The sequence below is a fragment of the Urocitellus parryii genome, chromosome 3 (assembly GCF_045843805.1).
Source record: "Urocitellus parryii isolate mUroPar1 chromosome 3, mUroPar1.hap1, whole genome shotgun sequence".
Taxonomy (NCBI): Eukaryota; Metazoa; Chordata; class Mammalia; order Rodentia; family Sciuridae; genus Urocitellus; species Urocitellus parryii.
This window is the reverse complement of record NC_135533.1, coordinates 197,708,876-197,966,243: the sequence shown is the minus strand read 5'-3', so window position 1 is coordinate 197,966,243 and position 257,368 is coordinate 197,708,876. Positions and strand designations below refer to the sequence as shown.

At 42.9% G+C, this 257,368-nt stretch overlaps 1 protein-coding gene across 4 annotated transcripts; it reads right to left on the bottom strand.

The window, feature by feature from the left end:
• Positions 1-46,989: 46,989 nt before the first annotated feature.
• LOC144253679 (trafficking kinesin-binding protein 1) lies at positions 46,990-162,859 on the bottom strand. 4 transcript variants are annotated; one of them, XM_077796280.1, is made up of 17 exons: positions 162,589-162,859; positions 130,117-130,311; positions 91,219-91,295; positions 85,234-85,350; positions 82,344-82,444; positions 81,378-81,486; positions 79,337-79,415; positions 78,253-78,383; positions 76,706-76,780; positions 75,872-76,009; positions 71,499-71,575; positions 69,703-69,939; positions 68,401-68,717; positions 61,675-61,893; positions 52,649-52,751; positions 51,773-51,865; positions 49,689-49,776 (listed from the first exon to the last, which is right to left on the bottom strand). In XM_077796280.1, exons 3-16 carry the CDS (start codon positions 91,267-91,269, stop codon positions 51,793-51,795), a joined length of 1,827 nt encoding a protein of 608 aa, XP_077652406.1. In that variant the 5' UTR covers positions 91,270-91,295; positions 130,117-130,311; positions 162,589-162,859; the 3' UTR covers positions 49,689-49,776; positions 51,773-51,792. The 4 variants fall into 4 exon arrangements, with proteins under 4 accessions (XP_077652403.1, XP_077652404.1, XP_077652405.1 ...); XM_077796277.1 differs by lacking the exon at positions 51,773-51,865 and having other exon boundaries at positions 46,990-49,776; positions 61,549-61,893; XM_077796278.1 differs by lacking the exon at positions 51,773-51,865 and having other exon boundaries at positions 46,990-49,776.
• Positions 162,860-257,368: the final 94,509 nt, after the last annotated feature.

Genomic DNA, 257,368 nt, shown 5'->3' with positions numbered 1-257,368 from the left:
TGACTGCCTCTACTCTAGAGTTTATATGCATCATCATAGCAATGTGCTAGGGTCTTTGTTTCTAAACAGGCCTCAGGGCCATGGTTTATCATCACGGTTTCCTTCCTTCACTGTATATGCGTCCCTGGAAAGCCCATCTAATAGGCCTGGCCACATATGGTTTGGATCTTGCTAAAATGAAAATTTTCATTACTCTCACAAAGAATTCCAACCAATGGAGGACAAAGTTGAACTAGGTGCTGGAGGAATGTCATCACAATTATCAACCAGTAGGAAGGCTGTCTCTTTTTCAACAGAGGGAATATGGGGAATTGCTTAAGAAGGGGATGGAAGATTGAAAAAGCAAAAGGGAACATTGGGAAAACATAGTGCTGATAACCACAGGAATCAGAGCCCCCACTTCTGTAAGACTTGGGGAGCAAAGGAAACAGGTTAGAATAAAATAAACTGAGAAGGCCATAGCAGGGGGTCCTGAGCAGGGGAACCCAGAGCTCTGAGGGGAGGGTGCGTCTCCACTTCCCTCCCTGAGCAGGAGGAAGGAGTGTTGTGCTGAGGCAGGTCTAGGATGAGGGAGAGCGATGTTGATGTCAGGGTGGAGAAGTGCTGCAGAGGGAGACAGCTCACAGGCAGGAAGAAACAGGTCTCCTGCTTCTCCTTCTGCCCTCAGGGGTCTCCCTATCTGCAGCACCTGACACAGAAGCCTCAGCAGGGTATATAATGGTGAAATCAGAGCTAAGAATCAGTACTTAATCATTAGATTTTCCCCTGATTTTTTTTTGTCTAAACAATGCCACATATTTCCTTTGCTCCCCCAGTCCTACAGAATTGAGGGCTCTGATTCCCGTGGTTATCAGTACTATTGCTTTATCAATTTTCCCTTTTGCTTTTTCAATCTTCCATCCCCTACTTAAACAATTCCACAGTTAACACTACAATGCAACCACAGATTCTAGTTCATCAAGTCAGGGTCAAGAAGGACAAGATGTGGCCTGGACATCTCCTATAGATCCTGGACTTCTGTTTGAAGAAAACCATGCATTTATGTTTCTTTGCATGAGGGGTGGCTGTATCATCAAGGGAAATGTTCACTGATGATGTTTGTTTTGAGGTTAAGTAAGAGAAGAAGGGCCCATCCCAAGGCATCAACTTCTCCCTACTGCTCTGTGCCATGAGGGGGATTTTTCTAGAAACAAAAATAACAAATTATGTTTCAGAGCTTCATCACTTAACCAGAAATTCATAAATTTAATAAAAGGTGCTTTATACCATAGAAGTCCCCACACCAGCACTACCTGAAGAATGGTCTGAGGGCTCATGTCAGTCTGCAAACTGTCCACAATGAGATAAGAATGGAAATTGAGAGTAAATGGTCAGATGCATTTTGGACAATTAACATTGTCATGAAGTCCAAGCACATGACCAAGCATGTGGGTCCGCTCCAGTGTCATGGAACACTTGGGTTGAGTTGCAGGTGGCATGAGCCACTAACTAATGATCACATTACAACAAGTGATGCTTTAAGGTTTGTTTGGCAATCTTTAGCCAAAAATGCCTAAAAATCTGAGCAACTGTAAGTGTATATTTATTTTTCTAATTTGTTTCTTTTACCATGAAGTTAATTCTTATCAAGCCTTTCAAAATTTAACGCTTAACATTATTATCTAACTTGGAGGCATAAAAATTTGCATTGTGTAGCCTCAAGCCTGAATTATAGACTGGAAAAGAAACCTCACTGGAAATTTTTTGTCAAGAAATTAGATATATCAGCTTCAATCTGGAGTGTTAGTAAAAGAGAGCTGAGAAGCTTATACATTATCCCTTGTAAATGGGACAGTTATCAACCTGAGCTAGCTGAAAAAAAATTAAAAGAATCTTACTCATTTATTATATTATAAACCTTAATACTGATAAAACAGTATTCATTCAAATGCGGGTCTCAGTGTTTCGTACAGAAAATCACCACTTACCTATCTTTTTACTATTTGGTTAGTTATAGCTGCCGAACTATGAAAGTTGAATTTAACAACGAGTCTCCATGCTAAATGCCCTAGGCACATTTTCAATGAATAATGGGTACTGTCTTCATAATGCTTTTAGTTTTCCCTATGTTTGTTCCTATATTTTAAAATGCAATTTAATGTCTGTTGAATCCAATAAAATTTGATATTATATTTTAGTTTCCTTTGCTTTGCATTTTATTTTTTCTCATAATTTGGTGTTATGGTATTTTATAAAAATATTGACTCATGATGAATTGATAAAAATGCAAAATATGACCAACCAGTTATCACTGAGAGTTGAGAAGTACCACTCCATGTGTCTGTAAAGCCCCAGAGGCTTGGCTGGCTGTTGTCATCTGGCTGAGCCTTCCCTCTTCATCCCTGGGACAATTATGGTGGGTGTGGATTCCATCCTTGAGAGCACAGCCACTGACAGAGACCAGGGGCTAGACCACAGCTGATGGGCTGAGGGGCCTACTTACCTGGTTCCTGAGCCCTGCAACTTTACCTGCTTTGGCTGGTTCCAGTTTCTGCAGAACACCAGAACAGCTGAGAATAGAGTACAGTTGCTTTTTCTGGTTCCTGAGGGTGGCAGGAGACACCACTGTTGGGGGTCAGGCACCCAGGAGAGGCAGGGGTTGGATATGGCTACAGCTATTCAAGGCCTTAGTGTCACAGGTAACAGAGGCACCGAGGAGGACTGTGGGCTTATATATTTTGGGATGTGGAAGAACAACACATCTCTTTTCTGTTCTTTCTCTTCTAAAAAGAGGTCCCTAAACCTTTGGCTGGAGTTCAGAAATCTCCTCTTCCAATGGCTTCCCTGGAAACTCATGGAAACCTTGATGGATTCTGCCTTGCCTTTCATGTCTCAGTTTCCTCTCTTGCTTCCTTTTCCTGGATTTGTCTCATTTGCTATGCGTTGCTGAGCTGCTGGTCCCCAAGTTGCTGATCTAAGCTACAGGTCCAGATTTCCCTCACTGGTTTAAGTACTTCGGGGCTTCAGAGCAAGATGAGCCTAGCATGGTGTATGCTAGATACTATTCAACAAACATTTTAGTCCTGGATTTAATCACTGTGCTGGGCTTTATGGGGCTTGGAAAATACAGGCTAAATGTTAAGGCGAGGGCTGGGGCTGTAGTTCCGTGGTCGAGTGCCTGCCTAGCATGCATGAGGCACTGGGTTCAATCCTCAGCATCACATAAAAATAAATAAAATAAAGGCATTCTATCCATCTACAACTACAAAAAAATTTAAATGTTAAGGAGGAAAAGGGTCATAATGCCTGTAACTTATTTGCAAATGTTTGGGGGTGGGGTGTAAAAGGAAGATGCATTAATTAGGTGGGCTAATTTCAAAAGGTGGGAAATACCCTAATAACACAGAGCATTTTGTAAACTATTTTTTAAGATGCTTTCCTTTGATCCTGGGTATGGCAGGAGGGTGTGCAAGTGGTTTCCTCTCAATCTGTGATGTTTCTTCTCTTCCATCCACACCCGTGGATAAGTGGTCTTCTTGGCCAGACAATGCCTCCCTGCACTTCACCTGGAGGACATCAACCAGGCCTCCCAACTTCCTGCCCCCAAAGCAGAGGGACTCATTCAAATGTGCCCATGACCAGTTCAACTGCCCACGGACAGGGAGGCCCTCTCTGGATCCCCAGAGGAGCATGGAACTGAGATATGACTGAGTGGGAAGAGTGGGAAGAACCCTGAATCGGGTGGGAAGACCTGCAACCTAGGGAGTCCTTGCTGGTCTGGCATTGCCCACCTACCCCCAGGCAACTGCAGCCTGGAGAACCCACTGACGCTCTAGAAAGGATCCGGAATGTGAGGGGCCGAGTCTCCTCCATTGGCATTTCCTCCCACCGTGCACCCATGACAAACTGTTTCCTGGCAGGTGGTGGTGTAGAGGGGTTGGGAGGTTCAGCTCCTGCCCTGGATCTCTTCTTCTTAGGAAAGCAAACCCCACATACCTGATCTTGTGCTTCCATCATTAGAGCCAATTCCTTCAAGTTTTCTGCTGTCTGCAAGTGCCCTCTACTGGCTACAGGAAATATATTCTCCCATGATTTTAAAATTACACCCCTCCCCCCCACACACACACACCACCTCAATTCAATCCCTAATATGAGCCTTGCAATCAGTTCAGATAATTCAGACAGACTTTTCCTCTCCACCAACTTTTCCCCGGGTGGTATCATATCTGGGTGGAGGCACTTGCTAGAGCTGTGGGGGAGGCTGTGTTATTTCCTTTGTACTGTTTGCAAGGCCCCCTGGGACATACCTGCCTGCCTACCTGCTCCTAGGCAATGTATCGAAGTGACTCCCACAGGGATCTGGGGCCAGGTACTTTGAGATCTTCTGGTACTTCCCTGCTGAGGCCCACCTGCTGCCATTTCTAACTTTCTCATTGCCCAATGTGGTTGCTGCCCCGTGATGGGTGAGAGTCACCCATGCAGGAAGGGTTCTAGAACATCCTCACTTTCCCAGGCTCCCTGCAAAACTAGCTCATCTGTCCTTGGATCCTCAGACTCATCCGGGGCTTCTCCTATTACCTTGGACTCAGCTCATGGACAGGGATAGGTGAAGGGCTCTTACATCTGATGTAAGTGGAATCCTTCTCCAAACTCCTCCTTCCCTTGTCTACTTGAAGAACATTTATCCAGTTCTTATCCTAGGTGATTGGCAAGTGGGATTAGCAGGGTCAAATAAGCAAAGAAAAGAACTGGCTCAGCAAGTTTCCCTTCCAGATTGTTTGGTCTTACTCCAAACATACACTTGGGTTTTTCTTTCATCATAACCAGAAACCAAGAATTTGACATCTTTATTTTTGGGTCCTGGCAACAGTCTCTTTGACAATTCCCCCCTGGAGCCACAGCGTCCCCTGATTGAACTCTCTGGGCAGGGGGGTTGCTTGGGACCCACACAAAGAAATTCAGCAGAGAACAGGAAAGAAACAGAACCACCTCAGACATCCTCCTGCCACACCCACACGACAGAAGAATGCACTTTGTAGACTGTGAAACCTCTATTAGGGTACTTCCAACTTTTTAAGATTAACATTTATTTTTTTTTCATCTTCTTTTTGAAAAACTTTTTTTTTTTTTTTTGCTTTTTTCCAAAAACACTTGAAAGTGACTTGTGGACATGAAGTGCCTTTATCTTAATTCATTAGCACACATCTCCTAGGAAACAGGCCAGGCTCTCATATATCCACAGTATAAATTATTGAAATTTCATATTGATGTAATATTTTAAAATATATGCTCTATATTCAAATTTCTCTGACTGTCCCAACATTATCTTTTAAAACATCTTTTCCAGCTCAGTATCCAATTCAGATCTGAGTTGTGTTAGTTGTCTCTTTATCCTCCTTTAATCCAGAACGTTTCGACCTTTCTTTCACATCATTGCCGTTTTCAAAAACACAATATTGTATCACCTTCATGATTCAGGTTTTGCATTTGTGGCAGGAAGAGCACAGAAATAATGTGTGTGCCTTCCAATGTGTCACACATTAGGAGACACTAGTATCACTTTGTCCCATTTTGGGGTAATGAACCTAAGATTCCTATGACAACTTACAGGAAGTAATGAGATTTGAAATTGACCAACTTTCAAAAAATCTCCAAAACTGCAAAAAAGAAAATGAAACTCTGAAATCTGATCTCAATGTAAGTGACAAAGGTATTGGTAATGGGTGAGTGTGACCCAGGACTGTGGCTGTTCTGTTGTGTGAAAGGCAAGGACAGTCCTTGACTCCCTCCCGCTCTTTCCCTAGACCAGCCTCAGTGCCTGCCACGTGGAAGGTATGCCACGTATTTGTTGGCTACACATTGCTTATAGCAGTGTCTTCAAATCTAATGTTAAGTTTGTCTTTTAGAACTTGATGGAGCTTTTTGAGGCAGAAAAAGAACGCAACAACAAATTATCATTACAGTTTGAAGAGGATAAAGAAAACAGTTCTAAGTGAGTGCTGTCACTATCACATTCTTTGTCTTGTTTGTTTTTGTTTTCTTGCTAATACCCTGCAAAGAGTTATTTTCAGCAATGTGGCTCAATGGTAGAGCACTTGCATAGCCCGTGTGAGGCCCTGAGTTCCATGGCCAGTACCACAAAAAAAGAAAAAGACAAAAAGCTTTTTCTTTTAAAGTTTGCCGAAATGAATATCAGATGCTTTTGTTAATTGGCTATATAAAGAAACTTAGCAATAACTATCTATGGTGCTTTTAAATAAATTGAGACAGGTAGTAATCAGAACTCAGAGTCTTTTGTAAGTCACAGTATATATAACTTCTAGCTGTTCCATTTGTTATTGGAAGGTGGGGGCTGATTTTTATTTCTGTTTCTACTGTTCTTTTTCTAGGTGTTCTTTTTTCTTTCTGGTCCCTTACCAGGAATGCTGTTGTCTGTCTTCTCTCTCCCTCTCCCTCTCCCTCTCCCTCTCCAAGTTCTTTTCCTTGATAGCCTTTAGTCAGTCTCTTGGGCTTAGCCAGTAGTCTCATGATCACTTTAAGGAAGAGTTGTTTCTTCAATCAGTACTTATAGAGTTCTTATTATGATATAGAATCTCCATGCTTTGGTATACAGTGGTAAATGTAGAGCTTATATCTAGATAGGAGATAGGCTGTTAACATATTCTCACTCATGCAAACATTTAGTGATATTCATTAAGCCAGGCCCTATTCTGGTAAATGCCACAATGTGTAGAGTAAAACAGTGAAACAAAACATCCCTGTCCTACTGAACTTTAACATAGAAGAGACAAGTAATTAACAAATATGCATGTTATGTTGAGGAGTTCAAAACACTCTGAAGAAAATAGTCATGAAACAAAATTGGACTCTTGTTAACTAGCCATTGAAATGGTTCAACTTTCTGACTTCTACTGGAATATACTGACAAAGCCAAGGTGTGTTTAATAAACTTCAATTGTATTGCATTTAATCTCTTCCAAACTAACAGACTCAGTTCCTGTTTACATTGAATGGAATGGGTTAAAATGTAATTCTTCTCTTCCAGAGAAATCTTAAAAGTTCTTGAGGCTGTACGTCAGGAGAAACAGAAGGAGATGGCCAAGTGTGAAGAGCAGGTAAATTTCCTGTTATTCTGACTCTAGAATTTGAAGTTTGAACCTGATGTGTAAACAAGTTTATTATAAAAACTATTTCAGCTTTAAGTGTTGGAAATCAGTTAATTTTTTTAGCTCTTACTTTTCTAACTCCTAAATGGCTGTCATCATAGGTCATTATTTGTCCTCCTGGTGGAGAACACACAGTATCATTGCCTTTCAACACAGTTGATCATTTTGAAGTATTACTCTTATTTATAAATTCTGTAGTTGAAAAGCAGGTATCAGCTTGCTTGGTGAGTATTTTAATGTATTTTAATGTATGTGTGGTCATGATCTAATTCTTTTTTTAAGTATTTGTTTTTCTCTGTAGATGGCAAAAGTACAGAAATTAGAAGAGAGTTTGCTTGTTACTGAAAAAGTGATCGATTCTCTGGAAAAGTCTAGAGAGTCTGACAAGGTAGGTGGAGTTTATAAATGCTGACTTGACATTCCACCTTCAGGGAAGGTGGAAGCTTCCATTTCCATGTTCGTATTTGCACACTGCAGTGCAAATACATCTCTGCTTTGGTTGACAAGGGTGCTTACAGAATGTTTCTTCCAATTAAGTTAATTATCAAGTAATTTTAAGAGGAAACTGTTCTGTTGCTTTGAATTGAGAGTGTGTTTGTAAAACACATTCTGCCCTTTTAAATAGGATGCTGATATAATTGTGCCCCTTTCTCATTAATTGTAAGTTCCATGATACAAATTCTCAAATCCCTTTGTGCTGACTTTATCTGGAATAATAAAAATAATATGTTTCTCCAAGTATAAAAATCAGGTATAAATTGAATATAGTAATATACCCCTGAAATTCCAGCTGCTTGGGAAGTTGAGGCAATAGGATCCTGAGCTTGAGGCTAGCCTAGGCAACAAAGAAAAGATCCCCATCTCAAAAACAAAAACACAGGCCTTAATAACATAGACCTAGAAAAATCCTTATTTCTCTCTTACTCATTTATAAAACTGAAACAATTAATTAAAGTAGAATAAAGCCAGTAAATATAAATTGATATTAATAATGGAATGTGATATGATATTTTGCTAAAATAAAATTGACTTCTTATGTTGCCATTAGGAACGATAAATGGTTTATCACTTTAAAATGATGTCCTTAACATCAATGGGTATGAAGATACTGTTTCTATCCTCATCAGGAAGTTGTAGCTGAACTCATGAACCAGATCCAGGAACTAAGAACATCAATCTGTGAGAAAACAGAACTATAGACACCCTGAAACAAGAACTGAAGGACATAAACGTAAGTTCAGTCACCAAAAAAGATAGTAAATTTGTGCATGAGACACACTTCATAGACTCCTCAAAGGGTTAACAAACATTGAAGATTCTGGGATCAAGTAAATTTGGAAATACAAATTGAAGTTCAGTGAATTACTGTGTTTGTTTGCTTGCAAAGCCTTTATTGTGCAGCATGCATATCTTTGGGAGGCAGCACAATCGGTAGCATTTCCCACACTTCACTGTCCTGGAACAATGTTCTCCGTGCACCACTTGGGAATTGCTGATACAAACCAGATAAGAACAAACGGGGTGTTATCTGCGACAGTGAAAGCTAAGAGGTGGTGCTCCTTAGTTGCTTTGAGGAAAAAATAACACATTTTAATGAAGTTCAGAGACATTAATCATGGAGAAAATTGGTTTGTTTCCCCAGTATTAGACTTAAAGTAACTACTTCTTTCTTCATGTATCTAAATTGAATGATGATGCTTCCTCCTCAGCTTGGGTCAAGGTGAAGGTTTTGTCCCCCTTTGGGTTCCAGGAGGAGCTTGCCACACTCCATGTGTTTTTCCAAAGGCAGTCTCCTGATGAAGATGACAAAACCAGATGTGTTTTCACTGGTCTATGGGACTTTCCTACTTCTCTTTGCCACGTGCATCAATTCTTCCATTCCCTTACTAAGTATTATTGAACTAACTTGTTAATCTGGTCATCACCACACAGCTCTTAAATTATTTTAATCTACAAATAAACAGCTAATAAAGCAGACAGATTTTGTATCATGATTTTCTTTTCTGCAGTGCAAATACAACTCTGCTTTGGTTGACAAAGAAGAGAGCAAAGCATTGATCAAGAGACAGGAAGTGGATATTCAGGATCTGAAAGAAACCCTTAGGCTGAGAATACTCTCTGAGGACATTGAGGTACATGTTAACACAGCACTTTATTTGTCGTCTTACTTGTCGATATGTATATTTTTGCATGGAGGTTTTTTAATTAAAAAAAAAGGTTTTTTTAATGATTAAATCAGAGCCACTTTTCTCATGGGAGGTTGGACGATTCAGAGATAACACTAAAATTGTTGTTTTGGGTGGTTGATCTGTTTTCATTCATTTGTGATGATACCCTGGTAAGTTCCTAAACTGGTTTCCTCATGTAAGAAATGCAGAGTGGAATCGGCATTTACTTGGACGCAGTGGGAGAAGTGGGAGCAAAGGAAAGACTGGCTAACAGTTTGATTTCAGGGTGGCCTCTTACATTTTAGCTAAAGTAGGTTTTAGTTTTGTTGTTGTTCTTTTTAAAAATTAAGTGGTACTAGCCAGGCATGGTGGCTTACACCTGTAATCCTAGTGATTCAATAGGCTGAGGCAGAAATATTATGAGTTTAAAGCCAGACTCAGCAATTTAGCAAGACCCTGTCTCAGAATTTAAAAATAAACAAACAAATAAATAAATAGGACTGAGAATGAAGCTCAGTGGTAAAGCACCCACCCAGTGTTACCAGTTTCTTATGTATTCTTCCAGAAATATTTTAGATTAATCCTAAATGCTTTCACATAGATGGTAATCTGCCATGTATAGTGTTCTTCATGTGCTTTAGAAATAAGGTTTTCTCATATGGCGATGGGGTAGGGGGCATGGAGGAATGAAGGAACTTTAGATAGAGCAAAGGGGAGGGAGGGGAAAAGGGGGGTAGGAATGATGGTGGAATGAGTTAGACATCATTACCCTAAGTACACGTATGAAGACAGGAATGGTGTGAAAATACTTTGTGTGTACAATCAGTGACTTGAAAAATTGTGCTCTATATGTGTAATATGAAATGAATTGCACTCTGCCATCGTGTATAACAAATTAGAATAAATAAATATTTTAATTTAAAAAAAATGAAACTCTTTGGGGAAAAAAAGAAATAAGGTTTTCTTGGGAAAATGTGCTAACCGATGAAATAACTTCAACAAATACTTATTGGATCTACGTATTGTACAACCTATGTCTGGTCTGGCATTTGGGAATGGAAGAATGATTAAAACATTGTTACATAGGCATTGTAGCTTAAGTGTATTACTATGTAACAAATTACTTGAAGCACAGAAAAGGGAGGGAGGGAAGTAATTCTGCCTGGGGAAACTCCAAAGAGCTTTCCAAAAGAGATAATATTTGTACAAGACTTTGCCCAGGCTGTCCTTGAACTTGGCAGTCCTGCCTCAGCCTCCTGAGTTACTAGGATTACAAACATGCTCCACTGTGCCTGGCTAAGTATTTGTAAAAATAGCTTTACTTTACATCAGCAATTCACAAAAACATAGTATATCAAAGTCTTAGGGAGAAGGTTTAGCAAGTATCAAGGACAAAACTTTCTAAGACTTGGATAAACCTGTAGGAGACTTGCAGAGGAAGGTACATTATTGCTTTATAAAAACAGAAATTTATGTATTCTAGTTCAAATCTGAATTTTTAAAAATTTGACAAGAGGATTTGAAAATTCCTTTAAATAAATACACAGAATTTCTCAACAAAATGTAGAAAAATAATAACGCAGAGAGATTTGTGAACTAGACATAATAATGTCTCAGTGTTGGACTGATGTCAGATCTTTGCAACAATTTGGAACATGCACAGAGAGACCACCATGAAGGGGAAGGAATTTAGTGTAGTGGTAAAAGGGATATTTCACAACAATGAAGAGAACATGGGTTGTCAATAAATATTAGGAAAAGACCCACTTGAAAAGATAAGGTTAGATTCTTACCAATGCAAGTTCTTAGATTAAACAAATGGTATTACAAAAGTGTTAGAAAACACAAGGACATGATGAATCCTGAAGATTGTTTTTAAAAGTGGCCCTTTGAAAAAAATCTTGGTACTATGGTTAGAAACCAAAAAAAAGGAATATTATATAAGTTAAAGACAAAAATAAGACTGAAGGATAGATTGGGGGAAGCTACAACTGATGACATCAGGTCATCAGCTGAATACATACATAAGTGAGCTCTTACAAGTCACAAGAAGGGACAGAACATCCCTGGTTGGAGGGAAGTGGATGCAAAAAGGTACATGGGCATCCCCCACAAAGAGGAATATAGTGGCACACAAACCTCTTTGGATCGAAGAAGTGCAAATTAAAATATGTTGTAAAGGGCTGGGGATGTGGCTCAAGTGGTAGCGCGCTCGCCTGGCATGCGTGCGGCCTGGGTTCGATCCTCAGCACCACATACCAACAAAGATGTTGTGTCCGCCAACTAAAAATAAATAAATAAATATTTAAAAAAAATTGTAAAGTGTAGGCCTCAAGGAAGATGTGCAGAAGGGGATGATTTCGTAGACATTTGGAGGTATTGAGGTCCAGCCTTTAGAGAGATAATCTGGTAATATGTATCTTAAGTTTTTTGTGTATACTTTGAGTTTGTACTTCTAGAAAATTACCCTAAAGAAATAAATCTAGATATGAGAAAAAAGTATATTTAATACTGAAAAATTTAAGTCAACCAAAATATTCAGTGATGGGTTAAACTGTGATGTATCTGTATGAAAAGGAGCCCACCCAAAGAAAATTATACAAGAAAAGAGTGAGTAGATGGAAAAATGTTTGTAATATATCAAGGTTTTTTGTTTTTACTTATTTATTTTTTTGTTAAAAAGCAGATGAATACATACATGCATAGATTTGGAAAGGAAGTATAAGCAGATTCTTCACAGTTTGATAGTGATTACATGCACTGCATACATAGGAATTATGTGTGCAACCTATAGGACTTCTAATTCTCTCTTACTTTCCGTCACCTTACACTCTGAAATTGATGACCTGTGAAATGGTGCACTGCCCAGCCCTTACCCAACTGACTTAGTGGTAGGGTATTGTGATAGCTATTTACCTGTTAGTATATAAAAGTCTAGAATCAATTAGTGAGACATCAGGTAAGCTCTATACCTCAAGTCCTCCCCAGGGAAGAGATCAGCTTTAAGATTCTAAGGGTTGGGGGGGGGAGTACAGTTCAACCCCCACTGAGATATTGCTATGCATTTACTGTGTAATACTTTTCTGTATAGGCCTGTTCACCTGAATATCAATTGATTGGTTTATCTTGGAATGGATTAGCACTAGCACATAAGCAAAAAAAGACTTTTTTTTACATTAAAAAAAATCAACCTTTAAAAAATTAGTAGTGACTTGTGAACCTTTATTGGAATATCAAAATTAAGTTCTTTTCTTTATGGGGATTTTGTCCCCTAACAGAGGGATATGCTCTGTGAAGATCTGGCTCATGCCACTGAGCAGCTGAACATGCTCACAGAGGCTTCGAAAAAACACTCAGAGCTGCTGCAGTCAGCCCAGGAAGAACTGACCAAGAAGGACGCCCTGATCCAGGAACTTCGGCACGAGGTAAGCTGCAGAGTGGTGTCACTCAAGATGGTGTCAGGCAGAATCCACAGTGGAGGTTGTCAGGACATTCCTGCCTTGGCTGGTTTCTCTGCACACAGAAGGTGAAGACTGAGGAGAGTGTAGGTGATCTGGCATTTGCACTGTGGATTGTGGATTTGGGTTTGCTCACTTGAATTGACACTTGGGTGGCCAGATCCTTCCCTGCTCTGGGTCCTTGGCACATGGCCACAACTTCTAACCACTGTGATTAAGGGCACAGCTGACCATCATTGTCTGGCCACTATTGTTGTTTTACATTTTGTATTTTTCTAAAATGAACCTTTTATTATAAAATTTAGAAAGTAAAAACCAGGGCGAATTATGGGAGCAAAGGAGATTATTGGGTTTACTGTATTTATGTGGGTTTGTCTTTGCATCGTCTATTCTGTACCATTGGTCTACAAGTCTATTTTGGTGCCAATACCTGCCATTTTTGTTATTATAGCTCTGTAGTCTAGTTTAAGGTCTGGTATAGTGATGCCACCTCCTTCACTCTCTAAGAAACATTTTTATTATTATATTTTATTTCCATAGTATTATGGATTGAACACAAGGATACTCTTATTTTATTTTTTGAGACTCATTAAGTTGCCCAGGCTGACTCAAACTTGCCCCCTGCCTGAGCTTCCCTAATTGGTGGGATTATAGGCATGCATGTCTTTTTTTTTTTTTTTTTAATTGGGGTTGAACCTAGGGGCACTTTACCACAGAGTTACATCGCCAATCCTTTTCATATTTTATCTTGAGACAAGGTCTCACTCAGTTGATCCCCCTACCTCAGCCTCCTGAGTCACTGAGATTATAGGCATGCCATCACACCCAGCAAGAAATGTCTTTTTTAAATTGATAGATATAATATATATTTATGTGGTACAATGTGATCTTATACAAACACACATTATGGGATGATTTAGTCAAATTAATTGCCTTTTTTTATTATATTCATATTACATTGCAGTAGATCTCAAAAACTTATTTTTCCTGTACACCTGAAACTTTGTACCCCTTAACCAACATGACCAATTCAACTTCCTCTGCTCCCAGCCTCTGGTAACCACTATTCTCTACTTCTATGAGTTTGGCTTTTTTAGATTCCACACTTAGGTGAGATCATGTGGGTTTGGCTTTCTGCCTCTGGCTTATTTCAGTTAGCACAGCACCTTCCAGTTTTATCCATGCTATTATTGCAGAGGACTGAATCTGCTTCTTTTTAAGGCTGAACAGCATTTGGTCATTACACCACATTTTCTTACCCACTCATCTGTTGGTGGACATTTAGATCTACTCCATAACTTGACTATTGTGAATAAGGCTGCAGTGAACATGGGAGAGCAAAGTTCTCTTCGGCATATTGTTTCTGTTCCTTTGGTTACATACTCAGAAGTGAGATTGCCGGCCAGGTGGTAGTTCTAGTTTAAGTTTTTCAGGGGAAACCTCTATACCATTTTCGTGTGTGTGTGTGTGTGTGTGTGTGTGTGTGTGTGTGAAGCCATTCTAATAGGTATGGGGTGATAACCTCATTGTGATTTTTATTTGTATCTCCCTGATGATTGGTGATGCGGAAGCTTGTCTTTTGTAATTAGACCCTGTGTTTCATATCATTTTCTAACTTGTAACCTTTCTTCTGTTCAATTTTCCCAGCTAATCCAAAAGAAAGAGGAAGTAGAACAGAAGAAGAATGAATATAACTTCAAAATGAGGCAACTAGAACACGTAATGGATTTTGCTGCCGAGTATCCCCAGGTACTTCCCAAGAAAAGCATGCATTGCAGGAGGACTGAATAGTTTGTTTTGTGAATGATAAAAATGTAGAAATTACCAGAACCATAGCTTGGTCTTTTTTTTTTTTAATCTTAGGTATACATAACAGTAGAATGTATTTTGACATATTATACATACATGGTATATAGCTTATTCTAGTGAGGATCTCATTCTTTTGGTTGAACGTGATGTGAAGTTTCACTGGTCATGTATAGTCATATGTGAACATAGGAAAGTTATTTCTGATTCATTCTACTCTTTCCTTTTCCCACCACCTTCCTTTTCTTCATTCCCATCGTTTAATCCAATGAACTTCTATTCTTCCTGCCTCCGCTTGTTGTATGTTGGCTTATTTCATTTAGCATGATAGTCTCCAGTTCCAACTATTTACTGGCAAATGCCATAATTTCATTCTTCTTTATGGCTGAGTAATATTCCATTGTTTATAATAGAGCACATTTTCTTTATTCATTCATCTGTTGAAGGACATGTAGGTTGTTTCCATAGCCTAGCTATTGTAAATTGAGCTTGTTATAACCATTGATGTGGCTAATTCACAGGAGTATGCTGACTTTGTGTCCTTTAGGTTTGTGCCAAGGAATGGGGTTAGCTTTGTCTTTTCACTAATGCCCTCTGTCTGCTTTCTCCTTGATAAAAGTACCAGTCTTTGGTGTTTTACTTGGACATGAATTTGAATAATAAGTTAAACCAACTTATGTCTCAGCATGCACTGTGTGCTAGCTTCTTGGCATATACATTTAAATGCATATTCTGTGTATTAGCTATATAGATTTATGAAATCTGTATAGCATCACTTAATCGGGTATTTGGATGAGATGTGATTTTATTTTAGAGTCCTAAAACACCACCACCTCATTTTCAAACACATTTGGCAAAACTCCTGGAAACACAAGAACAAGAGATAGAAGATGGAAGAGCCTCTAAGACATCTTTGCAACATCTTGTAACAAAGCTGAATGAAGACAGAGAAGTCAAAAATGCTGAAATCCTCAGAATGAAGGTACCTGGGTCCTTTTCCCCCTCTAGTAAATTTAATTTTTAAAAATAAGCAGGATTCTGGGCTGGGGATGTGGCTCAAGCGGTAGCGCGCTCGCCTGGCATGGGTGTGGCCCAGGTTCGATCCTCAGCACCACATACCAACAAAGATGTTGTGTCCGCTGAGAACTAAAAAAAAAAAAAAAATATTAAAAAATTCTCTCTCTCCTCTCTCACTCTCTCTTTAAAAAAAAAAAAAAAGCAGGATTCTCAAGGCTGCTAAGGATAGATATTCAAAAGGCACAGAACTGAAGGTGAACAGAGAAAAGTCTTCCTCCTACCTCTGGTTCCTAGCTACCTAGTTTGCGTCCCAGGGCAGCCGGTTTCTTTTTTCTTATTTGTTAGAGCTTTTCAGTGTGTGCACTTGGTTTAAGTCCGTAAGCATCCTTTTCCTGCCCTATGTGGCCTTTACACAGTTGTATCATATCATACAATTTGTACCAACTACACTGTCTCAGGTGACAGCCTGTATCCTTAAACTTCACCTCATAGTGCTATGCAACTTTGAGGTCTTTGCCATCTTATAAGCATGTTATCTCAGTGTCGTTTTAATTTTTCTTACTTAAAGTAGCATCAACATCTTTTGTTTTTCTTTCATGGTGAACTATATCCTTCACCATTTTTCTGTTATTGGACTTTTTCTTATTGATTTGTGGGCATTCCTTATATATGAAGGAGATTTATTTCCGTCTGTGATAAATTTAAACTAATTTCTTCTGTGCATGGCAGGGCATTTCTATGATTTGGGGTGGAGGCATGTGAAGAGTACATAGATAAATGTGAAGGAGGGATGTGGATGCCCACAGAAATTAGCATTTAGCCTGTTCATTGCTCTGCAGTGAGAGTTTGTTTAGGAACTCAATTAGGTCATGTTAACCAAGTGACATAATGTAAGTAAAGATAGTATCACTCTTGGATTTTGTTTGTCAAGGAGAGAGGATCATTCCTTCCCTTTGAAATCAGGGAACTTCATGCTATCTCAGGAATGGGGCTGTTACCCAGGTTGTCATGATCTTGAAACGTAGAAGAAATTGGGTCAGGTTAGTAGAATTAAATTTAAAAGAATATTCCTTGCAGACAAGTGTTTATTCTTCTGGATGGTTACATTCGTGATTTTTAAGTTAGGATCTGATTAAGTATTTTGAGGGATCAACTATGGCATCAAAGTAGAGACTTTTGTCATTTTTTTCTCCTAAAGGAATTATGAAAATTCCACCCACATAAACAAATGACTTATGTGATATTGATAAGAAACTGTTCAAAGTACCATGGATATGGTCGTGAATCCTAGTTCTAGGCCTCTGAGAACTTGTCACAATCTCTGTTTTATTCAGCAAAACCCCTTGCCCTATTCTGTACAGAGGAGGAGCTTAAAAGAGGAATGCCCGCTGCAGTCATGGATTGGGGTGCAAAATAATATTGTCGTGTGTTTTCTGAAGAGCATGATTTTGGTATGTTCTTAGGAGCAGTTGTCTGCAATGGAAAACCTGCGCCTGGAATCCCAGCAGTTAAGAGAGAAAAACTGGCTCCTACAAAGTCAGCTGGATGACATTAAAAGGCAGAAGGACAACAGGTGAGAAGAAGCCACCAGAACTCTGTGGGCCAGACCTTGGCCTGCCTGGGAGTGGTTGGGTGAGTGAGATTGGGTTGGTTTCATGGTGTATGTGATGTTCCAATAGCCCAGGAAGTGCTCCCTTAGCTGATCTGAAGCAGGTCTGGAGAGGGTGTTGGTTTTTCCAGAGTGGGAAGATAAGGCATTTGTGGTCTCAGCTACTCTGTTACCCTGTGCACTGTAAAGCTACCAGAATGAATGTATAATGTGTGAAATATTTTAATCAAATTACTTCTACTTAAAAAAGATTTTTTTTTAAATAGTAAATTCAACAAGACAAAGTTCAAGAAGGCTACTGAAAAAGGGGAGGATTCCTGCCATCAGAATTCATGGTCCAGGAACACTCCTGGGCTGGGCCAGAACATCCTCAGCCTTATACACAGAGAGTCCCCCACCATGACCATCTCTGTGTGTGTGATTTGGCCTCAGCTTAGCGCAGTTGTTTATTTGCATTTGTGCATTTATACATACCATAGTGCCATCGGCAGCCACATCCAGACCTATGTCCTGTCTCTAACATTTAAAAGCCTTGTGATTTTGAACACATTTTTTAACCTCTTAGTGCCTTAGTCTCCTTAACATTAAAGTGAGGAAAGTTCTATCTTCTTCCCAAGATGTTTTAAAGATTAAAAAGAACATGTACACACACGATTGGGAATGTGGTTGAGTGTCAGAGCACTCGCCAACATGCCTGAGCTCTGGATTCCATCTCGAGCCCCAGAACAACATAAACTTATGTAAAGTACCAGTTACATGCTTGATTAGCAGTGTCACTCGGTAAAAGGTACTTAATAAGTACCCAATGTAGGATTATGACCCAACCTATTGTTAATTTTCTTCATGAAGGACTAAAGACGAGAGGGGCTATAAAATTATGTGGGACGTTGAAATGAACCAGAGTTGGGGGGGCGGTCTCTGGGACAGAGGACCTTACTGAATTCAGCTTCCCAGAAATATCTATCCGATAGGTGCTATTGCCAGGAAGTCTTTGACAGCTCCCCAGCAACCCATCTGAGACAAGAGATTTGAGGGTGGTGATGGAACTGTACTAACAATCTTTTTTTAAATAGTTATTTCCCAGTTTTAATAAGTATCAGAGTCAGATTTTGTAAGGCAGGATTTAAGGCAGAAGTCAACATTTTTGATAAGCAATTTCCTCTCCTTCTAGGTAATTGATGAACACGGTCCACAGTCTGCTCACCTAAGTTCCCAAAGGCTCCACCCCCACATCCATTCCTTTTTCAAGAGTAGGTAGAAACATGGAAATAGAACATGCCCAGACTCATTTGTGGTTAAATAAATGATTTAAATGCTTTATTTCATAGTCTCATGTCCTTTGTAGAAGGAGCCACACCAAACCTTCTTTGAAAACTCAGGAAAAGGGGTGATCTACAGTCCAGGGGCCAAGTCTAGCCCACAGCCTGTTTTACAAATAGTTTTATTGAGACATAGTCACCTTTCACTTAAATATTGTTATGGCTGCTTTCTTGCCGCGGTAGACAGATGCGTAGCTGTGACAGAGATGATATGGCCACCAAAGCCTAAAATACTTACTATCTAGTTCCTGACAGGAAAAATCTACCTTTGCCAGGCACAGTGGTATACACCTACAATCCTGGCAACTCAAAGGCCGAGGCAGGAGGATGGCAAGTTCACAGCAGCCTAGGCAACTCAGTGAGACCCTGTCTCAAAATAAAAAATAAAAAGGGCTGAGGATGTAGCTCAGTGGTAGCGCACCCCTGGGCTCACTCCCCAGTACTGCCAAAAAAAAAAAGAAAAGGAGAAGTTTGCCTATCCCTGGATTAGCACACAGGAAGCATCTCCCCCCCCCATGATGTCGAGTTCTTCCTCATTGGAGTCTCATTGCCATTTTTGTCTAGGCTGCCAGATCCGTTAAGGGAAAGAGACCTTACTGTAGCTTCTGTTTTCCTTCAAGAAATGGTCTTGTACTCACCCGACAGAGAGAGATTCCTAGAGAAGCTCACGGCATTCAGGCAGGTTTTCTAAGGGGGAGGTCTTGCTGTCCATGGGTCTGTCCTCGGAACTCACCTCACAGAGGGGGCTGTGCCCCCAGAGTGTCGTCGTCCGTTTGTATTTAGGGAGCGTTCCTTTCTCATGAAGAGATTTCTGTGTGGTTCCTCGGGAATCCAAAGGGGAAGTCGGGCTCCAAGGGGCCAAGCCACCCAGAGGCCCCCTGAGAAACACTCCCCACTCCAAAAGGCCCCCTCCCACCTGATCATGCTCATCCAAGGCCACGCCCCATTTGATCTTCAGGTATTACCCCTCTGCATTAGTCCTACTTTCACTTTCAACCAGGTCTTAATTGGATTCCCCAGCTCTGCTTGTCATGGTTTTGTACTGGGAGGAATGAGTCCTGAGTTCTGGGGAGCAGCCTTACTTCATCCCATGTGTTGGTCACATATATCAACTGTACTAACTTGACCCAGTCACCAAATAATTAGCTTTTCTTGACATAACTTTCGTTGCTACATATAATGAATTTGAAACTGATACTTGGATCTCCTTGACAATCTTTCTCTGTTCACTCTTCTAACCTATGCAGTGACCAGAGTCATCCCAACGATCAACAGCTGAAGGGTGAAGAAGAAGAAATTTTCAAAGAAAGACTTGCTAAAGTACGATTGACGTGACACAATAGTGTCTTTTTCTATGAGAAAGTTTTCATATTTACATGTTTTTGAAACTATTTTGCTACTGAGATTCCTGTCTTTCCTGCATATCCTTTGTTGAGCATAATATTTACCGTCAGCATTTAGACATTGCTGAGAGAAGTACCGGGGGTTTGTCTTTGTGCCTGGTGGGAAGTCGCCTGGTTGGCGTGCCCAGTACAGTTCTTCACTTAGCAGCCTTAGAAGGCACAGTGCATGAAGCCTTGTGAATATGAACCGCATGATGTATGTGTGACTGGGATTGTGGGAGAGGACATTAGTTTGATTTTATTAGCATGAGGGATGGATTGCTTTCTTTTTCAGTCTTTTCTTTTTAATGTTTTAACATCTTTAAATTTGATGTCATAAAGGACCTTAAGCCATCTTTTTTTTTCCTTTTTTTTTTAATCTTATTATAGAGTAAAATAGTTGAAGAAATGATGAAAATGAAGGCAGAGTAAGTAAACTATTTTGTAGTTCAAATGCTTGATTGTCTTTTCTTTATTCTCCTCTAAGGGAATTTTAAGAAATAAGTCCATGGAAAAGCCTAACTTCCCTTGAGGAATGCATTTTTCTCCTCATGGGCATAAGAACAGTATAACTGGCCAGGATTCCCTTTTTACATCTCTTCTGGTTTCCTCTGATTTAAAACCTTGAGAGGGCCCCTGATACCCACAGGTCATATTTTTTTTGAAGCCATGATTTTAATTTATTCATATAGTTTTCCCATTAATTTATATATCCTTATAAATTGCCTCATTCTTTGATGAACAAGGTACAGTGTATTTTCTATCAAGTTCAAACTAAGTAACCAATAAAATGATAAAATAACATTCAAAAGATGGAGTAATTACCAAACATTTCTACTTGTTATACATCTTAAGAGAATTTTGAGCTACCATATACCCTCTTACATATTTTTTTAAAATATTTTATTTTTTAGTTTTCGGCGACACAACATCTTTGTTGGTATGTGGTGCTGAGGATCGAACCTGGGCCGCACGCATGCCAGGCGAGCGCGCTACCGCTGAGCCACATCCCCAGCCCCCCTCTTACATATTTTTAATTTGGCCTTTTATCTAAAACTTTTCATTATAAATTTAAATTATTGCAAAGGATGAATAGTCTGGCTTGTTGAACATGATAACATTTGCAATTAAAACTCTTGAAATTCTTTTAAAGGTTTCCAACCAATTTGCTACTTTCTATCCATTTAAAAATACAAGAAGGACTGGGCATGGTGGCACACATATAGTCCTAGCAACTTGGGAGGCCAAGACAGGAAGATCTCAACTTTGAGGCCAGCTTGGGCATTTTAGCAAGATTCTCTCTCAAAATAAAATAAAAAATGAAAAAGGGCTGGGGATGTAACTCAGTGGTAGAGCACCATTGAGTCCAATCCCCAGTACCACAAAAAGGGAAAGGGGGAAAAAAAAGAAAAAAGCAAGATGATGAGGGCTGCAGTAGAGTGCTTGCCTAGCATGAATGAGGCCCTAGGTTTGATTCCTCAGCACTGAAAAAAAATGCATGAGCAAGCCAAGCATGAGGGTGCATGCCTGTAATACCAGGAACTTGGGAGGCTGAGGGGTGAGGATCCCAAGTTCGAGGCCAACCTCATCAATTTAGTGAGGCTCTAATCGACTTGGCAAGACCCTGCCTCAAAATGTGAGGGATGTGGGCTGGGGATGTGGCTCAAGCTGTAGCGCGCTCGGGTGGCATGCATGCGGCCCGGGTTCAATCCTCAGCACCACATACCAACAAAGATGTTGTGTCTGCCAAAAACTAAAAAATAAATATTTAAAAAATTCTCTCTCTCTCTCTCTCTCTCTCTCTCTCTCTCTCAAAAAAAAATGTGGGAGATGTGGCTCAGTGATTAAGCAACCCTGGGTTTAAAAAAAAAAAGAAAACATGAGCAAATTTCTGAGTCTAAAATTATACATTATTCCCTTTTCCTTTGGAATTGAGTTTCCATTCTGTACTCTGCAGAATTTTTTCCCAATAAATTATATTTTGGGGGGAATATTTTATTGATTAACTCATCATTCTACTTAGCAATGAAAATATGTACACAAGCTAAGAGTAACCCTTTTTATTTTTATTTTTATTTTTTAGAAAGAGAGAGAGAATTTTTAATATTTATTTTTTAGTTTTCGGCGGACACAACATCTTTCTTTGTATGTGGTGCTGAGGATCGAACCCGGGCTGCATGCATGCCAGGCGAGCGCGCTACCGCTTGAGCCACATCCCCAGCCCAAGAGTAACCCTTTTGAGGGTTTTTGTTGTGCTAGGAATCAAACCCCACAGCCTTGTGCAAGCTGGAGGCATTGTTTGTGCTGGGCTGCTAGCATGCACTGAGCCATGTTCCCAGCCTCCAAAATGTATGTTAAATCATATGGTTTTAAGTGTACAAGTGTTGTATTTTTTCCTAGGTTGTTTTTTTGTTTGTTTGTTTGTTTTGTTTTGTAGGTGGACAGCATACCTTTATTTATTTGTTTGTTTGTTTGTTTCTATGTGGTGCTGATGAAACCCAGTGCCTCACACAGGCTAGGCAAGTACTCTGCCATTGAGCTACATAGAGCCCCAGCCCCTGGGTTCTTATTTGAACTGTCCTAAATTTATTGGAAAATTTTTTAAATTCCAGTACTGGGGATTGAACACACCCAGGGACTTGCACATGCTAAATAAGTGCTCTATCAATATCTCTAGAGCCCACCCCCAACGCCCCCACCACCACCTTTTATTTTTTCCAGACAGAGTCTAAGTTGCCCAGGCTGGCCTCAAAGTTGTGATCCTTTTGCCTCTCAGCCTCTTGAGTAGCTGGAATTCCAGGCATGCACCACCATATCCTGGCTATACTTAATAAGATTTTAGTGGAAATGCATCTTTTAATGCATTTTATTCTAATGCTTTGTCTTCAAATGACTCGCTGTTCTGTTACACTTGATTCTAAAATGAGACAGGAATTCATTATCATTTCTGTTCATGTTTTTATAGATATAAATGTTGAGAAATCTTTTTCATACATTTACATACTAGCAAATAGCAGTGGAAGGAGTTAAGAGTACTGTCATCCAATTATTTGAACTCTTTCCAAGTTAATATGCCAAAACTTACATGGTGGGCTAGGAATCTAGCTAAGAGGCAGAGCACTTGCCTAGCATGTGTGCAGCCTTGGGTCCTATCCTCAGCACTGCCCCCCACCCCCACCCCAAATCATGGTGCTCTCTCATCAGAAATACTGTTTTAATGATCTTTGTTTGATCAGGTGGTCAAAGACCACCCAATCTGTGAAAGATTCATTACTTAATCATTGAGTCATTTGCTTCATAGGCTCAAAAGTGTATACATGTGCTATGAGTAGTTCAGAGACTGTCTTCCAATCAGTTAGTGGTACAACTAAGCCAGGAACCCCAGATCTTTTACAGAAACTTTTCACTGAGCCACATCCCCAGCCCTATTTTGTATTTTATTTAGAGACAGGGTCTCACTGAGTTGCTTAGCACCTCACCGATGCTGAGGCTGGCTTTGAACTCTCGGACTTCTTATCTCAGTTTCCCTAACCACTGGGATTATCAGTGTGCGCCACTGTGCCGGCTTATTACAAGATCTTTGAGAATCCAGACATATGGTTTGTAGAATCAGAGCCATTTTAGAAATAATATTCATTTGAGACCTTTTTAAAAAAGAATAAAAGCTATCTATCTTGGCATATAACTCTCAGTCTAGTAACCAGGAGTCCTTGAAACAAGTAGGAGCACCCACATCACTGGGCATGGGAATGGGACCCGGCAAGTGGTAGACATTGTCTTATCAGGTTAAACCCACAGAAAACTGGCCTTTGTAGTATAGTAAATTCCGCATACTGCATAATTTCAGTAATCAAGACTAAAAAACTAAAAGAAGCTCCTCTGCTCTGCGGCACTGGCTGTCTGCTTAGAGCAGGCCAGGAAAGCACTAGCCCAGAGCCACACCCCCGCCTGGCTTTCCTCTTGTGCTGACTGGAGGGGTCTGAATATCAGTGATGCGTCCAAATGTTAGTTTGGGGCTTAGAGGGGAAATATCTAATTTGAGTGCTGTTTTTCAGATACATTCTTTTGGCATACCATGAAATATTTATTCTTACAGTCTAGAAGAAGTCCAGGGTGCTCTTCACATCAGGGAGATGGAGTGTCTCCAGATGATGGAGGAAATTGTTCGAACCCGAGCATTAGAGTCGAAAGCCTTCCAGGAAAAGGAACGCCTGAGGTCAAAACTGGAAGAGATGTATGAAGAGAGTGAGAGGAGGTCCCAGGTGTGTTAGCGTGGGGACTTCTCACGGTTCTTAGGACACTTAAATAAATACAACTAATCCACACAAGCTCGGTTCTGTCCTTGCTTCCACGCTTCTCTCATGTACACAGAGGTGTGTGTGGCCACAGAAGCTGGGGATCTAGACTCTTGCTTCCTGTGTTCTTGGAGGGCAAGAAGTAATGTAATTTTGAAAGTTCTGCTTCTCATTTACCCCCTTGGGGTGATTTTCCTGCAGGAGATGACGATGCTAAGGAAGCAGGTGGAATTTCTCACTGAGGAGAATGGGAAGCTGGTGGGCCACCAAAACCTACATCAGAAGATTCAATACGTAGTGCGACTGAAGAAGGAAAATGTCAGGCTTCTCGAGGTACACTCTGAAAAGCATTCTGAATAAATTCACTCTGAGTTCAAAGTAATTCTCTTGGTAAAATTAATTAAAGTTTAATGACTGCGTCAATTAACAGCTTCAGAGAACTTCCTAAATTCAAAATAATTCTGTTCATTACTAATCTGACATAATTGAATCAGTTAAAATTCTCATAAATGCCAGTTTTTGTTTGTTGAGTAGTTTACAAATCAAGCATTCTAATCTTAATTTGAAATATAAACGTGATAAATGGTAAGAATAACTCCTCCTGTACTCCAGAAAGAATTAGGGCTTTAATTTTTTTTCTTTTAATTCTTTTTTTTCTTTTTTTTAAATTACTTATAGGAGTCAGAAAAGTTGCGTGCTGAAAATATATTTTTAAAGGAAAAGAAAAAGAGTGAATCCTAAGGATCCTGGTCAACTACTAAGGCATCGTCTTGTTTGGAGATTTTTATTTTTTATTTTTCTCAAAAGTAAGACATAGTCTTGTCTACTTAGCAGAGCTGAATTTGAGAATCTTAATTATGACATGTGTATAGGGGGGCAGAAAATGACCCTTGAATTTTCTAATGAACATACTGTATACAGGTACACCTGTGACAGTATGCAGCATACTATTAAGGGGCTACGTCTCCATTTTCAGACTTGAAATTGGTTGTAAATACTGGAAAAACCCTTTTGTCTTTAAAATAAGAACCTGTAGCTAAGTTTGCAGTAGATGTTAGATCATTTTCTTCTCAGGTAATCTCCTTTGATTCTTGTGGCAGCTCTAACAATATATGGTGGTTCAATAACTTTCAGTGAATTTAATGGTTGGTTTTGTAGTGAACTTGTTAATATAGTTGTTTTTTTTGTTTGTTTTCTTTATTCTCATGAGCATTTTCTATGATTGTAAATATTGAACATTTTTCAAATAAAGTCTTTAAAAAACAATGAAGTGACTTAGATTGTTCATTCCCTGGTTACTCAGCATATACTTAGTGGAACTCCTACTGGATGCCAGGCTCTGCTCATCAGTGAACAAAGCAAATACAAACTCCTGCCGTCAAGGAGCTTCTGTGTATTGGAACTTAATTCTTTTTTTATTGAGAAGAATACTCCATTATATGAATATGTCACATTATATATATCTCTTCATCAGGTGATGGACATTTGAATTGTTTCCAACTTGGAAATAATGTCACTGTAAACATACATATGTCAATCTTGGTGTGGACATAGGATTCATAACTAGGAATGGAATTGCTAGGTCATCTGTGAAGCAAGTGTCTAGCTTTCTAGACATTGCTTACCTTTTCCAAATCTACCATTTGGCTGTGCCATTTTACAGTCCCAGAGCCATCTGAACCTCTTTCTCCACATCTCATTATTGTCAGGTTTTCTTACTACAGCTATCCTCGTAGGTCTGTACTGGTATATCACTTGTATTTCCCTGGTGACTAAGGCTTTTCAACATTTTTTCATATTAGGAAATACTACTACTGAGCAATACAAGGGACAAACTGATCCCTCACAACACATGCTAAATAAAAGATACCAGACCCAAAGGACTACATGTATATCACATGCTTTCGTTTATTCTACCACGCGGCCTGCGCAGTGGTTTCATTAATGAGGTTCTAGGCATAAAGTTAGTTAGACGAGATCGAAATAAAAACACAAGACTCAATTACCTTAATTCTATTGCTAGGTCCGAGACGGCTCCCCTCTCTGGTTCGCTCCTCTAGCCGCCCAGCAGGGCAGCAAGGGTTACTCAGGGCTAGCAGGAGAGAGAGAGAGCACGCCGGGGACTAGCCTTTTATTAGGGAACAAGAGATTCAGGGGAGAATTCCATCCAATGAAGGTTGAGGGGGGGCTGCACTCCAAGGTCAGGGTCAGTGATTGGGTCCCCGGGGTCAGTGGTCAGGCACACCCCCACACGGATGGGCTCTCTCATCAGGAAAGGGCCGGGAAAAACTTCGACTTTTGCCAAAGTGCCTCAGACCCTTAACGGGAGGCACCCGATCACGTGTGAGAATGGCTCCCCACATATCGCCCCTTTTTTGTCTTAACAATGAGGCGGCGGTTCATTCTCTGGAGTTCCTGGATTCTTGATTGGAAGACTCGCCATCCTATAGTTACAATACAAAAGAGAATTAACAGCAAAGAGAATAATCCAATAATGTACCAAGCGGAGTGTTTAAGAATATTTCCAGGGTTGAATCCATTTAACTCCTTTAATATTTGGTTAGCCAAGGAAGAAGGATCTGAAAAATCAGCTCTATTATTTTGAATGTCTTGGATATGGTGATGAAGTTCCAAAATATCCAAGCTATTATTACTATTTTGCCAAATACCTAATAAATGGTTTTTAACCTTCTCCCAATCCCAGAGAGAAGCATTGTACTTGGCAGCTGTAACACATACATACTTATAATTAGCATGGCATTTAAGCCTTTCCTTAAATTTTAAGGCTGAAAGTTCATTACCTATGTCTATAACAGTCGCCTCTAAGGCGTTTAATTTAGTCAATCCTTTCATCAATATTTACTTGATTACGCAGAGCCTTGGAAGTATTTTGAGCTAAATTATTAAGAAATTTTGCATGCTGAATATTTTGAGACAACGTTAGAGACGCAGAGACAGTTGAGGCAATAAATGAGACCAGTGCTAAGACACCAACAATTATGACTCCAATAGCACGTTTAGGTCTTGTTAGCTGAGCATGAATTTGCTGCAAGACTTGTAAACCAGCATCAGCATACCATGGCTCTGAAATATTAGCAGGTAATAAAACAAAAGAGGGCTGATGAAGTATCAGCACTCCTTTTCCTCCATTATACTTAGTAATACAATTGGTTAGGTTGCATTTATTACATGTAATAACATATCTGTCACCCATCCATTTAACTTTTACATTTCCAATAATTAAAACATAAGGAGATTGGACACAAGCTCTTAAGCCATAGCAAGATCCCTCTTTACAGTTCTTGCCGACAAATTTTGGTAAAGGCTTATCTGTAAAATGTAAATACTCTGAGGCAGCAATTAAACGCCAAATATCTTTTTGAATACCTCCTTCACTATAAGTCAAAATATTACTGACAAATCCTGCAGGTGTCATAGCAGAATTTCTTCGTAATTGTCTCTTATCAATCTTTGGAGACCAGTCTAAAATATACCCACTATCTTTAGACACCTTATGTTGTACAGGAAAGGCATTTACACAATCCATCCATTTAGGAAAGGTGCTGATCTCAATTATAGAACTATTTGGACAGTGGGATATCTGTGGGGGTTTTACAGAAATGACTGGCTTGTTATGGGAAAGTCCCATCTTAATTACTGATCTAGTATTAGGTTTTAAGTCCCCATAAATAGAATTATTTGTCAGTCTAGGTTTACCAATCGCTGTCTTTTCTTCAAATGATACTTTCAGACAGCCAGCATGTTTATCATGTGACCAACACAAAGGTAATTGGGCACTGTAGCCAGAATAATTAATTCTAGTCACATGATTGGGAGTAATATGAGTATCTGTAAATCCTCCCATCATGAATGAGTCATTAGTAAATACTGGAATAGATTCTCCAGTCCACACAGCTGGGTGTACCAGGGGTGGATCTGGGAAATATGTCCAATAAGTGTCTACTTGATTCCCTTTTACCTGACAGCCCAGTAGGGCAATTACTGTCGCTACCATCAAGACTGGGGTCCTGTTCTTTCCTAGGCGTCGAAGTATTCGGGAAGCCTGGGTTGTTAGCTTCTTCACGTCTTTCCACGAAATCAGCTTTTTGGTTGGTTCAATCTGGTCTTTCTTCATCTTTTCCTGAAATCTCCTCCTTCTGGGTAGTGGCTCCTCTGGGTCGATCCTCAGTCGCTTGAATCTGGGTTCTATCTCCTCCATGTCTGATAAAACGTTCAGGCACCCAAATAGGACGGAAAGCACCTTCTGGGAAGATACAAGCATGACCTCGGCCCCATGCTATTAACGGGCCTGGACCCTTCCACTGACCAGTCTGTAAGTCTTTCCACAGAACTCTGCCTAAAGGGCCTGTTACCGAAGGAGACATTTGTCTCTCAGCAGCAGTGTGACCTTCTGCGTCACAGTTTAAAAAATTTAAAACAAACAAGGCATGATTAAGGCTATTTTGGGGAGTGACAATCCTATTCCCCCCTTTTAATTTTTGTAATTGAAGCTTAATAGATAAATGAGCTCGTTCCACAATGGCAAGCAGCCTCACAGCCACTGGGAGCTCCAGGCAAATGGGAGGGAGAGGGGGAAAAAAAAACATTTAAAATAGCCTTTATGAATCTTTGTTCCTCAAGCAATAAATGAAATGGTTCAGGAACTCAGATAACCGAGAAATTGCTGCAAGCCAAACAAAAATGGACGAAGCTATGAAGAGAAGGCAACCGAACAATCACGATTCTCTTGCTGCAATAAGGTCTAGAAACAGAAGCAACAGAAGGCCTGGAAAAGCCATCCCAAATATCAGGGATGATGGGTTATTCAGGAAGGAGAGGGGGAAAAAGCAGTCAACAGGTAGAATTAAGACAAAACAGTTGAAAGAGAGAGAACATTAAAAAAAAAAAATCAAATAAGGCAAGGCTGAATTTAACATTAGAAATATACCCCCATCAAAACACATGGCCAGAAGATCAAATGAAAAGGTCACAAATGCACACTTTCTCCTCCACCCCATTAAGTATTAGATCTTTGATCACAACAGGTAGGGTAAGAAGGATGTTTTAGAGATACAGTTGCATCAACAGAAGCAAAACCCATCTTAAACAAATGGGTTTTGGGGATAAGAAAAGGCTGCTAAAAATTCAGAAGTCACCACTCCCCAGAGCAATGGATAGCTTTAGAAGACCAAGGAAGATCAACGAGGGTCAAAAGTGCCAAAGCGGGAGATTCGGCCCCTCCAAAATACCACTGGGATGCCTGGATGTGGGAGCTCTCCCGTGTCACCATGGATGGCCTGGCCGCTGCTGCACCTCCCTTCCTTGGGATGACACAACACAGAGACAGTGAGCCACCTGGGGATGGGCTTGCCAGAGCTCCTCGTGCTTGCCACAGAGAAGCAAAGGGATGCTTGCGACAGCCCTGGGTGCAGGAAGAGAGGAGATTCCCAAACCAAGAGACACGTAAAACCTTCTTCTTGGCAGGCAGCAGGGGCTCAGGGTGAGGGTTCACTCCGGAAGTCACCAAGACTATTTCACACACCAAAGCCCCTGCCCCTCTAAACAAGTTCTTTTCAGAGAATGGTAATGTGGGTTCATCTCATGCTGCTCACTTTGGGGACACGAAGGACAGCACTTCTTAGAATTAATGCTTTCTCTACTTAAATTCTTCCTCTCTCTCAACCTGACAAGAAGGTTCCTGGGTGCTACAGTGGATGGGGGAGGTATTACACTTGATCTCAGTCAAAAGGCTGAGATGCGATTAATGTGCAGGGATTAAAATGTATTAATTTACATTTACCAATAAAGAGCCCCAGACTTTTCTTATATTCAGTTGCTATTCCTCTCCCTGAATTCTGATGCTGATATAGAATTTGGTAAGTTTTAAACTCAGTTAATCCTCGATTATTCAAACTCTTCTACGCTGGCAAACTGTAGGTAGTTAGCTTGCAGGTTTTTTCTTCTGAAAACACATCACACATAAGCACACGTCTTTGGCGAGCAGCAGGTTCACACACTGAGGGCTTCCTACTGCTGAAAGTCACCCTTCTCTCCTGTTCTCTGATGCAACCCTGGTGCGTTTTCTGCCTGGAGTGGTCCACTTGGTAAGTGGTGCTGACTGCCCACGCTCCAAGATGCCTGGTCTTGACTGGAGAACTGAGTAACTGGGATTCTTTGGCTGCCACCAGTGGTAGTAACACAGCAGTAGAGTTGCCGTATAAATCTGGATGGCTGCTGCCTTGGGGAGCAATCAGGCCTCCTGAAGACTCAGGCTAGAAAGCCCACTGCCTCTCTACAGCCCAAAACAGAGGAGAGGAACACACACAAGGCTGGGGATGCTCTGGTGGGCCCAGAATCTCCACAACGGCTGAAGGACGACTCCATCTGCTTGCCCACAAAACACATTGACTCATACATTTTAATCAGTCCCAGTGGCGCTCCCCTCCCATCCTCTGGGAAGGGCAAATTTGAAACGTGCTAGGTTCAACAAAAGTTTTTTGCTCTCTAAAAGCCATCACAGAATCTAGTCCTTCAAAGAGCCCTGCATGAGACACAGAGCTATGGAAGAGAGCAACATTCACTGAGTGTGTCTCTGGGGAGATGCAGCACACACCCAGCTGCTTCAAGAGAGGTCTTTGAGATGGAGAAATACTGGCCATGCCATGCACCCAAACCATTTTTTTAAAGGCACATAAATAATTTCTAAAAATACCTGTGGTGCAAATTTCTTTTCAAATGCATCTCACAATCTTGGAAACAGGGACCCTGTCTTTGTGGTGCACGGAGGCCTTCTATTTTCTCTTCCCCACTCTTCATGGAAAGGACCAACTTGTGTGAAATGAAGGAAATGATCTTGAGCTTTTTTTCCTTTTCTTAACCTGACCATGTAGTGTTGAAGCTGCTGTCAGGACTTGGGTCTTTGTAATTTCTATAAATTCATAACCAACATACGCATACACTCCTCCCTGCACCGGTTATTCCAGTAGCTGCCACATTAAGGGTGGCACCCAGGGGCCAGGCTTTTCTATCCAAGCAAAAACAAAGCTACTGTCAGTAAAAGCCACTGTCAACCCAATTTAAAGGTACGGCTTGAACTAAGCCCTAAGAATATCAGGACATCTTTTTAAAATGCTTGGCTTGTAAGGACTTTGAATTTTGCTTAAGGGGAAGAGGAGGGGAGAAGAAGGATATCTCCCTGCCTGTCAGCTACATGAGAAATAGCTCCCTTTCCATTAACCTCTCCCCCCACAAAAAAAGGCAAAGCAATGCCTTAGAATTTCTGCCTAAAAGACTAAAATACCAGGGCATAGAAAAATGCTTTAAACATTTTCCTGTCACTTCATTATATAACTCTGCCTATGAATTTTTCTGGGGGAAAAACAGTTCCATGATGAATTCACACACAAAAAGCTCCATAAACTCTCATGTGCCCAACAATCCATCATTAATACCAATATGGTAAGAGCGATCAATGTGGTTTCAACTGCATTTCCCTTGGAGTGGGGGATATTATGAAGAGTAGGTTCAGATAAAGTGGCTCATCACTTTAAAAAAAAATAAGATAAAAAGTGACTTTAAACTAAAAAGTACTATACAAGTATATAATGACACTTTTTAAGCCCTTGCATTCCAGGCCTCATATGGGCCAGGTAACTCTTCTCTGCTTCTCAAACATTTCTTGGACACAGCTCTGATCTGGTCCTATAACTCAGAGGAAACTCCAGGGCCCCTGCTGGTCAGGCACATGGAGATTTTAAACCTCATCAGCATAGAATCTTTTTCCAGTTTCTGTACAACTTATTCTTGGTTCCTGCAAAATTAAAAGTCTAGTCATCCTACTACACCAAGCTATCTACTGTCTTTCATCTAAAAAGTATGTGATTTAAGAGGTGAACAATTTCACAGCACTGTGCAGAGGGCCCGAAAATCTCTCAAGTGCCCCTGGGGTATCATCTAGAGAAGAGATTTTTTTAGAATGCTGTTAAAAGGGCAAGTACAAAAATCTCCATGGATCCTTTGGATGTCAACAAGCTGACCTGCATGCCCTCTGTCTTTTTGTCCTTCTCTCTGTGGCTGACACCCAAAGCAGGGGAGCTTGCCTGGCTGAGCTGTCTGGAGACCTTTCCTGCTAGCGTCTTCAAAGCCAATCCAAGAGGGCACTCCTCCCTCGCACTGAACCCTGACAGGCGAGTGCTTCCACAAAGGCCCCTCCATGTAAGAAGAGTCAAGAGCTGATGCCCACCAGTCAGCACCCATGTGGGAGCCTCTAGACTCTGGAGGGACCTCCTGTGGTTCTCCCAGGTAAGGACACCATAAAGAAACTGCTTTCAGCAAGTGCGCTGTGTTCTGGAAGTTCTAAGCAGGGCTGGCTCTATGCTGTTGGTTTTCGATTCTCATTCTTCATTATTCGACTTCCAGGCTGCAGTTGGCTTTCTCCGCTCTGACTTCACATACATGCTGATGCAAGAGCACAGGGGCTTCCTCCTCAGGTCCTGATGTGGGCGGGTGTGGGCAGACTGCAGTAGAGCCAGGCTGGATCAAAAAGCGCTTCCTCCCACTAGACACTGGGAAGGAACTTCCTTACACCAAAGACATCTGAAGGCCTGTCAACCAGTGTACCAGCCTTTTCTGTCTGGTTCTGCTGGGTCCCTGGGCCACCTTTCCTTCACGAGCTTCTCTGGACCCACTTCTGTGGACATGAGTGAGACTGAAAGCAAGACAGGACACAAGCTGATGAAGGTGTACTGCAACTGGCCCCTGCCCTGTGATAGAGCTATAGGAACACTTGGCTGCCAGAACTTTCTGTCTGGCTCCTTTCCACCAGGACCTATTCCGTTCCCTTTCCCCACACTCTGTAACTGCTCCTGAATGGAATTTGGACCTATGCATAAAACTAAGATGTGAGGAAAGCTGATTCTTGGCTCTCACCTCTGGTGGCCAGGTGTTGGAGACTTAGGGAAATGTTCAAGGCCTGTTTTGACCAAGTGTGACCGCCTTCCAATACCAACTTCAGGATCTCAGCCCCAGTTATGACATATCTCTACTGCAGGGTCACTCACTACCAGATCAGATGCCCCAGTCTGCATGATTCGTTTCCCCATGTAAAATGGGCTTCATGTGTGTAAATGCTGAATAGACTGACCTGCAACATCTTCTGTGGGCATAGCTTTAACCTCACACTTTCTTCACCTTTAAGGATCAAGGCATCCAAGATAATTCACCTGAATGGTTAATCCGGCCAGCCAACTACTGACTTAACTGTGTGAACTTAACTCTGAATCGTCTGCCACATAGAGGCTCTTCCCTACACGTAAAAATCTAAAATACAGAACACTGTCAGGACAAGATATGGACTGTTTCTAATCAAGTGCATTTCCTATGTGAATCAGAACAAAAAACACGTCACTGAAATAAAGTAAAACTATAATCTAAATATTGTTTAAACAATCCATTTTAATCATCTAAATTATTTACAATACAATAACATGGATCCTTTTAAAGACATTGGATTTTAAAAAATCACCAAGTGATGCTTCAAATAATACATTAAAATATATTAATAGAATTTTTTCAGTGCTCAAAACTCCCCCCACCCCTGACATGGGACAGCAGGCTGTAGACAAAAGTGCCTAAAATACAAGTCTTCCCAGTTTGCCCATCACACCAGTTGTTAAGAAAAAAGGTTAATCAACTTGTTTTCAAAATTTCTCCCTATGAAATCTTCCTGGACAGAATGGCGAATCCCAGGACTGTGGCTAAGTGTGGATGATGGACCAAAGCAGAGACCAGACCAGATGGATACAAATCCCCAAACAGAGGATGCCCCAAGTCTTCCCACCGAGGCTCATCTGTCTGCCTATGACTCACTGGTTGTATACAGAGAGCCACCTGGAGCCTCGAAGATGATTTATGTACAGAGTAAAATGCTTTCCACATTCCAAACATCAAAATGGTTCTGTCATTACCAACAGAGAAAAAAAGAGCCAAGTCATTGTATATCCTTCCCCCTCTGATGAGCTTTTAGAGATGGGTCTTATCAGGAAAACAAGCTCCAAAGAACTCTAGGTCATTCAAACAATGAGACCATCCCTAAATTACTTTCAGCAACCCAGATAATTCCTTTTTGAATTCACATATCTTGAGCCTGACCCTTCTACAGTTCCAACTGTAACTGTGCATGCCTCACCTCAAGTAACGTTGCTGGGGTGGATTTGCTGCAGGTTTCAGTAAGGAGGGCCTAGGAAGAACGGTCACTGCCTATGGTGACTTTTTAGTCCTCATGACTAGTTTCCTGGCTCCTTTCCACCAGGAGCTGCTTCCTTCCTTTTTACGTAAGCCAGTGCTTATGGTTGGGACTTTAGTCCCATCACCAGTTCCCTCTCTCCCTGGGTCCTCCAAGAGAAGTTGTTTGTCAACATGATAGCTTCTGTTCAACTTCTCAAAGATGCACCCAGTGGTGGTCCTTGAACTTCCTGGATTCACCTTCTACCTGTAAAGCTGTGGGGAGGGCACTGTCTACCCTTTCAGCACAAGTCACTCAGACACTGTTCTTCAAGGACACCTGCCTGCCAGATGGCCACTATGACAGGGGTAGGATGGCTAACACAGCCAGTTGCCATTTGTTGACTGTGTAGATACTACATAGATAAGCATCTTCATTTTTGCACAAACTTAATCCGGTAACTTAATTGCTTAAATAAAATCAAACCATAAATAAATCTAAATGCTAAACAATTGTCAACTTTACCTATGACTCCTTGGAAGTTAACAAACGAAAAAGAAAAGTCAGGCCAAATCAAGTCTCTTGACCACAGCTGTCAGAAATTAGCCAGGGGATGGGAGACACCACCAAGAACCTTGGCTCCTTCCTGCCTTGTGTTTTTGTGGGGAGTGTTGGAGTCTCTGCAGATGAACATTGTGAATCACAAAGATGAATGTCCTTCCTTCAAAGGTGGTGACTCAGAAATGTTACAAGGATGACAGCACTGGGTCAATTCATCTTTTTCAGGGTCTGTCCCCTTATCACACAGAGCTTTGCAGCATGTGGATCTGGGAGATCCAGGAAGAGTAAAGGGTAACTATCTGGGGCATAGGGTGACCACAGACCCTTGCTCCCAGGGCCCTGAGTAGAAAGCTTCCCATTCTAGGGGCAACTGAGGTGGGTGATTCTACAAACTCAGGCTCACCTTCAGAGACTGGGGTAGGGGAGTGGGGAGGCAAGATCAGCTCAATGTCTTTTCTAGATTCATCTAGAGTCTTCTGGAAGAATTTAATGACATTCTGTTAGGGTTTATTTGGTTAATCACTTTGAAAAATTCCAATTTGAACATGTGTAAGCTAGAAAGAAAGTGACATATATGCCTTCATTGAAGTAATTAAAGTCAAACGGCTGGTCTATCAAGTGTTGTCAGGAATCCTGAAAGTTTTCTGGGCTTCTCTCTCTCTCAGTGCAACCCACAGGTAACAGATTCTGTCATTTGCTTTCAGAATGACCCAGAAGTCACAATTCCCCTAGCACTGCCCAGGTCATAAACTCAAATGGGGAGTTAAGAAAACCTCCATGAAGAAGGTGACACCAGAGGTCAGGTGCTGGATAGACAGCTCATTATAGAGTCACACTGGTACAGAAGGCCGAGCTGGCTGAATTAAGGTGAAAGTACAGAGTGTCCAGAAGGGTTTCTCCTATTCTTTGCTGGACACCAGGCAAAGGAGGCACCTGGCTGTGGTCCCCTGACAAGTGTCCAACAGACAGTCTGTAATTACTTGGATTTGATCTTGAGCAGAGAGGAAAGCTCCCAGAGAACTTGTTCTAGAATGTTCTTCAGGTTTCCTAGGAGATGGGGGCACAACACAAACAGCATATCCACACACAAAGAAAGAAGCCAGGAGGAGGCATCTCCTGCTCCACCTCAGTCCCTCGGCACCTCCTAGAGCTGAGATGTTGTCAAAGCCCTGTCTTCTGACTAAATAAGTCTCCAGCAGAATCCAGGCTGGGCCACACTTATAAAAGAAGGACAGAAAGCTCCTGTATCTCTCTCTGAGAGGTTTCTCTCTACTTTAGGGAAGAAGGACTTCAACTAACAAGTGATGAGCTAGTAAGATGGGTTTCCAGTGAACACCAGAAGCTGCAGTTTACAGAACCAAATGGTTATTCTCTTCCTGACTGGAAAACAAGTGTGGAGTTGGAGCTTGAATAAGACAAACTTTGGCCTCAATTGGAACCTCTGCAGTATACATTTTTTTTTTCACCCATTCACTCAAATACTATTTTCTGAGATGATTGTGGTCCAGGCACTGTGCTGCGCACCAGAGATGCTGAAATGAGAGCTGAAAGGGACTGACATCAGGCTTCCTCATTCTAGTGGGAAGTGATAAATCAAGTCAAAGAGCAAAGATTTGGAATCATTTGCACTTGGACACCTAGTGACATTTCAAAGTCAACTGTGCATACTTCAACTCATGGATTTCTCCTGAAACTTTATCCACCTAATACCTTCCCCAACTCAACTGATGGCAACTCCATCCTTCCAGCTGTTTAGGTCAAAAGCCCTGGGACGATCTTTGACACCTCTCAACTTCCATCTAATCCTCAGCAAACCTCTTTGTCAGATTGGCTTCAAAATGCATTTAGAATTTGCCCTCTCTTCACCTCTTTCTCCACCATCACCTGGAACAGAGCCACCAACTATCCGTCTCCTGGATGATTGTGCTAGCCCCGCAATTGATATGACTGTCTCTACTCTAGAGTTTATATGCATCATCATAGCAATGTGCTAGGATCTTTGTTTCTAAACAGGCCTCAGAGCCATGGTTTATCATCACGGTTTCCTTCCTTCACTGCATTTGCGACCCTGGAAAGCCCATCTAATAGGCCTGGCCACATATGGTTTGGATCTTGCAAAAATGAAAATTTTCATTACTCTCACAAACAATTCCGACCAATGGAGGACAATGCTGAACTAGGTGCTGGAGGAATGAGTCACAATTATCAACCAGTAGGAAGGACTGGCATTTTTTTTTTCAACAGAGAGAATATGGGGAATTGCTTAAGAAGGGGATGGAAGATTGAAAAAGCAAAACGGAACGTTGGGAAAACATAGTGCTGATAACCACAGGAATCAGAGCCCCCACTTCTGTAAGACTTGGGGAGCAAAGGAAACAGGTTAGAATAAAATAAACTGAGAAGGCCATAGGAGGGGGTCCTGAGCAGGGGAACCCAGAGCTCTGAGGGGAGGGTGCGTCTCCACTTCCCTCCCTGAGCAGGAGGAAAGAGTGTTGTGCTGAGGCAGGTCTAGGATGAGGGAGAGCGATGTTGATGCCAGGGTGGAGAAGTGCTGCTGAGGGAGACAGCTCACAGGCAGGAAGAAACAGGTCTCCTGCTTCTCCTTCTGCCCTCAGGGGTCTCCCTATCTGCAGCACCTGACACAGAAGCCTCAGGAGGGTATATAATGGTGAATTCAGAGCTAAGAGACAGTAACTTAATCATTAGATTGATTTTTTTTTGTCTAAACAATGCCACATATTTCCTTTGCTCCCCCAGTCCTACAGAAGTGAGGGCTCTGATTCCCGTCATTGCTTCATCAATTTTCCCGTTTGCTTTTTCAATCTTCCATCCCCTACTTAAACAATTCCACAGTAAACACTACAATACACCCACAGGTTCCAGTTCATCAAGTCAGGGTCAAGAAGGACAAGATGTGGCCTGGACATCTCCTATAGATCCTGCACTTCTGTTTCAAGAAAACCATGCATTTATGTTTCTTTGCATGAGGGGTGGCTGTATCATCAAGCGGAAATGTTCACTGATGATGTTTGTTTTGAGGTTAAGTAAGAGAAGAAGGGCCCATCCCAAGGCATCAACTTCTCCCCACTGCTCTGTGCCATGAGGGGGATTTTTCTAGAAGCAAAAAATAACAAATTATGTTTAAAATCTTCATCACTTAACCAGAAATTCATTATATTTAACAAAAAGGTGCTTTATACCATGGAAGTCCCCACACCAGCACTACCTGAAGAATGGTCTGAGGGCTCCCGTCAGTCTTCAAACTGTCCACAATGAGATAAGAATGGAAATTGAGAGTAAATGTTTAGATGCATTTTGGACAATTAACATTGTCATGAAGTCCAAGCACATGACCAAGCATGTGGGTCCCCTCCAGTGTCATGGAACACTTGGGTTGAGTTGCAGGTGGCATGAGCCACTAACTAATGACCACATTACAACAAGTGATGCTTTAAGGTTTGTTTGGCAATCTTTAGTTAAGGAAACCTCCATGAAGAAGGTGACACCAGAGGTCAGGTGCTGGATAGGCAGCTCATTATAGAGTCACACTGGTGCAAAAGGCTGAGCTGGCTGAATTTAGGTGAAAGTACAGAGTGTCCATAAGTGCTCCTCCTATTCTGTGCTGGACACCAGGCAAAGGAGGCACCTGGCTGTGGTCCCCTGACAAGTGTCCAACAGACAGTCTGTAATAACTTGGATTTGAACTTGAGCAGAGAGGGAAGCTCCCAGAGAACTTGTTCTAGAATGTTCTTCAGGTTTCCTAGGAGATGGGGGCACAACACAAACAGCACATCCACACACAAAGAAAGAAGCGAGGAAGGGTCATCTCCTGCTCCACCTCAGTCCCTCGGCCCCTCCTAGAGCTGAGATGTTGTCAAAGCCCTGTCTTCTGACTGAATAAGTCTCCAGCAGAATCCAGGCTGGGCCACACTTATAAAAGAAGGACAGAAAGCTCCTGTATCTCTCTCTGAGAGGCTTCTCTCTACTTTGGGGAAGAAGGACTTCAACTAACAAGTGATGAGCTAGTAAGATGAGTTTCCAGTGAACACCAGAAGCTGCAGTTTACAGAACCAAATGGTTATTCTCTTCCTGACTGGAAAACAAGTGTGGAGTTGGAGCTTGAATAAGACACACTTTGGCCTCAATTGGAACCTCTGTAGTATACAATTTTTTTTTTCATCCATTCACTCAAATGCTATTTTCTGGGATGATTGTGGTCCAGACACTGTGCTGCGCACCAGAGATGCTGAAATGAGAGCTGAAAGGGACTGATATCAGGCTTCCTCATTTTAGGGGGAAGTGATAAATCAAGTCAAAGAGCAAAGATTTGGAATCATTTGCACTTGGACACCTAGTGACATTTCAAAGTCAACTGTGCATATACTTCAACTCATGGATTTCTCCTGAAACTTTATCCACCTAATACCTTCCCCATCTCAACTGATGGCAACTCCATCCTTCCAGCTCCTTAGGTCAAAAGCCCTGGGACGATCTTTGACTCCTCTCACATTCCATCTAATCCTCAGCAAACCTCTTTGTCTGATTGGCTTCAAAATGCATTTAGAATTAACCCTCTCTTCACCTTTTTCTCCACCACCACCTGGAACAGAGCCACCAACTATCCGTCTCCTGGATGATTGTGCTAGCCCCGCAATTGATATGACTGCTTCTACTCTAGAGTTTATATGCATCATCATAGCAATGTGCTAGGGTCTTTGTTTCTAAACAGGCCTCAGGGCCATGGTTTATCATCACGGTTTCCTTCCTTCACTGCATTTGCGACCCTGGAAAGCCCATCTAATAGGCCTGGCCACATATGGTTTGGATCTTGCAAAAATGAAAATTTTCATTACTCTCACAAACAATTCCGACCAATGGAGGACAAAGTTGAACTAGGTGCTGGAGGAATGTCATCACAATTATCAACCAGTAGGAAGGACTGTCTCTTTTTCAACAGAGGGAATATGGGGAATTGCTTAAGAAGGAGATGGAAGATTGAAAAAGCAAAAGGGAACATTGGGAAAACATAGTGCTGATAACCACAGGAATCAGAGCCCCTACTTCTGTAAGACTTGGGGAGCAAAGGAAACAGGTTAGAATAAAATAAACTGAGAAGGCCGGAGGAGGGGGTCCTGAGCAGGGGAACCCAGAGCTCTGAGGGGAGGGTGCGTCTCCACTTCCCTCCCTGAGCAGGAGGAAGGAGTGTTGTGCTGAGGCAGGTCTAGGATGAGGGAGAGCAATGCTGTTGCCAGGGTGGAGAAGCACTGCTGAGGGAGACAGCTCACAGGCAGGAAGAAACAGGTCTCCTGCTTCTCCTCCTGCCCTCATGGTTCTCCCTATCTGCAGCACCTGACACAGAAGCCTCAGCAGGGTATATAATGGTGAATTCAGAGCTAAGAGACAGTAACTTAATCATTAGATTGACTTTTTTTGTCTAAACAATGCCACATATTTCCTTTGCTCCCCCAGTCCTACAGAATTGAGGGCTCTGATTCCCGTGGTTATCAGTACTATTGCTTTATCAATTTTCCCTTTTGCTTTTTCAATCTTCCATCCCCTACTTAAACAATTCCACAGTTAACACTACAATGCAACCACAGGTTCTAGTTCATCAAGTCAGGGTCAAGAAGGACAATATATGGTCTGGATATCTCCTATAGATCCTACACTTCTGTTTGAAGAATACCATGCATTTATGTTTCTTTGCATAAGGGGTGGCTGTATCATCAAGGGAAATGTTCACTGATGATGTTTGTTTTGAGGTTAAGTAAGAGAAGAAGGGCCCATCCCAAAGCATCAACTTCTCCCCACTGATCTGTGCCATGAGGGGGATTTTTCTAGAAGCAAAAATAACAAATTATTTTAAAAGCTTCAACACTTAACCAGAAATTCATTAAATTTAACAAAAAGGTGCTTTATACCATAGAAGTCCCCACACCAGCACTACATGAAGAATGGTCTGAGGGCTCATGTCAGTCTGCAAACTGTCCACAATGAGATAAGAAGGGAAATTGAGAGTAAATGGTTAGATGCATTTTGGACAACTAACATTGTCGTGAAGTCCAAGCACATGACCAAGCATGTGGGTCCACTCAAGTGTCATGGAACACTTGGGTTGAGTTGCAGGTGGTAAGAACCACTAACTAATGATCACATTACAACAAGTGATGCTTTAAGGTTTGTTTGGCAATCTTTAGCCAAAAATGCCTAAAAATCTGAGCAACTGTAAGTGTATATTTATTTTTCTAATTTGTTTCTTTTACCATGAAGTTAATTCTTATCAAGCCTTTCAAAATTTAAAGGTTAACATTATTATCTAACTTGGAGGCATAAAAATTTGCATTGTGTAGCCTTCAGCCTGAATTATAGACTGGAAAAGAAACCTCACTGGAAATTTTTTGTCAAGAAATTAGATATATCAGCTTCAATCTGGAGTGTTAGTAAAAGAGAGCTGAGAAGCTTATACATTATCCCTTGTAAATGGGACAGTTATCAACCTGAGCTAGCTGAAAAAAAATTAAAAGAATCTTACTCATTTATTATATTATAAACCTTAATACTGATAAAACAGTATTCATTCAAAAGCGGGTCTCAGTGTTTAGTACAGAAAATCACCACTTACCTATCTTTTTACTATTTGGTTAGTTATAGCTGCCGAACTATGAAAGTTGAATTTAACAACGAGTCTCCATACTAAATGCCCTAGGCACATTTTCAATGAATAATGGGTACTGTCTTCATAATGCTTTTAGTTTTCCCTATGTTTGTTCCTATATTTTAAAATGCAATTTAATGTCTGTTGAATCCAATAAAATTTGATATTATATTTTAGTTTCCTTTGCTTTGCATTTTATTTTTTCTCATAATTTGGTGTTATGGTATTTTATAAAAATATTGACTCATGATGAATTGATAAAAATGCAAAATATGACCAACCAGTTATCACTGAGAGTTGAGAAGTACCACTCTATGTGTCTGTAAAGCCCCAGAGGCTTGGCTGGCTGTTGTCATCTAGCTGAGCCTTCCCTATTCATCCCTGGGACAATTATGGTGTGTGGGGATTCCATCCTTGAGAGCACAGCCACTGACAGAGACCAGGGGCTAGACCACAGCTGATGGGCTGAGGGGCCTACTTACCTGGTTCCTGAGCCCTGCAACTTTACCTGCTTTGGCTGGTCGGTTCCAGTTTCTGCAGAACACCAGAACAGCTGAGAATAGAGTACAGTTGCTTTTTCTGGGGCCTGAGGGTGGCAGGAGACACCACTGTTGGGGTCAGGCACCCAGAAGAGGCAGGGGTTGGATATGGCTACAGCTATTCAAGGCCTTAGTGTCACAGGTAATAGAGGAACCAAGGAGGACTGTGGGCTTATATATTTTGGGATGTGGAAGAACAACACATCTCTTTTCTGTTCTTTCTCTTCTAAGAAGAGGTCCCTAAACCTTTGGCTGTAGTTCAGAAATATCCTCTTCCAATGGCTTCCCTGGAAACTCATGGAAACCTTGATGGATTCTGCCTTGCCTTTCATGTTCCAGGTTCCTCTCTTGCTTCCTTTTCCTGGATTTGTCTCATCTGCTATGCGTTGCTGAGCTACTGGTCCCCAAGTTGCTGATCTAAGCTACAGGTCCAGATTTCCCTCACTGGTTTAAGTTCTTCGGGGCTTCAGAGCAAGATTAGCCTAGCATGGTGTCTGCTAGATACTATTCAACAAACATTTTAGTCCTGGATTTAATCACTGTGCTGGGCTTTATGGGGCTTGGAAAATACAGGCTAAATGTTAAGGCGAGGGCTGGGGCTGTAGCTCCGTGGTCGAGTGCCTGCCTAGCATGCATGAGGCACTGGGTTCCATCCTCAACATCACATAAAAATAAATAAAATAAAGGCATTCTATCCATCTACAACTACAAAAAAATTTAAATGTTAAGGAGGAAAAGGGTCATAATGCCTATAACTTATTTGCAAATGTTTGGGATGGGGGTGTAAAAGGAAGATGCATTAATTAGGTGGGCTAATTTCAAAAGGTGGGAAATACCCTAATAACACAGAGCATTTTGTAAACTATTTTTTAAGATGCTTTCCTTTGATCCTGGGTATGGCAGGAGGGTGTGCAAGTGGTTTCCTCTCAATCTGTGATGTTTCTTCTCTTCCATCCACACCCATGGGTAAGTGGTCTTCTTGGCCAGACATGCCACCCTGCACTTCACCTGGAGGACATCAACCAGGCCTCCCAACTTCCTGCCCCCAAAGCAGAGGGACTCATTCAAATGTCCCCATGACCAGTTCAACTGCCCATGCACAGGGAGGCCCTCTCTGGATCCCCAGAGGAGCATGGAACTGAGATATGACTGAGTGGGAAGAGTGGGAAGAACCCTGAATCGGGTGGGAAGACCTGCAACCTAGGGAGTCCTTGCTGGTCTGGCATTGCCCACCTACCCCCAGGCAACTGCAGCCTCGAGAACCCACTGATGCTCTAGAAAGGATTCGGAATGTGAGGGGCCCAGTCTCCTCCATTGGCATTTCCTCCCACCGTGCACCCATGACAAACTGTTTCCTGGCAGGTGGTGGTGTAGAGGGGTTGGAGGTTCAGCTCCTGCCCTGGATCTCTTCTTCTTAGGAAAGCAAACCCCACATACCCGATCTTGTGCTTTGATCATTAGAGTCAATTCCTTCAAGTTTTCTGCTGTCTCCAAGTGCCCTCTACTGGCTACAGGAAATATATTCTCCCATGATTTTAAAATTACACCCCTCCCCCGCCCCCCACAAACACCACCTCAATTCAATCCCTAATATGAGCCCTGCAATCAGTTCAGATAATTCAGACAGACTTTTCCTCTCCACCAACTTTTCCCCGGGTGGTATCATATCTGGGTGGAGGCACTTGCTAGAGCTGTGGGGGAGGCTGTGTTATTTCCTTTGTACTGTTTGCAAGGCCCCCTGGGACATACCTGCCTGCCTACCTGCTCCTAGGCAATGTATCGAAGTGACTCCCACAGGGATCTGGGGCCAGGTACTTTGAGATTTCCTGGTACTTCCCTGCTGAGGCCCACCTGCTGCCATTTCTAACTTTCTCATTGCCCAATGTGGTTGCTGCCCCGTGATGGGTGAGAGTCACCCATGCAGGAAGGGTTCTAGAACATCCTCACTTTCCCAGGCTCCCTGCAAAACTAGCTCATCTGTCCTTGGATCCTCAGACTCATCCGGGGCTTCTCCTATTACCTTGGACTCAGCTCATGGACAGGGATAGGTGAAGGGCTCTTACATCTGATGTAAGTGGAATCCTTCTCCAAACTCCTCCTTCCCTTGTCTACTTGAAGAACATTTATCCAGTTCTTGTCCTAGGTGATTGGCAAGTGGGATAAGCAGGGTCAAATAAGCAAAGAAAAGAACTGGCTCAGCAAGTTTCCCTTCCAGATTGTTTGGTCTTACTCCAAACATACACTTGGGTTTTTCTTTCATCATAACCAGAAACCAAGAATTTGACATCTTTATTTTTGGGTCCTAGCAACAGTCTCTTTGACAATTCCCCCCTGGAGCCACAGCGTCCCCTGATTGAACTCTCTGGGCAGGGGGGTTGCTTGGGACCCACACAAAGAAATTCAGCAGAGAACAGGAAAGAAACAGAACCACCTCAGACATCCTCCTGCCACACCCACACGACAGAAGAATGCACTTTGTAGACTGTGAAACCTCAATTAGGGTGCTTCCAACTTTTTAAGATTAACATTTATTTTTTTGCATCTTCTTTTTGAAAAACTTTTTTTTTTTTTTTTTGCTTTTTTCCAAATAAGCTTGAAAGTGACTTGTGGACATGACGTGCCTTTATCTTAATTCATTAGCACACATCTCCTAGGAAACAGGCCAGGCTCTCATATATCCACAGTATAAATTATTGAAATTTCATATTGATGTAATATTTTAAAATATATGCTCTATATTCAAATTTCTCGGACTGTCCCAACATTATCTTTTTAAAGCATCTTTTCCAGCTCAGTATCCAATTCGGATCTGAGTTGTGTTAGTTGTCTCTTTATCCTCCTTTAATCCAGAACGTTTCCACCTTTCTTTCAGGTCATTGCCATTTTCAAAAACACAATATTGTATCACTTTCATGATTCAGGTTTTGCATTTGTGGCAGGAACAGCACAGAAATAATGTGTGTGCCTTCTAATATGTCACACATCAGGGGACACTAGTATCACTTTGTCCCATTTTGGGGTAATGAACCTTACACTTCATGATGAACTTAAAGTGGGGTGTCACAATTCTCTCCACTGCAAAGATGCTAGCCCCGGCCTTTTGTAAATTAACATTCTGTAGGAAGATATGACTCTCCTGCTCCCTAACAAATTCTCACCCAATGGTTTTAGTATCCATTCCTGTCTGAATTAGGTATGAGAATTATAGCTGCATATGGTAGCTCTTTCTAAATTCTCACTTGGCAAAGTGGGAAGACCCAACACCAGGTCATCAGGCCCCAAAGCCTTGCCTGCCCCTGCTGAGCACATAAACCACCCATTCTTTCTCTACCCTTCAGGCAAGTTAGAATGAAGTTGTCTGGCCTTCTCAAGGAGAGCCTGGGCAGGGAACCAGCCCTCCTGCACAGAACTCCTACCCTACACAGCAGTTCTGACTTCAGTGTGCCCTAGAATCACCTGGAGGGCTTTTAAAACAGCTCCCTGTTCCCTCCCCTGGGGATTCTGGGACGCCCTCCAAAAATTTTACTGGTTTGACACAAAGGCTTAGTTCTCTTTCACATGACAGGTCTAACACAGGTTCAAGGGGAATACTCGTTTACGTACTTGGAGATGCTGGATGATGGAGACTCCACCATTCCAGTGTATGGCTTTGAGCTTTAACCCACAGGAAGAGAGGAGCATGCAGAACCATGCCTGGGATTCCTGCTGCTCACAGCCCACTGATCGGCTCAATGGCAGTGGCTGGGAGATATGGTGATCAGATGGACTCTTTGGTGAGTATCATGGTTTCTTTGACCCCACAGCATTCCATTATCCTACCAGCAAATGACCACATGGGCCTTCTTTCTGTGATCCTCACTTTTCTATTCATGGGTCTTTGCACCAGCTCCTCTCTCTGCCCAAACACACCCAGGCCAGATCTCACATGGCTGATGCAATGCCCCTCCCTGGAGAGGCTTTCCCTGACTGCCCAGTCAGAAGCAGCTGCCCCTCCCTCACACCCCTCTGCTGTAATTCTCTGCATAGCCCTTCTAATTCTGTCAGGTGTTGTCCTTCTCCATTTGGTAGATTGCATACTCCATGACTGCAGGACTCCTCTTGTTCATCACTGTCCCTCTAGTACCTAAAACATCTGGTACATGGTAAATGCTCAAAAAATACTTTCTCAACTGATGAACCCCAAGGTGGATTACTATCCCCATTTCACAGATTCAAAAGGGAGGGCCCAAAGAGGACAAGTGGTTTGCCTGAGGTCGCACCAATACCAAATGGTGGTACCTGGTTTTAATCTATGTGCCACGTCCCACTAGTGATGGCAGGGTTTCACAGCCTTCACCTACCAAGGTGGCAGAATAAGTTGCATCCGATCCTTTCCTTCTTCTCTCAACTGCCCCTCGGGTGGGCCTCCACTGTTCTTGGTTCTTAAGTCTCTTAACACAACTCCCCAGAAAGCAGTTGGTAATGTTTGTCTGGGAACTGGTTTCACAGACGTGCTCACATCTGTGGGAAATCACATAGATGCAAGCTTTTTCCACTCCAGTGCTGTGATAGCCAAAGATTAGAACTGACTCCATGACCATCTGTACTGCACAGAGGAACAGGGTGTAGCCCTGAGAAGGGAATCAGAGTTTGGGAAAGTGTCTCACCATAAGATATGGTCTCCTGTAGGAAGAAAGGGAGGCGATCGCAGCACGGGCGGTGTATGCCTTTCATTTACTTTCCCCAAAAGAGATGAACACCCTCAAGTCTGAGAAACCCATCTCCTGGATGATGAGAAGACACTAGTCAGGAAACTAGGGTGGTTTCCATCATTTGAATTTATTTTATTGATACTCGTTAGCGAATAAAATTTTATTGATTTTTTTTGATGCATTACAACTCACTTTTTGGTAGTGGTTGCATGATGTTGATCATTTAATTTATTTACTATACTAAATACTGCAACCTCTGAATTGCCCATTTTTACACTGGTGTTCCTGATGGGTGGGTCCTCTCTGAATACATAAAGTGGTCCGATCAGTCCATGGTTTTTCATATTCCTTTGTTATTCAACCTACTGCTTTAAAATACATTCAAATAAAAAGGTGTAAGCTACTTGCAGAGAGTACGGACACACTAGGGGGAGGGGAAATTGAGAACATAACCAGCGCTCTCACAGTCAGAGGACAAATGGTTTTGAAATCATGGGACCGAAGCTTGCTCTTCAGGGACTTCCTCAAAGAATCCTTGGTGGACGTGAGGTTAAACTCACTCAACTGAAGCTCACATCTTTAGCTGGGAGGGAGGGCACAGAATGACAATTTCATGTATAGAGGATATTATCCTTCCACAAATATCCGGGTGGTCATGGAACACCTTGGTGGGCAGTGTTCCCAGATTAGAATAAATAAGTTATCTGCTTGGACTGCAATGCCACAAACACACAGACTGGAGCTGAAAGGGTATTTGCTTAAAATACGGCACACACGGGTAATAAATAAAAGTTCACAACTTAATCGGCTACAGCAACAAGACCAGGCTCTCTCGTGGGCTTGTGGTTCTTTTCATAAGCACCTCTAATCTCTCCCTCAGCACAAAAGGAGGCACAAGGAGACTAAGGGCTTTGGGGGGAAGAAACTATCTCACTGTGACCATCCTGTTTTGAAACAAGAGGGCAAATGTGTGGGCACTGAATGGCGACCCGATGAGTAAGAGTGGGTTGCCCATTTCAGAGCAAGAGCTTGAGCCAGCAGAAGGCCGATGCCCGATTCCTGCCCTGACCAGGTGGGTACGGTTTAGCTGGGTTTCTTCTCCTTTCCCTTTACGGTTGGCAAATTTCTTGAAGAAGTCTTTTTCCTATCCCCTTTCCTCAGTCCTGCTGTTAGAGTTGTCTTGGGTCTGGCCTTCAATTAACCTGCTTGTGACACTGGGTCCCAGGAATAAGCTGCTCTCTCATTAGCAACTCAGTGTGTTTGAAATTTGCATTTTGGTGTCATGGAACCAAACAGACAACAGACACTGCCGGTACCATGGCTTCCCTGCGTGTATGTATAAAAAAAATGGAAAAAATAAAACAAAATGTCACACAGAACACAGAGGGACTGCTGAACAAAGCGGTGGGAGTGTGAATACATTCTCTTCTGGGTCAGCCATGGGGCCTGACAGCTAATTACAAAACACAGGATGACTTCAAGTCGTAGGCATGAAAAGAAAAGATCTCACCTAGAAAAGGGAAACAACTGTCCACTGAGGCAGAGTAGTGACGGTCTTGAAGAAGCTGGGCCACCCGAAAAGAAAGAAAAGCTCTCGATTGTGAAAAGCTACACCAGGTGTGTGTGGCCAGGATGGAGGCCCCTTAGGCTCTTAGGGTGGGTGAGGCATCCAAGGACACCCCGGGGCGCCAGATGCAGTATGACCTGGGCCGCTTGACAGCCCTGGGGTGCGGTGGGGAGCTGTCAGACGCGGGATTCACTGGTTCCTATCCATGGGATAAGAACACACTTGGGAGTTTCAGTGCTTCTCAAAAGGAAAGAAGAAAGGACACCACCATTCCCAGACTCCACAGGTGAAGTCCTCACCAGAGGACAGCCCGGGGGCACTTCCTGTGGGACTGGAAGAAAGGGCGGGGCAGACACAAGGTCTCCAAGTCCTATGTACACACTTGACAAAGTTCCACTCTTCCCCCTTAGGCACAAGGTTGATTTGTCTAGCTCAGGAGGTGGACAGGGACGGGAAGAGGGGGAGAGTGCGCTGCAGGGGGAAGGGGAGGCAGGGAACAGGGTGGAGAATGCCCATCTCCTCCGGGGCACAGGCCCCCCAACCTCACCGCAAGCTAGTTTGTTTGGGGAGCTTAGCACCCATCAAGATGCCCGAGGTGAGAGTCACAGGGGCTTTCATGTGCATGCTGGATCCCACCATGGTGGGGAAGCTGCGATTCCGTCGGATGCCACTGCTGAGCTGCAGTCCACCGATGGCACTGGTGACGGTGGGACATCCGAGAGGCAGGCCCTCGGGTACCAGGCCTCCAGGAACAAGGGCTTGTGCTGGCCCTGGGGGCCCACAGAGGAGAGGTCCCTGATCTTCAGTCAAGGTGGGGACATGGGCTCGCCCTGAGTTCACCACTTTGGCCACCCCAAACCTCCTGACTTTGTCCACGAGGTTGAGGTTGGAGACGGACACGTCCGTCTGGCTCTCGCTGCTCCTGACGTTCTTCTTCTCTCTCACCTCCCTCAGGATGGAGCTGGCTGGCTTGGAAGCCAGGAAGTTGTCGTAGGGAGGGCTCGTGCACTTGAACTCAAAGGAAGGCGGGGAGGACGTGGGCGTCTGCATAGGCGAGTTCGGAGGGGTAGAGGGGATCACGGCCATCTTGGGAGTGTAGGAGTGCAGGAGGGAGCCCCGGGCGGCCCTGTCCCAGCTCTGTGGGTCATACACAGCCGCAGAAATGCCCCGCTCCTTGAGCAGCCACACCAGCCCCAGGGATGTGCTCATGGTGGTCGTGGACTCCCGGATGTTAGTGAAGGACTCGGCCAGGCTCAGTCTCCGCGGAGTGCACGGCGTGGCCACTGGTGTGGACTTCAAGTGGCTAGTGCTGCCACAAGCTGGAGTCGGGGCCGAGTTAAGGCTGAAAGGAAAAGATGACAGGTTACCCATCAGAAATGCCCGTGAGCACCAGGGGAAGGGTCAGTGGTCATTCCATAGGGTTGGACCTGGGACATAATAGGAGGACTCCGTGCAATGGGAGCCCCAGACACCTCTGTCCACATCTGTTTCTTCCCCTCACCCATGGAGGCTTGGCAATCCCTCAAGTAGGGCCCTGCTGTGAGTGGATGGAAGATGCATGTGATTCTCTTTGCTCTCCTCTGCTGGATGGTATAACTGTTCCCTTTGCAGACCAAGAAACAGCTCCCTCCAAGTTTAGGTGGCTTCTTAGTCACACCTGGGTATTAAGTGGATAACCCAGATTTAAAGTCTGAGTGACCCCAATGCTCTCAGATGGGGAAAGAAGTTCATTGGCAAAGAGGCCTTCCTCCCCCACCAAATCCACTCAAGTTCCAGTGTTCCCTCCTAATCCCTACTTCTCCCTCAGGCAAGACACTAACGAGAAATATGGGATACAATGGCTTATTTTAGAAATGGCAAAAATGGCCCCAGGCGTGGGCCAAGGCCAGGTGGCGAGCACCTCAGCCTCCTGACCACTAGGACAGAGCTCCCTCCTCTGCACCTTCTTGCCCCTCACCACCTTCACATGCTGTCCAAACCCATTTTGATGAGCGGAGTTATGGGGTCAGTGGAAGGAAGCCATGCCCTGTATTATGGGACCTTCATTTACAGAGTTTCCCAGCTTCAGGCTCCTGAGTGACTAAAGGAAAGCTGAAAGATCCTTCCTTCACTCAGTGTCATGCTGAAGACTCCTAGGGGCCCAGCAGACAAAGAAGTCTACAGGAGGGGAAGCAGGGGGAAAGGCTTCTGGGTCTGCTTATGAAAACAAGGAAGACTGATTTTTAACAGCTGCTCCAGGGATGGGGCGGGGGGGGGGGGCAAATAGGCACTAGCCCTGCCCTGCTTCTGAATGAGCAGCCAAGGGCAAAGGAGTACCTCCTTCCAAAGGTCTCCTGTGACCTGCCCTCCGATTTGGCAGGGGCAGGTCAGGTGAGTGTCCCCAGCCTGGCCAGAGGAGGCCCAAATACCATGGGCAGAGCACCAACCACATAAAGGGAAGGTAGGGGACCCCTTCTGGAGCAGGTCCCTGGAGTGACCAAAGGGGCCCTTCCTGGGAAACAGTTCAACCGGAAATACAGGCTGGAAACACCCTGTGGCTCCACACTCAGGTGACCTCCCCACTGGCCAATCAGCAAGGGCAGTGACCACAGACCAGGGCCATCTCCCACAAGCTAAGGTGGGAGTAACAGGGCGATCAGGAGTACTCTGAGAAATGTGAGGTTAGAAACCACAGCATATTCCTGTGGTTGAAAATGTGGATTTTGTAAAGGCACAGGGAGAATTTTACTAATGTTGATGTATCCTTAAGACAGGGTAAAAAAAAAAAAAAAAATTCTAGACATAAAACCTTGTGTGACCATCCTGAGGGAAATTTAATTGTGTTTCTGGCTACCTTTCTTTCCAACTCTGGTAAGAAAGCCCTTCCATACTCCTGACTTCCTATGGTTTTCCTGGTCTGGGACACAGCTGGGTGGTCTTCCAGATGAAGATCCACTTGGGTGCAGTCTGCATTGTGAGGCTGTAGTTAGAAAGGGCATCTAGTTGCCCTGCACCAGCCTTCATTGGGGAGCTGAGTTCTGTGGCTTTTTCCAAACAGAGAGCCACAGGATGGGAAAACCAGGTTCTTCTGGGCCAGAGGGGAGATGGAGAAGACAGAACTAAAATTTAGAGATCCACAGGATGATGAGACCTTCGGGTTAGGCCTGTATTAGCGCTGGCACTCGACTTGCTGGGGCAGTTTAGAGGGTTAGGGGTGTGGACGGTCAAGGCTCTGTTAGCCAGGCACAACCACAGAGACACATCCAAGCCTCAGTCCCCGGGTTAGTGGCGGCCACGCGTGCACACACAGCTCTTTCCATGTGACCTGCCAGGGCAGGCACTACTGGCCGTGTGCTCACCCCCTGCCTCGCCCGTGGGCTCAGACTCTCTGCCCTACATCTCCTCTCAGCTCAGCGGGACACAGGGCTGCTTCGTGGTCCTCCTCACATGACCTGCGGAGAATTATTCATAGTTGAAGGTGCTCCTGGGGATGGCTGCTCCCTCTAAGCTGGCCCTTCTCACCTCCCTCCCTTTTAGCCTTACCTTCCATAAACCTCAGAATCTTGCTTGACTGCACCACAGAGGGAACGGCTGAGGGGGGCATTCTGTTATGTTGGGGAGACCACTTTCCCTTTCACTGGAAGGTGTGGAGGGAAGTTGTGCAGCTGATCAAGCCAAACAGACCAACCCACGACATACAAGGCCTCTTTCCAGATGCTGCACTAGAAGGAATTGACCATGCTGGGCTCTGGCTTGGTCTTGGAGTTTTATCATTTGTGTCATTATAGTCTGGCTGTGGTGCATGGTTCCTGGGGCCTGTGCCAGAGGTACAAGGGCTTCCACAGAGCTCCGTAACTCCACCATGAAAGAACGCCATGCTCTACTGGCAAGCTCTGGGGCAAACATCCAGCAGATTTGGCTGCAGGTCTGTTGGATTTCAATTGTTCGCCTGTTAGGGAAGGGCCTGAGAGTATTTCCAGGGCCAAGAAAAGGGCAATGAAAGGTGGGTTGAGGTTTCTGCATGTGCGCTGCATCTGAATCAACAGGAGCTTCAACTCAAAAGCAAAGATCTGACTCAGCACAGGTGACTATAAATGCTCCTAAAATGCTCAAGCTGGCTAGAGTTGGCTTTTGAATGAGCACCTTGACCTCACTTTGCTCCATAGGAAGCCTTGCAGGAAAGGGAGTGTCTGGGTTCACCCCACCTCTGCCCACCAGGGGCCAGGGACCCTTACCTTGGTGTGACCCGAGTGAGCTCGTCTGAAGGATGCAGGATGCGACAGGTGGTGAAGGTGAAGGTGGAGTTGGTCTGTGACATGCACTTCCCAGGGTGGTGCGCTAAATCGGGGAACAAAACATATTCCTTGCATCCAAATATACCACGGTAAAAACAAAACTCCAGCACAGCCCTGAGCAGATGCAAGAAGTGATGAGCTACCTTGTTAACTGGATCTGGGTGAGGAAGGTGGTCCCTCAAAAAACGACCACATTTTTGAGCACTGGTCTGCAGAACATCGGATCCCAGCTTCCGGCCCAATCCAGACAGGGTTCCTCATCATATTCCTGGGCCAGTAGTGGATCCAGTTCCAGGGGGAGGTGCTAATGGGTCTTGGGGGTAAATTTGGTTTTCCTGCACAGAGGTCAGGATCTGCTTTCTTCTTTTGTTGCTTTACATGGGCAAACAGGTGCCAAAACTCGGCCCAGGGGAGGGGATGGAGCGGGCGGGGAGAGGCACTTGGCACCTGGCAGTTAGGCAAGGCTTGTGCTGCTCCCTTTTCTGCTCACACAAAAAGGGGCACGGGAAGCTGGCTCCACTACTGTCCACCTGTGATTGACATGGTGGGAGGTGGCCATCTCAGCAGCCTCAACAGCAACCTGGCAAGAGTTCCAGAGTTCAGGGCCCCCTGGGGTGCCCCAGCTCCAGGACAGTGTCTGACACACAGTGGTGCAAGTGGCATCACTGCTCCCTCCTTGACACCTCCCCCTGGCTCCTTTCTTGCCAATTCTAGGATGTCTGATTTCAAGTGAAGTCGAGAGAGCAACAAGGGATCCTCAATTTATTTCCTTTTAATGTTCTAATAGGTGGTTGTTGAGGCGGCTGAAGATTGTGGTCTGGAGCAAAGTAAAATCACAGGTATTAAGACCATGCATCAGAAAGCTGGTGAAGGAACAAGTATTCATGAGACATCATGATTGTAGAGGTCAGCCTCATTCATAACTCAAGCATTAGGGGAAAAAAAGAAAAAAAGGAAAAAAAAGAGGCTGCACCAAAAAGCATGCACAATGATGTCCTGGGATGATCCCCCGACCCTCCCCACCCACCTGTGCCCCTGCAGCAGCTCAGCCCCCCAGAGACCTCCTGGGAGAAAACGGATTAGGATCTCAGAGGCCATGAGGAGTCAAAGGCCAGGAAGATTCCAAAGGCTGTGAACTAGAAACTTCTAGCTCCTTATGGGACGTTTTCTCTCGGGTTTGACAAAAAAAAAGAAAAGAAAAAGGCAAACAAAACATAACTGATGGGTGCCCCAAACCCTACAGATCCACACACAGCTGACTGTGTCATAAAAGAAAACCAGGAACCAGATGAAACAAACAACAAATGATAACCAAAAAAACAAAAAAAAATGGGAGGCACATACATTGAAGGAAGTGAGGACAAAGCCAAAGCACAAAAATGGTGAGCGGGGCCAGAGGAGCAAGGCAAGACTGCGATGCCCCAACTGTGGTCTGGTGGGGCTCTGTGTGTCAAAGGAGGCTCCCATGGCCCCTGGTGCGGCAAGCAGCCTCACAGCCACTGGGAGCTCCGGGCAAATGGGAGGGAGAGGGGGAAAAAAAACCATTTAAAATAGGCTTTATGAATCTTTGTTCCTCAAGCAATAAATGAAATGGTTCAGGAACTCAGATAACCGAGAAATTGCTGCAAGCCAAACAAAAATGGATGAAGCTATGAAGAGAAGGCAACCGAACAATCACGATTCTCTTGCTGCAATAAGGTCTAGAAACAGAAGCAACAGAAGGCCTGGAAAAGCCATCCCAAATATCAGGGATGATGGGTTATTCAGGAAGGAGAGGGGGGAAAAGCAGTCAACAGGTAGAATTAAGACAAAACAGTTGAAAGAGAGAGAACATTAAAAAAAAAAAATCAAATAAGGCAAGGCTGAATTTAACATTAGAAATATACCCCCATCAAAACACATGGCCAGAAGATCAAATGAAAAGGTCACAAATGCACACTTTCTCCTCCACCCCATTAAGTATTAGATCTTTGATCACAACAGGTAGGGTAAGAAGGATGTTTTAGAGATACAGTTGCATCAACAGAAGCAAAACCCATCTTAAACAAATGGGTTTTGGGGATAAGAAAAGGCTGCTAAAAATTCAGAAGTCACCACTCCCCAGAGCAATGGATAGCTTTAGAAGACCAAGGAAGATCAACGAGGGTCAAAAGTGCCAAAGCGGGAGATTCGGCCCCTCCAAAATACCACTGGGATGCCTGGATGCGGGAGCTCTCACGTGTCACCATGGATGGCCTGGCCGCTGCTGCACCTCCCTTCCTTGGGATGACACAACACAGACAGTGAGTCACCTGGGGATGGGCTTGCCAGAGCTCCTCGTGCTTGCCACAGAGAAGCAAAGGGATGCTTGCGACAGCCCTGGGTGCAGGAAGAGAGGAGATTCCCAAACTTGGCAGGCAGCAGGGGCTCAGGGTGAGGGTTCACTCCGGAAGTCACCAAGACTATTTCACACACCAAAGCCCCTGCCCCTCTAAACAAGTTCTTTTCAGAGAATGGTAATGTGGGTTCATCTCATGCTGCTCACTTTGGGGACACGAAGGACAGGACTTCTTAGAATTCATGCTTTCTCTACTTAAATTCTTCCTCTCTCTCAACCTGACAAGCAGGTTTCTGGGTGCTACAGTGGATGGGGGAGGTATTACACTTGATCTCAGTCAAAAGGCTGAGAAGCGATTAATGTGCAGGGATTAAAATGTATTAATTTACATTTACCAATAAAGAGCCCTAGACTTTTCTTATATTCAATTGCTATTCCTCTCCCTGAATTCTGATGCTGATATAGAATTTGGTAAGTTTTAAACTCAGTTAATCCTCGATTATTCAAACTCTTCTATGCTGGCAAACTGTAGGTAGTTAGCTTGTAGGTTTTTTCTTCTGAAAACACATCACACATAAGCACATGTCTTTGGCGAGCAGCAGGTTCACACACTGAGGGCTTCCTACGGCTGAAAGTCACCCTTCTCTCCTGTTCTCTGATGCAACCCTGGTGCGTTTTCTGCCTGGAGTGGTCCACTTGGTAAGTGGTGCTGACTGCCCACGCTCCATGATGCCTGGTCTTGACTGGAGAACTGAGTAACTGGGATTCTTTGGCTGCCACCAGTGGTAGTAACACAGCAGTGGAGTTGCCATATAAATCTGGATGGCTGCTGCCTTGTGGAGCAATCAGGCCTCCTGAAGACTCAGGCTAGAAAGCCCACTGCCTCTCTACAGCCCAAAACAGAGGAGAGGAACACACACAAGGCTGGGGATGCTCTGGTGGGCCCAGAATCTCCACAACGGCTGAAGGACGACTCCATCTGCTTGCCCACAAAACACATTGACTCACACATTTTAATCAGTCCCAGTGGCGCTCCCCTCCCATCCTCTGGGAAGGGCAAATTTGAAACATGCTAGGTTCAACAAAAGTTTTTTGCTCTCTAAAAGCCATCACAGAATCTAGTCCTTCAAAGAGCCCCGCATGAGACACAGAGCTATGGAAGAGAGCAACATTCACTGAGTGTGTCTCTAGGGAGATGCAGCACACACCCAGCTGCTTCAAGAGAGGTCTTTGAGATGGAGAAATACTGGCCATGCCATGCACCCAATCCATTTTTTTTAAAGGCACATAAATAATTTCTAAAAATACCTGTGGTGCAAATTTCTTTTCAAATGCATCTCAAAATCTTGGAAACAGGGACCCTGTCTTTGATGTGCACGGAGGCCTTCTATTTTTTCTTCCCCACTCTTCATGGAAAGGACCGACTTGTGTGAAATGAAGGAAATGATCTTGAGCTTTTTTTCCTTTTCTTAACCTGACCATGTAGTGTTGAAGCTGCTGTCAGGACTTGGGTCTTTTTAATTTCTATAAATTCATAACCAACATACGCATACACTCCTCCCTGCACCGGTTATTCCAGTAGCTGCCACATTAAGGGTGGCACCCAGGGGCCAGGCTTTTCTATCCAAGCAAAAACAAAGCTACTGTCAGTAAAAGCCACTGTCCACCCAACTTAAAGGCACGGCTTGAACTAAGCCTTAAGAATATCAGTACATCTTTTTAAAATGCTTGGCTGGTAATGACTTTGAATTTTGCTAAAGGTGAAGAGGAGGGGAGAAGAAGGATATCTCCCTGCCTGAAAGCTACATGAGAAATAGCTCCCTTTCCATTAACATCTCCCCCCACCACAAAAAAGGCAAAGGAATGGCTTAGAATTTCTGCCTATAAGACTAAAATACCAGGGCATAGAAAAATGCTTTAAACATTTTGCTGTCACTTCATTATATAATTGAATTTATATAATGAATTTTTCTGGGGGAAAAAAAGTTCCATGATGAATTCATACACAAAAAGCTCCATAAACTCTCATGTGCCCAACAATCCATCATTAATACCAATATGGTAAGAGCGAACAATGTGGTTTCAACTGCATTTCCCTTGGAGTGGGGGATATTATGAAGAGTAGGTTCAGATAGAGTGGCTCATCACTTTAAAAAAAAATAAGATAAAAAGTGACTTTAAACTAAAAAGTACTATACAAGTATATAATGACACTTTTTAAGCCCTTGCATTCCAGGCCTCACATGGGCCAGGTAACTCTTCTCTGCTTCTCAAACATTTCTTGCACACAGCCCTGATCTGGTCCTGTAACTCTGAGGAAACTCCAGGGCCCCTGCTGGTCAGGCACATGGAGATTTTGAACCTCATCAGCATAGAATCTTTTTCCAGTTTCTGTACAACTTATTCTTGGTTCCTGTAGTAGTCATCCTACTACACCAAGCTATCTACTGTCTTTCATCTAAAAAGTATGTGATTTAAGAGGTGAACAATTTCACAGCACTGTGCAGAGGGCCCGAAAATCTCTCAAGTGCCCCTGGGGTATCATCTAGAGAAGAGATTTTTTTAGAATGCTGTTAAAAGGGCAAGTACAAAAATCTCCATGGATCCTTTGGATGTCAACAAGCTGACCTGCATGCCCTCTGTCTTTCTGTCCTTCTCTCTGTGGCTGACACCCAAAGCAGGGGAGCTTGCCTGGCTGAGCTGTCTGGAGACCTTTCCTGCTAGCGTCTTCAAAGCCAATCCAAGAGGGCACTCCTCCCTCGCACTGAACCCTGACAGGCGAGTGCTTCCACAAAGGCCCCTCCATGTAAGAGGAGTCAGGAGCTGATGCCCACCAGTCAGCACCCATGTGGGAGCCTCTAGACTCTGGAGGGACCTCCTGTGGTTCTCCCAGGTAAGGACACCATAAAGAAACTGCTTTCAGCAAGTGCGCTGTGCTCTGGAAGTTCTAAGCAGGGCTGGCTCTATGCTGTTGGTTTTTGATTCTCCTTCTTCATTATTCCACTTCCAGGCTGCAGTTGGTTTGATCCGCTCTGGCTTCACATACATGCTGATGCAAGAGCACAGGGGCTTCCTCCTCAGGTCCTGATGTGGGTGGGTGTGGGCAGACTGCAGTAGAGCCAGGCTGGATCAAAAAGCGCTTCCTCCCACAAGACACTGGGAAGGAACTGCCCTACACCAAAGACATCTGAAGGCCTGTCAACCAGTGTACCAGCCTTTTCTGTCTGGTTCTGCTGGGTCCCTGGGCCACCTTTCCTTCACGAGCTTCTCTGGACCCACATCTGTGGACATGAGTGAGACTGACTGAAAGCAAGACAGGACACAAGCTGATGAAGGTGTACTGCAACTGGCCCCTGCCCTGTGATAAAGCTATAGGAACACATGGCTGCCAGAACTTTCTGTCTGGCTCCTTTCCACCAGGACCTATTCCGTTCCCTTTCCCCACACTCTGTAACTGCTCCTGAATGGAATTTGGACCTATACATAAAACAAAGATGTGAGGAAAGCTGATTCTTGGCTCTCACCTCTGGTGGCCAGGTGTTGGAGACTTAGGGAAATTTTCAAGGCCTGTTTTGACCAAGTGTGACCACCTTCCAATACCAACTTCAGGATCTCAGCCCCAGTTATGACATATCTCTACTGCAGGGTCACTCACTACCAGATCAGATGCCCCAGTCTGCATGGTTCCTTTCCCCAGGTAAAATGGGCTCCATGTGTATAAATGCTGAATAGACTGACCTGCAACATCTTCTGTGGGCATAGCTTTAATCTCACACTTTCTTCACCTTTAAGGATCAAGGCATCCAAGATAATTCACCTGAATGGTCCATCCGGCCAGCCAACTACTGACTTAACTGTGTGAACTTAACTCTTAATCGTCTGCCACATAGAGGCTCTTCCCTACACATAAAAATCTAAAATACAGAACACTGTCAGGACAAGATATGGACTGTTTCTAATCAAGTGCATTTCCTAAGTGAATCAGAAGAAAAAACATGTCACTGAAATAAAGTAAAACTATAATCTAAATATTGTTTAAAACAATCCATTTTAATCATCTAAATTATTTACAATACAATAACATGGATCCTTTTAAAGACATTGGATTTTAAAAAATCATCAAGTGATACTTCAAATAACACATTAAAATATATTAATAAAAATTTTTCAGTGCTCAAAACTCCCCCCACCCCTGACATGGGACAGCAGGCTGTAGACAAAAGTGCCTAAAATACAAGTCTTCCCAGTTTGCCCATCACACCAGTTGTTAAGAAAAAAGGTTAATCAACTTGTTTTCAAAATTTCTCCCTATGAAATCTTCCTGGACAGAATGGTGAATCCCAGGACTGTGGCTAAGTGTGGATGATGGACCAAAGCAGAGACCAGACCAGATGGATACAAATCCCCAAACAGAGGATGCCCCAAGTCTTCCCACCGAGGCTCATCTGTCTGCCTGTGACTCACTGGTTGTATACAGAGAGCCACCTGGAGCCTCGAAGATGATTTATGTACAGAGTAAAATGCTTTCCACATTCCAAACATCAAAATGGTTCTGTCATTCACAACAGAGAAAAAAAGAGCCAAGTCAGAGTACATCCTTCCCTCTCTGATGAGCTTTTAGAGATGAGTCTTATCGGGAAAATAAGCTCAAAAGAACTCTAGGTCATTCAAACAATGAGACCATCCCTTAATTACTTTCAGCAACCCAGATAATTCCTTTTTGAATTCACATATCTTGAGCCTGACCCTTCTACAGTTCCAACTGTAACTGTGCATGCCTCACCTCAAATAACGTTGCTGGGGTGGATTTCCTGCAGGTTTCAGTAAGGAGGGCCTAGGAGGAACGGTCACTGCCTATGGTGACTTTTTAGTCCTCATGACTAGTTTCCTGGCTCCTTTCCACCAGGAGCTGCTCCCTTCCTTTTTACGTAAGCCAGTGCTTATGGTTGGGACTTTAGTCCCATCACCAGTTCCCTCTCTCCCTCGGTCCTCCCAGAGAAGTTGTTTGTCAACATGATAGCTTCTGTTCAACTTCTCGAAGATGCACCTAGTGGTGGTCCTTGAACTTCCTGGATTCACCTTCTACCTGTAAAGCTGTGGGGAGGGCACTCCCTACCCTTTCGGTCAAGTCACTCAGACACTGTTCTTCAAGGACACCTGCCTGCCAGATGGACACTAGGACAGGGGTAGGATGGCTAACACAGCCAGTTGCCATTTGTTGACTGTGTAGATACTACATAGATAAGCATCTTCATTTTTGCACAAACTTAATCCGGTAACTTAATTGCTTAAATAAAATCAAACCATAAATAAATCTAAATGCTAAACAATTGTCAACTTTACCTATGACTCCTTGGAAGTTGACAACAAAGGAAAAAGAAAAGTCAGGCCCAAATCAAGTCTCTTGACCACAGCTGTCAGAAATTAGCCAGGGGATGGGAGACACCACCAAGAACCTTGGCTCCTTCCTGCCTTGCGTTTTTGTGGGGAGTGTTGGATTCTCTGCAGATGAAAATTGTGAATCACAAAGATGAATGTCCTTCCTTCAAAGGTGGTGACTCAGAAATGTTACAAGGATGACAGCACTGGGTCAATTCATCTTTTTCAGGGTCTGTCCCCTTATCACACAGAGCTTTGCAGCATGTGGATCTGGGAGATCCAGGAAGAGTAAAGGGTAACTATCTGGGGCATAGGGTGACCACAGACCCTTGCTCCCAGGGCCCTGAGTAGAAAGCTTCCCATTCTAGGGGCAACTAGATGGGTCATTCTACAAACTCAGGCTCACCTTCAGAGACTGGGGTAGGGGAGTGGGGAGGCAAGATCAGCTCAATGTCTTTTCTAGATTCATCTAGAGTCCTCTGGAAGAATTTAATGACATTCTGTTAGGGTTTATTTGGTTAATCACTTTGAAAAATTCCACTTTGAACATGTGTAAGCTAGAAAGAAAGTGACATATATGCCTTCATTGAAGTAATTAAAGTCAAAAGGCTGGTCTATCAAGTGTTGTCAGGAATCCTGAAAGTTTTCTGGGCTTCTCTCTCTCTCAGTGCAACCCACAGGTAACAGATTCTGTCATTTGCTTTCAGAATGACCCTGAACTCACAATTCCCCTAGCACTGCCCAGGTCAGCCGGGAAATCACTCTAGAATCTCAGTTGGGAAATCACTCTAGAATCTGCCCCTCAGACATGGGGCGACACCGATAACAGGAAGAAGCGTCCTGATGTTCTTGGGAGGCCAATAACCCACTTCTTTTTAGCAGCCTCTCCTGCTCCCATTTAAAAATCCCTGCACCTCCAAGATGGGCAGGGGTATGCCCATTTGTTACAAAAAGGAGGCATGAGACTCTGTATTAAAAAACAGAACGGCACAATGGGAATGCTTTAATTGTCACCCACACAGACGAGCGGAAGCTACAGACAAAGAGCCACTACAGATGATGCCCGGAACAGAAGTGAGAATGGCCCAGAACTCTGCCTCTGGTAAAGGTGCCAGGTTTACAGGACTTATTGTGGTGCCCTCACCAGACCCCTCCTCCTCCTCCTCCTCCGTGGCTGCTGGCATCTCCTGCATCTCCTCTGGGGAAGCCTGAGGCCGGCTCGGGTAACTTCTGCTGCCTGAGACAGTCACGTGTGCTCGGGACCTCTCACCTGAGGTCTCTGGGTGCTGAACTGGCGTGGAGGTAGCTAGGCCCGGGAGAGAAATGTGGTCACCTGTGTCATCTTCTTCAAAGTCGTTAAGGCAGTACACTTCATCCAGGTCAACATCCAGTGTCCGGAAGCCCTTGGTGACCACACCGGGCCGGGGGTCCAGGATGCCCCCAAGGTGAGGCTGGGCCAGCTGCTGCCAGTGGTGAAGGGTGGCAGAACCTTGCAGGAAAAAAAAAAGAGAGAGAGAGAGAAGGAGGGGGTAAGGGGGAGATTTAGGATGGACTCTAAGATACTGTGGCAAGGATGACAGCACTGGGTCAATTCATCTTTTTCAGGGTCTGTCCCCTTATCACACAGAGCTTTGCAACATGTGGATCTGGGAAATCCAGGAAGAGTAATGATGCTTAGTGTGAACCCAGGGTAGGGCCTAGCCTGCTCTGGGACTGCAGAAGGCATATCATTATAGCTGCCTTAGCCCTTCCCGTTGTGAAATAATCACTAATCCCCACCACACCCAGAGGGGGCACCAATTTAAGCAATCAACCTTTTATTTGGGAGGGGGGTACTAGGGGTTGAACCCATGGCATCACACATGTCAGACAAAAGCTCTATCACTCCCAGCTTCTTAATTTTTATTTTAAAACAGGGTCTTGCTAAGTTGCCCAGGCTGACCTCAAACTTGCAAACCTCCTTCAGCCTCCTGAGTAGCTGGTATTATAGGTGTGCACCACCATGCTGGGCTCAAACAATTTTTTAAGTAAAATGTTACACTGTATGTCAAGGATGTTTGGTGATGCTCTTTATTTTAATCAACCAATGCCAACGCCCCAAACCAACACAGCATCATTTTACAAATACAAGAGGGAAAAAACATGGGGCTGGGGGTGCATATATACCAATTTCGTGCCAAATACAGACCGCTGGGAACAAGGAAGGCTGAGACTATACAAAATCCACCCCAGAGAAAAGCAAAAGGAAATTAAAGCACACGGAGGTAAGTGATAGTCTGATTGTCACCTCCTTTACTTGGGTTATCTGCATTCTGCCAGCAACCTTGAAAGGCTGTAGGGTTAGGGAGGGGGAACTGGGTTGAGAGAGGTGTGATTTAAGAACACAGTAAGTCTGCACAGAGGTCTAAAGCCAAGCAGCCAATCTCTTCAGTGACACCAGACCCTGGGACTCAGATGACATTGTGGAAGGTCTGTAATAACACCGGAGTGTGTCTTTGAGGACTTCAAGGTGTCCCAGGTGTGGTACAAAGATAAGTGTTCCAAGGCCAAGCATGCTTGGGAAACCTAGGTTCAGAGGTGTGTTTGGGGAAGAACATCTCACCACCTGCTCTGGTGGCTTGAGTTTCTGCCCAGCCTATTTGATAGAACAAGCCTTTTCTCCCCTTGAAACACTTAGTCATGCCTCACATGAAACCAGCGTTCTGGGGACAACCTGGGAGACTGGGAGTTCAGGATCTACTATATAAAGACAGGAGTCACCCAAACATAGCCACACAAATAAAAACCCAATGCTCAAGACATAGGTGTTTAGAGAGGCATTGAAAGTGCTCTTAGATACCCACCTCAAGATCTGCCCCAGCCTTATATGTGCACAGGTAGGAAGGCAACCCACTTAACCTGCATCTACTGAGTATAAATTAAAAAATATTCTACTTGCAAAAAAGGAAAAAGCTAACACAGAGGTGAACATAACAAAAGAAGTTATATCCCAGACCTGTCAGAACATCTAAAGCAGTTGTTATCAACTGGGGATAATTCTGCCTGCCCCCCTAGGGATCAGTTGCCCAAGTCTGGAGACATTTTTGGTTGTCACAACTGTGAAGGGAGAGAAGGATGCTTATGACACCTCGTGGGCAGAGGCCAGAGATGGTGCTGAACATCCTAAACTGCACAGGACAGTTCCACCACAAAGAATGATCCAGTCTCAATTGTCACCAGCGATGAGACTGAGAAGCCCTGTTCTGGAGCTGTGGTTCTTAATGTTCAGATCTCCTGAGAATCTGAAGGAGGCCGCAGACCCTTAGGGAGTTCATGTGCCAGCAACGCTATGCAGATATGGTCAGGGGTTCAGAGGGATCCCAAGTGCCCAGTGCTACAGCATCTGTTTTATAAAGCTACCTTGTATCGAGACACATCTGTACGCCTGTCTCAGTGCTTTGACATGCATCATATCAACTAAATGGTTTTACATATGAGTCCATTAATTCACTCCTCAAAACCACCCTAGGCAGCAAGAATTATCACTCACTCACACATGCCAGGTGGAAAATGGAGCATTCCTGAAGTTTGATGATTTTTCAAAATCAATTAGTTATGGCAGAGGCAGGTTTCAGTGACAAAGGCCAGGTTCTTACACTGCCCCCTCCCTAATGTACAGGTCTGAGAACAAGCCAGGGCATCAGTGTTCTGGTCAGGAAGCAGGGCAAGGTGAGCAGCAGTGGGTGGCCCCCAGCTGCATTAAAAAGTCAACAGCAAAATTCCCAGGTGGGTGTCTAGGTCCCAGCAGGAGACCCACACATTCCTGCGGGGGGCCAGGGGCTTCTCTGCCACTATTGGGACTCCCATTCATACTATCCAAGGGCCCACTGGCTGTGCCGGCACATTTCCTAGCAATAAAACAGTATCAGGGAGAAGACTTAAGCCACTGTCATGTCTAACTTGGGACTGCACCCTAGGGTCTTAAATGATGACAAGAAATTCCCAGTACAACATGTCCATGTCTCCTCGACCTGTGGAAGGGAGGCCAAGAGACTCTGGAAAGTGAAGAACAGTGGAAAGGAAGTGTCAGCTTTCCTCATTCCTCCTAAAAGGGGCTCAGGATGCTTAAAATCCACTGGGAAAGGACTCAGGGAAGCTGGAGGTCTAAGCCCTTGGAAGAGTCCCATAGGCTTGGATCTTCCACCTGTTTCACAGGTTACCCCTCAGTCACCCACTCATGGATGGGGCTCTAGAAATGAGGCTACAGTGGGTCTTTTGTTTGGATTTAAGGAGGCTACAGAAATGCATGGAATTAATCCATTCCCTGAAACCACATAGCCTAAGAAACTCAGTACAATTTCCCCTGAAATATGCTGAATGGTGTATCATACTTCAATTTTTACCCCACGCCTTGGGCATCCCCTATTCACATAAGAATAGTCGACCTTTACTGACCACTTAAGTGTCAAACACTCTTCTGAGAGGTCTATGTCTATAAGTTGTTTAGTTTTCACGATAACCCTGTCATCTCTATTTTACAGACAAGGACACTGAGCACAGGGAAGTAAAAGTAACTTCCAGAAGGCACACAGGTGGCAAGCAGCTCATCCGGGCCTGAAACTGAGACAGGGAACGTGTCCATTCTCATATATGTAAAGCCTCAGGAGTCCAGAAAATAACGTCCCTGAATGGGCTCGCCAGTCCCCATGCAGGCGTTTTATATGCTGCACAAGTGACTCCTGGTGAAAGCCATCTCCAGCCCAACTGTTCAATTTCAGATATGCCAGGCTGTGGGGCTCAGGAACCCTTTACTTCTTACTGGTTCTCAGGCTCCAGCAGGGGTTTGCTGAACCCAGCACCTGTGCAGAACACCTCCTACCTCCCAGCCCTGCCACATCCTCAGCCAGAACCAACACCTAGGAATTCTACCCATCTCCTGGCTGCCTGAAGTCCTTCATGTAACACAAAGAGGCATGAAAATTAAAGAGTAAATATGAATCACATATTCAAAGCTGATCCCAGATTGCCAATTTCCTAGGCTTCTTCTTCTTCTTTTTTTTTTTTTCCAGTTCACTACCTTGCCTAGCTTCCTTTACAGAGCAGGAGAAGCACTGTGCTGTTAGCTAATATCACCTAGGACCTAGGACCTGCTTAATCAAATGGGTAAGGAATGGTCTGTCTGCTAAGATCCTCATGATTACAGGCTGGGGAAAGAGGCAAACTTTGAGTTCCTGGTTGGCACCAAAACCAAAGAGTTCTACAGAACAAGGGTGTGGAGAGCAGGGAAAACATAATTATGGTCACGGCCCCTTCCCTCTGTCTGCTTTCTTCCACACCCCACTGTTTTATCTGAAAAGTTTTCCTCTAAAGAGAAGAAAACCAAATCTACTATGTCAGAAGAGCATTGGGGCTTAAAAGTCAGAATAAAACCTGCAGGATAACACACAGCTTAGAAGTGTATGCTTTCCCTCATTACATAGTAAGTCGTTTCTTTGGAAGTATCGCCTCAGTTATAATGAATCAGAAAGAAGAACAAAACAGAGGGAAGAAACACCACCTTCCTCAGTCTTTTTAACACTGATTTATCCCTCTTTCCAGTTGGAATATTTTGTTTGTTCTTTTACCTGCTTAAAACTCATAAGATGCAGACCTAAGAGTGCTAGGCTAGCATTCTTAAACATCTAGCTCAGCTATTTCGGTTGACACAATAAGCAGATGGCAAGATTAATCAAATGGGTAAGAAATGGTCTGTCTGCTAAGATCCCACCTAGCACTCTCCAAGGGCTTCAGCCTAGATGCCTTCACCTAGGCTGGTAGATGGAGATCAAGGGAATCCTGTCAGGTTCTCATCTGGGTCAATGGAAAAGGATAATGTAGGAACATGATGCCAGCACAATGCTGGCCCAGGTCTCAACACTGATACCTGGGCCCTTGAGACCTGAGCTGCTGGAACTAGAGTAAATTTGAGGTGCCTAAGTTTTAATAAGTATCTGTTGGGTGCTAGGCACAATACAAAACACACTGCATTAACTCTTCACCACAATCTATTTAACGACTATAAGCCTATTTCACAAATAAGGAAAACAGCTAAATAGATGGGTTATCTTATCAAATACTATAGTTACAGGGTACAGAAGCTAAGCTTCAGGCAGACTTCTATGTCACATCCCCCCTTATCAAATTAAACACAGTAACACAACAATTATAGAAGGAGTAATAAAATATTGCTTGTATTTTAAACAGCTAAGAAATCAGAGAACTACAAAATGGAGCCCAAAGGATCTTTATCATGAGGATGAGTTACAGGGTGTAGTGATAAGACATGACTTTTTAATGGTAGTAATTTAGCTTCTTGGGAACAGGGTGCTACAAATGAAATTTATCTTGCATATCAAGTGGGATTTTCTCTTATTCTATTAACTTATCACAAAAATATTTCTAAGTCAGAGGTTAGAAGAAATAAAGATGAATTGGTCAAAATAAATTTTTAAAAATCTCATTCTGCAATATACTTGGGAAATTAATCCAAAAAACATATTCTTAGATGATCCAATGAAACACAGTAAAATAAAGAAAGGAAAGGATAGAGATGATAACATCCAATGATCTTTGAGAGACAAAGGAAGGAAAAGAAAAGAAAGGCAGAAAGGAAAATTGCAGAAATGGAAGATTTTATTGAAAGGAAAACAGACATAATTGAAAATCAGAAAACAATTGCCAAGCTTACAACTGAATAAATAATTTTAAAAAAAGAATGAGCCATCCCTTTTCTGAAATCTAGAAAGGCCCTAAATTATACAATTAAAAATTACCATGGAGACAAAAAACAGCCCATTTTCTTCCCTCCTTTGGAAAATAAAGGATTTTGTCATGTCTTGAATCTTTAACAAGCACAACCTAATCTTACAGCCTGCATTTTCAACAGGGAAAAAACAGATGTCTTTGAGGTGAGAAAAATTATACTCCTTTTAGGCACAGAATATATATTTTTATATTTGACATATATCTACATATAGATTATATATGAAGTACATAAATGATATTTCTGTGATATTAAAATTGCATGGTGGGTGCAATTAGGTAAAAGTGTCTAAAAATGGTTCTTAAAGAGGTAATAAATGTTGAGAAGTATTGACTCACAGAAATTTTGGCTTTGCATCAGAAATGTAATGCAGAATTCTAAAACACCTTCTCAAAGTCTCTGTGGGTTTCCACACTAAAGGAGTGAAAAATGAAAACTACAAACATGGTGGCTCTTGGCAGGTAGCAGTAGGCACAGGGAAAATGTTTTATAATACCCAAAGCAAAAAACGAAAAAAGGAGAAAGAAAACAAAAGTTGAGTTTTTCCATGAGTCTAATCAACCAAGAAGCCCTGACACTAAAAAGTGAACTGCCCCTGCAAAAGGGTGGCTTAAACTAGAGAGCTACAAAGCTCACTGGCCTACACAGCTACCCTTTCCTGGTCACCAAACTGCAGACTCTAGGAGTCTTGCTCGGAACACTGCATCTGTAGAAAGCCATACTCTTTGTATGAAGATCAAATCAGAACACATGAGCCCACAGATCATTTTCACGTGGTTATTGAAAAAGAAAAAAGAGAAAAAATTATGGTAGTTGCTTGGCACTACTCCTTGATGGCAAAATGTCTAACAAGTGAAAGTGTGAGCTCCCTACATTCCTCAGGCATGGCTAATGGGTCTGTCGGCAGTGCCTCTGCCTCTCCAAAAGGTCTCATATCTAAGGCACTAAGGCAAAAGCAAGAGAATTAGAAGGCTACTGTGTGCATCTCCCTGGGGTTACTTCGGTGGCCGGGGCATGCACTGCCAAACCCACTGAGGCAGCAACAAGGCCAGGTTATGGGCCACCCTCAGAGGAACTCGAACCAGCAGCGTGGGTGGCTGTCACGGAAGAAAAAGGAGTAGGTGTGGCAGCGGTGGCCACGCCTACTGTGGTGGATGAGGGACCACAGGGAGTCGCTCAGGAGGACAGAGAGGGGCCGTGGCCCCTTGCGATCACCTTCCAGCGGCTTGACGATCTGCAGCTTCTCGGGCAGGTAGGAGCGGCTGCTGAAGGACATGCCCGAGAAGCCAGTGAACTCGGAGCAGCGCGAGTGCGTGCCCAGCGACATGATGCTCTCGGTGGGCGTGAGGGAGCCGCTGCGCAGCTCGCCCTTCTCCGCCAGCTCCCGCAGCTTCCTCTCCTGCTCCTCCTCGAAGAACCTCCGCTCGGACAGGTAGTTCTCCCGGCGGAGAGACAGCCGCCGCAGGGCCGTCTCCAGGTCATGGGAGCCGGGCGTGCCTGGTGTGCCTGGCTTCTTGCTCCGCCCCTCGTTCCTGCAAGAAGAAATGCCATGAGGGTGCAGCGGGGCAGCCGGCAGGACTGTTGAGATGGGACAGACCCAGAGGACAGCTCCAGGGTGGGCAGCTTGGCTCTGCACGCAGGACTAAGGAAACCAAGGCCAGCGGCTGAAATGGAGGCAAGAATGGAGAAACAAATGCCTGTCGCCAAGAACTACTTCACTCTGTGGGTGTGAACTAGTGTTTTTTTCAGAAGGGCCATGGCACTAGGGTAGAATGAAAACTGAAGTAAAATTCACCCCCTAGTAGCATCTCCCTCCTGAGCCTGCAGGAAGAAACCTTCCATAGGCTGCAGTTCCTCGCTGCCAGAAGGGCAGCCAGCTAGTTCAAGAAGAGGCTTCTCTTTCCTCTTGAATTAAAGGAGCTGAATTTTAACTCTAAAGCAAATCAGCTCTGATCAAGGAGCTTCTCATCTGTCTTACTCTGTTGGTCCAGAAGAATCAGTTTTGATAAATAAGAGGACAAGGGTGTAGAAAGTAGGCAGTGCAGGGTTGGGGTCAGGATCTGCAGGACTTCAGGACAGGGAGGAACTGACCACTGCACAAAGCGCCCAACCTGCAGACCCACAACATGGCAGACATTTGCTAGGTGACTGGGATGCCTGCACCCCACCTCCACAACAAACAAGACAGAGAGCCTGAGTCCTAAGCATTTTCAACATTCAACTACAAAGGGGTTCACAAAACAAATGTCAGTGATGATTAATGGAAAAACATATTTATCAATCCTCTTCTTCAACAGAAAAGCATCAACTTGTTACACCTCTTTCAACTGGGTAAAATATCAGTCTCAAGGATAAGGATGAGCTTGGTGGGTTTGTAGAATGTATTTGGAGAAGTACAGGTCTAATTTTCCAGGCAATTCTCATCAAGCTCCCTCTGATGACTAATGAGCCTGTGGTTCAACCCATACTACCTCTCTTCTCTCCAAAACAGACACAGAAAACTCCCAGCTCACTCACCCCAGATCTGCTGCTTCAGTTTCCAAGATAATGCTGTTGGTCTTGTTATCAAGGACAACATTGCCAACATCACTGCCATAGAAGCTGGACCGGGGGGTGCTGACACAGCTGGACAGGAGGGAGTTCATGGCTGAGGACTGGTTGGAGCCAGGGATGTTCATGGGAGAAGGGGTCAGTGACCTCTGCTTGACAACCTGGTTGATGTTTCTCACAGTCTCAAAGACACGCTTCTGGTGACTGCAGAGAACACACAACATCCATGAGTAAGCAAGTTAGATCTCCCACAAAAGACCAACTGATGGCCCACAAAGACACCTGGCCCTCAAGAAACCCCTGAGCAGTCTACTATATCCTGTGCTTTCAACATCTTTCTTAGGGTGTTGGGTGCCTCCTTCATAAAGTGAAACCAGAAGACTCAACACTCACTGATTCCAAGACTGTAATGCACAGTTGTATACTAAAGGTGATACTAGCAAAGATGACATTGCTTTTCATGTCCCGAAAGCTTGACCTACAAGTAAAAACACTTAAGTATAACTTATGTTGGGCTGGGGTTGTGGCTCAGTGGTAGAGCACTTGCCTAGCACATGCGAGGCCCTGGGTTCGAGCCTCAACACCACATAAAAAAATAAATAAATAAAACAAAAGCATTGTGTCTGGCTACAACAACAACAAAAAAAGTAAAACTTATGTCTCCTAGCAACTACTCTTCTTTCATAATATCCACTCTAAAGCAAGCTCTAGGTGGGCAGTGTTCACTATTGAGCACTGAAGCAGCAACAAGGCCAGGTTATGGGCCACCCATAATCCTGGCTATGCTATCACAGTGCAGCTCAATAAATCTTTGTAAAAGGAATATTTATTGACCATTCCTATTTAAAAAAAAAAGCAAGACCCCAAATCAGTCTTAAATTTCCGGAATGAAATGATAAATATCAGATTTTTCTATTTTCACAAACAGCTATTTCTAAGAGCAGAACCACACTTTGATGCTAATTCATTCTCTTTTGAGGAGAAAAGGGTAGATATGTTCCATAATGGCGTTTCCTTTGGGGCCACAGAGGGCTTCCTTCGCATGAGTACTGAAGTCCTTTGGACACTGACACACCCAGGGTCCCATTAAAGATCTTTCTGTGGAGTATGGATACAGAGAAAACACCACAAAACCTGGTCTACAGGTTCCTTATAATAAGCACCTTGGAGCAGGCCAAGCACCAGATCTTAAGTTAGGAAGAGAGATGTTGAAGCTGATGTCCCTACATGCATTCAGAAAGGAAATTGAAGCCTTGCTCACACCACTGAAGAGCCCTCTGCACATAGTGGGGTCATAGTGGGGCTTGATAAATATTTGTAGAACAAATATTTGTTGACCGAGCCTATATGCGCGTCAGGTCCTGGGTTTGATCCTCAACACCACATACAAATAAATAAATAATAAAATAAAGGTATTTTAAAAAAAGCAAGACTTAAAATTGATCTTAAATTTGTACAATGAGAGGATAAATATCCAATTTCTTTCTTTTTTAGAAACTGCTATTTCTAAGAGCAGAATCATACTTCAATGCTTCACCTCTTCTTTTCCAACTTTCTAGAAGTTTGTAATACATCTTCACAACCTCTCAAGAGGAGATGAGGGATGATGTTAACTGCATTCTCTTATGTCCCTTTATCACCTGGGAAGGACCACAGTCATTACTGTTGATACCTAAGACCTACACACATGCTAGATTTTGAGCACCATGGGTCACAAGTCATTCTCTGGGAGATTTAGCGCTATAAAAGTGGTTTAGCCTTACGTGATGTCTGGAGACTCAGGCTCTTCCAACTGCAACTCCTTGCGCATCGTTCCCTCAATCTCTGCAGCCAAGGAGTCCTGAGAAAAGCCAGAAGACACATGAAAAGAGAGCAGCAATTCAAAGGGTCTTTCTCTATAAGAAGCTTGTAGCCAGGGGAGCCATTAAAGAGTAAACTGAGGCATCAGAAACCCATAGACTTTCTGAAACACAACACAAGGTTAAGAGCATTCTCTATGGTCTCTATGGTTAGAGACCCTGGCTATGCTATCACAAAGGCAGGTTCTGAACATGGCTGCACCATCAGGCCCTGAGTATAATGTCTAAAGTGCTGCTGAGTGTCTGAAAGATCCCATGTTCCCTTAGCCAAACCACAGAGCTACAACTATGGCCACGAAGAAGAACAGAGAATTGGGAGGGCAGAGGGGAGTGTGTTCAGAACAGTGGGGACAGATGAGTTTGAAAATACCCCCAAGCTTATAAATGGTTAGCTATGACATCACAGCCCACGTGGGCCACACTAAGTTATTGTCCTCCCAGGCCACAGGGTCTGCTGCAGCCCCTTGGCTCACCCAGGATTCTGGTACTGAGGTTGGATGAAGGCCCTCCAACTTTACTTCCTAGGCAGGTACTCCCCACCTTTATAGAGCAGTCTAGTTCTGCACTAGATAGAGTCTCTATGTAGACCACTGGGTTGTGGGCACTATCAACTCTAGGCCTCTGTCCTTAACCTCCCCTGGCCTCCCACAAGGGAAGGCCCTCTCCCCACCAACCCACCCACCTTCTCTATGAAAGGCATGATTCCTGTTCCACTAGGAGCCTTGCATTTGCTCCCAAGCAGACCCCAAACATAAGTTCTTGCTAGTTTTCTGAACAGTTCACTCATTTCTCTTTCTACCTAGGTTGTGAGCTTTGGGATGAGGGAAGAGCCAGTCAATGATGACTTCTCACTTCCCCAGTGGTCCAGGCTCCAAGCTGAGACTCAACAATATAGACTGCCTGATGGAACCCCCTCTCCTATACCACCCACTGCTCCTTGCTATTTGAGGAAGAACCTAACACAGTCCCTCCTCACAGTGATGTGGCAGATGCCCATGGGGTCACATGTGTTCAGAAAAGCAGCTGCTGAGCACCAGGGGAAGACATGGAGGTAGGATAACCTAAGGGGAGGGCTAACTCCACGCTAACCCACAGAACTTTTGGCAGTAATGGAATGTCCTCTATACTGTCAACATGATGGCCACTAGCCTAGCACTTGAAATGTGGCCAGTATGACTGAAGACTGACTTTTTAATTGTACTTAATTTTAATTATTTAAATTTACATAGTCAGGTGTGGCCAGTGCTTCCCAGCGGGCAGTGCATGGAATCTCCTGGGCATCATCTCCTGGGCCCCATGGTCCGCAGGGACACTCCAGTCTGAAGCTGAACCAAGTGTGGAGACGGCAGAGGAGCCAGCAGGAAGCTCCATAAGTAAAGGGCTAGTGAGCTTGTTTTCAATCCTAACTCACAAATAAGCCATTTTACTTCATAATTACCACCCACAGATTGCCATAAGCATAAGCCTTGTTGAAGGGCTTCCCTGGGTGAGTCTGAGGTCTGTTAAGGTGAGGATATTTTTCTTAAGACTTCTATTCACCATGTGCTTTATATCCAGAGTTCTGTGGAAAAGAGAGAAAGAAGGGACCTTTGTATACCCTAAGAAAAATGAGATACCAAACTACTAATTTCAAAACCATGCTGGGGCAAGTCATAAGTGGGCTCCATGACATTTTGGAGCCATGACCCCCTCTAATCTAGCAATCCAGGGAAACCTATGGATGCCTTCTCACAATACAGTTTTTTAAAAAATAAAATAATTAGGACTATAACGAAGACAAATTATTTACTTATGTATGTATTTGGCTTCAGGAATGATAACTGATTTTGACATGGAGATTAGTTAGCATCACTGGTATTTTGAGGCATCTGTGACAACTGGTATTGCTATATAAATACCTATGATTTCTACTGGTCATAGATGGTGTTCACATCACTGTGGCTTGTTGCCTATCTTCATGGAGGAAGGACATACTGAATACAGTTAGGGATTAATGAAAATAACACATGATTTTCCCTCCAAGTTCACAGGCCTCCTGAATTCCATCTGTGGATCCTAGATTAAGAACTCCTGCCATAAGGCAAAAGAACTGGGAACACCGTTACACAAACTACTACTCTCTGTTTTATTCTACAATTAGAATGGCAGGGAGCGAAAGAGACAGAGCTGGGCGTTCTGCTCCAGAAACAGTCATGGTATGATCTTTAGAACTGTTTTAAATACCTTCAATGCATAACGCACTTTAAAAATAGCCATCTTCAAAAACTGGGCTTGCCAACAACTACAGAAAAAAGCAAACAAAAGCTTTACTTCAGCAAATATGAAAGCTGAGACTCCTTCCAGAAGGAAAAAAAAAAAAGAAGTACGTGTTTTCAATTCAACTTTTCCCTTACAATGGTTTGGTTTTCAAAGACAGATTTGTCCTTGAGAGTTGGAAAGGCAGTGGAGTGAATCCAGGTACTTACAAAACAAGACAGCCCCAGGAGCTCACTACATCAGACTGAGAAGCCAGGAAAGAAGGAAACCCAGGCAAGAAGCCTGCAGAGCTACACAGGCCAGGGGGAAGCCTCAAGCAGTTACTGCTAGATTGGGAAACTTGGGGGACAAAATATTCTTTGCTTTTATTAATCATCCATCTGCCCCTTAGAAAACCGACTCTTAACATTTTTCTTTTTGGTTTCCCTTACATGTCAATCAAGTTGGGTTTTTTTTTAAATTTTTATTCTTTTTAGTTGCAGATGAATACAATACCTTTATTTATTTTTATGTGGTACTGAGGATCGAACCCAGTGCCTCACACGTGCCAGGCAAGCGCTTTACCACTGAACCCCAGCCCCAGCCCCTCAATCAAGTTTTTAAGAGAGAAAGGGAGAAAGGGTCTGAGGTTGTGCCTAGCATGTGTGAGGCACTGGGTTTGATTCTCAGAACCACATATAAATAAATAAATAAATAAAAGATCCATCAACAACTAAAAAATATTTTTAAAAAAAGAGAAAGAAAGAAAGGGAGAGAAAGGTCTAGTCTGACTCTACTATGTAAAAGCAAAGAAGAGAGATCGGGATTTAGGAAGAAGACCCAACAGAGCGGGGAATGGCAGGATAGTGTCCTCCAGGGTCAGCAATGGGAGAATAAAGGGAAAAAGCTCAAGAAAAGGGGGACCAAAACCAGAAGGGAATTGGTTTTACAAACTTATATAGTCATCTATTTTTATCTCATTGAGATGAGCTTCTTTCCAAATCTCTTCTCACCTCAGAGAGAATTTGGTATTTCATCAAATCATGAAAATGAAGACTGAATATAAAGAAGTTCTTGATAGTTTGTTCTTTAGGCCTTCTATCCATCAATCATCCTTTCATCCATCTGTGCTTCCTTCAGCCATCATCTATCCATTCAGCCCACCAGCCAGCCAGCCATCATCCATCTGTCCATCCATCCATCCATTCATCATCTGTCCACCCATCCATTCCACCCACCCACCATAATTCAGCATCTATTAAGGATCCACAATACTAAAATATACAAATTGTTGTGTTTGGTACAGAGTATTAAAGAGAGGAAGGGAGAGAAGAATATTACTAATAAGACATTCCTCTCCCCTTCCAGGGATTTATACTGATAGAAGATAAAATAAGTAAGCTGATTTCCCTGTAACCAAATGCCATGTAGAAATGACCAAACAAGGAGCTTAACCCTAATACTGTCCAGAGAGATTAACCTCCTGAAAAATCCCCTTCTCTAACACATTCCCCCTAAAGCCCCAACATGAAACAAATTAAGTGGGGCTAAAGAAATAAGGTTGTGTGAAAATAGTATGAAAAAAAAATAACAAAACAAGAAAAGTTGTTTAGAGATCACAGACACTGAAAGTCACCAAGAGAATGATTCATAAGTATACAGAGATCCAACAGAACTGTATGGCACTTTAAGAATTCTGGAATGTACTTTTGGAGCCAAAAGAAATAACACATACTCTAATAAGGTCAGAAAAAAAGTCATGTAGAAAATACATCTAAGTAAACCAAGTTCATAGTAAATTTATGTTTTAATGGCAGGAGTAGGAAAGACAACAGATTTAGAGGGATGGAAAATAAAGCAACAATCTGTCTTATGCAGTTAAGAAGACATCTACTGGCCTCACTTGCCCTTGACTGTGAAATAAGAGGCTAAGCATAAACGCCCAACTCCAGTGCTCACAATATCAGGCACCACGGCCATCCTACCCGACAAGCCTCCCTGTGGGTGGGAAGAGGGGTGCTGGGAAGAAAGCACCAGCTCACCATGGGAAACAGGCCCAGCGAGTGGTAGCGCCGGGACGTGGTGTTGGGCATGGTTTTGTTCCTGAGGTTCTTCAGCTCTTCCTGCGCTTCGTGAAGCATCTCCATGCACTCTGCGTACTTGTCCTCCAGCTCACGCAGCTACAGAAGACCAGGAAAGATGCAGAGGGTCAGGACCTCATGAGTAGTCGGGCGCATGCCCCCCACAAGAGCCAGAAACACACATGCAATCTAACCAGGCCTCCAGTGTGGAACAGCTGCCCTGCTGGCCAAATAGCAAAAACTCTCAAGATTGGTTTTTCTTTGACTTTTACTTAGAGTCTACAGTCTCAAAAATCTCCTAAAATACCAACAATGAGCAACATGGATAAAACAACCTTAAAGGAACGAAAAGCAAACCAGCACACCCTGCTTCAAGGCATATCCTTGAACAGGCTCCTCTCAAGCCATATGTTGCATGGTTTACACTGGTGAGCATTTACAGAGCCAAGATTTAGCAGGTGCCAGGCCCTGGGCTGGTGTGGAGCATGGTCTCCCTGTGCTCACAACCAGCAACAGGGGCAGCAGGCGCAGAACCAAGGTGAAAGCTATATTAAAGTCAATATAAAAACAGTTGTTCCTCAGCAACTTAGCGAGATCCTGTCTCAAAATGAAAAGTAAAAAGGGCTGGGGATGTGGCTCAGTGGTTAAGCACTTCTGGATTCAACCCCTAGTACAAACAACAACACCAACAATAAAAATAGTTGTTACCATGGACATGACCAAAGCCTGTCAAGGGAATATGCTCTACCTTCACTGGAACCAAAAGCCCTCAAGAGGTAAGGGAGACACACCCACCTCAGCCGTGAGCTGCCGCTGGGCATCCTTGGCAGCTCCCAGGTGTTGGACAAGTTCCTCATTTTCCACTGCACACTAAAACACAGCAAAGACACGTAAGTAGACACCAGATAAGCCCAACTCTTCCCCTCATTACCTGATCCATTAGGACCCCATCCCCTTTCTACAATGAAATGTGTATCTCAAACTGGAGTAAAATTTTGTCTTATATAATTTTGAAGGCCTTACAGTCCAATTTCCACTCCCTACCTCCAATGTAAAGGCTGCTTTCTAGAAGCCAGTCTCTCTCCTTCCTTCCATCTTTCTTCTTTTTCTCTCTCTGCTTCTTTCTTCCCCCTTTTCATTTTTCCAAAATTATTTAGCCTCTCACAGCAAAGGTTTCATATGGGAAACAAAACTGTTTTTTGCCATTTCACTTAATCCTCAAGGGGCTACTTCTACTGCACAACCTACTTGGTGCACTGAGTCCAAACAAATACTAGGCAGGTGATTAAATTAAAGTTCAGAACTTCACATCAACCGCACCTTTTATTTTATTTTATTTTCTAAATAATGTCCTCCCATGGGATTTCTCATTGGCCAGAACTACCACAAGGACAGTCATAACTGCATTGTAAATTATCTTAGTTGACCTCATTAAAAAATAAGAATTGAAATCCATTTAATTACAATAAATGAGGAATGGACACACAACAAGTAATGTCTACAATAGTCCACCCTTTGACTACCCAACATCATCTATATAACTCTTCATGACCACAGAGTGAACCCCAATCCTTACCCCCAAAGCTCATCAAAGTACTGAATCTACCTCAAAGTGGAGACCTCTGGATGAAGGGCACTGTGCTTCATCAGGTCTCAATTTAGATTCTAGGGAACTGGTAACTTAGACACTTTCAAATACATGCCCTGAGCACATCATATAAAAGTACTGAGAAATAATAATAATAATAATAATAATAATAATAATAATAATAATACCACCTCCCATTAAGGAAAGAAGAGGAAGGAAAACATAGAGTGGCAGAAGTAGAAGAAAGTAGAATTGGGCAGGAAGAGAAAAATTTCTTGTTTTGTAAGTACAGTAACTCTCATTACCCTGGCCTCTGGCCTCTGGAGGAATGTTACTTCTCTAATTAATTAGTATGGTCACATCTAGGAATGTCACACTCAGAGGAGAATGTACTCATGGAAGGCTGCTCCACTCTAGTAACCCAATTCCTGCTGATGTAAATTTGGGTGCTGGGATTGCACTAAGGACTGAACAACCACAGGCTATTGTCAAGCATAATTACTGTGACCAGTATATTAGCTTCTAATGAATTCCTGCAGCACCTTTTTTGATGAATTCTATTAATCTGTAGATTATTCTCAGGAGGTAAGAGGTTATGAAAAGACCCTTTGCCAACTCAGGGCCACAAGACATTTTATTACTGAATCCACTAAGCTTTTTCTCCAAAGGGGCAGCACACACTCTTCTAGAGTAATGGCCCCTTCTCATCTTGGCACAACCACTGTGGTGTTAGCCAGAGTGACAGAAGCCTTACAGCTTTTGCCTTTTTCTGCAAGTCGACGATCTGTGACAGCAGGTGCGTGATCTCCTCTTGCTGGCGGGCAGCATCTTCAGTCTTCTTGGCCAGCTCCTCTGAGATGCTGGCAATCTGCACGTTGGCATCCCCTTTGACAAAGAAATGACAAAGAGTAAGAGAGAAAACTACACACACAGACCAGAGAGAGTGGTTTCCTGGTGGTTCACACATGAAAACCCATCTTTATGGGGAGGAGTACAGAGGGTACAAGATGAAGGGATGCATAGTGACTGTGTTCTTCCATGGTGAAGCAAAGTGGCTTCTCAGGACTCAGTCAGTCATGAGAAGGAACATGATCTTCCCATGGCCTGTCATCCTGGGCTCAGTGCAAGGGCCTAACCCCACTGATCAAGTCTGTCTCCTCAGAGCCAATCAGGCAGGGACTGGGAGTCAGCCAGGAGGAGACACCCCAAACATGGTACATCTGGCCAAATCTCAACATTCCACACATGAATGGATCCATGTCACCAACAGGAAGCCCTGCTACATGCACCTTGTTCTAGAAATCTCAGTTGCTGATGCATACTACAATTCCCTTTGGTTTTCATTCCTATTCAGACATAACCCATTTTATAAGACTTAAACATGGGGTGTGGTTCATTTGCTTAGTATTTTGATGAAATGCAAAAGATTCTATTTGCCCTTTTATCTTACCTTGCAAACTTACAATGGAGAAAATGGTAGGGGGGTACTTATTTGCAAAACTGAGAACTCGGGCCTCAATTTTCACAAATCAAATCACTAAAAAGCAGTTTTCTTCATATTCTCAAGCCAGATTTCTGTATCTGAGCCTAACTTTGGCATTTAATAATTCTAATATCCCAGCAGAAAACCAATATTAAATATCCCTTTCAGAAGAAACTGAGATAATATATGGTTAATGGCCTAGAACCCAATTCACAAATGGGGAGGGGGTGCCACACAAGGTCAGGGAGCCTGCTCTTCATCAAGGACGATACAAAGCCATTGGGTCATGACAATGGGAGATACAAGGAAGTAGAAGCTGGGGTGGGGGTTGGGAGTGAGTGGGCAGGGGACATACTCAGCTCCTTCACACAGTCGTTGACCAGCTGCTGCTCCTTCTCTTCGTAGGTGATGGTTTCTGTCTTTAGCTGGCAGGCCTGTAGAAAAGGCTCGGGTCAGGACCCAGCACTCACACTGCACTGTGACTTGCCATGCGCGTGAGGGCGAGGCATAGAGCAGGGGCAAACCCGAGTCTGGGAAGTGCTGGTCAGTATCTCTTCACGTGTCATTAGTTAGGCCCTCAAGTACAAAACATTTCCTACTTAGTTAAAGGGACACTCTCAAAGCAGAAAATTGAAAAACACATACCACTAGATGGCGCTACACAAAGCCAGCACCCAAAGGCCACACAGCAAGCTCTGTAAGATTCTGCAGGAGGGTCTGCCTGTTCATTTGTCTGTCCAGCTCATAGATACAGACACTGCTGTGGCTCTCACAGTGCCTAAGACCCTGCCCTGCCTATGGCAGGCATCCTAAGGAAAACCACAGGACTAGGGCTGTAGCTCAGAAGTAGAGTGGTTGCTTAACATGCATAAAGCCCTGAGTCCAATCTCCAGTACCATTAAAAAAAAAAAAAAAAACAGGTGTGGAGATCCTAAGGACAAGGATAAGCACACATCATATGAAGCTAATGTACACTCTATCACTACTCTGTGCCAGGCACTGAACTATGAGGTTCTGAGTTGGAGTTAAACCTGCTGTGTTCAGCATATGGTCCAATACAGAAAATTTAGAGACCCAAGAGCCGTCCCAGGACCCTGGTCAGCTTCCTCCAGGAAGAGATCTGAAGGATCAGTGAAAATGATGCAGTTTGAGAAAAGGTGTCTCAGAGCCCTCTGATCCTGGCTGTGGAGAGAGAGATACTACATTTCTGAGAACAAAGGCAGGACAGTGAGAATCTATAGATTGGGATCAGATTCCCTCACTGATTTTAGGTAAGATTCTGACAGAGGGTGGGATTGCTGGGTACTCAGAACTGGGGCATCTCCCAAGGGCTGGAACGGCAGTGCTAGACTCAGAATGGGAAACACTGAGCCTGTAATTGGCTAAGCCACTGGCTGGCAGAGCACAATGGGGCAATCTTGGCCACTCAGGGTTGTTTTCATTAGGAAGTGAAGAGCTGGAAGAGGTGAAGTCTACAAGAATAGGTCTTCCAGAAAACCATCTTGTTAGGTTCTTTCCAATGCGCGGCAATTTCAAGGTGACAGACAGTCTGCCCCACTGAAGGGGCTCAAGGGAGTCTAGGGCCAGCTTAGGTGGACACACAGCCTGAACCTGACATCATCCCTCTGGCTAGAGAACACAAACCCACTGCCAATTAAGACAAACAGTACTAAATTTTTATGCATCCATGTTTTTAGAGAAGGGCAGTAGGTGAAGAGGAAAAGTGTGGGCTGAGAGTCACATAAATGTCCAAATCTTGGCTTTGTCACTTACTACAGACTGTGGGACCCCGAGATATCAAAACACTTAGCAGCCTGGAGCCTGGTTTTCTCACTATAAATGAGAATCAAAGTAAGCAACTTGCAGCCTTGTTGTAGAAGATTAAAAGTTATAATAATAACATACGCAAAGTGCCAGCGTAGTACCTTGCCAATAAAGGGAACTCTCTAAAGCAGAGTTTCCAAGTTGCCTCAGCTCAACCTTTTTAAGTCAACTGTTCAAGGAACATGTCTCCAGGCTCTGGAGGCACTGTTTCTTTGGAGCCCATCTGACTACAGTAACATGAAAACTGGCTTCACCCCCACTCTCAGTCGTTTCCTACACATTGAGACCAGAGCTGAAGAACACCGTGGAAAGACCCTATGGTGAAGGAGGAGAGATCTGCACATCTTCTCAGTCCACATGCTGCAGGATTCAGCACCTGGGAAGGCAGTGTCCCAGTTGCAGGGGTGAGGCCTGTCTGCTGAGTATGCCCAGCAAGCCCAGGCTCCGTGGTTCTGCCAGAGATGGTGGCCTCTGAGGACAGCACTATAACTGTGGCTATTCTCGCCAGATACAACAAACAGGGCCACCACCCTTCCAGTGGGTGACAAGGACAGGGAGGGAGTGCACTTCACCTCGGATCGAAGTACGACGTTCTCCTCTTCTAGGTCCTTCAGCTTCTTTTGAAGAGAATCCAAATGAAAGTAATTCTGGACTGAGGAGGATGACTCATTCCTCTTCAGCCTGGGAGAGAAAATGCGCTTACCATCTGGGGAGGGTGATGTCTCCTCCACTACCTAGCCAGCCCACCTGGAGACCCAGAAGGGCTGCCTCAAAGAAAGTTTGTGAGGCTTGCAATTAGACTGCTCCCTAATGCCCAGGAAAATAGCACCCCAGTGTACACCCCTCTGTCCACAATTTGCAGTTGCTACATTACCTCAGAATTCAGAGGGATGGGATCTACACAAAGCCAACACAATTCTGGAAAGCCAACACAATTATTTGATATTCAGGATGCACTTCTATGTTCTAAGAACTGCTTTAAGTATTTTGCATGTATTAACTCGATGCTAGAACTCTATGACTTAACTGCTATTAGTAGCTCCATTTTACTAATGAGGAAACAGCACAAAAATTAAGTAACCTGGCCAGGAGCATGCAGGTTAAGTCGCAGAGCTAAGATTGAATTCAGGCCATCAGGCTCTAGAGTTCCACACGGGGCTCTGCTGACTTTCAGAACAGCCCCCACACCTTCTGTCCCAAGGACCTGCCACGGCACCTCCAGCTTCAGAACCCTGTGTTCCTTTAACAGCAAAGCCCACCTTTTTTTTTTTTTTTTTTTTTAACCTGTTAACACGCCAGGGCAAATCAACTGACCTGACAAGTAAGCAATAAGACCCAGTAAGAGGAAAATTTAAAACCTGCCCTTCTATGTCCCACAAAAATAGTACAAATCAATCCATCTGAGGCTCTTAGAGATGCTTATTCTGGGGAAGGCTGACCTGTGCTGCTGGTGGAGGTGACCCTGCCTAGGTGACTCCAATGACATCAACAGCAGCCTGTGCCCTGGCCTCCAGAAACACAGCCCCCAGGTGACTTACGGGGTTGAGCAGACAGACTCCGGCTCGCTCTCCTCCGCAGCACTGGTGTAGAATTGGAGCAGCTCATCCTTCATGGACAGCTCATGGCGGAGCTGAGAAACCTGCACAGACAAGAGCCAGGCCCACCTTTTGCTTTCTAAGAGGTGATAGTGTCCTCCTTGTACTCAAATACTTACTACTTAGAGACAAACTTCCCATTGAAAATGAAGACACTAATCGGTTGGTTATGTGCTACTCAACAAAACAGGGGTTTCTAAGAGTTGAGTCTGATCCCACTTAAGAAAAACAGAATCCATTGCTTGAAGGCAGAAATCTCCTTCTCTAAATTAATAATTTTAATTTTGGTATAGAAAATGGACACGAAGGCTCTAGAATGATGATGGAGGACATGAGATTACTTCTGGGCTTTGGAAGTAGTTAGATGACCAGCTGGACACATTACCAAATGAAAGAAGAGGCCTTTCACTTCTGCTGGAACCAAATCCAACTCAGAACAGGATCATCGAGATGCCAGCTCTGGTGGGCTGCCGTAAGCAGCTAGGCCACTCTACCTGGAAGCCCACACAGCCCCACCTGGTGACTGATACACTTTCATGGGGCTCCTGGCCACTCTCGGTCAGTCCTTGCTCTGTGCTCAACAATCACTAGACAGAAATTTCAGATACAGGAGGAAAAGAGCAACTATCAAGAACTGATCACACAACTACTGCTATGGTGGTTTTGCAAATCATGGAGATTTATTTCAGGTTTTAAAGTAAAAAAACTTTTGCTATAAAACTCTTCATTTGCCCTTCCAATATTTAGTACTGATGAACATGAAATCAGTACTAAAAAGAGTAGTGCAACTCTGTTTTCTTTCTTATTTAGAACTTGATGTGAGGTCTATGGTTAAGTCCAATTTCCGACCCAACACAGGGAGTGAATTGTTTCTCCCGAGGAGAAGCCAATTTATTATATACACAAAGGCTTCAACACCTAGACTGATCATTCAATGATGTGTCAAAGAGGAACATGCTATACTTTGTAAATTCAAAGCTTTTCCAAGGCAGGGGGACAAAACATTTCCAATCCCAGAGAATAGGATATTCTTTGTATGTGGTAAGGAATTCCATGAAAGAACGGTAATTTGATTTATTGGTTCCTGAGTGGCATGTTCCTCTGCCCAGAAGAAGTGAGGTGGCCTACTAGGGAGGCTGAGGGCAGAAGGATCACAAGTTCAAGCCCAGCCTGGGCAACTTAATGAGACTCTGTCTCAAAATTTAAGAAATAAAAAGGTCTGGGGATATAGATCAGTGTTAGAGTACCCCTGGGTTCAATCTCTCGTTTCAACAACAACAGCAGCAACAAAATTGCAGTCTGAAAACTATAGAAGCAGCCTAAATGTCCATCAATAAATGGACAAGGAATGATTTTTTAAAACGTGGTATATTTATACTGTGGAGTTTTATTCAGCTATGAAGAGTAATGAAAATATTTCATTTGCATGAAAATGAATGGAACTAGAGAACATGATAAGTGAAATAAGCCAAACTCAGAAGGTCAAGGGCTTTATGTTTTCTTTCATATGTGGAAGCTAGAGAGGAAAAAAGAAAAGAAAGTGGATAGAAATCTCACATAAATCTAAGGGAGATCAGTAGAGGAAAGGGTAAGGGACCAAGGGGAGGAAGGAGAAAAGGGGAAAGGGAAATACTGGAAAATGATATTGTCCAAATTATAGTGTTATACTGTTTGCATGTAAGAATGTGTTAACAAAAAATATCACCATTAAGTATAAATATAATGTACCAATTAAAAAATGAAAAATTGTAAGAAGGGTCCCAGGCTAACGCCCACACTTTCTTCATGGTCACCTAAGAGAAGGGAGGACTTCTGGTCACGATGCTAGGGGCAGGGAAGACAGGGGTCGACTTTATTTCTCCTAGAACACAACAGTATTCTACTTCACCATCTTTAAAGATAGCCTGGGATTAAATCTTTTCATATAGTATGACAACTCAACTTCATCTTATTAAAATTGCCATTAAACCCAGGTTGGGAATCGTTTCAGTGAGAAGAAAATTTGATTACATCTTAGGGACATGGGTAAGGACGCACACTCCCAATAAGGAAGTTCCTGATAGAAAAATAAGAGAGAAGCTTCCTGTCAAAAAAAAAAAAAAAAAAAAAAACTGTCAAAATTTCACAGTCAAAATTCACTGTGGAAATAGGGTGACAGGAAACAAGGGCCTGACTCTCAGCTTCCTGCTCCTGTTCCAGAAGCTCTGGCTGACTCCATTGCTTCCTTCCTCCTGGCCACACCACATGGCTTCAGAAAACAGGTGTGGATCCTCCTCATCCTCTTAGGATAAGTCTGATAAGTCAAAACATTTCGTGCCCTTCCTGTAGCCATTGACAGTCACCAGCCAAGATGGGCATCATGAAAATAACAGGGTTTTTTCCATGAAAACAATAGGCTAATTTTTTTTCCTATACATATGATATTACATTACAAGGATGAATGCCAGTCACCACCCTCCCCTGCAGCAGGAGGTGGCCTTCTCTGGCCCAGCCACCTTCTGCTCACTTGCTGTTGTGTTGGCCTGTATGTGCTTCTGCTGAGCATGGAGCAGCTCTGAGGTTGGAGTCTGCACTTTGAGAAGGTGAGGACTGTGACCGGTCCCTGCTGCCCAGCCTGCTTACGTGACAGGGTACTATAGGCCTACTAACTAAGGACTGTGCCTACCCTGAGAGACCCGTCCATGATGTGTGAAGAAAGAGCTACAGGACACCAGCTTCTGGCCTCCAGGAGGCCACTTCTGACAGGAGCCCTGGCTCAGGTCTGGGTGCTCCCTCAGGGTGGCTTCTCCAACCCATCTCCCTCCACCTTGCTCCTACGCCCATCGTGCCTCACCTCCTCCCTGATGTGTTCCACTTGCTCCTCTAGCAGCTCGTTCCTCTCAGTTAAGGTCTTGTTCTTCTTCAACAACGACTGGCCGATCCGCGCAGCCAACTCCAAATCCCGTTCTTTCTACAAAAGGCAAGAGGGAGAAGGAGGATTCAAAAATACCCCCATGTCCTCAAGGAGCCATTAGGGCTTGATGTCAAGTGAGGAAAACAAGGGCATCCAGAAATAACAAAAGTGTCACCATCAGTGTCAGCATTTAAGAGGAGTAAACTCTGCCCACGTATGTACGAGAGCTACGCAGACATGAAGCAACCAAAGGGAAGCCTGAAGATGTGATGAAAAAAAATCTTTGTTCCCACAGTGGGAAAAATGCTTCCAAAGACACTTCTGCACAACTGCTTTTGGTGTTTGTGCAATCATTGATAAAGCTTCTCTCCACCTGCCACTGGGCTGCTGTAATGCCAGGGCTCAGCACATGGAAACACCAATAACTCTTTGTAAGAGGAATGAAGAAGTTCTAAAATGCTCTCACAATGCAGCTGAGATCTGGCACAGGGGGGCAGCCTCTGTACCATTTACCAGGCTGGAATGCACTGAGTTCCTTATTTTTGCCTCATATGAAACAAAAACATTTAAAGTCACTCTGAGACACAACTACATCTGTTTTGTTTTGCTATTTTGTGTTTTGCTTAGGAGAGGTTATGTAGGCTTTATTAAAAACAAACAACAGTCTTTCAAAATGCAGAGATGATGCACACATTTGCCCTACTTTAGAGGCAATGTGCTCAGACACAGGATTTTCTAATGGTTTGGTCAATGACCTCAATTAGACAGAGCAGCACACACTGGAAAATCCAGTGTGGCACATAAAGACAGGACTGTCTATGAGAGAAGAAAGATGTCCTGGATGATGGACAGATGGCTTCCCTGAGTGCACACTCATGATCCCCACAGCATCCATCCTTGCCTCTATGGTCATACTCCACCTGTCACTGCTAGGTGGGGACAGGGGATGATGAGAAGAGGGGGCTCTGGGAAACCACACTTCTGTAGCAGTCTTACACTAATTATTCTGTTCACCAGTATTTTAAAAGCATGGAAACATTGTAGTTTGGGGGAGAAGAAACAAAGCTGGAGAGGAGTCCCAGGTTATGCTCCAACACCCACTTATTAACCACCCACGTGGCCTGAGGCAAATGGCTTTGGCTTCACCAGCATCAGGAACACTGTGGGTTAGTTGTTCCGAAACACATCTTATGACCCCTAGGTGGGCTGAAATATCATTTTAGTCATCATTCAGTTACCAGCATTTTGTTTTGAATTCAAAACAATAGCACAAAACTGAAAAATACCAGAGTGCATGCACATGATAAGGGCACTATTTCATGTTTAAACTTTTGTTTATCACATGTTTACCTGTATGAGTATCGGGACAAAAACCTAAGACACATTCCTTTTCTCTTTTCTTTGGTGCTGGGGATGGAACCCAGGGCCTGGAGCATGCTAAGAACTCACTCTACCCCTGAGCCACATCCTGGTCCCTAAGCTGTGTTTCTTACAGCAGGCACTGGTCACCAGTTTAACTGCTCCCAGGTGAGCCATGCTACTCTAAGTTGAGTACAACAGTTTGAACATCCCAGTGGCCCAATTCCCTTGTCTGTTAAATGGAGGGTAAGGAAGGGGGCAGGCTAGCTGAGAGCACCTTGGAAAAAAAAAAAATCTAGCTTTATGACTAAGTTGTATGACAAAAGGAAAATACAGTTTTTATTTCTAGCATCTTAGAAATAGTTCCCTTACCACTGTTCCCTTACCACCTAGAGACTCAGCACATGTGGAAAGGACCCTCCCATGCAGCCAAGGGGACATGGTGGCTCTGCCCAATCCATCTAGATGCTCATCTCTGTGCATTTATTCCTGCTGGCCACAGCATCTACCAGGAAGCTTCCTTATCTCACATCTCTTTGTCAATTCTCAGACTCAACAGTTGTGTTTACTTGGTATCTAAGGGAAAGAATTCAAAGAACTGTGTGCAAGGGAATAGGTGCAGAATTCCAGTGTCTCAGTACCCAGTCCAAGTGGGTTTCAGCTCTTTTGCATTTGGCTAAAACTGCAGTACAAAGGACACTTCTCTGTGAAGCAAAGTCTCCATAAATCTAACTTGAGTCTATTAAATTTCTCTGCTAGAACAAGCTCTTAGACTGAGTGCCCAACGGTGCTTAATTAACGCCCATCAGCTCACTCTCTGGCTCCCTGCTCTGCACTGCTTTCCAGGCTGCTGAGCCCCAGCAAGCACAGACCCTTTGCACACCTCAGCCACATTTTGTCTGCACGTTTCCCTGCAGACAAATTGAGCAAAAATTACAATGCTGAAGGCAGGTTAGGCAAGGCACTGCCAGGGAACCCAAAGAAGGAGGGATGGTTTCCTAGGGCATTGAGGGCCACCACCCAAGAGCAATGGAAACAGGCAGGGTGTGTGTGTGTGGGGGGGGGAAACAAGTGAAGTGGTAGCTCAACAAGGAAGGCTTTTGCCCTGCATTCACACCTCCAACCCCAGCCCTGGGGCCTCCAGCCTCTCCTGGCCCCATGGAGGGCTGGCATCTGCACACAGGAAACCTTATCTCTACAGTCATCACAAAGAACATTCTCTGCTGGTAAAAAAAAAAAAAAAAAAAAAAAAAAAAAAAAAAAAAGCAGGAAGTTACAGAAAAAAAATATTTATGAATATTTGAAAAATGAAATGAAAAACACTTCCAAAATTATTATAGCATCTCTGGTCTTTTTTGCTCTAGTTTTACTAATGCATCAGGCTGGTTGAGTTTCCTTGGAGGGAATCACAAGATGGGGAAAAAAAAAAGCTCCCATTTCTTACTACCAATTATCATATGACAAATGTTTGCTTCTAAATTCAGGAAACAGCTAGGAAATGACTAGTGGATTAAACCATAAGAGAATAAGAGACTACAAATAATTTAGGCCCTTGGAAGTAGTAAATTATTAGGAAAACCTAATCCTCTTACCACGTGGGAAATGAGGCAAGGTGGAGCTTGCTCTAACTGCCTGCTCCCTCCCTTTGGCTATGCTTTGCTTTGTTTTGCTTTTGAAGACTGCTGCTTGGACTCAGCCTTTGGTCTTCCAACAAAACCCTGCACTGACAGTGCACCCACTAGAGAAGGAACAGCCTGCCTCCCTCTTGTAGCAGCTGACTCATCCCATTCACTAATTTTAGGATAAAAGCATGACTAAGGGGACAGTGGAACACCTCTCTTTCTCTCTCTCTCTCTCTCTCTCTCTCTCTCTCTCTCTCTCTCTCTCTCTCAGAACTGGGGACGAGACAAGCTCTACCCAAAGGTATATTCCCAACAGCAGGGAGCCAGGGTGAGCTGCAGCAGCCTTGTCCCCTTAAACCAGGAGCACAGTCCACATTCAAGGGCTGTGCTTCAGCATCCTGTGCGACTCCCTGGCACCAGCCTGCATGTGGCTGGCATGCAAACCAACACAAATGAGCAGAGGAAACAGAGGCAAAGGCCAGTGAAAAGCACAGCAGGGTGCAGCTGTCACATGACTTGTGCAGCTAGACTTTAACCCGACTGCTTCCAGAGAAAGGCAGTAAATTCGTCTGGGATTTTTATCAGGGCAAGAACAAAATGGTGTTGCTATATATAAAACACAGAGATAAAAACTTGATAACCCGGGGCTGGAGTTGTAGCTCAGCGGTAGAGCGCTTGCCTTGTACACGTGAGGCACTGCGTTAGATTCCCAGCACCACATATAAATAAGCAAATAAAATAAAGGTCCATCAACAACTAAAAAAAAATATATTAAAAAAAACTAAAAACATGATAACTCTTTAAAAATAAAAGAAGCCACAATGAAACACTCATGTGAAGAAATTACCCTACCAATATTCTTTCTAGCAACTCAATTTTTAAAAATATGAGACTATATTCTTCACATAGCAACATTCAGTCAGGAAATAAACTAGAGGGAAAGTGAATTACTTATTTATTTGTTTGTTTTTCCCTCTTGTGGTGCTGGGGATTGAACCCAGGGCCTTGTGCATGCAGGGCAAGTAATCTACCAACTGAGCTATATGCCCAGCCTCTGGAAAATGAATTCTTGATACTAAGTATCTACATAAAAAAAACTTATGTCCTTGGCTCCTTAGAAATGATCTGTGCTCTCTCTACTTTCTTGTGACCAAGGAGCTGCTTCTTCCTCTATACCTTTCCACCATGATGGTCTGCCTCACCTGGGGCCCAGTCAGCCATCTAGGGACTGAGACCTCCAAAACCATGAGCCCTCCTCAACACACACACACACAAGAGAGAGAGAGAGAGAGAGAGAGAGAGAGAGAGAGAGAGAGAGAGAGAGAGAGAAAGTAAAAAGAAAAAATAAAAGTGGTCCTTGCATGTCCTAGCAGAGAGCAGGGTCATGCCCTGTGGAGCATTTACCTACACAGCACTGCCAGCTCAGACAAGCCTCAGCAAGGACCTTGGCAGTGCACACCCAGAGGCTGCAGTGCCCTGGTCACATTTTCCAAGTAAGTGTCCCACGGACAACTGTATTAACAAAGACTAAATGGGCCAGCAAACAAAACTGTCAAGAGTGACAGTCCCACTAGGCAAGGGGGGGTAAGGGGCAGGGCTGGGAATCTGCCAAGTAATCCTGGTGCCTGTCCCATTGGATTCCGGCTCCTTCCATGTAAAATGGAGGAAACAGCAGTATCAACTTCTGAAAGCTACTACAGAATTAATGAGATGGCCTGTAGAAAACACTCAGCTCTCAGTTCAGTTTTATCCCAAATAGTAAGAAACAGATATTTTATCAAAGATTTATTATATCTAAGGTTTAAAAAGTCCCCTGGGCCCAACCATGTGAACCTGCCACATGGCCAATGCCACCACCAAGATGGCTACAATTCTGGATGCCACCACAAGGCACAAGGTCAGGGCCTCAAAATGCTTTCCCCCATGCCCAGTCACACAGAAACAAACCCTGACCATCATTTATATGGCCCTGAAGAGTTTGCAACTTCCCCTTCAAGAGAACGAGACAGGGGTGTGTTGCAGGGCAGGTGTGGGAGGCTGGTTGTGCAGAAGGGAGAAACACAGGAAGACAGAGACATGAAACAGGGAGAACAGAGAGTCACTGCAGAAGCTTTGGGTCCCCCCCCATACTGGCCCAGGTCCCACCCAGGTTTCAACCTTGTCTTCCCAGTGCCCCAAAAAATGATTTCAGTCTCCATCCCTTCTACTCTTTTTCCAGGGAAGATGTGAATGAACAGTCATGAGCCCAAAGTCATTCTGGAGTCTAGAGCAGAAACACAGATCTAAAAGCCAGCACCTGTTCACTAAAGGCTGGATTCAGTGGTGCTGGGATATTTGGGGCACTTAGCAAATACTAGCTAAAACCCTACCTGCTCCAGCCTGGGAGAGGCCTATGGATGCGCGTGTCACGCTCCTTTTTCTGAGGCCTTCGGACCTCAATTCTCTGCCAATGGAATGCTCAGAAGAAACTGAGAACCAGTCCTCAAGTAGTTGCCTAATCCTAAGCAACTTCTCTAGATTTTCCTTGCCACGCTTATTTTACTTCTTCCCACACTGACACTGTAATATCACACTAGCCTGATATAAGCAAAAACTTAAAATATGTTAGAAAGACAGGGATAATCATGTATTTTTCTGACATTTGGGATTTAAAATATATTTTAGTGGTTCTCAAATATTAAACTGGGTATTCTAGCAAGTATCTGAATGCTACCATATTTTGTGTCAATGATATGTTCCTTTAAAAACCTAAAACACTTGCAGAAAACTGCAGCTACCAAGGTCAGCTACATAACTACTAGTTCAAAAAGTAAAGCCATTAAATTATACCCCAAGGAGGCCCAATCTCTAGGACTCCTGCTGAAATAGTAACGTTCGCACGAATCAATATAAATTACGATCGATCAATTATAAGCAACCTTTTTGTCTTCCCCTGAATACTTACCTCCTCAAGAAGTCGAGTAACAGCATCTATGTCATTGTATGTCTTAGTCATCTGGCCAACTCTTTCAGCACATAAAACTGTAAGAAACAGAAGTCACAGTGAGACTGTGGTGCCACAACCCCACCCAACAAATGGTACATGTAAAACACTGGCCCTGAAATTGTCTCTGCTTATTAGGCATGAAGGATAATGGATTTTGCTGGGTTCAACCCACACTGTACTCAGCACCCCAGGGGTCTCATGTCCCAGTTCCAGTGAGGAAGCCCAGGTTTGTGACAGGGAGAGTTGTCATGGAGTTCCTATGAAGCCCTGACTTCAAGGTGAGGTCTGGTGGTGGCAATGAAAGAGGGTCTGGCCTCATACAGACTCAGCAAATTGAAGTGAATGGGGAGGAGGTCAGCAGCACAGCTCCCATGAATGAATTTCCATAATTCCCATAGGATCCAGAGCCTATTGACTGTACAGATTCACATGGAGAGAACAGGAGCTTTCAGGAAGCAGCAATTGGTTTAATTACTGAACAACAACCTTAAACTGGTAATTTCATAATAGCACAGGCCCCTTCTTCCCAAATGGCCTCAATTCTAAGCCTACGCAACCAGCGTTCATACCAGGAAACTAGGGTGATATATATATATTTTTAAAAACACTACTACTATTGTTGCTGTTGCTGCTACACACACACACACACACACACACACACACACACACACACTGTGGTTTCATTACACATACACTTCACTGCGGTCACAGAGGTGGCTCACAAGCTGCTTTAGGACTAGTCTTTGTTCTCCTTCTAATGAAGAAAAGGGTTGTGCACGGAAAGAAGTGTGCCAAAAAAAAAAAAAAAAAAAAAAAAAAAAAAAAAAAACCTCATAGTTGTTTTATTTTAAATCAGTGGCAAAGAATTGTTTTGCAGTTCAACAAACACAGAGAAGGTAGCACAGGTTTTCTTCTACAGGGGACGGAGTGAATGTAAATGGATTCAGGGCCAAAGTGCAAATTTTTTGAACCTTGTCACTTTGGTGCTAAATAAAACTTTTTAGTAATGCTTCATAACTAAAACACTGGAGAATAATTCTGTTAGGAGTGGATGCTTTCTTAGTGGCCCAGCCCATTCAGTCATAGCCCATGCAAGGCATTAGGAATTAAAGTGTATTAGTAACTCATATTCAGGGGCATTACTAATGGCAAACTGTAACTGGAATTCAATAGGTCTTTAAATATTTTATTAAATGCAAGTAGAGATCATCCTAGCAAATGAGCTCAGAGAAATCTGAGCTGTTGGAATGATTTTCTAGCTTAAGGAGGAACCTTGAAATCTGGTCCTGAATCTGAAACCGACCAGACTGAGTCCTCCAAGCCAGGAGCCTGGCCCTCTGCCCCCTGCCCTCCATTCAGCACTTCCATGGCAGGATACCTCCTGCCTGCTGCAGGGATACTCATGGCCTGAGCCATTTCCCTTTCCCTTGCCTCACCCAGAGTTGCCAGGGAGGGAGTGGCAAAGGACATTTATAAGAGTAGGCTTAAACCAGAATCTAATTTGATGTAGATGAAGTCCAGCTCCAATTGCCCTAGATAGTCCATCAGCTCCAGGGCACAAGAAATCCTATGTGAAGATTCCTATGCCACCACCAGGAGTTAGTTTTCCTCCTGCATAGATGTGATGTTCTTCTAGAATAAGATTCAGAGCTGCTATTTCTCTAGCATTACATTAATCAGAGATTACACTTAAACCTTTAGAGCTCCATTTGTGAACCAAGATCACTGTAATTATTCATACAGTCAGTCACATGTAACCACATGTAGTTGTAAGAAATTAGAGAGGGATCCCGCATACCCTGGAGTCAGGTTCCCTCAATGGTAACATTCTGCAAAATTATCACATGATACTACAACAGGAATACAACATTGACACAATCCATGCATCTTCCTCAGATTTCCCCAGTTTTACCTACAGTGTGTGTGTGTGTGTGTGTGTGTGTGTGTGTGTGTTTGTGTATCTGACCAGGTGTACATGAAGCTCTATACAACCTTCAGCCTGTGCATGTTTATATATCTACCACCACAAGGATTCCTTGTGTTGCCCTTTTATAAAGCTAATTTCAAAAAGCTTTAAAATACCTTAGCAATTGAACCCAACAAAAACGCACAGCTACACCAATGATCTTGCTAGCATCACTTTATCAGGCACCCACTGATACCACGCACAGAGTGAAAGGAGGCTGGGGTGCCCCTTCACACCCCAAATGGCACAACTGTAGCTGGGGGGAAGGGACAGGGTTCAGAGACCCCCATAAGTGCAAGGACCTTTGACTGAATCTAATTAGACAAGTCAGTGGTATAAGTGAAAACCTACTGCCTATTCTATTGCAAGGAAGTGTGTTATTATTCCAGTTATAGTTTTAAAAGTACATATTGATGCTGAGGGCCATTACCAAGTAGGTATGACGCATCGTAATCCTTGCCAGTGTACCCCATGTTAAATGGACTTGCCTTGGAAATTTGCTGCAACCTTGCATGTGTGTTTGAGAAAGATGACCCTGCTCAAGGTGATCGAGGTGGATCCAGGTTTAAGGTGTATCCTGCAGGTTTGAGGAAGTATCCCGGTCCTTGGGTTTAGGGTGTTCCCGGTTTAAGGCGTTTCCCGGTTTAAGAATATGGGTTTTAGGGAAGTTGAGGTTGAAGATTATTGCTGCTGGGATTAGGGTGTTCCTGCTGCTTGTTCCTGTTGAGTTCTCGTGAGATTCAAATGGGATTTGGAAAAAGCCTCGTGGAGTAGGTGAAGTGTGCGGGAGGACGAGACTGCCCCTGAACGTGTGTGGAGGCTGGTGTGAGTTCGGGAATAAAGAATTGCTGTTTGGGGGGGAGGGATTCCATCCAAAAAGAAGAAAGATCAGTAGAGAAGAGTAGGGGGAGGGACAGGATAGGATTGGATAAGAGAAGAATGGTACAATGAATCTGACCTAACTTTCCTATGAACATATATAAATATGCCACAGAAAATCTCAATGCAATGTCTATACACAAGGCAATAATTAAAAAAAACCCTCTAATAGCATAAAGATGAGTAGACAGGAGAGAACAGGGGGAGGCAGAAGGGGAGGAAAAGAGGAAGTACTGGGGACTGAATTAGACTAAATTATATTCCATGTTTTTATAATTATGTTAAAATGAATCCTAATATTATGTATAACTAAAAAGAATAAAAATAAATAGAAGAGTTTTAGATAGAACATATAAAGTGTATACTCTCAATACTTGTTGTGCTAAAAGATTTATAAATAGTAAATAGTAAGAGTGTTTATGTGTAATGTTGTATAGAAATTATTTTCCAATTATTAATCCTTTCATCTGGTGCTATCACCAGGTGCAAATATCTAAATGACATATAACAGTATATTTGAAAGACAAAAAAAGTCATTTCACTGTAATGAAACAACAAATAAAACAAAAATCCTCTAAATTAAAAAAAAAAAAAAAGAATTGCTGTTTGAATCTACAAAGCTGTGTGGTGGCTCGTGATTCTGTGCCAAGCCGAGACATTGGCACTTGGCTTTTGGCATATTATACCAATTTGGGGGGAGAGAGAAACGCATAAATTCATAGTATTCAGTAAAAAAAATTAAGGATAGCCACAAAGAAGCTGACATTTGGATACATTCACAAATTTTAATTTTCTTTTTATTCTACAATAACCATTGGGGGGATTACTTTAAATACTTTTCAGGGAAAATATATAGTCAGCCACAATATAAGGTTCTAGGGTAGTCTCCAAGCTTACTTTTAAGAGAAATTTATACCAGCAGCAATAGAACTTTTTTTTTAAACAATTGACAGATAATAAGTGTACACCTTCATGGGGGTACAGGGTGGTGTCTTGTGCCTTTCTACATCATGTATGGGTCAACTCAGAGTGCTCAGGTTATCCATCTGAGCAGATCCCACTGAGAATACGTCTATGGCCAGGTCATTCATAACCCTCTGTGTGGATTCTCTCTAGTAATCCTCAGAGCAATATCATGGGGTGGGCACTTTCACCAACACCATTTTACAAATGGAGAACTGTGGCCCAGAAAAAGGAAATAACTCGCTCAATGCCAGACAGCTAGCAAGAGCAAATGCAAAACAAGAACAGTGTCCCCAGCAGGAGCATGGCTAACACCTATGGTGCCCCTATGCTGTCTCTCGGGACATGATATTCCTTCTGATTGAACCTTCATAGCAACCCTGCATGGCAGGTGGAGTTCCAGCGGTGACTCCATAGATGTCAAGAACACAATGTCACAGAGAATGGGGAGAATGGGGCTGCACTGCAGGGACTGATCCTAGGCCTAGGCCAGTCTGACAGAGAGCCACAAAGGACACAAGAGAGAGGCCAGGGCTGGAACCAGTCAACAGTGCTCAGGATGTGTGTGAACAGAGTAAGAAGCGCTGATGGTATTGGGGGAGGAAGAGTCTTGACTTTGAGGCTTAGATTTTTACAGGAGACAAAGGCCAGGAGGCCTGGGCAGGTCTCTTAATGGCTGAGTCTTGGGTTTCCTCTTCCAAGAAGTAAGGGGGCAGGGCTGAGACCAATGAGGCCGGGAAAATAAGAAACCAAGCCATTAGAGTGTAAGATAAGTACAGGCTGTGCTTTTCAAGCAGCAACTTTCTAGACACTAAATCGACAACAAACCGTGGCCAAGTTTTTCTCTCTTTCAAATGGAAGCTCCTTTTCTGACCCAGAGAGCACTACCAAGTAAACTCACTTCCAATGCCCCCAAACAAAACAAAAAAAGAAGATAAAGGAACAGCCCCAAACCTCCATAATAACTAATACATTAACATTATGGTCTAAATCCTAGAAAAAGAAATTAAACGTACCCTGTCTAGGTCATCAAGTAGCCACGTGACACACTTATGTAGCCTCTAGTACTAGTGAACTCACACCTAAAAGGCATTCATTATCATCACCAGGCTCTATGCCCAATGAGTCAGGTCACCTGCCCTCCTGGGGTGCAAGGGAAACAGGAAAGCCAGGGAGAGGTGTCCGGGGGTTCAAGGCCTGGCGAGCCTCTCTACAGAACTTTTATCACAGGACAATGAAAAGCCACTGCAGGGTTTTTCAAAGGGAAAGTGTGAGGTTTGTGTTTCAGAAAACATTTTGATCTCATTGGGGAGCCATGGGGGAGGGGATGCAAGGCAATTTACAGTGACCAGAGTCCGGACTGCTGGACTAATCCAGGAAGGTCCTGGCTGGCAGTGGAATAGAGAGAAGTGGGCTCTTTCCGTGAGATATCTGTGAGATCAGATAAAGCAGGAGGTAAATCACAAAGTACAGGATCTGCACCTCTTGCCAGATGAGGGGGACAAGAGCAATCTACTTCCTGGGTTTGATGTCCCCCTTTGAGATGGGCACATGACAGGTCAGAAGCAACATGGAACTTGCCCAGTGAAACCAAGGGCTTTGTGAAAGTCATATCACTGCAGGATGATGTGCCAGGCCCACAGGGCTGACCACAACCCATAGTGGCAGGACCCCTCCTTTCCTCCCGCCAGCATCACAACTGGGTGCCACTGGGGCAGAATCCACTTTGAAATGAGGCGAGAATCAAGTGCTCATTTTGGGGAAGGCAGACAGAGGAAGGTATCACGAGGGCAAGGTGGAATGAGTAGGCCTGGGCTGGCTGACCAGAGGGAGGGAGATGTGTGTTTGGGCTGTCACGGCTAACTGGGTTGCGGGGGCACCATTCTGAGAGGTGTTTTAGTCCAAAATCCAGTAGTGCAACTTGGATGAAAATTAAACCATGCCCCAAACAAATTGGAGAATAAATGCTGGCACCCATTTTCCACCTCCTACTCACTGGCATGAGATGATAGTCAAAAAAATTCTCAAGTATCTATGTGGGCAGGCCCTGAGTAGGAACAAGTCCCTGCCCCAGGCAAAGGAGCCCTGGCCAGTAGGAAGCTCAGGAGTAACTGGGGGTGAGGGCCCGGGTGCAAACCCACAAGGGAAGAAAACAATAGTGATGGGGAGACACTGAGGTGCAGGGTGGGAGCCGTGGGAGGGCTGTCTGCAGCAGCCAGAGCTGAGACCCACGCGGGGAACTTCAGGTTTCGTCCCCAGCAGCATGTTTTCCTAAGGGACCTCAGCTCCATGTCACATGTCATATTAACAGGCCTGATAAGCCCCCTTGATGCTTCCACCAACCCTATTTGTGGTCTTTAAGAAATATTAGAAAATCTCACTCCTCGTTCATTTTGGTAGAAGGAGCAAATAGCTCTCATCACCTCTTTTTCTTTTTAATTGTTCTAATTTGTTATACTCCTCTCATCTCTTAAGCTAATTCAGATAATTCAGTTTCTCCCATTAATGTCAGTGTGATGCATCTATATATTTTTGAAGTGAATAAATAAGTCAATAATTTACTCACCATAGATAAATGTATATGTTGTGTGTCTTTGTGTAAAAAAATAAAAACACCTCTGACCTTGTCTCCTCCTAACTCTAAGAAGACCCAGAAGCCATATCCACAAATATTCTTGACTGTCCATATATTTACATTTGGGGTTGTTTGTATTCTGTTTGGCTTACAGGGTCATTACTTTAATTAAAAAAGATTTTCAATTTGTTTTTTAGAATCCAAATACCATCTAATAATTTTTCCTTCTATCATCTGTACCTTAGAATTTGTTTCAATTTATTAATTTTATTATTGCAGAAAATTTTGTTTTCTATAGTTTTTATAATAAAAAACACATGCATATTGAATAAACTTCCAAAATACATATACGCCCCTAGGATTTCTGATATGCCCAGTCAAGGCAGAACTGGTAATTAGGTGTCAGAAAAATGAGTACGCCAAGCACAGTAGCGCACACCTGTAATCCCAGCGGCTCAGGAGGCTAAGGCAGGAGAATCTCAAGTTCAAAGCCAGCCTCAGCAAAAGCGAGGCACTAAGCAACTCAGTGAGACCCTGTCTTTAATAAAACACAAAAAAGAGCTGGGGGTGTGGTTCAGTGGTTGAGTGCCCCTGAGTTCAATCCCTGGTATCTAAAGAAAGAAAGAAAGAAAAATGAAAAGTCCACAAGGCAGTGGAAGGGCCCTCTCTCACTATGACCAGCAGCAGCAGTTTTCAAGATGAAAAAGTATCATTCTGTGTGGCCCTGGACACTCAGGGAAGGCAACTTACTACTTACTGTCTGCCCTGTCACAAGGTGGAGGGTGGAGGTTCAGAACCTGAGAGCCCAGCTGAAAAGCTTCCCATAAAATCCTAAATGAGGGGCTGGGGATGTGGCTCAAGCGGTAGCGCGCTCGCCTGGCATGCGTTCGATCCTCAGCACCACATACCAACGGGGATGTTGTGTCCGCCGAGAACTAAAAAATAAATATTAAAAATTCTCTCTCTCTCTCTCCTCTCTCACTCTCTCTTTAAAAAAAAAAAAAAAAAAAATCCTAAATGAGTCACCATTCAAGCCAAGTTTCCAGGCATTACAAAATAGATGTCCTTTAAAGTCTTGTCTCTGTGCTTTTGAATTTAACTAGTTCCCATTGGGCTTTCAAATTTCCGCCCCTTCCTGCAAGCAGCAGCTTCAACACAGGCCATCTCTACCTGGCCTATCCACCCTTCCCACCTCCCCACCAATCCTCAGTCTATTCTTTTTGCATAGCTCAGACACGCCTGGTGATGCCACTCTCGGGTGTCTGGCCTGGCACTCTCAGGTGTCTGACTCTGTAGAAACAGTCTTTCTCCCACTTCTCCATCTGGGAATTTCCTATTCTTCCCATGACCCAGCAAGAAGAAAGTACTTATTCAAGTCTCCAAGTCTCAGTTATTCTAGCTGTTCTGCCCACTTTTATAAAATTCACCAGGCTGATTTGGAAAAGTCCTTTTTTTTTTTTTTTAAACTAGTCAAAAAAATTCTCAAGGAATGTCCTCCCATTGAGCTAATCCCCAAACCCTTTTGTGCTACATTTTATTTTCAGACATGCTGTTGCTGAGTTGCCCAGTTAAAATGAGTGAGTTTTACAGTGTGCCAATTGTGCCTCAATATTTAAAGTAACCAAATAACATGCAAAAAAGCATGTCTAAACCACACTATATTCCAGTCACTTCCCTGTGACAACATAAAAACATTCTTTTATTACCTCAGCCCCTGACTAAGCCTTGCTTGGGCCATAATAGTGCTGTTAAACAAATTGTTTAGGAATAACAAATCCTCCATTTAGGAACCAGCACAAACATTCATTTTGAACCAGACACACAGCTCATACTTAAAAAAAAAAAAAAGGTGGGGGGTGAGATCTATTTTATTTGCAAAGAACAGCTCATTCCTAACCATCACTCCAGAGAGGTGTGGAAATCTACATCTTGTTATACATCTTGTCACCCCAAGACAAACAAGTGAGCTGTAGAGTCCGTCTCCCTGCCCTAAGGCTTACTGCAAAAAAAGAAACCAACTGGAAAGGGACAATCAAGCTCAAGTCCAATGTGACATAAAAAGAAGAAGAAACAGGAAGTTGCAAAGAAGCATGCATCACAGGATGCCTTCTAAGTATCTGTGGTATTAGCAACCAGCAGAGTCCTGCTACCCATCCCACCCCAGGTGGCTCTGCCTGTTGGCTTCCAGGAAAAGGCACCAAAGTTCTCTGGGGCAATGGTGCTGGCAGAGGCCAGTCCTGAGCCAGAACCATCCAAACAGCGGTCTACGGGGCTATCACCTACACCTGTGTGGTGCCCCATCCCTGCATCAGGCAGCAGGAGCAAAGCACCACTTGCCAAGAACAGCGAGTATCGGGATACAACTCTGGCTTCGTCTTACTGCTTGGAGTGCCATTGTTAACTGAAGTTGTTGCGTGGCAATTTTACTGGTTCACTTTCCTCAGCCTTGGTATCTGGGAGCAGTGTACCAAAGCAGGCTAATCTAGAAGGCAGAGAGGAATAAATGGAATGACTAGTACTGAACATCTGCTTCATGCTAATTCTGCACTGGGCATTTTATAAGTACTACTTCACTTAAGACCAGAACAACCCCACAACTCAAATATGATCCCCATTAAACAAAAACAGAGAGGCCAAGTGGCTATTCCAAGGACAGATGGGATATAACTGTGTATTTCCAGGTTGGCTGGATTCTATAATCATCTGTCCCTGCCCCAGACTAAAACACCAGTGTTGACCTAAGGTGGCCATTTATCACCGAGACATTTAATGAGGTGACAGTCAAATGGCTCACCCTGAGCACACACCATGTGCCTGCACCTGGCTGAGTACTGTATGCATACCATCTCCTTTATAGTTTACATGGTCCTGTGAGGAAAGCACTGCTATTGTCCCATTTTAGACACCTGCCCATGGTCTCAGAGCTATTATGGGAGGGTCTGATCAGTTTGACCCCCAAACTGCAGCTCTTCATTGTTATCTTTTGAGTAAATAATGAATCCTACCCTCAAGGAATTCTTGACCTAGTTGAGAAGGTAAGACACCTGCACACGCTAGCACAGGACAGAGAAGCCGCAGGAAGTGTGGTGCCACTGGTAAGTTCAGGCGAACAGAGACAGACCCAGTGGTGAGCAGATCAGCAGAGGGACAATACAGAGATGGTGAGTAAGCTCTGCCCAGGGCCCGCTATGAGGTGATGCTTGTCCCCCAACTCCAGTAGGGGAACTGACATCACTGGGAGACCTGTGTGTACCCATGGACATGGAGAATCAAGCCCTAAGTGGAGACCAGGACAATGAAAACCACATGCAAAGAGACCTTCGATTGTGCTGCAGTTGGTAACTGAGAAACTGGGTCAGCTCCTTCCTCATCCATGATCCTCCAGGAAGACTTGCTCATCACCCTCCAGTGTCACACACTGTTAACAAGACACCAGGCCACAGGCCCCTTCTCTGAGCGGATGGTCCCACTCCACAGCCCACAGGGGCCTGAGGTAGGACAACCACCTTCAGGGCTAAAACACCAATCACTCTCCATGGGGCCCAGCCCTCCCCCTGCAGCCCAGGAACACTCCTTTGAGTTGGATGAAGGTGATTTATTTGTGCCACTTCCCAAGGTTCACCTTGGAACCAAATGGAGAACTTACAGCCAGCAGGTGCTGGTGCTGCCACTGGGCATCTGGCCCAGGGCACTCCATCAGGCTCTGGGCTCCCAGCACCCGTGGGTATTTTTTTTTTTTTAAATCTCTGTCCAGATTATAAACTCTGGTTAGTGTTCAGCATTGGAAAACTGCCCTTCATACAAAAGACCGAAGCTTGCCCACGCCCTGACTGTAGGCAGGCACCCTACGGGGAGGAGATACATGCTGTGGTCTCAGGGAACTTCAACCACCAGAGCACTTGGCAAATTCCTGACTATTCCACATGCTCCACTTAAATCCTACCTTCTCCTGAGTGATCCTGGAGGACATCTGCCAAAATTTAGCAACTCATCAAGCAATAGACAACAGCCTTGGATATGTGCAGGTGAGAAGAAATGAGCACACCAGGCTCCTTCAGGCATCTCCTGAGAAAGCCACATGGATCTGCCAGGCAACAAAGCACCAGCTTCACTTTGCACCCATCCTCCTCATTCCAGGGTGGCCCACCACTTCATCTACATAGGTCAGCCCTGCTGATCTCACCCCAAGGAGAAGGGGCTGGGAACGCAACAAAGCTTCCTCTAAGCACGCCACCCGGCACATTGATTTTGGTTTTGGCACCATGCAGAGCCGGAATATGTCCTCTCCCCAGAAAAAAGCACAGCCTTGCTGCCTGGTAGGTCAGGATTAAATGAGATGATCCTCGGGAAGGACCTAAGAGGGTCTGGAACTCTAAGTACAAGAGCCTAGGTGTATAGAAGGAGGACCCCCCTCTACCACTGAGGCACCCTGGACAAGGCCGACCTGACTGAGCCTCAGGTGTTTTGATTGCCAAAATGGGAATAATATTTACCTCAACATCTGTTTGTAAGATTAAATGGGCGACGTCAGCAAGTGCCTTGCACTTACAAGGTGACTGGGAGAGATCAACAGATATATGCTGTACCTGTAACTATCAGAGCAACTCAAGTACGAATTTTGTCCTTCAGTCTTCAAACAAAAGCACTTGGTTTAGATAAGTGGACAGTGAAGAAAAGCACCCCAGGAGCCACATCCTTGCGTGTGCTTTTGCTACTTGCTCCTCTTACACACTTGGAACCGGCTTCCCATGACTCAAGACAAGGGTGGTATAACTGTGATGGAAAACAGGGTCCTGCCCAGCTTGCTTTGGGATACACGACAGGCTTCCAGAAAACCTGACCACGTAACCAAACCTTTGAAGTTGCACTCTTCCTGAGCCACCTCACAGACCTCCTCCAGGCAGTTCTATTGCACACACACACAAAAGAAGCATGTTGGCAATAAAGGGTTTTTCTCTTGAGATTACTATTCTGAAAATATTATTATCATTTGACCTATAGGACAGCTGAAAGTATTTTACTAGAGAAAGGGGAGATATTAGATGGGAGCTCAAGAGAAGGAAGAGAATATAACTGTAAATCATAACATGGTAAATGCAGGGCAGGTTCTTCCCTTGAACTCTATGACAAGGCAGACACGCTGGTATCTGAGATGTGGACTAGCACAGGACAATGTGCACAGAATCACCCAGAGGGTGTGTTAAAACTCAAGATTACCGGGCCTCACCCCAAAGTTTCTGATACAGTAGGTCTGGGTTGGGTCCCAAGAATGTGCATTTCTGACAAGTTCCTGGGAGACGCTGACACGGCTGGCCAGGCACCCAAGTTTGAGAACTGATAACTGGCATCGGGATTAAAAGCAGAGAACTCTCAAGCCATTCTACATAGGTTGGAACCACTAATTAGCCATGTGACTTTGGTTGAGTTGTTTAGCTTTCCTCCTATAAAAACCCTAGGATGGAAATTATAATTTGGTTATTAGATCTCATTAGGAAGCAAATTCTGGGTCTGGGGAAGGGCCCGAGATTCTGCCTTTCTAACAAGCTCCTAGGGTGACACAGGTGCAGGACACATTTGGACTGGCATGGCTTTAAAGGATGGGAAGCAAACCAGTTAAATGTGAGCTGGCTCTATTTCTACAAGAGAAGACGGATGCCTTTCTTTTGGTTACTTCCAGGGGCCCAACAAATGCTTGTCCTCCTTAACCTTCAAGTCCCCATCAGCCTGCCCACTCTGTTCCCCTCCACGGTCTCCTTCAGGGAAGAGCCAGGTAAGGGACCTGTCAAGCTCCAGGCCTCAGAACTGAGCCCCTTGCTCTCCTATGACTTGTCCCAAATTCTTCTTTTCTGCAATGAAATACACTTCACCATGCTGGAAGTGAAATGTTAACAATATTTTTGGAACAGTAACTTAAAAAAAAAAAACAACTTTCACCATGTGTCTGGTTATAAATAATTTTGAAAATAAATGTTATCCTGAGACCTGAAAACAGATCATTCTAAAAAGCAAAGTACTGAAAAGGTTTTCTGATTATTGTTCCTCCAGAGTCCTAAAGGACATCTGGGCAATCACTGCTTACTCAACCGGCTCCACTCCCCAAAGCCCCTTTCTCTGGGCTGTGGGTAAAGCTCCAGAAGCCTGACCAGGAACTCATTCCAGCATTTGGCCCACCTGTACTCCTCCTCCTTGAACAGGGGCAACCCTCTGATGGGACTCTAGAGTGGCCTCCCTGGAGGTTTCAATGTCAGTCTCTGGGCTTTTCTGTTTGAATTATTTCTAAGTTGTTTTTTTTTTTTTATCCTTATTTCAAATCAGTGATTAATCATTTTTTTAAATAAACACTGCTGGCATTAAAAACATGTTTTATTTAATAATGACTCATTTTTTTGTTCATTAACTTATTAAAACCCAGTCAAAATAAAACAACTGAAACTCTTAAAACAGAGTGCTTGTAATGCCACAAAGGAAAAAACCAAGGATGGCATACCTGTATCACGGATGAATTTCAAAGACCAAAGGCCTTAGTTAAGCTATAGAAAACAGACACAAAATAATACCCACTGCTGGATGCCACTAACATAGATCAGGAAGTGCCAAAGCCCATTCTAGGTGACAGAACTCAGAACAGTGGTTTCTAAGGAGGCAGGGGTCAGCAAGAAAGGGGTATGGGGACATTCTAGGGAGCTGCAGAAGCTGCTTCTCTGGGTGGGGGTTTTATGTAGACATCAAGCTGTTTACATATCTGTGCACTTTAATACCTCAAACTTAAAAAAATATATACAAGAGGGTAGTAAAATCAGAACAGTGAAGACTGTTGACATTAACAGAGAAAGGATCAAATAAGAGAAAAGCACAGAATTTACCCTCTTCCAAGCTGTCCAGGCTGTCCTGCCGCTCATAGGTGGTCTTCCTCTCTTCATCCCAGCAATTGTATTCAAAACATTCCTCTTCCCCTCCTACATCTCTCAGGGACATTGCCGAAGTTGCCCCAAAGCAGAAACATCACCCTAGGGGGCTACCCCTCAGGGAGCTCTTGGATGCCTGTCTGGAAAAGCCATCGGGGCCCAGGCCCAAGGGGCACAAGCTGGGCCCCGGCCTGGGCAGTGGACATGCCCTGGCTCAGCTGGAGTGGAGGGGTGTGCATCACCCAGAGAGGACTCAGAAGTGGGTGGCTCCCACAAGCCTGGAGGAGGGGCAGGGTGGGGCGAAGCACCTGTAGGAATGGGAATGTCCTGCCCTGCTGCACACTGGGGCGACCTTGCCAGGTGCCCATGGCCCAGAGGGGAGCTGGCCAGGCAGGTACAGGAACTTGGCCAATTCTCTGCTTCCAGATTCTTCTCCTCATATTTTCTCCCCCTTGGGAGCAACAAGAATGGTAGCTTCCTAGAAGTTTCATAGCAACTGGATAGCAAAATACAAACCACGCCACAGTAGGTACACCTGTCTAAAGGTGGGGTGCTAGTGGAGGTGTTGCCCTGGTGAAGGGTTGCACGACAGCCTTCAGATGAGAGATTTCCTGTGGGTGTGCTTGAGAATCTGAGATAAATCTGTGACAACCACCTGCTGACAGCGCTGATCAGGGGCAGGAAGTGATCCTTCTGATGTCTAGCAAACAGGAAACCGTGCGGGATGACTGCCTATGTGAAACTTAATTCATCCTAGTCCTTCTTTAGCAATAACATTGCATTTTCTCTTTACTAATCTGCATTTAAAAAATCTCACTCTCACACTAAATCCATTTCCACAAATTCATAAAGATCCTTTCTAACTACTGGAGCAAGGCAAGAAAAAAAAAAATCTAAAGCCTAACATCTTACAATGTTACCTGAGAAAGGAATCTACCATTTGTGTATCTTGAAACCATTTCCTCCTTACTGCCTGATTTTACCTGCAACAGTGAACAAAGCAGGTTCTCACTCCACTGAAAGGTGGCCCCCAGTGAGGGCATCTCAGGGTATTGCAGCTCATTCTATAATGTCTGGACTTCAGCCATCTCCTAGCTACACTGAGACAGGTCTCCCTGACCCCAAAAGCTACACCAAGAGACCCATTCTACCTCTCTGGCAATTCAGGTAACCTTGCAAGGTAACCAAGAGGGGAGATTTTAGCTGAGGTAAGATCATCACAAAGAATTCCCTATACAAGGTCATGGACTGTCTCATTCAGTCTGGAATCCTTAGAGCTGAGGATTCTGCTTAAGTAGCTAAAAACGTCTGCTAAATTGAATTGCTACTTCCATACGATGGTACACAAGTGGCTTTAGGTAGATAGCCAAAAGATAATAAAGATTTTATTTAAAATTAAAACCTATCTGAAATGAAGATCTAGGTACACAAGCATTTTCTGGTTAAATTTTTGGAACCTGAAAAAGATTGCTACATTCTACTATGTTAAAGACATATGGTCTTCATAGGGAGGAGAAAAAGGAGGCACCTTTTTTGAGAGGCAAGGAGTTCAAAACTACATTTTGAAAAACTGTGTAAGATTTAAATACAATGTTTATTTTAAAACACACTTAGTATGAAGAAATTCTTGAATTTCATCAAATGCTACTGAATTTGGCTTCTTAATTAAATTCTAAAGATGATAATATTGTGAATCAGATCTTCCAAATGAAAGAATGGGTTATCCTGAACTCTGGGAAGGGGGTGGGGATCTCCACCTGTGCATGATTCATTCAGCAAGTATCAGACTGACTATGGTGTGTGCAGGATGCCACATTGGGCCAGAAAGCATGTAGATGAAAACAAAAGGTGATTTCACACATTTTAAAATACTCCCTCCAGGAATTTTACTCATAATCCTGTTGTTTCTACTCATCTTCTAATTCAAATTGAGGGTATTCTTAACAAATGATCCAAGTTTCTTTCTTTCTATCTTTCTGTCTATCTACCTACTGACATATCTATCTACCAAACCATAATTAACATTTAGGACAGGGCATTTAACATTTTGCCCCCAACTCTTAGTTATGAAAATATTTAAATGTACAGAATACTTTTAAAGAATATTCCCATGAACACCCGTATACCTCCACCAAAACTGAATAATGAATATTCTGCATTCCTTGATGACAGCTGAGAATTACGGAAATGCTAACATTTTATCACAGCTATCTCCTCTCTCTCTCTCTTTCTGTCTACTGAAACAAGGTTATTACCTAACCCTCAGATCTTACTAAGATCTTCCTCAGTTGTCCCAATAATATCCTTTATGGCAAAAGAATCCAAGACGGTGTGTTGCATTGAACTGACAGGTCCCATGATCCTTCTTTAATCTGGGACCATTCCTGGGTCTCTGTGTTTCGAGGCAATGATATTTCTGAATACAAAGGCCACTTACTTTGTAGACTGTCCCTCGTTTTGAGTTGATCTGGTGTTTTCTTATGATAGACTGGGTTTATGAGCTTTCAGAAAGACCTCACAGAGGATCCACATCATGTACACCCATAGAATGAGATCCTAATTAGAATAAGATATGCTCCATATATGTATAATATGTCAAAATATACTCTACTGTCATGTATATCTAAAAAGAACAACAACAATAAAAGACCCCACAGAGGCATGCATTTTCTCTTTGGTGCATCTTTACCAGGAGGCACCTGCTGTGGGTTAGTCCTATTCCTGCTGCTGTCTACTGGGACCACTAGGTTCAGGTGATGTCTGCAAACTGCTCCACTATCAAGTTCCTAGGTTTCTTTCTGCAGTTAGAAAGCATCTGATGGTGGGGGCTGGGGTTGTGGCTCAGCGGTAGAGTGCTTGTCTGGCACGTGGGAGGTGCTGAGTTTGATCCTTAGCACCACATAAAAATAAAGGTATTGTGTCCAACTACAACTTTAAAGGAAAAAAAAAAGCATCTGGTGGTGACATACATTGAGACCACTAGTTTTGAAGATTCTTGCGTGAAGCAGTTATTATGATGAACAGCAAACGGTGAATTTCTCATTCCACGATTCCTGCATTTATGAGTTGGCTTTTGAGTGTTGGTAGTGACCTTTTCTCCTCTCCCACTCTTTAGTCATCCATTTATCTATACCAGTGTAACAGCCTTTCTCCTCTTCACTCCACCTGCTGCTCTCTCCTCTCCCCATGTTCTCTGCAGCTCCCTCACGTCCCACTCTGCGCCCACAGAGCAGGGCTGGCCCATGATGGAGGGTCATTTCTCCAGGACCTGGTTTATGTCCTTTAAATAAATAAAAACAATAGCTAAGTCCCAAACTCCTGGGTTCTGGGCTTTCTTTGTTCCTCTTGTCAATTCCCTCATCCTTGGCTTCTAAGTCAGAGGGAGGACATTATTTCTACTGAGGAAAGTGATAAAACAGTTTCATTACAAAATTGTTTATGTTTCATTCTTTTTTTAAAAAAAGAAATCACCTGAACAGCCATTTAAGAGAGTGCAGTGTCTGAAAAAGTTAAAATCAATCTCCACTTCTAAGGGTGCATCAAGAATTCACACAAGATGAAGAAACAGAGGTCTGTTTCCACTGTATGACACCAGGGAAAAGAAGGTGCAGGAAAATTATGTAAATTGCCTCAAAACCCTAGGACAGCTTTGCATTTTATGCTTAAAATGCATTTAACAAAATTTCTCAGGAGCCAACCACCCCCATCTTGGGTGATATTTTAGAAGTCACTGAAATCAAGCAAATAACCTCATGATCACCCTTGCTTGTGGTCATGGACTTCCACTGCAGGGTGAGAACTCATCAGAACAAATCTTGGCAACAATCCTTCTGAGTTTCCTATTTTGTAAAATCACCATGAACTAAACCTCATCTTTTGCCCCAACACTCAAATAGAAAACACTGTAAAAAAGGGGCAGGGCGAGTGTGGATGTAGAACAGGTCTGATTATAGAGGTAACAGTCACAAGGAACAGGTGGTCGCAATACTGTACCTTGCCCCAAAAGCCATTTCCATTTTCAAAGGATTTTTTTTTAAAGGAACTTAACAATCTGTACTATTTCTGAGAAAATAAAATCAAGTCCTGGCCTGGCTGCCTCTTCACAATTTACGAAAGAGCTTTCACTTTACATGTGTAATTTCTACTTTTCACAAAGGCTCCAACCAACTGGCTCTTCCCATCTTCCAGAGGGGGATTCTGGGTTTAGAGAAGCTTGCAGAGGTCCAAGGAGGCACCAACCACATGCCACACAAAGTGCACAACAAGCTTCAAACACAGACTCCAGGCCAGGGCTCTTTCCATCACGCTATATTCTCCTAGAATAACTACAAAATGCAATCTGATTGTCTAAGGACATGCACTTGAACCCAAGCCTTCTGAAAATAAAAAGGCTTTCACTCTTCATAAGCACACTTTTTTTTTTTTTTTCAGGGACCTGTGTAGCTGATGTAAGATTCTGCAACTGACCAGACCCTGTTGTTCTTCACTGACTGGCAGTTTTCCTGATACAAGAATCACTCAAAACATTCAGATTTCCTAAGGTCTCTCCCAGTCTGAAAGGAGTCTGAGAATCTGCTTTCTCAATAAGCGGGTAATATCCAATGATCTACCAAGTTTTAAAGGTCCTGCTGTACAGAGGGAACATCAAATCTAAATAACTACAAAGTTTGACCCACCCCCCAAGTTTAAACTGTAAATGTGTGCAAATCGTGTAAAGGCTACTGCTATATATAGTCAATGGCTGGCCACTTTGAATCTCTAAAAAATTACTTTAAGGTACTGAGCAATCAGCGTTCTCCATTTCTTATTATTTTAAGTCCCTGCTCCATGCCTTTTGTTAGTCTTACGAGGAGGTGGGGGCACAGAGATGGGTGCAAAACCACCATAACTAAAGGAGCTATGAACTCCTCTGGACCTCAAAGATCAGAGAGAACAACAGCCACCACTTAATTCCAACTTTTATAGAGGGGTCCTAATTGGCCTGCAACCTCTATTCCCATCCATACACCTTACTTTTTCATTGCTAATGGTGCAATTTAAGTGCGAGTCAGTAACCCTGAAATAAATAATGAGTTTGGATCTTTTTCAAAACATTTGAGTTGCTTTTGGTTATCAGTAGGTATAGTTTCTCAGAAGTTTCTCAGAAGTTTCCCTCCACACTGAGTTTACCTCAATATTGATTCAAATGCCAAATGATAAGATGTACAAAGCAATGCTGTGTGTCTACTATTTTGCAATTTTAAAAAACCCCATATAAACAAGGGCAACCTGCCTAAAACCAGGAAAGAATCCAACTAATTTGCAATGTATAAACAAATAACCATGAAATTACTATACACACAAAATCCCCCTTTTGTGAGTTTCCTAAACAATGATTTCTGGATTTCAGTTCCTTTTATCATATTTTGCTACCTATCTTTTAAGTGGGATTATGAAAACGTCAGTTGTCCCTGTAAATTCTGTCCCAACTATTCTCTCCCCTTCATCCAAAAATGGGATGGAGCTGAAGAGCAAGTGTTTTTGCTCAACACACATTCAGACAGTAACAGTAATCAATATCTATTAATCCCTGGATGAATGAACTGTCGCTTCCGTTTTCCTTTGCTCTTGCAAAAGGAGAGGTCAAGGGGCCTCAGGGCCAAAACATGCCACTGAGGAACTGCTGGGTAAAAAAATCCTTCTGATGGACAGACACTCAGAGAAGAGCAGACCTCCTCTCAGCCTCCAGACTGGCTGGCTTTATTTCAGTGTGTAAAGACAACAGTGAAGAGCCAGGTCCAGACATTAAGAAACCTTCTCCCCGCTTCAACAGGAGTCACAGCCACACCCAGCTCACCCACAGGTCAAGGACTGGCATTTCACTGGAACCAACACTCCCTGATCCAATGGGACACTGAGGATATATTTAATTGCTTACCTTAAAAACTTATAAAAGGTCCAATAAGCCACAAATCATCAAGGAAACTAGAAGGGGGTCAATGATGGCTTCCCCAAAGAAGTATCTCTATAATTGCCTTTTGGAGTTATAATTACCTCTTGGGAACTTGCTTCAAAAATTAACAGCCCCGCCCCTCAAAAAAAAAATTCATTCACCCTTTCCTCTCAACACCCTGGAAGCTGTCCACCATCCTCATTACTAAAGATGTTTGAAGATGCACACAGACCCAACATGATATCTTCATGTAAAGCTGGGGGGCAGTGGTAAAGTTTCTCAGCACATTTATATAATTGCCCTGAGAAAGCCTCTTGGCCTCTCTCCTATAGTCCATAGTCAAAGCAAAAATCTGCAGATAAGAAATCATTATGCAGTTCTAGGGCTAACTAGGCCAGCTCCCAGCCTGTTACATCATTCAGGTTAATCAAACGTAGTCATGGCTGGAGCAATCTAAAACTTCCAATTCAATTAAAAAGCAGTTACCTTACCTATTAAAGGCTCATGGGAGACTGGGGACATATCATCACTGGGGAACAGACCCTCAGAGCAAACCTCTTAATTGTGTCTCTTGTAAAGGTGTTTGGTTTAAGGGTCATTTTCAAGAAAAAAGTTCAAGAAGACAGATTAAGCGTGCAACATACATGCTGACGCCCAACACCATGGGAGCTGAGACCCCCTCCCTGTCATGCCTCTCTGTGTTATTTTCCTGTGCCTGAAACCTCCTGAGACCCATCCAGCTGTACAAGTTGGCCTCCACGCAGTCTCCTCTGGAATGTGCCACACCCTCTCTGCACAAACTGAGACAGTGACAGGACACAGTCTCTCCTTGCCCATCCTGACACTTTCCCACCTCAATTTCTGTTGGATCCAACAAGCAAAATTCATTTGAATCACCCGCTAAGTGGGAAGCTATTTTTGCCTTTCCCCCCAGCATTCCCAGTGGTCCCCAGGTCTGGACTCAGGAAAGGGCAGATTCTTTCAGGCCTGCAATTAACCGTCCGGGAAGCCAGCTCCAGTCCAGTCTCTAGTTCCCTAACCCCTCTGAAAGCATGGTCCACAGCAAACACATTTCTACTTGAACACCACACATGCATCAACAACACACTCACGTCTTACGCCAGGGAATTCAATCCATTAGAAGTACACGGCTTGCAAGCCCAGCACACCAAAGCCATCTCCTGTTTCGAAGCAAATCAATGTGCATACTGCAAAAGAAGTCTCCCACTGTCAAAAGCCCTGCCCACCTGCCATCTCCCCCACCATGCCTTCCAAATTATCAGAGCCATGCATGCCTGCCAGTTCCAGTGCCCCCAGCTTCTGCCTATCTCCCCAGAAAGGTTTCAGGAACCCCTCTCAGAAAGACAGTACCCCTACACATCCCTGCTCTGGATTTCAGGGGCCATAATTACCGTCTGAGCATTCTTCATAATACCAGTCTAGTTCATAATAATCCGCTTCGATAAATTTCTGCATAGTCAGTATTCTTGCAGAGGGAGGAACGGACTTCACAGCGCCATCAACATCAAGTGAAACGCTGCCATGCCTCCCTGCCCTTCCAGAATGCTGGGCAGGAGAGCATCCCGAGACACACCAGGATTAGGCTGTGCATTCTTAATGACAGTCTGGAGCCAAAACAGAAAAGGGGCAGCGGAAAGAAAAATTCTATGGGGGACGGGGAGGGGGACAGGGGAAGCAGAAAGGGAGGCAATTTGCAGAGCTATCGAGACTCTGGCAGCCCTGCTAATAAAACGGCACTGGACAGCAGCCCTGAATGGGAGTAGCCAGAATCATCCTATCCAGACGCCCGGAGGGTGACGTCAGGGACACACACCACCACCCAGCAGTCTCACTCAAGCCTCGCCTCCTGCTCTCCACTCATCTTTCAATCTAACCGTTGCCATAGAAACTGGCCGTCTCTGAAAAATGATGCAGAGATGGAGGAAATGTCTTCCAAGGATGTTGGGAGCAGAGGCTGAGAGGTGCCACTCAGGGAAAGAGGGTGCAGGTGGTGGGGAGGCTAGGGGCTTAGCACTATCATTGCCTCAAACAAAAGTAAAGATACTCATTTGCTCAATTCTGGGTCACTACAGAAAGTATTTTCTACATTTGGAAAATGCCACCTTTTATAATTTGCAAACCATACTTTTGGTTTTCTTTCCTCCAACTGGTTCAAACCATTAAACAGCTCTTAAAATTTGTGACCAGCACCTAAAGGAAAATGTAAGTAACTCAAAAATGGTAACTTCACTTAGATAAGAGCACTCTATTCTGTGTTCACGCCTTTGCTCAAACTTCTGGGAAAATAGCATACAACATATAAACAGAGAACACTATTACAGAGAGCTCAGACAGTACAATATCCTGCTCCACAGACACCAATATGTATGATCAAAACACAAAAACGCACACATGAAAGAAGCAGCCCACCTTCAGGAAGGTGGTTGCCTATGGGGAAGGAGTGAGGGAATGGGGCTTTGAAACTGGCCTCATCAATGCACTTGTGATGCTTTATTTCCTTGAAAAATAGTTAATATCTATTAGTTCAAAATGACTGACATGTTCCAAATGTCTCATAATAAAAATGAAACACCGGATTATTCAACAGATTTTAGACTTATGATAGTCTAAAATTTAATACTCAATACGTGGAGTTGTAGAAGGCTGCCCTTGGCATTGCAGTATGCTTTACAACATCTCTGAACCCCACCCACTAAATGCCAGTAGCTTCACCCTCCAACCCACAAATGTTTCAAGCAAACATGTTTAAAGACATAGCCAAATATCCCCTGGATACAAAACCATCTGGCTGACAACCCTGCCCTAAACCAAACTACTTACTTACTTCACTGACCAGGGTCTATCTCTGTAGGTGTCAACAGCAGCACACAGGTTAACATTCATCCTTGGTATCCACAAGGGATTAGTCCCAGGACTCCATGAATACCAAAAATCCTTAAATGTTCATCTCCCTCACATAAAACAGCACGGTATTTGCATATAACCTATGCATCTCCCCCTACACTTTAAATTATCTCTACACTATTTATAATAGTGAATACAATACAAATGCTGTTTATATAGTTATTATATTACATTGTTTAGGGACTAATGATAAGCATAACACTCTGCACAGGACACAGTTTTTTAAAAATATTTTCAATTCACAGTTGGCTAAATATGCAGATGCAGAACTCACAGATACATATGCATGTGAGTTGTGTGTGTGTTATATAATATACATAATTATGTGCTTATGTATATATGTGTATAGTGTAAAAAAAAACCCTAAGAGGAAAAACTACATTATACACACACTATTCATAGTGTCATAGAGCCTTAGAATCTATTCTTTGTACAAATATATCTAACCTTTCTAAATCATAGGAAGCTAAAATGCTGCCCTAATGTTGACTTCCTAGCCCCTGTCTCCGTTCCAAAAGCCTCTCACCACTGGGTGCCCTTTCCTCCCTTCAGGGCCATGTTGATTTATCACTTATTATAAAGTGACTGAGCCCAGGTAGCATCCTGTCCACTTGAGGACTGCAAGATTTCTATCTCTTTACCACTATCAACTAGCAAAGCTTCTTCAAGTACCAGAAGGGAAAAGAGAAGATAAGGCAAGGGCTGCAACCATAAGCAGGTAAGGAACCACCCAAGTGTGGACAGAGGCCCACCCATGACAGTGATGAATTTTGACTCAAGTTGTTAGCAAGTTTTCGGAAAAGTTAAAAAAAAAATACAGGGGACAAAGGAATGGCGCCATTCCTATTCATGTGTCCTCCAGCTGTCGCCCCCACTCTGGAGGCCAGGTGCTGCTCTGGCATCCACTACCCAACTCCAAACTCTCCCTGATCAAAGTGGGAAACAGACCCCCATAGCCTCCAACACTTGGATTAATCGCTGTCTCTGACCCCAGCTCTTGGAGACACATTGAAAGTTTTCTAGGACATCAGAAGTCAGCAGTGACTTGAATCCCAATAACTGCCCATTATCTGAATACATCTCGTCTCTTCCACTGGTTTTTTAACACCTCTCCCCTGGCAATGTTGGTATTCCTCAACAGCCCCACCACAAACCACGGGGCACCCTCTCATGTGTCATTCCTCAGAACAGGTGGGCACAAACTGGTGTCCTGAGGTTTTCCAAGGTCTGTTTAATCAAAATTTCTGAAAAGATGATGACAGGCCCCACAAATAAACAAACTGCTAGTTAAGTCTCTTCCAAAACCAGGACATTCAACAGATTCGATCCATTATGTCTGGGAAGGAAGGTCCAATATTAATTTGGAAAGTGAAGATTTAATAAAGGAAGAAGAAATACAAACTCCTCAAAGATCCTATGAAAATCAGAGGAGGCCTTGGCACATTTACCTTACCATGCTATGAATTTCTTTAATATTTTATTCACACCCCAAAAGAAACAAATAAAAATAATGGATGGATGGACAGATGGGTGGGTGGATGACAGTGTAATTTCACAGTTAAGAACATAGGGTTAAAAAAAAAAAAAAAGAACATAGGGTTTGGGGGATCCAATGGCCTAAGGTTTGGTTCAGACTTTTTAGTCAACATCTCTGCAACCCTGTGAGACACATCAGTCTCATTTGCTAAATGAGGATGATGACAGCACATGCTGCAGAGCCAGGGTGGGCTTCAATTAATGCATGCACAGCTTTTTGCAGGAGCCTGAGACAAAGTAAGCTGCAATAAATGTTAGTTGTGATAAATGTTTGTCACTCTAGTTCTTTAGAAAAGGAAATAAGCCAGGGGCTGGGGTTGTGGCTCAGCGGTAGAGCACTTGCCTCACACGTGTGAAGCCCTGGGTTCGATCCACAGCACCACATAAAAATAAATAAATAAAATCAAGTTTAAAAAATATATTATAAAAAAAGGAAATAAGCCAGTGGGAGCAAGTAAAAAGAGAATATAAATTTCTAGCTATAATTAGGGAAAGGAGGAGAGACATCATTTATATGCTTTTCCCAGCCTACCTAATTCAAAGGCATTGAGTTCATGAGCAGAGTAGAAGGACATGAGGGGCTGTTTCTAAATAGTAACATATTCTTGATCAAAACGTACACCAAAGGCTGGGTGTGGGGGCATGCCTGTAATCCGAGCAGTTCGGGAAGCTGAGGCAGGAGGATCATGAGTTCAAAGCCATCCTCAGCAACTTAGCGAGGCCCTAAGAACTCAGTGAGATCCTGTCTCTAAATAAAATACAAAAAAAGGCTAGGTATGTGGCTCAGTGGTTAAGCACCCCTGGGTTCAATCCCCACTACTGAAAAAAAAGACTTACACCAAGTCTAAAGATTACGCATTCTCCGTTTGCTTTTCAAGAAAATGGCTAAGTAACAAAAATAATAAGCATAAAGGAAACAGCATCACTTATGGGCCAATTTTATGGGCTTTGAGCAATTCTGAAGTAAACGTCTATATCAAAATTTCCATTTTATAGGCTCAGAAGGAGAAAATAATCCATCCACAGCTCTGTGGAGACGATTCCAACATTAAAATCCAGGAGTATTTGGCTGCAAATCCACACCAACAACCGCAATACTCCTCAGGGTTATGCCCCTCCCTTGGTCCAGGCTTGGACAACCTCCTCCTAAATGTGACCCTGTTCCCCAATACCACCTGTGCTAGACAAGTTCCAGGAGCAGCCCCAGAGGAGCCTCACTGCCCCCCTGGCCTGCTACCTCTGGGTCTCACATCTTCACCACACCACTTACAAGTGCATTCACTACCTTAAATCCCACTGGTTCCTCAGGTCCCTACAACCAATTCACCCCCACACCGTGCAGACAAGGACTAGGCCTCAGGTGGGTTAATCACTTGTCCAGGATCACAGAGCAAATGCCAAGAGCATCTAATACCCACCAGGTGCATAGCCCACCACCTGAGCCTTTCCACTTCCTCAATAAGTGATTGAGAAAACGTTGAAGGAGGAAAAAGAGAAAAGGTACAATTAAAGGAGATAAAAAAAAAAAAACACCTCGGCATCTCATAGAGAAAGCAATTTGAAAAGTTTAGAAACAAAATTTAAAAATGATCAGAAAAGCAAGACTGAAACTGAAAAATATCCATGTGGCTTTGTGATGTCAAGAAGAAAATACTAAGCTGGATGTGGTAATGCCTGTAATCGCAGCTACGGGGAAGCTGAGGCAAGAGCATCACAAGTTCAAGACCGGCATGTACAACTTGGTGAGATCCTATCTCAAAATAAAATAGAAGAGGTTGTAGGTGTAGCTCAGTGGCAGGGCATCCCTGGGTTCAATCCTGAGAAGGAAAGAAAGAATATAATTTCTAGCTCTGTTACCCAAATAGCCCAACAAAGATGCCCTCCACCCATCACCAGCACCTCAACCACATTTGGGTTAGATTTTACCAGGTCTCCTTGGAGAGCTGCTGATTGCATATCTTGGGACAGGGAAACTCCAAGATAGGCCTGCAATACCAAGTTTTGAGAACACAAAGACCATTCCCAAAAGTGTGGGTAGAAGTGATAGAGCACAGGAGACAGTTTAAGAGGAAAATTGCAGGCCAAGTTGTGACAGTTTGAATATGAAAAAAAAGAAGATAACTAATTATAGCTAAAGAGAACAAGTTGAGTCTGTAGAGGCCATGAATTCATAATGAATATCAAGACGAAACGAGCAACAAATGAACAAGGCAAACCGAAATATAAAAGAAAGGAGTCTATAATAGGAAGTTGGTTCTAATCCATTTTAGGAAGTTGGGTAGGTATGTATGACTGCTCTGCTTCTGCCACTATTTTCTCCAGAGCCTTGTGGGAACGTGTCTGAGTAGGGAGGCTATGAATAAGCCAAGCGGATATGGAACGAGGAGGCAGGTACTTGCATTGTGGGCACAAAGTACACCCAGGTGGGAGGAGGATCAAAGCCAGGACTGGATTATCCAGAAGGCTCCAGAGGAGAGCCGACTGCCCACACAGGGCCCCAGATTCCTGAGAAATGACAACTCAGTGTAACCCTGTCACACTGTAACAGTGAAACACTGACCAACCTCGTGTTTCTAGACATGTCCCAGATGAATGTTTCATGAGGATGGGACCAAGTGTCACGGTAACCAAAGGGAAAGAAGTGGCCATCTCAGAAAATGGCTCTAGGTTGAAAGTGGAAGACCCTCTAAAGGTATGTCCACCTGGAAGCTATACCTATGTGCAAAGGGGCTCTGTGGGTGTAATGGGATAGGAGGTCTCAAGATGGCATCACCCTAAACTAAGGTGGGTCTTAAATCCAATGGGAAGTGTCCTTAGAAGAGGAGAAAAGACACAGAGAGGAGAAGGTACCCTGAAGACAAAAAGAAAAATTGAACATAGAGCATGATGGTGTGTACTTGTAATCAGGAGGCTAGGACAGGAGGACTGTAAGTTTGAGGCCAGTCTCAGAAACTTATCAAGGCTCTAAGCATGTTAGCAAGAGCTTGTCTCAAAATAAAAATAAAAAGGGCTGGGGATGTAGTTCAGTGGTAGAATGCCCCTGGATTTAGTCTCCAGTTCTGGTGGGGTGGTAGGGTTGGGGGATTAGAATAATGTATCTATAAGCCAAGGAATGATAAGGACCACCAGCAGCCACCAGAAACTGCAAAAGAGGCATGGATTCCCTCCTTCAGACTTCAGAGCATCCATAAGGAATAAACCATGCTGATACTTGGATTCTGGGCTTCTGGTCTGCAGTATGTGAGAGAATAAATCTATACTGTTTTAAGCCACCAGATTGACAGTCATTTGCCATGGCAGTCCTGGAACACCAACAGAACTACTCTGAGATGGTATGTTCTTCAATGTCTGTAAGGATGACTAGATCCATGAAAAAACAAAAATTAGGTTCAGAAGTCACCAAGAAACAAATCAAACCCACAGCACCAGTGCTTAAGTGGAAGTGTTGGACATTTTGCTGCAGGACCACACTGGGGGTGTCCCAAGCCTCCTCTGCAACACACTCCCAGTCTCCAGAGTTCTCCTGCCTTCAGAAAGCACAGCCACTTTGACCTCATATGAGGGCAACCTGGAGGCTAAGACAGAAGAGGACAGCCCCCAGGGGGCCACGGGGCGTACGTGAAATACATCCTTGTAAGCAGGCCTTCTCTCACTTGCTTCAGAAAACTAACTAAGCAGGATGCTTCTGCGTGGTTCTGGTTCTGATCTTTATTTTTTAAAACGCTGCCACTGCCAGTCACTGAGCACCCACGGCAGAAGGCAGGCTGCTAAGGAACAGCTTGCTGTCAACTACCCCTCCCAACCATCTCCCCCTCACTCCAGGCACAGGCACCCCCACTGCAAGGGAAGGTGGGGAACAAAGCCTGGCTTTTACAAAAGCATCCACAAGCCAGGAGAAGGCCTTCAGCAAGCACTTCAGGGCACCAGGAATCCAGGTCCCCATGCAGTCCCCATTAACAACAACCCTACACCTGAGGAAGACAGAGAGGAGAAACAGAGTTGACATGCGTCGTGATATCAGTACAACCTGCACAGTTCTGTGTCTGCCTCCTGTCAGCCTGGGAGGGCTGGATGAGAAATCTCATTCCTGTGACCAGCAGGTCACATAGCAGATGCCTCAGGCTTCATAGCAAACAAACCAGAAGCTCAAACAGCCCCAAATTCTACTCCTGCCAAAACTCAGCTAAACCACAGTAGCCTGTGCCCATCACCAGGAGGAGCGGATGGCGTGTGAGCTGGGCTGTCAATTTCCCACCTGAGTCTGCTCCAGTTTTGTCTTCGACGTGCTGAATTAACATGAAAAGGAAAACAGTCAATCTGTATAGAATTGCTTGCCAAGCATTTTTGTTCTTAAAAAGAAAAGGAAGGGGAAGGGGATACTCAAAGTTGGAATCTGGTTTGATCAAAAACAACAACAACAAAATGAAAGCTGTCAGGTGACAGGTGACAAGGTAAGGGCAGGGCCACAAGAGAGTTATGCCCATCATGTGAGTATCTGACTGCCCGGCTCACCAGACACTGTGCCCGGGTTCCTGGTGCTGTCAGGCACTCTGACATGTTGGCTGTTTTGATCAACTTTCCATACAGGCACCCTCAATCCCCGCAGTGTGGCTGCCAGGCCTACAGCTGGGTGTAGGCATCACCACCCTGTGTGGTTCACGTGTGGGAAGTGACTGTGCAGCCAGGGCCATGCTGCTTCCATCTTTGATCCTGCAGACATCAGGGCCAGCTACAAGTGGAGAAACCTGGGCCTAAGAAGAGTCTGCTCCCATGAGGCTAGAGCAGGAGGAGAGAAGGCACAGCTCCTGGGAACAAAAGGCCCTAGGTCTTAGGGATGGAAGAAGGAGCACCCCCAGTACTCAGCCATCTGCAAAAGAGAAATTCACGGCCATTTTTTATAAGGACATTATCATGTATGCATTATTTGTGCTAACAAATGATATTGAAAACCTCTCCTGGCCAATAAGTTCCCTTTCCTTCCCCACCACAATCTGCACCCCACCCCATATTTCTGTCCTTCCTTCATTCAACACTGCCCTGCCACTCTCAAGTCTGAGTGAGAACAGATTCCTCATTGTACTAGCAGGCTCTTCCCCTGCACAGATGAACGAACACACACACATACACACACACACACACACACACACACACACACACAATCTGTTTTCTCTGGGTCACCATCTCATAAAACTACTGCCATCCCCTCTCCCAGAATGTCAGCACTTTGTGCTATTTATGTATCAATTTGTGCATATTATGGTGCCCCAATTTTTGCTTCATTTTCATTAGGATGAAGGCAATTGTTGGAAGGTGACAACAGATGAAATGATCTTTCTATTCTTTTTTTACTTTCTTTTATTTGTGCTTTATAATCATACACAATAGTGGAACTCATCATGACTATTTGTACATGCACATAATATAACAATCTAATTTGGTCAATGTCATTGAAAAACAAACTTTCCTACTTCCTTATCTTTCTTATAAAAAAAAGCAAAATTTTAAATCCACATGTAGAATAGAAAGATCTCTTTCTCAAAAAAGGAGAAACACTTGTTTGTTTGTTCTCCATTTAAAGGCACATTTTCTGTACTTTCTCTTACTTCAGAAGTATTTATTAAGCACCTGTTGACTGTGAGGTCCTGATCCACTCAAGCAGGCATGGGCTCTGCCCTTGAAGGCTTCATTCCATAAATATAGAAACTTTTTTAATAGTTTGCGATTTTTTTTAATTTACACCTTACAAAAAGAAATTTTAATGAAAAAAGTCCCAGGTAATTTAGAACAAACTGAAGAGTTAGATAAATATTTCTATGGTGTTAATTTGAGAATTCTTTAAGATGGTCCCTAAATTATCACTTGAAAACAATTTAACAGTATTTTCACTTGAAAAAAGCAAACAACATTATGATTTATAAAAACAAGAATTAAAAGTTCCAACTATTAATTCATATATATATGTATATGAATGACAGGAAAACTCAAATTAAGAAACTCAAAAAAACTTGGAGGATCCAAGATGGCGGGACAGAGGGAGGTAGCATTCTGTGTCACTCCATGCCCTGGGCCTCAAGTAGTGAGAATACTGCTTCTCAGTGAGTGATATTCCTGCTCCAGTGCAGGAATCACAGTCACCGTGCCATGCAGGGCTCCGGGCCTCAGCTCAGAGTAGGTCTCCCAACTACTCCCCCATGCAGAACTACTGGGTACCCAAGCAAGACCATCAGCATCAGCACCCGTGCAGAACTTTCCACCACCCACCTGAGCAGAAACTCAAAAAAACAAAAAGAATAATTTTAAAACTACTTCATTATAGAATACCTTTGACTAGAGAGTAAAAAATTCTCAAAGACACATTTCAGTGATTCACAGAATGTTTAATGCTGATTAATTTCCAGATAATAAAAGCTAGTGCCAACATAACCATGAGTAATTTGTTCAAGGCCAGTTGAGCTGGTTGGTGGCCTCTACACTGGACTACTGGCACTCAAAATACTTTTCTCCCTATGTTAGCCAGCTTTCTGTCACTGTGATAAAATACTGGAGACAACCAACTTGTAAGGAAAGGTTTATTTTGGCTTGTGGTTTCATAGGCCTCAGTTCACAGTTGCTAGGCCATGTTGCCTTGGGGCCTGTAGCAAGGCAGCACATCATAGCAGGGAAAGCATGATAGAGCAAACTGCTCACCTCATGGCAGCTGGGAAGCAAAGGGAGGAAGAGGAGAGGCTGGAGTACAATGTCCCCTCCAATGACCTAACTTCCTCCCACTAGACTCCACCTCTTCAAGGTTCCACCACCTCCCAATAGCACCAGGGGCTAGAGACCAAGCCTTTACCATACGGGCCCTTGGGGAACATTTCAGATCCAAACCATAGCACTCTCTGAAGAACCAGCAGAAAAGAAAACCTTCACTAAGAAACAGAGGCCACCCACACCTCAAAGAGACATCGCCTGCCCCACAGGGATTAGCTGTGCTCAATTCTCGCTAAACTTCTACAGAAAACATACAGCGCTATTCATTCCCATGAAGTTTCTTTTGGTAAAAAGTTTTAGAAGTTGATCCCTTGAAGACACTTTGAGTTAGAAGAATAATAGCATATCTTGAGATGGTTTGGCAGCCTCACATAAACGCCCATGTGAGCTCCTTCGCGGTCATTACCTAGTGTTATCATTTTCCAAACATTTACTCATGGATAACAACCTATTCAAACTAAGAAAAAGGTTAAGATTCTTCCTCAGGTATCTTACAAGAAAATCTTAAGGATGTGTTCAGACTCCCTTAAAGACCAACTCTGGTGTTCGGGGGCAAATGGCTTAGCAGTCCTACCTGGCCTGATGTCTAAAAGTAAAAGAAATGGGTTAAAGATGAGAAGATCCCAAGGTGGAGCTCCAGAGAGGTGCGCACATATCCATTTTTAGTGCCTCAGAAGCACATGAGACCCATCAAACCAGTAAATAATAAGAAAGAAAGAGGGATGGGCTACAGTCAGAGATCATAGTGTGGAAGAGAATAAGCTCAGGCCCTGCTGCTCACCCTTCCGGTGTGACTTCCGACAGACAACAAAGGATCCTCCATTTTTAAAATGAGGCTAAGAACAGCCTTCACCCCACAGCTACTGAAGGGACTAAACGTAAACACACAATGGATGTTCTCTTCACTCACCATTAACCATTACCACCTACAAACCAGACAACAGAAATTAGAGGTGAAACCTGGAAAGGAGAATTCTCAACCCAAAGAGTAAGGCACTCAACACTATCCAAGTCTCCTCTGAACATTCTGAGGCGAGGAAAGCACCAGGGAGTTTCCTGAATCCTTCATCTCACAAAATGGTGCTTTATTCGTTTACCCACTCAGCATTTGCTCATTAGGTTTTCCTATTAACTTCACAACTCAACATGAGTTAGCCAAACAACTTTTATTACACTAATTTATGGAAATATTTAACCTATGAGTTCGCAATAATATGGTTCAAAGAGGCTTTCATGGTCAACCTGGAAGCCCAATAAATCAATTTCTAGAAATACACCTTAAGAAAATCATGGCATGGGCAGACAAATGTCTATACAGAAAGATGTTCACCCATGTGTTATTTGGGGAAGAATTAGAGGTGGTCTAGGTTCCTAATAATAGACAAATGATTAGACATAAAATGGCTGAATATTAAGCAGTAGTGAAAATTGTGTTTTTCAAGAATTTTAACACCCAGGAAAATGGTCAACATTTATTAATTTAAAAAGCATTACATTAGGCCAGGCATGATAAGAGTCCCAGCTCCCTAGGAGGCTAAGGCAGGAGGATCCTTTGAGCTCAGGAATTGAAGACCAGCCTGGGCAACGCAGTTTGACCCACACACACTCTACCCTCTCTCTGTACAGAAGGAAACCAAAACTAACAGGACCTCTGCCTTCAAGGTGTTCACTGTCTAGGAGAGGTAAAATCCTACCTGGCAAAAAGATCAACAGCAGCATAAGGAGGACACTTTCCTAACTAATCCTGCTTTTTCACCACAGTACCCCCACCCCCAGCAGAGTCCACTGCCCAGTGCCCACACCTGCACCACCACCAGACAGCTGGCCACTTCTCTGTGCCCAGGCATCTGGGCTCCTGTGAACAGTGCACTGTCCCCACCATGGATCATGTGTGTGTTCCCAAACTTGCTTATGCCTGTTTTGTTTGTTGATATAATTAACTGGGTTTATTTTTTTCATGAACATATAAAAAGAACAAGCACTTCTTCTAAGAAGAAAAAGTTTTACATCTTGAAATGCTCAATAAAGAATCAATTAAATAGCCAATTCAATTTGGACAAAACAATTATATTTGAAGAAGTCATTTAACACAAAGAGGATTATGTACTTCAAATCTAGTATGTGGGTCTCAGGGCACTCACGAACATGAAGCACTAAGCACAACCCTGACAAACAGTAAGCACTCAATAAATGTGACTCATCATTATCATTATTGATCATCACTATCAGCAAATAGTTACAGAGTGATGAGAGTCGACACAGCAGGATAAAGGTAGAGCCACAGAAGTGGGTGGACACCACAGATGGGGAGGTCTGGGAAGGTGCTATGATTTGGATTTGGAATGTCCTCCAAAAGCTCATGTGTTGAAGGCATGGTCCCCAAAGCAACAAGGTTCAGAGGTGGGGCTTTAGGGGAGTGATTGCATCATGAGGGCTCTGACCTCATCAGTGGATTAATCCACTGATAGCTGAATGGACTACTGGGAGGTGGTGGAAAGGATAGGAGGAGGGGCATGGTTGGAGGGAGTAGGTATCTTGGGGTCTTGGGGACTCAATCTTGTCACTGGCCCCTTCTTTCCCCTCCCTCCTTACCTCCCTCCCTCTCTCTGTTTTCTAGCTGCCATGAGCTGAGCAGCTTTCCTCCACCACATCCTTCCACCATGATTTTTCTACCCTGGAGCTAATTGGCCATGGACTAAAACCATTAGCCAAAATAAATCTTTCCTCCTCCAAGCTGGTGTCAGGTATTTTGGTCATGGTGATGAAAAGCTGGAAACAGAAGGTTTCTCAAAGGAGGACACACTTATGCTGACAACCAGAGAAGAGAAAAGAAAGGGGAGAGGGCCAGGGAGCAGCAGAAGCCTGGGGCAGGCGAGAGCTGTGCTCAAGGGCTGAAGGCACCAGTGTAACTGCTGGGGAAGTGGGAGGGCAAAGGAGGCCCGATGGAGACAGAGCTAAAGCCAGGCCACAGGGTCTTTGAAGACACCACATTTTATTCAAAGAGCCATGGAAGAAAAAGGTACAGAACAAACCAACTGGATTTCGAGAAAACACAAGAGGACAGTAGAGAAGCAAGAGTGAGAGTAGCAAGAACAGGGGGAAGACAGTGGCCCAGGAAAGAGATGGCCATGGGTGGCAGCAGCAGGGTCAGAGAAGGGATCTGGGACACACACAGAGGAAAAATCAATAGCACCACCGAAGGTCAAGAGAATGTGGATATGGGGTAATCAGTGTCATATTTATTTATTAAGACAAAAGGGCGTGGAGGAAAGGAAGTCTGCTTTTGGCAGAGTCCACATGAAGCTCATGCCTATTACTGAGGCTGGGGAAATCGGGGGTGGGGGAAGAGGGGGCTCCCCAGCAACCACAGGCAGAGAAGGAGGCTGGGCTCACCAGCATCGAGCTGTACTTCATAGCTGCCTAAGGGGGAGAAGAACTATTTCTGAGGGTACAGCCTGGGCAGGAAACCTTTTCAAAGCTCTAGGTGCATCACGGTTGAGAGCCACTGATGTGGAAGCACAGAGGGAGAGGAAGGACCCATGCATGGGGCACAGCAGGGAAACCTGGAGCAAGTAGAGGCCCTGGAAGCCAGCCCAGGAGGGATCCAGAAGGGGTAGTGGCCATATCAAGCCTGTTCTGGTGACAAGGGCAGACGGGGACCTCCAGGTACAGGGGTGTGGAGTGGGCAGAGTCGGTGAAATCCCCCAGCCAGGGACTCCAGCTCTGCATGCTTACCCTGCTGGATGCCCCTCTGGGACGAGCCCTGCGTGAGTGAACTGTAACACATCAGCCTTCTCATGAATTCTCACATGTCTGACTGTACAAACACTCATGATGCCTGTGAGCATGGGGGACGCAAGGGCATGAACAAGGCAGAAACAAGTACAGCCTTACAGAAGGTAATGTTCCTGTACAGCCCAGAGTCCTGGGGCAAGCCTGGGGCACCCTGCACACAATTCCTGCTCTTCACACCCCGCTGCAGGAGCTCAGGATATCTCCATACCAGGCCTTAGGAGCCCTTGTGCCCAATTGTGATTAGACTAGATCAATAGTTTTTAGCTTCTTATTGAAATTGAAATTTAAAAAAAAAAAAAAAAACATTAAAATGGCAACAGGAGCTGGCTTAATACGTACATTCCCAGACCTGCCACAAGGGAGAATGAAGTCTCATCTCCACTTAAGCTATATCAGACCAAGTGTCACTTGGGTCAATGACCTTGAGCCATGAAAAGCAAGGTACAAAAACTCAATGCAGGATGCCAACAGAGGCCCGGGGAGCTGCCTGCACTGGTCCTGCCCAGTGCAAAGTCCCTGGGTTAGGTCGTGGAAATAAATCAATAATGCAGAAATTGTTTTGATCTCCTTAGTAAGAAAGCCTCAGCTGAAACTCAAACAAGTCAAGTTCTCAAAGGATTACAGGGGTTACTGGCCACTCAGTCAAACCTGTTGGCAGATTCCTTAAAGGCACCTTAGAGTAAAAGTCAACAGTGGAACGATATCTCAAAACTCTTGTTTGCTTCATAACTTTCTCTTCTCCTTAGGAACCTGCAGGAAGCACGGTCAGCAGCTGAAACGCACGCGAAACAGATTTCTTTCCTCCCGATGTTCATTAACCACAAAGTTATATTAAATGCCCCTGGAAGAAGGACCCAAAAGGAGTCATAGTCACCCACTAACCAGTGCAGCAACCTTCACGTCTGGTGTCTGCTGAACCTTACTCGAGTAAAAGAGTCTACAGCACACCTCCCTGTCTGAGATAAGGGAAGCAGGATGTGCAGACCACAGGATGGAGGTGAAAAATCACAAGGAAGAATCACATCTCATCTTCAAACTAAGCTACATCAGGCTAAGTGTTAGAGGGTCAGGGACATCCCCTTGGTCCATGGGAGAAAAATCAATTTTGTGTATGTCAGACAAATATAAATCAACAAGCTACAAACGTATCCTGAAACATATTTTTAAGTGTTTTGTTTTTTTCTTTTGTGTTTCACAAGATTAGCTTTATTCTTTTTTAAAATATTTTTTAGATGTTGACGAACCTTAATTTTATTCATTTATTTATATGTGGTGCTGAGAATCGAACCCAGTGCCTCACATGCTAGACAAGTACTCTACCCCTAAGCCACAACCCCAGCCCTAGCTTTATTCTTAAACTAGAGTTTTCCCCTTTTTTAGTGACTCTGAGAGACAGCGGTTAGTGTAGAGTCACACCTGACAACCTTGGTTTGAATTTCAGCATCCCCCTTGGCTAGCTGCGTGACTTTGGGGAAGTTTCTGGACTTCCCTGAGTCCCAACATCCTCAGCTGTAGAATGGGGCAGCAACAGGAATGAATTCAGAAGTTTCTGGCAGATTAGAGGAAAGACAAGAAAAGCACTGAAAGCAGGGCCGAGCACACAGTAAGTGCCACATGTTGACCATTGCTTCTCAAATGCCCTAAGTTTATGGACACATTTGTTTTGTGGGTCATTTTCGCTTTTGGTGTTTCTCGGACTCATGGAGAAGTGCTGAAACTTTTCTGAAAAGGTCATTCTGCCACCTGGTAAAGGTGGAGCACCCATGGCTCTCTCCCTCCTCTCAGCAAACCAGGTGAAGGTCAGATTTAAAAGGCAAAGTGTGGCTTCTCCACTCAGGAAAGGAAAGGAGTTTTATCTGGCTCCCTGGCAGCCATGCTGTGTCAGCTTGGATCTGGGCAGCAAGGTGTAGCTGGCCTCCTGCTCAGTGTTGACACCTGGGAGCTCCATGTCCCCACTGCCACTCGTCATAGAAGGCTACAATACCCTTAAAACAGAAAATAAGTCTAGACTGAAACAAAGAATTACGCTCTCTTCTTACATACCTCACAAGTGACTCACACGTCTCCTGGGTTACACACGTGTAAACAAACACACGGAACCCAAGGAGGACACCAGGCTCAGGGAAGGGCTCCTAGCCCATGCCTTCTACCAACCCCTCCACCAGTTTGGCAAAAGGCTCACTGATCCCTCCTTGTAAGGAAGGACTGCAGATGTATGATCAAGTACAAGTACAAGGAAGATGGCTGCACTGATGTAGTTACTAGACCTTGAAAAGGATCTGTGACAGGAACAAAAAACAACATCCGTGACATAAGTGTTTCTCTATTAATGCATCAAAAATGAGGTCTATCAGCACATCTGGTGTAACTTCAGAGCAGTGATGAGTGAAGACGCTACTTGAAGGGATTTGCCTCTGCCGTGGCATGACATGCAAACACCTAGGATCCCCACTGGTGACAAAGTCACTGTCCTGCCAGCACCGCCATGCTTTGTTGTCTGTACCTCATTTTGGTCAGAAGTTAATGAAAATAAAGATGCCTATTTTTTTCCTCTATCAGTTCAAAGAGCCCCTCAGTTCTCCCTGTATACTTTGGGGCCCCAGAACCTTGGTCTGAAAGCATCATCTAGAGGGTCCTGAGTTTCAATTAATTAATGCTTAGGGCTGGGGCTGGAGCTCAGTGGTAGAGCGCTTGCCTAGCATGTGCGAGGGGCTGGGTTCGATCCTCAGCATCACATAAAAATAAATGAATAAATGGTTTTATGTCCATCTACAATTTAAAAAATAAATAATAATTTAAAAAATTCTTAAAAAAAAGAGTTAATGCTTGATCATCAATTAATATAACAAATAGCCATTCTGCTCCAAGCAAAAAAACCACGGGGTGGGAGGGATACAACAAAACAAACAGAAGTAAGAGGATACCAGGAAACAACCATGTTGTAAAAGCTTTCAGAATCTCTGCTCAATGTTTATTTCAGTTCTTCAATTTTATTATACGTTATCACTGCCAAATTCACCAGGATTTCTTTTTTTTTTTTAATAGATAACTAAAAATCAAACCAACAAACAGAAGACACAATCTCTGTTTGAGTCTACTGTCAAGTAGACCTTAGAGACTATGGATCAGTGCTACGGAATAGACACCGAGCTCACCATGCTTCCATTTCCTTGATAATAAAACCAGCCCTGCCCAACTGTAGACATTTGATAGGGATGCAATGAAGCAATTAGTGTGAAAGGTCTTTGAAAACTGTGTGGTGCTGCTCTTGGATGGTGTTCCAATTACACCGTGTATCCAGTGATTATTCAGAGTTATGAGAAGGAACTTTGGGAGCCTCCCATGGCAGAAACAGCCATAAGGGGTACTGCAGAATCACAGGAGGGTCATCTATGGAAAAGTAAGTAACAGAAAGAGATTTATCAAACAATAATTGTGTTGTGGATTCTACTGTGGATTTCACAGTTGAGGCAAATATAGAACACACTGAGGATCTTACTCTGGACTTGCTTTTCTATGCACAATACCACATTTCCATGAGTAAGCTAGAATGACTTACAAAGAGCTTCGTAAACTCTACAAGATACATGAGTCATTCAAAAGCCTATAGAATATTCTATTTTTATTGAAACTTGTTTCCTGCAGTGTTCACAAAGAAACTAGGATTTGCATCAGGTATAAAAACACAGGCCAATTTAAACAAATTTCCCTCCTAATACGAAAGTATCTAATAGAGAAAACCTGAAAATGGCCTCTGATACAACCTAAAAAATAAATCTGTAGTTCCAGCCTGTTTATTTTAAATGATCTCAAAACTTTAAGAAAATTAGAAAAACTGGTCTGCATTAGTAAAAAATTTTAGAGATGCATCATAAGCTGGTTTTGAATCATGTTTTCTCCACATAAAAGCAGGACTGCTGTACTCTTTTTTTAAAGGCTGATGCAATGATACATCAATATGTAAATCACCCAGCTGGCATACATTTCTAAAGAGTGAAACTGCTTCTAAAAAGCTACCTCTCTAATAAACTTCAGTTACCAAAATTAAGTATTAATTATTAATTTTTTAAAATTTGTCACCTTTTTTGAGGTCTACAATACCAAGTGTCATCTCTTGTCATCCTGACTACTGAAAAGAGCTCTCCTAGTGTACTGCTCACCCTACTAGGTATAAGCTCTGCAGCCTGAAAGCATCAACGGTTGCCTGCTGCAACCCACAGCCCGACTTTCCCAAATACCAGTTCAAAGAGCTTCTCAGTTGTCACCCTTGGCACATGTCTCATTAGGTCCCTCCATGTCTCAAATACCTTTGATTTTAAATGAGACAAACTCCTTCCCCATAGGAGTTTCTAGGTACTCAAGTGGTCCTCTGGTAAGAAGCAGAAATGGGAACATTTTTCAAATTTGTCAGCTAAAAGAAAGTGGGTTCAAATGAAAATCCTACTGGGTCCACGCTGCTCTAAAACTTCAGAAGATCTAAGATTCAGACCCTTTCCTGTGGTTAACCCTCAGCCACATCAACCTTCCAGAGAAGGCAGGCTGTGGGACAGTGTGACCAGTACCGGACCTCACCTGAGGTGGCGGCTACGGGGGAGCTACATCAGAGCATCAAAGGGCAGCTACTCACGGAAGTATTTCAGCGTCTCCTCGATCTGCTCGGTGGTGAGGTCGATGTTGGCGTCTGGGGAAAGGAGAGGCGTGTGGAGCCAGTCGTCGTGGTCATAACCGTAGATGGTGTCGGCTCTTAACTTATAGTGGGGCAGCTGCTCCTCCAGCAAGCTGATGATCTCAACTTCTGGAAGATCGGTGCTATTGCACACATCTAGAGAAAGGAAGAGCAAGGAGACTGAGACAGGAGAGTCCACTCTGGCTAAGGCCTTGCCACCACTGGTCAGCTACACTTGTGACCTGCAGTGGGTCTTTGGTCTCACCTACAGCACAGAGAGGCCAGACAAGGCCACATCAGACTTAGAGTTATGGGGAAGAGGTGTGGGTAGGACCTGGAATGTCCCCTAAAAGCTCCTTCCTTGAAGGCTTGGTCTCCAGTGCAATAATGTTCAGAGGTGGGGAAGTGACTGGATCGTGAGGGCTCTTATGCTGAATGGACTATTGGGAGGGGTGGAAACTGTGGGAGTAGGGCCTATTTGGAGGAAGCATGCCCTGGAAGGGTATTTCTTGTCCAGGGAGTCTTTCTTATTCTCTCTCTCTCTGCTTCCTGTTCGCCATGAGGCAAGCAGCCTTGCTCCACCACACTATTCTACCATGATACTCCACCTCGCCCCAGGACCAGAAGCAATGGAGCCAGCTGACAACAGATGGAAACCTCTGAAATCATGAGCCAAAATAAATCTTTCCTCCTTTAAGTTGTTTTTTCTCAGGTATTTTGTCACAGCAACAGAAAGCTGTGACACAGATTGCTAAAGGGTATAGAAATGCAGTTGGCTAAGAAGAATAACTTTGAATATTTTATAGTACAGTAGGAGGACTGTCAATCATAATTAATTATATATTTCAAAACAGCTAGAGGGGATTTTGAATGTTCCCAACATTTTTAAAAAAATGAAAACCATTTGAAATAATGTAAATTTCCCTGATCTGATCACTGCATGTTATATACAAATTGTATTGAAAAGTGACACTGTACTTCACAAATAGTACAATTATTATATATAATTTAAAACTGAAAAAAAATTTAACTTAGAATCATGCACGCTTATTGCCAAGATCTGCCCAAGACAATTGTTACTGTTAAGTGTCCACCGACTAGGAACGAAAGCCTAAATTCGTGACCTTCATTCTCTGGGCTGTCTTTCTTCCCACCCTTTCCCCTACTATCTTCTCCAAGTACCCTACATTTTAGCCAAACCAGTTATAACTTAACCACTATGCCTAACTTCTTCCTTCTATTCACTCTTTAACCATTCAAGCTATCCCTTCAGCTAGAATTTGACCTTTATTTAATTTATCTGTTCATTCATCCACACTTCCTCTCATCCACCCACCCATCCATCCATCCATCCATCCACGTGTCTCACAGGAGACACAATGGCGAACGCAGCAGTTCCGGCTCCACCTTCCTGACACGCTCTTACAGGGCATCCTGTAAGACATTGACAATGACAGCAACAGGAGCCTGCCCCTCAAGGCACAGTCTGCCAGGCTGGTGCTTGATCTTTCCAAACAGAACTATTCTCTCCTCCCCTTTCCATACCCACACAGTATTTTGTCAGAACTTCTGTTACTGCACTTATTAAGCTGTGTCTTCTGGATAGTTTAGTATCCGACTCCTCTTGCTGTGAGATGGCAATCTTCCGTACACAGCTGTCCTTGATCCACCACCTGAACCCTACAGCCCCAGGCCCAGGCTGAGCCCAAGGTGTGCCCAATAATGCCTTCAATGTTGAACCAACTCACACAAAGTACAGAAACGCAGCACTTGTGACTAAATTATAAACATGACAATGTGGCAGACATTCCCAGGACACAGACCCTACTTTTCCACCCCAGCACTTACTTATCAAAGGAAAGTATGGAGAAGGAATAAAATGGATGGTAATGGGCGAATGATAATTTTCTGTCAATTCTGACATCAACCACTTTTTCAGCCCATTTCACAGAGGCATTAAGGACCCACCATGCTAAATGGCCCATAGGGCAGTAGTGGTCTTTTAAAATTTTTGAACACATATTAATTATACAAATTAATAGTTTCGTGGTGATGTTTCCACACATGTATACATTGTGCGTTAATCAAGTCTGCCTTCCCTCTACTCCCTCGCTCTCCTCTCTCTCCCTCTAACTTTGAATATTCTATATTCAAACCCCAGAGCAGTGGTCTTGCCAACCCAGAGCTAAACCAAGCACCTATGGTGCATACAGGTGGAAAAGAGACAAGAGTTAATTCATTCTTCCCTGCTAGAAATGAGTGTTCAACAGAGAAACACCAATTGAAAGATTAGACTGCTTTGAGGGTCAGATCTTGATGAAGCTGTTGTACCACGTTCTTGCCTTAAGAAGAAAGCACAGGAGGGAACTGGGTGCAAGTGGAGGACCACACACGATTCTGTCTCCGGCCTTTCCAAAGAGAAAGGGCAGGGGAGAAGACACACTCAGAATCAAACCACCCAACACCATAGGGAAATGGGGTAGCTGAGGAAGGACTGAAATTATGAGGTGTTCCCAAAACATGAAAGGTGGAATCAAACTAAAGGAGAAAGGAAGGGGGAAGTCAGGTCCTAAACACACACGCGGAGCCAATGACTGGCGTCCACGGTAGTGGGGGAGGCAGCTGTCAGAGGGAGCAGGAAGGCCTGGGGCCAGGATTCTCTGGAGAAACAAGGCAGGGACAGCAGGGGAGGCAGCTTCTCCCCTCCAGCCCCTGCCTGAGCCAACGCCAAGCAGACAGCAGAAGAACACAGAGAGGCCAGCACCCAGAAGAGCAGCCATGACAGAGTCGCCCAGACTCCTGCCTCCTTTGTGTTTAACAGGAAGGTCACACAACAGGCAAAGAAGGGAGGTGGGAGGAGGAGAGGGGTGAAGAGAGAACCTACAATTAGGGGTTGTCATCCTTTGGGCAGCAGCCTGCTGGAGACACTGCCAGCCCCCACATTCTCCAAAGCCCCACCAGCCCCTCTCATTCAGCTCCGTGTGCAAAGCTTTACTGCACAATGCTTTCATTCAGGATGTCAGTGTGGTTTTCCAAAGTGCTAAGGAGCGTTAATGATTAGAACAGGAGGACACTCGGCATTTTACTTGGCGTTTTAGGAAACAGTTCAATCCTGGAGGGTAGACTGCACCTAAACACTTGGGAAATGTCACAGTGTGCACCCTTGGCACTTCAACCAGCCAAAAACCAGGACAGACCTGCGGGAAGCTCCACATCCTCCCTTGGACAGAGTGGTGGCCCCACTTCAAGACGATTTCTCTGGTTTCTTCTCATTTCCCACCAACAAGCAGACACCACCAAAAAGGTTCAAGACAGGCCCATGAGAAGTGAATAGTTTCTCTTCTCATTCTCAAGTGAAGACGTTCCCACAGAGCTCAGCTCTGGGAGAGGACTCCCAGCTACAATACAACCACCATCTGAGAGAGGGGATCTGGGATCAAGGCATGTGGGTGCCATTCACAGCATCTCTTGCCTAAACAAGCGTCTCCTGACCAAACCATGCTCCACATCAGCTCTGCAAAAGGTAGACCCAGCGTGTACCCAGGAGAACAGGCAGGGGACCAGCACATTCCTGCATGACACACCGACAGGACAGGCTGGTATCCTCTGGTGTCTGGATGCTGTGTGGTGGTGGGAAAGGAAAAAAATATATATATCCAGAAAAAAATATATATATCCCTTCTGAGATCATAGTGTTACTTGTAAACACGTCTTCTGCTCAAAAGCTGAGAGTTGACCTGTCCTTCCATGTTTCCAGGGTTGAAGATCAACATATTTATAGAGTGGGTCTTGGTGCCCCAAGAGAGGTTGTTTTCCTTTAAGCATGTGATAACCAGCGAGATAAAATATCAAAAGGGAAGGCTGTGCCAAAATGCTCTGTTAAAAAAAAAAAAATTGGGCTGGGGATGTGGCTCAAGCGGTAACGCGCTCGCCTGGCATGCGCAGGGCGCTGGGTTCGATCCTCAGCACCACATACAAATAAAATAAAGATGTTGTGTCCACCAAAAACTGAAAAAAAAATAAATATTAAATTTAAAAAAAAAAATTTATAGTTGATTTTTCCATAATGTGGCCAGCCATACAAATGTCAATTAGTTTTCAGCTGCTTGGAAGGCCCAGAGAATTGGGGCACAGAAAAGATGACGCCCCTAGCAACTGCCCCAGGAGCTATCCTTGACTTTCAGAAGGCCCAGAGAACTCTTGTGGAAGTAGACACCATGTTAGCCTCAGTGAGAAGGCACACCAGCAGCCTGAGGTTGGGTGAATGTAACACAGGAGCTGTCAAGAATCCCCCAGGAATGCTGTTGACATGCCACACACCTCAGAGCACTCTCGGCCCTCCTGGAAACGTGGGATATGGATGTTATTTGCTGGTTTTATAGGCTGCAAAGCTGAGATTCACAGGAGCTGTGGACTGTCCTGTTGGTCAAGGTCACACGCTAGCTCAGTGGTGCATTTTGTCTGAGAAGTCTCAGCAGCTGACTGAAAGCCATGCCATCATCCTGACACCTGCTGCCCATCTTCTGGGAGGGCGCACGTGAAACACTGGGCAATTCCAAGGACACCATCATCATCAGGAAGCTTTTGTTCTCAACAGGTAGAAGGCTTCATATGTGTGCTAGGGATGGTCGCTTAAAATACAAGGACAAGTTAGGGTGGTGCCAGAGTCATCTTCCCTTTCAGAACACAGCAAGAAGCACAGCCAAGAACTGAAGTAACTTATGTGCAGAATCTCGGAGGGCCAGTGGCCTGTGTAGGACAGCCCTGTCCCTCTCTTAAAGCTTATTAGAGCTGATAATGTGAAGGGACACTGCCAGCCCACATGGAAGGAAAAAAAAAAAAAAACCCTTTGTGCTCTCTATGGTCATCATTTCCCCACAGCTCCAATTCACATTTTAACAAGCTATAAAAATGTGTTCTCAGCCAGGCGTGGTGTGCACCAGTAATCCCAGCTACTAGGGAGCCCGAGGCAGAAGGATCACAAGTTCAAGCTCAGCCTGGGCAATTTAGGTGACACCCTGTCTAAAAATAAATTTTTAAGAGAGCTGGGGTGTAGCTCGGTGGTACAGTGTCCTTGAGTTTGGATCCCAGTGTCATGAAAAATAAAAAACAAAAACATGTTCTTAGCTAAATCTCAAAAGAAAGCAACAATTTCCTGATTGAACCCAAACCCCTACAGGTCTTTGCTTCTGGCAGATCTGTAGTAACAGCAAACCCAAGCCCCACGGACCCCCACTCCAGCCTGTCAAGCCATCAAGCTCAGCAAGGCAGTTAGAGGACACTGACCCCTCAGTGTCCCCTCCTTCCCCGTGGTTAATTGCCATATTGCTGCTGGCACCATCTTCAGAAAGATGCTTTGTTAATTACGGTACTGCCCTGATTTAAAAACCTCCTTAGCTCCCTATGAAAGTCCTCATAATTCAGCCTGTGCCTTCCTAGAGCAGAGGCCACTGCCGGTTTGCCAATATCCAGTCTCCGACTCTTCCTTTTAGCAAAAGTAACCCCCAAGGGATGGATGGCCCTTGGTCAACCCACTAGAAAATATATTTCCCAGCTCTCCCTGCAGGAATGGGTCCCCACTTCCCAGTTACCAGGAATTAAACAGAGCTTCCAAGCCATGGCCTTGCCACCTGTCTAGCTGCAGAGCTGAGCTGCCTCTGGAATCATCTTTGCCCATACAAGCAGAGGTATCCCAGGGATGAAAATTCGGTGGAGAGGGCACTCCTGAAACACTCTGCACCTGAACTTTTAAGAGTAAAGGAAATAACATCTACCTTATTCAGGCCACTATTCACAATCGGTTTGGTCTCTGGTAAGCAGCCTTTCTTATCAGGCTAATCCTGTGCTATGATCTCCAATTTTCCTTGAGTTAGGCCAAACCAACTTCTTGCCATTCTCCAAACATGTTTCTTTCACAGATCTGGGTTTTTACACCAGCTATTTTAACTGCCTACAATGCCCTTCACTGCCCAGCCAGCTCCACTCTAAAATATCACTCAAATGTCACCCTGCATTTGCAAAGCCTTGCTCAACCTCTCCCCTCTGGCTACCACAGCACTCAGTGCATAAATGATTCCAACACAATGTTAGCAGTGTTTTCTCCACATGTCTTCCCTACTAACTGTGAGCCCCTAGGGGGGAAAAAGGACTCTGAAACACCCTTTTATATCTAGCCTGGCCCTTAGCATCTTGCTGAGCAACGGTAGGACTCAGAAGTGCTGCATACATAACAGAGCAAAGGGAAGGAAAAGCAGATCCACGCTGTCCACCCCCACCTACTGCAGATGCCCTGCCTTCAGCACAAAGGAAGTGCTGTCATCTAGTGTCAAAGTTTTTCCATGCCCCTCCCAGTATCACCCTAGGTCTTTGTCCAGCATGGAGGAAAGCCCTGTAGGAAAGTGGATGTCCCCTCCATCCTCAGCAAATGCTAACCCAATGCCCACCATTTTTACAGCACCACTTTAGGAGCAGAACACAATTCTTCACCTCTTGGGAGCTATAACCTTTCTGAGGTTTTTCCCAAAGCAAAAGGTTTAAAATGGACCCTCCTTCCAAGATGAGGGCTTCATTAGTACTGCCTGGGAGGCGGGAGAAAGTGCAGGAGACTGTGAGGCATCCAGAGTGTCTGGGGCTATAGACGCAGTTCTGTCCATCCCATACCTGTCCAGGCTAGATCCTCAGCCATGGAGAGAGGCTAGAAGGAGGACCCTCCATCTAGGGATCTGTACTGATCAGGTAACATGCCAGATTGACAAACCTGTCAGTGCCCGGGACAATGCTTTCTTACAGCAGAGGCAGAACTCAAAAAATTTAAAAATCAGAGAATCTCATGTCAAACTACAAACCCCTGGCCTCTTGGAAGTTGGCACACCTAGGATTCCTGGCCCACCTCTTCTGAACCACAGTTCAAGTGGGTGACTCTGGATGGGAGCAGGTGGTTCTGATGGGGTTTCTGGGCCTACTCCTGCATGCCAGAGCTCTGATCCCAGGAGAACAGAGAACTGCACAGCCATGAGAGGGGGCAGAATATGCAAACACCCCTGAATATACACCCAGTCTGCAGGATATCCGAGAAAACACGGGCGTTGGGAGAGGGAAGGAGAAAAGAAGAGCAAGAGAAAGGGTTGGGTGAGAGGAAATTCTGGCAAAAGCAGAGGGAGAAAGAGGAACAGAAGGGCACAGAGGAAAGGGGACAGAAAGCCAGGGAGGAGGCAGAGTGGAAGGAAGCCAGCACCCGGCCGCCACCTGCTGGAGATGGCCCTGACTGCCAGCAAGAGCACCAGGCCAGGAGTTTGGAGAATGGGGTCCCACTCCCTCATTCTGTCCTCACTTCGCCCTATAGCCCTTCCAAGTCATGCCTTCACCTCCCTGGGACTCAGTTTCCTCTTCTGTAGAACAAAGGTGTGAAGCTGAGGAAAACTCCCTTTCCCCTCTAAGTTCCTCTGGGCAAGCTGGAACGCAGCTTCAGGTTACAAAGGTCATGTCTGAGGGCAGCCACCACTACAGCGCTTCCCTGCTCCACGAGGAGACAGCCCCCAGGCCTCCACAGCCCCTGGGGCCTCCATGGGCCCACTTCTGCTGAGACCAGGAACTGTATGTTTATAGGAAATCCTCTGATTTCTAAATGCTAGACACTAATTTAGAATTTTTTTTTTTAACTCCTAAGAGAAAAATATAGATGTGGGTTACCATGCCTACCCATGCCTCACTCTGGGAGAAATTGGAGAACATCGTGGACTACATTAAGGAGAACACTCAACATGAAAAGATCCTTCACCATCAAGTAGGGACACATAACAGGGGCTCACCTTTTTTCCTCCCCATCCCTACCCCACTCCATTTCTTTACCCACCAAGTTCCCATTTGGCCATAGAGTGAAGAGCGAGGAGTGAGACCTGAGGCTCGCGTCCAAGGACGTTCTGACTGGAGGCAGCAGACCTCTCTCCTTGCCCGCTTCCCTGGGCAGTGACTGCGAGACACAGCAATGTTCTAAAGGCTTCACAAGACTCCTCACCCACTCAGACACTTGCAAACCTCTCTATACAGACTTGGAAATGATTCCATTTTCTGGAAACTGTAAGGATTAAAGGGCACAGACTCAAAGTCACACAGAGGCCTTGTGGGTCCCAGAGACCTGTGTAATGCTCTGTAACTGGTGTCTGACAGATCACCTTCTAGAAGATTCCTCTTCTAGAAGATTCCATGGGATCAGTTTAGAGTCTAACCTAGGCATCTTCGGTTTTTCCATATCAGAAAAGTTGTGATTCCACAAATTACGGAGAGGCCATGAGAACAAAACCACCCTGACTCAATCACCTCGGTTAGTAGAAGAGAACACCATGCTCAGAGAGGCTAGAAAGTGACCATGTATCACAGAGCAAACCAGCAGCACACAGGAGACTGTGCCTGGATGTGCTGCAGGTCCCACCCAGCAGAGGCCTTTGGAAGCAGCACGGCACCTTCAGATGCCAGTTCATTCTCACCACTTACCCTGCTCCCAGGACCCTGCCTGGCTACCACTAAGTGCTTGTAAGGATGTGCCGGGCCATGCAAAGCTCCTGGATCTGTTATTGCAGCTCACTTCATCTCCAAAACCAATAGGCAGTGCAGGATGAGGCTTAGGAACATATTCTATAAGCTAGGAAAGCACAGTCCAAAAGATAGAAGGGGAACCCAGCCCCTGTGAGATTCAGAGACATGCCAAAGTCTCCGCTAAGCAGCAGCAGGACTGGGAGCCAGGACCTCAGCTCCCACCTGTCCCCTTCAGCACCACCTCCCAGCTCATTCTCCAGCCAAAGGGGAATGGGTACAAATCTCCCTTTTCTATTCCATTTCTGTGACTCTCCACTGAGGGGCAATTCCACTGTTCTTCAGAGAAGGGACAGAGAAACCTATTCAGAACTGGAAAGAAAAAAAAAAAGCCAACAGAACTATGCTTGAGAGACAGAAACAAACACTTAACCAGGAGTTCTCTGGAACAACTGTGGCCTTAATTACCACCAGAAGCCATTCTGTCTAAGGAAAGGCTAAACCAGTACACTGGTTCAGCTCCAGGCAGACTGGTGTCAGGCACCCCGTTAACTCACAGACCCTGGCTCCAAGGATACATACCCCAACAGCAGCAGCTGAGCAAAGGCAGCCAATCCACCCAGGTTGGGTGCAGCAGTGAGAAACAGGGTTTACATCATGAGGCAAAAGGGCACCTTGTGCAACTGAACATGGCACAGTTCACTCGGACACACGGGTTCATTGTGCAACAACAGAGGCCAAGCAGGGTCAGGGAAAAGTCAAGGAGGAGAAAGTCTGCTATAGAGGCTCCAGAATGTCAAAAGCAAAGTCTGTGTTTCTTAGAAACAGTAGTATAGGAATCCACAAAAGCAGATGATAATTATATTATAGATTAGAGTAATTCCAAATTTCTCAGCTATAAAACCAGAATTGTAGAGAAACTGATTGATTGATTGATTGATTGATTGATGTTGGGGAGTTAACCCAGGGGCACAGTACTACTGAGCTACATCCCCAGTCCTTGTATTTTTTATCTTACCACAGGGTCTCACTACTTTGCTTAAGATTTCCCTAAGTTGCTGAGGCTGGCCTAGAAATTGCAATCTTCCTGCCTCAGTCTACTAGGTCACTGAAATTATAGGTATGTGCCACTGCACCCAGCAAAATTTATTTTAATTTCTATTTTTTAATTGATTTTATTTTTTAAATACATGACAGTGGAATACATTACAATTCTTTTTTTAAGAGAGAGAGAGAGAAAAAGAGAATTTTTTAATATTTATTTTTCAGTGGACATAACATCTTTATTTTATTTTTATGTGGTGCCGAGGATCGAACCCAGCGCCCCGTGCACGCCAGGCAAGCGCGCTACTGCTTGAGCCACATCCCCAAAAATACAATTCTTATTACACATATAAAGCACAATTTTTCATATCTCTATATATGAAGTATGTTCGCACCAATTCATGTCTTCATACATGTACTTTGGATAATTGTGTCCATCATATTCCACCTTCATTGCTAACCCCCCACCCCCTCTCTTCCCCTCTCACTCCTCTGCCCTATCTAGAGTTCATCTATTCCTCCCCTGCTCCCTCTCCCTACCCAACTATGAATCAGTCACCTTCTATCAGAGAAAACATTCAGCATTTGTCTTTTTGGGATTGACTAACTTCACTTAGCATTATTTTCTCCAACTCCATCCATTTACCTGCAAATGCCACAATTTTATTCTCTTTTATTGCTGAGTAATATTCCATTGTGTATATATGCCACATTTTTTTATCCATTCATCTACTGAAGGGCATATAGGTTGGTTCCACAGTTTAGCTATTGTGAATTGTGCAGCTATAAATATTGATATGGGTATGTCCCTGTAGTATGCTATTTTTAAGTCCTTTGGGTATAGACTGAGAGGGATAGCTGGGTCAAATGGTGGCTCCATTCCCAGTTTTTCAAGGAATCTCCATATTGTTTTCCATTTTGGCTGCACCAATTTGCAGTCCCACCAGCAATGTATGAATGTACCTTTTTCCCCACGTCCTCACCAACACTTATTGTTGTTTGTCTTCATAATAGCTGCCACTCTGACTGGAGTGAGATGATATCTTAGAGTGGTTTTGATTTGCATTTCACTAATTGCTAGAGATGATGAACATTTTTTCATATATTTGTTGATTGATTGTATATCCTCTTCTGAGAAGTATCTGTTCAGGTCCTTGGCCCATTTATTGATTGGGTTATTTGTTTTTTGTTTTGTTTTGTTTTGTTTTGTTTTGTTTTGTTTTGGTGCTTAGCTTTTTGAGTTCTTTATATCCCTAGAGATTAGTGCTCTATCTGATGTGTGAGGGGTAAAAATTTGCTCCCAAGATGTAGGTGTGCACCATGATCAAGTGGGATCATCCCAGGGATGCAAGGTTGGTTCAACATAAGGAAATCAATAAATGTAATTCATCACATCAATAGACTGAAAGATAAGAATCATGTGATCATTTCAATAGATGCAGAAAAAGCATTTGACAAAATACAGCACCCTTCATGTTCAAAACACTAGGAAAACTAGGGATAACAGGAACATATGTCAACATGGTAAAGGCTATCTATGCTAAGCCCCAGGCCAACATCATTCTAAATGGAAAAAATTGAAAGCATTCCCTCTAAAAACTGGAACAAGACAGGGATGACCTCTTTCACCACTTCTATTTAACATGGTTCTTGAAACACTGGCCAGAGCAATTAGACAGACAAAAGAAATTAAAGGGATACGTATAGGAAAAGAAGAACTTAAATTAGCACCATTTGCTGATAATATGATTCTATACCCAGAAGACCCAAAAAGATCCACTAAAAAACTTCTAGAACTACTAAATGAATTCAGCAAAGTAGCAGGATATAAAACATCCATAAATCAAAGGCATTTCTGTATATCAGTGACAAATCCTTGAGAGGAAAATGAGGAAAACTACCCCATTTATAAGAGCCTCAAAAAATAAAATAAAATAAAATACTTGGGAATCAACTTAACGAAAGAAGTAAAAGATTTATATAATGAAAACTACAGAACCCTCAAGAAAGAAATCAAAGAAGTCCTTAGAAGATGGAAAGATCTACCTTGCTCTTGGATAGGCAGAATTAATATTATCAAAATGACCATACTACCAAAAGCACTATACAATTCCGATCAAAATCCCAATGACATTCCTCATAGAAATAGAAAAGGCAATCATGAAATTCATCTGGAAAAATAAGAGACCCAGAATAGCTAAAGCAATCCTTAGCAGGGAGAGTGAAGCAGGTGGCATCACTATACCAGACCTTAAACTATACTACAGAGCAATAGTAACAAAAACAGAATGGTATTGGCACCAAAACAGACTGGTAGACCAATGGTACAGAATAGAGGACACAGAGACCAATCCACAGAATTACAATTATCTTATATTAGACAAAGGCGCCAAAAACATGCATTGGAAAAAAGATAGCCTCTTCAACAAATGGTGCTGGGAAAACTGGAAATCCACATGCAACAAAATGAAATTAAGCCCCTTATCTCTCACCATGCACAAAACTCAACTCAAAGTAGATCAAGGTCCTAAGAATTAAACCAGAGATTCTGTGTCTAATAGAAGAAAAAGTAGGCCCTAATCTCCATCATGTGGGATTAGGCCCCAACTTCCTTAATAAGACTCCTATAGTGCAAGAATTAAAACCAATAATCAATAAATGAGATGGATTCAAACTAAAAAGTTTCTTCTCAGCAAAAGAAACAAATTTATTTTATTTTTAAAGGAAAAAAAAATCAATGTGTCTGAGTCCAGTCTAGAGTTAAACCTCCAGGAAAACACTCAGAAAATGGACTATTACTATTTCAATTTGTCATGCCAGTAAGTAAACACAAAGAATACTTTGGATTTCTAATTTCCTTGATGACTTCTCTTAAAAGTGAATATGTTATATATTACAACTATTAATAACCAGGGGGAGGTTATTTACATAAAAATTTTCAGTGTCGTTATGACTGCAATTAAAGTACTCACAACAGAACTAGTGCTTAGACAGATGGAGCCGGTGTAAATGGGAACAACACTTAGCGTAAACAGTTTGACAGCATGTTTGGAAAACCAAAAATCTGTCCATAAGCCCTAAACCCACAATTGCACTTAGAACTAAATCTAAGAAAGGAATCCAAGAAATCTAAAGTGCAAAATACATAAGCCTAGTTTGGGTACACTTGATGAAGTAAAAAAACATGCATAATAAGGTTCCTCAAAAAGTTAAACTCAGTCACCACGGGATACAGCAATTCCATTGCTGGGTATAATTTAAAAAATAAAAAGTGAAAGCAGGGACACAGATATTTCTACACCTGAGTTCAAGACAGCATTATTCACAATAGCCAAAAGGCACGATCAACCCTAATGTCCACTGGCCAATGAGTATATAAATTAAATGTGATAAATACATACAATGGTAAAAACCCAGTCTTAGAAAGGAGGAAATTCTAACACATTATTCATGGATAAACCTTGAAGACCTTATATTAAGACAGTCATAAAAGGACAAATATTGTATGACTCTACTTTTAGGAGGTATCTAGTGTAGTCAGACTCATGGAGCCAGAAGTAGCACAGAAGAGCTATGGCCAGGGGCTAGGAGGGTAGGGGCAGGTAGGAGTGGAGCTATTATTTAATGGGTACAGAGTTTCAGATGGGAGGATGAGTGGTGGTAGTGGAGCTGAAGAGTGATAATTGTTGCAAAACAACGTGAATGTGCTTCATGCTGCTGAGCATTTCAGGTGGTTAAAATGGTCAATTTCAATTTATATGTATTGAACCACAATTTAAAACACAAACAATGCCATACTCCACATAGCCCAACATATGTCCTCTCAGATCTCATTCCTAGAGAAATCCTCACACAAAGAACCATGAGATATTTTACAGGATGGCTTCTATAACACTGTCTGTCACACCCCAACAGGGAAATGAGCTAACTATCCTTCAACAGAAGAGGCAAATAAACTGTAAAATACTATAAGGCCATTAAAATGAACAAATTAGATCCACATACTGTCAAGTACTGTGGAACAATATTTTAGCCAACCACAGACTGCATGTACAATGAGGGTCCCATAAGATTATATTGCCTGGCAATGTCACAGCCATCCTACATTTGTTCATGCGTGATGAAAGTAGCTAGTGATGTATTTTTTAGAACATATCTCATTAAACAATGCATGACTGTATATCAACATCAGAGATATCAAAAGCACATTGGGTGATGAAAAATTGCAAAGGGTGTATACAGTATAAAACCACGAAAACTTAAAAATCGGCAAAATGCACATGGTGGAGTTTCTCGCCACACACCAAGCAAGTGAGCAATTCTGCAGCAGACACTAGCTGGGTGTCCTCTACTCCAATTCAGTTCTGCCCCTATGTGCTTGGGGACAGCAGCAGATGCCCCAAGCTGAGTGCTCAGTCCCCAAGGCTGCACACCCTCAGATGCCAAAAGCAAGCTTGAGATAGTTTTCCCTGTGCTTCTGACTCACTGGCTATAAATCAGGGTTCCCTCAACCCTCTCCCTGGGTCAATTAATTTGCTTGAGCACTCAGAACTCAAAGAAAGACTTACCTATGTGTTCTGGTTTAATACAAAGGATACTACAAAGGAACAGATACATAGGGCATGGTGGGCTCGAAGGGTACAGAGTTTCCATGCCCTCTCTGGGTGCCCCACCATCTACATGTTCAGCTATCCAGGAAGCTCTTCCAACCATATCAAAAGGTGACTGGACAAAAGGGTCAGGATCCAGTGGACAGACCAGGTGGGGAAAACCAGCAAGTCCTGTCAGTCCAGGTTCTTCAGCATTCTTTCCTTCAGGGTATGGGGCAGGATCCCTTCTGAAATGGAGTCTTATCATCTACTACCAGACAAAGTAAGTTACAGAATTTCTCCAGGGCCAGCTTCAAGGGAGGTAGAAGGTCAGTTTCTGTGGCTTGCCTCTGCCAAAAGAAATTCTAGTTTCTGTGTCCTCCCTTGGGGGAGAAGCCATGAGCCAGAAACTTGGATGAAAACACATAGATCACAAATATCACAGTTGTTAAATAGACATGGGGGTGCAGATACATCTATAAATCTACCTTTCTATATGTCAACTCTCATCTCTTCAATAAATGTTTAAGAGATGTTCATTGCATTGCCAAATACGACCTTCCTGTTTAACAAAAGGGTGGTATTTAAGCAAATCACAACCACATGACAGAATATATAAATAATATCAATTACTTGTTCAATTCTTGGGAGGGGCCATTCGGGCAGAACCTGGAATGAAGACCTGGGGAAACAGGGTTCCAGACAGAGGGAATAGTAAAAACAAAGGAAGGCCTGTGGCAGCCCCTGTGGCAGGGGCCAAAACAGGAGGAAGGTGCAGGACAAGGAGCCCCATTCTCCAGGAACTTCTAGGCCTGGGCAGGGAGTCTGGGCTACAGGAAGCTGCTCCTTGGGCATGCCATGGCCTGATTCAAGGATTAAAAAATGACTCTGGTGGCTTGCGAGGTGGACAGACTGAAGGGGCTAAGAGCTGGGAGTTGGTGACGAGGCTCCCACCACAAGCCAGGCCAGAGAGGAGGGCAGCTCAGGCCAAAGAGCAATGGGTGGGAGAACTGGTTGAAATATTTGAAGACGCATATACAGGACCAGCTGATGACCTACCTGGGTAGTATTATAAAGACAACACAGCTAAAGAGAAAGATGCTTGTGATACAAAATTAAAAGTGGGAGGGGACTTCCTACATGGACTACAATCATGTAAAAATTATACACAAGCTGTAGTTTTTGAAGTAGGTTTTTATACAGAAGCCAGACAATTATATTAATCTACAAAAATTTGTTCTGTGCCAAGGTTTTAAGTATGCTTGTAAAAACTCGATCATATTTCTCTAACAGATTTTTTTTTTCAAATTATGCAGAGACAGGAGTAGCTTTGGGGAGCATTAGGATGGCCTACAATGCTTCCTTAAAACTGAGACTGTAAGATGCTATAATTGATCGTATAAAAATTAAATACACTGGTGCTCACTCATTCAAACAAATATTGTGTTCTTCAAGGAAGAACTGAGAGAAGGGGTCAGGGTGCCCTCAGATTCCCAGAATTCCTTGGCATCCAGCCCACTGTGGAGTGGGGACTCATTGGTAACCACCGAGGACACACCTGGTACAGGAAGGTACTGGGAAAGCCAGGACCACTTGGGTCAAGTCTCCTGAAAAAGAGGACAGAGTCAGGGAGTGTCTTTGAAAACCTCTTTAAAAAAGAAAATATTGCAAGGTGGCCTGATGACATTTATTTACTTTTTGGTTGGGCTGCCATATAAAGTAACCTAAGAGTGACACCACCGGATTAGCAATGATAATGTTCCTGAAGCCAAGCCCTCATAAACACAATAATCACTTTGTTTTGTGAGCTGGTTTTATCAATAAACTGTGCAGTCTGACTGTCTCCCAACACAGCCCCAGATAGAGTATTCAAAATAAAATTGTTGGTATTTTTCTTTCAATTGATAGTGACAGAGAGGCAGGGGGTCAGTTTCTTGACTTCTAGATTTATTGCCCTCTGTTCACTTTCCCCCTTTATGAGGAAGAGAATTAAGAAAAAAAAAAAGAAGGAAGTATCCCCCAAATTTTGGTTCTATCACCTTCAAAGATTTGCACTGGGCTGCCCTCCCGCTGTTGCTATTTCCAAAGGAGATGCAAGCTGCACCCCCTGCTCCCATCCACAACAGACCCAGAATAACATCAACCTGGCCAGAGCACACCTCTCCAGTCCCGCATTCCCTCAGCCCACGTTGCAAAGACATGCAGGTATGCCCTCCCGCCCCAGGTCTAGGCTCCATGCCTCCACCCCTGCTCTTCTTCCCGTCCTACCACAGGCTGAGCTCCTTTAGCGGTTGTACCTCTACTCACACTCAGCCTTCTACCTGGCACATTTGCCCTTACCTGCCAATCACGCCTGTGCCCTCAGATCCCAGACAGAGTAACTTCTTCAGGGCCACCTTCCTAGAAAACCTGGGCCAAAGCTGGCTCCAACGTTATCTTCTTTCTCAATGCCTGGCATTTTCCTCCAATCACCATCCGGACTGGGTGACCAATGACCATTTGATTGGGGATCAGAGCAACGGAGTAAATGCAGCAGAATGGAATGAGCAAGAACCTGTTCTTCACCAGCACCTCTGTGCTTTGCACTGGGGAAACCTGTCCTCTCAAACACTGGGCAAGCAGTGAGGTCTATCACTGAACATTTGGGAGACCTGAGGCTTCCACCAAAATGCATAAAGACAAGACTTAGCTTCTGAGTTCTACTCCTTCACTCCTCCCTAGGCCTCAAAGGGCCTGTCTGTGAAGACAGAGCTCACATCCTACCTTTCACGGGCAAGGGGCTGAGCCAGGTCAACAAAATACAACTTGTGACCCTGAACCAGGAAATAATTTGTTTTGCTATTTTTTCCCCTGCCTCTAACATGATTATTCAAATTTTTTCTTAGGGACATGTGACACTGTCCAGAGACATTTTTTGGCTCCCATAACTGGGAGGGGTGCTACAGGAATCCAATAGTGGAGGCCAGGGAGACTCCCAAACTTTCTACAATGAACAGGACAGCCCCACAACAAAGATTTTCAGATTTAAAATGTTACCAGTGCCATGGCTGAGAAACTCTGCTTTTAAAGGACATACATGAGACAGTGAACAAAATCTGAATAAGGAGTCTGGGTTAGATCACAGCACTGTCAGAATTCATTTCCTAATTTCAGTTGTTAACACTGCAGTTATTTCAGGGCACGTCCTTGTTACAGAACACCCACTAAGCATGTACAGATGGTGGTCAGGGTATCTGCAACTTACTCCCAAAGGGTTGAGGCAGAGTGGGAGGAAAATTGAAAAGTGATAAAGTAATGGGATAAAATGTGAGCACTGGGAAATCTGAGTTGTGTTATAGTTTGTACAATAGTTCTAAAACTTATTTAAAAATTAAAAATATTTTGAGACGAACAAAAAAAGTCAAGAGGCTGCTGCCAATCCACTTTCTGCCTGGCACCTCTACGAATTCACAGATAGGGGGATGGGACTTCCCGAAAGAACTTCCCAGGTAAGCTTGCCACAGATTTAGGAGGAGGAAGAGGAAAGAAAAAAGGTCTGAAAACATTTAGATGCTGTCACTGGTTCCAAAGTCACTTTGAAAATCTGTCTTCTACTGCCTTCACTTGACTGCTTCCCCCTCTATATTCCTTGGAAAAGTCTCTTGGGCCAGTGAGGAGCATTGGAAGGAGCATCCTTCTTTACCAGATCCCTTTGTGTAGACCCACTTACTTCCTTAGGAGAAATTCTAGAACTGAAATTGTGGGGTGAGATTTGTGTTCGTACCAGGCTGACTTCTAGACAGGCACATGGATTCACACCTACACACAGCACGTGAGATTTTCTGTGTCCTCATATTCTCACTGTACCTAGTTTTTAAGTTCTACAAATCTGATTGGCAAACACTTGTATTTTGCTTTTATTCCTTGTCTAGCTTTATTTATTTTTTAAAATATCTTTAATTTATTTATTTATTTTTATGTGGTGCTGCGCATCCAACCCAGGGCCTCACCCATCGTAGGCAAGCGCTCTACCGCTGAGCCACAACCTCAGCCCCCTAGTTCTATTTTTATGAATAACAAATCTGTACTTTCTTATTTACATTATATCTATTTCTCTCTTAATAATATTCAAGAGTCCTGTACAAACACACTGGCCATCAGAGCTCTTCTACAAGTTGCCAACACGAGTCCTTTTTCTTTTCTTATCCCTGGAGTCCTTCACTCTTTATCACTGATGTACAGAGGGGCTTCTTCTATCAAATGCTTTGCAGTTGTTTTTCCCAGCTTGGCAACTGTCTTGCCTGCCCTCTGCAGGCCTCAGCCTCTCCATGTTTGTGTGGCTTCAGCCACTGGTGGAGCAACCTGCCTGGTTACAAAGTTGTTAATTCCTGTTAATTTCAGTGTCTAGTTTTGCAGAATATGCAAGTTTTTCCAAGAACAAACATATCATATTTCAGTAAGAATCTCTGTACGAAGTTTGTTTGTTTGTTTTGTTTATTTATTTATTTGGCGGTGCTGGGGATTGAACCCAGGAGCACTTTATTCCTGAGCTACACTCCCAGCAATATACTTTTTTCTCTTCTTTGGAGACAGGGTCTCCCTAAGTTGCACAGGCTGGCCTTGAACTGGCAGTCTACCTGACTCAGCCTCCCAAATTGCTGGGATTGCAGGTATGTGCCACTGGGCCTACACTCAAGCTGATGGATCACTTTCTTCATAGTTGTACCATGCTTACAGTTCATGCTGTCCTTAGGATGGCCCTCCCATGTCAGGATTATTAAAATGTCCAGTGGTATTTTCTTTTGGAACTATTATGTTAATTTTTAGATCCATTGTATCTTTGAATCATCTGGATTTTATTGAGTTTAAAGGAGTTCCATAGGGATTCGGCTGAACTTTTAAAATAACGATGGAGTCTTAGCATAAGCACGTGAGAATTTACATACATTAACAATTCTAATCCTCCCAGCATCTCTAAGAGTCAGAATTCTTACTGTCCCCCATTATACAATGGATGCATTACAACACTGAGAGGTAGAACAACTGGAGCCACATCATACAGCTAGCAGGTAGTGGACCCTGGTTTTCTAAGAGTCTGGACCAGAGGCCACAGCCCTAACTACTACCCATGCTGCCTGCTCTTGGCCCTAGGAGACCCTTGAGCTCCTAGTAACTCCTCGTTATTCTTCTTTCTCTCACTCCCAACTTCCAATCTCTCAAGTACTTTGAAAGCCCCTTAAACACAGCGCATAGCTAACGCTTCCCTTTTTGACCCATTCTGACTCTGTCCCAAGCCAGGGCACCACCATCATGTGGGGTATGACTGATCTTGTCAGTGGCTCGACTTCTGGAGGTCTTATTACATGGCTGCCTTTTGCTCTGTAGGCTATGCTACCAGATTCCTTTCTCTTCTAGTGATTTAACATGGAGCTCTTCTTCTAAACAGTGCTGGGATTAGAGGACACTGGGCAGCCCCCAGGGTCGCCTCCAGCTATGAACTACCTACACAGTTTACCTTCAGGCTTTGCAAGCACTATTATTTTCTCATGAGGGTCATGATGTGAAAGATGAGGGCACACTAATGTCCCAAGGTTTACATTGTACTGTTAATTGTGGTCAGGGAGGCAGAGTAGGCACTACTTACTACTGGCTTCCCGTACCCTTCTTAGTATCAAATACCTGAGCCCCATGGAAAGACTACCAGTGTTAGCCACCCACCCCTGCAGCAAAATATGACCATGAGGCTAGGTTCTGGCCAATGAATAGAAGAAGTGGTATGTAAACTTCTAAGCCTTGGGAAGCTTAGTCATGACAGCTGGAGTTTCAGCAGCCTTCTTAGACATGAGGTGACTTTAAGGATGGAAACCATAATTAGAATGGTGAAACCAAAAGAAAGGAAAATCCTTGGCCCCTGAGGACCGTAGGGTCACATCAGCATTGCCTTTCTCTGAACTTCATTTATATGAAAGAAAAATAAAGATTATCGGGTGAAGTCACGGTTCTATGCAGCAAATGTTAATCCTTACTGATATAGCTCCCTTTAAATGACTGGGAACTCTCATTCTCTAACTCTCCACAGCAAAAACAGGATATCTCACTTGGCCTCCATCTTACCAATCTCCCTCCCATCTCTTGGGTTCTGCTGCTCTAATCTGGGGTTCAGGTCATTTCCTATTTTCAAGTAATTAACTTTTACACTTACACTTGGGTTTTATCATCCCTAAGCATTCATGCCCAATATTTGTGATCAGACTCTCCACGCTTCTGAGACAGCCTGAGCAGCTGTCGGAGTTCAGGACCCAAATCCCCCACAGTCCTCTCCTTCCCAAAGTGTCCTCTTAGTAGTAGACAAGGAAGGCCAGCTAGCATCAAGGGGTAAACTCTGACATTAAAAAAAAAAAAAAAATTTAAATTCCAAATCAGGAAAACTTTATTTTATTAATAGAGCAATACTTTGTGAATCCACAATGCCAACTCTGGCCCCACCATTCAATATGTTCATCTGTTTAATTGTTAACCTAAATCATTTCCTGGAAAGGAAACTTTATTTATAAATGAACAATAGTTACTTTTCCAAAGCCTCAAATGAGATCATCTGGATATTAAAAGATTTCAAAGTTATCCAAAAAAAGGTCTTTCTCCAGCCTTAGGATAGGCAGTTAGACAAAATAAATAAACCAAACAAGTTAAACCTGACAGTAAAACGAGGCCAGGCTACCTGAACTAGGTTTCAAATCAACAGGAACATAAATTTGGCTTGTCAAAAGTGACAGAGGACAAGCTACTCTAAAGCAAAATACAAATAAGGAAATACAAACTTGTAATAAGAGAAAAGTAGTAAAGTACCTCATCAGGTGATTCGGTCACTGTGCATGAGCGTCAGGTGCAATCCAAGTGTCTAAGAAGTGCACACTTGAAGGGTATGAATAACCACTGAGGGAGGACCCCACTCTGCTCTCCCAGGCTAGGAGTGAGCCTGCTGGGGTCAAGACAGTAGCAGCAGAAACCAAGAGGGTTCTGAAAACATTAAAAGTGCAGCCACACTGGAGGAGAGGGGAACGATCAGGAGACAACAGCAAAGGTGTGTGGGGTTTCTTTTGGCAGTGATGAAAATGTTCTCAATTGATTGAGGTTATGATTGCACAACCAGGTGGGCCTACTAAAAACTATGGAATTGTAATATTTATATGGATGAATTTTATGGAATACAAATGATATCTCTATGAAGGCAGTTCCAGAAAGAAAAAAAGGTTGGGTATGGCTCAGTAGTAGACTGCTTGCCTAGCATGTGTGAGGCCCTGGGTTTCAACCCTGGTACCAAAAAAAAAACAAACAAAAAAAAGATTCAACCAGAAAGAATGTGAAGGAATGACAGCTGAGCACACCTACTACCCTTAAGAACATCAGCACACCTCTGGGAAGCAGAAACACTGCTCACAAAAGATAAACTGGAATCCGGCAAAAGGGTTAAGTTACCTTCTACATACCATGTATGGAAAGCCCAAGGAGCTTCTGACAACTTTTACAGACACCGCTGCTGAAGATGGGTAAGCAAATGAGATTTCATGTTTACAAACAATGATCTCTGGTTGCGTAGCTTTCAATAACATGAAATGACTGTTCCCAGCTTAACAGGGCTGAGTGGGTAGGGATTACTGGACTCACCAACTGCCCTGGGAATTTTATTTTGGCTTCCTAAGTAAAAAAAAGGAGTATTTCCCTCTTATTGTTAAGTTGGTGTCCTGTTATAAATATGTCCTTGAAAGTGTAGGCCAGGAGTCTACAAGCAATGGCCCACAGGGAAATCCAGTCCCCTGCCCTTTTTTATAAATAAAAGTTTTAATGAAACACAGTCTCACCTGTCCCTCCTACAATAAAGGAGACACCTGACTTGCAAAGCTAAAGTATGTCCTCTCCGGCCCTTCACAGAAGTTTGCCAAGCCATGCTCCAGGCCAAAAGAGCCATGTCCCTCCCTGACCAGCCTCACCCCAAGTCTTCCAGCCCAGCAGGGCTGAGAGGTGACTGACACCTGGAGGCCTTTCCTGAAAACCACCAGCACAGCTCAGCCATCTGAGTGCCTGTGACCTCAGAATCTTCTCGAATCCAGGTTCATCTGGTTCACAATTCCTCCTTTACTCCCCCTCTGAGTTCACTGTGCACAACCATTTCATAACCCTGTGACTCTGAGCCAATGGAATGTAAATGGACATGACTTATTCCACGTCCAACCAGCGGCTCCCAATGTCCTGTGTGATTGGGTGCGCCCTCTTGAGTTCCTATCTTCTGCTGCCCCTTTAGGCCAAATCTCAAATGACAGATAAAAAGAAGCAAACCCCAGATGAAGCCCAGTCAATCCTAAGGTCACCTGTGACTGTCAGTAAGAAATAAATGTTGAGACAGGCACTGAGATTTCAGAGTTGCTCTTGGCATTTCTACAGCAATGCCTCATTCAAAGACATGTAAAGCATAACATGTCTGATAGCTAGAAGAATAAAGTTCTCTCCTTACATGTAGACTAAGCAAGAAAGAAATGGTCACACTTTGCTTTAATAACACTGCCTTACAGGAACTACTTTGGAATTAGCTCCAGCAAACAGAGCTGATAGGCACAGTAGAGTGCAGAAGAGAGGCTGAGAGGAAGGATTTCTTATGTTCTACATAACAAAAGCTGCTTGTCTTGTCAGACTACCCTGACAAGTAATTCCCTTTTCCTGCAATCTCTTTCAAAAGCTGAAAACCCAGGGACTTGCAGGAATCTGGCCTTGGCCTTCAGGCTCCCAATTCATATTGTTAGTGCATCCTTACACCACTAGGTGGTGCTGCAGCCTCACCTGGACAGACCTCTCATTCTCCCTTGTCGAGGGCAGTCAGAATTCAAATCAAAAAGCAAAGCAAAGGAGAATGGGCACCTGCAAATTTTTAGGTCCTTTCACAATTCAGGTTCGCTCCTTCCCTTTTCTATTTACGTCACATACCTACAGGGTGCGCACATACACAACACACACACACACACACAGAGAAATAGCAATTAAAATAGCATTGAGCACTGGAATTGGAACCTATAGGTATAGCAATCTGAATGATCTGTTCAAAGGACTTTTCAATGCTGATAAGAGTATAATTATGTGTTTCTCTGAAAAGCTGACAACTACCGTGGGGAGCTGAGTAAAAACCAAATTCCTCCCAGGTAAAGAGATAGAATGTCAGGATCCCTCAGGACGGCTTGCCCTTTCTGCATAGCTGGAGGCTGGAGGGAAGGGCTGCTTCAGGAAGAGGACCCTGCCCATAGGCTTGGCCTGTCTTTCCAATCATTAGGAAGCAAAACTTTGAGCAGGGGTGTAGCTCAGTGGTAGAGCAGCTGCCTAGCATGTGCAAGATCCTTGGTTGGATCCCCAACATCATGAGGACAAGACGGAGAAATAAGTTCTTGCAATGTTTGAGCAAGTAGGTACCTATTCCGTCCCCCAGTGGTCATCTCCTACAGAGCCCAGAGCTTTCAGCCTTCCTACTTCATTTTATTCAAAGTTCATCTCTCTCTCTCTCTCTCTCTCTCTCTCTCTCTCTCTCTCTCTCTCTCTCTCTCATACGGGGATTGAACTCAGGGACACTCAAACACTGAGCTACATCCCCAGTCCTTTTTGTATTTTATTTAGAGACAGGGTCTCACTGAGTTGCTTAGCACCTTGCTTTTTGCTGAGGCTGGCTTTGAACTCATGATCCTCCTGCCTCAGCCTTCCACACCGCTGGGATTACAGGTGTACACCACCACACCTGGCCAAAGTTCTTCTCTTCTTGCTCATTTAACTCTAATAATTAAAAAAAAACCTATGGTACATTGATCAACCACTAGGTAACACCTGTACTAGCTTCCTGCTTCTGGCCAAACCCCAGACCATCCCAAATGTGCATCATGATATATGCCTTTATTATCACAGAACCCATATTATGAAAGAGGGTAGAAGGGTACTTGTTACTCAGATGCAATGGGGAAAGGGCACGTTTATAACAGGCCAGCCTGGTCACATGTTGGGAAAGCATCAAAGGACATGAACCCAGGTTGGCCTGTGACCTTTCGCCTATATCTCAGTTCTCCTGAATGTTGCAAAGCTTCTAAAGCCATAGCCAACCTAGATCCACCTATTAGCTGCACTATTTTAAAATGGAAAGAAGAAATTGTTTCTCTAGTGAAGAGGGAGAGGAGAAAGCAGATGAAGAAAAGGGCACAGGAGAGATGGAGTGAGGAGAGGAAGAAGGAAGAGGAGGAGAGGGAATGTGGGGAGGAGGAAGAGGGGGCAGAAACAGGTGGGAGGAAAGGAGACATGGTTTGGGGAGGGGGAGAGAAACAGGGAAAGAAAGGAGGAAAAGAAAACTAAAAATGAAGGTTATCCCAGAGATTCCTCTGGAAATAGTGTACCCAGGGGACCCTGGTGTTGCCACAGCTGCTAATGCTGCTGCAATTCACAAGTGATAAATACCTTGCAGCCCTTCCCAGAACAATCCCCAGAATTGTTTGCTCTGTTTTGCAAGATAGATGTCTGGAAAACTTAAAGACTGAAATAACAAAAAAATGTGGTGATCCCTGGTACATTTATTATAAGGCACTCTGTAGGCCCAGAAGGTGACCCAAAGCACACTCCCTCTCTTTCAGAACTCAAAATCCAAGTCCAATAGGCAGGGAAGTGCCATAGGAGATTGGCAAGCAAGTACTGTACCAGAAAATTTCAATGTGAACTGGGGTGGTTAGAAGCAGCTTTGGAGAAATTGGCATTTAAGTTTAGATAGAAGCAAAAACAGTTGCTAATGTTCCTTGAACACTGTCATGCACCACAGCACTAGGCTCTTAACAGGTATCATCTGAATCAGCGATAGTTTTCTTACGCCCCTTTTAAAGATGGAGAAACAGGGTCAGAGACTGGATGAGCTGCCCAAGGTTACAAACCAGGAGTGCTACCACCATGAATTACATCCAGACGTCTCTGCCCCAAAGCCAATGCACTTGAGGCCTAAAATCTCAGGAAGTCACACTGCTTATCCCTGGGGAATATCGATGGGGTCTGATCAGGCCAAGATATGTGAGTAAGGTGTGTTCCCAAAGGAGAGAGTTCATGATTCCTTGAGAAAGTATAATGGACCAGTGTTCAGTCATTTTACACCCCATGTACGTCCAATAAGGATTCAACAGAACCACAAGAATAAACATAAAATAAGAGCAACCTCTATACTTTATTAAAGAGAATGAGGCAGGAGAGTGCAAAGGAAAGACTTTACCTGAATAACTGCTCAATGAACACCTAAGGTAACTGTGCTTCCTAGAAGCCAAAGCAAAAAGAGAAACAAGCATACACTTATGATCTAATAAGTGGAAGAAGACTCAAGCAAGAAATGAATAGTTCTAGCATGAACCTCAAGTGCTCATCCAAAAACTTCTGAGATAAATATGGAATAACAAAGAAAGAATCTTTAGTCATTTTTTATGAATGATACAGAAAGACTAATCATGTCTATAATCAACGATATTTTTTGATTTTCAAGTGGAGGTCACACTTTAAAGATCTATGAAAACATTTTAATTGAGAGTCAGTGCCTTTCAATAAACTATAAAAATGCACAGGGCTGTGCTTTCCAATATATTGCCATTAGCCACGTGTGCCTATTTAAATTCAAATTAATTTACATTGTATAACATGTTAAAATTAATTCTTCGGTCACAATAACTGCACCTCAGGCACTCAAAGGCCACACACGGCTAGTGACAGAGATGTAGAATACTTCCATTTACACAGAGCTTCAGAGTCTTTGAAGTATTTTCACAAAAAAAAAAAAAAAAAAAACAACATTTGCTTTTCCCAATAAGCCCTTATTCCCATTTGATGGCTAGATAAACATATTCTGCCTCCCCAGTAACTTCAGAGGCCTGCACAGCCTGCACCCCCTGCAGGCCACGCCCCATCACACCCAGCAGATTCCACTGCAAGTCTGGCCAGCCCTGTCACTCCCAGCAGGACAAGCACAGAGAGGAGCCAGCCTCCGGGATCAGGGAGGGCAGGAATGGAACAAAAAGAAGGACTCCCTGGGAGCAAGGAAAGGAAACGTGAGAGAAGAGTCAGCCTGGGGTAAGGAGAACCATACTTCTTCAGGACAGTTGCAAGCATGTTGATGGAAGAAGAAACAGAATAAATCTGGGGCCCAGAACAGAGAAGAGAAAACCCTAGGGCCCAGACTCCGAGCCAGCAAGAAAGGCAGCAGAGAGGAAAGGGGCCTGTGAACAGCGACAACCACAGGGCAAAATTCAAACAGCTCTGCAGCTGCTGCCCTTCCTCCCACTACTAACCCAGAAACAGACATCCAGGGTTTTCCTCCAGGCCAGAGAGAGATGGATGGAAGGATAGGCAGACAAATTGGTAGGCAGATGGACAAATGATTGCGAGACAGATAGACAGATAAATAGGTAGATCAGTAGGCAGGCAAGCTAAATTAAAAAGCAGTATGAACAAAGAAGCTGATTAATTAAGCACTTACTGTATGCTAATGGCCTAAGCACTCTGCATGCACTACATTTAATGCTCACAGCAATCTTGTGAGGCAGGCACTATATAATAAGTCCCTCTCTACAGCTGATAAAGAAAAAATATATATAAATAATATCTTGTTTAGAATTACAGAGGGAACCACTTCATGAGCTCAAAGTGGAGACAGTTAGAAAGTGATTTGTAGGGCTGGGGTTGTAGCTCAGCGGTAGAGCGCTCGCCTAGCCCATGTGACTCACTGGGTTTGAGCCTCAGCACCACAGAAAAGTAAATAAACAAAGTAAAGGTGTTGTGTCCATCTACAACTAAAAAAAATTTTTTTTTAAATAAAGGGTTTTGTTGTGTCTATCTCAAGTTGTGCAAAAGACAATAAAAACTGCTCTAGGACTAGGGATGTAGCAAGGCCCTGAGTTCAATCCTTAACACCACAAACCAAAAATTTTTACTCTAGGAAATACCACAAGATGCTCAAATTCTACACACAGAGACGAACAAAAATGGAGACCCCAAGTGCCACTGTTTTCTATACCTGAACAGGCAAAGGATAAAGCATTGGATAATACCCGGGGTGCAGATGATGTGGCTCACATTCTCCCGGTGTTATCTGAATAATACACAAACTACAACTTCTGACAATATTCACCCAAACTGAGGTCCCTGCTCAAGGGAGTCTCACAGTTTCACCGCATGTTGGCTCGGATACATGGATATCCCCCAGCCCTGTGTACAATGGCAAAACACTGGAAACGATCCACAGATCCATCATTGGGAATTCATTAAATGAACTGTGGCTCTTGGAAACAATGAACAATATGTCACCACAAAAGGAATGTGATGGATGTGTGCTAAAGGGAAAGGTCTCCAGTACAGAGCACAAAAAGCAACGGTATGGTGACTAATGTTCTCATTCGTAGAAAATTTTTAAAGGGAGAGGGACCATGCATACATTCGCATGCTCAGAACATGAACCTGCTCAGGGTGGAAAACCCCCAGGGTGCCTCTTTAAACTGCTGCGCTTTTTCTGTGACACACTTTTTCATGCTGAGGCAACTTAGGGTGAGCTCTGGGAAGCAGGACTTTTTTAAGTTTCTACAGAGGCAAGACAGAACAGTGCAAAAATCTTTCAAACTGCAAGGGAATATAAAAGCAATTTGATGAATCACAATTACTTTCTTTCTCCCCTGGAAGGAAATAGGACAGAAAACATCCAAGTGAATAGAAAGTAATAAGGACAAAGGTTATTTTGTGAAACTTCTGTTTGAGGTCTTATGTATGAATATGAGGACTCGCAGTATAAAACAATGAGATTTCTGGTTTTGGGGGGTTTTTTGTTTGTTTGTTTTACTGTGAATCACAGTCAAAAAAGTTCACAAAATATGGGGAGTCATTAAGAGGACTTTAGTCCCTAAGACAGACTGCCTAGATTTTAAGCTTGGCTCCACCACTAAACTGTGCAACTTTGAACAGGTCACGTATGTAAGTTCTCTGTGCCTTGAATTTCCTCATTTGTAAGAGGAGACGATGGTAAGATATACTTCATAGGGTTGTAATACTGTGTGACTGTGCCTCCAAGATACCCACCCCCCAATACGTCCCACCCCCTGGTCCTTACCTGCTCTGTGTAGTGATCTTCCACACTGAACCACCACCACTAGCCCATAAGTCTAAGAAAATATGAAGGAGTGACTTTGTGACTTCTGGGGTTAGGTTATAAAAGGCCCTGCAGTCTCCACCTTGGACTGCTCAATCCTGGCCACAGTGCACCCAGTGTCCTCTCTCGGTCACTCTCAATCATAGGCCCTACAGGCTTAGCTGGGCAGGAAGAACTGGAACCAGGGGCTAAGGCCCAAGACTGGCTCCTAAGTCAATAAGTAACTTTTTTTTTTCAATTATAATTTATTATTTACTTGTCTCCTAAAATGGCTGGAGGCGGGTGAAGACTGTAATACTCTTCTGTGACATAGTAGATATATTAAAAACTAGTTTCTAGTGCATAACTTAAACCAATTAGAAGGAAGACAAAAATATACCACGCACCTGAGAACTATAGCCTCAATCACATGTCAAGAATCTTACCAATACACTGTAACTACATTTTACAATTTACATCAAAAACCCTGTGGGATGCCGGGCCTGTAATCCAAGCTACTTAGGAGGCTTAGGCAAGAAGATGGCAAGTTCAAGGCCAGCCTGGGAAACTTAGGGAGACTCAGTCTCAAAATAGAATTAAGAAGGGCTGGGAATGTAGCTTGGAGATAGAGCACCTCTGGGTTTCATCCCTAGTACCGCCCTCCCCTCCCCCCCAAGAAAACCTTCCACAGTTAACACATTTACCCACTCCAGGATGAGGAACACAAGGGAAGGAGCCAGCCAGTGGCCTCAAAAGTCACATATGCCGTATTTAAAAAGCCTAGGTGAGTGTTTTGTGTTTTTGGAAAGATGTTATGTCTAGAAATCACCATAACAGAACTCACAGGACTCCTTCCCTCATTCCACTTGCAAAACTGATCAACTGTTAAGCAGGGGAGGGCCCACAGAGAGAGAGAGAGCAAAAAAACAAAAACAACAACAACAAAACTTCTGAATTACAAATGTGGAAAATACTTGCAATTCCCTAGTTTCTGAATTAATTTTCTTACTCTTCAACGAAAGGAGATTTTACTGTCCGCTCTTTTCTGTTTATAGCCACATAAGTTATCACTCAGACTACAACTTTTCAATGGAAAACATTTCTTAAAAATTATACTGGGTGGAAACTGGTAATGCCTTACTTTAGTTAATAATATGTACAAGTCCAAATGTTTTATTTGAGCATATTCTGTGAGGATAAAACATCAAGTTTGATGACTTAAATTAGTGATAGGAAAAGAAAAATTCCTAAATAGTGGCCCTTTGATGAAGAGTACTTCTGGGTAGGAGAATTGCTATAAGCACCCTTTCCTAAGCAATTGTCTTTGAGTTTTCAGGATTACAGCCAGAGAGCAAGAGCAGTTCTCTGGAAGGGACCCCAGTAAAAAGCTGGCCCTGAACATCTGCTGCTTCAACAGGAATGCAATAGTAAGACTCGTGCAGGTTCAAAATGACTCTAGGCTTAATCAATAAGATTTATATGTTTGGAAGCTAAGACTGTCTGGAATGGATAGGAAGAACACCTCTCTAAGGAATTCACTGGTTTCTGGCCCAGACAGCCAAAACCAGAGTGTAGACAGGACAGAAACCAGATGGGTCATCGTACCATCAGATTCCGATCACCTTAGAGGAAATGAGTAAAAACGTCAGCCCCAAGCAAGGATGACAAACCAAAGCAGACATGATCAGCAAGCTCTCCATCACCAGGGTGTGGGCTGGAACCACAGGGCCAAGAAGAAAAGACAGTGAGGAAAGGTAGAAGAGAGCGAGGGAGACACTGTCTAACTCAGTTCTTCACAAGTGAAAAACTCCTTGCTGGCCCAGGAGAGGCTCTGAGAAACCGGGAGGAAGATGCAAGATTAGAGAAACGGCGGAATTGGAAAGGCCAAGAGGGGACCTTAGCGACCTTGCTCAGCTGCCACAGAACTGTGAAGGGAAAGGGGGTCAGAGTCCAGAGAGCCTTGTCCCAACTTAGCCCTGCTGCTCTTGCCCTTCAGGTGCCACTGGCCGTCTCTGAGCCCAGACCAGGGGATGCAGTAAAGACATGCAGCTTCCAACACCCTCACCCTGCCCATCAATCATTCAACATTGTAATCTCCGTACCACACAGCCACAGAGCAAGAGAGAAACAATTTCTCTGGTCTTTTCTCCTTTCTGGCCATACCACAAAGAAAACAAACAGCAGACACACCCGGAGAAAACACTTACCACAAGAGTTTGTCTGAATGACCTTCCCCGAGCAGAGTGCTGGCACAGGCTGGGCCTTTACAGGCTGCCCCAACTGAAAAACCAATGCCATGTGCAGAAAGAAACTCCAAAGGCAATTCAGAGAGACAAGAGATCCTCCATGGGAGGCCAGCTTGGGTACGGCTGCTCTTCTGAGCCTTCCTCAGCAGTTTTCTGAGTTTGCTTGTTGGGACAAATCCTAAGATTGTGAGCTGCCCTGGGTACACAATGTGTTACGTAACTCCAGCAGCCTGGGAACACTATCGGCTCATCTTGTTAAACCACCCCAAACAAAAATGACGCACCCCAAAATGTGATACCTCTAAGTTGTGGGTAGGGGAGAAGCAGGGATAACAGGGCTTTGTGACCAGCATTCATTTTTGCCTAAAATTCAAAAGAGAACAAAAAGTCTGTTCATCTCGGAGCTCACAGGGAACTGGGGGTGGAGTGCCTGTACCAGAGGCTGGATACCAGGCAGTGTCCCAGGACTGCACTGGGCAAAGCCTCGGGGCCACACACACACATTCTTAGGGAAACTCAAGGTCTCTCAGAGAATGCTTTATTTCAGTCTATGTCTCCCTTTCAATGACCATCTAGTAAGACTTTATCCTGAGCAGGTTCCGCATCATCCGGCTACCCAGCACCTCAAATGCCAACAGTGCCCATGTTTTTCGCTTCTGTTTACTGAGTCACTGCCGAACGTGACAGCACTGAGCTGTTCCTCAGCTCTCCTATGCGGCTTGCTACAGATATCCCAGCAAAGGACCCTGAGTTACAATGTCCTGTGGGGTTTGAGGTTTCAGCGTTGCATTCTGCCATTTCTTTGCTCTCTGTTGTCACGTTCAGAAAAAGTGAAACTGGTTAAACAGGCTAGTTGTTTCCTGGATTTTATTGGTACAGACTCCGCTAGAATCCCAAGGGTAAGTTCACGTGTTCAGACAAATGAAGATGCAGCTGGGATATCGGCTCCTCCATGAAGCCACCTGGTCCTCCCCAGCCTCTCCCCTCTAAGGCTGCTATAGCCCCTTCCTCAGCGTCCTCCCCTGTGTCCCTGCCTAACACCCAGGAGATCCTCAAAGCCTAACTGGTCATACAGAACAATGAGAAGCTACTAGAAGCAAATGCACATATTTTAAAGTGGTACCAGGGCATTATTTCAAACAGGACAAAAGCAAAAAATGAAGTCAAAAATGAAAAATAGAGCAAACTTCTATCTGAATGCAACAGGTTTAACTGTAGTTTTGTTACTCGTTGCTGTTCTATACACCATCCCACACCACTTCCATTCCCAGCCCTCTCTTGGCACTAGCTCAAGGGCTTGTCTCAATGTTCCCCTGGGGAAAAGAAACGAGGAAGAGCTCCAGTACAAAGTGTGTGAACAGTAGATACTACCAGTGGACCGGGAGGTGATTATTCAGTTCCTGGGACACTGGGAAGCCATGACTGACACAAGCGTCTGAAGAATGGATGTCTGTGCAGATCTGGATGGTCACTGCATGTAGAGGAAATACTGCATGTGGTTCTCCGTTTCTACATCCCACGATGACACTACTATTATACCTACCTCTGTCTGAAGAAACAGTCTCAGGGAAAGAAGAAAGGGGACAAACTACACTAGCATCCATGATGGGCCATGCCCGCTGCCCAGGATTCAGTGTTAATATTTTTAACCATCATGACAGTTCTAGAAGGTGTCATCTATATCTCAGGCAGGTCAGTGACTGACACAAGTCACAGAATGGTTCACTGGCAAAGCAGGTTCTGGATGGGAGACCTCACAGCCCCAAAGCTCAGACTTTTGCATTTTGGTGGTTCCACCCCACATTCCCCCATGGCTGCATCCCTTCCCCAGTCTTCACTGAAGTCTGCCTCTCTCCATCCAACCCGGGCAGGGAAAGGGCCCCCATACCGGTAATGGTGCAGGCATCCCGGTACGCTCTGTCGCTGGGAGCATCTTCCACAGCTTCGCTTACATAGTGTTCTTCAGGGATGCCCGGGCTGCAGGCTAGGACTGCATGGTTGCACGCCTCCAAAGGGGGCACGGAGCTGGCCAAAGTGTCGTCGTGCGGAGCTGTGGCGTCCAGCTTGGCAGGTTTCAGGGGGAGGTGCCCACTGCCATCGGGGGCCCCGCTGCCGGAGTCTGGGGCAGTCAGGAGGACAGCCCCCGGTAGGTCTGGCACACCAGCAGGGGCGGCTTACAGAGAATCTATGAAACAATCAGAGATAAGGATATGGTTACTTAGAGTCTATGAATATATCTAGAAAAAAAATCTTTAGAAAGTTAAGATGATATAGGTTCAGATTGCAAATTCTGAAAAAAGTTTCCTTTAAGGCATTTCCTATTACATTCTTCAGTTTCAATAAAAGAACTGCAGTGAAGTTCCATTCAACTAAACAGGCTTCAATGCAGACCAAAATACAAAGCACATGGCTTCATTTACTTGTTGACATCTATTTTGAAGCAGCTTTAGGAAATGAATAATCTGCACTGCAGCTAGAATGTCCTGAAATAAGGACATCGGGGACACCTGGCAACCACAACCTGTGGGAAGAGCTGTAAGCAAGCATTACAAGGAACACAAACTGACACATCACTATAAGAATTATGTATATAATTATGTGTACACAAAGCAAGGAGATGCTGTTATTTGCACACTAAATTGCCTAAGACTTGATGCTTCTCTTAAACTCTTCCAAGTATGATACAGTCTCAACTCTCTAAGAACTTTAAGGCATGTGAACCTTCGGCTACAGAGAGAAATGAGGTGATTCCTTTAAAAACCTGATTAAAAACTACATCTTATTCCAAAAAAATATATGCAGTTCCAGGAAATTCAGCCCATTCATAGGTTCGGGGAAGCCAAGGAGCCCAGGTTGAGGCCCTTGGGATTAGTAGATCTAGCTCTCTAGAGACCACTACAGCAACCTTGCAATTAGCATCTCCATTTAAAATCTGCCTGGGAATAGATGAATTCTAGATAGGGAAGAGGGAGTGGGAGGGAAAGGTAGGGGGCAGAGGATTGCAAGTACGGTGGAATGTGATGGACATCATTATCCAAAGTACATATATGAAGACACAAATTGGGTATCAACATACTTTATATATAAACAGAGATATGAAAAATTGTGGTATCTATGTGTAATAAGAATTACAATGCAAAAAAAGCACATGTATAAAGACGTGAATTGGCATGAACATACTTTGTATACAAAGATATGGAAAATTGTGCTTTATGTGTGCAATAAGAATTGTAATGCATTCTGTATTTAAAAAAATAAAATCAATTAAAAATAAGTAAACAAAATCTGCCTGGGACTAAAGACAGGGCAAAGGTGGGGAAGAGAGAGTGTAGAGCAGCAGCTATTAAAGATAGCACTTGCCCCAGGAAGAACAAACCTGCATGTAGGTGAGTTCGCCACACATTTCAGGAGAGCCCTATGGCCTTGGAAGCTGACCTTTAATTCAACCAGGGCCCTCCTCTCCTGGCCTACAGTACTGCTTGTGTGTGTGTGCACACACAAACACACACCTGGCAAAAATGTTATAATGAATCAGAATGCACTCTGCTGTCATATATACCTAATTAAAATAAGTAAATTAATTTTAAAAATGTTACATAAGAGCTCAATGAACAAGGCAGGAAGCCTACAAAACATTCTTTCATACAAGGGATTTCAAAGTGTGGTCTGAGAACACCTGGGGCTCCTGAGACTGGCTATTTTCTAAGACACTTTCACACATGTAATGGAATTTTCCAGAGACTATATGATGGGTGATGATGCCATTGTTTTGAAGGCTAATGAATGGAATGTGTGCTTCTGTTTTCCTGTGGTTTAAAATCTTAAATTTAACTTCTAATGCCTGAATCAATATAACCCACAGAATTCAATATATACGAATCAATATAACCCACATAAATGAAAGCAGTTGGGAATGTTCAGTAACTTTGAGGGGTCTTGAGACCTCTCCACCAAAAAAGGTTTGCAACCCACTGCTTTATAAAAAATGATGCATTATAGTTCATTTGTGGGGATGGGGATGTGGTAAAGGGGCTGGGGGTGCAGCTTGGTGGTGGAGTACATAGATAGCATGTGCAGGGCCCTGAGTTCAATCCCCAGCACCAAAAATAAAAAGGGAGGTTAGCAGACACTTCAATTGACATTTCAGTTCTAACAGAAAATAACAGCCCTGAATCTGGGGCATTTTTCCTCAATAAGAATTTATTTATCAAAATGTACCAAGAATTCCTCTTATAAATGAATTCAGCCTAAGAGACAAACTTCCTGCCCTCATTGAAATGGACAAATATAAAAATGGAAAGGGGCTAGGAAAGGCTGTGTTTTCCTGGTAGAGAGGGAACGGTAACAAGAGAAACTTGGAGCCTCTAGGAACTTTTCTGTAAGATCACACGCAGGTAAAACTGGATCTTCACACCTCCATCAGTAATTCAAATAAAGGCAAACAGATAAAATGCTGCACAAGAAAGCCCAGGATCACCTAGCATAACCCAAAAGTACTCTGGGCACCAGAGGCCTGAGACAGGTAATTAAAAGAACTCCAGAGAGCCAGGATGGGAATTCCCTAGATGAAGCTAAAGCGACCGCTGCACACTGCCACAGCCTACCTGGTATGGGGTACCAGGGACCTTGCCCCAGGGCTTGTCAAGTTCTTATGCCCGGTCTAGACACTAACTTGTTAAAATCATTAGTGTGTGAAAATCCATTCAGCTGTACTCTTACAATCTACACACTTCTGGGGGGGTGAGGGCAGGGGGTAAGTAATTCAACAAAATAGAGAAAAGATTAGTGAATAAAGATATTGAATCTGTGTATTAGCTTCAGAAGTCATCCCTAAGATAAAAAGGCTTATTAATGAAAGTTCCAGAAGAACCCAGAAAAGTCTAAAATCAAGAGGAACAAAGTATAAGACACACTAATATACCAGTGATTTTCTAGAGTTGAAAACTGCCACCTCTAAATCAAGAGGTTCTACACCAAGATCCAGTTAATCTTCATGAAAAGAAATAGACTTGTAGACATAATCTAGAGAAAAATTAAATTCAAAAGATACAGATAAAAATCTAATAAATGTGAAGAATGGGGATAAAAAAAATCCTTATATCTCTATGTACCATGCCAGTGGCTGGTAGAATAAGTTCCTCAGATGTTTAAGTGAAACACTGTCACGTAAGAGTTCTGTGCCCACTTAGGCTACTGTTATACATAAAGACTACAATAGTAAGACATTATGAAATAAATAGAAATGATATGACCCTGACACTCCTGAGTTCCAGGCAGGCTGACCACATCTCATGGGCTCTCATTACCAAATAGATCAACAGAAAGAACCCCCAAGTAAGGAAGACATGACAAAGTAAAACTGGCACTGAAATTAAGCCAGGAATACTTAAAATTAATGTCTAAGTAATTTAAAATCAATTTATAATTAATGCACATGATTCATGTGATTCACGAACCTAAAGCAAACGGCTCAAAAGGAAAATAAGCAAAGGATATGAAAATATCCTGCCCTCACCAAGAAAAAATGCCCCCACAGGCCCCCAAACATTTTAAAAAACCTTAATAGTGATTAAAAAAAAAAAAACTCTATCAGACCAACAAAGATACAAGCCAGGTGGTGGCACAATCTCAGCTACTTAGGAGGCTGAGGTAGGAGGATCATGAGTCAACCCTGCCTCAAAAAGAAAAAAAAATTATACACACACACACACACACACACACACACCACATATATATATATATATATATATATATATGTATACACACATGTAACAATGCTTAATTTGGCATCTGTTTTAGGAAACTCATGGTCTAATGAATTATTGTAGTAGGATGGGGAATAAATTCAGTGGGATAGCCTGGCAAAATGCATGTGGCTCTTTGGCCAAGTGTGAGTCAAAGAAATTTATCGCAGTGGAATGCTACAAAAAATGAACAACAACAGAAGATAGTCATTAATTATGATGCAGCCAGAGAGAAGTCAACTTTCTGAGGAAAGGGAGTTTCAGAGCAGGTATGAATTTAACAACATGGAAAGATATCCTGGGCAGAGAGACAGTAGATCATGAACAGGAACCTCAAAGGGTTTTAAAATGCATTAACGGGGCTTGGGTTGTGGCTCAGTGGTATAGCGCTCACCTAGCATGTGTGAGGCACTGGGTTCAATCTTCAGCACCACACAAAAATAAATAAACAAAATAAATTTGTTGTGTCCATCTACAACTAAAAATACATATTAAAAATGCATTAACAAATTGAACTTTCACTCATACCTTCTTAAACCTGTACTTAGACGTTTTATATGATCCTTACACAGAAATATGAAATACTTTCTTCTTTTGCAAAATGCATTTGCTCTACTGAAAGCTAAGTTTTTGTTTAAATTGGCCTGATTTTTTTAAAACAAAGGTTTTACAACTTTATGTAGATTTCTTAACAAGGACTTCAACTATACATTATATAACTTCCTCTTTCATCACATACAAGATGAGGGTGATCATCTAAATCCCGATCGCTAACCCTAAACCACTGTTTCTCCTCCTAGTATCTATGTTTTGACATATAGCTGTCATACACTTAACCTAGAAACACATGCAATCAAATAAATATTGCAAGTTAGTATCAGCACTTTCTTAAAAAACGAAGTTTGGGAGACACCATCAAAGTGATGCCTCAAAAGGGAACATAAGCCACAGTTCTGAAGTCCCCGGAACACTTTTCAGCAATTGCAAAGCTATTCAAAGGCTCAGGGGGCCCCTCTTGAAGTGAATAGACCAAAATCTTTTGCCAACTAAAATCAAGTGGGGAATAACCTACATTTCTATCAATAGAAGAATAGTTATAAATTATGGCATGTCCAAACTTCTGAATTCTATAAAATAAGGTATCGATGTAAGGCATGTTTACTTTCATGCCTGGCACATACTAAATTCTCAAAATGAGCATTATCATCAACATTACAATTTGCAGATTCTTAAGAATCAAGCGCCTTTCTTGGCTCTACATAACATTCATATGCCAGCACTTCCAAACCTTTCTCTACATAATCCTATTCATGTGGCATTTACTCTGTGGAGTCTGCTTGGGAATAGTCTCTCCACCCTAGATTCAACCTTCATTCTCTGTCCACACATCACTGCTTAACCAGGGCTCATCTCCTGCACAAAACTATAAATTCTCTGAAAGCATGGACTGGTCCTGGTGCATATTAGGTACTAAGTAAATGTTTGCAGAACAAATAATAAGCAATGGAATAAGGTTTGGCTGAAACGACTACAAAGATCCTCTGAAGCTAAGAAGCTGTGGGTCTATGATCCACACAGGAACCAAAGGGTCTGAACTAATTACACAGGGCTAAACTTGAGGACTAATAGCAATCAACGGGGAACCCCTGAAACATTCCAGACATGTTCCATACATGTGGGCTGCACCCCACAGGCTCTCTAGGATGGCATCAGTTTGACCTCACCTCATTGTTTTCTCAATGCAGACCAATACACATCAAATATGACTTAGGGGCCAAACATAGCAAATGACCCACATGCAAAAATTCAGGATCAGGAAGTCTTATTTACAGGCCCTTCCAGTTTCTAGCTTGAAGAAAGTCACAGCATATGCCCTCTGGGGAGACCCAAAAATTGTGGGGAAGTGGTAACAACCCTCCCGTAATGTGGCAGCCTGCTGAGCAGTACTCTGAAAGATTCTAGTGATTTAAAATTCCCACAAATGTGCATCAGCATTTGCACTCAGATCACATTTCTGCTGAGAGCTTGAGATCTCTAAGAGTTCAAAGATCAAAAATAAGCAAACACAGCCAAGCGTTGAATCAGACACAGAAGAAAAAGTGGCAATGGGCTGCCCAGTACACAGGTCCCAACAATCCCCAGGCATCATTTGTGGAGAAGAGAGTGGGGCTCGGGCTTCCTGGCTAGTGAGACACTGGGCGAGTTCCTGCAGGTCTGGAGCTTTGGTTTCCTTCATACAGTAACAATTCCCACACCTCTGAGAATGTTAAACAGATTACTGTCACAGACGCAAATAAAGCACCCAGCAAGGTGCTGTACACACAACAAACTCTCAGATATTAATCACCTTCCTCAAAAGTATTCATCTAAGTGACCCTTGATTGTTTCCAAAATTGCACAATTTCAAACACCAGTATACGCACTGCATTTCTATAAATTCATCGTACTACCAACTTTTATTGATGACTCAGTATGTGCTACCCACTCTGGCAAGTGCTTTGGAAGTTCTAACATGTACAACCCGTCACTACATCTTTTTTTAGCTAAATACTGTTACCAGCCCCACTTAACTGTTGAAGAAAAGAATGCTTAGAGAGGTTCAGTAACTTTCCAAAGGTCACAAAGCCAGCAAAGGGAGAATCCAGGTCTGAACTGGAACAAGTGATGGGAATCCAGTGGGAAAATGATTTGTGGTCCTTTGTTGCCACAGGCTCCGTGCTTCTTCCCTTTTCACAGGCACTTCTGAGGTTTACACGGAGCTCAGGAGCAAATCAACCAGCACTCTGGTCACTTTCTGGCTCCAGCAAAACCCTGGCACACCAAGCCAAAGGCTTCTTTCAGGCAGAGGAAACAAATGGGCCTCAAGAAACAAAACAGGGCTTAAGAAGAGTGAGTGGAGGGCCTCGAGATGAAAGCGCCTCTGTCTGGTTTCCTCAGTGCTGCCTGGGGAGATGCAGGGAGGCAGGATTCCTCCTAGCAGAGGAGTGAGAAATTTTGCAACCTGGTCAATTTCTCAGCAAAAGAGGTGCCACTGGGGGAAAAAAAAAAGAAGAAGAAAAAAACACATACAGAGGTAGTTCTGCAGTGGAGCTGAGGAGAATGCCCCTGCCTGGTGCCAGGGGGTGGTTGGCCCAAGTCCCTGGCCTGAACTTCATGGTCAGTGACTTCAACCCCCAGAGTATCTTAGCACTGGATGGACTACTTCTGTTTGTTCCAGCTTGTTGCTGAACTCAACTCTGCTGATAGAGCGTACATGAGTAAGCCCCTAAGATTTTTCTCCTCTTTCCAGACTGTGAGTTTGGTGGCTCAGAACCTGAACATAAGAAGAGCTGTGTGACACTGAGGAGGTAGTGTCACTTCTCTGGGCCTCAGAACCTCCCCCATCTGGACTAGGGAGTGAGGGAGTGAGCCTTGTCCAGCAAGCTGGGTATGGTGCTGAGGGAAACCAGTCATCTGGAATCAGAGGGCCACTCCAGGACCTGGCTCTCACTTGAGGTCAACTGGCACCTAAGGCGTGACCAGCACTAGGCCAAGACAATCCTTTTTCGTGCCATCTTACAGCTGCTTCTCTGAGCAAGCTGCCACCTGCTTAGAAGGTGATGAGACCAATATGTGCTATTTTAAGGTGCAGACAACCCCAGCACTCCTGGAATTGTAAAATGAGCTAGCTACAGCTCTGGCACTGTGCTTGGTAGTTTATATGTGACCTTGTTCAAGGCTCATAACCTATAAAGTATCATTAGCATCCACTTTTTTTTTTTTTTAATATTTATTTATTTTTTTTAGTTATTGGCGGACACAACATCTTTGTTGGTATGTGGTGCTGAGGATCGAACCCGGGCCGCACGCATGCCAGGCGAGCGCGCTACCGCTTGAGCCACATTCCCAGCCCCAGCATCCACTTTTTACAGGACAAGAAACAGGCTCCGAGTGACTGAATAACTTGCCAAGGATGTGAGCCTTGCTTTGAGTGCCTCCAAAGACGCTGCTCACTGTGTTATGGTTGGGAGTGATAACTCTGCTTTGCTTAAAGAACTTCCCACTCGGACTGGGGTTGTGGCTCAGTGGTAGAGCACCTGCCTTGAATGTGTGGGGCGCTGGGTTCAATCCTCAGCACCACATAAATAAATAAATAAATAAAAGCATTGTGTCCATTTTTTAATGTATCCATTAAAAAAAAGAATGCTCCTTACTCTGGCTCTATGTGACCCCTGACCCCTGACTACTCTCCTCCATCTGTCCTCTAAATACATTCCTCCTGCCATAAAGGGGCAAAGGAGCTCAGCAAAGACCCCAAGAGATCACAGAAGCTCACAGCAGAAATACAGACACCCCAGATATGGTGACCTGCAGGGACATCATGGGTGGCGGACAGCTGGTGGGCAGCCAAGTGGGAACCATCTCCTCCTCTACTTCTCCCTCTTAATACTCTCCTAGCTCATATGACCTTCCTGGCACTCCCATGAGCCCAGGCCAGCTCCTTAAATAGCTGGACAAGTGGCTAAGTGGTGGGACCTGTCACGTAAAAGCTGAACAGTTGGGCAATGAGCAGATGAGCTGCAGCTCTACGCCATGGTGCCAGGCTGGGGAAGCCGGGCCGCTGAGAAGCATTAGGCCTTGTAGCTCTGCGCACACCATCCAGCTCTCTATGGGCTTTCACAAATGAAATGCCATCTGTCCTGCCCAATTCTAAGTTAGAACTTGGAAGCACTATTCTCATTTCAAGAGGCAGGGGTCAGGGAAAGATTTGGGGAAAGGGTAATTGACCTGCTCAGTTTTACTCAAAGAATGGCAGAAGGAGGGCTGAGAAGCACTTCTGTTACTCAAGAATGTCAACCAGGGATCCAAGATGGTGGGCCAGAGGGAGGCAGCATTCTGTGTCACTCTGTGACCTGGGTCTTAACTAGTGAGAATACTGCTTTGCTGAGAGCGATAGAGGACCCCTCTATCCTGCGCAGGAATCACAGCCACCATGCTGCGCAGGGCCCCAGGCCAAAGCGTTGCAAAAGAACTCTCAACTCCCAACTACTCACCCATGCAGGTCTCATGGGTGCCTTAGCAGGACCACCGATACAGAATTCCCAGACATCACTCCCACAAAGGACACTCAGCCACTACCCACACGCAGGAACTCCGGCCACAACTCCCATGTGGACCCCCATCTACCAACGGGGGACTCCCCCGGTACCCTCGACCTTGGGATTCGGCAGCTACTGCCATAGTCTCCTAATCACAGTAGCCTGCCTGCACCTGGAGATATCACAGGCTCTGAAGACAGCAGACAGCTGACAGCCACAACACTGCCACAGAGCTCATCTCTGAACACATAGCACAATACCATCGCACGGCTCCCTCCACCCAACCTGACACCCCATTGCTAAAAGCAGATGCCTCCACGTGTGTCACCTCCATCACCATCTGGATAGCCAGGTACCCATAGTTTTCTAATTCCCCCTAATCCCCAACAGCCGCTAACTCGGCACAGTGACTGCCCAATTCAAAACAGCTCTCTGTGACAGGTGTGCAGCCATCAGAATGCAACACATAAGACCCCGGAGAGAAAAGTTCCTGATAGAAAGTAGAAAGGGTGAGGGTGAGGGAGTTTAGAGACTGATTTAGAGGCCAGGAACTGTGAGGTCTACAGGCAAGATGAGGAGGAGAGAAGACCTGGTGCCCACATCACAGGAGCAGGCCCCAAAGGAGATCCTTGAGTGCAGTCTCCCAACAGGACCAGCAGGTGCCACAGCTCATTTCCAGGAGCCCTGAACCCAAGACCAGCCCTCACACCCTGGTAACCCCCACCATCCTGAGGGCGGAGATACCAACTAAGAAGAGACAACCCCATCTACTGGATAAGAAGGGAGGCAGGAAAGATACTAATCTCCAAACAAAACAATCCTTGTTTCTTCCTTCATGATATTTTTTCTTTCCTCTCCCTTTTATTCTCCTGCCCTCACATCCCCAACATATGTGAAACCAAGTACTTTGCATGAATTTGGATATTGAGGACTGAGATGACTGACTGAATAGTATATTACAATTATGTTATATAATATTTTTCTTTTTTTCTCTCCAAGTTTTACTATTTTAACATTTTTTAAATTTTTCTTAATATATATGTGGTGTGTTTTATGTACTCTACTGTCTTCCCTGTTACTTGTCTACCCTAAATTACTACCTCTCTATTCTAGCTACTTCTTTAGATTTCTCTTTCACACTCCTAAGATATAAAAACTCTATATCCTCACCTCCTACCTCCTCAGCATATCATCCTACTCCTCACCCCCAGTTCTTTGTCCACCATCAGAAACTATAAACCCTTTTACGAACCTACTGATTATATTGGAGATAATAATTGAATTCACTATTTCTGTACATTGTGACCAAACTGTAAACATCTTAATAACAACTATTTGTTTTTAGGTGGTATTTTGTTTATATTGGGATCTGTTAACATTTTCTTTCTTCTCAAAGAGGAGGTATTGGATCCCTACAGGGGCACTATAAGCCTATAGAGTAAAAACAGTAACGCCTCGGATCCACAGAGCTAGAAGGAAGACACATGAAAAGACAAGGGAAGAAAGTGCCCCAGATAAATCAAGATACCACATTATTAGAATCCATGGCCAGCACAGCAGATGAAATGACAGAGAAGGAGTTCAGGATGTACATAATTAAAATGTTCTGTGAATTAAAAGGATGATATAAGAGAGCAAATACAGGCAGCAAAAGATCATTTCGATAAAGAGCTACATAAGCAAATACAGGAAGTGAAAGATTACTTCAATACTTCAATTATTTCATAAGGAGATAGAGGTTCTAAGGAAGAACCAAACAGAAATTCTTGAAATAAAAGAAACAATAAACCAAATTAAAAGCTCAATTGAAGGCATAACCAAGAGATTAGACCACTTGGAAGACAGGACTTCAGACAATGAAGATAAAATACATAATCTTGAAAAGAATGTAGACAACACCGTGAAAATGGTAAGAAATCATGAACAGAATATTCAAGAAATATGGGATAGCATAAAAAGACCAAATTTAAGAGTTATTGGGATAGAGGAAGGCATAGAGTTCTAAACCAAAGGAATGAACAATCTAGTCAATGAAATAATATCAGAAAATTTTCCAAACATGAAAAACAAATTGGCAAACCAAATTCAAGAGGCCTACGGGACACCAAATGTACAAAATCACAACAGATCCACACTAAGGCACACTGTAATGAAAATGCCTAGCATATAGAATAAGGAGAGAATTTTAAAAGCCACAAGAGAAAGGAATTGAATTATATATAAGGGGAAACAATTAGATTTTTCAACCCAGACTCTGAAAGCTAGAAGATCCTGGAACAACGCATAGCAAGCTCTGAAAGAAAGTGGATGCCAACCAAGAATTTTGTATCCAGAAAAATTAAGCTTTAGATTTGACGATGAAATAAAAACCTTCCATGTAAACAAAAGTTAAAAGAATTTACAACTAGAAACGTGCACTACAGAACATCTTTGGCAAAATATTCTATGAACAGGAAATTAAAAACAACAACAATCAGCAGAGGGAGGTATTACACTAAAGGAAAAACGGATCAAAGGAGAAACCAAGTCAAGTTAAATAACAAAAATGGCTGGGAATACGAATCATGTTTCAATAATAACCCTGAATGTTACTAGCCTAAACTCACTAATCAAAAGACATAGTCTAGCTGATTGTATCAAATAAAAGACCCAACAATATGCTGCCTCCAAGAGACTCATCTCATAGGAAAAGACATACACAGACTGAAGGTGAAAGGTTGGGAAAAATCATACCACTCACATGAACTATGGAAGCAAGCAGGGGTTTGCATCATCATATCAAATAAAGCAGACTTTAAGCTAAAGTTAATCAAAAGGGACTAAGAAGGACATTTCATACTGCTCAAGGGAACCATACACCAACAAGACATAACAATTATAAATTTATATGTCCCAAACAATGGAGCATCTATGTTCATCAAACAAACTCTTCTCAAGTTCAAGAGTCAAACTGACCACAACACAATAATTCTGGGTGACTTTAAAACACCTTTTTCACCACTGGATAGATCCTCCAAACAAAAGCTGAACAAAGAAACTATAGAACTCAAATAATAACTTAGACTTAACTGACATATTTTATATGTCAATAACTTAGACTTAACTGACATATATAGAATATTTCATCCTTCAACAAGTGAATACCCTTTCTTCACAGCAGCACATGGATCCTTCTCTAAAATAGACAATACATTATGCCACAAAGCAACTCTTAACAAATACAAAAAAATAGAGATACTACCCTGCATTCTATCAGATCACAATGGAATGAAATTAGAAATCAGCGATAAAATAAAAAATAAAAACTACTCTAACACCTGGAGACTAAATAATATGCTACTGAATCAACAATGGGTTGCAAAAGACATCAATCAAGGAGGAGATTAAAAAATTCTTAGAGGGAAATGAGAACGGCGATACAACATATCGAAATCTTTGGGACAATATGAAGGCAGTACTAAGAGAAAAGTACATTGCAGAGAGTTCATTCCTTAAAAAAAGAAAACCCACATTACAGTTATCTTATATTAGACAAAGGTGCCAAAAACATACATTGGAGAAAAGATAGCCTCTTCAACAAATGGTGCTGGGAAAACTGGAAATCCATATGCAATAAGATGAAATTAAACCCCTATCTCTCACCATGCACAAAACTCAACTCAAAGTGGATCAAAGACCTAGAAATTAAATCCGAGATACTGTGCCTACTAGAAGAAAAAGTAGCCCCAAATCTCCATCTTGTCGGATTAGGCCCCAACTTGATGGGATGTTGTGAAAGGAAGGAGCATCTCAGGAGGGGACTGTGTGACCACCCATAGAACAAGAAAGATTTGGAGGAACCCATATTAGCAACTACAACCAGGAAGTCGAATCAGTAGCAGATTAACCAAAGCACAGAAGAGGAGGTGCCGAATGGTCTCAAGGCCAACTCCCAACTTCTTGTGCACTCCAGAGAGTGTCCAAGGACCCCCAAAAGAAAAGACCAGGATAGCTAGGGACTAGAGGTAACCACCATTATAGATTCTGCCAGTATAGCTTCCGGGCATCTTGGCATGTGGGTGGAAGTTATAGTTAGTGCCTGTCACACATACAGTATCTGCCATGGGTACTGTATGGGCCTCTCGTGTGCATCTGTCCTCTCTTGCTCTTGCTTTCCTGGGCTTTTTTTTTCTTTTTTCCTCAGTAAAGGTTGGGAGATTTATTGGTTCCAATTGTTTAAGAAAATTTCTGTCGAATCATTAACTGACTACTAAGCTAACCGAGCACACATCAACAAAAATGTCACACACAACAAAAATGCAGACTTTGGCTGCAGATGTAGTTCAGTGGTAGAGCCCTTGCCTAGTATGTAGAGGCCCTGGGTTAGAAAAAAAGAAAGAAAGAAAAAGAAAACAATGTCCCTGAATATAGCTCAATGGCATAGCGTTTGCCTAGTATACACTCAGGCCCTGGGTTTTTGTTTTGTTTTGTTTTGTTTTTTCCTCCATATTTTTTGGTGCATTATAGTTGCATGTACTGGTGGGATCTGTTGTTACATGCACAAAATAGAACAACACAGTTTGGCCAATATCACTCCCCACCACTTTTCCACTCCTTCCCTTCTTACTGCCCCCTTTCCTCTACTGTCCTCCCTTTCCATTTTCATGAGATTCCCCCACCTTTGTTTTCCTTTTTACTCTCTAGCTCCCACATATTTCACACTCTTAGACACACACACATGCACACACGCATGAATCAAATGCCACTTTTAAGGTGATACCTTCCTCTGGGGAAAGTCAAAGCCCCCAAATAGTAAAGAAATCAGCATCACTCAGAGAAAATTTGCAGAACTCAGCAACCGGAGAATTGACCCAATTCAGTTCCAGAATCCAACTCACTCTCCTCTCTAACCCTTGCTCAGGACAGATGCAAACCCACTAACACACACACTACCCCCATAAACGCCTATGAAGTAAAGATGAAAACATTGAATCGATCTGGGGCTCATGAATGAAAACTGCTGTCATGTGACCAAATCCCCGGTTCCAAAAATAATTCTGCTGCAATTGGGAGAACAGAAGTGCCCAGCCACGCTGCCTTCTGTAAGCCCATCTCTGTCTCCTAGAATAAGGGAGAAAAAGAGAACAAAAATACAGCGCACGCTCACAGCCTTACGTAATAGTCCCTGTCTCTCTCTAGCTGGCGGCAGCAAATTTTTTTTAAAGTGCCATAAATAGCTCCCTCTCCTGCCAAAGGAGACCAGGGGGAGAGACTACACAGGGAGCCTGCTCCTGGCTTGCCTCTCTTCTTTCAGCCCCAGTGGAACTTTCATGTATCTTCCAGCACAAAGTAAGTTTAGTGGACAAGCTGGACCAGGCCAAGCGCAGACATATGTCATCTGAGAGACTCTATAAGCTGCACAAGGCAGTCAAAATTTGATTGTCAATTCCTGTGACAGCACTCCCAGGCTAGTGTAGGGAACAGAAACTATAGTGTGTTGCTCTGCAGAGGGGCTTTCTCAGCAACCCAGGCCAACAGAATTGCTTATCTGGGTAAATAGTGGCCCTCGGACACTTAATCCTGCCAGCCAAGGGGCAAAAGGCCAGCCTGATGGGCAGCAGGCAGAACAGAGGCAGTTCTCAGAGAAGCATCACAGCGGTAATATGCCACATCTTGGTGCAGGCCCCAACCAGAGAACCAGAAATTGTAGCTGGGCTCTCTTTACATTGAGGAAGAAGTTTGGAGTCTAGCCAAAGCCCAGAAGGGCTGCAAGAATGGTAACTTTATAACAAATCCCTGTAAAGAAACCTGAGATTCCAAGCTGGAAAGCTATTGCTTTGAAGAGGAGAATCTTGCCTGGGAAGGGCCAAATGCCTTAAACTAAGAAGCCCTGGCAGCCCACACTGCACATGCCTTCACTTTGAATGGGCACAGGGTCCCTGGGAGAGGAAAAAAACAGTAGAATATGAGTTGAAATCCATGGGCAAGCACAGGAGGCCTTACTTGCCCTCCAGTGCACAGCCCTGAATTAGTAATGAACTTCACCCAGCCAACAACAGCACTGCTGAGCCCTCACACTCCAGGATAAAGCTGATATAATACCTAGAGTGAGAAAGAGGCCCAGGAATGTGGGATGGGGTGGGAGAGAACAGTTCTATTGAGACAGGGTCTTGCTAAGTTGCCCTGCTTGCCTAAAACTTGCAATCCTCCTCCTGCCTTTGAATAGCTGGGGTTAAAGGCATGGCCACCTTGGCTAGCAAGTTCTGGTTTTACTGCACTAAGAGCTTTTTTAAAAATCATAATAATGCTAATTAGGAAAAGCATATTATTGATTGCATTTACTGTGCAGTGCTCAGCCAGTCCTGGGGTAATACCTGGGAGTCCTTGCCCCAAACTCATGGCAGCTGTTGGGCCAGCACTATCACCCTGTTCAAGATGCTGATGGCCAAACTTAGGCTGGAAGTAATTGGATAGAGTCCTAAGAATTGAGAGGTGCAATGGGTGTTGAACTCAAGCCTATTTAAAACTATTGCACATGGCAAACATGCCTAAAAGTAAGTGTATAAGGCAAATACTCACACAGTTTATTGTATTCTGCACTTATCACTTACATAAATTTTTTTTTGAAAATTTTTCATGACAAAAAGCTGGGACAATGACCTTACATGGAAAAAAAATTAAATTATAAGATACTGTCAATTTCAAGACCAATGTACTCAAAGAAATTATGAAGATCTTTTCACACCAAAAAATGTTTAAATCCACAATAAAATATCCACATATGAATCTTTTATTAAAGAAAATATAGTAATAAGTTTTCAGGAAAAAATAGAACTAGTCATTAAATAAGTGATAATTAAAGTAAGTATAAGAGATTATGTTACCTATCAAATTGGCATGCTTTTATTCTAATTATAACCTGGTGCTGACAGGGACATGGGGGATGACCTCACACACACAAAGTTACATGTTGTCAAAACCAATTCCACTTCTACAACTATTTTCTAAGAAAAATCATAACCATGCATAGAGATTTAACTTTCCTCATCTTAGCATCTGCATAACACTTGTAAGTTGGAATATGAATTTCAATTCAATAAGGCATGGTCTGTCCAGATAACACATCTGCACCCTCCTCACTGTAACACCATCTCCAATGGCAATGCAGAAAAAGGATGCTCAGGGCAGATTAAGTGGGAAAGTGGTAGATTGGGAAGCAGGGTTCAGAATATGGTATCTTTATTTACATAAAAGCAAGACAAATGACAAATGTAATTAAAGAACATTTCCGGTAGAATTTCATCATCACAGGCATTGGGTCCCCACCCAGGACTACACCAATAGTCCCGTTACTCCTCCTTATTATATCCTTGGCTGGCCTACAACATGACTGTCCAGCCCTTCCGTCTCCAGGGTTGAGTCACCTTAGCACTGCTGTACTGTCCTACCCACCAGCACTTTTCAAATAACCTGGATGTGAGCACATTTCCTAAACGCGACCACATAACCACAAATGCATTTCCTGAAGTCCTTCTACTACAAGCTCAACCCCTTTGGGGACAAAAAGACATGGTCAGCATTAGTAACTGTCATGTTCAGCAAGTTAAAGTCAGTTAACCCCTACGACCCTCCTTCTCATCAACAAAGTGGAAAGTAATAGCAGCCCCTAACAGTGCAGGGTCGTCATAGAGAATGAATAATACACTAAAGTGAGAAAAATGCATTCTTAGCAGAGTAAATGCTCAATGAATGACAGACAGCTCTGGGTCACCCCTTGAGATAATCCCCCAGAAATGGAGGTCAGCCTGTTGGAGAAATGGGACCCTATTCCAACCAGCATTTTCCTACCCTAGACAATGCACAAACTTCCATGCTTCATACTATATGAGCAAAAACTGAATGAAGACTCACTTCTGCCTGTTTAGTTCACCCTAGTGTGCCCTCAGTGCCTTGAACATCACGGAACTCAAGTGAATGAATGAATTTAATGACTCACCCTTTCTGCCTAAGCCTGCTGAAATAAGCCACACCAACTCTTCTGTCTTTACAGTGACCTGGCGGGTCAATCACAACTGCAGCAAAAAGTACAATAAAGTACAATAAATTTCCAGTGATTCATCTGTCATATTAGGAAATGTTTGAGGGGCTTCCTGATTGACACGATCAAATGACAGTCAGCTAGGATCCCTTCACAGTCAACTTCTGAAATTAACCTGGAAAACTACAAAACCTGAAAAGGAGGGGTGGGGATCTCACCCACTCACCAAAAGGGAACAGGAAGTTTTTGTTTTAAAGCTTGTATTTTGAATAAAGCCTCATTTCTATTTCCATATCAGCTTCTCAGTGTGCACTCGACTACACTGAGATCACAGTCTTGTGTTTTTGAAAACAGATTCTGCAGCTATGGAAACAGAAGTTGTCACTATATTCTGACTTCAATGTGGGATCAAGTGGGAAGAAACATCTCAGCATGGATACAGCGACTTCCCTACAAATATTGCCCCTTATAATAAGTGTTTTAATATAATCAATAAATAAATCATTTATGTTCCTAATTATCAAGACAAATTGGACTGCATAAAAATTCCTTCAATGAGCAAGTCATACTCCAGGCATATGTGGATAAAAGTATTAATTTCATTAATTTTACACAATCCACAGAAAGGCAAATGGGTTTTTGGTCCACATGAAAAATCAGATACTGGACTTAAACCAGTTTGATGGCAAAGGAGAAAAGTCTCTACAAAAGCATTAACACAGGCATCTGGAAAGAACAAGAGAATAAATGGAAACCACGGCTTGATTTGTTTATCAGCTACTTTTAGTAAGTAATCCAAAGCAGACCTCAGGCTGACCCAAGAAGTAACACAAATAATTAGGAATGTGTGGTACTGGGGGCAGAAGCCAAGAGCTCTGTATAAGATCAGCCCAGGAAACTGAGGTCAGGGGCTAGAGCTGCAGAGGGACTCAAAGAAGCATGTTCTCCAACTCCCCAAGAAAGAGGCACCCAAATAGGCTTTCTTGCTGAAATTGACAGGTTGTCACTAGGGAAGTAGTCAGAACAGTCCCCTGGAGTGAGTGGGCCATGATAAGCACAATGTATAAAAGCAAGAGAACGATAGGAAATGGAAAGAGGAAACTCAAAGGCAAGGGACTGGATGGATGGCAGGCAGGGGGCACTGAGTCAACCTTGCCAAGCAAGAGTACTCGCTCCTCACTGGTCCTCACCAGGCACCACCCCATGGCACCAACCACGGGAGGTCCCACGTGTTTACTGCTCAGGACCTTGCTCAGAGGAGTCATCATCCACATCAGCTAGGCCATCTCTTTTTCTTTCCAAGATCATTCATTCTGTTACAGAGCAAGCAGCATCTCTCCGTGGCTTTGGTGGATCGGACACACTTCAGAGCTTCCTCTTCACGACCGAAAGTTGAGCAGCCAGTCCCGTCTAAGACACAAGACACTTACCATGTCAGAACCACCCCACCTGCCTGCACTCAGGAGAGTGGATGGGGGTCACATTTTTACAAAATGAGTTGTATTTGGCCTACAATGGGCTACTAATTAATTGCTAAGTCTTAAAAATCACATTAAAAAATTCTAGATATGAAGCCTCTAGATAAATTTGGAGATCAAGCAACATCAGGCTCCTATTCCTGAGATGTTTCTGAGAAGGAGCATTTGGTCAGGAGTTATAATCTGCTGTCCAACTTGCCACAGTCCCCACCACTCGTGTTCAGCTAGTTTTATCCCTTTTTTATTCGCCTAGCCTCTATTAGCATGTTACACAGAAAAATGGGCAAAGTTCTAGAATGGTTTTGCTTCCATAATCACAGAATGAAGTCTGATCTTGGCAGGTCCTCTTTCTTATATCAATGTCATTTTGCAATATTCCAGTTAAAAAAGAATGTCTGGGAAGGGATAGATTTTAAATAAATTTCTGGATAGTTTATTTTTTATACCTAAAATTGCAGATATATAACCCAACATAAAAGGTTTTTTTGAATCCTTAGACTTCACACAATGAGAATTGTCTTCATCAAATTCTTTTGTCAATTCACAGCCAGAATTTCACAGAGGAATTTTATTAGACATTCAACGACCAAATAATCCTAATTACAGGACATGAAATCAGATCCTGAGACCTATCTAACCAGGAATATAAGGATGGTTCAACATTTTAAAGTTCATTAGTATAATCTACCATATTATTAGATTTAAGGAGCAAAACCCAGGATTATATTCATCAATACTGAAAAAACTTTTTAATAAAATTCAACACTATAGTTCCAAGGAAAATATTCCATAAAATTGGAATTGATGGATACATCCTTAACATGAATACACATCATGCCCCACGGACTAGAGCCAACCTCTTTTCCAGTGGATAAATACCAGTGGCACTCTCAGTAAGATTAGAACAAAACAAGGATGCCCACTATCTCTACTACTGCATTACAATGCAGTGAGGATATCAGCACACATTAGACCAAAGGAAAAACTTAGCAGCATAAGAAGAGGAAAAGAAGCTAAATTATCCCTTTGCTAATAATATTATTATATACTTGGAAACCCAAGAGAAATAATAATAAGACTAACTCAAGCAATAAAGGGACTTAGTAAAGTAGAAGGATATAGTACAAAAATTCTACCACTATGTTACACAAAAAATCAATGACATTCATATCCTTAACAAGAACCAGTTAGACAATCTAATGGAAAATAAAGTGCTATATTTTATAGCAAAATTAAAATATTCTGAAATATGCAAAAAATGGTAAAACATTTTCTAAAACCACATAAACTTATTTGTTATGACATGAAATGTAGGAGAGAAATACTGGCATCAATCTTAATTATGCAAGAGTTTATTTAACCAAATAATAGAATGCTTTGCTGATAGAGAGAAAGAAAGAAAAATAGATAGATAGATAGGTAGATAGATGATAGATAGATAGATAGATAGATAGATAGATAGATAGATAGATAGATCCCCATAAACTGGAATATATTACTAAGTGAAAAAAGAAAGGCATTGAAGAGCTGGGGTTGTGGCTCAGTAGTAGAGCGCTTTCCTAGCATGTGTGAGGCACTGGTTTCCATTCTCAGAACCACATAAAAATAAATTTTAAATTTTAAATAAATTTCTGGATAGTTTATTGTTTCTCTCAAAAAAGGCATTGATGTTTTACATAATCAAGATATTAAGTCAATGAAGATGGGGAACCCCAAAACAGAATATAAACAGAAAGAAATAAACATAATTATAAAGAAAATTAGTAGCAAACCCTCAGAAGGAAAGAAAGTATCAAAGTCACTTTTCACCCAATACTCTGTGCACACTTCAGACAGTCAAAGGACTACAAAATTTTTTTAAATAAAAACTGCGAAAAATCAATCTTGCATTTTATTTAATAAGTTTGTTGACAGTAGTGGTAGAGGCACAGACAATTCTAAAATTAGTCTGGACAAAAAGTGTAAAATGTTCATAACCAGGAAGGTTTTTTTCTTTTTTCTTTTTTTCTTTGTTGCAGGGGGTAGGTGGTGGGGGTGAGTTGTTTAGTTGGAAAGGCCTGGAAAGCATTTTTAGCAGGAGTATGAAAATGTTCAATCTGGGTAGAGCTTAAGATTCAGAGGGGCTGGAGCTGGGGAGGTTACTGGGGGCAGATCTAGGCCAGCTGGTCAAAACTCTAGGAACGCCACTACCTACCACTATAACCTGTGTTATAGTAGTTGTAGTTATAGTTGCTACAAAGAGCTTGGCCTTTACTTGGCGGGCAACTGTAGCAACATATCTAGCTGCAAAGCTCATCTGAGATGTCCAGTGAGTTAGATGAAATAATCAGCTCTGACATTAGAAAGTGTGGTGACCATGTATGTGGGCAGGCCTGCTCAGTGCCCATCATAGATTCAAAGCTACAAAAAGACACATGCTTGAACACCTACTTCTATGACTTTCACTATCAGTGAAATCTGATTAGAATCAAGCAATATCAAATTGATCAGCCTTTACTCAACTATTTTTTTAAGTATAGCTACTTAATTAAGTATAACCCATGAATTGAAAATATACCCTTAGTATCATAGGGTAAAATCCATTCATAAATCATTTTCAGAAAAGCTTTTCATTTCCAGGAAGTCTAGTACAAATGTTTTAACTTCAGTTATTTTAGGAAACATTCTGTAAGCTACTTAAAATGTTTATTATGCACTGATTTTCCATGGCAAGTTCAAAATAAAGAAACATGTATTCTATGCTTATCGTATCTGTAAGATAGCTCTCCAGATTCCATTGGTAATATTTTAGAGTTCTTAGGAATTACATTTGGGTAACTCAGAAAGGGAGCTCAACTTTGTTTCACTTCTCAAAGTCTTCCAACACCAACATGGGAGGATCCGTGTTTTTGTGATGTGCTACTACCACCCAACCCAGAAGGCATCTGAGGTCTCCTTTTGGGTCTTATCTCACTTTGAAATGTCTTGGGACATTTCATTTTATCCACTGATGTATAACAAACCGCCCCAAAACCTATCAGCAAAAACAACAATGGTTTATTATTTCCTCACAATTCTTTGGATGGAAGAAGCTCAGGTGGCCAGTCCTTCTATTCAGCCACAGATAAAATGCAAAAACTGGATGAAGCTGTATTCCAATAAAATTTTATTTACCACAGTGGGTGGGACAGCTTTGGTCCAGGGGTCACTTTGCTGAGCCCTGGTCTGGAAGAATGAGTACTGCATTTGGGACTGAAAACTAAGCCTGGAATTCTGACTTCACTACTCACAACTGGTGCAGATCTTAGTTGAGCTTCTTAAATTTTCTGCAGTATATCTTCTGAACCTAAATAACAGGAGTGATGTTATCCATCTCCCAAGGCAACTACAGGAAGAGAAATTCCACAGGTGAAAGTGCCCCTCGTTCCATCTGTAGAGCTAAAGGCTGTCCAGCTTCTCAGGACCAGCCACAGCGAGTGCAGCCAGGCAGGAGACGGGGCTGTTGGGCACTGTTTTCCCACGACATGAAACCTTCACTGATAAAAATTATAATTTGCAGCAGGCTGAAAGTCTTCGTTAAAGATCCAGCACTGTTACACTCTTTCTCAACAGCAAAATACATAGTTTTAAGGCATATGGACAACACTGACACAACTGTGTTTCACAAATAAATAGTATGCACAAGGGAGAAGAGAAAAACCACCAAAACAAACAAGCCTCCAAAGTGTTATTACTCAAAGTTTCTTCAGAGGCACAGCAATATAGTCACTGGTTTGGAGCTTCGGAAAAGTTTTAAAATGGTCTCTGAGGCAATTTTTTTGTAATACTAAAAGCATCATTGGAACTTTCTAAATATGTAGATGCAAGCTTTATTTTTCTAAATTGATGCTGGTAGAGAAAAATTTTAAAAATCTATCCTCAGTCAACGAAATAAAAAGCTCAGATTTATTTTTTTTTTTGGTACTGGGGATTGAACTCAGAGGCAGTCAACCACTGAGCCACATCACCAGCCCTTTTTTTTTTTTTTTTTGTATTTTATTTAGAGACAGGGTCTACTGAGTAGTTTAGTGCCTCACTTTTGCTGAGGCTGGCTTTGAACTCGGGATCCTCCTGCCTCAGCCTCCCAAGCCACTGGGATTACAGATGTGCACTACCATACCCCGCACACAGAAGGAATTTGTTTGCATCTACTGATAATGGCAATAGCCCACCAAGAGAATAAGAGATTTCCACAAGAATAACTTGTAGCATTGTACTCCTGTTTCTGGAAAATTCCATCTCATCCACAAAAAGCAGACACACTAAAAAAGTGACGTGTCCACAGACAAAACCTCATCTGCTGTGGGATTCTCCTCCGCCATGGCTTGGCTTGCAATTTCAATGTCCCTTCTGCCAATTGAGCAGCTTTGACCAGAAGCAGCTGCCTCACCATCTCCACCAAAGACAGCTGCACTCTGAAGGGTGGCGCCAGCATCCTAGAAGGGTGTGGGCTCCTTCCTAAGCCCCAAAATGAGTGCTGATGGCTGTCATCATTTGAATTTAATACCCCTTTCCAAAGCAACCTGGATCTCTTCCAGGGCAAAGTACTACTGAATAAAGCAAAAATCCAGGCAGATGAACGGATATTGGGCCTATTGCTCCTGATTCACAAATTAACAAACTTGGTATTTGTTGCTGGCCTTCTGGTTTATAAAAAAGACAAGAAAGAAGTGAGATGTCTTCAAATAACACAAACAAAAGTGAACATTCCCAAAGTCCCTTGTATTTTTACTTGAAGAGAATGGAATTCTCACATGATAGCTGGGATGTCTATATTAAGTATCTCAGGCCGATCTTCTACTAAATAAAGTTCAAGTGGCATTGAGTTCACATGATCCTCAGAGCTCTCTTGACAGCTGATTGTTCTCCCTATATCTCCTGCTTTTGGAACTCTGGCTTCAAAGTAGCTCCTTGCCTGCTTTTGCCTGGGCCAGAGTCCAGTCTGTACCCAGAAGGGGTGTGTGTGATGAGCTATCAAAAGAACAGCAGATAACAGGGCTGCCTGCCTCACGGTGTGCATGTACACGTGGGGGGTGTGGGTGTGGGTGTGGGTGGACACACACAACCCCATCACTCTTAAAAACCAAAGGTCCATGGCCATGTTGGATGTTAACATTAGGGAAAGCTGAGTCAAGGGTATACGGGAACTCTCTTTACTCTCTTGGCAACTTTTCTGTAAACCTGTAATTGTACCATAATAAAGAGTTTTCAACCATAAACTTAAGATCATCTTCAAGGCCTGAAACATACCTGAGTTTTTACAAAGTTCTTCTTCATAAGTCATTAATCCCTTAGAGGTCATTTATTAGCCCTGAAATGAAACTGATGAGATCACCAAGGGACTGCAAAACACCTGACAAGCAGATGTGACATTAACGTGACAGTGTTCACATTCAGGCCTGTTCCCAATGACAGGCTGTGACTATAAGCTGGTAAGATGCTCAGAGAGGCCATGCTGAAGAAAGGAGCCCCTCACCTACTACTCTACTACAGGGGCCTGCAGTGTCAAAACTGCCCTGTCTCTACTTTCTCAAATGCAAGGGGACAACACTGTAGTCCCCTTGGGAAAGATGTTGGTTCTAGTCCGTGTAGCCATTTGGTCACTCTTTAGAGTTTAAGTGCACCTAAAATTATTTTTGTTTAGTTTTTGTGGAGTGGTCTACTCAATATTTTTTTAAAAGCTTCTCTCTGTTCCTGAGAACTCTGGGTCTTGTACCTACTGCTCCTGCTAGCTGGAATCTCCTCCTCCAAAAGAGTAAGTGTCTCTCTTGCCAATTTTCATACCTTAGCTGACACATTAGCCCCTTATAAGTCCTGACCAATCCTGTCCAAAACTGCATGCCCTTCCAACATGCAATACCCCCTTCTTTATTTTTATGCTTAGAAACTATTCTAATATATAATAATTTACTCATCTGTTTACTGTCCATTTACCCCAAACAGAACGTGAGTTCCACCAGGTTCCCCCAAATAGAATTTGAGTTCCACTGGGATGGGACTTTTATATGCTTTGTCTACTGCTAATGGGATTTCTTCAAAACCTACTATGCATTTGCCCCACCTGTCTTACTGACTTTGTTCTCTGGGATGAAGAGACAAGAACAGAATATTTTAAAGAAATGACATTATTTATGCAGGAAAAAAAATGATAAATGTCAACCAAATGCTTTGAATCACTGCTATATGCATATAACCTTGTCCTTCATGCCTTTGCTGCATAAGTGTCCATACTAAGTACGTGTCAGTTATGTAAGTTATTCATTCCTCACAAATCTATGAGACAGGAGGAGCCAGCATCACTGTTCCCATTTTACAGAAGAGGAAACCATAATGGCAAATATGAAGTCAGGACACAAATCTAAATTACCCAACACCTTGCCTAGAATGGGCCTCTGCCCACCACAGCTAGCAGTCTCTCTGTGGGAGGAAAAAACACTCTGAAATTAGTCACTTCAAGATTCATCCTAGAACATAATAAACTTACCCAGCTGGATCATTTTTAAAATACAATACAAAAAGTAAAGAAAATTATGTGTGACCCATCACACATACTCTTATAGGAAAATGCATGAAAATATCCACAGGGAAACAAGCCAACAGCTGAAGCCTGCTGAGAGGCAAAACAGAAACGACCCCCGGTTCTCACCCCACCACTGTTTGCAAAATTTTTCTAGAATCCATAAAGACTAGTGGAGAACCTACTAGTGAAGACAAGTTGGTATCTTTCTAAAATAGTTAACTTGGTTCCCATGGTCGGGGAGGGGAGAAGGGCAGTATAGAACTCAAATCTGCACATATAGAGAAGGACATAGGAGCCTTCCCCAAAGTCCAAATCCTACTTACATCATATGTATGCATATGTGCATATGTATACACACACATACATGTAATATATACATACACACCTAGATTTCTTTTAAATTGGGAAAATGCGCACTCTGTCTTACAGTTAAAGCACAAGGAGAGGGTAAAGAATAAGTCTCTTAAGATGATGCACTCTTTCTCCATTTTAAAATCTCTGAAATCAAGGTATGTCTTATAGTCAATGGTACCTTACCGTGCTAACTTCATAACATTACTTTTCTTATAGGTACATAAAGCAAATGATATCTTTTAACCTATGGCATGTTAACTTTTGATTACGTGCCTAGACCCATATTTCTTTAAAAGGCAGCATGCTTTACACACAGTTTTGCACTTTGATTCTCCTGCCCAGCAGTAACCTGAGATCAGTTCTTATCATTGCTGGTAAAGATGCTTCTTTAGCTTTTACAGATGCAGACAAATCTGCTGAATGGACAAATCATAACTTGACCAGTTACCCTGTGGTGGTTATTTGGACTACTTCAACTGTTTTAAGTCTTTAGCAGTATACTGTGAGAAACATTCCTGCACAGCTCTGAGCACTGCTGGAAGCAGAGCATGGTTGCTTACATGCAGAGTGTCTGAGTCAAACAGAATCACTTAAATACAGCCATGGGATGGAAGGTAGGCAAGTTCAGCCTTACAATACAAATGGCCCCAAAAACAAAGGGCAAGTCCACTCTGGATAGTAGGGGAAACCCCTGAATCAGCCCCAAGATAAGTCAGGTTGATTTTAAAGGTTCCTTCTAGTCCACAGTCATCATAATATAGATTTACATGATAAAAGAACTTACAGGAAAGAGGTCACTTACAAACACACCTTATCTCAGTAAATCTCTACAACAGACAGCAGACATGCATATTATGCACATTTTTGAAATGAGGAGAGAGGTTTAGAGCAATAATTTACCGAAAAGTTGGTGACAGGTCCAATTCCCAAACTAAATGTCCCCTGTGGCAGAGCAGCAGAAGTGTAAGCCAAGCCAGGAGAGCATAAATAAAGGCAGCCACAATAGCCCCAACCTGGGCAAAGGGCAGCTCTGGGAAAGCAGAGAGGAGGAAGAGAAGCTCAAGCTCAGCCTTAAAAGGAAGCTCACAGAATGACATGTTCTGTTTTATTGGCATTTAAAATGCAACTTTCTTTCAGTTGGTTGTATTTCCTGGATTCTTTGAACACTTAAGACTAAGAACACAACTATTCAGATGTGGGGTAGGTGGCAGGTTAACTGAGGTGAATTCTCAAGGCTACAGGACACTTTAAGGAAGGGAGATGTGACCTGTCCAAGAAGGAACCAAGCCCAGAATCCAAGTCCACCCCTCCCTTCTTGCTGGCCTCAAGCAGGGTTGAGTTCACCTTAGGTTCTCCTAAGGTCACAAGACAGGAGGGCAGCATGTACAGCCATGCCAGCATCTTGGGGCAGAGAATGGCAGTCTTCCCACATGTCTCCTTCTTACCCAGTGGGGAAGACCTTCCTAGGCAGACCACAGCAGACCTGTCCGGATCACAGCAGCCAGTGTCAAAACCCAGCAGGAATGGGGCCACCATGACTGGCCTGGAGCAAGCAGAAGCCCCCAGGCCTCCTCAACCCCCACCCAATAAGCTGCAAAGGAGGCCAAGAGTAGAACCAAATCTGGATTCCCTTAGGAGAGGGGAAAGCGTGACAAAGGCCACACATGGATTGACAATCAACATCCAGTACTCCCAGCATTCATTCATCCATTCATTCACTCACTCATGCAAGAAGCACCACTTGAGCCTGATGCCAGTCTTCTAGGAGAAAACACTTACACCAAACAAGATGTCAGCCCTCCAGGACCATAAGGTCCAGCTATATTTACACAAGAATATTCCATTTTCCTTGATATCCAAAGCAGCACTGGGTATCTCAGGTGATCTAAATACCAAAGAGAAATTTTGAATGGTTTCAATTACTGTACCTTAAAATGCACAGGTGCCCTATTTCCATCTTGATGACTGTCTCTGCCAGGAAGTTGCTCCTTCCTGAAAGTCTCCACCAAAGGTGCCCTTCACCAGGCCCCTGTTCTATTAATAGTGGCTGTGAGTGACTCAGGTTACAGGTTGGTTCAAATCCACATAGAACTGGCTCCTCTAACTGAGGCAATTTTGGTACTTAACTTTGTGCACCATAAAAGACTTTTATTTTTAAATCCCTAGTATAGCAAATGGAAAGACCAAGCTTAAAACTATCAAAAAGGATACAGAGCAGTCTATGATTACAATCAAGGCCAGGAAAAAAAAAAGTGTGCTGTGAATTTAAAATCTATACCAACTACTCAATATAGTATCCTAACATGGCATGTGCTTAAAGCTTAAGACACACAAAAAACTCAGACTTTAATGTTGAGATTGGGACATTAAGAAGTGAGAATTTTTACCTTTTTCCTAGACTTTTGAGTGAACAGAGCATAAAAGAATACTTTTAATTTTATAATTGCTAGTTTCTGCCTAGGTGAAATAATCTAGTATCAGTTAATAATATAGAAGAAAAGAGCATGTTTCTGTTTAGGTTGAATATTTTAAGAATATGTTGAAATTTACTTATCCAAGATATATTTCAACCTAATAATTTCAAAAGTCAAGAAGCACAAGAAAAAAATGTTCCACATCATTATCCATAGGGAAATGCAAACCAAAATCACAATGAGATACTACTTCATAGCCACAAGGATGTCTATAATCAATGAGACATGTAAGTGTTGGCAATCAATAAGTGTTGGGAAGGACATGGATAAATTGGAGCTCTCGTACACTGCTAGTGGGAATGCAACATGGTGCAGCTATTATGAAAAACAGTTCGGCAGTTCCTCAAAAAGTTAAATATAGAGTCACACACAATCTTGCAATTCTACTCACAAATATTTCATTACCAGGAGCAATGAAAACCTATGTGCACACAAAAACTTGTCTCTGAGCGTTCATGGCAGCTTTATTCAAAACAACCAAGAAGTAGAAACAATCCAAAAGTTCATCCATAGATGAATAAATAAACAAAATATCACACATACAAACCATGGAATATTATCCAACTATAAAAAGGAACAAAGTGCTGGTGCACTTAATACTAAGGGAAAGAAGCTGTGCATGAAAAAGAGCACATATTAGATTCCATTTATAGGAAATGTGCAGAAAGAAAAATCTATAGAGATGGAAAGATTAGTAATTGCAAGGGCTGGAGAACTGAATAAAATGGGGAATAATTTATAGATGTGTTCTAAACTTGGTTGTAGTAATGGTTAACAATTCTTTGAATACACCAAAAACCACTGAGTTCTTTACACTATAAACAGATGAACTATGTGGTATGCAAATTAGGTCTCAAGAAAGTTGTTGTTTTTAAAAAGCTTTTACAAAAGTATATGGGATGGGGTGACTATAAAGGGATAGGCACAAGGCATTTCCTTTGGGATACTGGAACTATTTTGTATATGCTTGTGGTGGTTATACAACTCTATCCATGTGTTAAAAGTCATAGAACTATACATTTAAAAAAAAAGTATTTTGTTGAATGAGCTTTTAAAAAACAAAGTATTTGTTCAAAAGTCTAAGACTTCGGGCATGCACAGCTGATATATTTAAAAAATGTTCAGAGATAATCATGGCCATGATTAGTCTGCAGAAAGGGAAATGATTTATCTCTTGGTGACTTGGTCATATTTGTGTAAGTGAATAAAATAGCTAAGTTATTTCTACTTTCCACCATACATGGAATTGCCACCATATATAAAATCCTTTCAAAAAATTCAGCACACTCAAACCATATCCATACCATAGCACAAGATGAATTGTTTCTGATCTTCCTGACCTGCCCATGGCTTCCCATAATTGCTAAAACCCAAGTTTCCAATCTGTAAAAGGACAGAGCTCTGTCTTTCCTATTCAGTACCCCAATGGCAACATTAACAGGAGCTCAACAGCCGCCCATGAAGCTGATCTTAAAAGAACAGGGGAGATGCAAGAAGAGCCAAAATATTCAGAGAAACTACGACTAAAATCAAAAGCAGACCTCTGCATATCCAAATATCTTTTGTCACAGCTTAAGCTAGTGTCAGGATAGGTTAGACTGTCTGCAGGAACAGAGTCTGGGTCTGAATTGTGTGCAATGAGCAGTAAACCCATCCACTACCAGTCATGGAAAAGCAATGGGGCCCCTGGAGCAGAGGGGGACTGGGGCTTCTTTTTCATTGGGAGAGGGAGGAAAGGCAATGTCTTACAGATTCAAATACCTCTGCACTTAGGCCAGCTCGGGCCTGCTGCATCTGACCAGCCAGGTCAGGTGGGGTCAGCTTGGCCTTGGTTCAGAGCAGGTCTTCAGACAGGTGACAACCAGTCTCTGCCAGCTCCTCTGGGCCTGGGGTGGGGATGGGGAGGCAGTGGCTCCTGCCATAAGGATTTCTCCAGCCTGGGTACCGGGAAGAAGCTCATACCACAGCATGGGGGAATCATACAAAGTGGACCAAACACCCGCAAAATGGGGTACTCTTTCCTCATTCCTCATCCCTCCTGTGGCAGCCACTGACCCCAAGGGTTGTCTTTTACCCTCCTCCTTTGCTACCAACTTGATCCCTGATTCTGACTGTGGCTTTTTTTTTTTTTTTTTCCCACACAGTGTCTTTTTTTCTGGTGCTGGGGGTAAGGGGGCAGGGATATCTCCCTTTTCTTTTTCTTTACACACAAAAATACCCCAGCTCACACTATCACACTACACTAACTGTAAACATTAGATAAAAGTCAACCAGACAGAGTCCATAAGGTCCATGGCTTAAACAAATGGAAAAGAAAAAATTCCATTGTGTGGGATATTGCCTGGGAGAAGCAAGAACTCATAAAAACAGCCATTGTTCAGGAAGAAAGAATCAGACAGCTTCATTCCCAGCAGCACATGAAAAAGCAACATTGAGCCAGCTTGCAGAGTCAGGGAATCTAAATGGCAACCCAGTGGCCCTGCTCAGGCGGCTCTCCCTGCCTCTCCCTCTTACCAGAGGTTCCAGATGAGCCAGTAGCACCAACATCTCCAAATGCCATGCAAAAATGACTTCTGCAGGACCTGTGCACCAGCCTGCCCCTTTCTCAGGGCACAGGGGCCCCTGTCAATCAGGACTCAAGTCCTGAAGCCCTCTCCACTTTCAGTCCTTAGCATAATGGGGAGGGCACAATATAGAGCAAGGCTTACAACGTGGTCACAGCCAGCTAGGCACTCATCCTACAAGCACACAGAACAAAAACTGGAAGGAGCCCCCGGAATGCCAACTGTCATCATTGCCAGCATCCACATATTCAGATCCTGTTACTTCTTCATATGATGTGAAATAACAGAAGTTAGTTTCTCCTTCAAGACTGAATGGAGCTTTCTGATCCTGATTCTGATCTCCCAAATCAGAGGCTGAATCCACTCCACAATGGCGCCAGGTGCCTTAAACAGTGACGCTGGAGGAATATTTCCCTGGAGAACTCACCAGTGAAATGACCACTCCCTCCTTCCAGGCCTGGTGGGAGGAACCCCCCAACCTGGAAGGCTATACACACTTCTGTTCCAGTCTGCCAGGTCATCTAATCCAGTTAATGCACATCAGAACCTCTCTGGAGGCTTGTTAAAACACAGACTGCTGGGCCCCACAGCAGAGTTTCTGAGGTCTGGAGTAAGGCCCAGGAGTGTGCAGTTCTCACAAGCTCCCTGGTGGTGCTGATGATGCTGGACTATACTGAGGGCCACTGCTCTAAACCAGCAAGTAATTCCAAGCCACATACACCTCAGATACTGATACCCTGAACTCGGCAGCATGGAGCTGAGGCCATGCCCCTTACAGCACCAAGAGGAAGGTGTGTATATATATATATATATATATATATTTTTTTTTTTTTTAATTTTTATTTTTAATCATCTTTAAATTATTTGTGTGTTTGAACCACACTGATGACTCCTTAATTCTGATGGAGTCTGAAAACCAAAGCATTCAAAATCTGGTCACATGCTAAGTTATAATATCACAAGGGCACAGGGCAGATACAAATCACTAAGTGAGTCATCAGGATGTCACTGGGCAGTAGAGAAAATAAGGCTACAAGAGAGAGAAGTTTAATAAGAAAAATAATCTCAGTCCCACACATTTGGTCAGCGACCAGGACTGTCTTCTGGGAACTGGGGATGAAGCAGTCAGACCTCCATTGTTTCTTGTGACTTAAGGGACAGAGGACTCCCAATCTTAATGTCACATACGTACCACCCACAATTCTCCTTCCCTTCTTTCTTGTAATGGCTCATCCCATGGAAAGGTGCAAAGGGCCACCATCTCTATGAGCCTTTGAAGGCCTGTTCAGGCAGTCATAGGACTATGAGACAGACACTCGGCAGCTCAAGTCTGCCCATGAATAGGGAGCAGAAGCCAGCCCAGGCTAAAGACAAAGCAAAGGGAATGTCCCCACACAAGAGAGCACCTGATCTTTGAAAGTTAGGACAACCCTCACATTGGTGAAAAATGAGAAGGCAGGGATTCTCCTGAGCAGGCTGTCCTCCTGCACATCTCAGGCACAAACTGAAGCTGCCTAATGAATTACCAAAGGAAAGACCAAAAAGGCTAGCAGTGGCCATGGGGTTAAATGTACAATGTCAGCTCTTCTGCACATAAAATTGAAAATTTCTCCCTCAAAATAAAAAAGTCAGTCTGAAGGTCTTCAGCTTTACTTCTCTAAATCGCACAAGAGACCATGAGGGAAGTTTGGGGTTTTTTTATTAATTTATTTATTTTAATTAGGTATATATTACGGCAGAATGCATTTTGATTCATTGTCCATAATTGCAGCACAACTTTACATTTCTCTGGTTCTACACGATGTAGCACCACACCACATGTGGAGTCATACATGGACCTAGGGTAATGATGTCCATCGCATTCCACCATTGGCATGAGGGAAGTTTTTTAAAGATGTTAATAAACTCACCAGGGCAAAGAAAACAGAAGACAAGAGAAGATAAAAATTTTTAATGCATTTTTAGAAGATGAAAACCAGCTCTATGAAACCTTAACTGCCTTAGTGGAACAAGAAATTTTAGGACTTAGAAAACCACGCTTTGGAGGTGAGGAAGGGAAATCAGGCTTGTAGCTGATAATAGGGGACCAGCTAAAGGTTCATACAAATAAGCGCTGTGACACCATCTCAGCTCCCATGCCCTAAACCTAAACCTCAGGCATCATTCAGCAGAGAATGGAGTCAAAGAGGACAAAATACAAAAGCTCTGGACTCTGGTACACCAAGGCACAAAAACAGACAAGATGGGGCTGGGAGTGTGGCTCCACAGTAGAACACTTGCCTATCACGCATGAGGCCCTGGTTCCATCCACCGCACTGGGTAGAACTGGTGAGGGAAAAGCAGGACTGAAATTGGATTGAAAATAGAAATATGTGTAAATGTATATATTCTCCATGTGAAGTCCCCTCATCCACAGCTCCCTTGTCCAGCTCAACTGGTAAAACACCAGTAAGTATCCAGGCAGGAGATTAGAGGGATTCTTCCTATGAAAGTCACCAGTTCAAGAGAAAAAATCTACAGAGACGTACAGAGTCCCCAGTGGAAAAGGCTAAGTTTCTTATCATTTATAATAGAGCCTTACAGTCACGAACCCCACTCTATATGCATAGCTTTAACCAACTCCCTCAAATGTGGACAACCAAAGCCCACCAGACATTTGAGGAAAGCCTTCAACTTGCAGACAGACAGCAAAGCAAACAGAAAAGTGAACCTCAGGAACCACAGACAATGCAGGGAACAGAAGAAAACTTCAAAAAACTATCACTGATGGCTTCAGAGACAGAGGACACTGTATCTAGAAAATAGAAATAGGACACTGCTCCAAAACAGTGGAGGGGTTTTTGGAAGCCACAAGAGAGACCTTTTGGAAACTGAAAAATTGATAGCAAAAATGAAAAGATTAAATTAAAAGGACTGAGAATAAAGATATGGATATGAGAGAGAGATGGAGAGAATTAAAACTAGAGAAAAAAGAAAAATAAAGGATCAATCCCAGATGAGTTCCAGAATGAGAAAAGAAGAGAAAGAAATTACCAAAGAAATGTACAAGAAACTTTCCTAAAACTGAAAAGCATGAACCTCCAGATGGGAAGGGCCCACTGAATGCTCAGGGTAATGAATTTTAAAAGTTCCCACAGAGCATCCTCAAATTTCAGATGTTTTAAAGGTTTCCAGAGAGAAAAAAAAAAATGGCTGACATAAAACAGAACAGGAATCAGCACACTGAAAAACTTCTTGACACCACCACCGAGGTTAAAGAGGGCATCTGGGGTCTATTCCAACTACCAACCACACATAATCAACACAATGTCCCATGTGCCAGGATACTATTTAGAATCACAGAGGCAAACAGTAGCTGCACTGTGGTTATGCACAAAGGAAAAGTTACTTCAGACTCATGGTTAACTACAGGTCCAACAGTCAAGCTCCTCAGCAGAGAGATAACAAGGCAAAGTGATAAAGGGGTATTATCATTTGGATTTGGAATAATCCCAAAGGCTCCTATGTTGAAGAGGGCTCCCAGCTGGTGGTGCTCTTGGGAGGCTATTTGGAGGAAGTGGATCACTAGAGGTATATCTTTGAAGGAAATATGTGGTCCTCAGAATATCTTCCCCTTTTCTCCTTGTCCCCTCCCTCCCTCTCTCTCTCTCTCTCCTTCCTGGTTGCTAAGAGGTGAGGAGCTCTGTTCTGCCATATGCTCCCTGCCATATGTTCTGCCTCATCATGGGCCCATAGCAACCGGCCAAGTGACCATGGACTGAAACCATGAGTCAAAATAAACCTTTTTTGCTTAAGTTGTTCTTCTAAGGTATTTTGTTACTGTGATGGAAAGCTGACAAGGGGGGAACCTACAGATTAAAAGAGACTTAAAAAAATAACAGAAATATGACCCATGAGTGGTTTATGACTAGGGGTTAGTCTTACAGGGAAAAAAAATAGTTGTACATTTCTTCTTCCCAAGTCAAGTACTGTAAGTCCTAGCAGACACCGTGCCTTCTAGTCTAAATCAAACTCAACTGTAAACACACTGATTCATCTTGCCCTCTTAGAAGGGCTCCAAGCACTCTAGACATCCTCTGAATTCCATCTTCCCAGGAACAACAATACAAGAGCCTGAGGAACTAAAGATTTCTGTTGTTTATGCTCCTGATTGTGAAATAAGACATAAGAAATAAGACATAAGAAATAAGCCAGGTGAGACAGCAGAGGGCCCACCAAGACCCTCACAGACCCTCATTCCTCTAACTCTACCCTGCCTCAGAGACTCGACCCCTACACCTACCTTTCTCAAGCTACAGCCTTCTGAGAGTCAACCTGGAGGTCCTGAATGGTGCAAAAAATTATGTGTGTTTCCCCAAAATACGCTTTCAGCAAATTAAATCAACAAAAAAGAAATACAACTGCCAAAGTCACTCAGTTAAAACCCCGATTATGGAGACTGCAAAAGCTTCCAGTTCCAAATTCAGATCTGCCACCAAGAAGTCCTGTTTCTGTTTGCCATCCATTTGGGGACCACTGCCCCAGAACACACACTGCTGGCTCAGAAGCTGACGTAGGAGAGAGAACAACAGTGGGAAGAGAGCCATGTTCTGTAGGCTCCAAGATGTGTGGTCACAGGATACCTCTTCTATAACATAACAAATTGCTCAATTATCCAAAGTCCACACAGTCAAAAAGCTCAAACAAACAGACTTTTAAAAATTATCTTTATATGCTAATAAGAAATTACAACAACGTCTCTGACTGGGAAGTCCCTCTGAATAAAGAGTATATTATGTAAGATCCATTTTACTAAATACAACAGCCTGATTTCTGACCCTTCCGGGTAAAGAAGTCTTGGGTAAGGGTGGAAGCCAGAAGGCCCTGCCTCAGGATCCCAGAATAACTGCAGACTGGGGGAAGAACTGTACCACCAGGTTCCAGGTGATCAGTGTAAGCCCCAACAGTGGCAGCAGACTGCATTTGCAGCAAATGCACCCTCTCCCACTGTCCAAAATCCAGCCGCTGTGCATGCTTACAGAAATTGTAATGGTCATGCTTCAAAATTGCTATGTTCTATTTTCTGATGAAAAAAAATCTTTAAAAAACACACAGGCATCAGCTGGTATTTTCTCTAAGTTGGTTTTCCAGTTCTGAAACTGGACTAACTTAAAAATCCAGAGAAATCATGTAATTCAAGTGAAAAAAAAAATGATCACAGGAAAGAAAATAAAGAAAATTGGCAGCAGGCTCCTGGCTCTCAGTGGTTGACCTTTGTGACTCAAACGTCTTAATAACCAATAGGTAACAGGTATTAATAAGCACCGTACCTGTTGCACAGCCCCATCCTCATCTCCGTGAAGGGGCACCCACGTCAGGGACATGGAGAGTTGTACAGACAGCCTTGAAGCTGGGCTGTCTGCCTCTGGCGCCCAGCCTCTACAAATCCAATTTATTGACTCTACTTTCTAGGAACATTGCCCTCTTAAACAGAGACAAGCAGTATTCAAATACCCTTAAAGAAAAAAAAAAAGAGAGAGAGAGAGAGAGAGGAATACTAATGGGAATAGCCTAGACACAGAAGCAGAAGTAATAAAAATCATTATTTAAAATTCCAATATGCATTTTAAGGTCCAAAATCTAAGTCAATTCAGGGCCTAGGGCCATCTGAAAGGTGGTTTTCTAAGTCTGAGAGCCTCAATGAGTGAAGTCAGAAACCAACTCACCTCCAGAGACCAGCACAGAGGACCACAACCAGCTTATGGATCCTTGAGTTTCCACTTATAAAATATTAAATTTTTACCCTAGCAATCATTATGCTTTATTTCTAATACTCTTAAAACCAATTTAAAAAAATAAAAATGGCCTCTTACCAACTAAAAACCTTTCGATGAGGAGGAAGAAGGTTGTCTGTCAGAAGTGCTCTTAAGAGGCCAAAGAATTGTTCTCTTTCAAATCCCTGCCCCTTGGTCGGGGGCACTGGAGGGGTGGGGAGGCGGTCCTCCTGTCACCCTAACAGGCCACAGTGAGAACTAGGAAGACCAAGTAGCAAAACCAGGGGTTGGTTCAGAAATGACCAAATATGCAGACAGAGTCTGTCTAAGACCATGAAGACTGGGATCCCCTATACTCCCCGACCTCCAAGGAGAAAACCAGACATGGGGTCTGAGTCGGGGAAACACACAGGCGAAAAGCCAAAAAAAGCATCCTTCAGAAGCTGCAGAGGTCTGCTCACAGGGCTGGGAGCTGGGGGTAGGGCAGAAGAGGTCAGAGCAAGGACAAAAGATTCCCAAGACAAAGGGGGAGGGAGAGGGGACCAGGAGGAAAAAAGGAGAAGGGGCCAGGACAGAAGGGGGAGGAAGAGGTAGACAGAGAGGGCATGGGGGAGGGGAGGGGAAGAAAAGGGAAGGGGAGAAGACTGGAGGCAAGGGGAAGGAGGAGGCGGGTGGATAAAAGAAGGGGAATGGGAGAGGAAAGAGACTGGGACAGCTGAGTGTCTTGCAATGACTGCTCTGGTGATACCTGAGCTCAGTCTGGAGATGGCTGCAGTTCTTCTCATCCTTACCCCAAAAGGGGAGAAAAGATTACAAAGACCTGTCAAAGTCAGAGTTTCCAGGATCAAATTCCATGAAATGATCCCTCCAATGGTTTTTTTTTTTTTCTTAAACTGGGGATTAAATCCAGGAGCACTCTACCACTGAGCTATATCCCCAGCCTTTTTACTTTATTCTAGACAGTTCTCAAACTTGTGACCCTCAGGCATCCGCCTCCCGGGTAGCTGGGATTCCAGGTATGTACCACTGCACCAGGTTTCCAATGTATTTTGAAGGAGGCCAGTGTCCTCTGATAAGAAGCAGCCATGATCTTTCTCTTTAACAGATGAGACAAGGAATCCAGTATGATTAGCACTATTTTCAGACAAGTCAGGGACTACTTAGAGATAGTAATCACAGCAGTGACAACAATAGATGGCCAGCCCTAGATTGGGGAACTGCCCACTCACCAACCACATTAAGAATTATATTCCTGTGATGTCTCTGGACCACAAACTGTGAAACAATTCTTCTTATGGGTTCATTTTATTTTGAAAAATAAATGACAATTTGCAAGCTGAAGCAATTTCTACTCGGAACTCTCTATTTGACTGAACAGAAAAACTATTTTCACATAATGACAGTCCTGAAAAAGTAACATACAAACAATGAAATGATGATGTGAAGTTAATTTTACCATATTAGTGAAATAAAAGAAAAAAAATGTATGACCACCTCAATACATATAGAAAAAGCATTTGACAAAATTTAGCATCCTTTCAGAATAAAACATTCAACAACCCAGAAGTAGATGAAAACTTTCTTAACCCAATACAGAGGGTCTATGACAACCTCACAGACCACATCAAACTCAACAGTAAATCACTGGATGTTCTGCCCCTGTGATCAGGAACAAGACAAAAATATCCACCCACTCTTGCCACGTCTATTCAACGTCGTAGTAGAGGTTCTGGCCAGAGCAATGAGGCAGAAAAAGAAAGAAAGCCACTCACATCAAAAAGGAAGAAGTGAAGTCACCTCTATTCACAAATACATGATCTTATATGTAGAAAATCCTAAGGAATTCACCAAAAAAAAAAAAAAACTAAATTAAAACTATTAGAACTAATACACAAGTTCAGTAAAGTTGCAGGATATAAAATCAATATACCAAAGTCAGTTGTGTTTCTATACTAGCAATACACAGTCCACAAATAGAATGAAGGAAACTATTCCATTTATAATTATCCAAAAGGAACAAAAATACTTAGGTACAAATGCAATCCAAAAAGTACAACAAAATCTGCAAAAAGAAATGAGTGTCTAAAGCAATGGGAAGATATCTCATGTTCATTAATATTGTTAAGATGTCAATATTCCTGAAATTTATCTACACAATCAACACAACTCCTATCAAAAATCTCAGATGCTTTATTTTTTACAAAAGTTAATCAGTCTTAAAATTCAAATGGAAACATAAGGGATATAATAACATAACAAATATAATAGCCAAGGCAATCTTGATTAAAAAAAGCCAAGTTGGTGAATTCACACTGCCCAGTTTCAAAACTTAAAACACAGCCATAGTAATCAAGATAGTATGGTACCAGCATAAAGAAAGACAGATCAATGAAACAGATGTGAGAGCCCAAAAATATTTCTCATAGTTATTTTGGTTTTCAACCAGGCAATTCAATGCATAAAGAATGGACTTTTCAATAAATGGTGCAAGGACAATCAGATAACCTCTTGCAAAAGAGTGAGAAGTCAGACCTCCAGAGATCTTCCAAAAATTAATTTGAGCCCCAGCTGGGGCTGGGGCTCAGCGGTAGAGCACTTGCGTAACATGTGCAAGGCCCTGGGTTCAATCCTCAGCACCACATAAAATTTTTAAAAAATTACCTCGAAATGGATCATAGACCTAAATGTTAAGAGCAAAAACTACAAAACTCTTAGAAGAACACACAGGAATAGATCTTCATGACCTTAAGGTAGGCCATGGTTTCTTAAATATGGCACCAAAAGTACAAGTGATAACTTCATTACATTTGAAAATGACACCATCAAAAAAGTGAAAAGATGGCCATACAAAACATATGCAAATCATATATCTGATAAATGACTTGTATCAAGAATACACAAAGTTGTGGCTGGGGGTAGAGTGCTTGCCTAGCATGCCTGAGGCACTCACTGGGTTCAGTCCTTAGCACCACATAAAAATATATAAATAAAACAAAGGAACTGTGTCCATCTACAACTAAAAAAAAAAAAAATTAAAAATATAAAGAATTCTTAAAGCTCAATAATAATGCACTGACTAAGCCAGAGTTCCTTCACCAGTCCTCTGAGCACAAGTGGCCTCAGTCACAGAACCTCTGTAGTGCAGTTACAACTTTACATACATTTGTGAAACTGCATTCATGTCTGTCTCCTCAATCAGACTGCAAACCCCATGATGAAGGGGCTGCATCTGTTCACTGTCCCCAGCACTCTGCCAGCCCCTCATTAATAAAAACACTGTACCAGACACTGTTAGGTGCTAAGCACCTGCAAAAAACATCACAGATGAGGCCTTGACCTCCAGCAGCTTCTGTTCCACTTAAGGAGAAGGCTGAAAATGAAATTATAAACCAAGGAATACAATCATTAGAGCCAGCTGGTGGTGCACACTATAATCCATGTGACCTGGGAGGCCAAGGCAGGAGAATTCCAAGTTTGAGTTCCACCTGGGCAACTTAGCAAGATCCTATCTCTGAATAAAATAGAAAGTGCTGGTGACTTAGCTTAGTGGTAAAGCACTCACCCAGCCTGTGCAAGGCCCTGGGCTTGATCCCCAGGACTATTTAAAAAAAAAAAAAAATTTCATTGGAGAAAATAGACATAAAATTGGTACAACATAAGTATTTGTCCAAAAAAATGAGCAATAAGAACATTACCTAATTGTTACTTGAATCCTAAAATTACAAAAGCAGCTTCCATTTATATCATGCCATAGTAAGAGCATGTTTCTGTTCATGGTCCCACAATGCTGTCTTCCACACTGGGCCAGATTAAATTCAAAGTTGTATAAACTCCCTGGAAAGCTAAAAGGCATTCTGATGTATGCAGTCAGGCCTGGGTGGCCTTTAATTCTTAGGATTAGAAAGGGGCAGATTTCCCCAGCTGTGACAGGAGTCAGCAGCCAAGGCTATCTCATGACCCAGGAATTCTGGTGATTATAACTTGTGATTTTAAAAGATTCACAAATGGGTGAGGAATGAGCAAAGAGAAGCTGCAGGAAAAAAGTCCCCTCCAGTGTGCCAGCTGCCATGTCCTTCCCCCACCTTTCCATCCACCCCAGCAGAGGAACAGAACACCTTACATTGGAGAGTCCTGAGGCCAAGCTCTGAGCATTATTATGAAAACTGACTCAGTGAAAATCAAAAACTTCTCTTTTGCTCTTTAGGCACTTGACAAAATATTTACTGAGCACCTAGTATATGCAGGTCCTCCTGTGAGGTACTACATGTGCTGAGAACTCAGCAGAAAATGAACCCAACAGAAATCCCTCCCCTTGTGGAACCTACAATCCGTTGAGAGGAATGATCTCAACTTCTGCCCCATAAAACATAAGCAGGAATGGTCCTTGGAGTCAAGTGCCAAATGCCAGGTTTCCAGGCCATCTGCCTGTCCCTTACTGTCCCAATGAAGTCTCTTACAGATGCTCTTTGCCTTCAAGGGGCCACAGATAAAAATAGCAATGTCAGGCCACTGTGAAAATTGCAGATACAAATGGGTCACCTGGGGTCAGGGAAGGCTTCCCTGGCCAACTTCAGGTCAGAACTAAAAGGTGAGTAGGAATTAGCTGGGCCATCAGAGCCAGCTGGGAATGCCAGAGAAATCTGGGTAGAGAAGGAGCAGGCAGGGATCAGAGAGGCAGATTCTATGAGCAGAGGCAACAGTGGAAGCAAAGCCCTGGAGGAGAGGGAGAGAGCATGACCCAGTTAGGAAGTTTAAAAGGTTCTAAATGGCTTTAGCAAGGGGAGGAGAGGCAGTAGCCGCTTTGACCCCATGGGGAGCTCCTGAACTGGTTTTAAGTCGGGGAGTGATGGGATTCAGTTTTGCTCTTTAGAAAATACTACAGCAACCCAGCTCAAGAGGGAGATCAGGGAGAAGGAGAAAGGAGCATTAAGAAGAGGTCCCGGTTCCTGCCTGAGCAGCTGAGGTCACTGGTACCCTCCATGTGGCTGGGCTCACAGACAGACCCTTTTCTTTGGAGGAGGAGGTCAAAGGAGCAAGTAGCAATGGTGGTGGCGAGCTGGCAGGGCCTATGCATCCTACAATGAAAGGATACAAAGGGCAGTGCTGTGGTTTGGGTCTGGAATGCTCCACATGTTAACTCCCCAGCCCCTGGAGTTATTAGGAGATGGTGAAACTTTAAGAGAAGGGAACTCATGAGAGATCTTAGGTCATTGAGAGCATGCCCTCAGAGGGAATTATGGGACCCTGTTCCATTGTTCCACCATTTTGCTTCTGTCCATGAGGTGAGAGCTTCCTCTGACATGTACACCCACCATAATATACTGCCTCATTTGAGGCCCAAAAGCAATAGGCGAACTGACCGAAGACTGGAACCTCCAAAACTGTGAGCCACAATAAACCTTTCCTCTTTTTAAATTTATGATCTCAGGTATTTTATTAAAGTAATAGAAAGCTGACTAGCACAAGGAGGCAGGTGAGTGAATGGGTCCAGAGCTCAGAGACAGGTGTGAACCAAGATCTGGGTAGTGGTGGCAACCAAGACATAGCTCTGTTAGATCACCAGGGGCAGTCTGCCAAGCAAATACCAGGACCCACTTAAAGGGCACCAACATTCAAAGACTGCAAGAGGCTGGGCGTAGAGGGTACGCCTGTAATCCCAGTGGCTCAGGAGGCAGAGGCAGGAGGATCTCGAGTTCAAAGCCAGCCTCAGCAATTTATCGAGGCACTAAGCAACTCAGTGCGACCCTGTCTCTAATTTAAATACAGAAAAGGGCTTGGGATGTGGCTCAGTGGTCAAGTGTCCCTGAGTTCAATCCCCAGTATTCCACATCCCCCTGAAAAAAAGAAAAGACTGCAAGAGGGCAGAAGAGCCTGAAGTCCACAAGGTGGTTGAAGCAGAAGGAAAACTAGGAATGTGAGGACACCCAGAAATCAAGAGAAGAGTTTCAAGGAGGAAAGAATGAAGGTAATGCAGATCATTGCTATCAGAGGTCAAGAAGGCCAGAATGGAAGGTGCATCATTGACTTAATACCAGATTCACCATGTTGCTGGTGCTGGAGTAATGGGCTCAGGGGTCTGATGGCAACAGGGCCAGGATGAGAAGGCAGAGGACATTTTGGTGAGACTGGAAAGTGCTATGGCTGGGAGGAAGTCTAGAAAGATGGCAGAGAACTGAGCATATTACAGGACATGGATTCCATAGGTCGGAGAGGCTGAAGAGACAGAGACAATAAATGCTGATCCTCAATAGGGACACAAATCCAACTGGGTGACACAAACCAGCCTCAGAAAGAGTGTCCCTCCTTTGCTTAGAGAGAGGCAGGCCAACAGGACAGCACTTGCACCCAGTTGGGGTCCAGTGTTTCAGAAAGACATGGGAAGTCTAGATCAGTCATCATGCCCAAAGGCCTGAAGAGAAGCCTAAGCAAACCCAAGAGCACTCCTGGGCAGAACCTGTGACCTAGCTTTATTAGTTTATGGGGTCACCATCCTAGGTGATAGGTGACAGTGTGATTTCTCCAGCTGCTCTTAGAAAGCAGGGGCAAAGTTCTGTCAAGTTCACAAAGGAAGGGCAATGGGTGCTTGATGATGAAAGGACAGGGTGGAGGGGGAGAAGCCAGGAGCTTGGATGGGGCGAGGAATGTGTGCAGAGGGCTGGAAGGAGTGGAATTCAGAGAGCATGGCAATTATGCTTAGGACTTCAGAGGTGGAACAAGCAACTCCAGGAGATGACATAGTCCAGGATATGCCTCAGGCAGTGGGTGAAGCAGGGTGGAGAGGACACTACTGGAGAGCCTGTGGTCAAGATGCTGGGTGAGTCATCAGAACCCAGAGTGATGTAGTAGGTGGTCAGGGTAGAATGATCTTGGGCCAGAATGCTCCAATCTCCAGGGACAGAGGCTGAGAGTCCGGGTTCAAAGGGAAGATGAAAAACACAAAATAACAAAATGTCACCCGCCAAAGGAACGCACTCAAAGTTCCCCTTCACTGAATGCATGCTATGTGCTGCCAACAAGCAAGATATTTATTAACTTATCTTCTTCTATAGAAGGGAAAACTGAGGCTTGCTGGCTAAGAATTTTCCCAGGATCACAGAGCCTAAATAATGATGGATCCAGAATTCGTGATTCAGACTTCCAAATACCAATGCTGCTCTGCCCCACCACACTCACAGACAGACAGGGTAGATTGCATTATTTATGCCCCAGCAATCACTTATCCCCATGCAAGACCTCTCTAATTGCGCCTCACAGTATTTCCAAGGAGGAGGGGTCAGGGGCCGCCAGCTGCTGAGTAATGAGCCGGCTGTCCTCCCTGATGCTGCGCTCCCTGCAATGGAGGCTGCAGTAATTACCCAGAGCCCATTAACAAACACCCAGAGTGCGATGCGCTAATAGGACCAGAACAAACACATCGAAATATCAGCTTTTAAGGAAACTCCAGTGCAGAATTTATATTTCTAAAAGGGCTGACTTGATCATAACGCGCAACGGGAAAAATCCCTTCCTTCCCACATTTCCAAACAAAGCAGCCAGTGTTTTAACTCCAGAGACAATGGAGTTTCATTCTATGGAGACCAGCAGCTACCACACTTTAGGGTGTTAAAAAGTAGTGCCACGGTTCTTGGGACAAAAAAGATAGGACAAAACAAGCCAAGGAGGTTATCAGCATCCATTTGATTTTAATAATTTGGCATTTATTTATTTGGATGTAAATAAGACACAACGGAAAGGCCTAGAAGAGTTAGAGATGTGGGAAGAAGTTTTTTTCAGGTTGATGCACTTTGGGTGTATTTGAGCAAATATCAAAGCTTTCAAAGACGAGAATAGAGAGTGGTCATCAGAGCCTGGGAAGAGTGTGGGGCAAGAGGGATGGAGAGAGGTTGGTTTAACAGGACAGGGGAGCAGCTGGATAGAAAGAATAACTCCTAAGAGTCTCTAGTACATCAGGAATACTTATGGTGAAAATTAATTTAATATCTCAAAATAGCTAGCAGAGAGGATTTTGAATGTTCCCAACACAAAGAAAGAAGTGATAAAATGCCAATTACTCTGATCCGATTATTACACATTGTATACATGTATAAAAGTATCACACTGTGCCCCATGTGACATGTAAATGTGTACAATTACTATGTGCCAATTAAAAATAAAATTATACATTTTTAAAAAATATTTATTTTTAGTCGTAGTTTATTTATTTATTTTTATGTGGTGCTGAGGATGGAACCCAGGGCCTTGCACGTGCTAGGCGAGCACTCTACTGCTGAGCCACAATCCCAGCCCTAATATTATATTTTTAAAAAATATTGGAGCTTCACATCATACTTGGGGAAATTTCCAGGACCATCAATAGCAAGGGGGCAATGGGCAACCCCTGAGCTCTGCACAGAACCTGCAGCCCCTGCCTTGGAAGCAACAATACATTCAGAATCATCAGACACACCCCACTCACTGCAATCCTAAAATTGAGCCCAGCTCTCGTGCCAATTATTCTTACCATACTGGACCAGGAAGCAGCTTGCTTTTGTCCTCAAATACTTCAGACTCCAAGAGAACTGCATGCTCCAGGTTTTGTTTTGGTTTTTTTTTAAATATATTTTTTTAGATGTAGATGACACAATACCTTTATTTCATTTATTTATTTTCATGTGGTGCTGAGGACCAAACCCAGTGCCTCACAAGCACTCTACCACTGAGCTACAACTCCAGCCCCTCCAGAGTCTTTATGGACAACTTGGGCCTCATTCCCCTTGAAGCATCAGCACACACCTCAGGAGAGAACTTAGGAAATACTCCTGCAGGGGGAGCAGCTGGAACCCCACTCACTGCTCAAAAGTAAGAGTGAGGATTTTCTCTCCTCCACCCCGCCACCCCCTTGGTCCTCAAGGCCAGCAGCATTGCAGGAAGGGAATTAATCTCAGATCACTGAGGTAAGTGAAGGTGATAATGATGAGCCTCAGATGAGCTGTTCAATCTTTTTATAATCTCCCTGGTCCCTGAGCCTTATGAGAGTAGCTGCTATAACCCAAGTCATGAGGAAATTGGAAACACACCTCAGGCAACCATGTTCTAGTTTACAACAGAAATTAAAAAGCAGTACATTTCAAATGGGTCACTGTACTCAGACAGAGACTTGGCAAATTTCATAGCATACACAAGGGTCAAAGAATCCTCAGAAAACTTCAAGTTTGATAATTCACATAGTTGAGGTTAACTATAATCAATTGTCACTGATACTAGGCTCTGAAGCACATGGTCCCTTTTGCTCTTTACACTCTGTTTGATGATTATCTTGGGCTCACTGATTTGGGGCAAAGTCTGAGATTTACCATCTTACTTCTGCAAAGTAATTTCTCAGCTACAAAAGAAAATAACATTCTCAATTCTGAGCACCCTCTGACTCTCCCTGGAGATAAAGATGCCTCCACTTACTTCTTTGATACAATTGGACCCCAAGCAGTCCCTGGTAACTGCTTGAACAAAAAACAATCACATATGACTATTAACACCAGCATTTTTTTTTATTGGTTGTTCAAAACATTACAAAGCTCATGATATATCATCTTTTATACATTTGATTCAAGTGGGTTATGAACTCCCATTTTTACCCCAAATTCAAATTGCAGAATAACATCGGTTACACACTCATATTTTTACATAATGGCATATTAGTGACTGTTGTATTCTGCTACCTTTCCTATCCCCTACTATCCCCCCTCCCCTCCCCTCCCCTCCCATCTTCCCTCTCTACCTCCTCTGCTGTTGTTCAGTTCTCTCCCTTGTTTCCCCCCCCTTTCCCCTCCCAACCTCTTATATGTAATTTTGTGTAACATTGAGGATCTCCTACCATTTCCATATGATTTCCCTTCTCTCTCCCTTTCTCTCCCCCCACTTGTCTCTGTTTAATGTTAATCTTTTCTTCATAACACCAGCATTTTTAAATTGTGCAAATGTGCTCTAATTCTACAAAATCCATGGAGAATGTCTATAAGATCTAGGGTCTCAGGCGAGGCTCTCCCTACAAGGACTTCTCCTATGTGCAGCTGTCCTGAGCCTCCACCCCAGGGGTATATCAGACCCTTCCACTGAGCTACCACCACTCCCCTTCTCAGACTTCCACTCCTGCCTCACCTCACCTGGCACAGATCCACATGGAATCATTTTTAAGTCAATCAATTGGCCAGGCATGGTGGTGCATACCTATAATCTCAAGGACTCGGGAAGCTGAGGAAGGAGGATTGCAAGTTCGAGGCCAGTGTAGGCAACTTATGGAGATCCTATCTCAAAATTTAAAAAGGGCCTGTGCTATAGCTCCGTGGTAGAGCACCCCCAGAATTCAATTCCCAGTACCCCCCCCCAAAAAAAAGTCAATCAATCGATGGAATTCCCCTTGCTCAGCATCTCCAGCAGCTTCAATACACAGAGATTAAATCTCAACTCCTACCAGGCCTGGCAGGCTAATAGGATGTAGCTACCCTGATCATCTCAGGGCCTCCCTCACATCTTTTCTCCTGAAGTCCCATACCCTCCAGCCAGCACTGGTCTTCTTGCAGGGCCTTCTGTACATGCTGTTTGCTCTGCCTGGGAAGCCAGGCCTCCATATTTTCCCATGGCTCATTCCCCTCTATTCAGTCTCTGTTGTCCCAAAACCTCCAAGAGATGCCTTGCTCCCACCACTTTGTCCTCTCCCCTAGTCACTACCTGGGACCACAGCCTACACTGGTTACTCATCCGTGTGTCTGTCACATCTGCGGTCAATGTCACACTGTAATGACTGGCCTAGGAAAGCCACTCCACATATACTAAGCAATCATTCATCGACCCATTTTGCCAGGAAACCCCTGACTCCAACCAAAGATGGTTCTTATCAGCTCATGATCTATGAGGTCAGGATCACATGTTTTTTGGAATAAGCAGAAACCACTCAGCAAATACACCTGGATACTGCAGGTAACCGTGCTGCCCGGGGAAGCTGGGAGCTCTGGCGCCCACATCCACTAGTCTGTACAAGCAGGAGTGGCTGCTGATGCAAGGAAAGGCCTCCTCCTTTATGATCCCCCTTCTCCAGACAAAGCCAAGAAGTAAAGGGCTGTTCTTGAAGTAGGAGAGAGGAACTCTTGAATTCAGTTGCCCAGTTCAGGATCTCTCTTCTCACTCTGACCTTACAGTGTTAAATTTTGGCTTGTTGTTGTTTTCCCAATCTTTTTTAAAAACTGAGCAATGTTTTAAATCCAAAAGTATTTTTCCAAAATAAATATTTAACTTTATTTAAAAAAAAATGCCCAGATTATAGAAAGTTTTCTTAAAAGGTGCTTCTGAAAGTTGCAACTTAGAATAAGAAATACCCCTAATGTATGCATATATTATTTCATTATTTTTGAAATATAAATATGATCAGGTAATTTTGTCATAGTTAGAAAATTAACATCAAAACATCTGCATTTCAAAATAAAAAGTAGGAAACTTTCCATAATAAAGCTGCCAGCATTCTGAGCTTTAGAGTATACACTGAGGTAATCTCACCTAACAGTCCATTTGCTGTAGAAATATAGTCCTCCAGAGCAATAATTTATATCAGTTTGACATTGGTTCTACCTTGTGATTCTGAGACATGTGGTTACTCTAAAAGGGAGGAGAGAGGGTGAGGCCACATGGAAGCTTTCTGATAAAGCTGATCAATAAGAACCAGGGCAACGGCAGCAGGAGAGGTGATAGGTCAACAACAACACACAAATGGGTGTGTGAAAATCATGTGCGACCCAGGCTGGCTCTCCAGTCTGTTCAGGTTAAAGTGGTCCTTCAGGACAGCTGCCACTGCTTGTACAATTCAAACAGGTCCTTGTCAAAAAAGATCACACCACCCTCAGATTTACCTACACTCCTAACACTTTTTATGAAAAGGCCAAGATTCCCTTTTAATCTAAGATGAGAGAACTTTCTTCCTGTCCCACTATGTCCTGCTCTAGTTCCACATGGGGTTAAATGAAAATGCCCTTAAAGGAGAAAAGGAGGAAGTAGAAGGTGGATCCACAGATAACAGTGAGAACACAGTAAAACAGAGGAAGAAGTGGGGGAGGACAGAGAAAGAGGGGCTGAGGGGAAAAAGAAAGAAAAGGAAGAGAGGAGAGAAAACCAGTCAGAGCCCAGGATAGAAGAAGAAAGAGAAAACACAGAGATTGAGGGAGAAAGTGAAAAAAAAACAGCAGGGAGTTTAACAAACACAGAGGCTAGGAGAGACACAAGGGAAAAAGGATGGAGAGAGGAAGAGAAAGTTCCTGGGGAAAGAATAGTGATCTATATCATGGAGAAGCTGGTGTTAGAGCCCCTCTTGTTCCATGTACTGTATTATGCCATATGTGGGAAGTGAACAAGCCTGGAACTCCGCCTAATAACATCTGCTGCTGACTTTAAGAGCCCTAATAATAGCACAGCTGGTGTCCTCTGCCGCATGAGCTCACCGCCCACGTGACTGCTCCTTCCTTGGCAGCCCCTCCAGAGAAAGGAGGTACCCGGGGAAAGTCCCGCCCTCTGCCCGCCCTCCCGGGCCTGGCTCTATTTCCCCAGGGCCTCCATTCTTTCCTTCCAGAAACCACTCCCACCCGCTTTCCTGGGCTGAGTTACTCAGATTCAGCAGTTCCTCTCAAGAGGCATCTCCTTAACAAGAAAGGCAAATATCAGACATCAAAGGTGGGGACATCACTACAGATCTTACAGGAAATAAAAGAAGAGTAGTTATACCAATTAATTCAACACCGATGGCATGGACAAAGTCCTTGAGATAGACTACTTACCAAAACTAACAACTAGAAAAAGAAGATCTGAACAACCCTTCATCTATTCAAGAAATAGAGCTCCTAATGAAAACCCTTTCCACAATACAAGGAGAGGCCAGTGTGCCCCCAGTGCGCCCTGCTGCCAGGGTATGGCCCCCTCCAGAAGCACAGGGGACTCCAGGTCTGGGGAGGCGAGTCTGAGACCCAGGAGCCTTTCCTATATGAGAAGTGTTGCTAGGAGGAAAAGCAGCACAGGAGAATAGGGAAGGAGGCGGGAGGTCAACCAAGAAGTGGTTCACCCGGCTGGGAAGTTTTAACCCTCACTTGTGCAAGTCTTCAAACAAATTCCTATCACAGTACACTTTTAAAGGCCCGCTATCATTTTAAGAAACTACACCTAAGCACAGAACGGGGAAGAATTTCAGCTCTAAGGGGAAGCCGAACTGGAAGTGCCAAAAGGGAGACTCCAATTGGCACTGATGCTGGCTGTCTCCATAGCAATTGGAAGAGGAGCCGAGAAACCTGGGATCTCTCACTCTTGGTCCAGCAACGCATCCTGACTGCCACGAAGGGCCAAGTGGATATGAAACATGAGGCTTATTCACCAGAAAAAGACAAAGGTGGCTACACTTCCAAACCCACACTTGGTGACATGCAATAGCATGGATGGGTTTGTAGGCATGCAGTACTAAGGTTAACAAATTACTAAATTCCATTCCTGCCTGCAGGTAATTATGCAATAAAAAATCACACGAGAGTTAGAAGTGAGCAATCATTAACCTTCCCTACTGCTAAACACTGTTACATACTGAAAGACTGTGTTTTACTCCTTGTTAATACCATAATAATAAGTTACCTAAATGAGTTATGTAAACCTTTAACAGTTCCATATTTTGATTTATAACATCAGCTGTGAATCACTCTTGCTATGAAAACTACAAAACTTGTGAAAATTCAAAGACAATGATTCAACTATTTAAGAGCTACCATAAATACTTCATAGGTCATTCTCTTGAATGTTTAGTACACTGAGAAGATCCCTCTGCAAGACACCACACAGCTGTTTGCATTCATAAAACCCTGAAAGGCCTCAACATAATCAATCACAACTTCAGTCTCTGTCCTTCCAACCTGTCTTTTTCCTCTTTTTAGGTCTCACATCCAGGTCAAGTCTCAAGAGATTCCCCCAGCTCCATCTTCAGCCCCTGCCAAACCCTGTTGGGCACCTGAGGCAAAAGGAAAATACATAAATATTGATCCTGTCTTTTAACTTTTATATTTTGTTTATCATGGATTTTGTTAGCACTTGGGGTTTTTTTAAGTATTGTATTAAAATATTACTTATCTGAGACTGGGGGTGTAGCTCAGTGGTTGAGCATGTTTACTATCAGCAATGCCCTCAATTTGATCCCCAACACCACACACACACAAAAAAAATATTTAATTACTGAGTTTATGACACCCTCTCTTAAATTTTGTACCCTAGGTAAGTGCCTTCAATAGCTTCACCCTAGCCCAAGCCCTGGGCCCCAATAAAAACAATACATCCTTGGGCAGACCGAAGACAGACAGACAATACCCAGGCTTCATTAACTACCCCGAAGACTGAACAACAGCTGCCTCCAAAACCATCTACCAGGGTATGTGTGTTCTAAATGCCTTTAAGGGGTAAGTGGTATGGAAAACACAAGTCAGAGAATAGTGAAATTCCATGGAAGAAATATTTTACATCCTTTTGCATTACTATCTGATAGTTGACAAATCAATTAGACCCTTCCATTTTCTTATACACTGAATGAACCCCATTAATTTTTACTTAACATGTACATCTTATACTATGGATGCACTTTTTATGTAACCACACTTCTAGCCTCCAACACCATAGGAAAGTTTTGCCTGTTTCCAAAGTCATATGTGAGTACTTCTGTTTATGGTGTCTTTTGCTTAACATTCTGTCTGCAACATTCATCCATTTGTTGCATGTATTAGTGCTTCTCTCCTTTTCACTGCTGAGGAATACCACAGTATATGATTACATCACAATTTGTTTATAAAGTCACCCATTGATGGCATTTGGGTTGTTTCCAGTTGGGGACTACTGTGAGTAAAGTTGCTATGAACTAGGTATATAATTGCTTGTTTCTGTTGACTACTTGACCAGGAGAAGTCAGTAAATCTTTGGGTCATAAGGCATATGTATGTTCAACTGTAATAAATATTAACAGATTTCCAAGTGGCTATTCTTTGTACGTAGTGTGTGATGCTTGTAGTTGGTCCACACCCTTCCCAGCACTTGGTGTTGTCAAATTTCTTATTTTATCCGTTCTCGTGGGAACTGCAGAGGTCTCCTTGCTCAAACAAGCAAATTACAATTTCTCTAATTTTACCATGATTCTATAGTTCCAAGAATGCAAACTATAAAACCTTAAGTAAGATATTAAAAAAAAATCACAAAAAGGTACAGTAAACTCTCTATTCAGGGCTAATTTCAAGAATCATAAAATATAAATATCTGTGAGAGAGAGAGACAGCATAGATGTGTTGGCAAGGAAACTTGCAAAATGTTACCAACACCACGAGAACTCCTGTATTCAACAGGTTGCTATAAAATGGCTAAGTCAACATCCCTTCTGAACAATGGAAAACCAAGTGATACAACCACAAATATTTGCACACCTACTACATATAAACAAACTCAAAAGACATGTCAGCCTTTATCTCACTAGGCCTCCAGCAACCTGTTGCCAAGAGAACTGTCCCACCCCTGCCCCCACCCAACCCCCACCTCCACCCCCAGCATTTCTGATCTAGTCCCAGACTTTGCTCCCTCCTCTAAGTTTTTCTACTGTGACATCATTACAGTGTCCACAGTATGGTCCCCAATCCCTCACCTCAATCTTGGATCTCCGTTCCCAGTGTCAGTCTCAAATGTCCCACTACCCTGAACATCTCCATTTGGAAATCAGGAGCACCTCATGGCACATTTTAAACAGTGCCCTCTGGGTCCTTGCACCAGTACAACTGAGTTACTGCAGTCTGACTCAGAAACCTCAGTCTCACCCTTGGCTCTGCCCCTCCCTCATTCTACCGCCCGGCCCCCTTAGCAATTGAGCCTCAGCTTTTCTCCTCAGTGCCACTCAAACACACCCACTTCCTTCCATCCACACTATCACTAACTCTCCCAATTGAAGTCAGCACCCTGTCACCTTGAGTATAGCCAGAGTTTCTGTGGCAGGGCTCAGTCACAGAGGAGGTAAAGGAGGCCAAGCACCCACCATACACTGGCCTGGGACATGTTCCCAAGGTGAAGCCAGACACCTCTCCTAATGCCACCCAGACCTGCCATAAGGCCTTCCCTTGGGAACTCTGCAAACTTTATCCCTTTTCTACCCCAGTGACCAAATGTGGATGCAGCTTCTGAGTTTATGAGGGAAATTCTCGAATCTGCTGATGATCTCTGCCATGCTGCCTCCTAACAAACACAGATTTCAGTATACCATGAAGAACTGATCATAAGATAACCAAAGTCCCAGAAATATTTATAATTGTTTTTATTCCTTTCTATCATTTCTAACATCAGGAGACCAGGTAACATTCAATAGAGGTTAAAACATTCCTCTTGTACTAAAGTAATCTGTTTTCTTTTTATGTAAACTACTTTCCTATCTTCCAAGTACAGAATAAACACATCTATTGCCCAATGATTTGCTTTTTCACGCCTTTTACCCACTGTTGTAATAATAAAAACATTCTGCTTGTTTTTCTCAAACAGAGAGCTGTTTTCTCAAATATATAATAACAAACTACATTTTTTTCCCACAAGAGATCTTTGGAATGTCTTGAGATTTGTGTCCAAATACCAAGTACAAAGGGAATTTTCTAATGCCTTGGGACCACTGCAAAGTTAACCCTTTCTTCTGAGATCCAAGGCAGGGAAATTAGTCATCCAGTGAGCAAAAACCATCCGTCACACAATGCCTTAGGCCACAGGGGCTGTTCTGGTTAGTGCTACAAAGGTAAAGGCCAGCACACTCCCCCAGGGCCTGGCGCACAGTGATGCTCCCAAATTATGTGTGGATGAATGGATCAGAAGGAGCCCACTAACAACAATAATAATAGCTAACACAAAATGCTTGCTGGAGCTGGTCACGTGTATTAATTCATGTAATCTTCTTAATAACTATATGAGGTAAACATACGAGGCAATGATTCAGGACTACAGAAAGAGGAGTTTGGGGGTTGGGATGTAACTCAGGGTACAGTGCTTGTCTAGCATGCGTAAGGCCTTGGATTCAACACCCAGAATGGCAAATAGAAACAGGATTTGTTTGTTGTTGTTATTGATGTTTGTTTGGGGCAGGGGTTTTCTGGGTTAACACATCTAAGCAGCAATCTTCAAGGGGGAAAAAAGAAACACGCTTCATATATATGGATGGTGTGGTGCACTTCACCCAGACTGTTAAATCTGAAGTTTTTTTTATCTTTTAACTAATGAATGAAAACAAAGCTACAGCCCAGAACCACACCCATAATACTCAGCATTTTATTTAAAATATATTCTGAATGCAAAAGTTGAAATGATATACCCTCTGCCTGGGGGACACTTTTTTATTTTTTCTCCTCTATCCTGAAAGCCAGTAAACCAGCTGTCTCAGAAAGTCTGACTCCAGCTATGTCACTCACAGACCAAACTGGTGAGTCATACATACAGCAAATTGTTCCTTTTCCTCTTCCCACCCTCCCTCCAAATCACTATAGTGTGTCCTCAATCACAGGTTTGGTTTTTTGTTTGTTTACTTGGTGTTTTACATCCCTTGGCATAATTTCTAACTTTGTAACATGACAAGAATCTTCCTGTCCCTTTAGTTTAAGTAAACCTCCCATTTTCTTCTCAGGATTGAATTTCTGCAGTGCAGATAAGGCCCACATCTTTAGTCCTTTCACTTGATTAAAAAAAAAAAAAAAAATGGCCCTTGATATTCTCACTGTATTTCCAAATCTCGGAGATACCAAATCACCAACTCAAATTCAAAGTCCAACAGGCTAATCAAAGTTATTGTAAGAATTCTATATTCAGAATCATGAAATGTGGTTGGAGATGTAGCTCAGTGGTAAAGCTCATGCCTACCCTGCACACAGCCCTGGGTTCAATCCCCAGCACCCAAAAAAAAAAAAAAAAAATCAATATACTGGTTTACTGAGTTACCTTTCTTTCCTCTTTAATCCATCAACTGACTCCAATTTAAAATATAAAACATGAGGGCAAAGAATGGAGGGAAAGACCTCAAACACTTGCAGCTTCTAGGAATCATATTTATTCACATCCCTCTGCACTTATTAACATAAATTAAATGTGCTGCCCCAAGAGTTTAACAGTAATCAGGAGGAGCGTGAATCAAAGCAAGGACTCCTAATATCCCACTGCTTTTCAGGAATTTCCCCCAGCTCAAAGCAAGGCAGACTATGACTGGTGCTGGGAAAATACGAGGATGAAGGGAGAAAAGTGGTTATATTTCAAAAGAAATAACCACCTCACACCCATTAGGATGGATATTATTACACCACACACACACATACATACACACACACACACAGTATAAGTGTTAATAAGGATGTGAAGAAACTAAAATCTTTGTGCACTGCTGATGGGAATGTGAAATGATAACAACCATTGGTGAAAACAGCACAGCAATTCCTCCAAATATTAAACATGGAATTATCATATTATCCAGCAATTCACATTCTGGGTAAATGGCCAGAAGTGAAAGAAAGGGATTCAAATAGATCTCTGTAAACCAACATGCATAGCAGCATTATTTACAGTGGCCAAAAGATGGAAGAAACCCAAGTGTCTGTCCCTCAGTGGATGAAATGATAAACAAAATATGGTATATAATCACAATGGAATATTATCCAGTCTTAAAAAGAAAATTCAGGGGCTGGGGTTGTGGTTCAGCGGTAGAGCGCTTGCCTAGCATGTACAAGGCCCTGGGTTCGATCCTCAGCACCACATAAAAACAAAGAAATAAAATGAAGGTAATGTGTCCTATTACATCTAAAAAATAAATATTAACAAAAAAAAAAAAAAAGAAAATTCGGGAGCTGGGGTTGTAGCTCAGTGGTAGAGCGCTTGCCTTGCACGCATGAGGCCCTGGGTTTGGTCCCCAGCACCACATAAAAAAACAAACAACAACAACAACAACAACAACAAAATAAAGATATTATGTCCATCTACAACCAAATAAATAAATAAGGAAATTCAGACACATGTTACAACATGAAAGAGCCTTAGGGACATTGTTAGGTGAAATAAGTCAGATGCAGAAGGCCATACTATACAATTCCACTTACATGAGATACCCAACACAGTCAAGTTCACAGAGACTGAAAACAGGATGGTGGTTGCCAGGGGCTGGCCTGGAGAAATGGGGAGAGTTAGTGTTTAATGCATACAGAGTTTTGGTTGGGGAAAACTGAAGGTTCTAGAGATAGAGGGTGGTCATAACTGCACAACAATGTAGATGGACCTAAGGCTACCCAAACTGTACACTTAAAAGTGATTAAAATGGTCAATACTGATATGTATATGTTTTATCAGGGTTTTTTTTAAAAAAATGGAATAATAGACACTGCACTAGGGATATTCTGTTAGCTCTCAGACTGGGGGACTTGGGCACCCCAGGGGCAAGAAAAGAAGAATTTAACAAAAACTGGTTACTTCTTCCATCTGCACAGTGTGGGGAATACAGAGGGGGCTGAGAGCTCTGTACCTGCTGGGAAGGCAGGATGGGAGGCATGTGCTGGGCTCAGATCTATTTATTCTCTACCTAGTTCCCGTTCTGTCATTCTGCGCTTGTGATCTCTCAAAATTAGGGTGAATGACCCAGCACTTCAGATCTGCTCAACAAAGAGTGGGTGGGTGGGTGCATCTACTACTAGAAAATGTCTATTCCTGCTCTGACATATTTTCACTAACATAAAAATATCACCCAAAGTTTTGGGTGTGTGTTGAGGGAGGGGAGGGTGTACGGGGCCGTGTCCCTTCCCTCTTAGATCCTCTCATTTTACAGTTCACTGCACAGAATTAAAGGAGAGGGGATGGGGACAGAATGGGTTCAGCAATCTTTTCTAAGAAACCCTAATCCCTTTCCTTTCATTGTAGGACAGGAGGCTGAACCAGCTCTCTCAAGTAGGAAAGGGGGCATGTGTGTGCTGCCACTCGCTCTTCCCAACATCTGCAAAGTGGCTTTGAAAAGAATGCATCTCTGCACACACAAAGAAGCATCCCACCTGAGGACACGTTTAAAATGTAGACTCAGATTTAGCAGGTGTGGGGGCCTGAGATTCTGCAGGCCTAAGAAGTTTCCAGGTCGTGCTGTTGCAGCTGGCCCACTATCCCTGGTTTGAGTAGCTGCAATAAGCTTGACCCAGGACAAAGGGAACCAAAAGTCATGCAGAAACTGCAAAGGTCAAGGTACCCCCACCCCCCGCATAAATACTGTCGTCTTCCACTGCTGTTCTCGCCAGAACACAGACACTTGATTCCACCATGAAGTTTTGGCATAAACAGATTAGCTGTCTTGTGGTCATTCATCACACTGATCCTCAGTCGATGCTCCTGGAGATCAAAGGAAATTGTCCTCCCCACTCCCCAAAAGTTCCCCAGTGGTCCTCAAATTCAAGGATGGTTTCTACATTTGTTGCTCACTTGCTCCTCAAGGTCCAAATTCATGATTCCATAAGACAGGTGATGTCTCCTACATTCTAGGGAAACATTTTATCTTTGGTCACATTCAAAATGAGAAATTATTTGATAATGACCCACAATAAAAGGAGGAAAGTCTACACAAGACCATATCTATTCTAGTTTTTTTGCAAAACTTAAGTTACCATTGAAAAATTCAGACTCATAGTGTATGTTGTTGACATTAAAGAACCACTGGCAAGGACTGATTGATTTTTACCAAACCACCAAAAGAACCAGTGGAGAACTTCTAAAAATCTACAGTTCTCCACATGTATTCGTGCTTTTTCTCTCAAAACCCAGAGAAAGAAGAAAGAAAGAAAAAATAAAATCCCATATCCCTAGCTAATATCCATTTTAAGAGACACAAATTAAGCCTGTGGCATTGTGACTCACTGTAGGATTTCCTAACAGCTAATCTGTGTGAACATAAGTCAGGAGACAGTGGCATTTTTTAATCAACATAAGCAGCTATCTAGTAAAGAAGTCTAGTCATTAAGGAATGCAATAAGAATGAAGTGCTTTGAAAGGTAAGCTAAAGAGATGCTATTCTGCAAATGTCAAACCATTTAATCCAAGTTTTCATGGTTATTTTCAAATAATTTTTTTCTAAAGAAAGATTCTAAAGTCCCCTGAATACCCCTAGCATAATCTTACTTAACATTGAAATCCAGGTAATTTATATTCTGGCGGTTTTTAAATTTACTACTAGACCTATTTCCCCTCAATGTTGGAGCATCCTTTTCAGATATTTGTACAAAATCCAATTCCTCTGAGTAGATTGCCTTCTGCTTTTGAATGTCCTAATAAATTCTGGAACTAGAAGAGACCCTAGAAATTGAGCTCCAGGATTCCCAAACTAGGGTACACATACTCGAGCTGAGGGGCTCTCCCAGGACCTCAAGAAGACAAGGTGCATCTTCAAGTGCTTTTTGACTCTGACAGTAAAATATTTTCATATTAAAACAAGATATATCCAAGCTGGGTGTGATGGTATATACCTTAGTCCCAGCACTCAGAAGGCTGAGGCAGGAGGAGCCCCTGAGCAACATAATAAGACCCAGTCTCAATAAATAAATAAATAAGAAGCCTTCATTCTATTCTTATCAAAGGAACTATTCAGTTAACACTGAAAAGTGTTAGAAACCCCAGGCTAAGCTCTGAAAATTCCCTTTTCAGGTTTCCTTTGCCCTGAAGGTAATAGGGACAAATTCAAGAAGCATCAACATAATCCATTTCACAGCCTCACACCCTGAGACCAGGAACTCTCCCAAGGATGTTAGTGGCCACCTGAGAAGTCACTGCCATTTGTCAGTCTTTATCAAGTGGATGTCCATTGCTTCTTAGAAAAACTGATCAAAAAACAGATTGAGGGTGGGGAGCAGTCCTTCCTAGAATGCTGAACCAGAGCCTAAACAAGGATTTAAGAGTCCCCCTCCCTTTCACTCTCTTCCACTCAGGCACACTAACAATCACATAATGAGCGGGGCTTCCCAATGAATAATGCCACGCAGCCCTTTATAAAACAAAAGCCTTTCTTTAAGAAGCTGCACATCATACCTCAGAGACATCCAGATGTATATACATGCTATTATGTACGGTCTGTTCACTAAGATTTTGAACTTTTCAATACTGAAAGTGGCCTCCATTTGGATACACCTAATAAGAAGGCAGGTCAGAATAGGGATCATTGTTCAGAAAGAAGGAGACAAGGAGAAGGAGCCCGTTGACAGTGTGTCTATGTGTGACAGACACTAATCTAAGACTATAAAGTCTAAGAACCCACATGTTTCTTCATATGAAGACAGTTCCCCCTACCATCTCCATCTTCAAAAAGAAGCATGATTTTGTCTTCCCTCACAAAAGTCATAGTGCATACTGGATACAAATGAATACCCAGAGTCCATTTTCTAACACAAGGATCACAGAATCATCATTTTGAAGAGATTGATCATTATGACATTAACCTCAAGTTTATCAAACCTCCCAACCATCTAGTGTTAAAATGCAGTGTGCACAAAAGGCATGAGTGAGTATGTGCAACCTGCAGTGAGTTTAAGTAAACTGTTCGCCACCCAATGCCTTCCTCATGTGAGCCCTACAGGAGAAGAAAAGTGGCCACCTGCCTGCTCACTCTCCCCAGCTCTCTCATGAGCTATATGAGACAACAGAACAATCATGTCACCCACAGTGGATGAAGCAGAGGAGCCCAAGGTTCATGCTTCACCTTGGGAGCATGAAGTCAAGATGGGGAGCCCAGATGGCTAATCCAAGAATGATCAAATAATCACAGAGGCCTACTGCGTGCAAAGCCAGGGGCAGGGCCTCCAAATGCAACGACAGGAACAAAGGCCCGCGTTAGATGGCAAACCATGCGGGGCAGTTATTTGGAAACTGAAAGTTTAGATCTCCTTTCAATGTGAATGATGCTCTATTATTTTCAGAGCCCTTTTACATTTTCTGATTTGACACACACACACAAAAAAAAAAAACTAAAAAGGAAAAAAGGTAATAATTACTCTAACACCTGCTTTATTATACCTACTAGTACTCAGAGAAGATTATTAAGTCACATAGTCCAGTCAGAATGAGACTCAAAAACCCTCCCGGGTCATTCTGTCAAATTTTTATGGATACTTTGATTTAAAACACTGTCTCCTTAAGCCTTACAACACTTCAATTTAGTTTGTTGGGGGTTGGGGGAGGAACATGGGGCTAGCAAGGAAGGGGCAATCCAGAAGGATAAAGAGATATTAAGTTAGGGCCCAATATCACATACCCAGTAAGGGCAGCAAGAGCAAGGAGCTAGAATTTGAATCCCACTCCAAGGCCAATGTCCTTAACTCACCGGAGTGAGGAGCAAAAGCAAGAGCCAGGATGGAGACACCCTCCATGGAGAGCTGAGCTCTCCATGGGAAACTGAATCCCACAGGTCCCTGGAGCATCAAACAGGAAACAACTCTGGTGCTGGGGCCAAGCTGAAACCCAGCTCTTGCCAAACCCCCTGCACCCAGACTTGGGCTTTCTAACCCAACTCAGCATCACCCAGAGCCAACTCAGCTCCCCAGGGGCTCTACACTTGTCTGGGATCCTCGGTGATAAAGCTGGAGTCACAGATCAAAGAGCACTAAAGCATGACCCAAGAGGGAAACAGCCATCTGTCACCCTAGGTCTACCTCTCCGAAAACCTCCTAGTTAAGCTCCCTGTCTTGGGAAATCCTCTCCCCTGCAGACCCACAGCAGGGCTGATCAGCCAGTGCATGCAGTCTGGCCACCTCCCTCTTGCTGCTCTGGTAGTTGGAAATCAGAAAGAATACTGGAACTACCTTGTTTCCCTATAGTGTCTGCTCAGACTCACCCCCAGATCACCAAAAGACCCTGCAGAAAAGGGTATCAGTCCTGGCTACACTCTGCAGGCAGTATTGATAAGGTTTACACATTCCACTGAAGCAAACAAAGTTCTAGTGAAACACATCAGAAAAAAATAAAAATCAGAGGCCTAAACACTCATCTTTTGCAGGCTCTCAAAGTGGACGCTAATTTGTGTCTGAGCAAGTGCAGCGACAGTGTTCTCAAACAGGAAGGTTTAAGGGATAGGTCATCCAGTTCCTGGTTGCCTAACTTTGAAAGCTTCCCTAAACACAACTTTACCAAAAAATAAAAATAAACAATTCATTTCACTAAATCTGTTTTCACCTGCAAAAGGCTGACCTTGGAGGTTAGAATTTTAAAACTCGGGTCAAAAAAGTGACAAAGTGAACTTGTTAGTTCTCAGGATATCTAGGGGGACCCTATAAGGCTATATGTCTGGTCCCTGACATGTTCAGGTGTAATTTGCATTAAGTTACGCTTCTGAGTGGAATCCGGGTGCTGCCGCGCTCTGGCCTGGCTCAGCCCTGGGCTCCTTGAAGGTCGCCTCACTGTCACCTCGGGAGTGCCAGCGTCCGGAATCCAGGCCACGCGTCGTGGACGACACGATACCCTAGGGATACCTTTTTGGGCCCCCAAGGGCCTCCGACAGGTGCGGCCAACGCAAAGGGTCGTACCCGCAGGGGCCCGGGCCCAGCCTCTCCCGCCGCCACTTTCGGAACACCCGCGTCCCTCCCCACCCCGCGCTAGACGCGCCTGAAGCACCGGTCTCCAGACCCCGGGCTTACCCACAAGAAGCGGCCGGAACGCGGCCCCGAAGCAGACAAGGTCCCGGGGCCTCTGAAGCAGGCTATCCCAGCGCGGGGCTCTCCCGGCCGGCCGCTGCCTCCGCGTGGTGTTCGGTCCGGCCCGGCCGCCCGGCGGCTCCGGTCCCCTCCGCTACAGCCGGCCGGGCGGCACCAGGACACCGGCGGCGGAGCTCGGCTTCGGCGCCGCCTCCTCCGGTCGATCGCTCGCCGACCTGGCGCTCCTGGGCTGGGGATCCGGGACTTGGGGGTCGACGGGCTGCTTGAGACTCCCCGGCGCGTTAGGGATGCACTTGAGTCCACCGCGCCACCCTCCCGCGCGAGGGCCCTCTCCCGGGGCGCCTCGCTCCCGGCGCGCGAGTGTCACGGGCTCGGGGTGCGCCGGGGCGGCGGCCGGGTGGGTCCGGGGTCGGCGGCCGGGGGCGCTGCTGCGGACTCGGGCACTGAAGCGGGCGCCGCGGCGCGGCCTCTCGCCATGGCTCCCCGCGGCCGGCGGCTCGCACCTCCCCTCCGCGCTGCCGTCACCGCCCGACGCGCCGAGCCCTCCCTTCCCCCCGGCCCCGCCCGCCCCGCGCCGCCACCTGCGGGCGGCCCTCCAGGATGCCCCGGGCGCGTCTGAGCCGCGCGCAGCCGCTCCCCTTCCGCCTCTCCAGGCAGCCCTCTGCCACCCAGGTGCTTTTTACCGGCGCCGCTGGGCACGTAGAAGTGTCCTGGAAATATCTGGGTCGAGAAAAGCTTATCGCATCTCTCCTGAGCATTTATTTACTTCTGGTACTTCTCGGTGTCGATCTAAGAGTCAAAGCAAAGAATGGGACTCCGGCGACCTGTCCCGCGCTCGGGGTGTATGTAATGAATGCAGTGGAAATCCGGACGCTGGGTGTCTGTAGGGTCGGCCGTCCCCTGTCAGGCTTACACCCTGGGAGTACTGACCCAGGAGAGGGGGAATGCGGACCGGCAATCTGAACAAGATGCTACCAAAGAGTAAGGGTAAAGGTGGGGTTGGGCAGAGGAGGGGAGCTCAGGAAACCATCCAGGAAGTGAGCGCTCCCAGGCCACACTCTTATGCAAATCACTTGTGGACGGTTTAACGGGAACAGCCCACGTTAGATCATTTCCAGTTGAGGCTGCCTAGACTAAGTCTCCAGCCTCATCTCTGCTCAGAGAATATACAGGACATTGGGAGGACTTGGAGAGGACTCAAACTAGAACCTAAAACGCAGGGAAACTAAACCCTACAAAATTTAATTTCCCATACTGGAAAAAGATCTGAGATCAAGTAAATAGTAAAAATTGATTGTGGGGAGCTTAATAGATACTAACTCTAAGGAGAATGTTATTGAGAACTAGATTTTTGCCTGGAACCTGTCGACTTGCTTATTAGTAGCAAAGGGGAAATAGTAACTATGCAAAAGCGCAGGTGGACAACATCTTGACTAGGCAATTCAAGGTTAACGTTACCAATGATAGCAGATAGGTATCATGTCGTTGGGAACATCACTTATGCAGTATACTCAGGAGAATGCATAGCCTGAATCCAATGATGATGAAAACTCAGAAAAACCTAAAATGAGGAACATCTACTAAAAGCGGGTGGGGGCCGTATTTTCCAGTGTCATGAAAGACAAAAGAAATCTTGAAAAGTGTTTCAGATTTTAAAAGTGCCAGAGTCTAACAACTAAATGTGTTACCTGCACTAGATCCTGAATGGGGCAGAAGGAAGTGTTATAAGGGACATTCCAATTGATAAAATAGAAATCCATATGGTAGATTGGATCAATGTTAAATTTACTAACGTTGATATCTTATACTGCATTTATACACAAAAATGTCTCTATTCTTAGGAAATACATACCAAAGTGTCATTAAGGGGTGAAGGATCATGATGCAAGCAACTTTAGCTTACATCATTATAGGAGAAAAGACATCTTGAGAGCAAAAGGTGATAAAACAAATAGGCAAACTTTTATGGGTGCTCTGGATACAGGGTGCACTGACACATTTCTGTAAGTTCAAGTTCGTTTCTAAACCATTTTGAAAAAAAAAATCGAGTGGGGGCTGAAATTAGGTAGGAAAAGGTAGGTATGGTTATAAAAGGGATCCTGGGACTTTGGAACTAAGTTTCTTGATTATGGTGAAGTGATAAAATTGTGTAGAACTTGGACACATATTATTACAAATAAAACTGGAGAAATCTGAATAAAAAGGTGAGTTTTATCAACATACTAATTGTGACATCATACTAAGGTTTTGCAAAATATAATCATTGGAGGAAACAACACTAAGCAAAGTATTTTTTCTAACAACTGAATGTGGATCTACAATTATCTTGAGAAAAATTTCAGTTACAAAACATCATCAAAAATGTGCTAAGTTTGTATGTAAACAGGTGTGACTGCCTGAGAATGTACAAGAGTAAATAGGCTAGAGCTGTCAGTCTCATAGTGGGATTAGAATAGACATGATGCTGTAACCAACAGAGAAGGTGTTAATGAGTAGAAAATAGACTATCTGACATATACTGACAGATCAGATTCCTTCCAGTTCTGCAATTTAAGAATACTAAAGCCAGGGATGTCTTTTGAGACCATCTCATTCAACCTTCTCATTTTTAGGAAACTGTGGGCAGAAAAGTGGTACATGACCACAGAAGAATAAAATTAGTGGTAAACCCATAACTACAACTCTTGTCCTATGCTCTTTGCACCTTCACCAGCTGCCTGTCACTTTCTATATATGCATTCAGTCAAGGTTGGTACAGAATGTTGAAGTCTTTCAATTCATTTGAGTGCCTGACAGTGGCCTTGTTCCAGCACAGGGTTCTGACATCTGGCTTCCAGCACCAACTGAAGGATCTGTAGATCCTACCCCTGAAGAGGAGGGGCTAGTTTCCCTCTCTCTCACCCCAGCTGGGAGGAAGCAGGTGGCAGGCAGAACCCTCTTAAGTGAGTGCCCTAGCTCCAAATCTGCCCAAGCTCAAGAGCTAGTTGGAGCAGCTGCTAACCTGCTGCTGCTGGAAGGCAAGGTACAGGGAACACATCCCAGGAAGGAAGCAGAATGGCTACATCAAAGAGAAAACAGTAATTTCCTTGGCATGTCCTGGCTTTATGCAACATCAGGCAGAGGTCTCTGCACCAGAAATGACAGGCTTCTCTTGAGCCACTGATAGCCACTGCATTCTTTTGTTGAATCAAATAAAAAATCAACATACATTTATTGATATTTTCCAGGCTCTAAATTAGTAACCATGGGAAGACACACAAAGTATATCTGATTGTGCCATTTAGGAACCTGAAATGCAAACAGGGACCCAAGTTGAAAATGAAGAAAATGAGTCAACAAAAAGAGATACCTTGGGTTCCCCCCAAAGCAGTATTGGAAAAGGACTTACAGACAAGAAGTTTCTTATGAGAAGTGAGCCCATGGAATAGGGGTGGAAAAGGGAATTTGATGCAGAAAGGATGAAATAGTGAAAGAGAGAAAGCCTATTCTAGAGTATATAAACTCTTTGAGCAACTGGGACTTAGTCCCATGGACTAAGAATTCTGAGGAACTGGGGAGAATGCAAGACTGAATATGGAGTATTTACCCACCAACTCCTGTCTCAACTGGTTGCTGAACAAAAAAAAAGGGGGGGGGACTAAGATGTGACATGAGACATACATCAAAGATACCTGAGTCACCAGGAAAAAAGCATCCTGTGGTCTGGGATTTTTGTCTACTTACTTCATTGCTGCATTCCCAGGACCAAATACAGCTCCTGGCTCAGAGTAGATGCTCTGTCAGTAGACACAGAATGAATGAAATGGTAGTGTGGATCAATAACAGAAAAAAAATCATAAAAATTTGTTGCAGACATGGTGGCACATGCCTGTAGTTCCAGCATTCAGGAGATTAAGATGGGAGAATCAGTTGAGCCCAGAAGTTGAAGACAACTTAGCAACATAGCCTAGACAACATAGCAAGACCCCATCTCAAAAAAAAAAAAAAAAGAAAAAGTTGCATAAGTTATTTTTCAACAATATTTTATATGTGTGCATCTGCTTATGGCAGGCACTGGAAGAGGCTAGGCTAATAGAATAGTGAACAAAACAGGTACATTCCTGCCTATAATGGGCCTTTTGTCCAGGAGAGTAGTTCCATAATATCATACACACACCCATATTCAATCAGCTTGTGAGAGGCGCTGAGAATAAAAGGATGTAGGCAGCATAAATAGGATAACAGGAGGATTATGATTGATTAGTGGATCAGGGGACCTGTCTAAGGAGATGACATTTAAGATTCAGAGGAAGATCAGGAGCCAGTCATACAAGGAGAAAGGGTAGCATCAGACCCAGAGGCAAGAAAGACCCTCCATGGCTGGAGCTGTGGTGGGTGGGGTTTCAAGAAAGAGGCAGACCATGGGCCTTGATGGTATTAAAAAAAAAAAAAAAGGAAGGAATAAAGAGTTTTAGGTATAGGAGTAACATTATCAAATTCACATCTTTAAAAGCCCCATCCAGCCAGGCTCGATGGCACACTCCTATAATCCCAGTGGCTCCAAAGGCTGAGGCAGGAGGATTACAAGTTCAAAGCCAGCCTCAGCAACTTAACGAGGCCCTCAGGAACTTAGCAAGACCCTTCTTTAAAATTAAAAAAATTAAAAGGGCTGGATATGTGGCTCAGTAGTTAAGCACCGCTGGGTTGAATTCCCAGTACCAAAAAATAAACATAAAAAATAAAATCCCCCTCTGGCTGCTGTGTGGAGGATGGACTCCAGTGGATTATCAGGAACAGCGAGTGGCTATGGGGGAGAGGAAGACCAGACCACTTCAAGGCCATCTCATACAAGTCTGGGCTCCCATGGCTTCCACCTCCATTGCTACTACTGCAACCAGTAAAACTTCAGGAACATGCTAAAACCCCACTGTAACATAAGTGGGCCCCAAAATGTCAATTGGTGAAGTGTACAGGCAGAAAAAAGAGATGTGGTCACAAGCCATGGAATGCCATTAGCTGCTAGAAGATGAAAAGAGGTAATAAATGGATTCTCTTCTAGAACATTTCGAGGGAATGCATCTTAGCCAAAGCTTGATTTCTGACTTCCAGATTTGTGAGAGTATAAATTTCTGGTTTTCTAAGCCATCAAGTGTGGAGCAGTTGATTATGGCAGCCCTAGGAAACTAAGACACTTAGGTACATCACAAAAATAATTCCCACCTTTTATTCCACCAGTAGTTTTCCCTCTCTACTGGGCATATTCTCACCAGCAAACACCATATTGTTACTTTTTTCCTTGAAAAGAAAACGACTTCATTTCCATTTCCAATTACCATCCCATTTCTTGGCTCTACTTTATTGCAAAACTCCTTAAAAGAGTTGCTTATTCTCAGAGTCTCCAGTTCTTCTCCTCTGTTTTCCCCCTTAAACCCAGTCCACCGAGGCTCTTGTCTGGACCACTAACCTCCCATTGCCAAACTGAGGGATCTATCCTCTCTACTCTTTTTGCTTGATCTTCAGCAGCATTTGATACAAGCTCTGTCACTTGTACACTGGTGACACTTTCTTAACATGGCTTCTAGCAAGTCATACTCCACCACGCTCACTCCAGGAGTGATCTCATCTAATCTCAAGACCTTAAGCGCCATCTATCTACAGATAACTTCCACATTTATATTTCCAGCCAAGACTCCCCCCAACCCCCAAACTCCAGATCACATAAGCAAACTTCTTGACACTGCCATTTGGATGTCTAATAGGTGTCTCTACCTTACCACTCCCAGACTACACTCCAGGTCTTCCACCATGCTCTGCTGTCCCACAGACTCTTGCCTACCAGATAATGCAGGCCCCAAACCCTACAATCTTTTCTCATTTCTCTTTTTTTTCCCCACCCCATATCTGATCTATCAGGGAATTCCTGTTGGTTCTACCTTTAAAATGTAATCCATAATCTACTTCTCACCACCTATGCAGCTTCCAATCTGGACCAAACTGCCATCATCTCTCCTGGATTTCTGCAAGAGCCTCCTAAATTTTTCCTTGCTTACTTCCCTGATCCTCCCAACCTCAGTATTTTGTCAACATAGGAGCTATGATACTATAAAATCAGAGTAAAATGAGGCTGGGTATGTAGTTGATTATGGCAGCCCTAGGAAACTAAGACACCTACTCAGGAGTGTGTACCTAGCACATGCAAGACCTGGGTTCAGTTATTTTTTTTTAAATTTAAGGGTAGGTAATATGTATATCCTCTGTTCAAAACCTTCCAGTGTTTTCCCTTATACGCAAAAATCTCTACAGTGGTCTAAGAGACCAACATGGTCTCCTTCTCTGATTCCACTGAGCTCATTTTCTCTTCTTTCCAATTCACTTCACCACACAGGAGCAGTCAAGAATACTAACTCAAGGGAAACATGCCAGGAACACTCTCACCTCAGAACTCTTACCATGCCACTTCGCTTTGCCTGTAATGTTCTTTTTGTACATGTGCTATGGAGCTTCCTCTCACCTCCTCATGAAGGGTTGTTATGGTTTGAATGTGAGGTGTCCCCCAGAACCTCACATGTGAGACAATGCAAGACGGTTTGGAGAAGAAATGATTGGGTCATAGCCTCAACCTAATCAGTGACTTTATCCCTGATGGTATTAACTGAGTGGTAACTAGAGGCAGGTGGGGTGTGGCTGGAGGAAGTGGTTCATTGGGGGCGTGGCTGTGGGGTATATATTTTGTATCTGGAGAGTACAGTCTTTTGTCTGCTTCTTGATCACTGTGTGAGCTGGTTCCCTCTGCCACACTCTTCCACCATAATGTTCTGCCTCACCTGAGCCCTAAGGAATGGAGCCCACCCTTCTATGGACTAGGGCCTCTGAAACCATGAGCCCTCAAACTTTTCCTCCCCTATAGTTGTGGTTGAGTCCTTTAAGTCACAGCAGACCCCAAAACAGGCCTCCTTGAGCCATCTCATTTAATACTGATACTTCTTTCCCCCTAGCACTCCAAATGCCTGTTACTCTTCTCTAGTTCTTAAAATTTAGCACATTTTAATATAAACTTTTTTATTATTATTTTCTGTCTCCTCCCTCTTGACTCATGAAGCATTCATCTTCCTGGATGAGCCAACATGGTTCTAGCCCCAGTTTCCTACTGTCACATGTGTATATTTTGTTTCCCTTGAGTTGGGATTCTTCATGCTGTGTCCATGGAGGCTCAAGGGAGGCATCAGAGCAGATACTCAGTAGGTGAACTAAACTGAAGTAACAAGGAAACCTAGAATGTAAGAGGAAGGTCTCAACACTGCTAAAGGAACAGTCCAGAGTGACTCTAGCTTGGTAGAGGAGCTCTGTTGCATTCATTCATTCAAGGACTTGAGCTACTCATGGTTCTGCCATCTTAGTGACATGGTTCTGTCACTTTGGCATGGTCACCCCAATTTCAGATGGGGGAAAGAGCATGAAGGGACGTGTATGAGGGGTCTTAGTCACATGGCCACACTTCACTGCAAGGGAGGTTGGGAAATAGAGTCTAAATGAGCAACTGGGAAGAAGGGGAGAGCAGATTGTGACATTCAGCTAGCATTTTTGCTATATGGGGTATGAGAAATGGACACACACACCTAATATATTTTGATTTATTTGGAAAATGTTTTATAAATAAAAACTGTCTCATCAGATCAAGTTTTAAGATTATATTTTACTCCGCTTCATGCTTCACTGGGAAGCATGTGATTATATGATTGGCCCTGCTGGGTCATGTGACTAGTACGAGTAGGGTTTGGAGCCTATTACCAAAGGAAGATGCCATATATGGTCAGGAAAGGAACAAACATTACACCATGTTCTGACATCTGAAATAATTACTTGTTGATCAGAACTGGGGACACTACTGGGGCTCTGCCTACATCCCCTGCAAGCCATACAGTTGTAATCAACAGCCAGTACCAGCTGCCAGCACCTGCATCTCTTTTGCTAGCATTCGCTGGCTACAAAACCCTGCTGTGCTCAAGGCAGTGGCATGGACATTCTGGGGAACTGAAGAGCTTGTTCCAGAAGTCCCTGTTCCCTCACTCCTTCAGGAAATGTATGTTCTATTCTGGCTCCCAGACTACCTTAATGAGATAAGATCCCAGTTATTTGTACTTGATAAAACACACTTCTTTTCTGTCTTGCTTTTCTGCTACTTTGCCTGGGATCATTCCCAAATAAACTGTCTCATTGGCTACCTTCCGGGGAATCCATCCCTAACAGGATAACATAGAGGCCTATCCTGTTATTACCAGTTTGTGTATTGGTCGTTGTTTAGCTTTAGCACTCACCTGTGTTGGAAACTGTCAAAGCAAAGAGCAGAGCTTATAAAGAAACTTCTTAGATATTGTTTTTTATGTCACACTTGGAGATAAGTGAGGACAAGCAGGGCCAGCTGTTTCTGCAAGGACCCTGAGAAGAAAACAAATGTAACAATCTTGCACTGCTCAGCTCCAACAGTAGAATATTTTTCTCCTGGTGTTTCTAAATTTATCACATTGAGCAAAGTAAATCCATTGACCCACTGTGAATAGACTGTTTCTCTTACAGAGGCTTAAGAATACATACACCAGTAAGAAATGGGTAGAACTTGGCAATGATGAGGCTGACTTAAACAAGGTAGTGGGAGGAACAGAGATTACTTTATTCCTGAAAAACTCATCCCATCTGGAAAAGCTGACTAGCAAACTCAGCAGCAATAGGCTCATAAACCAAGGTCTAGGCCCTATTTGTTAGCCAAGTTGATGAAGAAGGACTTTTCAGGAACAGGACAAAGTGCTTGTGTTTTCATTTTTTGAATCACAGAATGTGATGGGACACAAAAGCCACCTCAGTCAACATGGATTGACATTTTTGGCAACACAGCCAAGAACGAAGAGCAGGAATGCCTCTGTCTGTTGATCTTGGACATGCTGCAGAAAGGGTCAGTCTTATTCCTGACAAGAACTCAAACTGTGCTTTCAGGCAGATACATCATCCCATGCTTCCTTCCAGATTGCACAGTGCCAAGCAAAGGAAATGATACACGAGTAGATGAAGCTTGATTAGATCATTGTTTCCTTCCCTGACCCTCCTTTTCTGAAATTTGTCAGATATGTTTTTAAAATAAAATTTAGCAAATTTAGTTTAAAAATCAAGTTGGCTTCTTTTAGTAATTCATGAGTCAGGCAGCATCTCCCCTACAGAATACATAAGCATTCCTCTGAATATGGCAGAACAGTTATTTTTTTATAATGTACTAAGTTTGGGAACAAGGAAATAGAATAATACAAATAGTGGATTTGTTAACATTAGATTTCTTTCTATGTAAGGGTTAAAGCTGGTTCGGGTTGACTGGGGCTCTTCTCATGGGTTGCTGCAAATCTCCTATTTTTTAGGGAGAGTTTTATATCTTCTATTTGAAGGTTTTTCTGCTTAATGTATTGGTCAACTTTGCATTATCACAACAAAATACCTGAGATAATCAACTTAAAGAGGAAAGGTCTCCACATCATGCACAACCGCCAAAATGAGAAGTTATACTCCATGTATGTATAATATGTCAAAACACACTTTACAGTCATGTATATCTAAAAAGAAAAAAATTAAATTAAAAAAATTGGGCTCAATTTTGAAGGTTTCAGCCATGGTTGATTGTCCTGTTGTTTTGGGCTTGTGGTGAGGCAGCACCACTGCATGGCAAGAAAACAGAGTGGAGGAAGCCCATTCATCTCACCGCTAAGCATGAAAGAGAGAAGACCGGCTTTCTAAGACGTACTTTGAGGACAGAATTCCAATGACCTAAAACCTCCAATTAAGCTCTGTCTTGTAAAGGTTTTCACTATCCTCCAACAGCACCTAGCTAGGGACTAAACCTTTAATGTGGTCTTTGGGGGCATTCCAGATCCAGATGAAGCCCTCAAAGGGTCAGTGTGATTGGGTGGCACTTAGCATGAGTGAACCCATCGTGGTCTGTTATGGTGGAGACTGTTAGGACTTGCTCCAAAGCAATGGCTCCTATAAATTTTATTTAATAAAACATATTTTATTGGTTCTTTTCCTCCACTCTTAACTATTTTGAAAGTTTTACAATCTGTTTCTATTTCTTTAATATTTAACCTTAAAAATTCAACAATTGTGTATTTCTTATCAAAATGAGACAGTAATATTGTTAACTAAGGGTATACACTAGGAAAACAAACAATAACCCAAATAAAGAGGCTAAAGAATTATATGCATGGCAAAATGATAAAATTCAAGATGAGCCTTCAATAGTTAGTTGGTAGTGCCAGAAAGGAAAGTGTTTCTTTTTTTTTTAAAGGCATAATTATAGAGTTCATGTCAAAGGGACACAGAAGTCAACTGAAAACTTCCCAGTGATCAAAGCCGGAGCAATTTGGTCAACAAAATAAAGTAATATTGGGTTACAGTCCAAAGTACAAAACAAACGTCTGTGAATCTATGTTGACATAAATAAATGTGAATGGATAACTAAAGAAATACAGGGGGAAGAAGAGAAAAATCTTCCAAGCAGAAGAACTCCAAACTATGTAGATCTCTGCTCTGGAAAGGTAGAGTAAGTTCTCCCAGTGACTTCCTTCTGAGGAGTAGAGTATGGGAAGGGGGAGGAGTAACTTCACAGGGGAGAAGCCTGACAAACTCCCTCAGACAGGTGGTCAGGCTGACTCAACAGTGGTGTCCTGTTAATAGTATGTGTGGGGAATAGGACTTTGTGGTCTTCCTCACAAAACCCCATAACCACAGTCTAGTTGTGAGAAAAATATCAGACAAATACCAGGTGAGAGGCATTCTAAAAATAACTGATTGGTATTCCCAAAACTGTCAAGGGCTCCAAAGCCTGAGAAATTGTCATGGGGAGCCTAAGGAGGGAGGCATGATTACTGAATGTAAGGTGGTATCATGGATGGGATCCTGGAACAGAATAAAGGATATTCACTAGATCTGAGTAAAATGTGGGCTTGAGTTTATAATAATGCATCAATATTTGTTCATTAATTGAGACAAATATTCCATAATTGTAAGATGTTAATAATAGGGGAAACTGGATGTGGGGCCTATAGGAACCATTTGTCCTATATTTACAATTTTTCTATTAATCTAAAATTTTTCTAATGTAAAAAAGATTATTTTTTAAAAAATGGCTGGAAGTATAGCTCAGTAGTACAACACATGCTTTGCATGTCTAAGTCTTTTAGTTCAACCCTAAACATCAAAAACCAAACAAAAAAACCTGTAAGTGCTGAAACCAGCATAAAGTGTAAATATTTTTAATGTGATTAGGATAGTTAATGCATGTATTATTAAAGAATTATTTAAGCATAAAAATAATTATAATTTTCAATGAAAATATACTATTTCCAAAAAAATCTGGAATGTGATAGAAAAGGATGAAACGGGCAAGTGTAAAGATTTCAACCTGCATAATGTATAAATATATGGAGAAGTACAATTTTTTTTAGATTGTTAGGGTTTATTGCTAGAGAAATAGAAATAGAAATAGCTACAGGACACCCAAATCAACACAAGGGAAACCGATAAAGCATAATAAAACCAAACTCTGAAACGTGACAAGAATAAGGCCAATGATTAATCCATGGTCACAGTAAATATTAAAAGGTTAAATCCCTCTTCAGAAAAAGAAGACTCTCAGAGTGGGTGGAAACAAGTGAGAAAAAAATCCAGCTTTAAGATGTTTACAAAAGAGACGTCTGAAAGAACATGATTTTTAAAAAGTGGAAAACAATGGTGAGTGTACCAAACAATGGCAAAAGTATGCAGAAAGAATGTGTAATAAATTAAGACAAAAACAAGAAACCAGAGACAGGCACACTATTACTGAAATAGCAGCATCCTCAGTTTCCCTCCGCTTGCCTTTCCCAGCTCACACACAGCCTCAGTCCCCATCAGTCCCGATCAGCCCATTCTGCCCATTTTAGTAAGGCTGAGAATCTTGAAAGATGTTTACACTTTTCAGAAGTCCATTCCATGATTCTTGTTGTGTTTTGCCTTGGGCCTGGCAATGACTCATTGCAGGTCTCTGACCTCTGTGGATCTTTGCAGTCTATTCTACTTCGAGGCCCCCCAGCTGTCTGCCCAAGCTCAGCTAATATAAGGCTGTCATGTTTAATTAGAGTTGACTAAGACCCGAGGATAATGATTACATGCTAACCAAGTTAACCAGATGGAAAGACCCAATGTTGTGATATGTCATTTATCCTCAAGTGGATCAGTGAATTTTATATAATTCCCATGAAATGCCAAGAAAAGTTTAAGGGAACGACACTGTAGTCTAAAGTTCATATGGGAAGAAAAATCCATAAGAATATTTAAGACAGGACTGGAGGTATAGCTCAGTGATAGAGTGCTTGCCTAGTACATGAGAGGCACTGAGTTCAATCCTCAGCACCACATAAAAATAAAGATATTGTGTCCATCTACAACTAGAAAAAAAAATAAAACATAAAAAAGAATATCTGACAATTAAAAAACAATCAAGGGATACTAATCCCAACTAGAAACATAAAGTTATATAGAAAAATAAAGTTAGAGAAATGAAGGTATTATTTCATTTGTAGAAATAGACAAATACATCAACAACAGAGAACGGAGAGATGCAAAACAGAATAATGTGGGAGAATTTAGCTCTCTGGCTAGCAGGCCACATTTCTCCCTCCTTTCAGTAGCTTAGGTTCTTTGTGTTCCTGGATAATTCAAATAGAAACCATTTTTTTTTTTTTTACTAGAAGAAAATCTTTAGACGTTTTATTAATCATAGGGTGTCCACTGAGACATGAGTTTTAGGCAAAATCTCAGAAACCATTCAATTCAGAGTATGTAATTTCCAGAAGGATTTTCTGTGTATTTCATTCTCTATTTGCTGCCTCGTTCTTCTTTCTCTTGTGAAAGCTATGATTATGATATTATTTCTCTATGGAACTTGTCTCATTTTGGGGGGTTCCAATCAACAATATCAGCATATATTCAGCAAGCATGTGTTGTGTGTGCATGCGCACCAGCACATGCATATTAGTGCTAGGGATCAAACCCAGGGCCTCACACATGAAGGGCAGATGTTTTGCCACTTAGCTATACTTTCAGCTGGCTTTAAACTTGCAGTCCTCCTGCCTCAGCTGCTGGGATTATAGGAATGTACCACCGCACCTAGCACTTCAGCAGTTTTTCTTTTTTTTTTAAACACATTCTATATGAAAAAAATTAAACATAAAAATAGAGAGAATAGTATATTATTCCCCATGTACTACTCATCACCAGCTTCAACGACTATTTATGCAGAACCAGTCTATTTCTATCAGTCACTTCCCGTCCTCAGCCACTTCCCTTATTCCTGAAATTATTTTGGAGAAAATCTCAATCGCAGATATTAATTTCATTCATAAATATTTCTGTATGTATCTCTAAAAGATAAGAAGTCTTTTTGTGACAAGTTTGCCTAGAACATCCATATGATTAGTGAATCTGGTGTGAAAAAAGTCAGTATGACTTTGCTTGTTGAGGGGCCTGAAGATCTTTTGAAAAATTTTCAATTTCTTCTTTGGTTATTGATTTTTTTCTTTGTGGGGTACCAAGGATTGAACACAGGGGCACTTGACCATGAGCCACATCTGCAGCCCTATTTTGTATTTTATTTAGAGATAGGATCTCACTGAGTTTCTTAGCACCTCACCATTGCTGAGGCTGGCTTTGAACTCATAATCCTCCTGTCTCAGCCTATGGAGCCACTGAGATTACTGGTACGCACCACCACACCCGGCTGGATATTGTTTTGTTCTGATTTCTAATCTCTTTTTGAGGTCATAGGCTTAGTTTCAATTTTGCTAAAATATATCAATGTTTATCAAACTTATTTGGAGGAAAAATTTAAAATACAGTGAGTTAATGGCAGAGAAATGAACTGATGACTCAGGAGAAAAAGGGGAGAATTGAAGGAGCAAGTGCAGATCAGAGGAGGCAGACCAAGAGGAACAAATGGAGGGGAACCCTACTGGTACTCTTATCCCCAAACTAGTGCCCAATCAATTTCCCTCAGCAGTCTGGGCATTTCCCTTTTTCTCATTCACTGTTACTGCTATGGGCCACTTAAATACTACTGGGAACACCCAGGAAGAAGATGGATGGTAAATTTCTTTATGCTATCATCATGTTTTCTCATGTGCCTCCCTTTCATTCAAAGACTTTTTGTTCTACTAAATCTTAGGTCTGGTACTCTGGGAAGGGGCCATGATGCTCTATCACAGCATCTCAAAGTATACCTGTTTTCCTTACCTCATTTTTTTTTTATACAGGGGATTGAACCCAGGGGCTACTCAACTACTGAACCACATCCCCAGCACTTTTTTTTTTCTTTTTTGTATTTTATTTAGAGCCAGGGGCTCACTGAGTTGCTTAGGACTTCATTAAATTGCTGAGGCTGGCTTTCAACTCCCAATCCTTCTGCTTCAGCTTCCGGAGCCGTTGGGATTACAGGTGTGTGCCACCACACCTGGCTCTTACCTGAATTTTTTTGTTGGGTCATAAAATCAATTATATCTTAGTATACTGCCACCTGGTCGAGTAATAAAGGCTCCATATTCAAATAGCCAATACTAGATATCCCAATGGGTCAGAATTTTATCTCTGTACCTGCTGGCTACTACCACAATCATGCCCACCTTGGCTCTCACAGTCAAGAGCTGCTGTTGGTTCAGACCTTCCTGGGATCCTGCTGTTCCTCCTGAAATGAAAGAGTTCATTCTAGCCATAACATTTCGCATTAGTATCTACAGCCTACAGAGAAAAACCACCCAAGTGCTTTAAAAAAGTGTTTATGCTCTTCTCTCAATCAATTTATTTCTCAAGACTTTGATGAAGGAAATTCTTTCAGACTCTAATTGTGGCACATATTTAAGCAGTAGTTAGAATCTCTCAAAGTCTTTGGAGAACTTTCTCTATATTCATGGCTTTCAAAGTGTGTCCCAGAGACCCTTTCAGGGAATGTATGAGCTCAAACCCATTTTCATAATAGTACTATTCTCTCATGAGTGTTCAGTGGACATCTCAGCAAAGTGAAAACAGATGCAGGTAGGAGAATCCAGCTCTCTCTGATTAAATTGGACACTAAAGAGACTTATAATTATAACAATGCTACTCTTTTTTATTTTGAAGTTATTTTTATTAAAATGTTTTATGCAAAAATATGAGTTTTTTCTTTAGTTAAGTATTACTAAAATATTTTCAGATTTCTGTTTGAATTTCTAATATGATAAATATCTAAAGGTAGAGCACACTTGATCAAAAGCTCTTTAAGGTCTTCAGTATTTGAAGAGTGTAGAGATACCCTGAGACCAGAAAAATTGGAGAACTTCTGGTCTTATTATATCCTAGAATTTCAGACATCACAACCATATTTAATATAGACCATTGTTGAATCTGGCTTTCAGCTAGACTACTAAGAAAATAGGACTGCAAATTCAGCAGATGTGATTCAAGAGTCATACAATTCAACTTTTTTCTGCTTAAGCCTTGTAGTTTTAGAGGATTCTTTTATCACAGTCTTTGAGATTCCCTGGGTTTGAATCCATGTCTTAAATCAAGAGTTTAAGAATTTAACTCTCTCCAGACTCACTAGAAAGAGTAATCTCAACCTCTGAGTCTTAAATTCTTTGTGGTTTAAAAAATGTATATGTATGTTCTTTGACAATCACTTATTGCTCTAAGCATTTTCTTCCAATGAATGTTCATTCCATGTGAAAATTTAAACAACTGTGATAACAATTTGAATAACTCTGTGTGTGTGTGTGTGTGTGTGTGTTTTGCTGGGAATTTACCCAAGGACTTTACACATGCTAGGCAATGCTTTACCACTAAGCTACACCCCCAGCCTTACACAATCATTTTCTAACATTCTGTGAAAGGCTGCCAAATCCCCATACCTTAACATGATCTGGATTTCATTGCCTTTGTCCCCAAGCAGACTAGATATCTACTCTAAGTTTGCTCCAATAACTGAGGGCCTTTTGCCAGCATCTACTCATGGTAACAATTCCTGCATTAGTAAGGGTTATTAATTGGAAGGAATAGAACTGATCATTGATTGATTTAAGCAAAACAAGAGTATATTGCAGGGGCTGGGGTTGTGGCTCAGCGGTTGAGTGCTCACTGCACACATGCAAGACCCTGGGTTTGATCCTCAGCACCATATAAAAATAAATAAATGAAATAAAGGTATTGTGTCCAACTACAACTAAAATGAATATTTTTAAAAAGAGTATATTGCAAAAATGCTGGTCAGCTCACTGATTTAATAAGAAGAATGGAACCAGACAGATTCTCAGCCGAGTTCTACAAGATCTTCCAAAAAGAACTAATACCAATACTCCTCAAATTATTATATGAAATAGAAAAGTAGGGAAGGAACCCTTCCAAACTCATTCTATGAGGCTAGCATCACCCTGATATCAAAACCAGACAAAGACACATCAAGGAAAGAAAACTTCAGACCAATATCCCTGATGAACATTGAAGCAAAAATTCTCAATAAAATCATGGTCAATCCCATACAAAAACATATGTAAAAGATAGTGTACCATGACGCCCTCTTTCACCACTTCTATTCAACATAGTCCTTGAAATTCTAGCCAGAGCAATCAGACAGACAAAAGAAATTAAAGGGATACGCACAGGAAAAGAAGAACTCAAACTATCACTATTTGCCAAAGACATATTTAGAAGATCCAAAAAATTCCACAAGAAAACTTCTAGAACTAATAAATGAATTCAGCAAAGTAGCAGGATATAAAATCAATACCCATAAATCAGGATATAAAATCTATACATAACTGATGAATCCACTGAAAGAGAAATTAGGAAAACTACCCCATTCAAAATAGCCTCAATAAATAAAAATACTTGGGAATCAATCTAACAAAAGAGGTGAAAGACCTCTACAATGAAAACTACAGAATACTAAAGAAGAAAATTGAAGAAGACCTTAGAAGATGGAAAGATATCCCATGCTTTTGGATAAGCAGAGTTAATTTTGTCAAAACGGCCATACTATCAAAACTGTTATATGGATTTAATGCAATTCCTATTAAAATCCCAGTGACATTCTTCATAGAACTCGAAAAATCAATCATGAAATTTATTTGGAAAAAATAAGAGACACAGAATAGCCAAAGCAATCCTTAGCAAGAAAAGTGAAGCAGGAGGCATCACAATACCAGACCTTAAACTATACTCAGAGCAACAGTAACAAAGACAGCATGATATTGGCACCAAAACAGATATGTAGACCAATGGTACAGAATAGAAGACAGAGACAAACCCATATAAATACAGTTATCTTATACTAGACAAAGGCGCCAAAAACATACATTGGGGAAAGGATAGCCTCTTCAACAAGGGGTACTGGGAAAACTGGAAATCCATATGTAGCAAAGTGAAATTAAACCTCTATCTTTCATCATGCACAAAACTCAACTAGGAATTAGACCAGAGACCCTACACCTAATAAAAGATAAAGTAGACCCAAATCTTCATCATGTCAGATTAGGCCCCAATTTCCTTAACAAGAGTCCTAAAGCCCAAGAAATAAAATCAAGAATCAATAAATGGGATGGATTCAAACTAAAAAGCTTCTTCTCAGCAAGAGAGACAATCATAGAGGTAAAAAGAGAGCCTACAGTACAGGAGCCAATTTTTACCACACATACATCAGATAGAGCACTAATCTCCAAGATACATAAAGAATTAAAAAAAAATAATACAAAAAAAACCCCAAACAACCCAATCAACAAATGGGCTAAGGAACTGAACAGATACTTCTCAGAAGACATACAAGTGATCAACAAATATATGAAAAAAATGTTCAACATTTTTAGTAATTAGAGAAATGCAAATCAAAATGCAAATCTAAGATATCATCTCACCCCAGTCAGAATGACAGTTATCAAGAATACAAGTGATAATGAGTGTTGGAGAAGTTGTGGGGAAAAAAGTACCCTCATACATTGCTGGTGGGACTGCAAATTGGTGCAACCACTTTGGAAAGCAGTGTGTAGATTCCTCAGAAAACTTGGAATGGAACCACCATTTGACCTAGCTATCCCACTCCACAGTCTATACCCAAAGGATTTAAAATCAGCATACGATAGTGACATAGCCACATCAATTATACTAGCTGAATTCACAATAGCTAAACTGTGAAAACAATCTAGATGCCCATCAATAGATAAATGGATAAAAAACTGTGGTGTTTATATACACAAAGGAATATTATTCAGTATTTAAAGAGAATAAGATTTTGGCATTTGAAGGTAAACAGATGGAGTTGGAGAATATTATGCTAAGCAAAGTAAGCCAATTCCCCAAAACTAAAAGCTGAATGTTTTCCCTGATTAGTGGATGCTGATCTATGATGGAATGGGGGCATGGGAAGAATGGAGGATCTTTGCATTTGGCAAAGGGGAGGGCGGAGAGGGGTTATGAGGATAGGAAAGATGGTGGAATGAGATGGATATCATTACCCTAGGCATATGTATGATTGCAAGAATGGTGAGTCTCTATACCATGTACAACCAGAGAATTGAAATGTTACATTCCATTTGTGTACGATTAATTGAAATGCATTCTGTTGTCATGTACAACTAAATAGAACAAATAAAAAATTAAAAGAAAAAAAGAATGGAGAACTGGGCTTAACAGAAAATATAAACAAAGCCATCAAGTTAGGGTTAGAGATACCATAGGGTTTAGGGCTGGGGATAGGGCAAAGGCTAGGGGCAGAGGTATGTTTGGAATATGACTAAAGTTAGGGTTACAGTAAGACAAGGAAGACAGACATGGTGGTGCACACCTGTCATCCCAGCTATTTGGAAGGCTGAGGCAGGAGGATTGTAAGTTCCAGGCCAGCTTAAGCAATTTAGCAAGACCCTCAGGAACTCAAAAAGACCCTGTTTCAAAATTAAAAAAAAAAAAAACAACTGGGGATGTAGTTCAGTGTTAAAGTACCCTGGATTCAATCCCAGTATCAAAAACAAACAAAAACAAAAAACAAGGGGACTAGGATTAGTTTAAGGGCTAGAGTTAAATCTGTGGTTGCAAGAGCCAGATTCAGGGTTTTGGCTTGTGTTAGGCTGAGAGCTTTTTAAATGTAAGTTCAAAGAGAGCCTTATTGCTTGAGCCTTGTTTAGTGCTACGGTTATGATCATGGTCACAGGGCAGTAATACAGGTCATAAGGTGAATGCAGAACAGGGTTTGAGTCTCACCTAGTTTTCTTTTCTTATAAGTGGTCTATTTTATTTTAGTGTCATGTTTTTATTTTTTAGAACATAACATTTATATATGACCTAAGTAAAACACAAGAAATTCCAATGTTTCAAAACTAACAAGAAGCCATTTTCTTGAGAAGCAAATAAAGAAATACACAAAGATCTACAACTATATATCATAAAATCAAATAAAACACCAGGATGTGTGTACAATAAAAAACAAACAAACCTTGAATTTTCTAAACATTACTCTTTTTAAAAAAGTATTTTTTTAGTTGTATATGGACACAATACCTTTATTTTATTTGTTTTTATATGTTGTAGAGATCGAACCCAGTGCCTCACGCACGCTAGGCAAGTGCTGTACCACTGAGCAACAACCCTGGCCCTAAACCTTACTCTTCTAAAAACAATCTAGTTTAAATCTGGGGGTATAGTTCAATGGTACAGCACTTGCCTAGTATGTATAGGATCCCTAGTACCACAACACACACATAAAACAACATCATCAGAACAACAACAACAAAAATCTATTTGAGTCCTAATCTCTCTTAACTGTTCCTTCCTTTTCTGAATTTCTTTCTTTTTTTCCTTTTGGTGGTACTGAAGTTTTAACCCAGGAATACACTACCACTGAGCTGTACCCCCAGCTCCTTTTGTTGTTTATTTTGAGACAAGGTCTTGTTAAGTTGTCCAGGCTGGCCTCGAACTTGCAATTCTCCTGCCTTAGCCTCCTGAGCCAATAAGATTACAGGTATAAGCCATGGTACCTGGCCCTTCTCTGAAATTCTATAACATACATTCTGTAATTCATAAAATAGTTCCTTGTTTTGTCTATACAATATTTATACATATCTTAACTAATTATCCCTCTCCAACTATACAGTATGCTCCATTGAAGAGAGAGACTTTGAAATATCTAGCACTTGACAGTGAATTTAACTAGCACACAGTAAAGATTCATTGATGTGTATATTTTGGTAGACATCTTTTCACATTTAAGTTGGAGTGAGAAGGAAAATGTGTATTGGTGGTAGCATGTGGAATCTAGGAGAGTAAGATATGTATTGCACATGCAGAATCAACATCTAATGGGTTGCTGCTTCAGCAAAAGGGCTGATATAACTTTTATTTAATTCTGAGAAAAAAATAAAGTATAATTCTTAACAACATAGTAATTTGATGGGGAAAAAGCATGCACAAAGATTAGGTAACTGTAAACACTATTTAACATCTTTGGAATATATAGGTAACAATCCACAATCAACCTGCTAAAGATATGGTTGTTGAGTCAAAGGCAATCTTCATATTGTTTTCCTGCTCCTTGCAATGACAGTCCTTAAAAATCTTTGTTTTTCTTGAGGCTGGGGTTGTGGCTCAGCAGTAGAGCACTCACCTAGCACGTGCGAGGCCCTGGGTTTGATCCTCAGTACCACATAAAAATAAATAAATAAAATAAAGGTATTGACAACTACAACTAAAAACAAATATTAAAAAAATCTTTGTTCTCTCTTCTACTTTCTTTTGTATCAAGAGTCCTCTCACACTCCTCATCTGCTTGCTGCAGGTAAACAGACACACTCTGGTCCCTCACAGACTTCTCTAAACGAGTCAACAGATCTTTGAGTTCCTTCTGCTGTGACAAGATAAAAATCTCATTCTAACCTTCTCTGATTCAGTTTCACTTTTTCCACTTTTCCATGTGAAATAGTAATCTCTTCACTGCTCTCAATCAATGTGCAGTTTCAAGCATTGGCCTGGTGAAGAAAATACTTCTGTTGATCCTCTAACTCAAGGCATCACTTATTTATCAGACCATCCCAGCTGCCCGTATATTATCAGTGGAGTTATTATTAAATTAACAGTTGAAGTAAGGGATACAGAAGAAACACTGATTGGATCATTGTTATTAATCCCAGTTGATGTCAGTGGTCTTAGATTCAGGTTAAAGTCACTCGTGATTGTGGTAGTAGCTATGGCAGTGACAGCGGTGGTGGTAGTTGTGGAAATTGTAGTAGATGCAATGCGTGCTGCTCCACCCACTCCAGGGAACTTTAATCCAAATCCCAAAGTTATACCACCAAGTATTCTAGCGGAAGTTGTCGGAGTACCAAATGAGAGCTCCATGGCAGTTATGAATGTAAAAGCATTTGATATTGAGGTAAATAGCATTGTAGTAGAACTGTTAGTGGTGGCATCAGTAGTAGATGCTAGAGCCAAACCTTAGGAGCAGTTGCTGCTCACTATCCCACCCACAGAGTAAACAGGCTAGCCTCTGAGGCTGCATAATCTCCAAAGGGGCAGACCTGGACCCTTCACCTAGGTTTTCTTTATCTGGCTAGTACACATCTCATAACTTTTCCTGTATTAATGGTGATAACCTTAGCTATGGAAATTAGGTTACTTATCATTAGTAGCCTTCAATCAATGGTTGACTGATTCAGACATTCAAAAGTGACATCCTTGCCTCAAGGTGGGACCAAGTCTGAAGTACAGTTTATGGTTCAGAGCTCCCAAAGGGTCTCCAGCTATACCACTTCCTTGCTTAGCTTTTCCCCATGACCTGTCCTGTTTTCTTTACTCTCCTCCTTTTTTTTAAACATTGATTTTATTCATGGCAGCAATGTGCCCAGCTAAGAGATGATGTTTCTTATCATCCTTGCAGATAGAATGGGCCCATCTCCCTTCTCTTAAGAACCCCTTTCCAATAAATCTCAAGCATGATACTCTCCTAGGGTACTACTTTTTAAATAATTAAACCTCAGACAGTAAGTAATAACCCAAACATAAGAAGATTCAGGTTCTGAGATGGTAAAATTGACAAACATCCACAATAGAAAACAAGAGGCATAATTCCCATTAACTAAATATTCTGCTGCAGGGTCAACATCTCTCTCTACTTGCAGGGGGCTCCTGGAAGCAGATCCTCTGTTCATTGCCTTAGGCTCAGGCTAATATAGTGTCTGACACATAGCAGGTCTCAATATACCTTTATGGATCAAATAGAAGGGTAATACATAGGATTCCTCTGATTTTGCTCTTAGATTGCTGTAGATTTGAGGGTCTTGATGTGAGACTTTTCCTCTTGCAACAATTTGATGAGCTTTATCACACAGGCCATTAGTGCCGCTAAGCTCCTCAGTTATTAACTCTAAATGACTCCTTGACACACACTCTGCATCTGCACTGCCTTGTCTTAACCATATCCCTCCCCTTTATGTCTTCATGGTCATCCCAGGCCCCTTTCTCTGTAGATTTTTTTCTTTTTTTAAGAAAGGACCTTCTTTCTATTTGGCCCAGCTGTCTTCCAACTCCCGGGCTCACACAATCCGCCTGCCTCAGCCCCAAAGTGCTGGGATACAGGCACAAGCCACTGTACCTGGCACTAGGCAATTTTTCTTCCCTTTTTATTATAAAAATTTAAAATCAAAATTAAAAACTGTCTCCAACTAGTGCAAAAATAGCTCCACGGAGCAAAATTAATGAGCTAGAAACAGACCTTAATGCGTATATTAAAAAACTGGTCTACAGTGAGGGAGATAACATAAATTCCTAAAAATGGGAGAATTTTAGTGCTGGTATAATTAGCTAATTATTCAGAGGAGTAATAAAGTTATATCCTAATTCCCAATTTTCACCAAAATAAATTTCATATAAATTAAATAATCTGATGTAAAAGGTGAAACAAAGTAGAAAAATAGGCAAATATCTAATCTCCAAATAGAAAATGCCTTTCCAAGATTAAAAATTATTTTTTAGGGCTGAGGGAGTAGCTCAGTGGTAGAACACTTGCTTAGCATGTTTGAGGCCCTGGGTTTGACACCCAGAGCTGCAAAAATAATCATTTTTTTTAAATCATAGAGGAAATTCTAAACTTTTGACATCACTCTATTACATAGGAATTTATCCTCAAAAATAAAAGCAAAGATCCTTGCCGAGACTGATGAATAAGAATGATCATTTCAGTGTTACCTATGTATTAGGAATGATGAAAAGAAAATAGATTTTATTCTGGAGGTGCCAAGAGAGTGTACCTCCCCTTCGACTCCTGCCTCAAAATCTGTTAAGGGAGTTTAGCCTAAGAATTTGAACTCAATTTGGAAGAGAAAACTCTAAATTCAAATAATGTGCATATTTTTTGCTTTGTTAAAGGTCAAAACCAGAGTCCTAAAACACTGTCTTTAGAAACACTCCTTACTGACTCTTATAGGTGATGAAAGATTAGATCAGGTCAGTTCTTTCTAGAGGAAAGTGATTAATAGAGAATTAAGTGCTATATTAGACCACATGTCAGTCTTATAGCTTTTCCCTGAAGACAAGGAGAAAAGAGGGGTAAGTCCTGGACTGAGTAGAAGAGATGAGAAGGTAAAAATAGAAAGAGCTGCAGGCATAGTCCTCAGAGGCTTGTGGGAACTAGATTTGCCAAACTCCATTTTGTCCATTTTAATATTTATGTATATAAGATATAGGTATGTATACACATACTATATACATGTTTGCATGCTACATACATGTATATCATAATACACACATATATGACTGTATACACATATAATATATATAATTAAAAGTATACATTAATTTAAATAATATGATATGCAGAAAGACTACAGTATATGGTTCTAAATTCAAAATGTGCAACATGTATCTCTTGTACCTGCCTACTCTCCTTCTATCAGTAGTTACTGGTTTCTTGCATATACTTCGGGAAATATTGGGAATATTCATTGCATATATAAGAAAATACCTACATGTAGTTTTCCTTCTTTATTTTTCTCTCCACAAATTGTAGTGTACTAAATGTTATGAAACTTATTTTTTTAATTTTTATTTATTTATTTTTATGTAGTGCTGAGGATCAAACCCAGGGCCTCACATGTGCTAGACAAGCGCTCTACCACAGAGCCACAACCCTTCTCCTGGTTTTTCTTCTTAATACCCTACCTTAGAGATACTTGCATATCAATGCAAGAAGAGTAAATTTACTTCTAATTTGTCCCACCCCTACTTCACACTGTATTGCCTGGACTGACCCCAGAGCCTGGGCTCAAGTGGTCCTCTTGCCCCAGCCTCCTAAGCAGCTGGGACTACAGGCATGCATCCCCATGAATGGCTTGTTTCTAACTTAATTTGTCTCCTGCTGATGGACATTTGAGTTTTAACTGACTTTTTAAAATTACAAATGGAGCCACAATAAATATACTTCTGCAGATAAAATTTTGAAAGGATAACATTATATCTATTGCATCAGGCACTATGGTACACACTTATAATCACAATTGCTTGGGAGTGGAGGCAGGAGGAAAAGATCGAAGCCAGCTTCAGTAACTCAGAGAGGCCCTAAACAATTGTGAGACCCTGTCTCAAAATAAAAAATAAAAAAAATAAAAAGGACTGGGAATGTGGCTTTGTACCTGGTTTCAATCCCTGTACAGAGAGAGAGAGAGAGAGAGAGAGAGAGAGAGAGAGATCTGGTTATAAATATTCCTGGAAATGGAATTGATGACCATAGGGATATAATTTGTATATGATTTGTGATTTTCTAGATACTGCTAAAGTGCTCCCTTATTAGTAATGGGCAAATTTCTGCTTTCTAACTCCTTTACCACCACTCTATCTAATAGTTTTAAGTTGCTCCCTTTCTGTGCTGTAACTGCTATCTGTTATTGCCATATTTTAAGTAAAACTCCATTTCACACAGTGACATGGATTTTAGAGAATGAAAGTGGAGGAAAGTCCTATTAGAAGTATCATTGAGGGGAATCAAAACATGCCATCTCAAAACATGCTGCTTTGGCATACTGATTACTTTGAATTAAAGGTGATTGAGAAACAGCAGATACTTGTAGGGCTTGTACCTGTATCTTTCTATCTAAAAATAGCATAAATTCTTGTGAGAAAAGTACTCTCCCTGTAGCAGGAAAAACATTCTTATCACTGCTGATGGGGAGTTAATGCCAAAGTGAATCTATACCAATAAATCTTATTAAAATAATGTTCATTTTCCACTTCAATTCTTTCCTGTGAAGATCCTGATGTGCACATAAAAGAAATTAAAATATTAACATCAAATGAAATTTGCATGCTTTTCTCCCGTTAATCTCTTTTGTCCCTCATTATACAAAATACATGTATGAAGATGTGAATTTGGTGTCAACATATCTTATATACAGAGATATGATAAATTATGGTATAAAGGTGTATTAAGAATTGTAATGCAAAAAAAATAATAAGAGAGCTCATGTATAATGGCATAATTTGGTGTGAACATACTTATATACAGAGTTATGAAGAATTGTGCTATGAATGGATAATTATGATTGTAATGCACTCCACTAGAGTCATGTATATAAGAAAAAAAATCTCTTTTGTTAGTTTAATTAAAAGGTCCCCAATCACAGAATTTACAAATTTGGAGGACTACACTGTCAATAATGTGAGGGGAATAAGGCCAAGAGGCAAAGAGAATGTGCTGAAGATCACTGACAAGCTGGTGCTTGTAGAAGGATCATGCTCCTTCTAGGTCCTTCCAGAGCAAAGGGTTGCAGCAATCTGAGGTTCCCAGACTCCAGTTTCTTTCTCAAGGCAAAGAAGTTCCCCAAGCTGGTAACTTCTAGCAGAGCATGCTATCTCCTAAGGATGGCTAGAGACCCCATCACTTCCTGGCCAGCTTCTGTCTAGTGCTGTGGGGAATTACAATCCAGAAGTTTACCAAAGGAAACTTATCTCCTACCCTCTGAATTTCTGCCTCTGCCTAGTAGATTTCCCAACACCCCTCTATCTCATTCATTTGTTTTTTCTTTAGTAATGTTTTCCTTCTGTTTCTACTATGATCATTTTATTCTTGTTTTTCATTGTCCTTGAACTAAACTGAACGAATAATTGGCAAATCCACAATGAGCAACTTCAAAATACTTTTCTCAGGAACTGGCAGAGAAGTAGAGAAAAAAAAAGAAACATACAAAGAGATTTAGAGGACTTGAACATATCAGTTAATAAGCTTGAAAATATGCATATAAAAATTTAAACCCCCCAAGTGAGAAAAATATATTCCTTTTAAACTTCTGCAAAACATTAAAAAACTATAGTAGTCCCCTCCCTCCTTACCCACAGCTTCACTTTCTATGGTTTCATTTATTTGCAGTTAATTATGATCTGGAAATATAAAATGGAAAATCCCAAAAATAATTCATGAATTTTAAATTGCATATTGTTCTGAGAAGCATAATGCAAGCTCACATCTTTCCACTTTATCCCATCCATGATGAGAATCATGTCTTTGTCCAGTGTATCTATTCTGTATACTTCATCAGACTGTTAGTAACTTTGTAGATATTTTGGTTTGATTAATTGTTGCTGTGCTTATGTTCAAGTAACACTTATTTTACTTAATAATGGTTCCAAAGTGCAAGATCAGTGATACTAGCAATTTGGATACTCCAGAGGGAGGCCATAAAGTACCTCCTTTAAGGGAAAAAGTGAAAGTTTTTGACTTAATAAGGAAAAAACGTGTGGGAAATTTGTTACGATCTCGATAAGAAGGAATCTTATATCCCTAAAATTGTGAAGGAGGAAAAAAATTGTGGTAGTTTTGCTATCACATCTCAAACAGCAAAAGTTACAGTTTCATGGATATTAAATGCTTAGTGAAGATGGAAAAGTCATTACATTTATATATGAATAGGAAAAAGCAAAGTGTACTTGTGTTCAGTATTATCTGCTATTTCAGGCATCCTCTGGGGGTCTTGAAATGTAGCCCCTGAGGACAAGAGGAAGCAACTGTAGTAGCCATTCATTAGGCCACAAAGAAAATTTTAATAAATTCCCACATCCAAATAACATGTAGGTCAACAAAAAAATCTAATTGCTTATTTAAAAATATCCACAACACTTAAGTATCTTGGTTTAAACTAAAGTGCAAACTATGAATGTTATATCTTATCACGACTTTGAGGACATCAATCATAAGTTTAAAAGTTTTTTTCATCTGATTTTAGCATTATTTTGTTTTTTTATAGGTTTGCTTATTTCAATCTCCTTCATGTTAGAGTCTTTCTTTGATGTCTTCTCACACACACACGCACACACACACACACACACACACACACACACACACACACACTTATTTATTTATTTTTGTGGTGCTGGGGATTAAACCTAGGGCCTTGTGCATACAAGGCAAGCACTCTACCAACTAACTGAGCTATATCCCCAGCCCTTGATATTGTTATCTGTGTGTTCATATGCAAGAGTTAGGACCTAATAGGCTCAGTATTTGTTGTATATTTAGGGAATTATGAACTTTCATTTTGAGGTGATGAGGCAGTGAGGTAGCTTTTTTTTTTTTTTTTAAACCGCAGACTCTCCCTTCTCCCAGATGTTGGTATTTTTTCATGTAAATCTCTTTTACCAACAAAAAAAAATTGCAGTATTTTTAAATTAGAGCTTTATAGTTATACATAGTGGGTTCATCCTGACAAACTCATACATGCATGGAAATTGATTTCAGTTTTTTTTTTTTTTTTTTTTTTTTTTTTAGGGATACCAGGGATTGAACTCAGAGGCACTCGACCACTAAGCGACATCCCCAGCCCTATTTTGTATTTTATTTAGAGACAGTGTCTCACTGAGTTGCTTAGCGCCTTGCTTTTGCTAAGGCTGGCTTTTAACTCATGATCGTCCTGCCTCAGCCTCCCAAGACACTGGGATTACAGGCATGCACTACTGCAACAGCAATTTCAGTTTATTCTAGTCTTTTGACTAGCTGCCATAATTTGTGAAGGACAGGGGGCTAAGGAAAGGCCTCATAGTTCAGAAGGCAGATTTGTACTCATTCTCTATTACCCTGACCTTTTATTCATGTTGCTTAGATAGTATTTATACATTTTATCTTGTAAGCAAAAGCTATTGCAGGGAGCCAGCACCCCTGCAATCCCAGTGACCCAGGAGGATGAGACAGAAGGGTTAGAAATTTGAGGCCAGTTTCAGCAAGGAAGTGAGACCCTGTCTCAAAATAAAAAGGGCTGGGCTAGGGATGTAGCTCAGTACCTAAATAAATAAATAAAGCAAGTTACTGCATGAGCCACTGCCCTGGGTGATGAGGTCTCTTGATAGTGGAGATTGCATTCCTTTCATCCATTATCAAGAAAAGGATTAAGTGCTTAGGTCCTCAGATTTTTAATGGTGGAGTTGGGATTGCCTCTGCTATGGATCCTGTTTGTCCTTTCTGTGCTCCAGATGTGCCTCATAATTTTCATCTAAGGATGGTTCCCTTCTTTGTTCCTAAGTGCCCTGATGGTTTCAATCTCAATCATTTCAGTGAGGTTTTGGGAGGCCTCATGGTAAATTCATATGTTCAGCTCCTCCTATTGAACTTCAAGTCCAAATTATTTTGTGAAGACAATCACAGCCCTTCCCAAGTGTTTTGTTTTGTCTCCCTTCTAAGTGGAAGTAGAGTGTCTTTCTGGGGGCCCACTCTGAATACCTACAATCCTTCAGTCTTCAAAATGTATGTTTTGTTCTAATGTCTCTTCAGGATTCAACTGAATTTTATGAGTTTATTTTTTGGCTCAAAAAATTTTTTGATGACTTTAAATGCATTATTATTATTGATACACTCCTTTGTATGAATTAAAATAAATGATTTTTTTCTCCTCTTATGCAACATCTAACACAATGCTTTGTCCTTAAGAAATTCCTGTGTTGAATGAAGACATTCTATATGTTAATCTGGAGGCGAGGAAGATGATGTATTAGGGGCTTCTGAGAAAATAAGGTTGACCGAGAAACTCACCATTTGAAAGCATTTGACATTTTTTCTTTTTTGTTTTTGTATTGGGGATTGAACCCAAGGTCACTTTACCACTAAGCTACATCCTCATCCCTTTTTGTTTTTTGAGACAGGTCTCACCAAGTTGTTGAGGTTGCCTCCAACTTGAGATCCTTAAGCCTCAGCTGCCCAAGTAGTTGGGATTATAGGCATGCACCGCTGTGTCCAATTAGTGAATTTAAGAAATTTAAAACATGTTTCAGCTGTTGACTGTTCAGTACTCAACTTTTTTTGGGTGGGCAGTGGGGTACCAGGGATTGAACTCAGGGGCACTCATCCATTGAGCCACATCCCCAGCCCTATTTTGTGTTTTATTTGGAGACAGGGTCTGAGTTGCTAAGTGCCTTGCCATTGCTGAGGCTGGTTTTGAACTCCTGATCCTCCTGCTCTGCTTCCTGAGCCTCTGGGATTACAGGAGTCCGCCACTGTGCCGGGCTCAAAGTTTTTTTGGTTTTTTTTGTTTTTTTTTTTTTTAAGATTAATTAGTTTGTTAAAGTCTGGACCAGAAGTAGCCACTGAGTCATGTCCATGTGTTTTTCAGCTTATCTTTTTGATATTGTCTTAAAATTATCTGTAGCAGGAATTCTTAAATCTTTCTGGGTCATTAGCACCTCTGTTAAACCTGTGGATTCTAGTCAGAAAAATGTACACGTTTACAAAAATTTTACCTGTCTTAGCAGGTTCATGAATTACCTGGAAGCATCCAAGGAAACCAGGCTAAGAGTCCCCATGATTTAATACTTTTTCTAAATAAACTCTTAGTTATCAAAACTCGGAATAAACTGAAATATTGTATTCGCTAATTTGGGAGTGGTCCAGGAAGAAATATTTTCCATACCAAAGTTGTTAAAATGCACAAAATGGTAAGATTCTTGAGAAGGCAGAAAGGGTCTGAAGGAAAATAATACGAGACATGATTCACCTGAGACCAGAGAATGGTTATTGGCTTACAAAGTGTGGCCTTTGACTAGCAATATTGACATCTCCTGATAATCTGATAGAAGTGTAAATATTTAGCCCCTAGATTTACAGAATCATTACTTCTGTGGATGAAGTTGGAAAGCTGTGTTTTGTTAACTAACTAGTGCTCCAGGTGATCTTGATGCTCAAGTTTGAAAATCACTGCGCTATCTTGGGTGGAAGGAGGCAGAAGAGGGGCAGGTGGTTCTCACGTGTCTGGTTGGCGGGAATTTGAAAGCGTGGAGCGTTGTTTATTAAGCCATCAACTCAAGAAGAAGTGGTCGGTTTCCTCATCTATAAATTAGGATGATATTCCACAGCCTTTTCTTGTCTCAAGGGTGAGGAACCCGCTTTTGAGCGCTCAGTTGCACGGACTATGGGACACGTACACCTCAGCTCCTGGAGGACAGTGAAGGCAGGCCTCCACGGCCCCCAACTCTGGAACAACTGTCCAGACAGGTCAGATCTACCTGTACCACAGCCCAGTTGCGCGACCTGTTAAGACTGAACACGCAGCGGGGCCTTGCAATTTCAGTCACTAGGAACTATAAGGCTCGGTCCGTTAGCGCCCCGCCTTCCTTCCGGCGTTTGCGTGCTGCCATGGATACGCGCGGGCGAATCTAAATGCTGAGGGGGTGATCGGCCTGCAAACCCGTAAGCTGCCATTGTGAGTCCCTCCTTCTCTAGCATGTCTCACCCCGGTCTCCAGCCGTGGTTTCACCTAGGGTAGGGTGTGAGGTCCTTAAAGTTAAGGGAGGCTGCCTGGTGGCCCCTCACTTCCGTGCTCCGGCCAATGGGAAAGGAGACTGAGCACCAGTGAGCTCCCTGCTGTTCTTCCGGCGTTCTGCGTGCTGCCCTGGAGACAGCGCGGGCTAATCCAAATGCGGAGGGGAGCTGGGCCAGAGAGTGCATCCGCACCTCCGTCATTCTTCGTTGTTTTTTTCCCCCCCGGTAGTGGGCCAGTGGACTGCTCCACCCCAAGGCCAAGGCGCGCCCACTCAAGCAAGCGGTCCTGTGGCCTGGCGCCTTCTCCGGATCCAGCGACCAGGTGCGTGAGGTAGTGGCTGTAGTGGTTGCGAGTCCAGACTAGAATCTTAGCGGACGTGAAAAGAGTATGGACCTGGAGGGGCGCGGTCTGGCAGCCCTCTCCTGAGCCTTCGCCCACCGCGACCACTAGGCCTCTCTCTGCTGTCTGTTTTGCAGTTATTGAACTAAAATTCTACACAACTTCATGGGGCTTTGGTTCGGGACATACGGGTCACCTGTTCCAGGACCAAGGTGCTCTTTGGTTCCGGCGATACCGGGACCACTTCTTAAAATTCAGAGCGGCCGCGTCTTAATAGCCCCTCAGCATTTCCAGCTCTCCAAACTGTCCTGGCTGGCTGATGTTCACCGACCTGGGAGGCGGGAGAAGCTGCTCGGGCCACGAGGGGCTGGTCATTACGTAGTGGTTCCAAGCCTGCGCTTCATCAGTCTGTAAAGGGCTGCGAAGAGGATCACCTGTGAGTGGTTAGCACAGTAGTGCTGCCTGTTAAGTCCACGTGTAAGGTTGATTTGCAAACCTGGGCATGCCTTGAGTCGCCTAGAGGCTGTGTATTAACCGCCCTCCCGGCCTCGCCTCTTGAGTAGATGCTGTGCATTTGGGAGGCGCCCGAGGATTTGCGTTTCTGTTGATTTCCCAGGTGAAGCGGATACTTTCAAGTCAGGGTGAGGTGATTTTTACCTGCGTGTTCCCATCACGTGATCTGTTTCAATGTTCACTGAATGCACGTGTGTAAGTGGCTCTGATTTCTGGCTTCTCAGAAGTTTCCTGAGTGAACTTGTAGATCTAAGAAATCACAGAAGATGCACCACATTTTGAGGAAATGAGGAAGAATAAACTGTGGGAAGAACACACTTGGGTGAGATTTATAGAGCAATCTAAGGAAGTGGAGGATGAAAGTCAGGGGAGTGGTTACTTTTGGAGAACTGGTTGTGATTCGGATAGGCTAACTGAGGGGCTTCTTTTGAGGCTGGCAAGGTGCCGTTTCCTTCCCTGGGTGGTAATTACCAGGGTGTTCCTCATAATTTATTAAGATATTTATTATGTTGTGGAGTTTTCTGCATTTTATTTTACATGTAAGGAGTTAACAGATTTTTTAAAAAGTGCATTAGGAAGTCTTCCGTGGGGAATGTTTTTGGACTAAGAATAACCTTAAAGTTTGAAACTTCAAACTTGGAACATAAGTTTAAAATTTATCTGATTTTTTTTTTTTTTTAATTGAGATGGTTTCCCTGTGTTGCCAAGGTTGTCAGAAACTCCTGGGCACAAGAAGTAGCTGGGACTATAGGTGTAGGCATTGCCTATGATCAAATTCATATTACTCTAAGAAACAGCTCCAGAGAGAGAATTGCTTGAATGTTGTAAGCCACACTCAGAGGCAGAGGCAGGAGAATTGCCCAGTTCGAGGCCAGCCTTGGTAACAAAGGGATTACAGGTGGCACCACTGCCCCTGGCTCTCAGTTGATTTACTTTCCCCCAAAGATTAGTGATGTTGAACATTTATGTGTTGACAATTGGTTTATTGTCTTTGGGGAAATGTATATGCATATTTTTTGCCTTTGTTTGAATTTTTGTTGGAGTTCATTATATGTTCTGGGTATTAATATCAGGTATGATTTGAAAAACATTTTCCCATTCACTGGCTTTCTGTTGATAGGGTCCTTTGAACAGAAATTATTTTTTTTAACTTTCTGCATTTTTTTTTTTTTTTACAACTGAGATTTCATCTTAACACCTGTCAGAATGGCAGTCATCAAGAATACAAACAATAAAATGCTAGAGAGGATATGTAGAAAAAGGAACACTTTGGCATTATTGGCGTACAACCACTATGGAAATCAGTATGGAGATTCTGCAAAAAGCTAGGAATGGAACCACCATGTGATCCAGCTATACCACTCCTGAGTATTTATCCTAAAGAATTAAATAATAGTACATGCATACCCATGTTTATAGCAGCACAATTCACAGTAGCTGAGTATAGAACTGACCTAGGTGTCAGTGGACAAATGGATAAAGAAAATGTATGTATACACAAAGTTTTATTCAGCCATAAAGAATGAAATTGTCATTCGCAGGAAAATGGATGAACTTGAGAATGTTAAGTGAAATACTTCAAACTCAAAGTGGGAAATTGTATGTTTGTCTTACAGATGGAAGCCAGAAAGGAAAAAGGTTTTGGTGGGGGAATCTCATGACAAGGGAGATTAATAGAGGAAAGGGAGGGAGGAGAGGGAAAGGGGAAATACAGGGAAACAATATTAGGCAAATTACATTGTTATATTGTGTGCATGTAGCAACAAATCCTACCATTATATACAACCATGATGTACCAATAAAAATGTGGAAAGTAAACGTTGACTTGATCTTTGCATTGTACCAGGTTTTCATGGTAAAAAAGATATCAAGATGTATTGGAGAAAAACATCCATTCTGAATTTGTTTACTTATGTTCAAAATGACTTATCTGCACTATTTTTCTTCAGCTCTTGTTGATAGGAAGTTGAATATTGGTTTGTGAATTTTCCTTTTATCTTTTCCTTAGCTTTTGTTTATTCTATAAAAGGTGAATTTTGAGTTTATAGAATTTAGGTTTACTAACATATTATCCTTCAATAATTATTCTGTGCTAATCGTGAAGCTAGCTTACATTTATAAATTCCATTTTTATTTACTATTTAGGAGCTAAAGATGCTGTTTTATCATATGTAAGAAGTTGGACCAGAGATGGAAAACTTTATTCTGTATGAGGAGATTGGCAGAGGAAGCAAGACTGTTGTCTACAAAGGGCGACGGAAGGGAACAATCAATTTTGTGGCGATTCTTTGTACTGAAAAGTGCAAAAGGCCTGAAATAACCAACTGGGTGAG

What these genes read in the sequence shown, in the direction of transcription:
- LOC144253679 (XM_077796277.1), bottom strand. Translation starts at nt 91,269, where the DNA reads ATGACTAAGACATACAATGACATAGATGCTGTTACTCGACTTCTTGAG. An exon ending in TGCAGAAAAAGGCAAAAGCT is followed by an intron (nt 76,781 to 78,252) that starts GTAAGGCTTCTG and finishes GCTGTGTTTTAG; the next exon opens with TGTGCAGTGGAAAATGAGGA. An exon ending in GGAGGAGGAGGAGGGGTCTG is followed by an intron (nt 52,752 to 61,548) that starts GTGAGGGCACCA and finishes TCCCCGATTTAG; the next exon opens with CGCACCACCCTGGGAAGTGC.